Source organism: Puntigrus tetrazona, chromosome 6 (assembly GCF_018831695.1).
Source record: "Puntigrus tetrazona isolate hp1 chromosome 6, ASM1883169v1, whole genome shotgun sequence".
NCBI lineage: Eukaryota > Metazoa > Chordata > Actinopteri > Cypriniformes > Cyprinidae > Puntigrus > Puntigrus tetrazona.
The window spans coordinates 11,892,934-12,096,990 of record NC_056704.1 but is presented as its reverse complement, the minus strand read 5'-3'; the positions used below and the strand labels follow the sequence as shown (position 1 = coordinate 12,096,990).

Genomic DNA, 204,057 nt, shown 5'->3' with positions numbered 1-204,057 from the left:
CTACTACTACTACGACATCAACTTCTAAACTTTAGCATCCCATTCATGCTCATGAATTAGTAAAATTTGGTCATTATTATGAATACTCTATATTTATACTATAATTTCTTAAGTTATTATTTAATAAAACTAAATTTGAAATACAAATGAATATTATTGTTATTATTATTATCACCATTATAACTTCTAAGCATTAATGTTCCATCAGTAATATAAACTAACTAACTAACTAACTAACTAACTAACTAACAGACGAACGGAAGGACAGACAGATTTATAGTAGATTTTTTTAACTTCGTTTTTTATAGAAATGAACTGATATTAAAAAATATTGACCTCATTTTGGCCTTTCCTTTGAGCTGTCAAGAAAAATCATCTTTCTAGTGGGATTACTCTCATTTCACAAACTATTAGAGCAAATTGGACTGTGCTCTCCCCACAAATCCAGTAAACCCATGTAACACATTCATAAAGCAAGCTTTTCCCACTGACATTAATCCACCTCTATTCTTCTGACTCAGCCTCTGGTTGCATTTTCTAAAATCAGGAAATGAATTAGACTAAAAGGAAATGACACAGTAAAGAAATTCATCTCGTTATGGAATCAGGTTTAAGTATGCCATTAGCGTATCTTTATAACGTTTACATTACTGAGAAAAAAGGGTCAATGTTGGGATTCTAATAACCTGAGAAGTATTTTAACAGTACAAATCAATAATTAAAGTTATAATATTAGAGAATTAAAGACAAAGTGTTGAGGATAACCAAGCAGGCGTCTTATGTATGCGATTCAAAAGATTTTTATTTAGCTTCTATTTTTCTAGCTTCTATGTGACACCGCATACGTCAGAAAGAAAAACAGACCAGCACATCAGTCTCTCTCAATGCTGTAATGATGACAGTGTTTGTGAGCAGTTCAAAGCAATTGTTTGGTCTATCCATGTACAATAGAGGGAAGGGAGACAGACCGTCCATGGCACATCCAGAACATACCACGGCAGTATTTGCTTTGGTTTCGCTCAAATCAGATACAAAACAATACAGCTTCTAATGTCCAGCTATTGAGCTGGTTCGTTCACTTAATCTGAGTCTTCATTTTCTGTTGTCTTTTTTTTTTTCTCTCGCTTTATATTCTATTATCTTTTATCATCCAACAACTCTTTATCTCATGCCCCTTCCTCAGACATTGGACCGCTGTGGTGTGCTGTGATCGTTCTTGACCAATCAGAAATCATAAATGTCAATCCATCCAAGCCAACTCATGACATATAGGTCCACTTGCGTGTGACTTATTTTTTATTTTTCTTTGTTTCAATTCCATCTAATTCATTAGAGTATTATTAAACAAAATGTTATATATGATATATATATATATATATATATATCTGTTTTTATATTTTGTGATAGTTGTTCATGAAATAAAACCTGCTTTTCTTCGAATAAATCCTCAACTCCTATATATATAATTACACATAGGTCATAATATGTGTAATTTCTAATTAATATACATTTTGTGAAATTTTGTAAGAATCATTAATAATAAGAATCATTAGGGTTTTTTTTTTGCATTTGCTTTTGAACATTATTTGACAATTAAACACTGACACAGCCAATGTCGGTACAAAATATACTCTCATTACCCCAATGAATAAATGTGAACCCCCCCAAAAAACTAACTAAAAACTAGATTCCTAATAAATGATCTGTGTAAGGGATGTATGTTTTTTTTACGGATTGTAATTCAGATTTTTGAGTTTGAGTTCTTAGACTGACTGATTGTTTTTTTTTTTTTTTGAAATACAACAGTTTCTCTTTTTTCTTCTGATTTTGAATGAAAATGGGACATTTCTTTGATTTACTCTGGGACATGTCCCAGGCAGGAAAGCACAGCAAGCGCCGAGCAACCAAAGCATTCAGTTAGACACAATGCCAGTCTGAGCAGTCCCTTGTGGCTGCTTTTCTCTCCTTCTGTCTCTTTCTCCTTCCCAACCCTTTCTGCTCCTCTGTCTCAGCTCAGTAGAGCAACGCTTTGAATAATTTATCCAACTAAAGGGGTGCCGGTGTGGGCCTGACGCCTGATACCATCTTAAAGGGACAAGCTTTTAACTCAAATTAATACTGCTAACGATGATACAGGATAACGCAACCTGCAGATGTCCACAACACTCAACAAATCCAAAAACGAATCCAATCTTACTACCACACAACAATCTCAAACGTTTTTTTTCCACCCTGCTTGTTATTTAACACTCTTCTAAAAAGAAATTGCTTTTTTGTTAGCAATCTAAATGGTACAGGTCAAAGAACCTTTATCTTTCTGCTGACACTCACGTAAAGATCAATGAACGAGGTGCATTGACCTTGAAAGTGAAAGCTTTTGCTGCGAGGACGGTGAAAGACAGAAGCTCATATAGGCTGCATAAGACACACCGAAGACATGGAGCCAGGATCGACTGTCGGTGTTGTGAGGAGCCAGAGGGTTTTGTGTGGAGAGGAAATTCGACCCGCGGTTATCATAATAAAGGAAGGAAAGATTCATAGCATTCTGCCAGATTCAGAAGCTACAGCGCACACAGCTGGAAAGGTGAGCTAGACTGAGAGAGTGAGACACACGCCACCTGCTGGAGACCACATGAACCAGAATCACTAGTGTGTGTGTGTGTGTGTAAATATATATATATATATATATATATATATATATATATATATATATATATATATATATATATATATATATATATATATTTATAATAGTGAATTCAATAAAATTACACTGACATTAAAGAAAGGGTCAATTATATTATAAAGGTAAATATGAACCAAAAGGCTGAATCGTGCTGTCATAACAAAGGTATTTTTTTTAAATAAATGTATTAATTACAATCACAAATTTATCTGTTACCTTATTTTTTATTGCTGTTAATGATTTTTCTTTCAGAATTATTTCATATATTGGCTAAAAAAAAAAGATTGTTAAAATGCTGTTTGTTTGTTTTTTGCAGTTTCATGTGCCTACAAAGTAAACAAATATCTATAAGTATCAATGTTCAATTAACTGTATTGTTACTGTATGTTCAAGCACAGTCACGCTTAATTTTAAGCTCTATTCTTCACTATTAACAAACGATTAACTAGGACTTTGCTGCTTATTAATGGTTAGTATGGTAGTTTGTAATGGTATCGGGTAGGATTATGGACGTAGAATATGAATAATTAAATTATATCGCCTTATATTTATAATATTTGCATATTTACATATATCCTAACAAAAAGATTTAGATTATATTTTATTGATAAACACTTAAATATATGGTAACACTTTAGAATACTATTTAAAATAGTACACTTATTTACTATCGACTGCCTCAATAAAATTCAAATTCTAAAGGTTATGTAGAATAAGGCAATAATATGTGATAATTACAACTAAATGTCTAAAATTCCAGTAATATGCACGCTAATAAGGAACTAGGTAGGAGACCTTAAAATAGTGTTAACAAATTAATTATTTACAATATTCCTTGGTCAATATATCAGCAACCTAACCAAACGTCGAACATTATTAGCTCCCGCACTAACTAGACAGCATCTTTACAACAGGTAGTGGATGTGGGGAACAGTCTGATAATGCCAGGTATAGTGGACTGTCACGTGCATGTTAATGAACCTGGCCGGACCTCCTGGGAAGGGTACTGGACCGCCACACGAGCAGCTGCTGCTGGAGGAGTCACCACTATCGTAGACATGCCTCTGTGAGTACAGACTCAAATAACATTCGGTGATAATCATTCAACTGACTTTTTAATTATAATGGATGACAGATCTGGAGAAGTCTATAAGTTATGAATGAAAAAGGTTTCAATTCTACCAGTCTCCCCCACTCCCTCGACGATAAACGGTTGATAAATGGTTCACAGAAACAGCATCCCACCCACTACGACTCTTAGAAACTTTCATGAGAAGCTGCATGCTGCTACAGGACAGTGTTTTGTAGACACGGCATTTTGGGGAGGAGTCATTCCTGGAAACAAGGTACTTACATACTGTAAAAACTACTAAATACATTTCAGTTAGTTCAGCCTATTGTTTGGACCACCTGACATTCAAGTGTTGTCACTCAGTATCGGGAATGCAATCTAAAAGTTGATAATAACCAAAAGATTGAACTCGTGCTTTCACAACAAAGGTATTTTTCTTATTAATGTGTGAATGACAGTTGTTGGTTAACTAATGCTTTGATATTTATCTGTTTATTCATGTTAAAAAAATAAATGCAACTTCATGTTGTATCAGTCACGTTTACACACTGCATCCAAAGGATTTTTCCATCATAAAAATAAAACGCATCAGGTTCGATTTTGCATCCATGGCAAGCATTCTGATGGGAAAGGAAGACCAAAAAGAAAAAAAGAAAAATGCATACAAACATGTGCAGGGACCTCAAAACTGCATTTTTGAACCAATCAATTGGGTAAATGATTCAGACATTCAGCAAAAGACATCAGCTGTCTCCAAATATATTCATATTGCACACAAGTTATAAAGTACTTATTCAAAAGAAGCAAGTACATTTACTTTAAACAGCCATTTACTTGTTTGTTTCTTGAACGATTCAGCATTTTTGAAGGCATCAGTTGAGTAAGTGCTTCAACAAATCACTCCTAAAGATTCACTTTTCACCAACCACTGCTATAAAAAAAACATTTGCAAAATAAAATGAATAGCAATATTTTCTTTGTTTCTCTGCCTTCACTTTCTGTTTGTCAATCTCAGCTGGAGCTGAGGCCGATGGTTCACGCCGGCGTTGCTGGATTTAAGTGCTTTCTGATTCACAGCGGGGTGGATGAGTTTCCTCATGTGAGCGACGCTGATCTGCATGCAGCTATGAAACAGCTCCAGGGCACAGGCAGCGTTCTGCTGGTGAGACATCTCATTTTGTGCTTGCCCCGATCATTTCAATCTGATATCTGATTTCATGAAACATTTCTGCCATAACGAGTAACTTAGAATCAGTACCAATGGTAAAATGAAAAAAATGCATCTGGTCAGACATAATTTATTATTGGGCGTAATATAATAGAAATATAATTGTGCAACTTAAATTAATGAAACCTATTCGGTTTAGTTTCATGCAGAGAAAGAAGTCCAGCATGCAGCTGCTGAGAAAGGGGGTATGAGACCGATTGTTTCAGTGATGGTTCTACTTGAAATCATGAACGTGTATTATTTTAAACATAGAAATTCCTGCTTTACTTTCTAACTCAGATCCACAAGAATATTCCACCTTCCTAAAGACCAGGCCTGACATTATGGAGCTCGAGGCCATCCGTACCGTCACTCAGCTCTGCTTACAATATCAGTATGTTACGATGAGAATCAACCTTTGATTATCTAATAGCTGCTTCTGCTCACTGTGAGTAGCCAGCCAAGAGATGAGGTGAGAAGTCAGCATTTTTCCGTTCTTTTTATCAGAGTAAGATGCCACATTGTGCATCTGTCATCAGCCCAGCCTCTGGAGCTCATTAGGGCAGCAAGAAAGGCTGGAGCTCCACTGACTGTAGAGAGCACCCATCACTACCTCAGCCTGTGTGCAGAGGACATTCCAGCACGTGCAACTCAGTTTAAATGCTGCCCCCCGATACGAGACACAGCCAACCGGGTAAGAACAATGAGCATCACAGACAACGAAAACAGGTTCAGGTTGAAAGAAAAAGCTGATCAGCACAAATTGGTCTTGGTAATATTTCTAAAATGTAAAATCGACATTGAAACTCATAAAAGTAATTGATGACCTTAAAATGAATGACTTTCTTCTGAGGATAGCTACATTTTTAAGAACACACAGGTAATTTTTTCACATGCAATTACAAGTGATGAAGAGATTTCAAGAATCAAAAAAAGGATGTTAAACCACCAGTGACATATATTTCAGGTTTTCAGGAGTCATACAGTATATTGTGAGAGGAACAAATGAAAATTTACTGATATGTTTTTGCCTCCAGTCTCAGTTGTCCCTTGGAACTATATCAGTCTTGTTTGTGAATGAATTTGACCAGTTATGTGAACTGGATCAACAGATTCAATGGCTAGGTCCAGACTGTAAGCAAATCAGTGTTTTTATTTTCCTCAAATCGAATCTTTTCAGGCAGGCTGTCTGCGTTATAAATTGTGATTTAAATCAGATTTGTGTGTTCACACATAACCAATATGTTGCTTTGGCTGTGACCGAAACAGCATACCCAGATAGGCTTTCGAAACAGATAAAAAAAATGGAGGTGAATCTTAATTTCCAAATTAAGACTAATCTCGGACTTCTCTGTCACAGAACTCTCGAATATAAATGAATTATTTACAAATCGGGCATCACTTAATCTCTACTAAATTCCTACAGAGTTATCTCATTTTTTTAACCTTTATTCATATACTTCCACAAACCTTAATTATAGTGCATTCCAAACATAATCTGTTATAGTAAAACTATAATCTGTTTCTTTTTAAGAGCTCCTATGGTCTGCACTCAAAGCTGGTGATATTGATATGGTTGTGTCCGATCATTCGCCATGCACACCTGACCTAAAGTGTTTAAACAGTGGTGATTTCACACAGGCGTGGGGAGGGATCTCTTCTCTGCAGTTTGGTAGGCTGTCAATGATCACTCACATGATGGACAAAGTCCTTTGTGAGGCAAACAGTGGTCCACCAACAATTTACCAATCAGACTAATGATTAACTAAAAAAATGACATTCAGGGATCAAGATAGAGTCCCAGACTGGAATCGGCTTAAACAAATATCTACTTTTGTACTAATGAAGCATATGAACTTGCATTTAACATGGAATTCTGCCTCAACTGGTCATAAAATTTGACCTCAACAAAAGACGAACACAGACTGATTAGGGTGTTCCTCGTTACTATTAGCAACCGTTTCAACAAATAACCAAAGCTGTCTAGAAAACATTTAAAAGGTTAAGGAGAATGACACGGCACACAAACATCAACATCTCAAGCTAGCGTTTTAGAGCTAGTTTTCTAAATCTAAAAGTGTCTGGTCTGCTAGCTATCATTGATGGAAAGGTGAAGATCACGTTTTACAACATTTTGCATCAATGAAAGGCCATCTGTCTACCAGTTGAAGCTCAACAGAAGTTGAGTGATGCAATAGGACACTGACCCAAAGATCAGATGTAAATCAACAACGAAAAGGGTTCAGCAGAAGAAAATAGGCCTTTGGATTGACGCTAAATAATAGTGAGGAATAGTGCGAGTCTCATCATCAGTAATTATACTACTTATGGTAGTGTTACTGCTTCCAAAAAATGTTTACTTACTTTTTCCACCTTGAACTGTATATGTAAACTGTGATTAGCAAATTTACATATTTTATGGCCAAAGGAATTTGTGCAGAAATTAATGGCATCATAAGCTAACCAAATGCAACACTGTTCACGGTGTATTTAGAGCAAGCAAAGACCTGCGACACGCTTTATACGGCGTTACTAAAATTGTCATCTGGCTGTTTACCAACAGGTTTATCTTTGTTCTGGACATCAGCTTCTAAAAGAGGGTTTTCATTTTTCGACGCAGTAAGACTCTTGTGTAAAGAGCCTGCTCAACTCTGTCGCCTTGACGACCGAAAAGGGAGTCTCGTTCCAGGTCACGATGCAGACTTAGTCATCTGGGATCCAGAAAAAGAGTTTACGGTGAGAAAGACAGGCGCTCACTCAAGGGGGTTGAGATGAGATTCTCTAAAACGACTGACAGCAAGACGGAACATGCTTGTTGCTAAAATTCTGTCATCTTCTATAAATACACCAAAAGCTTTTTGGAGCCTGCAAGTGAACGCATATCATTTCATTTCCTAGGTGAACGAAGATAACATACATCACAAAAACAAGGTAGATTCAGTTTTATTCAGCATAACATGTAAAAGAAAGTGGGGTTTTTTTTTCACTTTTTTCTTTCTTTTCAGTTAACACCGTACCTTGGTCTTGTTCTGCGAGGGAGGGTGAAGGCCACTGTAGTCCGCGGGAAGGTGGTTTATAGTCATGGCTCTTTCAGTTCTCAGCCTCTGGGAAAGCATCTCTTTATCCAGCACCAGACACCATCCTCTTTGTAAACTAAGCACATTAAGCACATTACATTATCTCATATTACTTAGCATTATCAGCATGTGTTACAGTAAAAATGGTGCCGTGTGGCATGTAATTTTAGAGTATAATTTATGTAATTGATTGTGAAGTAGTGTGGTATATTGAAAAATGGATTGGGTAACACTTTGCACAAATAATGTAAACAAACAGTAACTACTACTACTACTAAATTAAACTATTTTAATGGGAAAGTCCTTCCAAAAAAGAACATTTTGTTATTATTTACTATATTTGTATATTATTTACATTTCAAACCCATATGACTTTCTTTCTTTTTTCTATGGAAGATAAAAGAAGTTATTTTAAATAAAGATCAGTTATGTCTTGGAGCTTTTGGATCACGTTATTAAGCTGATTTCTGAACCAATTAAAATTTCTTAGACGCCCAAAATACAGAGTTTACACAATAGTATGCATTAAAATATGAATGTGATGAATTTTTGTTTATGTGTTAATTAATAATAAGTTAACATAATTTGGTTAATAAACATGCTCTACTTTATATGTAAGTTTCTTCAGGAAATAATAGAAGTAACTAATGTTTAACCCAGGTTAAAAAATTGTGATTTTAAAGTTTAAAGTGAATGATTTACATGTAAAAATACATTATTAATAAAAAAAAATTCAAATTCTTTTTACTGATATTTGTGGTTTACTCCTATTTTTTCAATCAGACATGATCAAAGTGTCACATAAAATAATGATAAAATGTATTGCCATATATATATATATATATATATATATATATATATATATATATATATATATATATATATATATATATATATATATATATATATATATATATATATATATATATATATATATATATATATATATATATATATATTATATATACACACAGTCACACATATTTATATATGAAGTAGGATGGATAAAAACATTTATCATAGTTGTCATAAACATAAAACCAAAATGTACTCTTGTCTTAGGATAACTTTGATAAAATGTTTTGATCCTCCAAATGTACACTACACACACACACATATACATATATATATATATATATATATATATATATATATATATATATATATATATATATATAAATCACAATTTGAGGTGATGTCGTTATAAGTGTTATTTACTAGTTGAACAAGTTTGAATAGAAAATAAGAAAACAACGTTTGTTAATTAAACAGCTGCTGTCACTGCTCAGTATATCAGGTCTCAAAGTGATATGATTGGTCAACAGGTGAAAGGTTTACTCACCGTTTACATGAGTTAACCATTGCCTCAGTCTGTCAGTGTCGCAGCAGCATTATGTCCTCTCTGTCTGTTCTTCCACCGGAATGCCTGTTACAGCCTTTCCCCGTCCCCCAGCGTCTTATGCTAGGACCGGGACCGTCCAATGTTCCCTCACGGATCGCAGCAGCTGGAGCCCAGCCCATGCTAGGCCACCTGCATGCAGAAACCATTGAGGTAATACAGTACAGTGTGTTTATTAAGTGCATACTAGGAAATACTGACTTTTTAGGTCACCATTTTTAATGACGCTTTACCATGTTGAATAATTTTGGCTCAAAGGGATAATTCACCCAAATATTATCATTTATTCAACCTTATTTTGTTCAAAACATGCACTGTAACCTGACATGCCCTTATATGGAACGGTGTTATTGGATTTACATGTAACCAAAATAGTTTAATTAGCAAAGAGTTCTGTGTTCAACAGTAGAAAGAAAGTCAGGTTTGGAACAACATAAATTTGAGTTCACTGACATCGTTTTTATTTCTGAGTGAGCTTTAAACCCTTTAAACAGCTGCAACACAAGTAGCTAAAATGGCTTGAATATGGCTAGTAAAATTTCACCTGATGAAAGAAATAACCGGTATAGCATCTTGTTAATCTGCTTCGTAAATAATCATGTCATAATCCTTATCTATGAATGAAACGATTTCATTGTATGCTCATTTTGCTTCCAGATTATGAATCAGATCAAAAGTGGCATTCAGTATGCATTTCAGACCCGAAACCGAGTGACTCTGGCTGTGAGTGGACCAGGTCATGCAGCTATGGAGTGTGCCATCTTTAACTCCCTGGAGCCCGGAGAGAGCGCCCTCATAGCCGTCAGTGGCATATGGGGAGAGAGGGCTGCAGAGATAGCTGAGAGAATAGGTCCAGATTCTGCTTTCAGTTCAATTCAAAGCTTGTTTCGTGATACGTATCACTGCAGTGCAGAAATGTTCAGGTTTTAGGAGTAGGTTACTGATGGTGACTGTGGCAGGGAAGAATCATGCAGCTAGTTACAAATTATGCAAAATCAAACTGACGGTAAACTTTGCGATTGCGACTAAACGTTTTGATTAATCAAAATTTGGTAGATTATATGATAAAATGACCTACTTAGTATAAAGGTGATCAAGATCATCATATATCAAATACTCTTCACCAGGTGCCAAGGTGAACACAGTTCACACCTCTGCTGGTGGGTACTTCACAAATGAGGAAATTGATCAGGTACAAATCATGTTTCATTTACCATTTATGTATTTACTACATATGTTCAACAATGCTTATCTTGTTTTAAAGGCATTAGATAAATACAGGCCAGTGGTGTTTTTTCTCACACATGGAGAATCCTCCACAGGAGTCGTCCATCCCATAGACGGCATAGGTGACCTTTGCCACAAGTGAGACATTTAACCTGAATCAACTTTATTCTAGTAGACTAATTCATTCGTGTTTCGCATCTTGTTTTTACTAACTTTGTGATCACCTAAATAAAATACCTGTCAAAATACCTTTGGCCGGTATAACAGTCTTCATCTTCTGACAAAACCAGGAGATAGAATAGTTGACGCTGACTGGACTACACGGTTCATGTTGAAGTAAATGCTATCAAGAAGGAGACTGTCAATCCCTCCAAAGCTTTCAAATGAAATATAAATGTAACTTAAAAATATACAGCGAAAGCCAATTACACTAAACAAACCGACTAGATTTTAAAAATGAAAAATGAAAATCAACATATTTGCAAAAACCTCTAATAGTATATCAGTGATGCTTACACTTTTTAACGTCCAATTCTTGCTTTTAAAAACCATTGGCTATGACTTTTGGCTCAATTTGCTGCTTGTTAATAAGGCAGATGTTAAACTTAGGGCTGTAAAATATGGTCATGCAGAATATGTGCTTTAAGCACCAATAATAAACAGCCAATATGTTTATATGCATGCCAATAAGCAACTAGTTAATAGTTAGAATTGGTCCCTATGCTATTTCTGTTTTGTCGTTCAGGTACGACTGCTTGTTTCTGGTGGATTCAGTAGCAGCATTGGGAGGTACTCCTATCTGCATGGATGAGCAAGGTATCCTCACATTAGATGTTCTTGCAATACAATCACTGTCTGCATGGGATCCATCATTCAGGACGTGTTTGTCTCACTAGGTATTGACATCATGTATACTGGCTCTCAGAAGGTTTTGAACGCACCTCCAGGAACTGCACCAATCTCCTTTAGTGAGAGAGCATGGTGAGACAAAACACCTTCGAACCAGACTTAGTTTTTTTGAAATCAATCAGTGACAAAAATGTTCTTTTTTTGACAAAACAGCCAGAAAATATTTAACAGGAGAACAAAACCAATCTCTTACTTCTTGGACATGAGCTGGTTGGCAAATTACTGGGGTTGTGATGACAAGCCTGTGCGCACGTAAGAACCTTTCGTCACATTTAACAGGCGCTGATTAAACACAGGAGGCCTTATTAAAAACAAATTAGTGGTCCAAGAAGACAAAAATCAATAGGCTCCGACTTCTGAAGTCAATTCTCTATCACTTAATGATAACAGGACATTGCGCACATACTGTATGTTAAAGTTGCTGTAAATGTGCAGTTATCACCACACTGGACCAGTATCTTCTTTCTATGGTCTGCGTGAGAGTCTGGCCATCCTCGCGGAGACTGTGAGATCATATTCTGCTAGATACTTGAATTTTGTATAAAAAAAAAAAAAAAAAAGAACATACGTTTACCATATATTTTGTTCTTAAAGGGTCTTGAAAACTCGTGGAAACGGCACAAAGAGGTCGCAGAGTACTTCCACAAAGGCTTAGAAGAAATGGGCTTAAAGCTGTTTGTGCAGGATAAGGTTTGCAGAAGAAGGCTCACAACAGAGCTCACATATAGAATTACTACAACTCACGTTACATTTTCTGAAAACATCTCGTGTCTTTTAGAAAGCAAGACTACCAACAGTGACCACAATAGTAGCTCCCCCAGGATATGACTGGCGGGAAATCACAGGGTATATCATGAAGACCTACAACATTGAAATCTCTGGGGGTCTTGGACCATCTGCTGGCATGGTGAGAAGCTATTGGTTTCAGTTAATCATAACTGACAGACTTCAGGACAACTAGAGGCTCTATGGTCAGTAACTGTTTTGTTTCTCTTCTTCTTGTCAGGTTTTGCGCGTGGGATTGATGGGATGTAACAGCAGCAAGGCCAATGTGGACAAGGTGTTGGAAGCCTTGGCTGATGCTCTGAAACACTGTCACAAAAGCAGAGTCTGATGGCATGACCCGTCATCAAATAAAAAAAATATTCATTTTAACCATTTAACTGTCATGTTTCATTATTTTTGGAGACACACACACAAATACTTTGCATCCCTCCTCAAACAAATATATAAACACTTATAAATGTGCAAAAACAAAGGCTTACAATATTAGCTAACAATTTTAGTGAAAGACTGCTATAAAGTAAACATTGTTTTCATCTTTGTTTTTTGTTGTTTTTGAATAATCAATAAATAATGGCACATTATAAGCAGGCATTTGTTCTGTTATTTTCTGTATATTTTCTATTTTTTAAAAAAATACATAAATAAATAAGTGCTACGGTATATGCAATATCAAAAGATTAATTTGGCCAAAAGAAAAGTATTTTCATTTACTCACCCTCGTTTTGCTCTAAGCGGTTGTGCTGATCTTCAGCAGGTGGTTTTTCTCCTGAAAGATTTAAAGGATTAATCAGTCTGTCTGTCAAAAAAGATCTTAATGTTTTGTTTTTTTTTCCTAATTAATTTGCAAAGTGCAGCTTTAAGGACAACATAATATACAACTACACTTAAAAGAATTAAAAGGCACAGAAATTATAAAAAAAAATATTAGCACTTTACTATAACATTGCATAACTACATGATCTGCCTAAATCTCTTGTCTGAAGTTGATATAAACATTTATAAACAACGGCGTCCTCACCTGTTTCTAATCTGGGAGGTCGGATTCGTGGGGAATCGCATTTGATGTGTCCGTTTGCGCTCGCCGTAGTAAAGGAGGATGTTACGTATGTTTTTTTGTTTTTTCAAGAAAAGTACCGCGTAAAGAGATCACGGCCTAGGAATAATTTGCTAGCCATTGTCAGCATTTGCTCCCTGCCGTTCCGCCTTTTAAACCGTGTTTTTAAGAGCCATGTCTTGCAGAAGAGGAGCTCTAATTGTGCTTGAGGGAGTGGACAGAGCCGGGAAAACTACCCAATGTCAAAAACTCGTGAATGCGTTACAGCAGAGCGGACGAGCCGCAGAAATGATGCGGTTTCCAGGTAAACTCACTCGTTTTAAGCTATTCCACGTTAAACCATTCTGTGAAGCCTTGCCTAGACGGTCTCTGATTCTAAAATATTAAAATTATAGTGAAGCATCCTGTAGTTTTTTTAATAACAGTCTCAAAAAACTAAACTAAAATGTTATCCGTCTTCCTTTCTTTATATAAAGAAGGCTGTGATTTGTCAACTCGCTGAGGTTTGAGACACAGCCTTAATCCGTGTCAGTGTTTGTATTTTTTGTACTGAAGAAGTTGGTTTTTTTTAAACAGACAGAACCACAAAAATCGGTCAGCTGATCAGTTCATACCTGGAGAAGAAGAGCAATCTGGAAGACCATACTGTTCACCTGCTGTTTTCTGCTAACCGCTGGGAAATGGTGTAGGTTATCTCTCCAGAGTGTTTGTACATTCATCCAGTAAAGTGCATAACCGGCAATGGCTTATTAATTCATCATTCATCAACCCGTATATCTGTCAAACCAGTCTGTTTTCTTTCTTTAGGCCTCTGCTGAAAGAGAAGTTAGAACAAGGCATCAATATAGTGGTGGACCGTTATGCATTTTCTGGAGTTGCATTCACTAGTGCCAAACCTGTGAGTGTTAATGTTATATATTGAAGAAAAAAAAAAAAAATTATAAAGTATGCCCATGCACATTACCGTTTTCAAAAAGATGTGATTGAAGACTATATGAATATTATATTGCATTACATACTGTTGTGTAATATCACAAAGTTTACTTTCTTTTCGTTAAGGCATTCATTTAGTTGTTTTGTGTTCAGGGCTTCTCACTGGAGTGGTGCATGAATCCAGATATTGGACTTCCAAAACCGGACCTGGTGATGTTTTTGCAGCTCAATCCCAACATGGCAGCAAACCGTGGGCAATATGGAAATGAACGATATGAAACCAGCTCCTTCCAACGGACAGTGCATCAAAGATTTGAAGAGCTCATGCGAGACGACTCCGTCAACTGGAAGGTAGTTCACCTGATTTTTGTAAACTTTGCAACATGTCATCTTCAAGTGAGTTTAATCTCTCTTTTAATCTCTAGGTCATCGATGCTGCAAGGACCATAGAAGAGGTGCACAAAGATATTAAGCTTTTAAGTGAAGACATCATCCGTTTAGCTGAGAATCAGCCGGTTGGAGAGCTGTGGAGGTGAACGGATTGCCCGAAACTATTAATAAATGCCTTTTAAATGTTCTGTCACCGAGTAGATTAGTGCACAAACCGCATCCTTATTGTTTTAATTTTTTAATGATTTGATTAAATAAATATTCATAAAATAAACTTGTGTACAGAGATTTGAAACATCAAGACAAAATCATTCTTATATAATTACACAAGCTATCCTACCCATTCTGCAAACGGCCAACCTTCCTTGGTTGTCATTTACAATTTCATACAGGTCCAAAAATTCAGACTTTCATTGGTTAAGAGTAAACGCTAAATCAGATCTGATTAGCAGGTCTCCAGACCAAACCCATAAAATGTGTTATGGCAAACCTGTGTTTTAAGTTAAGGGGGTTAAAAGGCACCATATCACTTAAAAATTAATCTATAGTGTTAAGACTCAATATGGATACACATAAATGCGACTAAGTACATACATACTGATGATCCTGAGTGCCTGTGAGCATGACACCTGACCTCGGCTCACTCAGGGTGACACGGAGTAGTCAGCGTAGCTGTTTAAGAAGAAAGCTGTGTGTTTGACGCAGGTGACTATGCCACAGTGGCTTTGGACGTCAATGGTATCCTTCTCTTTCCTCTGAAGAGGCTCTACCACAGAATTTTGAAAGTCTGGCAAATGCAAGTGTTCTTCACAAGGACAGGATCTCAAATTCTTCATCCTCGGAGTCAAAGAAGCGTTCGAGCCGGTCTGAATCCGAAAAGTCTGGAGATTCAAGATAAAATGTAACGGCGTGCATTTATTCATGCAGTTCTTTGCAAACCCGTGCAATTCTGATTTTGCAAACAAACAATATAAGAGATCACCTGGAGTGAGATTAAGTACATCTGCGGTAATTAGATGAGATGGCTGGCTGTCTACCAATTCAAACATGGGAAGACCTCTACAGTTTGAAACCTGCACGAGGTAAAAAACACAACAATGAGCGGTCCGGAGTTACAAACATGAACTGAGGCTACCAAAAAATTTTAACTTAATATATGGCTTAAGTACCTTACGAATCTGTGCACACCAGTCATCAAAATCATCCTCTGTTTGACAGAAGAAGCCCTGATGGACAGAAAATGGCATAGATGATGCTGTTACTCAAAATTTAACAATAACTACTAAACAATTCAAGCCTAAGACTAGTGAGCACACATTTTGATCAGGAAACTAGGCGATGATGATGATTTGGTACTCAAGAAACATATCCTGTTAACATAGCTGTCCAGCTTAATATTTTTGTGGACACCATGATACATTTTGACTGGATTTGAAAAGCAATTTCAAAAGTACATAATTCATGCAAACTTCATTTTTTATTACATTACAAACTCACATTTGCTGAATTAATTTATTCTTGTTGAATAAAAGTAATGCCCCCCACCATCAAATTTTTACTTTCATATACACAAGACTTTTTAATAATGGTTCTGTACATTATTCTGACACTGACATCGTATTTTAGGAGAATTAAACAGGTCTATTGATTTGACAATTTTATGTTTACTTAAATCAAGAATCTGGAACTAATTACTAGCAATTATGCGCATCAACATCTTTTCAGACCATTCAAACCAAAAAAACACATTTTGGTCTCAATGTTAAAAGTTACGTGGGAATAAAAGGGTTTAATCATTTAAGCAGTACTGGGAGAAGGTAAATGATACTGAAATGAAGAACGTGTGTCTTACACATTAAGCTCTACTTACAGCGGCAATGGAGGGGTCAAGCTCACAGATGTGCATTCGGCAGGGAGGGTGCTGGCAGTGGTACGAGTCGTCTGGGAACTGACCGTCTTCACTTGGGTCCACAGCTGGCTGAGTGGTATGAGGGTCGAGATAAATCAGTTCATGACCTGGAGAGTGCATCAATAAGAAAAGATAACCAAGCAGTTTGAAACCCAATATACATCCATACGGCATTTAACATTTATATAATGTGTACTAAACCACAGATGAACCTTCTAGCTGCCACAGTATAACGGCTGTGCTTCAGAACTTCAGATGAACAAAGACGTGTTTGTATTACTTTCATAATAGGGTCTTTCCGTGTCAACACAATCAGTGGTCCCCGGCTCAAACTTATCTTTTTTTTTTTTTTCCAATTTTTTTTTTCTGAGGAAAGATAAACTTGTATAGTGATGAAAGCCAAAATAATAAGTAGTATAGTAAAAGTAATGCACTTTTATGTAAATGGCAATTTTTTCACCCAAGATTTGGAGCCAAATTACAGGATGGTAAAAAATATACATATATCATTTTGAAAGACTGCAGTATCATTATATTATTTTTACACTGATATCAGTTGACTTTTAAGTCCTAAAATTTGACTTTGTCAATTACTTATTGAAAAAAATTATTGCTGCATATGTGTGCAGTGTCAAAGTATGTGAAACTTGGCTTTCAGTATTTGGTACCAATTTAACAGCTAAGAGATTCACATACACTGGATCATACTCGAGTGCCACAAATATTACTTTTTCAAAGTGTGCAGGTCTGTAACTCAAGAAGTATTAAAAATACCTTAATATATCATTTTATAATTATTTTCTCAAACTTTTCTTTTGAACTTTTTCTCAATTAGCTTTTTTTTAAGGCCCTATATGGTTCATCCGAGATATTATGAGCCCAATGTGACTCAGTAACCAATTGGTTGAATTCTGCCCATTTTCAGTGTTTAAAAACCAAATGTAAGTCTAAAGCTGATACATATTACATTTCAAGGGCTATCACATTTGTTCTATGTCATCGCTTTAATGACACTGCTGCTTTCAGCATGAACGCGTCATTTCATATTTTGGCTTTCATCACCATATACGTTTATCTTTCTTTATTAAAAAATCTGAGCTAAAAAAATAATTCAATTCTCTAAAGCACATTGTAATTAACAAAATGTTTAAATGAATGTAGCCTGAGATACACGTCAAGCAATATTTTTGTTTGTAGTTCTAAGAATAGGGACGTGTCACACATATATGTTGGCATCTAAATAATAAACTAGCTTATACGAAAGGTTCATTCATTCACTTGCTTTGCTCTCAGAACAGACTTTTTATAGTTTTAGCCTAAAAAAACTCTGCTTACCTACAAAGCCAATGAAGTAGTGAGCACTGTTCGGCTTCCCACCTATTACTCCTAAAGACTGAGGCATCATGAAGCATTGCTGTGGATAAGACACAAGGAAGAAGTCCAACAGTCAGCAAACTTGAAGAGGTTACCATTAAAAGCAATAGCACGTGAAGAATTAGCATCTTACTCAAACCTACTGTCTGATCTTAACAGTTGAGCGTTTTATCTAGTCACACGACAGCTAATGTTATAGATTTACCTTGAGTGGTTCAATATAGGCTTCATTAATGTCACTGAGTCCCAGTCTTAGTGGAATCAGCAGAACAAGCGGTTTCCACAGAGCTGTCTCCTCCTCAGCCAGAGCGCAAGCCCCTTCCAGATCTCCATTCATCTCCAGGGGCTCTTCAGCAGCCGCACATGCACCCCTGTCAAAGTCCAGCCACGGCATACACAACCTCTCTATAGACAGCCAAGGAAAAAAAACGTGCCAAAACATGTTCAAAACAAAAGCCTGTAAAATGGTTTATATACGTTTACTGTTCAAGTCAATTGTTTGCCCAGTGCATGCTATACTTGAGCTACAGCAGGTTTTGCACGGTTGATCTACAGTTAATGCTGTCTCTTTCTGTGCAAGTGCCAAAGACGCAACGTGCAATCGAATATTTGAAGGATTAAATGCACTCTTTTTTAGCACGTCAGCAAAGGCGGTCCCCTTAACATTGACGAATGCTGCATAACACCTGGGGTTTTTGGATAAAAACCTACGCTCTTTAGCCAGAAACTATAAACTGAGGACGTTTCAGTAGGACAACAACCCGATGCACACTGACTGAGTAACACTGAAGTGGCTTGAAATGAAGAAATTGATGCCCTTGAGTGGCTTAGTCAGAGTCTTGACCTCAATCTCATTGAACCTCTCTGAAAGGAGGAACTGCTTCACTTTTAGTGCTTCAGCAAGGAAGAACGTGCCAATCCTGTTCCATCACACGGTGCAAAATAAAAAACAGCCTTAGAGTAATACCTTGTAATATCTCTGAATGTGATACTAAAGAATGGGGATAAATACTCACTGATTAATTAACATTTTAATGGTATTTACAGGAATGCTGAATTTACTTCCATTTTAAAAGACAATTTAGACAAAACATTAGGCAAAAATACTTTCTATTATGTTCCACGAAACAAAGAAAGTCACACAGGTTTGGAATAACAAAGGAGAGTACTTTTTTTTTTTTATAAATGTACTGGCTAATTTCATCATGCTTTTGGCTACTATAAAGAGTAATAGGCTACATAGTCTCTTGGGTTAGTGCAGAAAAAAAAAATCAAACGCAAACGTCTGCAGAGTCCATCTAAGCCCACTAAAGATGCCCTATGAAAGAGAACTCACTGATTTCCTCAATGACCACAGTATTGTCCATAGCTACATGAACTGCCAGTCGGCTCCAGGAATCAAAAACTGCCAGTTTCCTAGATGGGCACAAAGTATAGTTGATTTTATGCAAAGACAGTCAAGCAAAGTAGTTTATTTGAGGATTATTGAGCTTTATTAACATATTCCAGTTGCAACATGTACCTTGATTGTATGATTGTGATTATTAAAATTTTGCCTTGGCCAACTTACTTGAGTACCTGTGCCACTGTATTTGGACCATACCACTGGCCTATAGACTTGCCCTCACCAACACCCATTTGAGCTGAGGAAAACAACAATGCAGTAACTTACCCATCAAAAGAGTAACTTTCATACTATTCCTATAATAAGCAGGCAGCAGGTAGATGAGGAGTAGTACCTATCTGATGGATGGAATAATAGCTGTCCTTCTTGTCAATGAAGGCATTGAGAATGCTGATATATTCTGCTCTCTGCCGCTGACCTGGACTCCATGTCCAGTCTAATAAAAACACAGCCATCTCAGACAACAGCAGACACCATAATCAGCAGCCTCATAACACAGGTTTGTCTTACCTCTACCTAAGTGCCTGCAGATCAGCGCCTGCCCAAGAATCATCTGTCCACATCGAAGCATGCAGCCCCAGCCGGTGTCTGAAGTGGGCCCGGTGCCACCTGTAACATCACGTCCATTAAACTATCTGTAAAACTAAACAGACTATCCAATAATTAAATGCAACACTTGGACAGTTAGATCAGGACTCTGAGGACTCGGACTCTCACCGATTGGCAGGAAGTTCTTTCTGTACGTGAACCACAAGCGTGAGGTGACGTCTGCCAGAATCTCATCCTTCTCTGGAAGGCAAAAAAAAACCCCACCATGAATCAAGAGACAAACACAAAAACAGGAAACCTTCAAAGTGTCCTGCTTCATCACCCGTTAGAGCGCTGAACTGCTTTCCCAAAATCCAGACAGGTTCTGAAGTCTCTGGGAAATCTTCGATCTCTCCAAAGCGCAATGAGTCGTATGTGAGAGTAGCTGTCGAAAGAAAAGCCAATGACCAACCGGAAGCTCAATAACAAAAAGAGATACAGTTTTGGACATCTTTTCAGTTGTTTGTTTGTAGGCTTAGCCATCCATCTGTCATCATCTACAATTTTAAACTTGTAATCATTCCAGTTTTTTTTTTAAACAATGTATTTTGAGAGAGATCTGTCCAAATGCTATTAAAGACATACCACAAATAAAGTGTTAACTTATTTGAACTCGTGTTTTCATTTTTACATATGCATTTTAAGTATGTCAAGATTATGAAATAGTTCTTTAAGTATGAATGAAACAAATACTAAAACTGTATTTATAAATTAACCTAGATTAATAGTCATTTATAATTTTCAGTTGATACATAACACGTTAACTAATTAACAAATTGAACTTTATTTGAAAGTATTTTACTTGCTTTTTTACCGAGGTGTACGTGTAACTTCACGTTGCCCCGTAAGTTTCACGCTTTTTAAAAAGCCTACAAAATTGTTCATTCTAAAGGATGTCATGCACCAAAGGCATTAAAGACACAACACGGCACGTTAAAGTCCCTATCCTGTCGGTAACCTATTGGAAAACAGATTATTGGAGTATGCAGAAATTGATAACGACAGCCTCCCTACAGCGTCTCCAGCTGAACGCTATCATTGGTGCGCTGGCACGCTCCTGTGATGTCCAAAAAATGCTCAAGGTAGGCAGCTGACTAGACTCTAAAACACAGCCGATACAGCCAAACAGTTCTGACGGGCGGCGGGAGCATTTTTGTGCAATGACATCTAACGTTAAAAGATAATTCTGTGTCATTAGACAGCAGACTGTTCTCTTTACTGTCTAGTTGGCAGCAGTTGGGACGTCTATGTACCATATTTAACGACAAATTCCCAAACTGTAGAGGCGGCCTCTCCGATAACAGGCGCGTACTTCGTTGACGATAGAAGAATTCTGCTTTTTAACAATTTCATGACATCTGGGCGGGTGAAAGAAATGCAAATGAATTGTTTTCTTGCGGTTTTCTTACCTGCATCCATCCCGACAGTGATTCAGCCTATCTTGTTTGTTGAGTGTTCCTCATACTGCGCTGACCAATAGGACAGCACTTCCGCTTTGGTCAGAATGCGTCATTACCCAGATAACCAATCAGATGAAGCCAATAAATTTTGTGGTCTTTTTGACTAATAGAATTTCTCCAAAGGCGGGACATGTTGTTCTCTGGGAAGTGGATGTAAACAAGCCAGAGTATTGGGAAATCTTACAATAAATCGAGAGGAATCTAGTGCTATTTAATGCATAATGGCATTTCTGGTTAGCAATGTTTTGTGTCGAAGATATTTACCATAAAACTAACTTATCGCTGACGTTTTTGCGCAAAAAGTATAGTTAACTACTAATACCTGCAATTTTAACCCATTTCTCTTCAACTAACTAAAACTGTATATAATATGAATACGAATATAATAGGAAGTTTAGCTGAAGTGAAGCTGACGTAATGTCAGTTATGTCCTCCTTTTATTTTTTTTTATTTTTTTTCATAAAATATATTTTGGCTAATTTAATTGTATGTTATGGGGGGGGGGCGATATACAGACAGGGACAGGTGATAATGAAAAACATTTATAAGTGAAAAGTGAAAATACATTACAAATTCAGTCTAATAAAAACATGTCAAGTGATAGATATTCTTTTAGAAATCAAGAACGATATCAAGTAATCAATCACGTAATTTGCTAGTCTTCGCTCGTTGTCTTGTGAGATAAGACTCCTGTAGTTTCATATAAAGCCACTAGGTGTCAATAAGTTATCGCAAATTGGAAATAATCACGCAGAAAGTTAAAACAGAAATAGACTTAAAAGTAGTTGACAGTTAACCAGCCGAATCAGAAAATATGCAGGATCATATTACCTCTAACATTTATTTAAAAAAAAAACACAGACTCTTATACTCTTTTATGTGTGCTAAAACGCACACATTTTCATTACTATGCTTCGTGTACAGACCTACTCATAAACCAGCCATTTCAGTTTTGTTCTCAAAGTCCAGTTTATTAGCCTGGTTGAAGGTAAATGAAACCACATGTTAAGAGTGATCACCATAGTAACAATATCTCTAACTATATTATCTGATCTAAACGCCATCCTCCCACTCGCTTTCCACCAATTATACTAATGTCTTACACAATTATCAGCATGAAGGCTTTATTATTATGTTAATGGTTTTTCCAACCTGGAGTAAAGCAGAGAAAATGCATTTTCTGTTTATAATTTTTGTGTGTGTGTATATGTATATGTATACATATATTATAGTATTATTATTATTATTATTATTATTATTATTATTATTATAAACCACTATACAAGAAAACAAAGTAATGAAACAAACAGTTATAAAACACCAAGTTTTAAGTTATTATACTGAGGGCTCCATGATATCTTACAGTTGTTCAAGATGGCACCAACAACATCAAATACAAGATTTGAGGAAAATATTAGACAGAAAAACAAAATAAATTACAAAGAAGGGAGACAACACCATGAAATGCTAATTGACATGTTCTTGAATTATGGCATGACCCGAAATGTTACGTCTATTTTTCAATATTAGTCAACCATAATCTACTTTCTTTTCACTCTTCCACGGTTATTTGCATACAGTAGTTTGGAGTTTTCCCTTGAGAAATACAAGAATTTAATCTCCATTTCTTGTAGGTCCGTTTTCTCATGAACTCCTGGTCATTTTTCATACTGCAATGTGGACATTTAGCATTTTGAGATCATCAAAACTACTCGAGACAGTGAATAATACAATTACAATCAGAGAAACGTTCTGATCAGACAACATTGGTCGAGGCAGCACTGGCCCGAGTACATTGTATTTCACGCGAAAATACAAAGGTCACGATAACTTCCTCTCAGCTATGTCCCGCCGGCCATGGTATTTTGCATATCAACATTAGGTTCAATAAAATTGGTAACAGCGAGGAATGCCTAGAGTGCAAGAGGCCAGGTTAAACACATAACGGTTCATCTCGGAGAGCAAGAATATCCTTTAAAGGAAAAGTGCAAACTTTGTGCAAGTGTAAACGCATCTAGAGCAGTGAAAGGCTTAAGCAGTGACTAGAAACCTCTTCTGCCAGTTTTTGGAAGAGTCCAGCTGTCCGTCACTTGTTTGTGCTGCTCTTTATTTTTCTCTCAGCAGGTAGAAGACCACGGCCTTGAGGTAGTGACCGCAGGCACAGGCAGCTGCCACCAGCCAATGAGAACGGAAACTGGGATCTGTATTGACCACACACTTTGTGATGTCCGCCTGTAAGAGAACAAAAAAAATATGTATGTTTAAATATCAAAGCAACATGCTCAATAGTGCTGGAAAAATGAACAAATAAATGCAACACATTCAAGTATGAAGTTTGGCTTTTAAATTTCATCTGGCAATAGCAAAAGGAACAGGAACTGCAGTTCGCACAGAAGTATGTACCTTTTAGGCCAAAGCCAACGTTCAGTAGTCTAAACATGATATATTCCAGCATGCAGCATTACTAGGATTACCAAAGGTTATAAAAAGCTCAAAAATTAGCTGAGTACACATTCAGATGATTAAAGTTCAGTGTTAAAGCAAATTAACAAAATAGATCATATCATATTATGCACACAAAGGGAATTAATTTGATGAAAAATACAGTTATAACTGAAATACTGTTAAGTATGATTACAAATGCAAGTGTTATTAAATGTAATTTATTTCTGAGGTGAAAACAGTGTTACATGATCACTCAAAAACATGCTGGTTTGATGCTCGGGAAACATTATTATATGAAGGTCGAATTTTAGAAAACCAATTATTACCAATTTTTTTTTTTTTAGGAAAACAAAAAAGCATTAAAAGTATTTACTTACAATATATTTTCCTGACATTTTTCAAGTCTTTAATGTCACTTTCAATCACTTTTTGGAATCTTTGTTGAAGTATCAAAAAGAAAAAAAACCTGGGCTAAGCTAACTGCACAATGATGCTAATTTTTAAAGACAGACTATATTTTAAAATGTGAAAGTGAAATTAAAATCAAGAGGCAACTTTAACGAAAGCAATGAGAGATGGGGACATCCCTTAAACCCCTCTTTTTGTGCATCTGTGTTTGTGTTTTATACATTACCACCACTCTATTCCCCTGTTTGATACTGTTCAGCGCTTTATAAGCGCTATATAAATAAAAGTGATTGATTTGTGAATAGGCCCTTCATTCAGCTCCCAGAGCAATCCCACAGAGCAAAACACTCAGAGTGGCACGTAGACACGACTACCCACATCAACAACATGGGAAATGCCATCTACCAGTCTCTGCTTTATACCGTTATAGACTTTAGTTTAGTGCTCCTGGTGACAAAGGCCTTGTTTTCAGCTTGAATTCGGGCTGTGGGTGTGCCCACGTTCTACTAAAACTGCAGTTGCAAAATCAGGACACTCCCAAGAGGAAAACACCTTGAAAAATGTTGAGAATGATTTCGCCTGAAGCAACCATTGCAACTTTCACTTACACAATTAACCCAGCGCTTTTTCATGCTGCACCTCCACCAGTGATTTAAGTTGATTCTTTAGAAGTACTGAATGTATTCTTTGTGTTTTCACCTCTGAATAAGTGACAGAAACTTATTATAATGTGTTATAATTACAGTAACTATGAGATACTCCTAATAATTATTTCTTACATTACTAATTTTCTAAATCTTCTTACTAACAATAATTACGATTTTTGACAACAGTCTAAAAAATAATGTAATGCAATTTAGTTTTTTTTACATAAATAACTGATTTCTACTGTAATGCGTTTTAAAATGTGATTCATTCCTGCGATGACGAAGCCATCGTGATCCTTTAGAAATAATTTTGTGCATTTCTTATTTTTATGAATGATGAAAATCATTTTTGCTGCTTTATATTTTGTCAAAACTGTAATACACCAAACTTTAGAATGATATTGCAATTAAGTAAAAAAAGAAAGTGGCAAAACTGGTTACAATATCGACAATAAGTTGAGTACCAATTAACATTTTAACAATTTATGAATTACCCCAGATGTGTTTTCATGTGTGCCCAAGGCATTGATTGGCTGATTGCTCTCAAAGGTTTATAATCCACAGTCACAAAAGCAGGTGTAGAAAACAGGAAGGTTGGGCCCACTGTAAATGCGGGCAGCTTGTGATGACCCTGGCACAGAGCCATGTTGGATCTGCCTGAACAGAGACAGTCTAATGAGCAGACACCGCAGACACACATACCAGCACAGCTCCTCATTCAGCAGGACCGCTGAACTGTACCGTCTTTCTGAGAGATTGATCAGATTCCCACCCATAAACCACACGAACACTGCACTTTCTGTCTAAATGCTGGACAAAGACGGAAAGGCCTTAGCTCAGATCCACACGACACAATGGTGCATTCAAAGCGTGACACAAAAACGCACGTTCTGTCATCATTTAGTCAGCTTCATGCTGTTCCAAACCTGTATTCTGCTGAACACAAAAGAGGGTATTGGCAAACAGTTTTGACGACCACTCGCTTTCATTTTGTGGACACAAAAAAAAAAAAAGAGAGACATTTTTTGAACATTTCAACAGCCATTGCTCTAGTCTTCAGTGTCACACGATCCTTCAGAAATCATTAAAAAAGCAAAAAATAAATTTTTTCCCATTTTTCCCACCAGTGAAAAATAATAGGTTGCATCTGCTTTAAAAAAAAAAAATATAAGCCATATGTGACAGACAAGGGTGAATATTAGGAAATCTACTGCTAATTGCTGACTTGATCAAAATCAAGTATTGGTAAGCTTGGGCCAGAAGCACGATAAAAGCATATTTTTGTGTTAGTGAGCTGAATTAATGGATTTACTGCTTACCCAACCTCCTCTCCTCTTTAACCATGACACAAGGCTTTTGCGAACAAACTCGCCCATGCAGTCGACAATAGTGTGCACCATCGCCGGCTGGCCGTGCCGAACACAGTCCACAGCTAGAGCTCCGGCCACAGCATACAGAGACACAATCTTCCCCCACGTCACACCTGTAGAGACACATACAGTCCTCCGTTTATTCATAACACACTCAAAAAGCCTAATCTAATCACTTGTATACACTGACAATAGATACTGTACATTACGTGTGTGTGTGTGCTGGTGAAAGTGTGTATGAAATTCATAAACAGCCGAGTCATGAATATTCCTTATAATGCCTCCCTGTGTCATACAGAACATTATTACTGTTATATAACCGCCAGGAAGGCCATCAGCTGGTGTGTCAACCAGAAAGAAGAAAAGCAACATTTCACTTTTGTGGCAGAAAAATTGTTTCTTCAGTGTTTCTTTCTTGTCTGGTGAATTTACTGAAACCTGACGAAACTGGTTGCCCGAAAAATGTAAGTAATATTTACATGAAAACTTAGCAATCGTTACTTAAATTATATAACAGTCATTATAACATTATTTTAGGCTGAATTTACTCGTGACGTAGTATAGCTACCCACTGACTCCCAGCATGCACTGGGGCAGAATAAATGATGCATTTGCTTTGTTTTACAGTCGTTGTTGTTTTTATTAGCAACTTTAATTCGCTGTCTTCTGTCAGTAGTAGCACAACAAAAAGAGCAAATAAAATGGTTATGTAATTAATAAAAAGTAAATGGAAGTTAACTGTTACCACTGTTGTGACTTGCGTGCTGAATGATGAAGGCAGGATGTGATTTTTCAGCATTTATCCCAATTATTTAAAATATTAAATCATCCAAATTAAAATCTTCTCAAGTGGTTTATAAAAAAACAGTGTAAAAGATCATTAATAAACACACACCAATAGAAAAAAAATAACTACATAATAAATTAAAACATAGGTCACCTTCAAAAAACAAGCTATTTATTAGCTTTTAGGAACATCTTGTGAGACTTATGTGAAAATTCAACACTGAAGATGACTTTGTGAAACGATTGAATCCTTTTTATTTGTTTGTGGCTACTTGAATATTTTAAGTAAGTGTCACTCAAAGCAGTAAGTAAATAGTTTTATATGCCTAGAAAGTTGCTGTCACTTAATGAAACCTAGTAAGTATAACTAAGTACAGCTTACTAACTATAACTATGTAAGTTAAACTATTGGATTTTACAGTGTAACGACTTGCTTTCCCTCAATCATAAATGCATTAGGGTCGTGAGTCTGAATTTAGTGAAAAGGCTCTCTTATCATGTCAAGTGGGAATTATGATTTCTAAAGTTTGCTAATGTGATAAATGGACTACTACATACACCGAGTTTTAAACTTTTCAGCCTGGAATGAAACGAAACGTAATAAAGCTGGGAACATAAACACGTCAGCCCAGGAACCTAATCTGAGACTAGCAAAGACAGGAAACACAAAGGCAAAAGGAAACCATATTGAGGCATATGAGAGATAAAAGCTGGTTTGAAGTTCAAGATGAAAAGAAACATTCTCTCCCTCTGTCTCTTGTAAGAACGTTATGTCAAATTATACGGTTCAGAGGGAATATTACGGGTTACAGCAAACCGCTTCCAATCTAATGGAGAAGACGTGGATTAAATAAATGCAGATGCACACTGACTGGAATATCCCTTTCCTTTTTTGTGCAATGATACAACCATCTGTCTAGAAACAATCAAAATAGATGGACTTTTTTTCCTGTACACAGTCTTCTCTGCGACCGTTAGGTTTAATGTTAAATAGAAAAAACATTCAAATGAGAATTCTGTAAGGAAATTAAAAGACTTTAGACAGTGAAGTAGAAAGATCCAACAGCTGAAAAATCTACACACACCTTAAAATCTTCATTTCTAGCTATAAAAGGCTATAAAAGATCTGCTGAAATGGTTCCTCTTAACAGAATCAGCTATAAAACATAAGTACATTAAGTTTTAATACACCAGTGCATTAGCAAAAGAGCTTAAAGCCACAAAGTAAAAACAGATTTTAAAACATTTAGTAATTTTTTTTTCAAATGGTATGAATTAATCGCTAAAGTGAAGTACGTATACAAATCATTAATCATTCTATCGTTCTTAAATCACTGTATATCTGTAACTCTATGATGTAAAATCTAAATAAAGTAAGCCAGATTGTAAATTAAATATACATTCACTGTTGAATACATACATTTTATATATAATTATACATTGTAATACATATTTTAAAAAGTATAGTGTGAAAACATCTAAATAAATCTTAATAAATGAGTAACTATATAGTTGCATAACCATATAAAAAAGTGCAGAGTCAAATGAAAAATGCTCCCTCAGAGGGTAAACTAAATAAAACTACAATAAATAAATGAAAGCTGTTGAGCTGCACTGCTTCAGGACAGGCATGTATACAGCCAGGAGGAACAAGGGGGGCAGCGGGGGCACTATTTTGTGTGCAGCAAGTGGTGTCCTGCTTAGACTGGCCTGAGCAATCATGCTCTAACGTCTAAAAACAAAGAATGGTTTTCTGAACACGAAGGGAACGTGTCACAGCACATCTTAAGAGCCGCTCAGGTTGAAAAACAGACCACGACTTACTAAACTCTAAATCTGGGAGGTCAAGTAAGGGTTGAAGTTATAAAACCTAAACCGAATCCCAAGGGCTTGAACTAAATTTAAGCGACGTACAGTATGCAGGAAAGGGGAACGAGAACGTCCATGGTGCCCAGATACTGTTTACTTTCAAGAGAAATCTGCCTTTCGTGGTGCTGAGAGTTTCTCTTTGTATAAATGTCAGAATGGACCCATTTTATCCCATTTTATATAACTTTATTCTATGGATCATAAAAAGCAAACGTTTCATTATTTTCCTCCACTCGCTGGAAGCAATGACAACCAATATCGTTCGGCTGCCAATATTTGTCAAAATACCTTCTTTTGTCCTGGAACACCAAACATGTTGGTGCGCTACGCCTTTAAAGAAAGCATGGACAACGTCCCTGAAACCAGATGTACTGATCAGTTTGCATGCTACTGACTGATTAGCACCGAGTTTTCTGTACTGAATGCATTTTAAGACAAAACACCGACCAACCTGTAGAGAAGATTTCTGCAGCAACGGCCAAAAAGGCATCGGAGACTATACTCTCAGAGGCAATCGTGATGTTGAGCTGTCTTGCTACATTGCGATACACATTGGGTCGCAGGTACTCCAGCTCATCACCTAGGAGACAGAGAGATGAATGCGCGTTTTTATTTTCCCTCAGCACAGAAAGAAACCGTCTAGAGTCATACTGAATAAAACCACCAAATGAGAGAAGCTTGTCACAATGACAGTGCAAAATTACTGCGATCTAATCATAATAGCATTGCTTCGCATCATTCTTTCATATGATGAAATTGTCTATTAAAGGAATAGTTCGCCCCAAACTGAAGATTTGCAGAAAATTAGATTACTTGCTCATCAATGAATGAATGGGTGCCGTCAGTGTGAGAGTTCAAACAGCTGATAAAAACATCACAATAATCCACAAGTACTCCACACACCATCGAGTCCATCAGTTAACATCTTTTGAAGCAAAAAGCTGCTCGTTTTTTAAAGAAACAAAGCCATTGTTGATGCATTTTAAATTTAAACCGATGACTGGTGATTGAGGATGCCTATATTTTTCAGCTTTCTCACCGATCTGAATCATCCGTCTTTGTGTCAGCGTTTCAAGCGGGTGACATCTATGCAAAAAGCACAGGGCTTTCAGGACAATACAGGGTTAACCTGGTTAAATGTGGGTGGGAAACCCTCAATCACTCTTGTGATAATGATCTGCATGTTTGCATGCTTTGTCCAAAAAAAGCATCCCCCTACACAGTTGACTCAAATTAAAATGTTTGTGCTTTGCCCTTTTAGGAGAAAATGGGTTCTTAAAGACGAGAGTCGCTCAGACGTCAGGCCCGAGGTATATACGTTTAGACGACTCGCAGTGTTTCTGATCAACAGATGATGTGAGATTAAACGTTATTGATAGTCATTACACAAAATCTCGTCAAAGGGCCCGGGAACGTCCTGCGGCACGAAAAGCAAAGAAGAAAGGAATGTAGAAAGATAGTTCAACGTGGTACAAAAGGCAAAGTACTTTACAGTGGGTGAGACGCAGGCAAACCCTGTAAGAGTGTTGTAAAATATTACGCAACAGTACGGTTGGCTTTGAGGAAGCTGAGAAACATGTGTTTATTTTCACTTGTGAATGTTCTGTGAACTTTCACGAATGTCCCAGTTTTTTCATTTATTTTGGTATGAACCAAACAAGCACAGCTCAAGAAAGAATGGAAATTGACAGGAAGTTGCAGTTTTAGTCTAGACTTAAATATAACCTACAACCCACAATTCAACAGATATACTGATGATACACAGGGCAACTTTTAAAGTGCTGTAGATATACAGTACCTAAGTGTGATATTGTATTCTCTCTCTCTCTCTCTCTCTCTCTGTGTGTGTGTGTGTGTGTGTGTGTGTGTGTGTGTGTGTCGTTAATCATATATCTACACGCACACACGCGAAACGTCGGATGTCTTACCCAGCCACAGAAGAACCGAAGACACCTCCGCCAGCGTCCCTCCGGATGCGTGCTCCGGTTTAGACCATCCGATCCCAGCCCGATGGAGTCTGGAGTGGATGTAATCCCTGCACAAGACTTTAGACTGAGACACGAGCTCCTTATCCGTGGGAGAGCGATCAAACACCTCCATGACTTCAGCCGCGAACACCGAGGAGCGGCGCAACATCTCGATGCCCTTCATGATCAGCGCAGATCAATTACAATCAGCTGACAACCTCCACCTTTATCGCCGTGTATGGAAGCGTTTCTTCTCCACCCTCTTCTGTTCTGACGGCGCCCTAAACGATCCGCAGAAAGAAGGAAACTGGCGCGCTTTACTGTGTGTAGAAGAGACTCGCTCTCACCTCCCGCTGGATAAACGAGAACCCAACAAGAGAGCAGAGAACCGGCGGGCGGTTACCTTCGCCGTGTCCCGAAATTCATCGAAATCCCCGGAAATATCGACATTTTTAATGAGCGGATATAATTCTGTCTACAGATTGGTGAGGTGAAGTGTGTCAGGAGGCAGTGCTGTCTTTGGTCTGTCTGGATGAGTTGCACACATGAAGTGTCCTTCTATGGAGAAGCTCTCCGTTGAGGCGGAGATAAGCAGATCTGTTATGGCTTTGATAGTCCGCCTCTATGAGATCTGATGAAGCAGAGAACAAACTTAGAAAACGAACATCCATCCATCCATCTATCCATCTATCTATCTATCTATCTATCTATCTATCTATCTATCTATCTATGATTACATATATGATTACATATATAATCTGGATTATGTAATCAGATTTCTAAAATAAATAGGTTACTTTTAATTAGATTAAATTACATTTAGACTTGTAATCAGACTATGATTACTTTTTATGAGTAGCTAAATTCAATAAAAAATTTATATATATCTATCTATCTATCTATATATATATATATATATATATATATATATATATATATATATATATATATATATATATATATATATATATATATATATATATATATATATACATATATATATATATATATATATACACACATACATATATATATATATATATATACACATATATACATATCTATCTGTATATTATTAGTATCTATTTATCTATCTATCTGTATATTATTAGTATCTATCTATCTATCTATCGATCTATCTATCTGTATATTATTAGTATCTATTTATCTATCTATCTGTATATTATTAGTATCTATCTATCTATCGATCTATCTATCTGTATATTATTAGTATCTATTTATCTATCTATCTGTATATTATTAGTATCTATCTATCTATCTATCTCTCTATTTATCTATCTATCTATCCATTGCCATTTTAAGTATGGCAACTGCAAAATGATGCCAACCAATCATTTGATACAAAATAATGGACAAAATACAGTATATGCTTTTGCCTTTTTTTTTTTTTTTTTTTTTTTTTTTTTGTTAAATGCGCTTTCTGTCAATCACAAACCCACTACAGGCCAGTTCTCTTGTAACAAGGGCAGTTTTGTGCACACATTGTTTGTAAAAGGTATTTTAACGCGCACAGAGTAGTTGCGGTAACAAAAAAGGGTCATGTTACTCCAGTCCCACCCACCATCTTTGAGAGTTGTTTTGCAAGTCTTGACTGTTTTCACTCTTAAGCGTGTCAGTTAGAATTCATTAGAGCCACCCAACCGAAACAACGGCTTTCCCAAAGAAACACATCAAACCAAGATTTGTTTTGACATGTCTAGTAATTCCTTCTAAGCAGGAATATGCAAAGCATATCGAGTGTCTAAGGCTGAATAACACATTCAGTGATGGAGTATAATAAAAAAAAAGGCTTATTCAAGCACAATACAGTCAACTTCCTTAAAAACAGACAGAAAAGAACAAAAAGTAGAACAATATCAACCAGGCCGTTCTGTTCAACACAGGAACATAAAGAGTTGAAAGCCGAAGCGTATCTTACTGCCACACAATGATACAGTTCCTTTTTCTGACCACATTCGAGGCTTCCTCTGTATCTCAATTTAAAAACTGCAATATTTTATCTGATTCGAAGGCCTATTAAAAACAGCTTGTGACAGTTTATCTCGTTAAAACACAGCTGACCACAGACAGATAGAGGACAGAGCCGCTATAGTTTACATTTCATTCATTTCCAGGGAATAGCGAGACACTGTAGTAATCTTCAGTAAGGCACCACACCTCTGAGAAATAATGCTTAAGTTTTCTGCAGAAACCCTTCATGCCTCTGCATGCCCATCACATGACTTCTCATCAGTTATGTTTCTTCTTCCTATCTGGCTTTTCATAACCAAAACAGAGATAGGATTGGTTATCAGAGATAAAAAAAAAAAAAAAAAAAAAAAAAAAAAAAAAAAAAAAAAGTTTACAAATGAACAATCTGAACACTGAAGTGAACGAGAATAAGTATATTGATCCTGGCTTTGCACAATATTTTTAGTAAAATACTGCCCCCTACAGGTAAAATAAGGAAGCTGCCCTTAGAAAAACATTTCAGGCTATACCTTGATTCAAGCAAGAAACTTTAAGGCTATACAAAACAAATCACGAAGGGCATTATGTATAGTGAAACTGATTTAAAGGTCTATGCATGTGGTGTCTGCAAAATGTCTAGGCATTTTGTCAAAGCAATGGTGTATTACAAACATCAAAAGAAAATCAAGTGTGATATGAAGCTATTATACAAGATGTAAAACCGAAAGAAAACACTTCAAGACGACATAAACTGAAACTAAACTAGACACACTGAAATGCAAACTGTCCCTAAATAGAGAATTAATTTGGAGATAATATCTAACCACTGATACAGCTAAGAAAACTCATACAGACAGATCATAATTTTTGTATAGAAACGGTCCAGCTCTAAGTGACTCCCAAAACAGAAAAAAGCACCCCTTGATCTTTTTTCCTTTATTAGATTAAATTAGATTCGACTTTATTGTCATTACACGAGTACAAGGTGACAAAATGCAGTTTATGTCTAACCAGGAGTGCAATAAGCAGCAAGTGCAGGATATAGGTACAAATATAAATTAGAAGTGCACATACAGGTAATATGTACAGGAGATAAATATATATAGATTAGATTACGGGTGAATGTGTTAAGAGCATAATATACAGGTCGCTATTGTCTATGAAAGGGAAATTTACAGTTAGGCATGTATAAACAGTATACAGATGGTAACAGGATATACAGGACATGTATAGACAAATTTACAAGAGTATGTACAATGGATATGTACGTACATTTACAATAGATATATAATTGTAATTTATTGCCCTTATAATAACGGTTACATCCTAATTACAGAAATCAAATAGTGTTTGAGAGAGTGAGGCTTATATGCCTCATATGAACAACTATGATTTGTTCATATGAGGCATATAAGGTGATATGTTTGTCATATTAAATAAAACAACTTGAGTGTGCAACTTTCAATCAAAATTATACAAATTGCACTCACATACCTAAATTGCTACTCTCTAAAAAATATTATCTGTTGCGTAACCTCCAAAAACACACACAAATATCCAGCGTGGTGAGTGAAAAAACTACGGTTCCCAGCAGCCTTTGCGTTTCGAAGGCGACCGTCACGCACGCGCTGAACGCGATTCCTCTCTCAGAGTAGCGGGGTTTCGGATAGAGGGAGTATTCTGTGCAGAGCATAAACCGTAAACATCCTTTCAAAAGACGACTGTCAGCCCTGACGTATGGACAGGACTACACATTAAAATCCCCGTGAACCGTGGAGCTGGTCAGCCCGGTCCAGTGGAATGATTTAGAAAGGCGTGGATTGGGAACAAGCTGTTCCTTTTGTGGGTGACTTCCAAGAAGGAGAGAAAGAGGAAAAATCTGAGGAGAACCCCCGAACTGGAGGTGGATTGAGCTGGACATGGCACACCTTCAGAACATTCGGAACCAGGTAATCCAGAGGGATGAAGAGGAGTCCCGAAGCTTTCATACCGAAACATAACAGTTAGTGTTCTGGAGGATGATTGAACTTAACGTTACTTCACATTAGTGTCTTTTGCAATGATAAATTCCGCTAAATAATAGGTTATGATATAACGAGTACTCGCAGTTGCACTGAAATAGCGGCGTGGGAATTACATAATAATTACTTTGAAATCGCTTGTAAATTACGCAAACAATTTCAAAGAAACGGTAAAGTAACACGTTAAACGTTAGAGAATTTTCTTGTGAAACACGCTCCAGTAATCTATGTTTTACAACTTCGAAATGTAATTTTTACAGTGTACTTCATGTAAATACACTGCGTGGCGTTTATTTAATCTAGGCGATGCTCACGTTAAGTTACTATTGAGAGAAAAAAAGCAAAAACACACAGGTAACTTACAAAAATACAGTTTCTTTATTAGCGTTTAAGAATAGATCACGACTAAGGGTACACCAACATTGACATTTTGGGCAATATCATAACTGAGGATGATTATTTCATTTTATTATCATGGATGATAGCTGATATGATGGCCACTATGATTTTGGAAAAAGAAGCCTATTCAAACTACAGCCTCTATCTGGAATTACAGACAGTACGGCCACCTCTTAAAAAGGGAACTTTGGCCTGTCTAGTTAAGAGCATTGCGATTTTTTTTTTATCATGAACTAATCACTAGATATTTAAATGAGCTAATATTTAACTAATAATAGCACGTACTTATAATAGCTATTATTTAGTTTTGAACAACCCTGCCATGTCACATTCCTCCATGAAATCAGTTCACAGGGACCCCAGCTCTACCGCATGGTGGAAGCACAGGTGACGTTTTCTCAGTATTTACACAGACTGAAGCATGGACCGCATGCGTCCAGCTTGGCCTTCAGCCCTGTTACCCTACTCATGCGAAGAAAAAGATATCAAACATAAATCCTTAAATTGATGTCAAACGTTATATCACCAGCCAGGACACCAAAAGGGTGTCTCAAGCAAGCCAGCCCCACTAAGAAATGTCATATTTTAGGCTACCACTGCAACCCCGCGTCACACACATTTTTAAACGTCCATTTAATTTTGACATTTATTGGACATTTAGCTATAAGCTTTGCAGAACATCTCAAACGGCGTTTTGCGAAGGGTTGCAGAAACGGCGAGACCCGTGGGACCATTGATGGTCGATTTAACATTCATCTTCATCGTGCATCCCTTAAAGCAACTCTTTTATTGTAGTCTCTTCACATCACGCTTTTTGACACCACCGTAATAGAGGAAGAACACCGTTTCCCATCGAAAAAATGGGAAACCAAACCAGAAGGCGATGCGTGGCGTCTGTTTATGTTATGTTGGCCATGCGGACGTTTTGTAGGTCACTATGATAATTGCGGTGTATCATGTTTGAGTTGAAGCTCAGAGCGGCGCACCCACCGATCCTCAGGTGTAGCTGGCAAAATAATTAACTCGTCTTTCTGAGAACTGTTAAAAACACTCCGATCTCATTTTATGGATCTTCCAACAGGCGGTACTACCAAGAATAGTAAAGGTTTGCCTTTTGCTTGCTCAGTGCTTTAAAGAGGTGCAATAAAAGCGTGATGAATGCGGAAATCAGATGTCAGGCTGATACCAAGAGGAGGTCTTATCGCCTGAACTTTGAGTCATGTCGTCAAAAGAGATTGTTGTTGTTTTGATAAAACAGTGCCACTTCCAGATAGATCGTCAGTTCGGGTCGTCTTTATGCTGCTCCCGAACAAGGAAGCAGATGCTCCAAGGGTTTTCCTGGCGGTTAGAACAGCAGAAAAATGAAAAAACTGCTTAAAAAACTACATGGGATTTCTAACGGTTCTCTTTATAGGTTCTCATCTTCTCCGGACCTTCAGTGGGGTGATGATTGGGTAGATTTCCCACGCATTTGTCGCTTGATTAAGATATAAAGCTCGTCACGTGCGTATGGGCAACGCGATGTTGGATCTCATCCGGTAAGAATTTTGAAATCTTTCTGGTTTTTCCTGTAGAATTCGCGTTTGAATCCTGAGGAATACTTCACTAAGTTGGAACGGATTGGTAAGGGCTCTTTCGGAGAGGTGTATAAGGGCATTAACAACCGCACAAAAGAGGTGGTGGCCATTAAGATTATTGACTTGGAGGAAGCAGAGGATGAGATTGAAGACATCCAGCAGGAGATCACGGTCCTCAGCCAGTGTGACAGCCCTTATGTTACCAAATACTACGGCTCCTACCTAACGGTTCGTGGAGATTTCTTTCTTTCAGGCACAGACCTTATTACATTACACGATATTTCTGTAGTTTTAAAGGAGCTGTTTACCCAAACGCCATCCTTTAAGGAAAAAAAACACATGACTTCCTGGTCACACTTTACAAGGACATTAGATTAGTTTATGCACTAGGAGTCGTTAACTAAAAATAAATAGCACTTGAAGATGGATACATGTTCATTTCTACATACACAAGTTCCTGTTTTGGGAATATGAATTAATTAATGTTAATTATTGGTTCATGGTACTTTATTATAAAGTGTCGCTGGCTTTCTTCCTTGAAACACAATATGAGGAATTTTCCAAACTGTTTATATATATATGTTTATAGCTGCGATGGTTAACTGAAACTATAACTGATTAAGTTAACTAATAAATAATCATAAAACAAAAATGCATAATTTAAAAGCGAAACCTGGCAACTGCATAGAAATACCGTAAGTGGAATATGTTTACATTGAAGTAATAAAGCTGAAATGAAAATTATCTAGAAAACAATAAACACCAACACTTTAAGCCTTTATGTATAATGCATTATAAAGGTATTTATAATATATATTGTAATGCATTTTATCTTTTATAAATAAATGCAACCTGAGTTAAAATGATATTTTATTTAATATTCTAGTTTTAGTGCATTATACTTTCTATAGTATTTCTATTGTCAAAATGAATAGATTAGAAATATTACAGTCAATTCTAACTGTGGTTATATTTATTCATAAGATCACGTAAGGCATAATATATTAAAACTACTTTTATAATGCATTATATGAAGGTTTTAAGTGTGACAAATATTTTGATCCTAAAAATTAAAAGTTCATAAAATGTTTAATTAAAATGAGAACTGAAAACAAAAATAAAAGCTTGTTCAAAAATGTACAAATACAATGAAAGGATATAAATACTGCTGTTTTTTGGGTGGTTGGTTGTGTTTTTCAGGGCGCTAAGCTATGGATAATCATGGAATATTTGGGCGGTGGATCGGCTCTGGACCTGGTGAGTTGGTCTTTTCATTATATTCGTGGGTTGTTTAAAGCGAGGAACAACGTCGGAAAATTACTTCAGGGAAAAAGTCTGGAAAACGTCAAGGGCACAGGAAACGCGACTATATTTAACATCCTCTAATGTGTTTGTGCACAGCTAAGGCCGGGACCTCTGGAAGAAGCTTACATCGCCACCATTCTCAGAGAAATACTGAAAGGACTCGACTACCTCCACTTAGAGCGGAAGATTCATAGAGATATCAAAGGTTAGCCTGCGAAACCCAACTCGGCTCAGTCCATACTAGCTCTGCGAAGCGTCCCTACATTAATAACCCTTTTTTTTTTTTTTTTTTTTTTTTTCCACAGCGGCCAACGTGTTGCTCTCTGAACACGGAGAAGTCAAGCTGGCCGACTTTGGAGTGGCCGGTCAGCTAACAGACACGCAAATTAAGAGAAACACTTTCGTAGGAACTCCGTTTTGGATGGCGCCGGAGGTCATCAAACAGTCTGCGTATGACTTCAAGGTACAAGCGCTTGCCATTTAGCTAACAGGTATCATGTTCAAGTTCTCCACGTGAACATCTGTTCACTAGCCAGGGCCGCGTGATGAAAATAAGCTCAATTAAATATTCAGAGACGGACAGATGGCACGAGTGCTGACCCCCACTTTTTTTTTTTTTTTGCGGTGTCTTAGGCTGACATCTGGTCGTTGGGCATCACAGCCATCGAGCTGGCTAAAGGAGAGCCACCCAACTCAGAACTTCACCCCATGAGAGTCCTGTTCCTCATCCCTAAAAATAACCCTCCCACGCTGGAAGGGTCCCACAGCAAAGCCTTTAAGGACTTCGTCGAGGCTTGTCTCAATAAAGACCCGCGATTCGTTAGTACTTTTTATTTAAAACTTATTATCCGTCATTTTAATCGGTTCATCGCGTCATGCTAGATATTGTTTCGCTGTATAGGATGGAATTATAATACCTGTAACTCTATTGAAAGTCCGCTCCGGTGACGCCGTTGGCTTTTAGTATAAACGGGCCGACTAAACTCGAGGCGAACCGCTGTTCATTTTTTTACGATTGCCGTCTGCTACAGAGACCGACAGCCAAAGAGCTTCTGAAACACAAGTTCATCACCCGCTACACCAAGAAAACCTCGTACCTGGCAGAGCTCATCGATCGGTACCGCCGCTGGAAGACGGAGGGCCACGGGGACGAATCCAGCTCCGACGACTCTGACATGTACGTGAGCGCTTTACACTCCTAGATGAGCGATCGGCAAACCTGTGAAGTTTATACTCTGTGTGTTTTCACTCAGGGACGGGGAAGGCGATGACGGGGACCAGGGTCCCATGTGGACTTTCCCCACCGTGCGGCCCACTTCCATCAACAAGTTACAGAGGGGTTTCAATCACGTAGACAATAAGGTAAGCATGTTTTAAAAAAAACCCACAAAAGCAGCACAGAATCTGTACTTTGGGGCGGTTAAATAGACTTCGTGGCGCCACAGAGGCAGCGTGCGTCTGCAAAGGAATCTTAGTTGAGGTAAATGAATTCGATTAAAGCTGCATCAGAGCCGTCTTTGATACTGCAAGTGAAACGGAACGGATCCGACGATGTTTAATAGGACTTGTTTCAGAGCCTCACTACATTAGAAAGGTTCATTTGAAGCGCAGACAATATTAGAAAAAACTAAAACTAAAAAAGAGGTGCAAGAACTGAACAGGGGAAGGATGTGTAGAATCCAATGCGTAAGTGAGTTTAATTAAAAACAATGCAGATGTATAGAAAACTATATATATATATGTAAAGATGTTAAATATGTTAGAAGTTATTGTTCGAAATCAGTTCCCCTATGGAGAAAATAGATAGGATTTTTACTTTAGTCGATTAAAATATTTAGCCCTAATACTGAGACTCCTACAAATCGTCAGATAAGTTAATAATAATAATTTGATGATTTGAAAAAAGTCAATTCGTCTCAATTCATCATCATTTTTGAAGCTACCCAAGAGAGTGTTAGTAGTATCAAAGGCAGCACTGATGACCAATAATACTAATTTTACAAATGCATATCTAATGTCATCAAAATTCAAACTTGCATATATGGAGTGCAATAAAAAAAAAAGGAAATATGATTTTTTTTTTTTTTTATGTATATACATGTATAACAGACATCAGACGTCATGAAAAGGCAGCCCAAGTCGCCGTCTCTAAAAACGTTCATCACGCCCATATTCAGAGAGGTAAAGAATTCAAAAACGTACATTAATGTAAGCGAGCCCGGGCCTCCTGCTTCAGGGTCGAGTCCCAACACGTGGATTATGTTCTGTATGCAGCTGAAGGAGAAGCGGCGTGTCAGCGGGAACGGTGTGTGTGCCCTGGACGAGCTGGAGAACGCTTTCAGCCTGGCAGAGGAGTCCAGCCCTGGGATCTCTGACCGTCTACTCAATAACATTATGGAGAGAGTGTGCAGGTAAACACATTCAATACACACTCTAGCCTACGTGTCTGTACACACAGCATCTAACTGTATTTTGTGGCAGTTTTTCAGGTCATGCTGATTCAATGCTATAAGATATTGCATGCGGTACTGAATCTTCCGCAGGAGTGAACTCTGAGAGTTCCTGTGTCTCAACCCTGCAGGTTTACACTCAACGGAAACAGCATGCCTTCAAAACGATGAGGTCCGGTCTGACCGATGGAAAGAGCATCCTGATCTCTTCATGAGCCGGTGGTCTTCTATGCCCACCGACAGTCACTTCAGTCCAGCTTGCATCATGAGACGTTTTTACGGTTTACTTTGTAGAATATTGAAATGTCTAAATGAAATGTAAAATATGAATTGACGAAGCAGGTTTGCGTATTCCATTAAATTGCATTAAGTACATTGACATGTAAATAAACTAGTGTAAAAAGTGAATTTTTGGGTTTTTTTTTTTTCGTTGCATTTAGGGTATAAATAACAGGGTGAAATGTGGGAAAACTGTGTCATCATTTACTCACCCTCGTGTTATTCCAAAGCCATCAGACTTCACCTTCATTAAAAAAATACATGGAATCTAAATTTTGATTCTCCAAAATATTCATATTGTGAAAAATGATTACTTTTACAGTTCTATTTTAAATTGTTTTATAATATAAACCGATTCAGATCTACACATGTACGTTGAGCAATGCTTGTAAATAAAAGCCTAAGTTAATTCCTATATTAGTTTAAATTAGGGCCAAAAAAAGCAGGGTTATTTAGTATAATTTATTAATTATTCTGAATTAGTTTATTTTGATTATTTTTGGTTTTAAGTTATTTAGTGCTGTCAAACAAATAATTGCGATTATTTTTTTACATGTGTGTTTTAAATTTAAATGTGTAAATATATCAGTTATATTAATATGAATATATACATTTAAATATTTTCAAAATATACTGTTTGAATATTTATCATTTGACAGCACAAAAATAGTTGTTGTTTCTTTTATAGAAAAATACATTAATATAAAAGTACATTTTAGCATTTTTTTTTGTAATTTAAGTACATTTTGTCTTCCAATAAACTAAAATAAGTTTAGTTTTTTTTACATATTTTAGCAAAACTTAATTAAATTAAAGCATTCGTATCGATTATTCTTATGAACAGTAAAGCTTTGGTGTAATGATCTTTCAGTGGAGGGACAGAATCACAGTTTTCATTCAAATATTTTCATTTGCGTTCTAAAAGATGAACAAACTCATACAGGGTGGGTTACCTGCAGCAACTGCTATTTTTAAAATGAACCGACCCTATAAATAAGAGGAAGAGAATGAAATGTTTACACAGTTCAGTTTTATTTGACATCCCTTCAACGTCATAACATGAAACTTGCTACATGCGGTGTGTACAGGAGCAACGCCTCGGCAACATGCTACGCTAAATAAATAGTAAAAGCTGGAGAGAAGCGATTCCATCAAAACTCATTTTAGTGCCTCTCAGAATGAGACAGGAAACTGAGGTCTTTGAGTAAAACTCCCTTTTCTCGTGCTTAGCAATCCGGGATGGAAAAAAAAACAAAAAAACGTTCATCCAACCCTCTTATTGCCAGATACAGAAAACGAGGAGAAGAAAATGATTCCAGTCCTTGCATAAAATGTACAAAAAAAAAAAAAAAAAAAAAAAAAAAAAGGGTGGAAACCATGAGCCCACACAGTGCATTAGTGAATTAAGAAGGAGCTGAAACACGTCAGACTAGCTGAGCTCATGTCGAGATGATAGCTGCTTACAGTATATTGTTAAGAGTACACAAAGCGACACTGCTTAACGTGTGGCCGACTAACTTTGGCCGACCTTTTCGGGCTTATGCAAGACTTCTTCAGGTCTTTGGTTGGACCCAGTACAGCATGTTGAACAGACGAAGCCGAAAGCCTTATAAATACAACCGACACTCCAAAAAGAGGCAAGAGAAATCTCCCAAATCAGATGTGGTACAGATCTGTCTTCATAAAGTGAAGCTGATAAGTAAACGTAACACTGTCACACATGCTGTGGAACTTCATCATGCTGCTAAAACAACAAATAACTGGCCTTCCAACAAAACTAGACCATAACACACACACACACACATATATATATATATATAGAGTGAGATATGCCTCGCAAAAAAAAAATATTGGTAACAAAAAAAAAAAGAAAAAATATTTATCAATAAATCAAAGATTGGGAAAGAACTTGTAAATTATTATTATTAATATGCTTAAAAAAAGAAAATATCACATATACAGTATAATAAAAGGGGAACAGGCAGCTTTAGGCCATTTCTCCCAGTTTAAATCTTAAGATTTAGAGGCCGGTCTTGCATGAACGTCACCGCTTCCTCTTCTCTGTGAGTAGAGGGAAGAAACTGAAAGGAAAGCGCAGCTTCGTCCCCCGTGAAGGGGCTAGTTTAGACTTGAGCTGGTCATCTGTCAAGTATCCCAAAAATCTAAACTAGTGAGATTTGTGAGTACGTCAATTAAAACGGTACATTTTAATTTGGTTAGTGAATATAATATTTTGGTCAGTCTTCAGTCATCTGATTAGTTTTCGGATTTAAAAGAAAATCAATGCCATTAAATAAAAAAAAAAAAAAAAAAAAAAAACAACAGATCGAAACTCGAAAATCCCCTAAATAGTAACAGTCGCTTAATAATGACCTTCGAGACATGCTTTAACCTACGTTGGACGAGGACAGCACACGCGGTGCGCCTCATCTCTGATTCCCTCCTTTACCTCCGGCTCACCCTCAGCCCTTTAACAGCGTGAAGGCGATCCATCTCCAGTCTCTGAGCCACGTGCTGTAAATGTGCTCTCCCGCCAACCTTACACTGTTTCTAAATCAGCGAGACGCATTTTACAGCACTAGTCCTTCATCTCACTTACTGCACCAGCTGGACTTAATACAAACCCTCTGTTCGTCAACACTCCGTTCAGTAGTATTCAGCCTTCCTGTCCCAGGACTAGATGTCTACTGAATAAACTGGAGTTAACAAGTCATTAAATATCCTCATCCTAATGACAGACTCATCTCAGCAAAGACCTGAATACAGCAATACGTGTAACCGTCCGCTAGATAAACACAAACATAACTTAATTCAGTCTAACGGGTTTCTAGAAGAATTCTTTCAGTCTAACGCGGTTCTAGACAAGCAAGACGCCCGCTTTTTGTTTCATTAGTGAGAAAGCGAGAGAAGATTTAGAGAAGAGGATTACAGAGCGCTTACTTTGACCAACTTCTTCGGTCTGAGGTTTCAATAAGCAGCTCGAACTCCCAGCAAGCAGAGAGCTAACAGTCCAGAGTCAAGAATCAACTGATGATGATGATGATGATGATGCTGCTGCTTCTCAGAGCCACGAATCAGAAAGGATAAAATGCTGATGGCGTGTTTGGTCCTGGCAGACAGTGGGCCCAGCCCTCAGCTCCAGGAGATCAGTCCGACACACTCAGCTTCCTCCGTTCATCTCCGCTGGGCCTTTGGGTACAAGCAGACTGATGCGTCCCGCGGAGCTCGCTGCACTTTTGATCACCTCCATCCATCTGCAGACACATCCCAGCATGGTTAGCATACTAAACAGTCACTTCTTCTTTTGTTATTCCTGCTATAATAATAATAATAATAATATTATTCCTAATAATAATAATAATATATATATATATATATATATATATATATATATATATATATATATATATATATATATATATATATATATATATATATATATATATATAATTTTTTTAAACCCTTTTACCTGTCTGGTCTTGTAAGCAATCATTTGAGAAATAATAATAACATAGTAATGTTAAAAAAAAATTGTTAAGAAATTAATACTTTCATTTAGAAAGGATGCATTGGATTGATGAAAAAGCATTTCATAAATGTTTCTAAATGTTTTATATTTAAGCTGCTTTTTTTGTTTTTTAAAAATTTATTTATTTCGCATTTTTTGATTTTATTTTGATAGGACATCTGTTAGACAGGAACTAGAGTGAAAGAGGGAGGGATTGAGCCGCCCACAAAACTATTTGCATGTTTCTTTCTATTCAAATAATTCTGAAAAAAAGGCATCACGGTTTCAACAAAAAGCATCAACACAACTGTTTAACATTGATTATAATAATCTTTTACACCAAATTGGCAAATTAGACTGATTTCTGAAATATCATGAGACACTGAAGACTGGAGTAACTGCTGCTAAAAACAGGAATATTATATTAAATTGTAATGCTGTATTTTCGTCAAATAAATGCACCCTTGGTGAGCAAAAGAAACTTCTTCCAAAAATATTTAATAAAATTTTAATAACCCCAAACTTTAAAACGTCACTGTAAATTAATTTAATAAATTACAATATCATATAAACGATACATTGAATAAACATTGAATAAACATTGAATAAACTGATAGAACATTATGATTACATAATATGAAAAAGTTGAAATATATGAAATAACCAAAAATGTTAGGCCTATGTTTTAAAATTTGATATTAAAAACCATACCTTTCAAACGTGTACTCGCTCTCTGCCCTGAAGAAGTAAACATGGGACTTGAACTGCAGCTTGAAGACGTATTCCTTATGGATGCTATCCGATTCCCCCGGGGTACTGACTGTGTAACCTAGCAACGGCAGACTGGCCAAGGGGAAGTCATCCTGTGAATAAAAAAAAGAAATAAAATAAGAAAGAATCCGTTATAAATTATCCAGACCTTTAGACCTCCAACAGGAAGTGTAATCTTTCAGAATGAGCATCAAATACATCAAACAGTGGCTGTTACCTGGTGTGTCTTATAGAAGAACAGGCAAAAGTTGGTGAAGACCACCCAGAGTTTCTGCCAGCCATTGCTGTTCTTGAACTTCCTTAGGAGGTAACCAGACAGCTGGTTCTGTAATGAAGGGTAACGGGACATTTTAAAATTCAACTGCTATGACACAGCAAGAACCCCTCATTCACAAAAGACCATTAGTGCTGCATTAGAGTTTAATTAAATATACGGCTGAGCAAAACACAGAAAGAATGAGCTGAAGAAGAGGTACCAGCTCCAGAAAAGTCTTAATTACAGCGGAGGAGCTTAAACTCTAGTGTCTAAAAGTGGGTCAATTCATTTGCAATGGAAAAAACTTTTAATTTCAAAAAGAGTCATTATATATATTATATATACATAATATTTTTTTTAATACAGTCATGACAAAATAGCTCATAAATAGTCAAATGATCTTATTTTGAAGTACTCATTGAGTCTTGAGGATTGTGTTTTTTTCCCACAATTTGGTTGCACAACATGAAAAGACATTGGTTAAAAAAAGATAAAGAATAAACGTTATTAAGGATAAAATTTAATTAATTTTGATTTATTTAATTATAATCTTTTTTTTTGTTTGTTTGGGGTTTTTTTAAGCTCTGATGTATCATCAATTTAATGCTTTGTGAAGGTCTTCAAATCTCCTCAGTGGTACCTGGTTCATGCGCAGATAGTCATTGAGAGAAAGATTCTGGTTTCGGTACCAGCACACATGAGTGATGGTGTTGGGTCTCTGGCCCTGACCGAGCAGGTACCGAGGGGGAAGCTCTGGAGACACGGCTGGAGAACTGAATACTGAGAGCAGGCAGGCAAACCACAGGTACAGGAAAAGACGTGAACAGGGAAGAGGACAGATAATGTGCGGCACGGAAAGCCACGAAGACAAAAGAGAAGAACAACAGAAGACACAGAGAGTGTTAGAAAGTTAGCTTTCGCTCTCTAAGTGAGGACAGAAAGACAGATAAAAAAAATGATTTAGCATACACGAAAATGTTAATTAATTCATTCAGTTTCAAAAGGTAGTTACTGATAGACGAATAAAGAAGAAAAAAAATGTTACAGACATAAAAACACGGAAGGGGGAGGAGGGTGGAGAAGTTACTGGATGTGGCGTAACTGGAAAATATGAGGGTGAAGAAAAAGAAGACAGTAAGAAAAAAAAGATCCAAAGCGTCTTTGCCCCTCATTCACAAGCTTCAGATGCAGTCCAGACCTCAACAGCCAGCCTCAGAGACGTGTGTGTGTGTGTGAGTGTGTGTGAGAGTGTGTGTGAGTGTGTGTGAGAGTGTGTGTGAGTGTGTGTGTGAGCGAGTGAGTGTGTGTGTGTGTGTGTGTGTGTGTGTGTGAGTGTGTGAGAGTGTGTGTGTGAGAGTGTGTGTGAGTGAGTGTGTGTGTGAGTGTGAGTGTGAGTGTGTGTGTGAGTGTGTGTGTGTGTGTGTGAGTGTGAGTGTGTACAACTCAAACCGAGTGAATGTCACAAAACCTCTTTCCCAATTTTCAACTAGTATTTAAATGAATTATTACACATTTAAATTATTATTTAAACCATGATTTTTTTGCATTACAGTACTGACACTATATGAAAATGTTTATGGCGGACATGAAAATAATAACAATAGTAATAATATAAATTGTACATTGATCATACATTTTAGAAAAATAAACTATTTATTTTATAAACTAAGTTTTTATTCGCTAATTCAGTGTTATACTGTAAAACGTGCAAAGAAAGAAATAGTATTTTTGTCCAAAATATGACCCGCACATTTCTTTAGGAAACCGACCCAAACGCATCCTATAGTCACGTTCCTTCATTTGTAGCTGCAGCTGTAGTCAAGACCTTCACAACCAGGCTCCATTAAGACTGTAAATGATGTGTGTGTGTGTGTGTGTGTGTGTGTGTGTGTGTGTGTGCTCGCACACGTGTGTAAATGCTACCTCCACGGCTAGGCTGTGGTCAGACATAGAGACGCTGGTGTTGCGGTGCCAGCACACATGCATGGTGGTGTTGGCCCTGTGGTGGCTCTGCTTGTCCAGAGAGCAGCGGGAAGAGTTCATGTCATCCTCTGACTCCTGCTCCAGAGACACTTCATCGGATGATCCTTACGATTGTGTGGAGGGAGAGGAAGACGGGAAGAGAGAGAGAGAGAGAGAGAGAGAGAGAGAGGAGGAGCAATAGGAAGGGATGGGGTTTACATCTACTTCAGGATCAGTGATAAGGAGGCTAAGGGACAAAAACACATCACTTCCTGCACAGCGGACGAATTCGTTGTAAGCAGGCTTGAGGTACTTACTGTTGGAGCGATCACACAGGCTTGGGTCCAACAGGAGATCGGATTTCTCCTGACATTTTTTTGACATGTCAATAGCCATGTTCAGATCTTCAATCCATTTGTTCATCTCTACTTTGGAGCTGCGGAGGAGAAAGAGGCTCTTACTGAAAGACGATGAAGTCAAATATTAAAGGAATAGTTCTCTGAGCATGTCGGTTCACCCTTAAGTCCTTTTTTTCTTTCTTCTCTTGAACATATAAAATGTTATGAAGATTGTGGTAACAGTTAATAGCGAACTTTTGATATCCATGGGGTGGAAAAAAATAACTTGACAAAATTATTATGTTTAGGTCCCTAAACTAAAAACTAACTATCCCTTTAAAGTAAATGTTTCTTTGCATAAAAGAATAGATATAATATATTAGATAAGGTTAATGAAAGTAACACTAATAACACAAATATATGGTAAAAAAATCTCTTATTATTTTCTCATTTACGCAATTTAAATTTGATGTAATTTATTCTTGTGACGTCAAAGCAGAATGTGGAATTTTACTTCAGTCTTCAGTGTCACATGATATTTCAGAAATGGTTTTAATATGCTGATTTGATGATCAAGTAATATTTTTTGCTATTATCAGTTGCTGTGCTGCTTAAAAGGAGCTGTATGTAAGTTTTTTAATAACTAAAGCATAAAATACCATAATATGTTTGCAGATGTTTAAGAAATAAGCTAAGTTAAAATACTTGTTGATCTCAAAAACAATGCTACAATCAGTTATTCTCCTTTGAAAATGTGCATGTTTTCGGCCCCCCAGGTTGGTATATGGTGTATTTGGTGAAAACACAGCAACCTGCGAGGTCAAGTCTGAGGGCTGGGGGACAGATGAAATACACCCTTTCCATTATGAATTGATTATTTTAATCAATAAATACATATATTTACATTTATGTTTGATTCATTTATTGAATCCGTGCTGAATCAAAGAATAAAAAAAGATTAAACCTTAAAGATTCAATGCTTTTTATTGGCACAACATTCAATAAAAGTGTGTAATATAATTATTAATTTTACAATATATCTGTTATTACCATTTAAATCTGATCACTATTTAAACAGGCTGGCAAGGGTGGCACATTAACAAAATTGTTAATTGTTTATTTACAAAATTTACAAAACACTTTATTTTAAGGTTTCCTTATTGCACGTTACACGTTCATACTAATATAAAAATATATATTATGCATAATTGCATGCAAGTAACCCTAAATCATCCCCTAATCCTAACCAAACAGTAAGTACATGTATAGTCGATTAATAATACTCAGTACCTAAAATGTATAATCACACTGTAACAAGAATAGCTTAAAATGTATATTTTTTTTAACATTACTAAAATAATTTAAAATTCTACTTTCTCAACCAAATCCAACCTAAAATTCATCATGATTTCCATCCCTACTTAAATGCACTGTGAAAGCATTTTTTTTTATACGCACTCACCTAGCTGCCACCACAATGGTCCTCTGAGCAGAATATATGGTGAAACAGTGAGGAACAGACCACTCGTTCTCACTCTCCTCCACCTGCAAAACATATATAACGTGACTGATCCCAAAGTGTCAAATAATCTACTTAGTGTCAACATCCTAAGTACTAGGAATCCTCATTTCTACTGATGCTGGGGAGGGACAGCAGAAGGAGCCGTGAGGGAAAGGCAAAGGTTGTAGGCAGACTTTCGAGGAGTTGTTTGGGAGTGGAGGACTTTGGGATTTTCCTCATACTCACCGGAGCGTCCAACACAATGAGCTGCAGGCAGGAGCGAAGGAGCGAAGCACAGACAAGTCCATTGGAAAGGTATGTACTATAAATGTGTTTCTCATTTGTTAATATAGACCACCTTTCAAAAGTTCGGGGTTTGGGTGCATTTTTAAATGAAACCTCAGCACACATGTAAATAACAATATTGCATTATAATATTATAATTATTATAGCTGTCTGTCTGTTTTAGGCTGACAAAAAACCCCAGACCTCACTTCTTCTACTTCAAACACCAGTTCTTAACAGTTATAAATGGCTCTTGTAAGCGTATCTTCGAACATGCATCTTGTGTGAATTGTTGGCCGGGACAGCTTGTACATTCAAAGTTTTGGCTAACGGCAGATACTACATTAAGGCCTGAAAGATCACCGCTTCACGAAAACAAGGCTGAGAGACAGTGCAGACGTTTAAAGTAAAATGGCAGTGTAAATGTCATTCATCACAGCCTGCCTGCGTATTTTCATCTGAGAGTTCCCCGGCAAGACACATTAATTCTAACTTCCCTTAAAAACTGCGTGCTACAGAGAAAGCCCTGTGCTCGTGTTTAAAGATGGACAAATTTCAGCATAGCGCTTGTGCAGACTGTTTGGACAGAGTCATTTGTTAAAGGGCCTATTAAGGCAAACTGGTTGACATGAGAGAGGAGACATTCATTTAAAGATTTAAAACGGTAAAAGTTAAGTTGAAGTGTGTACACTTCTTTTGGTGGGTAAAAAAATAAGGGTTAATGTTAAAAACAACTGCCATCTACTGGTGTAATAAAGGAAACAAAGAAAGAATCGGGGAACATATCAGAGTCTTTTTCCTGAATAAAATCATAAGATTCTAGTCAGTGATTCATCAGAATCGAAGCACATACTGTATCCAAATATGCTTAATACTTTACTATCCCATAAGGCCACAGGAGAGGAGTTGTGCATGACAGGTGAGCGAAAACATGGGTGGCCCAAAAAGCATTGAAAATGAAGTAAAACCAAACTGCATTCGTATTACACTCACTTTTTATAGAAAAAGCTCTTTATCAAATGAAGTACAAACGAAGGCAAAACAATAGGATGTCAGGTAATGCAAGATATATCAAGTTCTTCCGTGGAGTTGATTTGTATTTGGAGCTGACCTCTGATTCCCAGAACCACCAAATCAAAGAATCAATTGCTTTTGGCATCGACTCCCAGTCATTAATTGAATTGAACATATAACACGTATTTAATTCCAACCTCTATACATCTGATTTCATGATTCGTTAATGCTTTTCTGGTTTTAGACTAAATAAAATATAGAACAATTTCTCCGACATGTGATAGATGAAAAGCAACAGAGGGCTCCCTATCGCATCTGTTTTGGATTTGTCCTAACCTGTTTGATGTAGCATTTTAGACTTTTTTCAAAGTTTTACATGTGACAATGTTCATCATACTATTTGTAACACCACAGAATGCTTACTATTTCACATACCACAGCAGTACTTCAATATGCTTTTCGCTAGCATTCCATTTTAAAAATAATTCCTGGGAATACTCACAATCATCCCATGCAGGGGAAGCTGTCCATGAACTTTAAACTGATTGGTAGCGGTTACCCCTTTGCTTGTGTACAGCAGCATGTCTGAAAACTTAAATGGAAAAGGTTTTGGTCAACATAGACAGAATTTAAAGTCTTTAAAAAAAAAAAAGAAAAAAAAATTTCAGTCTTACAAGAAAAAACATCCTCTGCTGCAGACCCTTCTTCGTGAGCTTGTAGAGACAACCTTCCCTGATAAATTCCTGGAGAAGGAGCAGGAAAAAAATGAACCAGATAGCAGACTATCAATTGTACTTTGACATGTTTGTCCCACAACACTTAATGACTTTAATTATAAAGCAGCAAATTTTAATTCCATTTTCACTGTTTCTCTGAACTCCTCATTTTGTAAGATGCTCATATGTAAGGCTGAATCAATGACGTCTATTGTCCTGCTTCCAAGCTCTAACCACTACATTACTATCATCCTGCCAGCAGTGCACCACAAAGCTTTAGGCAGAGAAATGAGACTAAGACTGCCATGACAATGAGCGTTTGTATTGAGGTTAAACAACTTTCCCAGTGAAGAACGGTTCTGTTATTTTGGCCATTATAACCCCCTTTTAAATACATTTCTTGGGTATTAATAACTTTCTCGATAATTCATTTATTCAGAGTTAGGTGATCCTGTAGCTCATAGTTCTTTTATCTTATAGATTTATGCCACATAAAATACGTAAATCTAGCAATGCATAGTTACATTTTATACTAACTGTTAAAATACCATGACCATAGTACAATTTCCTCCTAACTACGTAACCGACATCCCCCCGTAGAATGTGATACTCTGGATGCCAGTTCATCTACCCACTTTTATGAAGCAAAATAAAAACTCACTCTTCCCGGAGCCGTAAGGTTCTCAATGCCAATCAGATCCCTCTGAAGTTCTGTCAGCTTCTGAAAGTTCTCCAGTCGAATCAGACTGCTCTGCAGCTGAGTTGCAATCCCTGCAACTTCTTTCAGTGCCTCTGCAAAAATTTCATGAGTAAGTTTATCATCATGCTAAGATCTTAAAGACACTACTACTACTACTACTACAAGCGGTCTCACCTTGGCAGTCCTCGTAGTCTCTGTGCTGGGGGGCGTAATGCTTACACAGACGCTCCAGGATGAGTTTGTAGTGCATGAGTCTCTGGATGGGCTTCAGCAGGAAGGTGTTGAGGGGCAGGTAGCACACCTTCTGCAGCTCAAACTCTTTATACACAGTCTCCAACTTCTTCACGCGCTTCGTAGCTTTCTCAAGCTCTGTTAACACCTCATCATGCTTCTGCAGATAGCCTGTGAACTCCTGAGATTATGAAGGCAACAACCCCGTCACATAAATTATGGATGATCGGACTACATGCACCAAAAAGAAAAGTCATTCTTGCTTGTGGAACTGAACTATAACCTCACCTTGAGAGCGCACATGTTGTGCAGCATAACATCTCCAATTCGTTGGTAATCTCCTTTTACGTGAGCGTTAGAGCGCCCCTCCCTGTGAACGTGAGGAAATGATCAGTGGTTGAGACATTATAGGATTACCGTAATGAGTCCTTCGAGGCAAAAATCATAGTAAATGGTTTAAAATGAAATGTGAAAATATCAATCACACAATAGAAGGCGTGTAATAGATTGTATACAACAGATTTCTCATGGTTTAGAAGACTTAGAAAATTTAGGTCATATTCCAACGAGATGCAGTTCGATAAAGGAAAGAAGTTGTACCAGAGAGCCAGCCTTTGGTCAATCTCTTTGAGGAAGCCTCTGTGGAACTCATAGATGGGGTCGATGTTAGAGAACAGGAGGGTCATGAGACCCTCAGGCATTGCGTTTTCTTTAATCACTGCACTGCGGAACCACTGAGGACACACAAACACACATCAATGTGATTAGACACAGTTCAAAGGCAAAAGATAATCTACATTAAACACATCAAAAGATCGTACGCGCAGCTAATTGACAGCATACAGGATACATTGTACAGACAAGCCTCACACGCTAAACTTGTTACACTCATGAGTCATGAGCACAGACAGCTCTGCTCACCACTGTGATGACCTCCAGATCCTTCAGGTAAGTCCTCTCTGTAGTCAGAATCTCTTTAGCAATGAAGTAGGCTTTGTCGGTGGGATATCTCTGAAAAGAAAAGAGATTTTATTACAGTGTACAATAAAACACTGTGCAACCTCAAACACAAAACCTAAAGTTGAACTGAAATAGCCTATTTTTGAACTTGGAGAAACTTAGAGAACCTTCATAACACAGAAAATAGAGCCAAGAACGTAAAGTAGATCTTAACACCCATTTTGGTTAACATTGAAACGAATTTTACCTCAAACACAGAAACTAAAAACTTTACATTAAATTTACAAATTTAACAAAACATTGAATGTGAGGTATTTCAGGTTAAATGCGCACTAAAACAGAGTTTAAAAAGCTTCTTAAACGATCATTTGCCGTAACCTACAATCTAGCAAGTCCAATCAAAGACCACGCAAGCCAAATGGTTAACTTCTTAATCGAATGCAAGGATGCCCCTGAGCCGGGCTTCAACTGTAAACTTTTTGAACTCTTATTCAGGCCTGGGCAGGACGGCATGCGATCAGTGTACCTTCCTCCTGCCCTCTTCGTCTTCCTCTAGTCTGGCACTGCCCACCTCGTTCAAGATGGGGCTCTGCAAGGGCGAAGGTGCCTGGCCTGGAAGACTGAGTGTGGACATCTGGAAAGAGGGCGACAGACACAGAGGACCCTTGGTGTTGAAGGGAGAGAGCTGTGGGCTGTCCGTGGCAGAGTCTAGGGAATGGGTAAATACAAAACAAAAAAACACACAGGAAAACTCGAGTTAACACTGTTTAGACCATAATAATAATATAATAATAATAATAATAATATAAAAGTAAATAAATTCGATTTTTAATAAAGTTAAGGTGTTTATGAAATGTTTAATTTTTATTAAAATATAGAGGTGAATGAAATGTGTGAGCTTATTAAAATATTGCAATTTAAACACTAATACTACTGCAACTACTAATAATAAAATATAAAAATATAATCTCAGTAACCTAACAACTATCAAGAATGACCTCTCAATAATATATATATATATAAACGTGCACACACACACTCTCTATCAGGAGAAATCACGAGTCTGTTCTCATTCATTCTGAAGCTGTTGTTTGCAGAGCAATAAAACAGCAATAAGAGGGGGCAACAGCATTAAAACAAGAGAAAGGTAACAGCACGCCTACTGTATATAAAAGGGGATAAGTACAAGAAGTTGGTAATGGTTTCTTCCTCAAAGAGGAGCAGCACACGAGGGAATACAAGAATGTAGAGGCTGGGCATAAACAAGGAACTCCAGATAGAAAAAGGTGGCTTTACGACCCGGAAATAATTCCTGCAGAGGATTATCAGCGATACTGCTGGGCTGGTGAGCCGGCAGTGGTTTACAGTTTAACTGGAGTGTCCCAGCAGGGATGACATAGGAGAAGAGGGGAGGGAGAGCAGGGGTACGGGGACGGGGTTTGGCAGCCAGCCTGAACAAACACACAGGCAGCGCTCTACACTAGAACGAGGCTGTGGAATGTAGCATAAGAAGTGTATCTGAGACTCTAAAACAACAGACAGAACCCGGCTAGGTCGCGGTTAGTTTCGCATTTTGTACCTAATCCTAATGCTAGTTCATTATAGTTTTAAGCCGTAGATGAGAAATGCGTATCCATAATGTTTAAAAGAAACATTTTTAAGAAATTAAGTGTTAATTCACAACATGCATCTCAAATTATTCACAGTCTTGGTCAGAAATTATACAAAAGGTCTTCATTATCTGTGCTTTAGTAGTTTTATTGTTGTTATTTTTAACCAAAACTAAACTTGCAATTAATATAAAGCTAAAAAAAAAAAAAAAAAAAAAAAATAATAATAATTTAAATATTACTTCAATTAAAACTAAATAATATAATACAAAAAGATGATCAAATAAAAAGCAAACAAAGCTTACAAATACAATTAATTTCTAAAACAAACAATATAAAAACAAAATATTAATTCCAAATATTAATAAGTATTTTTATAGTATATTAATAATACTAAAATGACACTGCTAGACTGTTTCAGTACTTTTGTGTGCTGAAAACTTACACTGAACGTTGATTAAGCAATACAAAAATTAACAAAGGGCAACTGGACATCTGATATGGGCTCAGCATTAGCACCGTTTACAAATCCTGCTTATTTATTTCCTGATGGCTAGTACAGCATTTGCAACTATATTCACTTAAGATTTTTAGAAGCTAAAAAAGGATAAAGTTACTTGAATTAATAACAAAAGACAAGGGCAATACTTAACAGCGAGCGTGACATAAAGCGAACTCATCCTTGATTCATTAATCATTCCCTAATTTGTAACATTTAACACGTAGGTAGAAGGATTCGAAATGATGCCAGACACATTAGCTTCAACTAGTTTTAGGAGTCCTCCCATTTTCCCGTCCACCGAGTTGTTTTTCCTTGAATATTTTAGCTCAAAAGGAACGATGATAAATAGGTGGCTCAAGATGTTATTGACACTGGCACTGATCCATGCCATTGAGAACAGCTCCTTAAATATAGAACTAATCAAAATAACACCGCAAACCACAAATCCTGAAAAACCCATTAAGGTCACATCCACATTAAAAAAAAAACATTCCAGCAGTTTAAGAAAACTGTATTAGATTTTAATGAACACCATATTATAGTTGCAGTAGGTAAGATATGGACACAGGTTATCACAGGGGTTAATGTAGTTTCTGTTTTTAAAGTCATTTGCTGCACTTAAATAATTTTTAATATGGTACAAAAAAAGCCTGAAATCCCAGTTACCCAAAAGTGACTTTTTTTTTTTTATTTCAAAGGAGAAAATATGAAAAGCACACACATAAGTACACTATTTTCACATTAGTACATTAAGCAGCTTGTATTTATATAGCTCCTAAATTCAGAATTTAAAAAAGGGGGGAAAAAGTATACCGAGGAAGCACAGAGCAAAATGCGGATATAAAAAAAATAAAATAAAGGCAAATCTGGTCAGGTTCTATTTTGTCCTTAGTTCCCCAAAAGCAATACCTTATTTTTTTGTAATACTAAAATATTGTTTCTTATGCAGTATTGTGATTCATTGTTACATAACTTTGTACTATTTAAAATATGTTGATTGCTTGCATTAAAAAAAATTAAATTCGGCAAAAAACATATTTGTGTGTGCATGTAGATTGTTCTAAATACCAAAAAAGTAATATTAATTTGATATCGATGAATATTTTTCCCTACCATTACATATATTTTGCATCTTTTATAAGAAACTCTTAAAAAACAGCATTTGTGCGCCGATATTTAAAGTGTGCATGTAAACAAATCAGAACACATAACTAGCGTTGCTATCTAGAGTCAAAAATAAATGGTGAGCTTCAACACTTTCTATGGAGTGTATTTACTATTAAAAGAGGGTGTATCGGGTTTTGAAATGTCTCTGAAGCGCTAGGATGTGTTGGGCGAGCGCTAAAAATGGTTCATAGCTAGAATAATCATGATCCGTAATACAGAAAAACTCTTTAGGGACAACAGTGTGATTAAAAACAAAACAAAACACTGTCACATATCTGGCACACATTCACAAGCTGAGATACTGATGGGTTTGAGGTAAATAAAAATGGGTTGCTTGAAAACAAAGCTGCTTTGGGTTTCAAATGGACAGTGAAATCTAAACCACATCAGCTTTACAAAAATCGAATTGTTTACTACGGCTGACACGAGAGCAGACGACTAGACCAGGAACATTATGGGTTTTCATTAGTGCAGGCATCGTGACGCTGACATAAAGTAAAAATGGTTAATATTACAGTATTATTTAGTTAAAAAAAAATGTTAATTGGTCACTTTATAAAGTAGATTTGGCAACACTTAATTGTCAATACAAAGTGAAAGTCAAAGTCATTATGTCCGTGGCTCCTGTTGTGAAGGAAGCACCATTAAGTGGATGGCCAAATGGTGCCTTGCCCAGAGTTTAAGAGCGACCCAGGCCTGCCCTCGCTTGTGGGAGTAGAGAGAGGCTCCAGAAGTTTAAAACAGAGATTAAACGGGCCACGTTTCGCTTGCTCTCAAAATGACAATGAGAATGGGTTCTTACGGTTAATACTAAAATGGTTGTTTGTTTGGATTTTTGACCACAAAATAGTTCACCAAGTTTAGTTATATGTTTAGTTACCGTTATTTTTAGGAGATACTGGGAGGAGAAAGCAAAATGTAACACATTTTAATGATTAAATGGGACTGACATAGAAGTGCAAAGGACAGAAGAGCCTGAATCACACAGTGAAGTAAAGCGGAGTAATATGGCAGGATATTAAACGGGATTTCAAGGAAGAAAGAGGAGAAAGACACAAACGGCGTTGCCTGCGTCTCATCTCGAGCTCACAGAACTCAGTGTACTCATGGCACACAGACAGAGTTATTCACTCCAGACCCCAGAACAGAAACCCAAGGCATTTATGCGGTCTGGATGTCATACAAAAACACAACTGCACGGAGCTGATGTTACCTATTAAGGCTCTGTGTAACATTTCGCATCATTAGGAGCGTCACTTATATAATCCATAAAGTGAGGCATTAACAGGCAATTAAAGATCAAGTTAAACCTTGGAAAGACACCCAAAAGGTAGTAAGCACAGACAAAAGAAGTGTTCTGAAAGCAACCCTGCAGTACTTGTAGGATGAACCGCCGCAAGAACGCAGTGCATACGCAAAAGTGACAAAGAAAAGAAAATACTTCAACAAATTATAACACCTGAATCACTTTGAAAAAGCTATTTGATGTAAGGCAGAAAAAAGGCACAACCAAACAGCCTAGTTCCTAAACTTAAAGTAAGAAATGTTCACTACATTCATTGAAATGTGCCAAAACTGTCCGTACTGTTTAGCTTTTTTCGAACCGTAGCGGTTTTTGGGGACAACTGACTATGACTCCGGTGTCTTTAGGTCCACATGCATGTAGTGTGCATGAGGTTAGGATTCAGGCTCTGGATTACATTCACTTTCTTAGCAGTGGTACTGACAACATTTAACAATACTCAACCACTTACATTCTTTAAATGGAAAGTAAAAAGCTACGCTACTGTTCAAAATTTTGGGGTCAGTAAATAAGAAAAAAATAATAATATCTTTATTTTACAAAGACATTCACTTGATGAAAAGTTACAGTGAAGACATGTATGTTACATAAGACATCTGTTTCTTTTGAACGTTCATAGAATCCTGACGAAATCTGATTACACTTTAGAAAATATCAAGTAACAAAACTGTTTGCAACATCGACAACAAGAAATGTTTCTTGAGCACTACATTATATTATAAATAATATACTATGTATTAAAATAGAATTATTTATTTTACATTATAATAATGCCACATTTGACCTGTATCTACCGTTTAAGATCAAATAAATTCAGCCTTTGTAAGCATAACAGACTTTTATCAAAAGCAATGAAAATAAAATCTTACTGACCCCAATCTTTTAAACTTTAACGTCTCACTTTAGTCTTTATTTTTCTGTGCAGGCCATGGGTTAATGGCATACAAACAAACAAACAAAAAAAAGATGATTCGTAGGATTAACACTGCAAAGCAACATGCACAGACATGTCTTAAGACATACGTTTTTAAGATTCAAAATACAAAATCTGCAAATGGCTCAAATTCAAAGCCAGATAAGTGTTTCTGCCATACATGCATACAACACTGACCGATCTGTGCCTGTGGCTGTCAGTGTACTGCAGCAATGCAGCCCCATCTGAATAGCCGAGATGCAATGGTAAAAAGGTAAACACCAGGGGGCAGAGTGGAGCAACTAACTCTAAAGTAACAAAAACAAAAATAACTTTGGCTCAAATTTGCTCTTAGCAGCAATGGCTGTCAGGTCCACTGCTAATTTAAATCACAGCCCTGAGTAGAGTGGTTAATTACTGGAATAGACGAGTGCAGTTATCCTGATTCAAAAGTACCTTCATACATGCATGTAAAGCTTATCTTTGTAATATTTTCTCGTGGTTCATTAAATTGCGTTTAATTGAGACAATTCAGATCAGTTGTTGAACGAATATTTACTAACGAAGATCAATGTTGAACTCTGGGACTCCATGACATCAAAATATGTAGAGGAAAAAGAATAACATATACCTAAATTATAATAATAATAATAATAAAATGTGGTAAGCAAATCAAAACTTCACATGTTAAACTTGTAAATTAAACTTACCCTTTGTTTATAAAATGCTATAAAATAAAATAAATGCTATTCACTTTGATGAGTCTGGGGAAGTTTTTTTATCCATAAAGAACAAAAGCATACTGGATACTTAATCATTTCCTAGGATTAAATCTATATATCTATCTCTCTCTATATATAATATAATATATATAAAATGTAATGCATGCAGCCATTATCACATTTCTCATGCATGCCATGCAGCCCTAATACGGACGGTCTTTCGCTTTTCTTTTTTATGTACTTTTATATGCTTAAAGTGGTAAGTATATTAATTTTAGGTGATATGGCAATTTCATTTTCTTCTCAAAAAAAGATCACAGCGCATCTTTAGTTTGTAGCCATCCAGACTACCAAGATTAAATGTAAACGGATAATAAATGATTTAACCGTATATAATCTGAAAAATGCTAATAAATCTCACTGTCCTGCAAGAACTCACAGCACATTCATATAAAAAAAAAAAAAACAATAAAAAGAGAGAATGAATTAACACCAAAGAAAGAGACAGAGGGAAGTACACTGGAAAGGGCACATAAGAAAAAAAAAGTGGTAGATTTGAGCGCTAACAGGAGGTGCCAAAATCTTAAGTACTGATTTTATCAGGATAATTAAGGACAATTAAGTGCTTGCTCAAGTTCTACATTAAAAACCAACGGTAACTTGCCGTATAATGGGGTCACACTACATTTTAAGATGAGCGGGGCCTGGTGGAGGCTCCCCAATGCCTAGAGCCCTGAGATTTTGGCATTCCAGCAGAAAGCTGTCTAAATCTGCCCCACTCACTAGTGGATTGTTAAAGAAGAGGTTCTGGTCTGGAGGCAGACCCCCGTCTGACCCCCAGTCGGAGTCAGAGTCGGAGCTGCCGTCAGCCGAGCCCTCTGTGGCTGTGGGCGGATAGCTGAGCTGCTCCAGCTGCTCCACCAGATCGTTGAACTGCATGGCCGAACTGTCTTCTGAACGCACCGAATACGCAGGGAAGTTCACCATCGAGCTGGCCTCAGACAGATTCTCAGAACCAGGCAGGCGAAGGGAGGAGGATGAGTCGGGACCTCCGAAACCGAGCGAGAGCGAGTCGCCGACAGAACCTAACGGAAGGTTATCCAGAGAGCTACACTCGGAGCGGTTGTTGACCAGAGAACTGGTCTCGGATCGGCCGAAAGCACTTTCAGGGAATGCGTTAGCGTTATCGTTGAGGTCCTCGAGGCCGACAGCGTACGTAGCGGGCTGAGCGGAGACTCTATCGCCATATTCGAACGTCTCGGGACTCTCTTCGTCAAACCCGTAACAGTAGGCCTCCACGCCGCCGGCGTAAAACGAAATTTCGGCCGGATCGTCATCTATGTACTCTTCGCTAACATGCAGCTGATTGCAGGACATCGGGATCTGGTACGATATTTGTCGAACGCGCATCAACTCTGCCTCAAACGCTTCCGGTGTGAGGAAGCCCGTTTTCGCGGCACTGTTTACATCTCTCACCCCTACTCGCTCGCTATCCTCATTGCCATTTTGGGAGGGCCGTACACTAGAGGAACTACTCTCTACACACACAAACGAGGGGCCGCAGTCTCCTGCGGCCTGGATATGAGTGGCACCTGGGAAGGCGTAGGTGGATTGGGAGTTGGTCTTGATGGAGTCCTGCTGCATTGGGCTGGGGGCTCTGATGGACTGCTGCGTCTGCTGAAGATGTACCAGCTGGTTCGGGGTCTCCATCCGCATGGGCGAGCTGGGGGCATGCAGGGAGTGGAAGGAGGCGGTGACAGAGGAAGGAGGGACTGGAGACCTTAGACTGTCGTTAAAACACAGATTCTGAAAGGGATGGGTAAGGTAAAGAGAGTGATGGATGAAAACAGAAAGTCAGTTGTGATTGTTCTTCATGTCGGTGTTGGCTGTGTCCCTGATCTAAGACTCTACTGACCTGTTTTGGCACATCAGAAGCCAAGGACCGTGTTGACATGCGTATCTTACTGTTCCTCCTGTAAAAACAGCACAACAAAGAGGTTAACAATGGACGGTTCAGTATGCAGTATAAAACTGCTTTCGGGTGAGACTTTGAAAGAAATATTTACCTCTGGTAAGGAGTTCTTCTCAACCCGCTGTCCCTCACATACTCAACAAGCTGCTTCTGCGTCCTCCCACTGTCACATACACACAATGCTTTTTAACAAACCAAGTAAAAGCTACAATTTGTAGTAATAATATTATTTTTTTTAAATATGTGATATACAGTATATACACTACAGTTTAAGAGTTTGGGGTTGGTGAGATTTTTACTGGTTTCAGTAGTGAATATAAGATAATTTTGTGACAAACATGCAATAATTTACTGTATCAATGAAAGTTTTCTTTGACCGATTTAATTAGCAAGTCCGTTATAGTGGTTGGGCTGTATGTTTTTTTACAAGGACAGTCTAGAAAGACAAGGACAGTTCTTAGAAATACTAAGAATCAGCACTATGAAGCAGATCAGGAAACCCTACCATAACCACACCAGAACTTTTTTTTTTGGACATTTCTACTGGAAAGTCATCGGCCACATGAATATAGTCACACATGTGCACCTGTATCTGAAGGAGGATCCTCTGCTGAAGAAGATGGCTTTGGTTTTGGGCTGAGGCTGATCTAACAGACGGAAAAACGAGTGATGCTCCACACAGTTCTTCCAGAAGATCTTACACTGATCTCGACTGCCCATTAGAAATTCCAGCGTATCCTGATGAGGACCCTGTGAAACGAAAGGTTAATCAGTCACTGAGAAAAAAAACTGAACTTAAGAACTTCCATCTCAGATGAAAGGCAACAAGAGGAAGCATATGGTTTTGATTCTTAGCACTCCATGTAATTGATCCCGACAGAATAACAAACGTCACTCTGAATACATTTAAAATGTTTACACGGGGTAAGAGACGCATGGCCTCATCCAACCAAGCTCCCGAGTTTGTGCATTTTACTTCTACACTTGAATCTGTATGACCCAGGAATCCATACTGATTTCACAGCATTGTATTTCTCCAAAATGTTTTATTTTGTTGGAGGTATGTATTAACAATCTTTGTTGTCATATTAAGAGTACATTCTATTCCCTTTGAATTGAGGCAGTGTGACTACATATTTGTAAATGTACATATACATTATAATGTAAATTTGATACTCACATGAACCTCTGGGTGCAATTTAATCAAAAATCGCTTCCTCTTAAAACTCAGCTTCCGAATTTTAGACCAGTTAAATGTGTTGATTTTGGTGTGACCCTGGGGGAAAAAAAAAATCAATAATAGCAAAAACATACATGCATATATAGTTATATTTATATATATTAGGCATGGGACGATTCAAGGTATACCGTGGTTTAGAAAAGTCACTGTTTCAAAACCACAAATTTTCGGTCATATCATAAAGTAATTGATTTACAAATTTAGGTTAAAATGTACATGTATTTAAATCTTTCTTCTTTTCAGGACAGTAGTCTCTCCAGCAACAAAGGACCATCCACATCATAAGATTCAGGAGAGCCCACAATTCAGCAAACATTTGAGAAATAAATCACTTACGCACGCACATCGAAGCATGCTAATTTATTCACTATTATTTATTTAATCTTTTTCAACTTGGCATGTTTACTCTGTCACAATCTTCTATATCTTTATTAAAATAAAATATACTGTGTTCAGTGGGAATATAATGTGTTTTTTACCCAGACATTTAAAAACATATTTTAGAGCTGTAATTGTAATACCTTAAAACAGTGACATTTTTATATAGGGTTATCATACCAGAAATATAAAAGCGGAATTTTATATGAACGTACTGCAACAATACATTAAAATGAAGTAATATTTTGACTAAAATAGAAAACACTATGAAAACGTATTATCTTCAGCAAGACAGTAAAGTTTTGCTTGTACCTGAAAGACCTGCAGGCCCATGTGTGCGACAGCCAGGTTGATCTTGGTGCCTTCTCGGTCAGCGGCAGGATGAAAGCGAACCCCATACATCTCCAGTTTACGAGCGATCTCCAGAACCTGGAAATCTGATTCTGCTGGGGTCTGCCCACTACAGGCGAGGAAGCAGAGACAAATGTAGAAAATATTTAACAATGAAACATGGCACCACAGCAAAAGGAATCCAAGTGGTAAAGCATATTTTGTAGCCTAGAATAACATTTTATAGTAGAGGTTTGCAACTTTTACATAACCCCGCAATTTAAAATACAAACATCTTCTGTACTTAATAGCGTCATTAAAACGTTTGCCATGCATTTATCCAATGTAATGCATTTCATAGCGCACACGCTATACGCACACACAAAACTAATTTAAATTAATAACCATTCATATTTTTGTATTGGCAGTGATGTTAATCCTAGGCTTTTTAAATTCTGTATTATTCTGTCACACTTCACATTAGCAGTTCATTATTTAACACTGCTTCATAAATCAGTTAAACTCCTAATGAAAATTTATTCTAAGCATCTATTAATTGTAATAACACATTGTTACAATTCAAGTAATTATAAACTGTGTATTATAAACACCTTTTTTTTATTTAAAATGTTCATATATTTTTGTTACAAGAAAAAAAAAGGTATTAAACCTGTATTATGACAACCATTTTTTGCACCTAAATTTCAAAATTGTGATAAAATCATATACCCTGATAAAAGCATTAGCGATAAAAAAATATATATATATTTTTGTAATTAAATTAAGTGAAATTGATACCGGCATATGCCTATACCTCACTACTTCATATATTCTATTCAGTTCAGTTCAAGCTTTCACAATACATTGTCTTCAGCTTTGCAGAAAAACTGCTTATACGTGCATACATAACTTTACGTAGGATATAGGTTCTAATCATTTCAAGTAGTTTCTACGTAAAGCGTGGGGGCTGGGCAAGCATATAATGTCGAGCAGCGTTCTGGCTAATCGTGGGCAAATGCTAGAGCAGTGCCAGATCATCAGTGCACTCTAATTTTGCTCATCCTTTAAGCTGTGCAATCTGCTTAAGCCCCTCCCCTTCCCTTGTGGCCGTATGGCTAATAAAGAGCCTTGAGCCACTGGATTACAATCACAGCCTCACATAGCCGCTGACACGGACGACCTGCAATACTTCTCTCACAGCCAAAGCCTCAGATTAAACGCACCGGAACTGCACCTTTACAAAGAGCCAAAAACACAGGGCTGACACGCTTCAGATTTTACAAAAACTGACAACGCTGGTTTTGTAAGGCTTTTTTTTTTTTTTTTTTTTTTTTTACATTTTGTGACACTCTTGCTCTTAGATATGGCAGATACATCTTATTCGGTGTCAATTAGATTTTTAAGCTCGTTTTGTCTCCTGCGGGCAAAAAAACTAAAATATTCTAAAACTCATTGCTTTCAAATGTCGTAACACACATTTAATTATCGTTCATATCTGTACCACAGACAGCGTGGAACAAGTTATGTCGAACACTTAATGCAATAACATGGGCATCAAATGCATCACAAATGTTGAGGATTCGGCTAAAAAAATACTTTACGTCATTATTTATTTACTCCATTCGGAGCTTGAAGAAAGATCATCTGTCCCATATTATCATATTATGTCTAATAGTGTCTGCAAGCTCTTAAAACAACATCTTTCCAAAGTTCAAGCAGAGAGAGAGAGAGACTGCAGTCCACCTTTAACTGCCTCTAAATCCCATAAACTACCACACACAACAAAATCACTTACACACTATCAGATCTCTTCTCACCAAATAAACTCAGCACCAAATGGAAACAGACTGTCATTCAAGATTACCAGGGGAGTCTGTATTCAAAGTTCAGTGAGACGTTCAGCTTGGAAAAACAGCCCTCTCATACCACGCAAATGCTTCCAACTAAACTGGACATGAAAAAGATAAACCTACTTTTGTGCCATAAATTCCCTGTACTGATTCCCGGTGGTCAGCACAGTGAAATTTACAAATGCGAAGCTTGACAGGCTGAGATAAATTAAAGAGAACAATGCACAAGCCTAGACCATCGGGCCAAAACAATAAATGTCTTACATGTGTCTGCGGTGGAGCTCCATGATCTTTTCTTGCACACGTTCCTGATATGGCAGCAGTTTAGTAATCTTCAGAAACTCCCTGTCTGCTATGTCGTCGTAGTCACCGATCTCGGCTGTGTGGGGAAAAGAGAAAGGTAAAGGGTCTAAAAGACAAAAAAAGAGTCAAGAAAAAACTAAAAAAAGTTTATGCTGGTTTCAGATGGTATTTAAAAACTTTATGTGGTAAAAAAAAAAAAGTAACAAATTGAAGAAAAATATGTTTTAATGCATTTTTTGGAATATATGTAATGTGACCATTCTGTGATGCATTTCTATCATCTCTATTTTTTTTTATGCTGGTCACACTTACACACATTTTATATTTATAAGCAATAAATTATCATAGTAGAATGGTTAGACACTAAAGACTGGAGCAATGGCTGATGAAAATTTTACTTACAGGAATAAATGAAAGGAATTATTATTTTTTAAATGTGTCCTGGCTCTTCCAAGCTTGGTAACGGTGGTGGTTTGCAGCCATTATTTTGAAGCTCCGTAAAACGGAATATATCCGCAAGTGCTGCAACGTAAAACTATCCTATACGTCTCCGGGGGGGTTATCACATGTCTTTTGAAACAGATCCATGAGTTTTCAGAATAAAAATATTTCTAGTTTTAAAAGCTCAAGACTGTGTTCGTCCGAAAGAAGAAAGTCATATACACCCAGGACGGTTTATGGATAAGCAAAACATGGGGTAATTTTCATTTTTGGGTGAACTATTATTTTAAATAAAATAAAAATAGAATTTTTTTTATTTTAAACTGAACAATTATTTCTTAATATATAGTAATTACTGATCAAACAGCGTAGCTTAAGCAAGCATAAGAAACTTCAAGAACACTTTGAGCAGTAGCACAAATATGTTATTCTGGGAGTTGCACCAGCAGATATTTCATTGCCTTAAAAAAACCCCATAACAATACCCAAACATATCTGATATTTCAAGAGACCTACTGATCATTTTTTTGGTCCGAAATCAATATTTCAGCAAATACATACAATGCTGATGTTGTTAACATTAACTATATTGGAATAAAGAACAAAAATAATAATTTCATGGTTTGATGTGACATGAGATAACCGATCGTTACACTGAAATAACCACTGGTTTGTTGTAATGCTGGGTCACAGAGCATGACGATATCAGGTGAAAATTCTTATTTGGGTCATTTGTTCCAAGACATAGGCTAGAGTCTGTGACTGACAGCCACACATACCGCTCCAGAAGTTAGATTCATCCACATAGACGCGTGTGCTGGTGCACAACCCGAGTAATAAAGATAATTGCGCAAATAGCTGCAATTGCAGGTTTTCAAACAGATGATGACAAAGAAGCAAGACTTATGGACTGCAGCTTTAAAATTAAATACTAAAGCCAATCTGGTTGTGGATTGTGCCACTTTATGACATACTGTAATAGTTTGGCTAAACACCGCCTTCGCAGGTGATGATCAACGTCTGATTCTACATCGCTGCCTTTTTAGCCCCGTCTACAGATTCACACATGCATTGGAAATAATGAGAGAGGCAGAAACTAAACGATAAAGATCGCTCAGAAGACAACAAGACCCTGTGCAGTGTTGTGGAAAAACACAATCTTTGCATTATCTGCCTTCGGATCTCAAAGTAAGAAAAGAGTGGGAGAACTTACCCATCAGTAAGAACTAGGTCCTTCGCTCATTTTACTAGTGATGCACCGGCCATAAATCAGAAATGGACGTTTTTAGAAACAAAACATGCTAACTTGTGCCAAATCTGAAATGCTTCTTTTTGTAAAGAAGAACTGAAATGCACTTTTAAAAAGACAGAATTAAATGTCAATTCTGTACTGGATTATTTTCATTTTACCTTAAAATTACATTGACTAAGTTTGATTTAAAAAGCACCTGCTGTGGCATCTTCGTTTAACTCGTTGCACTAAATATTATTTTATCATTTAAACATTTTGGAATAACTTATAGCATATTTTGGTTTTATTTATTTTCACCAATAAAGACCTTTTTCTTTACACCAAATTTTAAAAAACTGAAACAAATGCTGATTAGTTGGCATCTTTGTTGGGACTGCTGAATGTGTGTTGATTCAGTTGTTTGGACCGTAACCATGCAGCTGTTGCATTTAATTTCACAGGTTTACAGTTCACGTTCTCATTTAAGAACAGTTTTACGTAGTTTTAACCCGATTTAAAAACCAAAGCGAAACGCTGATGTCAATACCATCTAAGTACTGATTGTACCGCGCAGTTGTTGTCGTTAATTTCAGATGGTTACAGTTATTGCTTTCAATAACCAAAAGCCAGTTTGTCCTGTTAAATGCCAAAAAAAACATTATTTACGTATACTTTCATTTTTGCTTGTGAAAGTGAAGAAAAAAAAACTAAACGGAAGTCTGTATCGGCATCGGGCATAAAAAAAACATAGATAAATAAATCATGATCTGGTATCACTACATTTTACCACAGATTTGTTTACAAACAAAGCACAATTTTTAGAAAAATTTAAACTAAAAGATATATATGTGCCTATATATACTATTCAAGCAATGTCGCAATACTGTGAGTAAATGTCGCAAAAACTGTGAGTAACTGTTGTCGTTATGTTGTCTCTATTGCTTTGTCTGTAATTTCAGATCACTTTATACTAAACCAATGAAGCATCAATCCGTGAAGGACGTAGGCATACAGACAGACAGAAATGTTAGCCAATCACAGCAGTAGGCGGTCTACAATCCAAAATAAGTGGATCTCAGAGAACAATATTAAAATAAATATATATATATATATATATATATATATAAAATTCATGACCTCTTTAAGGCATTTTTGAATAGATTAATAGAGGCAGGAAAAATAATCAAGCGATTTAAAACATTATGACGGACGTGAGAAAGGACTTCAGGTAGACTAACTGACTGATACATACACTGCACCAAATGAGAGGCCAGCAGGGCGGCAGTGTTTTCTGTGCAGTTCAGTCGACCGTCTATAAGATCCCTCTTGATCTGCAGTGAAAACAAGTACCTGGAGAAAAAGTACATAGTTACAAGCATCGTTCATTTTGCCAGCATATAAAACACGGTTGATGATTGAGAACATCCTACCTAGTAAACTCCTCCTGAAGCTGACCAGGATCTGGAGGAAAGAACTTCACTGACAGCCGAAAGAGTGTGTTCATCGGCCCTGTGAACAGGAAGTATAAACACACAAGTTTTAAAAGGTCCCAAGACGCTCTGATCTCTAAACACGACACAAAACATTAAGTGTACTTACGTCTCACTTGCTTCACTATGAGCTTGGTGGGCTCCAGCCAAACCTGTAGAAACAAAACAGCGCAGAGTAATAAGACTGGCATTTCAGCTTTTAACCACCTTATAAAGTCTGAGCAATAAATAATACAAATAATCTCTCACATTTTCAAACTACATCTGTTTCTGGTCTTTCAAGAAAGAGCTAAACCCGAAGAACATCTCGGTCACAGAGGCTACAGATGAGATTTTGAGATGCCGACCGCACCAAAAACATATTTCAGGAATTTTTGGAAAGCTATTATCAGCCGTTATTCAACTGCTCCGGGGTATGCACATTTTTAATTCAAACCTCTGTGCTCGCCTGTTTTGCATAGATGTGATGATCGGTTTTAATTGTGTGTGTCTGCAGGGTTTGTAGACGCCCTGCTCCTCCGAGCACATCTGGAGCTGATTGTGGCAAGAATGTACCTTTTCTCACTCCACCTCCAGCTCCTTCTACTCCGCTGACCTCTCATCTTTTTACGGAATCATCACAACAACCCCGAACACACACATTCCACACCTGATTCAACTCTTTCCAAAAAAGCTGCCTTGGCACACTCCAAAACAGATGGTCAACAGACTGTCTCCAGTATCTCAAAAGTACTTATGAATTATTATTTTTTTTTTTTTTTCATTTCACCAATAAAATAAATCTAGATGAAAAAGACACATTTTGGTGATACATAAAGTTTATACAGCACAACAACAGTTTGTCAGAAGCCTCAGTATTTTTCTCAAAAGAAAATTACCAAAAAAACATTACAACATTACAAAACACTTTTGAAGTGATGAGGATATTACCCCCAAAAATGACCTTCATGTCATTTTAAACCTTTCTTCCGTTCTTTTTTCTGCTGGACACAAAAGAAGATATTTTTAAGAATGTTGGTAAACCAAACTTTTTCAGTTCCCTCTGATTTCCATTGGATTTTTGTCTATGCATCAATGGGACCCAAAAATATTTGGTAAACAATATTCTTCAAAAATATTTTCTTGAGTGGAAAGAAATGCAGGTTTATAAAAACAAAGATACAAATTTTTCATTTTTGAACTAACCCTTTAAGCCTATTTGTTATTTAAAAAAAAAAGGTCTAGCTAGTTAAAATAGCCATAATGTAAAGCACAACATTTAGCAAAATATTATATTGACTATGTAACGGATTTAAAAGAGAACTGTGTAATCTCTGTCCCAGTTACACCAAATAAAAAATGTATTCAGATTTCCTGAACATTCCTTTCATTGGTCAAACAAAAGAAGACTTATTTTCTCAGACTATTAAGCAAGGATAAGTATTTTAAGATTTAAAAAAATGCCAGACACCTTTAACGTTTCCCTTTCAATTTAGCCTGGATCACAAAATCCTTTAAATACATAAAATCCTGTCTTTAAAATCATCTAAAGTATCTCATTTGTGTGCATACCAATTACTATAGGAATTCTGCGTAAATGTATCCTTTTAAACTCTTTCATTTGTAGGCATGTTCTACAATATAATGATGTGTTCTTTAAGCTTGTGTGCCCCTATCAGGCAGGTTTAAAGGGAACAACGAACCTCTGGGCCCCAGAGAGAAGCAGCACAAACAACATAATACACCTCCTCATCTTTTAAGAGCTTAGCTGGGTTTTCAGAGGAGCGGGCCGTTCACAATCCCGTCTTTGTGTGAGCAGGGGGACTGTTTGTCAAGTGGCCACTTACCCAGTTCATCTGCAGGTTCTGAAACTCCAGACCGAAGTAATCGCTCTCAATGAGATTGATCCGTCTGAACACTTCAGAGTGAAGAGTCTGCCCATCCGCTTTTGACTACGAGAGAGAGAGGGAAAGCAAGACATTCAATTTGAATTCAAGACATTTATTTGAAAAAATATCTTTATGTGTTTTTTTTTCATGACAAGCTGGCCGATTAACAGATAGTTACAATTAAAAATGTACGATTTCATTTGTCCTTTTCATACATATTGCACAAAATGAAGATGACAGGAAGAGTAATAATCTAAATATTACATATTTAAAAAAAGAAGAAGAAGCATTAAACAAATAAATGATTATTTCTCTGCACTTTACTCACACTGATTTTCATTTTTAATTTTTTTTTTGGAACCAATCCAAATTAACACTAATGCATTTCAGAAAGGATACAGCCAAACAAAAAACCTGCAGAAACTCAACAAAACAAATAAATACTTTCTTAATATGCGATTATACGAGGGATAATTTATTGAAAAATTAAAATCATTCTTTCTGAAACATGTAGATCATCAAACATTTGATGGTCCCCAATGATTTCCACAGTATGGAAAAATATGCATCAATGAAAGCCAGTGAGGACATCAACTTTTCTCTTTCTTTCTTCTCTTTTTTTCCTTGTTTAACAGAAGAAATACACTTATACAGGGTCGAGGGTGAGCAAATGATGACAGGATATGTGTTGAATGAAAGTATAATCCATTGCAAGTTTAAAGTCGTGGTTCGTTTCATATAACGTGGTCCGCATTTCTTCATATTTCTTTTCCTTTTTGAAGATTATGGGATTGTGAGGGATAAAATATTTAAATTTCTGTGGAAAAGCAGCTGTGTCTGCTACGAAGTCGCTGGATATTTGAGGCTAATGGGTGTCAGCAGGAAATATCTGTGGGCTATCTGAGTAATTCTCCACAGCATGCGGCTGGGCCAAAACCAGACACAAGGCCACAACACAGTCAATCTCTGAGATCAGCTGGACTGTCTGCTGTAAACATATAACTGTGAACGGCTAGGAGAACATCCGAGGACATTTCAGGGCACGTAGGCAGTTAAACCTGCTTAAAAAGAAAAGGGTTTTCCCTGAAAAAAAAAAAAAAAAAAAAAAAAAAACAGACTCAGGGGTTTGTCATTACAAAATGAAGGACTAATTACTATGTACTCAGAACACACTGCGCTTGGGTTTTGCCATCCGAGCCTTTGACTTTCTGGGAAAATTATACAGCAGACAGCTGTTTGTAATGTGAAATGTATTTTTAAAGACCGTAAAAACAGCCTGAGCTGAACTGGGCCGGCCAGATTGTTACCCTCCATTTCTTTGTTAGGTTCTAAACTTGACCGATTCCTTCTGCCTTTAATACAGTTTAAGTAAAGAATGCACTCTCCGTGCCAAGCAGGGCAGGTAAGCACCTTCCAAATGGCTTCCACTTGGCTCTGCCAAAACCCGCATTAACTTGTACAACACAATCAGTGCAAAGAGGAGACGACGGAGCACTCAGAAATTCATAAAGAAACCGCAGCGTATAATAGAGCATCTGTGAACGGATTGGAAGAATTGCCATTCATTTATAACATGTTTAATGGTTACTTTGATGTGAAGAAGAAACATTTACGACAACACTGTTGTTGTTTTAATGCTGATATGAAATGCAACGCAGATGACCGGATTTGATTCTGATTCAGAAGTGGAATAAATGTTTTATTTAATTTGGGGATACTTCGGTTATGATGACATTTATGCATTTGCTGTCCTCTAATGCTGTAAATTCTACAGAGCAGTGTTTAAATGATACTTCAGAACCGGTAATTCGTCTTTGTAGTCTATTCTTTAAAAGAACTGGTCCATAAAGGTCATTCATTTTGGAAATCAGGCTTCTCTAGTTGTGCTGTATATTCTGAACTCCATAAGAAAATGTCTGGCAAAGTATGATTTCTTCTACTTTCATATTGGATTGCTCAACATTACTACTAATTTGGGAGAAAAAAAAAAAAAAAACACCTAGCCCTAAAGAACAAACGTGCAATAAAATGTAATCTGGACAAAAAGTTTCTGTTGCCCTCAAAAGCAGATTTACTACCATTCAGAAGTATTTGTGTGAAAGAAAAAAGTAATTCCCTTTATTTAGTTGGGATAAATTAAATTGATCAAAAGTAAATACATTATTAATAAGTGCTTAAATAAAGCCGTTTTCCCAATTACAATCGGTTTTAAAAGTCCAGTCCAAATGAAAATGCAACATGTAACTGCCTCAATCGGAATAAACGTAAAACGTAACATTGCACATGCATATTACTGTCAAACTCTAAAAATCCTCCTCCTACTCATCTTCTGTAAATAGCTGCAGGACTCTCATCTGCAGCTGTCTTTTGTTTTGGACGTGGGAAGCATTTTTATAGCTTGATTAATATAAGCGTCATTGCTTTCATGTGTTCTCCATGTAAAAGTGGCTATTGTTAATAAAAAGATTTTGATTTCAAATAAATATTTAATAACATGTCAAAAGACATGGTTTTCTCAAAAAAATAAAAAAAAATAAAAATAAACAAACCTTAGAGGTGTATCTTATGCTTGGGGGTAAATTCTACAGATTCTCAGTTCACGTACTTCAGAATTAATTGGATTAAGTTTTTTTTTTTTTTTTCTACAGCTTTCTCAAGCACCCTGAACCAAAAGCCCATTAGAAGTACGGCATAACAAAACTACAACTAAGCTGTGGATCAACTTGGTGGTGTTGACTGCAACAAGGAAATACCACCCGGAGCATATTTTCCATACAGAGAGCAGTGCCTGCTAAACCCTCCAAGCACACAGACTCCATCCAGCATGTAGGAGTTTCCCTGTTACACTTGTAGTGTCAGCTGGGCAGGTTTATGGGTCAACAGTGGCTGGGATTACTGAGCAGCAGATGTTCGCAGTCTGGGGAATCTTTCTGGTACTACCCAAGCCAGCTTGTCAGAATATACTGGCAACTACTGAATCCAAACTAACAGTAGCGTGTAAGCCTTTTCATTTAGTCTGTCTTTGTGCAGAATCTATGTGATCATGCGTTTGAGTGCTGACCGTGTTTGGGCATGCTGAGATCTCAGGAGGAGGCATTTCTTTCTCACACTCTAAGCAGGTAGCAGCTTTTGCTGTGTTGCAATGATTTTAGCCACACCTTGACACCAAGTCATAAAAACGTTGTAAATAATTAACCGAGTAAATGCGTGGCAGTTACAAGAATGGTTTACGGTGTTTCCTATGCGATGGGCTACTGAATCTTCAGCGCCACAGGCCCTCAGCAGAAGATAACAGCAACAAGTTCAGTGATTTGAATCAAGTTCTTAACTACATGAACTCACTGACTCTGACGTCTGACTTGCTTAAAGTCACAATTAAACGCAAGTAGCAAAAAACAAATAAACAAACAAACAACATCTTTTCCCCGCAGTGTGACATATCCAACTGTAGTGGATTTTCAAAAAATTAAATACATTTAACAAAAAGTGTAAAATATTAACAAGTGAGAGGCACATATGCAAACTGTTGTGATTCCTACACCGTTTACCTGATTTGGATGTAAAGCTGACAGTCTGCAGTTAAAGGACATCTTGTTTGTTTCATTTCAAATCCATGGTGGTGGTGTATAGAGCCAAAAATGTTAGAATGGTGTCGATGTCCCAATATTTATGGAGCCGACTATGAATGCAAACGTGATTGGGGTTGAAGAGGACTAAATGATAACATCACTAGTCTAGTCACTAGTGACATTTGATTATTCAATGTTCTGATTAAACATCACAAGGGCAAAAACAATAAAATAATAAAAACTTACAGACTGGATCTTTTATAGTAAGCTCCATGACAAGCATTTGGATGTTGAACCCATGCAAGCGTAAAACTGTGAGCTGACATCACTTAATTTATCACCAATAATATCCATCTAAAAGCAAGTTGTGTGTATTTAAATATTGAAGGATTTGTTCATATGAATCAATTCAAATCACACAAAAAGTCACAGAAAAACAAAAAAAAAGGCAGCCTCAGCCGAACGATTTAATGAAGGCAACAGTCAACACATGACTGTACAAATTAGATGAACTAATATAAGAGGAAGGCTGTTAGGAAATGTGCTGCAGACGGCTACATTTCCCAACTTTTTATCACAAGTGTAAGAATGTACATACAAAGCAAACAAAAAAACGTAATGTAGCTGACCCTACTCTCAGGTTCTCGACCGTGGGCTCATTAAAGAGCACAGATTAACAGTCTCCCTCAATCAATACTCTCATTGTTACAGGCATCAACTAAATGCTTTAGGAATCTGACCCTTAAAATAAACAGAACCAGGTCAATTCATTCTAAATCTGGTTTCCTATCGCATGCATCAATCCGACTGACTCCCACTAGAGACGTGTGACCATCACCTGTGGCTAGCATCTTGGAAGACAGCTGGACATATAGTAAAGAGTTTGTCAGCAGTTAAAATCGAGTTAATAGGGATCAGAGAGGGGTTTAAGTGTACCTGGCATTACTGACCAACTGCTCCAGTGTGCTGCGTCACGCCTTGCTAAATCCAGCCTTATGAACCAAACTCCCAGAGTGCAGGTTCAACAAACAGTACATATGGGTTTTGGTGCTCAGTCTCACTCAAGAGGCACTGCACAGAGTAACACATTATCTTATCTAGTTCTAGATGTGATTTAGTCGACTTTAATCAAATATCTCATGTGTAGACAAGTTCCTATGAGTTAAGCTGTCATACTTTGTATTTTAGTCCAAATTGATTGGCCCATCACTCTGATTTTCAGGAAAAAGTTGACCTTAGTACATGTGCTGGGATGAATTGTGACCAATTAAAGCACTTGTCTCTGTGGTTTTTCTTTTATTTGAATTTTAAAATGACACAATAATGTAAGCACTACTTATTGGGCCTTTCTTTGTTTGTCCACAAGCTGGACTGGAATGTGGATAAGACAAATATACTTGAGGCTTTAAAAGTAAACTGAAAAATAGAACAGACTAGTCTGAAAGCAAGAGATCAAATTCATGGAAAAAGGTGAAAAAAAAACTAAAAAACAAAACATCAATTTGTAGAGAGTTTAATACCAAGAAATCCATTTTGCTTGTAGCATCTTTCATGTCACATTACCTTTAACCAACATAGGTTCTTAGTAATTGAGAAAGTTTGTGTGCACTAGAAAAAAGGTTTTTCCCCAAATAATGTCAAGGTAACGATCATTTTAGGTACAGCACACAGTAAAATGACAAAGTAGATAAAGCTCAGCATAGTTTGAAATCATGAGCTTAAACTCCTGCCAGCATATCAGCTGATCACCATTTAAAACCACTAAAAACAAAGACTTGAGAGAAAACGCTTTTATGAGAAAATGGCAGATACCAACATTTACTGAAAAAGACTGGTTAAATGAAAAGTGTCAAACTGCAATAATACTTAGAGAAATTTCGATAGATTATTTTTGAGTTATATATAAATACAATAGTAAGAAGAAGGACATACTGTATCATTCATTCTTAGTTCATGTTAACTAGCATAGTTTACTAATGTTAACTAATGGACAATATTGTAAAGTGTTACCATTAAAACTAATATAATACAATAATAATATATAATTTAGCCTAATATATAATTTAGTCTGAGTGTATAACTACTAAGCAAGTCTATTAGGGTCTTAACAATACTGTATTGTGAACAGACATTAAATGAAGTCTCTTTGAAAGGGCTCTGTATAGTGAACTTGATCTGTGTTCAAGCAAATCCTCTGACTTAAGGCCAGCAGGGCCGAACCAATGAAAAGCCCAATCTGTCACGCTTCAACACCCTCAAATTATATCAGAGTGAGAGATGGCAAAAGTTGTCATCTGAGTTGGGGGCAGCAGGGGCTTGAAGCAATCAAGAGACGCTGGCCTCTAGGATTTTCCTCATGGCCAGCTCTCTCAAAGCAGTCATTAATTTGTTCCACTAATTGCATCGTATGGTGGATGTTAAGCAGGCCAAATGAGAGCGTGTGTAAGGCTTCCTAGTACTGACTGTACTGATAGGACCGATCGCTCGTCCTGTGACTGACTATTTGAAAGAGGTTTTGTCACTGCTGATTTGCTGCACAAGACTGGGATTCAAATATATTAGATTATCGCATAAGACTTCCATAATAGTCATTTAAAATAACTGGTAGAAAACACATGAAAATTTGATAACACGATAGTTGCATAAATTTAAAAATACTGTACTATTTAGTATTGTTGTTTATAATTATTTCCATGTTCTGGCTGATAATAAATGAAAAACAAAAAACTAAAACAAAAAACTAATTAATTGTTTAAATCATTTTTTAATTTTTAGTTTAAATTGTCGCTTTATTTTTTAATTTTTTAAAACCTAGACAAAACAGTAAAAAGCACAAATTAGCTCATTTAGCTATTTAATTTATGCAACTGTTAAAAAAAAAAAAATTGACATAATATAAAGAGAAAATGTGAAAAACTGTGTTCAGCCAACAATTTTCATTTCGGTGCATACCTAAAGAGGACCTTTCAGTAAATTGCAGTAAATTCAGTATTACTTTCAGTAAATTGCCGGAAAACTGTATGAATGCAATTGCCGTATGAGCATGAAGAAGTTCAGAACGCACTGACCTAAGACGTTTTATCGGTTGGCTAAGACTTTACCGATAAAAATCAAATTTACAGCAATTGCTGTGTAAAAGGAGCTATTAGCCATCAGCAGCACTTAAATGAAAACAAAAATCTATAGATTTTAATTCGAAATAAGTTTGAGGAAAATATATCGTTTAAACAGCAAATGATCTACATCACAGCAACATAACTCCAAAAAACTGTTACTGAAGACTCTTTATTTAAAGTTGTCTGATACACGCACTCACACTAACAACAACTTATAATCAAGTCATCTATAGGTCTTTAAAGACTTGAGACTTGTCTAAAGTCCGGACTTCCTACTCATGTCCTGCTGCTGATTCTATCCTAGCACAACCATGCCACACCAACACAATCCGCCCAATACTCAACTGTCTACTCCCACCGACCCCATTTCTCCCACCCACCCTTCTTTATCCTGTCAACCGAACTATTTATGAGCTTGTTTGCTCATGCTGGACAAGTCCTTCGCTCCCTCCTCCGAATTCCCATCAGCCAGCCCCCCAACCCGTCTCCACTGTTCGGCATTCCCCAGTGATCGAAGCAGCCCCCTCACTGCACTGACCCCTCCACAAAGACTCATCTGTGCCACACACAAATAAAACTCATTCATATATATTCACTCTGCAGGTCTGTTTTAAACCCAGTGAAATGTCAGTGCTTTGTTTTTTTTCTTTTGCTGCTGTTATGAGCTGAATAAAAAGGCTCAGTGTTACTGAGCTTCCTGGTGGTGCGAGGTGTGGGCGGAGCCCCAAGCCTACTGACCAATCCCATTAAAGCTCTTTTTGTAGAGCCTCCCCTTTACCTGGTGTCACTGCGGCTCCCTCACTGTCAGTTGCAGTTGTTTTGATCCTGAAAGCACATTCGGAAATGGCTCCAGCATTAACAAAGGAAAGAATCTGGGTACAACGTCTACGTAAACAAAGAGGGAATGTCTACTTTGGGTCTGTGTGCTGCCTTACACAACACGCACACTGTTTTATTAAGAAGAAAAACACACACGTTATAAGGGAAGAATTTTGCCAGTAAGGATTGAAGTTGGCACACGGAGCCAGCATTCTTGGAAGGCGTGCTTTACTTTCTGTTGTGCCATTAATGTCATTTATATACAGGAAATGTCTTTTAATGTGACTGTTTCCAGGTCTGTGCAGGTTCAAAGACCGTTTCTGGCCACTGGTCATTCTCAGTGGTTCAGCTTTGAAAAGAAGGGCTGTTTTTTCAAGGTCTGAGCCAGTTCAAACATCCAATGCAGCAATTAGTGTCTATTTTTACTTGCACATCAATGGAGAACAAGCCCAAGATTATATTACAAGTGTGTACAGTCAGGACGGATCAGTTTTATGACTCCCATGAGTCGTGAAGTAATGTTTATCGCAAATATACAAAAAAAAAAATCAGATGGGTCAATGACAAATAAGAGTGCCTAATAATAAAGGAAATAAAATCCTTTCTAGTTAAAATGTGCGACATTCTTAAAAATTGTCACAAAAAGTTCAAACTGTAAGAAATTAAAATGCTGACCATGACAGTTCTGTTTATTTTACATTAAAAAAAGGAAAGGTTTCACTGTTAAATTAACGTATAAAGCATTTTAAATCAGAACTCAACGTTTATCACAGAAGAGGTCTGGAGAGAAAAAAAAAAAAAAAAAAAGCATGCCACCTCATTGACCCAGAAGTCACTGTTTCAACAATAAGTGTAACATTTTGATGTATCATCACTAAAACTCGCAGCCTGCCGATAAATTTGTAGACTTGTATTCGTCCAGACAAAGAGGACATTATCACCCGGCTGAGGTGTATTTATATCTGTTGCATAGTGTCATTGAGCAGATAAAGAGGACTCTCTACTCTCTCTCTCTCCACAAGCAGCTGTGAACAGACCCTCATTGGAGAGTATTTGGCAAGGGTCCTGGTCCTGGCACAGACTCAGCTCAGTAAGAGAACCAATGTGACATGCTACCACACACACAACCTCTCCTGCCTCTCCACGGGACTGAAAGCAGAGGCTCTCCCAAAATGCATCACACTCGGGCCCTGGGTTGTGAGAGAAGTCTCTGCGATCTCCGTTTAACGGCGTCTATTTCTGCCGTTCCCCCCCGTAGAGCCCCAGCGCTCAGTAGATTCCTCAGAAGGTCACAGCGGGGCTTGAATGGCGCGCTGCATGCGCTGGTCAAATTCCATGCAAATGTGCATGTGCGCATGTTCTCTCTTTGTTTCAAGAGCTTAGACAGCATATGGTGAACTAAATGATAAAAGCCAATGGTCTAAGATGAGCCCACTCCATCACAGCTGGCAGAGTCATTGTTATGTCTACAAATTTAGGTCAGCGTTGTAGTTTTGCGTGCACTTCAGTGGAAATTTATTGAACAGATCTGACTCCTATAGAACCCGGGTTAACCAAATTTGAACCCATGCAAAAAGCATTTGCATTACTTGAAACAAAATTTAAAAAAAATTACATTTATGTTTTTTGTGATGTATTAAAATAACTAAACCTGAAAACTAATTAAATATATATTTTTAAAAAGCCTTACTAAAATATCACTCTGCAGAACAAATTCACATGAACTCGCAGGTAAATTTAAGCCCGTCATTGACTTTGACTGACAGCTTGAGTGATTATCTGGGAGAGCAAGAATAGGCCTGCGTCGTCCCATGGGTGTGGACGGGACAGGAAGTTTAGGCTGTTGTAGCGGCTTCCTCATCACTTCCTATTGGCCTAGTGAACAAAAACACACAGGGAGCCAGATGTCTCACAGTCTCAGTGTTCTGAGCCCGTTTTCACTGGAAATGTCAAGACTGCAAATCATCTCAGAATATGCACAGATGCTTGATATCAGACACATTGGGAGACAATGGGAGCTAATCAGATTCAAAGTAACTAAAGACAAAAAAATGTAAGCTAAGTGGTCCATTTTTTATCCAAGTACAGGTATCAAACTGTTTTTTTAACAGCATGCAGGTAAATTATTTGTGTTGCTGTTGTATGTACATCATAGGTCAAACACACACACACACAGGTCAAAGGATAAAGCCAAAATGTCAATCAACAGTTCTTCTCTGCATACAATACATACTCTACATACTAGTTAGCCTATGCTATTTCAGACGCTATATGTATCCTACTTTTTTCAAAAAAAAAAAAATACATTTCATTAAAAAAATATACATGTATAATTATTAGTATAACTACCACCACATACACTACAACTTGGGATAAGTAATAAAAAACCAAAAAAGGAATACAGTGTGCCTCAAAGTACCTCCTAAAATGGTTTCGAGTGATCAGGTGGTGATCCGTCTTAAGCGTGTTTCATTTACACCTGGTCTTTTCACGATCGGATCAGCTATGCTATCAGTCCAAACAAATGAAGTGGCCAAGCCTAAACAGGCCCAAATAGTCGCAATTTGGCTACAAATCCCAAAACGAAAGTTAAAGCTATCCACATAATCCATCTACAGGGTAAAAGTCCGTAAATACATTTTCCCTGATTTCAAAGTCGGAGAAAATTATAACTCTGGCAGACGCTGTGGAGCGCAGAACAACCCCGTATCCATAAATACATGCTGAGGCTGAGACTGCTGCAGGCCTTCAGAGTTTAGATGGCAGCACAAATTACAAGTTGGCGAGGCAGAGGAGCGGCTCACAGATGAAGAGAGCAGGTCAGTGGGTTTCCGGGTGAACTGGGAATAAGGTTAGAGGCAAAACAAGCAGACTGGTGCCCAATATACACGTGCATAAGCATTCGTTCCCTCATGGCAAACCATTACAGACTGTGTGGGCCTGCCAAGTACTAAAAATCAAACAGCTGTAAAACCTCCTCTTGATTTAGCCAACTTAGGTTTCTTAAAATAATAATAATAATAAATAAATAAATAAAACTCAATCACCAGTATGGCTGAATACTTGCATACCAAAAGTCAATCAGCGAATAGTATTCTAATTTAATTATTTGATTTTATACTTTATTTTTATAGGTCTTTAAAGTTTTGAACATGTATTACATTCATAGCTGTTTATCACAATATGTCAAAAAATGTCCATGCTACCCCCATCTTTATCAACAGAAAATAATCAAGCATTCAAACAGTCAGTTTAATAAAACAACAACAACAACAATAATAAGAAGAAAATATCTTATCTAAACAAATTTTAAGCCATAGTAGAATTAGTATTAGAATTAGAACTATAACTTTTTTTTACTCTTGAATAAGTCATCATTCTGTACAGTATTATTTTGTTTTTCCTCTTTTAAAATGTTTTGCTTTCATCTTTTTTTTTTTTTTTTTTTTTTTTTGCCTTTCTGGATTTATTTGATATGACAGCAAGACTGGAAGTCATTTGATAGAGAAGAACCGGAAGCAGCTTTTCATTTAAACCAATTAATATTACAACTTACATTATTATATTATGGATAGACAGGTTGTGACATTGCGAATTCATGAATTAATTAACCAGAAAAAAAAAAAAAAGAAAGAAAAAAAAAAAAAAAGTGTCTACATTTGTACGATAAACAAACCTGGGGTTTCAGTCCTGTACATTTGGAAAACTAATTCAAAACAGTCTCATCACAAACGTCACCAGACAATGCATACTTCTGTGTATGTTTAGACTAACATGAACAGTAGTTCAGCACATCTGTCTTTATTTCTTTGGTCTGGAAGTTTAGTCCTAAGGGTCAATTTGGGATATTTTCCCACATCTCTCACACTTGTGTACCTGGGTGTGCATACGAGAACACAGTCCCATCTTGGAAACAGATGTGGCAACATGACATCAGACCCACAATGCAGTGAGCAGTGAGTCCACGTGCACGCACACACACACACGCACACACACACTCCTGCTGAGAATAAACAAACCCCTTTCATGAGCAACACCAGACTGCATTAGAGTCAGTCTGTGCATCATGGAACAGATCACGAAACCATGTTGCCTTATGAATCATAACACACAATCTGCCTAATAAAACATCCACATCATCTGACAACAGATCAATCAATACCGCAATTAAAACACACTTAACAGCGCTAAATTAAGTGTAATGGAAAACATGTCCCAATACACTCCCGAGAAACACTAGAAAGAGTAATAAATCTTTGAAGCAGGACTGACCCCATTGTTCTTCCATTATCTAGATGTAATATGAAGAGTGGTTTACCTCCAGCGGGGTCTATCTGCTTTGGTGGTGCATGTTTGGGGGTGCCGCCACATCCCAGACTCCTGTAGCCTAATAAAGCTGGATAATGACCATTTCCCACTCTCTCGTGCTTGATGGGAATTCAAATGGCATTGTTATCTGATCTAATCACGGGAAGTTCTCATTCTCCACCAAAACACTTAAGACTTCTAATTGTCTTTCATATCAATCTAGATAGTTCGCCCCAAAATAAACATCTTTGCTCAACAACTTCCCTAGGTTTGGAGTAATCTAGCTTCGCATCACTGGGACATCAATGGCTCCTCTGCATTGAATGGGTGTTGTCAGAATGAGTTGATAAAACTTCTTATTGATGTATTTACCCATTGTTGTCACTTAAAAACTGTTAACTTGTGTTATGGATTACTGTGATGTTTTCAATCAACTGTTCGACCTCCCATTCGCTGCAGCGAATCCATTGTGGAGCAAGTGTTCAATATCTACAAATCTATACAGACGAAGAAACCAACTCGTCCATATCTCAGGTGGCCTGAGGACTATTCCAGACAAAACGAGGTGTTGCCGCTGCAAAGCCAATTAAATTGTTAAAGCAGCTGGCAACAATAAACATTTTAAGTCACACCGCTGCTAATCTCAAAAGTGCTTAGCATTTTCATTTTCATCCACAGTAATAAAAACATCAAAGCAGAAACTGCATGCGTCAGATACAGCCAGGCTAGCACTTAGAAAGTGACTTCAGGCCCGGGGTGTAAAACAGACTTAAAGACGAAAGACTTAAGCGCTAAAGCTGCATGCGGCAGCTGTCACCCACCACAACCCAACACGCACAGCAAGACTGCCAGAGGTCTCCGGAGAGACGGTCGTTTACATTCTCAAGCACGGCCGGACAAAACCAAACACAGTGTGCGCGCTTATTATTAAATAAACTCTGGGTAGCTTTGTGAACACAGTGACAAACGCACAATATTTGCGTAGAAGAACCAAACAAACAAAACATCCGGGAAAACAATTAACGAATAAACCATAGAAAAAAGCTGTTGAGTATAACAATATGTGATAAGCATCATTTCAACAAGCTGGATTTGTAGTTAATTCAAAAGCTTTAATAATATTAATAAATCTAGTTAGATGTTTTCTTACACTTTTTTTAAGTTTTATTAATTTATAAGAGGTATATTTGATTGTTATGCAAACGTGTTCCCACCCTTAATACTTTTTTAAAGCTATATACTCTATACTTTTCTCAAATGCTCAATGCTTTTAGTGTATTTTTCTGCAAAACATTTAAAAACAGTACCAGCTTAAAGTTTTGAAATGATAGTGTATTATGCCATTATTAAAAACACTTATTAGAAGCAAATTCATTACAACTACATTAGTCTAAAGTAAAAAGAAAGTTAACCAAAGCAGTCAACACATTGTGCTTTTAGGACAACTTTGATGAAAGGTTTCAATGTTGACTAGTGTATATTAAAAAAATATACACTGCGTCTTTCACGCAGTTCTCAATGGAGATGAAGAGAGACACAAAGAAGTTGACTCACCTCAAGGTCATAGAACTCCTGAGCATCATCCAGGCCCTGGACGCGGATCTGCAGGCCCCTGGTGTAGCCTTTCCCTCCTGCTCCCATGGCTGAACTGAGGCTCTGCCCGGGCTCCAGGGTGCTGATGCCGGTGTTGTACTGAGCTCCGAGCCGTGTTCCTGCGGGAGTCTGCAAGGAGCGGTAGGTGCCCTCGATCTCACCCATAGCTGCTCCCAGTGCAGCCTAACCCCTCTCTCACACACATATATATACACACCCTGCCTGGAGACGGAAGAACAATGAAACAAACGGCACAATGATATGAAAACTCAAGCCAGTTCTACAGGAATTGATATCATTGGTACAAACTAATCTAAGATTCAAAGACAGATGAAAAAGTATCTGCAATAGCAATATAGAATCAGGACGTTAAAAGTGTCAATTACAAATATTAATTATTCTATTTCTGCTACAAAAAACGCTAATAAACACAACAACCTAAAGCTTACATCTAGAAACATCTGAAAACGAAAATACTTTGAGCAGACATATATCGTATAGTTTTAAAATCAGCTAAAATTACATTTTTACCCATTAAATTATTTTTAAAAGAAACTTAAGACTTTCCATTTGTCAAGATCAACTTTCTTTTGGCCTCGGTTTAATTTCACTGGAAAACTCTATATTAAAAAACTGAAATGCAGGCGAGTAAAAATGATAAAACATCACTAAAATATAAGCCAAAACCATTTTATTACTCAAGTGTTTTACAAACACACTATTCCAACATTATTTAAAGTCTCCATCTACTGACAGATCTTCAGTTACGTTAATAGACCTTTTGTTTTCTGGCTGTAAAATAATAAAAATCACTCACGCGTGGATGAATTATTTCCGAGATGAACAAGACGCGTTTAGAAATAAACGTTTTACATTTAATGTCACCTTTAAAGGACAGGCATGAGTCAATCAAAGCTGACGAAATTTGTTGTCAACTTGATTGACTTATTGTCATGGATTCAAGTCAAACATTCACAGCTCCTCCACACACACACACACACACACACACTTGATACTTCACACAGTTCTTGTCATGATTGACCATCACAATAGCAGTGACATGACCACAAGCTCACGTTAGCCATTACAAAATACTAATGTACTGCCGAATTTAGCAGTGACTTTGCATGAGGTCTGATTAACACCAGAGACGTCAATGCAACACGACTCTCTCGATCTCTAAAGCAACAGGGACAGCTGAGAATAACATTTATTAAAGCCAACATCATTCAGCGTGTCCCTGGCTCTTTAACGCAACAGGTTGGTTTAAGTAATCTGACTGGGACGCCTTCAAAGCACGGGCTCGCTTACAAGCTGCGATCCAAAGCGACCTCTTTCTCCTCCTAGGAATGAAGTTTACTTTACATTCGAGAATGAATACTTTATCCTGAAGTATGAGCGATCAGCCGACGATCTGCGACCATCAATCTCTTTTGTTTTTAGTAATGAAATAGCTTTGTCGTTGCGGGCTGCGCTTGATAAAGCAACGATGCTGAAGTCGATTAAACGAAAAGCCGAAATAAACTCCGGGGCTGGGTAAAATAACGAGATAAAAGCTGCAACGGAGCCGAGATAAAAATCTCTGCAACGGCAACAGATTAAGCCCTCGCGACAAACTTATTTTACTCGTCGTATTTCAACAACACGGACAAAAATACCCTCAGCTGCGACGAAAACTATAAGCACGCATTTTGCTGTTTGTCATTACAGAGATGAAACAAAGACTGAGAAAGTTTAGTCAAACCACACAAACATGCGAAGAAGCCATAAGACTCTATCTTACGCCTCGCCGAGACGCGTTTAAATAGGCTACTGCCGATATAGCTGATCTGAATTTGCTTTAAAACTCTATTTTGAGATAAATCGATACCGTACCTTTTATTTTTCGCCTGGTATTTCTTCAACTCTAAATGAGTTACACGTCCGACCTTCGTTGTAGGCGAACTGCGACCAAAGCTCCGCTCTGATTGGACGACTTCAGACAGATCCTGCCGTCTATTGGTCGAGACCCGCACTGAAATGGTCGGCAGCTATTGGCTGAAAGGTATACCTGCGGATTAATTTGATTGGTTTGGAAACGCCGTGCAGTTTGCATATAATATAATATAATATAATATAATATAATATAATATAATATAATATAATATAATATAATATAATATAATATAATATAATATAATATAATATAATATAATATAATATAATATAATATAATAAAAAACCAAACGTCAAACAATGTGTTGAAATGCTGCCTAAAATGCTGTCTAGTTACAGAGTTATTCAGAGTAGTGCAAATACTCCTCTAGTTGTGTCTGCACACTATTTCCAGGAAATGTAAAATTACAGGAATGCCAAATAATGCAATATTTTTTTTGTTCACGTGCAAAATAAAGGAAACTTTAAGCTTCAAAAGTAAGGTGTCATTTAAAACAGTCAACATAAGCAAATAAGTGTGGAAAGTCGAGGCGTCGAATAACCAAATAACTGACCAAAATGGAATATGGATTATATTACTAAATTTATTTAAACAGAACGGAAGCGGAAAACGACAGAAGGGAATAAGCATGACCTTGCACAATACATTAGGCTACATATATTAAGAAAAAAAAAAGAAAAGAAACAGCAGCTCCACATTTGGAAGCTGAAGCAAGAATATTTGTCGCAAACCATAGAAAGCAGTTTCTGTGTTTCTTAAATCACATGCAGAGATGTTTGAAGTTGTTCTGTAAAACCAGACACATAAAAAATATATATATATACAAAGACCAAAAGATCAACTGACCAACTGGCAGCAGTTCAGTTAAATTATACATAGATTGTACATATAATTATTTACTAATTTATTTTAAGTCAGTAAGTGAAAAAATGCAAATTGCAATGTAGACAGTCTCTCATTTAAAGCATGTTGTGGTTGTAAGTTCAAGAGCCCCGCTGCGTTGTTTCAGCAGTCGTGTGGCTGTCTGTAGGACATGATACCGCTGACGAAGATGACGTCTCTGCACATGTTCATTGGTGATCTCCACAACACATGCAGTGGAGAACCAGCCCCGCTGTCCGTCCTGTACCCTGCGGCCTTCCAGAAACCCTACAAATCACCAGAAAAGAGACTTTTTTTTTTACTGATTTTAGACTAATTGAATTCAGAACAGCAGGGTTGTGTTGCAACATTACCATCTGAAGTCTTCTGCATGACGTTAATCACATCTCCCAGCTGTAGACTAAGCTCCCCTTGTTGTTGTCCGCTGTACCCCTCTATACATCGCACCTGAGGACAGTCTTAGACACAGTGCCTATTTGATTCAAATTTGTACATTGCTCATTTTATATATATATATATATATATATATATATATATATATATATATATATATATATATATATATATATATATAAAATATTATTATTATTAATATTATTATAAAGAGCATCGTGTTTGCTCAAAATAAAATATTTCCATTTTTAGAAATACTATTTTAAGCCATTGACGCTTTTACACTTTTGCCCCCTAGTGGACATTGTGTAGCTGCACAAGCTGTTTTTTATTGTATTATGTTACATGTTATTTATACTGAAAATATTTTGTACACACTGTCATTGAAAAAGCACTTATAAGCAAAACACAAGATCAGAGATGTAATATTTGTTTTGTTATGTGATATTTAGTGTTAGCCATTTCTGTAATATATAATAATACAAGGAAAATTACACTATTACACTGGTCTATTAAAACAATGAGCAATTATGTGTCATTAAGTCATGACAATACTTTTTTGGTTTTTGTTGAACTGACTCAAACACACACACACACACACAACACACACACACACACACACACACACACACACACACACACACAAACTGGCATTGCATTTAGTGATTCATTCTTACCCCACTCTTCATACACAGTATCCTGTCCATGTCTCCGCCCATTCAAGAGCTCCACCCACAAGTCCTTCTCAGTTCTAAGAAAACATGAAGACGTCTGTTTTTTGAGGGAAAAGTAAAGTATTTTATGTTTCATAATTATTCTCTTTTTATGTTGCGTCTGTCAGTTTGATGGTTCTCTGCATAGTGTACTGACTCTGAATTTGTTTGCAGTAGATGTTGAGAGGTGGTGCTCCGGTGGTTATGCAAAAGAACAAGCCTAAATGTCCGGTTGAGCTCGTATCCCTCCAGCTCCTCCTCCAGATCCTTGCCCTCGGTCACTTCTATCAGAGAGCGGTGCACGTAGTCATGAACTACAAACCGATCCAACCTGCATTCATATATGACATGAACACCTTAGGATGGGCGCTCAACAATATACAAACCATCTGCTGCATCTATAGTGTTCAAAAGTGTAAAGTAATAGTTTTTAAGTTTTTATTCAGAAATTAAATGAATGAAAATCGGCAGTAAAAACATTAATAATGTTACAGGGATTTCAGTGCTTTTCTTCTTAACTTTCCAGTAGGACAAATCTTTTTAACAAAGATACATAGGTAAAATGTTTTAAAATGGTTCTTGAACACCAAATCAGCTTATTAGAATCATTTCTGGAGGATTATGTGGTGCTGAAAACATGACTGCAAAATTTGGTAATAAATGATATTTTAAATATGAAAAAATAAGAGTTTTATTTTAATGTTAGAATATTGTTATACAATATTACCGTTTTACTGTAGAGATTCACGAGACTTAAAAAAATTATCCTCTCCAAATTTTTGAATGGTATAGTGTATCTCAGTCTTAGGTTGACAATCATTGAGAATTTAAATTGTGTCCATTTGTTTGTTATTGGCCATATCATAAATACCGATATTCAGACACATTTTAAAATCAGTGCAAACCAGTTGAATCTGTCGCTTGAGATGACAAAGACATTCACGATGTGAAGTGTTAGAAGCCTAGAACGGAGACATCTAAAAGATAGAAGATATCAAAAGAACAAACACACTTCCTAGAAACTAATAACTTCTTACTAAGTAAACATGCAAATCAGCTCATTTGATAAACTAATTGATTTGGCTCTCCTACCCTTTCCTGGTTGCCACTAGCAGCAGATCATTAAAGAGGAACAGAAGTACTGGACACAGTTTTCTCTGGCCAAACATGTTTTCCTTCAAAGAGATTTGCACCAGATCTCCCTGCTTCACAAGCCAGCGGGAAGAAGAAACAAGAGGCAGGGCCTGAGAGAGACAGAAAGACCCAAAAGCAGACAGACGTTGAAGAAAAGGGTAAATTGCACATTTCAAAACGTATATGTAAACACGTTTCCCAGCGACCACCTGCAACTACAGTACCTTGCATGCAAACTCAATCTTGTTAGCGATCTGCACTATTTCTTCCATCTGTTTCATTCTGCCCACCTGCCAATTGCAAGCTTCTAGAAGCTGTAAGTCAAGACAGCGCAAAGAGTACAACATATTGCAGCAAACCGATTTTTGTACAGTAGCAGTCTTTGAGAAAATGTTTAGCAGCCGGCATGGCTTTCATACCCTGGAGATCTCCGTCAGAGCTCTCAATGATGAAGCCTCACAGTCTGACCCTGGAAGGGCCTTCTTCTGGATGTTCTGCGTTGCATCGATGTTCGGTGCATTTAAAAACAATTAAACATTCTCATGCTAATTACGCTAGTGCTTCTCATCACTCACCTCCATTAGGATTTTAAGCCGTGTGATTCTCTGAAATGGCAGTGAAAGGAAAGATTTGAGGGGCAGGCGGCTGCAGCGAGGGTCTTCCTGTAGTTTATGCAAGATCTCCACAATCCGAGGACTCTCTTTTCTGACCGCAGTACAATGTATATTTTAAATATATTAGGTTTTCAAACAGCAGACATTTTATTCATAGCACTTGTCTCAAATCTCAAACAGTTTGCACACCTAAGATACATGATAAGTAAACACCACAGACGTTCTTTTACCCGAGGTTGTGTAACGTCTGCTCCTGATAGGGCATATTACGGATGTAATTTATATAAGCATCAAAGGGTCCAAGAGCATACTGGTGTACAACGTCACAGATTATGTCGCAGAACACACTTGAGGCCAGCTCCAACAGCATTGCATCCATGAAGCTAAGAAAAGAGTTTGCATGAGATATAGTTAAGTATTCAGACACTTAAGTCACAATTAAAAGTGCCTGAATTTAATTACATTATACAACGTGTAGCTTAAAAAAGTGGCATATGCAAATTAATGATGCTAAAGTTATTTCTACCACTATCTTTTCTGAGCCACTTTTACAATTATTTTTCATTTAGAAGTAATTTTTCATTAATGGATAAGGGCACTTTACTTTAAGGTTATCAAACTGGTATATCACAACGTTCCAACAGAAAAGTTAACCAGAATGTGTACAGTTAAAATGTACGTATATGAATGACATGTATACAGGTACAACATTATAATCCTCTGAACATGACAATGAACACAGGTTACACACTATACTTTTATCTAGTCTTGCTGAACAGACGTCTGGTTCTTACCTTTGACTGATCTCTTTGATCTTAGCAATGCTAGAGAACAATGACTTTCTGTCTCTTGGTGCCAAAGCATCTTTCAGCACTGAAGATTCCTGAAAATGCTCCACAGCCACCTCCAAGCCCTGAAGATAGGACTGCTCAGACGTGACGACCTCATACAGATGCTGGTGAAGGGTTGAAGGGATGACGGTCAAAGACATAGAATATTGGGAGAAAGTGTGGAGAACATCAGAGAACATAAAGTAGATGTAAAACAGGTATTGCCAATGTTTATACACTTTAGGGTACCTCTTGAAGCTTGAGCTGTTCCTTACTGAGCCGATGTAGTATTCCACTATCTCTTACAACTCTCCGTTCTTGCCACAAGCTTTCTACCAACTTTCTCTTATTATCAGCACACATGCAGTTGAAGTCTCTCTGAGAAGGGCTTTTGATCAATTTGTCCACCAAACCAGGAAGAGGCAGCATTGTTAGAGCCCTTTGAGAAGTTTCAAGTAAGTTCTTAGAGTTATTCTCCCCATCAGTTTCTTGGCATTTTATCACAGAAGGAACATCCTCTGGACTATCTCCATTGGAAACACCTGAGATAGATACATTTTCATGTAGTCTTTCTCCATCAGTCAGTCTTTTGGTGTGGAAGCAAATAAATACTTTTGGCTTGTTGGTGCTACAATCTCTCTCTTTAATTGCTCCTGAGAATCTTTTGTGAAGCTCAGAAACCAAACCTTCCCTGACAAAGTCGCTAATCAGTTCAACTTTGTTGTGTTTGAGTTTGGGTTTATCGTGGACTCTGAAAGAAGGAATTGGTTTTGACAGAGATAGGTGTGGAAGGGCTTTGCCAGGGGGACAAACCTCAGAACCTGGAGAGAACAGGGGAATCATTGCAAGGTGTGATTTAACAATGAAATACATCGGTATAGATAAAGTGATAATGATGGTGGAATTAGAGCACCTGATTGTGTGTTTGCATCCATATAAACTCCCTCATTAATATCATTAGGTGCTTTGCCAACAAAAATAGATAACACAAGATTCTCCATTCAGACTGACACATTGGTTCCCATACAATATATTTAAAGGTTATTTATGCACATATACTGTCTTGCTTGGAGCCCTAAATACCTCATTGATTTAAATTAAATAATAACTTAAAAATTAAGCTGTTCTCACATTTATGCATTGAATAGACACCTTTCTCCAAAAGGTTTTTAGATTCTAAAAAAGGGCCTTGGGGTGTTAGACTCCAGTGTAAAAATGTCTGATTGTATGATAGTTGGTGTATTTTTGGCTCAAGATATGGCTGTAAGTCACAAAGCAATGAGAAATAAATTCAAATCATTATGGCAAATGAACACTCACCCATCATGGAGATCATTTGCTCTGGCTCTTTGGGAAGAGGTCTGGCAGGTACAGGTATGCTCGGAGGGACTCGTTTTGATTTCTGGGAGATAGTTTTTGGACGACTGCGCCAGTTTTCCAAATGAGTGTCATTACTCTTTCCATCTGTGGAAACAGATTGGTGAATGTTTGCCAGGGGTTCACAGATTTACTCACATCTGCTGTGATGACGGTGAAATGTTGTCCACGCAGGACTGGTTTTGCTAAGTTAGGGGTTTATGTTTATAAGTTGGATTAAGACATTCTGTGTGGTTTACCTGAACAAGCTGGATCTGAAGCAGAAGTGACATAATTTATATTGCCATTATGGACAGGCTGCGATTGGTCAACATGGAACAGCATTTTCGGTAGACAAGGTTTTGGGATTGGTTTTATCTTTGGGAGAGCGACCAGACTGTGAGTGGCAACTCCTTGGTGTGGTTTTTGTGCCACTGTGGAGTTCTGGCGTTGATGGTCCTTCTCTTGCACATCTCTTCTCAAAATAAAGTCTGTCGCCCTGCGCCATTTCTCACCCTTAAGTGGAGGTTCAGGGGGAGAGTAAGTTTTAGACACAGGAAAGTTTTGGCATGGATACAGTTCTCTGCATCCATCTGGCCCTGGCATGGCCTTCGGACGCCTGTAAGGAAGAGCAGATGGGAACAGAATGCTACTTATTAATTGTCAGTGTCAATTTTGGCTGATGATTAAAAAAATGCGTCTATGTAAGTAGTGGAAATGAATGATAATTGGGAAATTACATATAAAAATGTGATATAATGCAATACTTAAGTAATATTCGGTTTGCACAAGTACTTTTAAGTATATCATTAACTGTATTACTTCCACCTTTAAAGGATGTAAAAATGCACTACTTCTTTTCATGAGGAGGTATATCTGGTCATGACCACAGCTGATAGCATATGTAAATGTAATCCCTGACACGGTTATATCTTGTTTTGGGTCGTGACAACCATTGACAGTGCAACTCATTGTGAGGCCACTAGGAAAAATAATGCATGGTTTGCACGATTTTAAATAATAATCTTTTATGATAATCTTAGTGTTAAACTGTTGAGGAATCATGAATTTGTGAGAAAAATAGTGTGAAAAAATGCATATTATGCCTAAATGCATATTATATAGACAGTTAGTGAGTTGCTGATTATAGAAATCCATACTAATAATCTTACTATTTCTTACAAAGAGAAAAAATAATATGGTGGCAAAGTCAAAGTGATATTAGGCTCTTTGTTTCTGTTCATATGCAGAACTGATGGAAATTAGATTAATTCGATTATTATATCATAGTGGTATCTTGATAACTGATTACATTTTAATAAAAAGCCATTTGTACATTTGTACCCCTGTGCCAATTTCTTCTGTCTTTTACTACTCAAACTGTTTTGGTTCGATGTATGGGAAAAAAAGTCTTCTATCAACAGTCCTGAAAACAAATCTGCTTTTGTGTTCTGCCGAGGAAAGAAACTGATACAGCTTTTGGAACATGAGGGTATGTTTTGGGTGGACTAACCCACTGTAACGGTCCAGACAGAGAGTGCGTGATCTGATCTGATTGCACATAAAAACTCAGACAAACTTGATTTTATGTTTGTGTTCTCTGAAAGTGGTGATTCAGCATATAGGTGCAGATGGCCTTTGGATGATCTCATTTCAGAAATAAAGTAATTTGTTGACACCTGTCTATACATTGAGGGTCATATGGGTGAGAGGTAAAATATGCAATACTATTAATTGTCATATACTGAAACATACTGTGCACTGATAATACGTACTTATTGGCGGATGTAACTGGAAACAATTCCCCTACAACCCACCACAGACAGACACTCATTTCCTTTTTGTGGGCACAGCTGGTTAATTCTGTGAAAAGAGCTGTTTTCGGGATTTCCCACTTTTCCCATCTCAGGAGATCCGGCCACACATGTCTCTGCTTGCTGTCAAATCAGCTATACCGTATCTTCTAAGACATTCCTACTAAACTGTGATGAGCAGGTAATGTATCCTCAGGCTTTCTGCTAACTAAGTCACCTTTATATTGGAACGTCGAAATTTCCCACTTTTCATAAATGTCCCAATGATTTAAGTAGGAAAAATGTTCGAAGTAATTGCTTTTACAGGAAGGGCGAGATGAGCTTGTAGGTAAAGTTCAGCCATCGCATCAATCGAGAACTGCACTTTTTAAAATTAAGTTAAACGTGCGCTGTATTAAAAAAATCAATATATAAATAAAAAATACACTTGAATGAATTTGGAAAATCTGTTAATTGGTTAACCGTAAACTTCTCATTACCACCTGTTTTCGGCATTTCTCAGAGTATTATACAAAGTTACAAAACTAATTTTAGTACTTTAGTAGATAATAGTAATTAATAGTCAAAATAGTCAAAATGTATATAAAAACTGGATGACCTTAGACCTTGACCTGTAACAAAATGATCCTGAGAAAACAATGAAGTGAGTCCGTGCAGCATGCCTCATAGAAATCCTTGAGAAATGTCTTTTTCAACGACTTCAAGACACAACAGATGAAGGATAAGACCGATGTGATATGTGCATATGAGAATAAAGGGCCAGACCCGGCACAAACGTATGTGATGCTCAGGTATAAACCTTTAACATGACTTTATACAAGCAAAAACAATTATGTGTATGCTGTATGTATATATATTTCAAACATTTACATCCAGTACTTTCACACTAATGTTTCTTATCTCTTAAACCTCATCATTTAAATTTTACATTAATGTTTCTGTAAATAACTTGATATTGGATACTAGCCACATAGCAGATGTGTCATTATATCACAAGACATATTAAACTAATTATTAAAACTAATATTAAGTTAAAAAAAGTTCCTCTTACCTCAGTTTGTATTCACTGCTTTTAAATCTGAAATGTCCACATCTTGAAGCAAACTCAGTAAACCGATATCCTCAGCCAACACTAACCGACTGATACTGATTCTACCTAACAGCAGGACTGCCATGTAATCTCATCACACAATACTAAACCTTGTAGCTGTTGAATTCAGTCTCAACTTTAAATGTAGAGAGAGGGGAGGGAAAAAGAAGAAGATCCGTCCCAACATGCCAGTGTCAACTCAATCAGCTAAGAAGTCTGGAATCCACTCATAATGCATCCTCAGTGTATCAGCTTGGGTTAGTAAAATAATAATAATAAAAAAAAAAGACATAAATCTAGTCACGCTGTCTCAGCTGTTACTAATGCATCACTTAGTTGTGCTGTTTAATATGAAACATAAGAGCAAGAGTTAAGATGTTTACTTTTTGTTTAGCCGTGTTTAAAATGAGTTCCAAGCTGTTTCATGTTGAAGGCAAAATGAAACATTAGTTCTGAACGCTTTAAAAACTCACAAACACTGCTTTAAATGAAACGGACCAACCAACTGAGGTGTTTGGAAAACCGTATCTTTGAACAAATCGTTGAACAAATAAGGTACAAGTAAATACTATAAGAAGAAAAAGGTGCAGGTGAACCTGTTGTTTGGGACTCACAAGACCATAACTTGAACTTGTCATAACCCATAATAGGGGCATTTTAAAAAGGAAACAGTGAACAAATAAAAAAATCTTTGTAAAAGCACTTTGTCAACAATAACAGCCTCAGGTCTTTTTGATGTAATGCAGAAAGCTTTGCACATCTGCTTTTTTTTTTAGATGTTGGGTTGGTTGTGAAGTTTCTCCAAGGATTCCTGATTGAAGTCAGAGCTTTGGCTGGGCCACTCGAAGATGTTCACGCAGTCATCTCCAAGCTGCCATTGTCTTGACTGTGTGCGCAGGGTGCCTGTCATGTTGGAAGGTGAACTTTCAGCCCACTTTGAGTGCTCTTTTATTAAGGATATCTCTTCTCTGATCACTGCCAGTCACGGCTGCTGAAGTGATGCTGTCACCACGAGTAATCGTCGGGGTGGTATTATGCAGGTAATAAGCGGTGCTTGAGTTTCCTCACACACTAATAAGGAATTGAGGCTCATCAGACCAGATAATCTTTTTTTTCACAGTCTGAGACTTTTTTGGGTGTTTTTTTTTAGTTTTTTGTAAATTCCAATCAGGGTTTCATGAATCCTCACTGAGGAGAAGCTTGAGTGTGGTCACTCTGACATCCAGCCCAGATTGCCAGTGTTGCAGTTATATTTGTCCTTCTGTAAGTTTCTTCCATCTCCACCAGAGTGACCATCAGGGTCTTGATCCCCTCTCTAACCCTCTCCTTGCTCAGTTTGTCTAGATCTAGGAAGAGTCCTGATTGTTTCAAACGTCATCCATTAAGTATTATGGAGGCCAAAATGCTCCTGTGAACCTTCGAAACGGCAAAAGATGAAGAAACTCCAATGCTCCTGATCTAAATTTCAAGTTTCATAGCAAAGGGTATGAAGACTTGTGCCATGTCATTTTTTCCAGTGTTTCCATTTTCATAAAGTTGTGATAAATAATTTTTTTTTGCTTGTCGTTATGATGAGTGGGGTGCAAATTTACGTGGGGGAAAAAGTCAGTTAAAGGAGTTTAACATAAAAACATAACAAGTGTGAAAAGATTAAAGGGTATAAAGACTTTCTATAGCTACTTGTATACGATATGATTGACACACACACACACACACACACACACACATATCTAATTATTATCATTATACTATATAATACAGTAGCAGCATGTGATAAAAATATTTAGCTGTCCTTTAAAATTATGCCTACGTCCTTGATTGGAAGTAGTGCATTATTATTCATTTATTCAAGTGCCTTATTATTTTGCACTGTTTAGTAGATTCCGGGCTCCTGATATGCTGGAGAAAAGAGCTTCTCATCCTCATCTCTGAGTCAGTAGTTTGATCATCTGTTGAGGAGGAATCTGTCCCCATCTTGTGGATGTATATTCACACTACTGCAACTAGTTGATCTTCACATTGTAAATCTGCAATACAAATATAGACCTGAAATACCCGAAAAGCATATAATCTAAAGCACGATTACTCCCAAATACACAGCATAACTACAGATCAATCTGAATTCACACCTCTGAATATTAGGAAATAAGGATTGTTTCCTCACAATCGTCCCTGCAAACTCTGTTATAGCTAGTTACCTAGTAACAACGGACAGACTTTTTATAAAAGAGATTTACCGACATATTATAGTTTACAAGCATTAAAAAACTACTGAAAACTGTTAGCATTACTCTCTTAAAGTTCTAGTCTGACTACTCAGGTTTGAGAGTTTTCCCCTTTCTATCCTTTAAAACAATTATTGTAAATTGAATCAGTTAAAATGTTGTTAAATTTTGCTGAACTAAAAGTCAAAATAACTATGGGAAGAATTTATCGTTCCCTAAAATCATCCAGTGTATATCTAGCTCTATCATCCCAATTTTGAAAACAACTGAATAAATGCAGTGAAACGTGTGATGTGGTATTATTGCTACATGTCTCTACTGTGTGAAGTTTTTCCAAACAATAATTAAATTCTGGGATTGGGATGATGACATGGGGCAGAGAGAGTGGATGTGGTGTGCTCAAACAGTGTCTTAAATCAGTGAATATCAATACCTTGAGTTAGATTTACACTATTACAGAACATATTAGTACGGGTTTGTATGCAATTTCTGATTGACTCATGCCTTATTAAACATCATCACAGACCTAGCATATTATCCAGAGGCAATATGCTATTTTATTGGACTTTTTTTATAGGATTTCACATTAAATAGTCATTCAACCCAAAGCTGTGCAAAAATAATAATAATATGAAAAAATAAATAATCAGAATTTTCAGTTGAAACTCATTTGTATAAAGTGTAAATACCCGCTCTGGGGTGATTTGTCCAATACCTTAATGCTGTCTGAGTATTATTATATTTAACTTGCATATATTTTGTTTGGTTGTGGAGAATAAGTGTATGTCGGATTTGGTCGATAATCCATTATTTTGCTAGTCTAACAAGGCATTAGCGTTTACCTTTGTCACCATTTAGCTTTGTCTTTCCTTGCAGTCAGAACCAACATGACCAAATACTGAAATAACGACAGCGAACGTCAGATTCAAGTTTTCATTAAAAAACTACACGACCAGCAGCCAATACATGCCACACTGATTTAAAATGATTTTTTTTTTATCTTATCACTGTGTGATATCATGATTGCATTATGTGAAGATATCAACATTTTAAATGCAAAGTGATTTAATTAGCAACGAGACAAACCGTTTCTTTTAAACAGATGGATATAATGTAATAGCCATGAGACAAGTAGACAAAGTACTTAAATTATTAAAGTATTTTTAGCATTTATGGCTTTAGGAAATTAAACATTGCTAATGAGTTACCAATGTTTTTGCTTTACATGACTGTGTGTGTGTACTAATCCGCTTTAGTGGATAAACGCTTTCGGTGTATTTGCACATTTGTTTTAATAAAGCACTTTTGACCAAGGTTTTTTTGACTTCCTTCGTTGTTTATTGAGAAATAATTTCGACTGATTCGTTCTAAACGGTGATGCGCTCACTTATCTCCAGCTACCGCTGCTGCTGCTGATGATGATGATGCAACCTGCGGAAAGAAACGAACGCGGAAACCGGGAAAAAGATGCCAAAGATTTCTGGTGAAAAGATTGAAAACGATCTCACTAACACGAGTCCACATCCCCACCACTACACGCTACGGTCGTTCCCGTTCAGAAAGACATGTATGATCTGCACGGGCAATGTGACGTGAGGGGATGTGATTGGAGGAGGCTTGAGCTATATAACTTACAGACCGCCGCTCCTCCCTTTCGCCAGTGGAGTTTCACTACGAGCTTCTGCACCACACAGGGCAGACGGGAACACAAACACAAGTAAGTCACTCTTCGTTCCGCAAATCAATCTATATTAACGTTATACGTCCGAGTCCGGATTGCGTCTTCTTGGCGTCCGATACGCGTACACGATTCTGAGTGTTTTGCCACGGAAACGTGCTCTGGCTCGACTCCATGTCAATTTCTCCCCACTGTTTCACCCTTTGCTCTAATGCCTACGTGGACTTTGCGTGGACAGCCGCTAACGCTGATCTTGACTGAGCGTTCGCGTCGGTCCATCGGCAAAGGCCGCGTTTTCAACGTGCGCCCGTGAGACGTTGTCATTCTCGGGACGTCGGGTTTATTAAGGATCGACGCGAGTAAAGTTTTCCCTAATCCAGTGCGTGTTAGCGCTCGCGCTAGCTGGTGTACGTGTCACTATCGCGCACGCGCAGCTCAAAGTTTACTGGAGTTGGTGTCTAGCCAGGACAAGTTTTTCACCGCCGCAAAGCAAAAAAACTGTCGTATTTTCTAACGATACACGTCACTAGTTCGATTAAGTACGTACCCGTCCACTCCTTTCGGTATTCAAGTATTTTTAGTTGTGAATAATTGCGTTATTTTGAAGTGTTGAACGAAGAAATCGTTTTTCCTACTCTGTTAGCCGTTAGCATGGCGTGTCATGAGTTGACGTAGCGCGCATGTATACGACAGCGTGAACATTTCACATACGAAACTCGTTTTTCACACGCAGGGCATCTTTTTATTATATGCGCGTTAAATCGATTCATCGGCTGCTTTTTTGGTCATAGTAAAAGCGAGCGTAAATCCGCCATATTTAAATCTGACATACGCAGGAATGGCCACGTTAGCAAGTCGGGAGAGCCGCTGGGCCATTTCAACACTTGCAGAAACAAATGGTCTTGTTTAGTTTTGCACGTTTCCCAGCCTTTATGTGCGTTTATTTGCGAACGATTTCTTTCAAGCGTGTTGATGATGATTTAATATTTTGAAACTCTTGTGTCAGGAACGCCTAACAAGTTGGTTACTGGATCAGTCGTTCAGTTCCCAGTTCAAGTTGTATTTAATAAATTTCATTTGCATGCATTTAAATAAGAATTATGCGAGGTTTTAAGAAATGCAAATTAATTAATGCCACGTGTAACTAAGCTCTGTCAGCCTAAAGTGGTTTTGCATCTTCTGAGAAATTCTTTTTTTTTTTTTTCTGTTTTGTTTTTTAGGCAAAAGCTGGCAGGCTGACACGTACGGGCAGCTTTACAGGACGGATTATCTGGTAACTGACCATTTAGCTGGTAAGATTATTGCCCACTGTCTTTGTATCTACTAGATTAATTTGCTGACATGCCTAATGTTTGCTTTTAAACCACAAGATCCTTGTTTGCCTTGTTTTATACCCATGGGTCACAAGTTGTTCAGTCTGATCTTTAAGATCGAATCGCATCTTATGAGTGATCATGTGATTTTAAGTGTGTTTATATAAAACTAGTCATTTGAGCATTTGAGGGATTTTCAGTGTTAGGCTTGTGGATCGGTTCCCTCGGGGTGCTTGTGCCTTGAGCTGTATGTATGTGTCTGAAGTTTTTAGCCTCTGGGTCCAAGTCTTTAGGAGGCCTGTAGAGGAAGAGGCCCTGGCAGGGGCTTGAAGAGAAGCACAGTAAAACAGCCTTGTGCTGTGAGGTTTAGAGTTTGCATTTGTGGGGGTTGAGGGGGCCAAATTGTCAGAGCGAACTGGAAGGGATTTTGTATGACTTAATAAGCAGTTCGTTACCCTGAGAGCTACCTCGTCTGTAGATGATAGTCTTACATTTTACTGTATCATTCTTCACACTACTTTTGCTACCTACTTTGTATTATTCTTGAGAGCTGTGTTAGCCTTTGACGTCGATTCTTTCAGTACTCAAGGCCTCTTGCCTGTAACTGTAGCCTCAGCATTTATAATCTTGTTTTTTTCTCCGAGTCGTGTTCTGGGTGTAGGAAAGCAGTCTGCCAAGTAGATGTTTCACTGAGGTGTGGCGTGCATGTTTTCAATTAAATGCGAGCGTGCTTTGTGGAACATTTATTTACAAAGTAGAAACACATTCTTTTTGTTGCTCTACATATAAGGGGTATAGCAAATAAGGGTTAGTGGGGAAATCCTCTTAGCTTTAGAGCATGTTCAACTAACTCCGTGGCTTAGAATTAGCAGTTGGCCAAGGTAACAGACGGCCAATTTTGACCTTCCACAAAATGGATCAGTAGCATTAAAATTGCTTCCACTGATAGTCGTGCTGTTTTGTAATGCTTTTTTTTTTTTTTTTTCTCCTTTTGAAATATTGCTTATTCTTGCTTCCTTTTTTTTTAATATAAGTTGTAAAGAAAGCGAAGTAGCAGCCGTTTCTGTCTCTATAGTGACATAAATCTAAATGAAATGCGTTATTGTAAAAGGAAAGGAAAAAGAAGGACTGGGGACTTTGGTCCATTGGTTCCTGGTTGGATGGTGGACAGATTTAAGTGAAATGTTTGCAGAAATCTGACAGACGTTAGCAGAGAGAAGTCTATAATTTCACTACAAAATTGAGTTGCAACATTTGGATTAAAAAGGCAGAGAAAAACTTAAACCTACATGTTAATTATTCCTAGTAAGTTCAGTAACATGTATAGAAAATAGATGTTGGTTTTTTTTTTTTTTTTTTTAGTTTTTAGCTCCATCCATGTTGCTAAATAATTTTGACTGCCAGTGTTTTTTTTTTTTTTTGTTTGTTTTTTTTATAAATCTGTTGTAATTTCTGAGATGCACCAAAACACGCTTCCTTTTATGCATTAATAGCATGCTATGTCTTCTCTTAGTGGCACACTCGGACTCCGTGTAAACGTGGGATTTCGACCATGAGCTCAGTCGCTGTACTTACGCAAGAAAGCTTTAATGAGCATCGCAGTGGCCTTCTGCCAGAGCAGGTCAAAGGTATGGGGCCATTTCTGCCATTTCTGACTTGTCAAAACCATTCTCTGGTAAAGTAGCTTTTTTGTACCTCTCTCTTCATATTAGCTTCTGCGGCAGGCGCTAGTGGTGCTGAAGATGAGGATAGCCTTCCCACCTACAAGGATGCCTTTCCCCCTCTGCCGGAAAAGCCTTTGCCAGAGGGGGTACAGGAGACTGGAAATGCCTGGACGACTAGGATCAAACCTCTCAAGTCCTCAATAATCACCCAGGTACAGTGATCAAGCTTGTTACAGCCACTATTGTACCTCGTGAATTAGTGTTGGGTGACTTGCTGTCATATTGTCCTATCGTTGGCATTTGAGATCCATTTTATTTACGGTTTATTTATTGTATCATAGCAGAAAAGTTAACTAAAGGGCTGTAAGGATAAAGGCAGCCCAATGTTTTCAATGACTAAATATAAATTTAACTTTAATATAAATATTGTAAGTACTAATTATAAGGCTTACAATTTCCTCAGTTTTTTAAAAAGTGGCTACAAAAAACGAGCAATGAATATTTACATTGCCAAAGAACATCAATGTTGTGTAAGTTTATGCATTTTAAAATCAAAATTTCCAGTGAAGCCATCTTTACTGTATGGTAAACAAATCTTAAACTTCTGGTACACAAACATCAGCTCTTTGTTGTTCATGAGAGAATTTGTCAGAATCCAGTCAACGAGTACACACTGAAGAACAAAACTCATCCGAACACCTCTGATTGGTAATTACGTTCATAAGCTCAACAGAATCATTTGTTTTTTTTTTTGTTTTTTTTATAATGCACAACACTGAAATATTAATAAGATGGTATTACTAGCCCGATAATACTAATAATTATTGTTATTCACTTGCTGTTGTCAAAGGCATCACCTACAGTCAATATCGGAGTATTGTTGATGCGCTATATTATCAATTTAAGGGTTTGACTGGTTTCCACTTTAATAAATGCAGGTTTTCCACGTGCCTCTGGAAGAGCGCAAGTACAAGGACATGAACCAGTTTGGAGAAGGAGACCAGGCTAAAGTTTGTCTTGACATTATGCACAAGACTGGAGCCCACCTGGAACTCTCTATGGCTAAAGACCAAGGCCTCTCCATAATGGTCTCTGGGAAGCATGACGCAGTCATGAAAGCCCGCAAAGAGATTGTGTCCCGACTGCAGACTCAGGTAATATCAATTATTTTTTAAACCCTATACTATTTGATTATATATCAATTATTTATTGCCATTGGTAATGAACATGAGAATGCTTATCAGTTTGTCTGTGTAAGCCAGAATTACATCATATTTGTAACCGCTGCATTGACTTGACTACAGGCTTCAGCTACTGTGGCCATCCCCAAAGAACATCATCGCTTTGTCATTGGCAAAAGTGGGGAGAAGCTACAGGAGCTTGAACTGAAGACTGCCACCAAGATCCAGATCCCTAGACCCGAAGACCCCAGTAACCTCATCAAGATCTCTGGAACCAAGGAAGGCTTGGAAAAGGCCAGACATGAGATCCTTCTCATCTCTGCTGAGCAGGTCTGAAATGTCAAATGTTGTTTTTGCTTATCACACAGTTACAAATCAGATGATGTGCTGTGCTAATATTTTATTTACTCATTTAATAAACAACATTGTAAGTGACGTTTCATTAAATCGCTACAGGATAAGCGTGCTGTGGAGAGAATGAACATTGAAAAGGTGTATCATCCCTTCATCACTGGAGCTTATAACAAGCTGGTGGGGGAATTGATGCAGGAGACAGGAGCCCGCATTAATGTCCCCCCACCAAGTGTGAACAAAACGGAGATCGTCATCACTGGGGAGAAAGAGCAGGTTGCCCTGGCCATGGCCAAGATCAAGAAGATTTATGAGGAGAAGGTAAGCAATGATAGAAAAAATGGACTTTTGTTGACTTTTCCAAAATCCACATTATAGGGCTTTAGACTAATCTGAAAACGGTGACAAACAAGCTGGAGTTTGTCAAAATAAGTCAAAACCTTGTTGGTTAACAGGAATTTGCAGACAGAAACCAAAACGATTAAACGATAAGCACTCGTATCAAAAAATAATCGCATTTGCGACCGTTTTGGTCACATTGCAGAGCCCATGCTCTGAAACAGTAGAGAAACAAAGTAGTGATTTTAAATGTGGCCTTTTGCTCTTTTCAGAAGAAGAACGCTACCACTATTGCAGTGGAGGTGAAGAAATCTCAGCACAAGTATGTGATTGGGCCTAAGGGTAACACCCTGCAAGAGATCCTGGACAGGACCGGCGTCTCGGTCGAGATCCCACCCCTCGACAGCAGCTCAGAGACAGTAATCCTGCGTGGGGAGCCAGACCGGCTGGGCCAGGCACTCACTGAAGTGTATGCCAAGGTAAACAAGCTCGTTTTCCTCCCCCATGCATGTTTCAGTACAAGAATTCCTTCCCTCAAGCTCTCTTTTGCACTCTTCTCTTTTAGCTTTTAATTTAGGAATTTATTAAAAATATTACTGCAGAAATGCTATCAATTTGACTGTAACCTTTTTGAACTTTTTTTTTTTTTCTTCCCACTACAGGCCAACAGCTACACTGTGTCCTCAGTCTCTGCTCCCTCTTGGCTTCATCGTTTCATTATTGGCAAGAAAGGACAGAATCTGGCAAAGATCACACAGCAAATGCCCAAGGCGAGTCAACTTTCCGCTAATCGAGTCATAGTGCTAAGCCAGATTTCTCCATTGTCTTGCTCAGTGAGGGAAATGTGTAGATGTGGCTTGTGTTCAGCAGATGTTTTTGACCAAAGTTGCATGTTAGATTGACGATACAAAGGTCACAGTAGTTGTTAACCTGCGCAGGTAGTTCAAAATGACACTGGAATCCAGCCAAGAAGAAACGCCCAAAAGTTGTAAATTATTTTAGTTCTTTTTGCAATAATCTATTAAAATTACTGCTTGCGATTTATTTATTTTTTTTCGTGTACTGTGTATATTTATGTAAACACACACATTCATGTCTATAAAAATTATTTAAAATAACTATTTGTATATATTAAGTATATGAATTTAAATATGCAAGTACACACATTATGTAAAACTTATTTTGGATGAGTTTATTCATTCGATAGTACTACTAAAAGCACTTGAGTACACCAAACCCAACAAAGTGTTCTTCATACATGAGGTTTCTGTTCTTGAATTAGACTTGAGGGACAGAAATGCCTTGTTTTATTAAAATCTCTTCACTTGTATTTGATAGATAAATGGAAGTTTTTAAGTTCGGAACCAAATGAGGATAAGTAAGTTTCTTCAATAAGACAACTCTCTGTGTTGATCAACAGGTGCACATTGAGTTCACCGAGGGAGAGGACAAGATCACGCTGGAGGGTCCCACCAAAGATGTACAGATAGTACAGGGCCAGATTGAAGCCATTGTTACAGATCTGGTAAGACTTAAATTCCCTATGTTATAACAAATGCTTTCACTTGCATTATGTTTAGGCATATATTGGCTTCAATGTGTCCTAAATCTTTTTTTTTTTTTTTTTTTTTTTTTCTTCTATTTATTCTTTATAAAAGGTTAGCCGAATGGACTACACAGAGATTAGTGTGGACCCCAAGTTCCACCGACACTTAATTGGGAAAGGCGGTGCAAACAGTGAGTACAGCTGTTTTGATGTTTATAGCAGTTATTATTTGGAACAAATTCATGTGTTCTTCTTCATAAATCAATTTTCTTTTCCCCCCTCCTCATCTAGTTAACCGCATAAAGGAGCAGCACAAAGTGTCAGTCCGCATTCCACCTGACAACGAGAAGAGCAACCTGATCCGTATTGAGGGTGACCCCCAGGGCGTGCAGGAGGCCAAGAAGGAGCTGCTGGAGCTTGCGTCACGCATGGCAAGTTGGATAGATTTGAATTGGCTCTGCTTACCATATTCTCTCCTTCTTTTTTTTTTTTAATTTAAGCTAGGGTTTAATAAAGCGGTTATCGTTATTGTAGGGTTTTCACACCTAATTTTAATTATGATAATTACGAATTGTCATTTGAATCAGTTCTCAATTCAAGTTTGGGAATTGAATCTGAAAAGATTCACGTTGGTATGCAATTCAAGTATACCTTTAAATCACTTAATACGTCCAGCGTTTTAGGGCAATTTAAATGTATGTTACCAATATGAATTTACTCTGTGATCAGCAAAATAAATCAATTGGATTCTTCGCTTTACCTCTGAGCAGGTAACAACGGATCTGGGCATGAGTTTGACTTTCCAGTTTCATAACACACAAACAAGAATTGTAATAATGAAACACAATTTATTCGACAGTACCTACTATTTGACAAGACTACACTGAGAAGACTAAACATAAACACACACACACACATGCATTCATACACACATTCACGGGTTGGAAGGGAAATGAATAATTGTCTGTCCAAAGTCTGTTAGCTAGTTCTGAGATCGCACTAAGAGCACCAACAAAGCAAAGTTAGGTTTAGCCTCGCTTATATGTGTCTGCGCCAATTCAGTAGAGACGAAAGGTAGTTTTACCACTCGGCGTGTCTGGGAAATCCCGGCGTGCTGATTGGGCAGGCCTCGTCTGTGGGATGACGTGGTCGGGCTTTCCCGGCCGTTTGAATGAAGTCTCTCTAGCTTGGTGGTTCGCTTTGGATGAATCGGGTTGGTTATGGAAAGGGCAGTGAGTGTCCGTGGAGTGATGTGACGGAGCGGACCGAGTCGAGGGTATCGGGTCGTTCTGGTTCGGAGTCTCCTGTTCTTCTCCAAGTTCGAAGTTTCTCTGTTTCTTGGCGATTCCTGCAGCGACCGAATTCTTCTCGACTCCGCTTGACTCCGACTCGGCTCGTTCTCAACTCCGACTCGTCTCAACTCAACTCAGAGAGCTCTGTTCCTGCGTTTTGAGGTGCAAATTTTTGGGCCGTGCCCTGGGCAGTTGTCCATCCGAGGTCGAAGGCGTGTCCACGCCTGCTTTCGACTCCGGTTTCGTGCATACTTTATCCCAGTTAGAATTGACATTCTGCACTTCTGTTCCCTATCAAAAGCTTATAAGTGGAATACACTGTTGTGCATTGCACAAACACATATATTCATTCATCACGATATTGGAAACATCGTAAGCTTCAATTTGATATCAAACATGCATTATCTAGCGCTTATGAACGCGCTCTCTGTTAGAGGATTATTTAAAGAGTATATAGCGGTTCCTACATACATCCCAAAACATTTATTAAGCAGTTATTTACAGATGAACCTTTATTCGTTTGAAAGGAAGGCATTTAGATTGTTCGTTTAGTGGTTTTATGTGTGTCCTGGCAGTTCCTTTATTGTAGCGAAAAGGAAAAAGGCGCGCTTTTAAGGAATGTATGTTGGGACAGAGCAACCCTCCCTGGGGGGGTTGAAAGTGTGAGGCTGTCCTGACCACGTTGATTCACCGCGGGAGTCTTATCACCTTTTGACTTGGTGGCTTGGTAGAACTGGTCCCAGATCAGTGCGCAGAGCGAGTTATCGTGCTGTCGACCAGATGTTGCAGTTTCAATCATCCCAATCTTGACGTGGGTACTCTCGGATTGGTCGAGCTCACTGCAGCGACAGTCCCTTGAGAATGTTTGGTAGACGTTGCGGCGCTCTGCATCGCTCGGCTGACCATCTTGATTGCCTTTATGGTCCGAGTGCGGAGGATGCGCGATTTTACGACCTGGTTCTAGGGCGATTCCCCCTTTTATGGTTTGTGTCTGTTCATCGAGGCCCCACATATCCCCCTCTTTTGCGCGATGAGGTTTCCGTTGCTAGCGTCATCGGGCACTGGAACAATGGACAGAGAGAACAGACATCCACAAACAACATTTCCATCGCTAACTGAACTGTGGTGCAGAAATTTGGAATTTGGGCAGATCGGGTGAGAAACTTGATCGACATTTGCGCTCAATCTATGGACTTGGTGCGGGAGTCAATCTTATTGTCAGGACCTGACGTGAGAGAATGGTTAAGGGTGTTCCTGTAAAAGGGCCTAGAGGGGAAAAGGGAAACAGAGAGGGAAAGAGAAGGAAAAGACAACACATAAGGGACACAAGGACATTGAGTGAGGTTAGGACAACAAACAATGGTCACATGTGTGGAGAAACTCCTTGTTACTAGAGTGTTGGTTCTAGCAGTGCGGTGAAGGAGCGTGTAGGTGTTGTGCTTGAAAACCTGGCTATGTGTTTCCCTAGTGGGTGAGGAATTACATCAGTGAGGTGCGATAGTCGGTCTGTGTCAGTGGGTTTGGTCTCCCCCCTTTCCTTGTCTCTTGGAGCCCTGGTGCCTCTTTATCTGGTTCCGGTGTACCCATCGCAGGGCTGGCTCGCTGCGCCCCTGTCGAATCTTGATTCGGTAGGCAACAGGTGACAGTTTGTCTACGATTTCGTGGGGTCCCGTCCAGTGAGGTAGGAACTTCTTTGACAATCGATGAGGGTGTTTGGCCGTGGCTGGGCGAAACTGTAGTACCACACTTTGTCTCCGACCTCAAGTTCCTGATATGAGGCCTTCCTGTCATAGTAAGCCTTCGACCTTCCGCGCTGCTTTGGAGTTGTTGCTGTGCAAAGGCGAAAGTCGTTCTCAGGTGCTGATGCAACTCTTCTAGGTACTGGTGCGTGGTGTAGGCAGTGACAAGGTTCATGTCACCGGGTTGGTCCAGCAGGTGTAAGGGTAGTGTCATGCGTCTCCCCGTCATCATTTCGAATGGGGGTACTCCGGTGGACCGGTGAGGAGTGGACCTGATGGCCATTAGTACCAGGGGAAGTTTGACATCCCAATCCTTCTGATTGGCGGACACGTACTTCTTCAGCATGCTGACCACTGTCTTGTTGGCACGTTCCACCTGTCCAGAAGAGATTGGGTGGTGGCTTATGTGCAGCTTGGCTTGCACACCCAGGAGTTTCCACATTTCTTGCATGAGCTCAGCGGTGAAGTGAGTTCCTCGGTCTGAATTGACACTCAAGGGCATTCCAAATCTTTTGAGAATATGGTTCATCAAGAGGTAGGCTGTTGTTTTCTGCCGTGTCATTCGGAGCTGGGGGCACTCTATCCACTTTGTGAACTCGCAGACCACGTTAAGGAAGTACTTGTTACCTCGTGTTGACCGTGGCAGGGTCCTACCCAGTCTATTTGGAGGCCTGACCATGGGAAGGTCATTCTCTTTCCTTTGCAGTGGTGCGCGGTGATTTGCATTCGCCGGTTGAAACTGGCAACAGACCAGGCATCCTTTCACGTATTCCGCCACGTCTTGCTGCATGCCAGGCCAGTATACCACCTGTTTGAGTGTCTCGCAGGTGGCCTTGGCGCCATGGTGTCCAGCGCATGGTGCATCGTGGGCGTATGTCAACATTATCCCCTTTGGCTCTGAGGCACTACGAGCCATGGCGTAGCGTAGTGGCTCAGGGACATACGTGAGAACGCCGTCTTTGAGATGCAGCATGTGCTTGATGGAGTGCAGGTGGCGGAGGTCAGAGGAGGTGGCTAGGTTGAAGGCAGAAAGCGCGGGCGGTAGCTGGGTCAAAAATGTGCACTGATGGTTTGCAGTGCTGGATCCGGCGGCTTGAAGGGTACTGAGATCGTCAGCAGCAAACTGTGGCGAGATGGAGATACGGGAGGAGGTGGGGATCGCCAACGCCAGTGGCGTAGATGGTGGCGGGTGATGGCTGCCACAGCTGGGTTGGGTGGGTGGAAATGGAGCGTCCAGGACTCTCCATGTAATGCACCTGCTTTAGCGAGGGCATCTGTTTGGTCGTTGAAGTCTTTGTCGTGGTTCTTGCTGCTTGAACTTGAAATTGCTTGTGACCTTGACATTGCCTCGGCAGTCTGTAAACGGGCAGTGGTGTCTGTGGCTTGGCACTGCAACTCCTGAACGTTTACTGACTGGAATGGCAGAGGTTCACGGACTTGTGTCCACAACTTCAAGTGCTTAAAGTCTATTAGTGGCTTAAAGCGATTAAGCAGGTCCTTTCCGATTAGCAGTGGGTAAGTCTTTAGGGGTGAGATGTAAACTGGGTGGATGAGGTTCATCGGACCCACTGTTAGGTGGATTGGGGCCACTTGTGTCAGTTGTAGACCCGTGTGGGAGTATACTTGAAGGTTCAGCTCACATCTTTGAAGTTTGAGGGGGCCATTTAATGTCTTTGCTTCTTCCTGGATTTTTCCGAGGAGTTCTGCTGACATTAGTGTGATGTCAGCTCCTGTGTCCAGAAGGGCTTCGACCCTGATGTGGCGTTCGATGATGATGGAGAGGTAAAACTTTCTTGCCATACCTCTCTCAATGAGATCACCCAGGAGTTGAGGGACTGGAGTTTGGGATGAGATGGGGAGGATATCAGGGCTGATCTGCAGTTCTTCGGACGAGTGGCAGACGACCAGGACAGCACTTTCAGGAACCAGAGTGGTTTCAGCGGCAGGTGTTTGTTGGATGACGCCGTGGTTTGAAGCATCATATGGTGAGTTAGGGGCTAACTTGATTGCTGGGGTTTCAGGTAGGATTTCTCGTCCATCTGAAGTTATGGTCATTATGGTTCTTTGAGTGTGCGGGGAGGAAGTGCTATTCTCTGTGTCTGGTTGGGTCGGGTGGTCGCTGCTGTCTCGTCCGGCTGCCAGTCAGGCTGAATCCGGCTTCTCTTTCTTTTCCCACTTCCAATCTTCCTTCATTTGCTGGAAGAACTCTTTCATCATACTCTTCATCAGTTCTTGGGAGTTAAAAGACGGTGATGTCTTTTTGCGCTGTGTGTGAATTCAGTTTGAGCTCTGTTAGTTTGGAATCTTTGAGAGTTCTTTCGTTGATTCCTCGGGCTGGTTGCTCCAGGGTGTGTTTGTGCTCTACCCATGGAGGTTCCGTTGCCATCCCAGGAGCTCTTCCCCTTTGGTTTCTAAAGGAGGTTGACTGATTCCACGATCTCTCCCACTGACCTTCCTGCGGTCTTGAACTGTCCCATGACTTTTCCCAGTGGCGCCCAGGCGGCGCTGTCGTTCACGTGGTCCATCCCAGCGGCCGTTTCTCTGATTGGGTCTGGTACCTGCGTGGAAGTCTTGCTCTCGGTTGGACACGTTCCACTCTTTCTTTTTGACGGCTTGAAGCTGTCTTGATGTTGGGCACCCTCTAGAGGCAGTCCGTGACTTTGTGTGTTGAAGTCGAGGACTGTCGGAGCTTTAGTGCCTTTCTCTGCAGCCATCTTTTGTTTGCTGTAGGCTTTGTGTGCTGAGTCGCGCAGCTGCTGAATGGTCATTGTGCGCGAACATGCAAGCACGCCTAGATGGTGGCTTACCCCAGGATGTAGGTTCCTGAGGAAGAGAGTCTTAAAGTTCATGTCCTGTTCCATTTCGGGCTCGTTATGAGTTCCAAGTATGCTCTCCTGAGTCGGCTGTAGTAGGCTTGCGGAGACTCATGACGGCCTTGTCTGATCTCCAGGGCGGCTACTAGTCCTTGTTCTGACTCTGGGTCATCAAATTCATTGATGAGAGCCTCGGAGCAGGTGGTAATCAGCCTTTGTCTGGGCTGGTTGTCGGTCCAGGAAGCTGCGTACATCAGGGCTGGATGTTGCTCGCAGTAAATAGAGTCTATCTTTATCAGTGACGTGAGGTCTTACTTCCAGATGGAATTCGGACGTCCTGTAGATAGGTTTGAACGTCTGGACTACTTGGCACACCTGGGGTGAACTTGACGATGTTCCTGGCGATCTTGTCGAGATCTTTTAGGTCCAGGCCGTGTGATGCTCTTTGTCTGGCTGGGTCCGTTTCTCTTGGCCTTCTCGCGAGGTATGTCTCTTCAGAGGAGCTGGTGAGTGTTTCAGCATCGCCTCTTTCCCCCTTTGTTCACTTGCCTGTACAAGCACAGGAGACCCGGTCCTACTTGGCAGGGGTGACGTTGGTGCCTCTCGTGTCCTCGGTGGCTCAGCGCGCAGGTCGGCGCGTGTCTGAGTTCCTCCTTGACACCGTCGGATTCTCTTTGGACGTAGTCCAGCTGTTGTTCTAGGCGGCTGATCTGATTCCTTGACGTTCAAGTGAGCTTCGAGGCTTTGATTCTGCCGGCCTTGTCTCTAATGTCAGTCTTTGCCTTCTCCAGTAGCTGTTCTGCGTACTGGAGGTTGTTGGCAGCATTGTCAAAGTCTCTTTTGGTTTGTTTCACCTCTTGTGTGGAAGCTGCTAGCAAGGCTTTGAGCGTGGTAATCTCCTCTGGGTCCTTTCTCTCCTCATCCAGCTTTTCCTGTAGTTCCTGAGCCTCAGTTCCAGCTGTTTGATGCGTCGCTGTGCGCATGTCAGCTCCTGTTGAGATCGGCGGCGTGCCTGTCACTCAGTTTGAGGGGTAGAATGAGGGTGTGACTTAGGAGCAGGTGATCTTTGCTAGCTCTTTGTGGTTGTAGCCTTGGCTTGGGTCCTGTTCCATTAGGCTCGTTAGGTTGTTATCCAGCTGTTCCTGGGTCTGACGCTTTAGTGTTTCGCGGCCTTGGGTAGGAGGCTGCTGATTGCAACACTTAGCCATGTTTCCAGGTCTTCCCAGTGACCAACGTTGTCTGCTGTGTGAGACATGTTTTGGTGCGGCGAGGGGATTTGGAAAAGTGACTGACACAGACCTGGAAGAAAATAACAACCAAACAAGGCAGAACAGACAACAGCAAGGAAAGACAGAGGTGTAGATGTGTGGTGTCAGTTGATGCTAAATGTGAGGTGTCAGGTGGGCGTGGTTCTCTGTAACTGTGATCCTCTGGTGGGTGTGCTTCTAACTGGCGTTTCTGGGGAGACAATTAGTAAACACACACAGGACGCACAGAGAACAGGAGACAACACAGAACAGGAAGAAGGGATAGCTGGGCGCTTGTTTCTCCTGTAACAGGTGGTCCTTCCTTCTTTTCTTTCTTTTTTTTTTGTTTTGGAGAAAGGAGGAGCTACCTGTGTAAGAGAGACGTAAGAGAGGGAGATAGAGAGGGAGAGAGAGAGAGAGAGAGACAGAGAGGGGGGGGGGGAGGTAACACACTCTTTCCTGGTAAAGGAAGGAGGGGGTTAGGCTCTATCACTGTCTCTTTTCCCTAAGTTAGAGGATGCTTTTAGGAGTTTCTAAATGGGGATTTCTAAGTACCAAGACTGCGATTGCTATTAGAATCTCTCTCCGGCGAGGATAAAACAATAGCAATGACAGTGTTAGCTTTTAGTTGGTTAGATTGACTCCGTGCACCAAGTAAATTGTTCCTGGGGTCGTGTTTACGATTCCTCGTCGATCGACTTTGGTTTTGGCTGGGTAGGATAACACGCTGAGAAGGGAAGGTTTGTGAGCATGAACAATCTGAAACAATGTCGTCAAGTTTTACCCGATACTGATCAGAAATGTCTCAAATTAAATTCTTTGCTTTCCTGGTTCCCACAGGTGTGATCTCAGAAGCAGTAGCAGCAGTCAGATCAGAGGAAAGGAACAAGAAGGGAGAGAAAAGAGAGAAAGTTGCTTACACTGTAAACAAAGTTGACAAAGGGTGATGCTGTTAAGCCTGATACTTGTTGGTCTTACTGTGTTGGTGTGATAAGTTAAGTTACTTGAGGGTTGAATAGGCCCTACTTACTTATGGGTGTAGCCAAATGGGTTTTAGCAAAGGGTTTAGACCTAGGCTTTGGGGATGAGGGCGATTAACCTGTCGGAGTACAGCGGTGTGGCTCTCCGTCTGGGCGCCCCTGTGCTCCTGTAAGGTCAATCAGACTTCTGTCCGACCGTATTGCAGTGAGCCTCTCAAACAGCGTCGGCTTTTGACACAAAGGTGCGGGCCCACGGTGGAGGTGCGTCAACGGCTGGCTTGACTGAGCAAGGCTGCGGGCAGAGCCCTGGGTACTGATCGGTTTCCCGATTCAGCAGCTGACAGGGTGGTTTACCCGAGCCTCCGCCCAGGTCAGCTTGTGTTGACTCCTCCTCCGTTACACAATTGCTGATGCCTGCTGCGGGTTCACTCACAATGCTAGGACAGAGAGGCCTGGCTGGCCCCCCAGCTGGCACAAGGTCACGTTCAAACGGGTCCTCACTGGCTGTGACACCTCCGAGACAACCGCCCTGCACCAACCTAGCACTAGGGGAGTGCTAGCTGCTAAGCCCTAAGTAAGGGAGAGACCCTGTAAAGAGGATTGAGAGAGAGGCACTCAACTGTACACACCAACGTAACTGCAAATGACTTGAAATTTCTATTTGCAGCGATAATTAATGATCAAAACTTCCTGAGGAGTCAAGCCTGAATTAATCACTAAGTATCTTCTGCACTAGAATCTGGGATACTATGCTTGGAATAGTAAACGGAAGTTCAAGTCGATTATAATTGAAAATTTATGATATTGGTATTAAATTATAAAGCAATTATAATTAAATAAATCCCCAAAATAGCAATTATGTAGGGAGCCACCCTAACTTGCTAAATCTGAAATTAAAATTCCAAACCAGGATTATATTTAAGTGATGTGTTATCACGACTATAAAGGCAATTATAATTAACCAAATCACCAGCTGAAATTAAAATTTTCAATCAATAACGGCAGTTAATAATTGAAATTCAATGCAATTATCATCAAAGTATTCAAGCAATTATAATCAAATGGATCAGCAAATATTGTTGCAATTTATGAATATGAACCTAATGCATTTAGTAAATGACATTAAGGTTTCACATTAGCAATGCTAGAAAATTGGTAATATTTCCTGATCTCATTAAATTAATAAAAGCAGTTATACTTGTTGATGGCAATGTATCATTGAAATGCTAAGGTAAGAAAAAAACGTTTCTTGTTAATACCAACGGTTATGGCAGTTCAAACATTTGTCAACATTCTTCTCGGTAAGGGAAAGGTGAGGAAAAAGGGAATAAACGTGAAGGGGAAAGGAGGAGGAAGCCCACTATTGTGGTTCCGGCGTCCGATGGAACTCAACACGCCATAAACACACACGGCATTCAACTCAATGGACGACAGAGGTCTAAGCGCTATCCTGATGCTAACAGTTTGCATAGGTTTCAATGCCAACACATTAGATTCAGGTATCCTAGCCTCTGTTCACAAACTTCAAATATGGCGCTGGAGGACTGCGCTACGCACTTTGAGGTTAACTCGGAAACGGGCGTCCTAGGACTTCCGCGTCGTTACTATGGATACGTGCAATTCGCTATTATACGAGTTCGCCCACCCGAAATGACGGGCGCATTTCGCGAACGCAGTAAACTCGATCAGCTTCCGTCTAGCACTGACAACTTCACTTGCTAAAAGTGAGGCACTTTTACATGCATATACTGCAATTAAACAATGACGCCATCGGACCGCGCGGTCTGCACAGTTTATTCACTTGATCAAGAATTTTCTTCCCATATACTTCAGCGTTCTGACGCTCTCTGCGTTACTTTCGGTTTCACTTCTTCCAGTGACTAAATGGCCAAGGATTACTTAGTTAGCTACTTCTAAGCTCTTGCCAGGAGGAAATAGATTCATATGACAGTGGAACTCGCACTGTCACAGATTAACAAAGGCCTTATGGAAAATAAACAAGGAACACGCTTGCTTTTTCCCTCAACGCGCTCTAACGCGGATCTCTGTCTCTATGGACAAATATTATGATTACTGCAGTTTTCAAAATCTTCACAAATCACACGCACTTTCACGTGTTCGCATGTCAAAATAGAGGTACGAAATAACAGCAATTTGTCTCTGTGTCTTAATCTATTCTTCCGAAAAAATAAAAACCACGAAATCACGAATCACAAATTTATGAATTATGAACTGAAAATCAAATCTTGCCCGCCTTGATTCTCCACCATTATATGTAGGGTTTTCACACCTAATTTTAATTATGATAATTACGAATTGTCATTTGAATCAGTTCTCAATTCAAGTTTGGGGAATTGAATCTGAAAAGATTCACGTTGGTATGCAATTCAAGTATACCTTTAAATCACTTAATACGTCCAGCGTTTTAGGGCAATTTAAATGTATGTTACCAATATGAATTTACTCTGTGATCAGCAAAATAAATCAATTGGATTCTTCGCTTTACCTCGAGCAGGTAACAACGGATCTGGGCATGAGTTTGACTTTCCAGTTTCATAACACACAAACAAGAATTCGTAATAATGAAACACAATTTATTAAACAGTACCTACTATTTGACAAGACTACACTGAGAAGACTAAACATAAACACACACACACATGCATTCATACACACATTCACGGGTTGGAAGGGAAATGAATAATTGTCTGTCCAAAGTCTGTTAGCTAGTTCTGAGATCGCACTAAGAGCACCAACAAAGCAAAGTTAGGTTTAGCCTCGCTTATATGTGTCTGCGCCAATTCAGTAGAGACGGAAAGGTAGTTTTACCACTCGGCGTGTCTGGGGAAATCGGCGTGCTGATTGGGCAGGCTCGTCTGTGGTGGGATGACGTGGTCGGGCTTTCCGGCCGTTTGAATGAAGTCTCTAGCTTGGTGGTTCGCTTTGGATGAATCGGGTTGGTTATGGAAAGGGCAGTGAGTGTCCGTGGAGTGATGTGACGGAGCGGACCGAGTCGAGGGTATCGGGTCGTTCTGGTTCGAGTCTCCTGTTCTTCTCCAAGTTCAAGTTTCTCTGTTTCCTTGGCGATTCCTGCAGCGACCGAATTCTTCTCGACTCCGCTTGACTCCGACTCGGCTCGCTCTCAACTCCGACTCGTCTCAACTCAACTCAGAGAGCTCTGTTCCTGCGTTTTGAGGTGCAAATTTTGGGCCGTGCCCTGGGCAGTTGTCCAACCCGAGGTCGAAGGGGCGTGTCCACGCCTGCTTTCGACTCCGGTTTCGTGTGCATACTTTATCCCAGTTAGAATTGACATTCTGCACTTCTGTTCCCTATCAAAAGCTTATAAGTGGAATACACTGTTGTGCATTGCACAAACACATATATTCATTCATCACGATATTGAAACATCGTAAGCTTCCAATTTGATATCAAACATGCATTATCTAGCGCTTATGGAACGCTCTCTGTTAGAGGATTATTTAAAGAGTATATAGTGTTCCTACATACATCCCAAAACATTTATTAAGCAGTTATTTACAGATGAACCTTTATTCGTTTGAAAGGAAGGCATTTAGATTGTTCGTTTAGTGGTTTTATGTGTGTCCTGGCAGTTCCTTTATTGTAGCGAAAAGGAAAAAAGGCGCGCTTTTTAAGGAATGTATGTTGGGACAGAGCAACCCTCCCTGGGGGTTGGAAAGTGTGAGGCTGTCCTGACCACGTTGATTCACCGCTGGAGTCTTATCACCTTTTGACTTGGTGGCTTGGTAGAACTGGTCCCAGATCAGTGCGCAGAACGAGTTATCGTGCTGTCGACCAGATGTTGCAGTTTCAATCATCCCAATCTTGACGTGGGTACTCTCGGATTGGTCGAGCTCACTGCAGCGACAGTCCCTTGAGAATGTTTGGTAGACGTTGCGGCGCTCTGCATCGCCTCGGCTGACCATCTTGATTGCCTTTATGGTCGGGAGTGCGGAGGATGCGCGATTTTACGACCTGGTTCTAGAGCGATTCCCCCTTTTATGGTTCGTGGTCTGTTCATCGAGGCCCCACATTATATTGCTTGTATCATTTGTGTTTGTCTTGGATGATTTACTTTAGGTTACTGTCTGCAGTAAATTTGAGTGATGCTTAAATAGGAGAGTCAGGTGTGTAGTCAGTGGAAAAAAACATCCGTAGGCTCTACAGCCTCAGAGTATAAAGTCCTCTGGGTTATTTGCTGGAGTTGCCTGGCAACTCTTGACTGAAAGTCTGTAAGAATGTCATTTATTTCAACAGGAGAATGAGCGTACAAAGGACATGATCATTGAACAGCGTTTTCATCGAGCCATCATTGGACAGAAAGGGGAGAAAATTAAGGAAATTCGGGATAAATTCCCTGAGGTAAATGTTTTAAGATAAATGGCTTTATTTTTTTTCAATGCCACATTTCTGTGTCTTACAAAGAAAACTTCTCTGCTTGCTTTCAGGTCATCATCAACTTTCCTGACCCAACGCAGAAAAGTGACATTGTACAACTGCGTGGGCCTCGCACTGAGGTGGAAAAGTGCACAAAGTTTATGCAGAAAATGGTGGCTGAAATGGTATATATTTCATTAATTTCCACCCCCAGCTTAGCATAGATCATTGAATCTAATTACACCAACAGCAATGCGTTCAAAAATGACCAAAGAGTTTATATATTTTTCTTGTTTAAAACCATGGTTTTAAACAATGCAGCAGGTGCAGTGAAATGGCGGCTTTTATGCGTGATATCACTGCGTCTGCTGCAGCCGTGTGGCAGCAGACTTCCTTGATTGTTACACTGGAATGGGAGATTAGTTATATCAGCCTAGAAAATCGCACCCTTTTCATTTCCCGCTGGTCTTAGTACATGATATAACTACAGAAGAATCAAGTTTTAAATAAGAAAAATGTCAAAACTCTTTGGTCATTTTTGAACATTAAGCTACTCGTCTTATTGGATTCCATGATCTATGCTAAGATATGCATTTTATGTTTTAAAGCACACATACTTTTTGCACAATGTACACAGAACCTCTGGAGATTCACTAGACAAGGGTGGACTCTATATTGCACATGGTGTTCATGCATGCCTTCCGATGGAAGTATACTGTGGCAGGCTGTGTGTAAAAGTATATTTTAGAGTTTTCTAAACTGTTTCACATATGTTCTTTTCTAGGTTGAGAACAGCTTTTCTGTCTCAGTCCCCATTTTCAAGCAATTCCACAAAAATATAATTGGCAAAGGAGGAGCAAATATAAAGAAAGTAAGAAGTTACCTTTTATACTTAAACATTCATCCATTTTCAGTCTGTTAACTTAATGGCACTGTTTTTCTCTTTTCAGATCCGTGAAGAGACTAACACTAAGATTGATCTGCCTGCGGAAAACAGCAACTCTGAAATGATAGTTATCACAGGAAAGAAGGCAAACTGTGAGGCCGCAAAAAACAGGATCCTGGCCATTCAGAAAGAACTGGTGAGATTTTTGTTTGTTTTATTTCTGAAATTTCCAGTTAAAAGTCTTCGCTTATGTTACTGTTAAATACACCATCTTTCAAGACTTTGAATTCTGAACTATCATGTGATCTTGAACACTGGAGAAACTGCTGAAAATTCAGCTTTGCTGTAGGAATAACATTTTTAATATTACAATGGAAAAGGAATGCAATAAGCTAGGGTGCTTTTAAAAACCTTACACTGTTTTGAGTCGTAACATGTAGATGGAAGGTAATATATTTATTATTATTTTTTATTTTGCAGGCAAATATTACAGAGGTTGAGGTGTCCATCCCCTCAAAACTGCACAACTCCCTAATTGGCTCTAAGGGGCGTTTTGTGCGTTCCATCATGGAGGAGTGTGGTGGCGTACACATCCATTTCCCAACAGAGGGCTCTGGCATCGACGCAGTGACAATCAGAGGCCCAGCGGAGGAGGTAGAGAAAGCCAAGAAACAGCTGCTGTCCCTGGCAGAAGAAAAGGTATGTCTGAAGGGATGGGTTTCCTTTCAAGAACTTGAAACTTAAAGCCGGTAATGCTGATGTTAATCATGGAATGTCATCTGGGCTGAGTTTTTTAGTACAAGTTTCCAAACTGCTTTAAACAGAAGGCTAGTCGTTATTCCTGTAATAACAATTGAGTATATAAAGATCTATTTCTTAAGTTCATTCATTGATTAAAAGAGGTTTGTGATTGATTTTGATTTTTTTTATTAGCAAACTAAAAGCCACACAGCTGAGCTTCGTGCCAAACCTGAATACCACAAGTTCCTTATTGGAAAAGGAGGTGGAAATATCCGCAAGGTGCGGGACAGCACAGGCGCCAGGATCATCTTCCCTACTGCCGACGATAAGGATCAGGAACTGATCACAGTCATTGGTACAGAGGAAGCTGTAGCAGAAGCACAGAAGGAGCTGGAGGCGCTTATTAAGAGCTTGGTTAGTCCCTATATGATTTAATTTAATTTATAATAGCTCCAACACTGATGCTTAGAAAAATTTGAATCTTCTGAATAGATACTATTTGCTCTAATCATTCTTGCATCATTATTTCTGTTATCAGGATAACGTTGTAGAGGATTTCATGATTGTCGATCCCAAACACCATCGGTTCTTCGTGGCACGTCGTGGCCAAGTCCTGAGGGACATTGCTGACGAGTATGGTGGCGTTATAGTCAGTTTCCCCCGAACTGCCTCACAGAGCGATAAAGTCACCCTAAAAGGAGCCAAAGATTGTGTGGAGGCAGCAAAGAAACGCATGCTGGAGATGATTGAGGATTTGGTAAGTAGATGTAACAATCTGCAATGCATCGACTCTGTTCCAATCTCAAGACGGCTGCAGATATGCTATTTTTTAAAAAGGTAACTGACTACATGCTCCTCTAAATTTGCAGGATGCTCAAGTGACTCTGGAGTGTGTGATCCCTCAGAAGTTTCACCGCTCCATAATGGGGCCTAAAGGCTCCCGCATACAGCAGATCACTAAAGACCACAATGTGCAGATCAAGTTTCCAGACAGAGATGACCAGCAAGGTAAGTACCACAGTGAATCTCAATAATTAAAAGGTCATGATGGAAATCCAATATTTCTTGATCTTTAAAATAGAACCCACAACTTTCCCTTTATTTTTTGGTTATTTACCATTTTATTTTTTGGTTTTCAGGAGTTTGTTTATATAGTTCTCCAGAACAATAGGCTCTTCTATATTTATTTATAGGTAAAGCAATAGTTATGGGAAAGGTTATGTTTTTAAGAATTTGAATATTTTCAAGGCATCCTGCATTCCCCTCTGAACATTTGCGTTTTACAGAGGCTTTAATCTAAAACTTTCTGAGGCATCTCTTTGTGTCTATCTGTTGCATACTTAATCTGCAAACTTTGTTTTGCTCCCGCAGCTCCATCAGCTGATGCTCCAGTTCAGGAGAATGGAGAGGCTAATGGAGAAGTGAAGGAGCCTGCTGATCCTTCAGTCCCAAAGAAGTGTGATGTCATTGTGCTCTCTGGACGCAAAGAGAGATGTGAAGCTGCTGTTGAAGCGCTAAAGGTATGACTCCCTTGTAAATTTTCCTTCTATGCAGAAGTTTTTGTTTGTATGCTTTAGGTGCTTTTTGTGAAATGCTATAACAAATTTGTCCTTTTAGGCTTTGGTTCCTGTGACCATTTCGGTGGAAGTGCCTTTTGAGCTTCATCGCTACATCATTGGTCAGAAAGGAAGTGGAATCCGCAAGATGATGGACGAGTTTGAGGTTAGTCTCTTCACGGCTGATGTCAGTTGAATTGTAAATCAGGTGTTAATTCATGTAAAATCAGTGAATTTGTAAGTAAAGATTTTAACAATATTTTCTTCATACGGTCCTGACAAATGTATTTTTCTCCCAGGTTAATATTCAAGTGCCTGCTCATGAGTTACAGTCTGACATTATCTCCATTACTGGCCTGGTCTCCCACCTTGATCGCGCTAAAGAGGGTCTTCTTGAGCGTGTCAAAGAGCTACAGGCCGAACAGGAGGATCGGGTGAGTTTGAGGCCTGAACAGCAAATTAAATGCTTGTGCAAATGCTCTCCGCTTTGTAGTCATAATGATTATATATTATAAATGTGTATATTTTTGGCCACAGGCTCTCAGGAGCTTCAAGCTGACCATCACTGTGGATCCCAAGTATCACCCCAAAATCATTGGACGCAAGGGTGCCATAATCACCCAAATCCGCAATGAGCATGAGGTCAACATTCAATTTCCAGAGAAAAATGATGAGAACCAGGTAACGGGGTGGAGTCTAAAAATAACTTAAAACATGCCTTTTTTCTGGAAATGATCAAGAACTAAGAAGAAAAAAAAAAAAAAATAATATATATATATATATATATATATATATATATATATATATATATATATATATATATATATATATATATATATATATATATATATATATATATATATATATATATATATATATATATATATATATATTTTTTTTTTTTTTTAGGACTTCTAGGATCAGATTACCATTACTGGCTATGAGCAGAATGCTGTGGCGGCACGTGATGCCATTCAGGCTATAGTGGATGAACTGGAGGAAATGATCTCAGAGGACATCACTCTGGACAGTAGAGTCCATGCTCGCATCATAGGGGCACGTGGCAAGGGAATTCGCAAAATCATGGATGAATTTAAGGTGAGATGGTAAAGGTGTCATACACCCAATCATTTTATTTATTTATTTTTTTATACAAAGTGTTTAACAACTTCTGTAAATTTTTTTTTTTTTTTTTTTTTTTTTTTTTTTTTTTTTATATATAAATAACTGTCTGTATATTGTCTTGCCTTTTTCAGGTTGATGTTCGATTCCCTCAGAGTGGTGCTGCGGATCCCAATTTAGTGACTGTGACTGGCCGTCCAGAACATGTTGATGAAGCCATTGATCATCTTCTAAACCTGGAGGAGGAATATGTAAGCACATGCTTACATTAATTAAACGAAATTAAACGAATATTATTAAATTGACAAAAAGGTAATTTTTAATCTTTTCTCTCAGATGGCTGATGTGGTTGAAAACGAAGCCAAAATGGCCTATATGAAGCCTTCTGGTTCCACTGCCTCCAGCATGGAAGAACCACGAGGCCCATCTAAGGGCTTTGTTGTACGGGAGGCTCCTTGGGCCACTGGCAATGAAAAGGTAAACTAATACTGTGTGCTCAGGGTCATATATGGCGCTGGAAAATTGTAATCATTTGTGAGTTGCGTAAGGCATAATTCTAATAATGAAGTGGTCATCGCTTGTCTTTTCTGGTTTTAGGCTCCCGATATGAGCAGTTCTGAGGAATTCCCCAGTTTTGGTGCACCTGTGACTAATGCGAGATCATCTCCATGGGGACCCAAACGTTTTTGAAATGTGTGTCCTTCAATGGTTATGTTGCAACCCCTGGTTCCCCCTTACTATAATCCCTCATTTGACCCCTTTTGATGTGGACGGACCACTTACCTTGGCCCCTAAATATATCAGCACATTTCCTCTGCTCACATTACTTCTGCTAATAAGGGTCTTGATGATTCTCTCAGTGGCCCTTATAAAGGTTCAGTGACCCAGAGTTCACCTGAATCGGTGTGAAGTGATTCAACATGTTTGCATTTTCAGAGAGAATCACAAATTGAAGGAAAACAAAAGTAGTCCTGGACATGCTTCAGGTCTGCAACAATCCAGGTTTAATTTTTGATATGACGCCATTACAAAAACATTATTTCATTACAAAAGTTATTTCTTGGGTTTATTAAGCTGCTCTGTCTCATAGTTGCCTTTGCAATGGGGTTTGGGGAAAGATATACTGTATACCTCTGAAAGATATTGCTTCTGGTTGAAGTCAGAATAATTCATAGGAAATGGGTAACCAGCCGTACTTCTGTCTAGTTGCCTAGGGTAGCCGTTTTGTTGCAGACATTTCAATTGTCTCTTTCCCGTTCCTAATTCCCTAACTCTGGGAAGTGATTCCATGCAGCCTTTACAGCTTTCCAACTTAAAGAGGGACTCTTCACTACAGAAGTATTTTCAAACTGCCATTTTGCTTTGGAAGTCCCAGGGATGTAGTCGCTCGTCAAGTAGGAGTCCCAAGGTTCCCAAAGTCTCTAAAACGTACACTAAACTGCTTCTATTTTTTGTTTTGTTTTTGATATTCAGAAATCATGTTTATTAAAGATTATAATATTTGGAAGGATGGGAAAAAAAGACCATTTTGTGCCAATGAAATGTCAAGTAATGTCATGTGTTACTCATTCTTGCTAATGGGTCAGTGTCCAGCCCCTTTTTGTCTTCCAGTTGCTATGCAGGTTGGTCTGAAACCATAGCAATGGCCCTTTTAATAGCCTTATAAGAATTATGCAAAAATGTCAAAGGAAACGATTATGGATAACACTGGAAAATAAACTGTCCAAAAAGCAAAATAAAAATTGAAAATGTATCTGGACTTGTTGTGGCGAGACATTTCTTGTGGCGAGATTTCTTACATGTTCACAATAACCGATGATAACAAATGATGTGTCTATAGGATGAGTTAAAATTACTTTCATAGGGTCCTTCTATCAGACCCTCTTGACCTTTGTGGTATAAAACATGTTAAAGTGGACAATGTTTATATTGATATAGCTCTTGTTATATTGTTATAGCTCCTAAGCAGGTCAATGAAGCTATTGATGATAATCCAGGACAGGAATTATAATTAATAACACGTTCTATGATGCCTGTATTTACAATGCATTGTAAGGGTATTTTTATGGCATTATAATGAATGCATAATAAATCATAAACCCCACTAAAGGGTACCATAAAAATAATTAAACTGATATTATAAAATGTAAAACAAAAATGATAAATTAAAAATGTAAGCTGGCCCGTACGGGGATCGAACCCGCGACCTTGGCGTTATTAGCACCACGCTCTAACCAACTGAGCTAACCGGCCGTGTTTTTCATGCTTTCAATCATTGCTATAGAAAGGTAATAAGTGCATCTCTGTGTCCCCCACGTGAATGCACAGTTACAGTATCGTTTTGATACGTTTTGTTTTAAATTAACACGACAAAAAACATCAAAATGTCTCGACACATGGTACACATATAATTCATAAACGAAAAGGAAGAAGCGTCCAGCATGGCTCGTTGGTCTAGGGGTATGATTCTCGCTTTGGGTGCGAGAGGTCCCGGGTTCAAATCCCGGACGAGCCCACATGTTTTGAAGCTTAGAAATAAACCGAATGAATGTTCAGGACCTTATTTCATTTTAGTGAGCACGGTAGGATTACTCTACAAGAATCAAGAGAATTTTACTGTTTTACGAAATTTTACTGAAAAAATGAAACACGCATCATAACTCAACGCACATGCGTTGGTGGTATAGTGGTTAGCATAGCTGCCTTCCAAGCAGTTGACCCGGGTTCGATTCCCGGCCAACGCAAACATGTTTTGTATTCTTCATACTTTTATCAATCATATATATGTACATGCACATGTACTTAAATCATTTAAGCCTTCAAAAGACCTGCTTACCTACAATAAATTGCAAATGCAATTTAAACGTATGGTTTTGTATTTTAATTAATAAATATTATATTTACTTAAAGTGCAACCTCCTGGCCACCTTTTACATGATTTGGTACACATAATTGTTGTCAATTTTTTTAATGGTAGGATAGGCATTACATTACAAAGAATTATGAAAGATTACGCATGCATTTATGCAATATGATTAGGGAAAATGTATATAAAATGTAATTTCCCAACAAAGAAATTGTGGCCAGTGAAAATGCTGAGTGGAAAGTAAATTTGGACAGTGGCTGGTGAGCAAAAAAGTTAATGTCAAGCCTGTGTGTGTGTGTGTGTATATATATATATATATATATATATATATATATATATACATATACATATGTTTATTGAACTGCTGTAAAATAAATATTACATTTGTAACCCCACAGATTTTTGAAGATGTCAGTCTTTGTTCGATACTGATTGATATTGAAATTGTATAAATATATACATTTTCCCCATATCTTAAATTTTGTGGTCATTCTAAATGAATTTTAATAAACTGCATCATGCAGTGAAAGAACGGACACTGGTCTAACCTACTAGACCAGGGGTGGCAACCTATTTTATCAAAAGAGCCACTTTGTGTGAGCCACTATATATCGAGCCGTATATAAAAATTACAGAGTTTATAAACTTCTAAAAGACGGCTCTGACGTTGATGAAATATATTTTAAGTGACAAACTATAAAAAAAAACTTTATTAGATGGTATCAACTAGAATTGTGCAACAAAATGAGAGCGATAATATAAAAAAAAAAAAAAAAACCTTCTATGTTTTTTTGTCACGGCCATCAGGAGCCACTACAAGGAGGCTGAAGAGCCGCATGCGGCTCCAGAGATATTTTTGCCTACCCTGTACTAGACCATTACCTTAGCTAAACTTTAGCTAACTTAACCTTACAGGGGAGCTCAGTGATGGACTATATTTTGCCAATGTGTGCTACACCACTGTGGTGCAGTACGGCATTTCCAGGCCGACCTGATATTTTGATTTCTTTTTTTTGTTTACAGGAAAGGTGTACGCAAAGACACACTCAATAATAATAATGAAAATAAGTAGGGGCGGACCGGGACAAGGTTTCAGGCTGGGAAATCTCACACTCCTCCAGGCCATTCCACACATCCACAACAAATTTTTGAAAAAAATCCCTATTATGGGGTCGCACAAAATTAAATGTTTTCTCTTGAGCTTCGATTTTCCTTAGTCTCTTAATTTTCCCTGACATCTCTCTGTCCTTCATGTGCATTTACCTGCATGTAATGTTGACATGGCTCATGTTTTGTCCTAATAAAATAAGCATGGTGTTATAGAGCCTATGGTAAAAATAGTATCCATGTTGCGGATTGATTACCATTTTTATAACCAGAGTTTTGCTACAACTATCACGGTGAAACAAACCCACTGTTAGTCTGTGCTTAAAAGGTTCTTCACAGAAAAAAAAACATTTTTGGTTCCACAAACAACCATTCAGTCGAAGGTTCATTAAAGGTTCTATAAAGAACTACCTTCTTATAATCTAAAGAACCTTCTTTAGCCGCAAAGACCTTTTGTGAAACAGAAAGTTTCTTCGGATGCTAAAGGTTCTTTACGGAAGCATGTAAACAAAAAGGGTTCTTTTGGCACAGTTTTAGATGTATGCTACTTTAACTAGTCGAGTTATTTTTTAGTAAAACCAGGTTAATTTTGGTAAGGGTTGTTGCCGTTGTAACGACGTCAATATTTACCTGCTATTCCTACTCTTAATTATGTCCTTTTGGTAATTTTTCAATAACTGACTGCTGCTGCTGCTGCTAAAGATTTCTAGTAGATTAATACTTTTGTGAAAAGACAAAACTACAGCCGTCTGTTTACAAAAATAACTGACCTGAAGCTGAAGTCATAAACACGACATTCCGCCTCTCCCCTCCGCTGCACCTGGACCCTTCCACAGCGGTCTAGACTCGAGTCTCGAGGAGCCTGCGCGAGTCACCGATTCGTCATTTATTCGTTTGAATAATTTATTACTTCTTTATATAATTTTATTATTAAATGGCGAATTCGGACTCCCAGTGCTCCCGATGATAATAATAATAATAATAATAATAATAATAATAATAATAATAATAATAAACAACTATTAAACATTTCTCTCGAGGACGAAGAAGGGCACGTGATCGACCCCCCTTTGATGTGTACGTGCGTCAATCAGCATAACTAAAAATCACCTACTCTGCCTTTAATATTATAAATATTAAATCTGCAGAAATGCTATCGCCACTGATTGTTTATTCATTATTAATTCTAAATATATTACCTGGAAACAGTTAGAATTTTTTTTTTTGTCGAGTGGTTTGAATATTAGCAGTAACGTTAGCCTAGCTAGGTGCTATTTTGTCGTAACTATAACATTGCGTTTCTCCTGTGACATGTGTATACAGTTCAGTTACGTTTAAACGCTACGCTACGTCTAGAAGATACATTTTATGTTTACGCAATGATAGAATTAGATTAGAATTTCGTTCAGGCGGACGCCTGCGGCCTTTGTTGGGAACCATCCTGCCAAGTTTGTGGTCACTTTCATGGGCGCCACTTCACACTGATACAGTTTTATAGCAGAAATAAAGAGACGGAGAAGAAAACCAACTTTCCCTTTAGTTACTAAATTAAAGGTCTGTTCTGGAAGCTTTAACACATGTGATCTGAAATCACGTCTGAATTTATACATAAGTATCGAAATGATAAAAAAAAACACACTACACAAACCAGTTGTATACAACTACTGGCAGTCAACTGGAATTGTACAAGAAAGACCCTTTCTGAAAGAAATTTCTGTACAAGGCCATTTAAGCTGTTATGCGTTTTAGAAAGCAACATATTTACAGAAGCATTATTAATTACAACCTAAATGTTTTGTTAGCAATGTTGTGTAGCTGTGTCTAGAATATTCTCTTTTTTCGCCCGTTGAGTTTGATAATGAGATTGTTTGCCGAAATAGCCCTGTCGCTGATTCTGTTTTGATATTAAGCGAAACACCGGGGTGAACACGTGCTAGTCCTTGTTTTGTCAAACAGTTAGGCGTCCGCTGGCGTATAGCACCGCATTTCTGCATCCTGCCTCTGTGTTTGTATGTGTGTGGATTGCAGCTCTTCTAAGGTGTTCACTTACACTTTGAAGGTCTTCCCATCTTTGCTAGTACTTTTTAACGGATGCAACGGTTGCTCTCATAGGAGCTTAGAGGCATAATCATGGTACAATTAAGATAATTTCAGAACGACAGCTGGTGGGTAGAGAAGTAATTTTCACACCTCCTAATCGAGGAGGGCTGTCAGATTAAGATAGAGAGGTGATTTGAGGGAAATTGTCTTGGCCGAGTCTTTGGAGTGAGGCCCAGGTGGCCGCAGGTATCTGCTCGTCCGTGTCTACTGCTGCCCAGGAGGAAATTTGGTTTTGATTTGCCACACTGGAGAGATCATGGGAGAGCCAGACTTCCTCCACATGTCTGCTGGGATTTGTCAATTTATTACCAGCGTCTTCTGCCCGCCACTACAGCTGGGATAGACTGACTGGAAGCTAACTATAAGCTTCTGTGTGTTTTTGTTTTCCTTGAGTTTAACACACACACACACACACACACACACACACACACACACACACATATATACATATATATATATATATATATATATATATATATATATATATATATATATATATATATATATATATATATATATATATATATATATACATATATATATATATATATATATACATATATATATATATATATATATATATATGTATATGTATATATCTTCATATATATATATATATATATATATATATATATATATATATATATATATATATATATATATATATATATATATATCCAACAACCTAACCTTAAACATTAAACCTTCAAATTTTTTCAAATTTATTATTTTTAATCATTATTTTGACCATAGGCTGGCCTCCACAATGTCAAAACTGTTCAATCATTGTCCACAATGTAGCATACAGTACACACACATAAACATTTTGGAATTTTACATGCAGCTGAAAAATTAAATGTGGTATTTTTACACTGATTGGTTTAAATGCTGTATTATTATTATTCTTTACAAATCTATAGGCATTTTTAGAACATTCAGTTATTTATTAGCGGTGAGGTCTTACTGTTAAACGTCGATAATTCATTTGAATGATTTAGTAAACGTGTAATTGAAAGGCAGAGCATGTGTTTGGTGTTGCTGCTCAATGTCCACTAGATGGCAGTGTTATCCATAGTTCGTCGTTATAGTGTTTTTAATCTACAGTGAATATATCAAGGGAATGCGTTTTTGAAAGTATGTAGATGCATAATCTAAAGCCTTGACTACAAAAAAGCTAGTGAAAAAGATACAGCTAATTTAACACTATGCGGGGTAAGTTGGAAACCACGGGAAACCAGCTGATCATTCACATTAAAATACATATTTATTTAATATATAGGATATTTAAAAGAAAATCCAACTTATATAAAAACCCCAATATTTACTAAACATTATTATCAATTTAAATAATAAAATAATTGTGGGAATAAAAAATGAATGAATTGGAAACGTAAGCTACAGAAAATGTAATTAAATGGATAGCTCATCCAGAAATGGAAATTCTGTCATTAATTACTCACTCTCATGCCGTTCCAAACCCCGTAAGACCTTTGTTCATCTTTGGAACACAAATTAAGATATTGTGACGAAATCCACAAGCTTTATGACATTGTACAGACAGCAACATGACTGCCATGTTCGAGGCGCCAGGAAGGCAGTAAGTCCATGTGACATCAGTGCTTCAACCTTTATTTTATGACGCTTCGGACAAAGAGAACAAAAAGAAAAACCTAATTCAACGATTTCTTCACTGAAGACGAACAAAGGCCTTACAGGTTTGGAACGACAGCGTTGATGACAGCGTTTTCATTTTCGGAGGAACTATCCCTTCAACATTTTGACAGAAGTAGCAATTAAGAACTAGCATTTCAGTAAAACGATTCATATTTTGCACATTTATTTACATTATTAATTATTATAACTGAATACACACGGTAATGCAACCTATAAAACACCAGTCTAATATTATTACTCTGTTTATGTTCGTGAAGTCCAACATAAATGTGCATGTGGGAGAAAAAAAAAACTTTTTTGGAGAACAAAATTTACACGAATGATTTTAATGACAAGCCAGTGACAACTAGTCTTGTTCTTATCTTGGTCTTTTGCCTGCTCATCAGTGCAGTATTTAACAACAGTTTGTAGGCTTCAAAATCCTAATGCATTTCATTTTAGTTTGACACGCAGAGCAACAGTGAAACACAAAAGGTTATTTACTTAGCACCTCTGTTTTTATTGTAACGGTCTCCGGTCCGAAAACATTCATTTAAGGTTAGCGGGTTTCTCTTTCAAGCAGTGCCTAGCGACAGTTGTCTACACATTTTTTGGAAAAGCATGACAAATCACTGATTTCACGAAACAACCCGGCATCCTTCAAATGAACATGCCTGATCTTATTTACACAGTCTTATTTATACCAGATAAACTCCACATTCTAATCTATTTCAGTAAATGGGTTTTGTGTAGTAGAATGCGCTGTCCTAATTATGTGAATGGCTTTGAATGCCCAATAACAATGAAGAGCGGCGACCATTAGCGGATGGTTTCCGACCACTCGGGTAAAGCATGATCCGCACAGTCAATAACAAACAGCGCCGTTGCGTCTCCGATGTCTGAATGTACAGAGAGCAATCAAGAGAGAGAGAGACGACCTATTCAGAAATGAGTCACTCCTCGGGGGCCGGTATGAAAATATGAAGTGCTCTGACTGAGCTCTAGAAAAGGATTAATCATTTTAAATGCCACTGAAATTAAAAGGCCCCGAACAATAATTACTTCTGCTTGCTGTTGCCACCCACGCTTCCCATGACTTAACCTGTGGTCAAAGGGGGCAGAAGGATGTGTACAACCAATCAGCGAAGCCGACGCCTAAGCTCTGTTCTTTTCTTCCTCGTGCGCTCTGTTCTTTCCTTCCGCTTTTTAATTGATATTCCGGGTGCTTTTCATCAAAGTCCTCCTGGGTTCAACCTTTCAGAAGCAAAACTTGACAGTGATATTTCAATCGAAATCATGCCAGAGGTAACAGCCCTCCTCCAGTGTTTTCGAAAAACACCGTCGCTTCCCTTCGGTTGTGGAGAGTTTTTTGGCTTAGCGGCCAGCCGGTCGTTTTTCTAACACACTCTATGATCGGAATTTGTAAGAAATGTTACATTTAATGAATCGGAGGCTAATTTGGAAGATATCGTTCGTATGTTTTCGTACGACCCGCTTTAGGGATGGAACTTCGTGCCCGAATTCAAAGTGTTCATGAAACAATATAGGCGGAAGGTTCCCATGTGACCTGTTTCCATTGAGATTCTGAAGTTTGCGTTCGATGGACGCTTTGCTATCCCATGACGCGACTGGACAGGATTTATTACGTGGCAATGAAGCGACACACGACGACACGTCCAGATTACTTTCAAGCGTTCGAACATACTTACAGCATTTGATGCTCGCCCAGTAATAGATTTTCCGTAATCTCACTATGCAAATTCATACAAAATCACCACCTTGTAAAATACGTAGGCTTTCTGACTAGGTTGGATACACCCTCATTATTGAACTTGAGGTTTGCGTATATTGTCAGAGGCCTTGACACGTTTCGGCAAGTTCTGTCACGTTAACGATGGATCCCATATGTTGTTGTATTTCGCGTGCGTGTGATGTGCGGCGAGAGGTCAGTGTATTTGAGACAATTGTTTTTTATTTCTTATCTGTGTGTGAGTGCGTGTTGTTAGACAGTGAGTAATGTTTTTTTATGGCAAGGGCTTTGGTGCTGGCGCGTCTTGCTTCACTGAGCTGTAACACACGGGTGCCATTCAGATCCAAAGCGTGTGATGAGACTGTAAACACACTGTTGTCTTTGCATTGTACCTTCTCCTTCCAGATATTTCTGGGTGAAGGACACTCAAATTGTTTTTCAATGGGATTCATACTTATACGACAACAGCGTTGTTCTCACTAGGGGGCCTATAAGCAAACTTCCACGGGGGCATCGAGATTACAGAACGAGCATTTAAAAAAAAAGCATCAAATTCTTTCCAGTTAATCACGATCCACTGAAAAGTCAAGAGGCCTATGAATATTGTTATGTACAACGGGAAGCCTTGGAGTCAAAATGGTTGAAAACCACGGGTCTACAAGTTAAGAAGCAAAACAACATTTGCACAAATAACTGTTTTGCTGCTATTTGAGGATCAAAGCTACTTTTGCTTACAATGAATGTATAAGATAAAAAAAAAACTGTGTATGCTGTTGAAGATGCATTCAGTGCACCAAAAATTAGCAAAATATCATTTTAGGTGGACATATTCAAATCCCGTTTTGGCTATGAATTAAAAAAACAAACAAACAAAAAACTGTTAATAGGTAGGTAAAGCAAAGGAAACCATTTCACATAGTAAAACACATATTTGCAATTGAGAGAGATTAAATCAGAGTGATTTTTAAAGCAAAAACAAGCTCCTAGTAATGTCTACATGTTTTTATGTTTTGCTAGTTCTCTGGTTGATGTCTTTGGTTAACATTTTAAGGTAATTGCATTAACATTTCAAGATTGAACCAAACATTTGAAGTTCTTCCGTTTCAAGTTACAGTTGTTTCACGATCATTGGTTATTTCAATAACATATCAAGATCATTGCTGCTTGCTTAGCTTAACATCAGTTTCAATAAAAATGAAAAATTTTGAAGAAATGAAGAATTTTCCATTTAAAATAATTTGTAACTAATTCAGTACAGTTGTTGGACATTGGTAGTCGACCCATTGAGATCATTTGTGAGGGTTTTTGGCCAGTGACCATGAATTACATATGAACATAGAAAGTTTATTTGAATTTCTGACTGTCGCTAATGACCTCTCTGGGACGTTTTCTGCCCAATGTCACGTCTCTTCCCCATCATTTTTGTTAATGATAACTGTAAACCTAAAAGCAGCCATGTCGCCTGTGTTCACTCTCTTGCTCAGAGATAGCACATATAAGAGGTGATTCCCCATAGTCCGGCTCTGAGATCCATGGTAAACGGTTGTGAAATGGTGGGAGAAAAGGGGATTTGGTGAGACGGTCCAGCACAATGACATTGTCTGGACTACAGCCCTTCAACTCGCCTGACTTCAGTGAAAAGCCCCTTCAGTATTTCCTGTCAAACAGAGCATTTTTTTCCTTTACTTCTCCTTAAGTGTCTAGACAGTGGTTTTCTTGCTTCGTTGGTTCTCTTGGACAGGGGCCAAATCTCCTCTCTTGAAGGCGATAAGAAAGCTGTGTTATCAGGGCCTCAGAAGGGAGAACCAAGCCCAAGCGCGTGTCACTCAGGTGGGTTGTGTGATGATTTGAGGTTTCTTCCCTCCCTCTTTTTAAGTGTGGCCTTGACCATGTCTTAAGGAAGGCTGCATAGTCTGTGTCTTTTCATTTGAAGACAGCATCTAGGGCTCGAGTGATGTGCATTGGGGACTGGCATCGCAGTATAATAAACATTATGAAGACATTTTAAAAAGTTGAAGTTAGCTTTCCAAGAATTCTAAATCATTTACTCAACCACATATCATTCCAAACCCGTAACATCCATTCATTTTCTGAACAAAAAAATATGATTTTTTTAAATGCTCTAATTTTTGTGCATCCATACGGTCAAAACTTTCACACATTAAAAAGTGATGTGTGGCTTGAATTGAGCAGTTTAACCCAAGTCACTCGAAATGAAAATGACCCCATAATTTACTCACGTTCAAGCCAGACCTTCTTCTTTCAGACGTGTACAAAGTGAGTTATATTTAATAATGTCCTTCCAAGCTGTATAATGGCAAGGAATGGATTTTAAGTCCAAGTGCATCCATCCATCATAAAAATGGCTCCACACGGTTCAAACCTCAATGCATTTTTGTAAGAAAAATATCCATATTTAAAACTTTGTAAAACGTAATCTCTGGCTTCCTTTAATTGTCACAAGCATGTTAATCAGAGAGTGGCAGTTCTGCGGACATCGATGCGTCTTTGCACATTTGTTTAAGATTGGCTGTTGCGTTCAATTTCCTGAAATCTAATGTTTGGTTCAGTTTGGAGAATGCAAGATGTAGTATTCATTTACCAGCCAATGTCACAAAAGCCTTTTTCTCCACTGATGGCCGTTCATAAGTAGCCATGTATTCTGACCCCCCAAAAAGGCAACATAAATTGCAGGTATTTAATTAGGTTTTTACCGGTGACATTTCCTTTTAAAGGGCACTTAAAAGCATGAAAAGGACAGTCTGCTTCCTTTGACGTCATAGATCGTGCAAAGGCAGGATCAAAGAGGTCTGAACTACCTAGAGATGTTAGCATATGTATTCATCTTTGACCGCTGACCTTCGGAAAGTGTCCGATCTGAAAACATGGGAACCAAAGTAGCATCACTAATCAGTCTGGAGCCACAGGGAAATGATGCTATGTCTCTCAATCAAGACCTTCATTAGCTAAAAACTGAAAAAAAAAATAATGCTAAAAACAGTAAGCATTGTTAAAATATCAGTATGTGATGATGAAATATTTACATTTCTTTTTAAATTAGAATACACATCTAGTATGCGGTGCATGCTAATGGAGAAAAATGGTGTAATTGCGGCCCAGATGGTGCAATTGCATCATCTACCAGCAGAAGAGGGGCTAACTGGACCGTGCTAACAAGCCTAACCATGACCCCTTGGGCAGAACAGTTGGCAATTAAGAGCTCATCCACCAGTATTCACAAATTAATTTAAGTGGTACTTAAAATACAAAGTATACATTATACATACATAGGAATGGTATCACATAGGAATGTGCATCATCGTACGTTCCTGTTTTCAATGTGCCGTGTACTCTGTGTGACATGGATAGAAGATGTGATTTAAAGAAATAACCTTAAAATATCTGGCTTTTATTATGATTTGTGTAGGTGTGATCTCTTACATTATTTGTCAGAGTGATTTTTGTTTAGTATTTCCCAAGTCCAAGTTCAGCCTGTAAGGTAAAAAGGTATCAGCAGAATGGACAGAGATCTACAAAACAATACGTGACAAGTCACAAAGCTGCTCTCACCTCCTGGCCATTCTAATAAGGTGTATGAGAGATTGAGGTCACCCAGCGAGGTCTGAAGGTACCTATATTCCCTTGACACTGGCTGTGAGGGAAATACATCACCCATTCATGCCATTCACAGCTTTATGTCCATCTTCAGCAGATATTGTGTGTTTTGAAAAAGTCTGAGGTCCCTGAAGTAAAAATCAATCCGTGAATTGTGCACCGTCCCTTGTTTGAAGTCTATTGTGGCATAATTCCCCAGCCAGGTAACACAAGAATGCCCCCTTTCTTCTGGGCATAGTTGATCCACAATATTGGCTACTGGTCCTTAATTCCTCTCTATGCAAGGTAACTCTCCAGCTCCAAGTCATTCAGACTCCTTTCTCTCCATCTTGAAAGGACGGCCTGTGTTGTGAAACGAAAAGGATTCAATAGATGTGAATGATTTATTCAAGGGAAAGCATCAAGACTTTGGTATGAGAAGCAAAGCGCTATTCTTTCTTGAAGGACACACGTTCGTTTGCAGCAGCACAATGGGAGCATATTCTATGCCAGTTTCAATCTGTTCCCATTTTTTTCCCCCCCTTCATCTTTTTTTCACATACAAATGAATTGATAAGAGGCAGTTTTAGCAGAGAAAAGTTTTGCCCAAGAAATTTTATGCAACAAGTCAAATTAGATTGGCCAAAATTTCATTACCATCACACAATAGAGTTATTTTCTGTTCCCAGGGTTATTCAAACTATACTCGAGCAAGCTGGCAATTGTAAAGCGTGTTTTCATGCTCCAAGTGTCAGAGGAAGCTGTCGGCTCTGCCGTAGGTTAAGGCTGCGATGGACACGTTTTCATTTTTGCTCTTGTGCTTTTTCATAATTAAGGTGAAATATATATTTTTTTATGTCTGTTCATTTATGACGTTCTTCAGAATTCAAGCATATCAATGGATATTCATTACTTTTTGTAAATGCATTTAAATAGCATGTCGACGTTTCATCTCACCTCATCTTTAATCTTTTTCACGTTCTTGAAAAGCCCATTTTCCTGGCCTCTTCGCTTTGACCTTCTAGCGTAAATTGTTTGGCTTGGGTTGTTCACAGTTTCAGATGCCCTGGGAGTAACTCTGCAATCGGGATTTTCTACACTTTTAGGCACCCGATAACTGACCAACAGTTTCATTCTTCCTCATGACCTTTTGGCAGAAGGATGGCTTGTGCTTGTGAACAGCAATAAAAAGGGTAACTATGCAAATAATGAAATTATACATACAGTTGCAATCATCCACTTTAAATCTCAAAGTTTTCCAGCCTAAACAAAACATTTCACTTAAAATCTCAACACTTTAGCCTCCACCTTCTTGGAAATTTCACTTTTCATTGAGGTTGACTGATCTATAATACTACTTCAATGTATCGATATGCACATTTTAGGGATAGCTGTAAAGCAGGGGTCCTCGACTCTTAGGAATAGCATTACTAGAAAGTTCAATGCATGTGAGTTTGATCAAGGTTGGAGCTGAACTTTGCAGGAATGAGAACAATGAGGGCCAGAGATGAAAACCACTGCTGTAAAGATTAAATTTTGAACTTTTTTTTATTCTTACAAATAGACTTCCTGAGACAGACAGTGTTGGAGGTGATACCGGCGTTAAGCTGCAACACTGGTTTAAATCACTTGCCCATCACCCTACACTGATTTTTTAAAATAATAAAGTTAGGTCCAAGAACAGACATTATAAACTGAATATGGCTCTCAATGCAGTGCACCGAACGAACAACAGTTGAGCACAGATCAGATAGACTTCATTTATCATGAATGATTCCAGCTGACTGACAAGAAGAGTAAGGGGAAAAAGACAAGACAATGACGGAAGAGTTACAAAACGATATGCATAAGCACCTGTTAAAATATTTGTATACCTATTTAAAATGTAAGTTAATTGTTATTTTATATTTTGGCATATAGCATGGTGTATTTTTATTCTTTTTGTTAATAAAAGTGCTTAATGCTTTATTTTGTTGTTGCTTGAATTGAATACAAGAAATTGATGTTGAAGTGCCACTAATGTGAATGTAATGTAAGTAAAAAGTAAAATGCATATGGTTCCTTTTTAAACTAGGCTATTTAAGAGCAAAGGAAAGTGAGGGAAAGAGGGAAAACTCAAACGACCCCCTACCACGGTGATACCGGTATTAAATGAACTTACAGGCTATTTAAAACTGAATGAAAAGTGAGGAAAAGGTGGGAAACTCAAGCAATAATAAATAGGCCCTAGACTACTTTTTTGGCTCCACAGTGCAAAGTAGAAATTAAACTACAGCAGAAAAATGTATGCTTCAGTATAATGAACTGCAATATACGGTCCCACTTTATATTAGGTGGCCTTAACTACTATGCACTTACATTTAAATTAATTATTTGCTACAATGCACTTATTGTGTGCATGTATGTGTTTACATTGTACTTATATTTTAACTACATGTAACCACATCTGGAATTAATTCCTCTATTTACGTTTATAATTACACTGTTAACTCACAAGTACATGGTAGTTAAGGCCACCTAATGTAAAGTGTGGACACATAGAAACAATTTCATATCGTATTGCATTTTTTTCTAGATGGGTCCAGTGTTTTTGAGAGTGTTTCCTGTGTTTTGGTGTGTACAGCTATATATTTTGTGAAACGATGACCCAAGTCAGTCACCACTACGTCTCGTGACAGCAACTCAGACATTAACAAAAAAAACAATCAAAAAAAGACTAACATTAACATGGATTAATAAATTGTATAATAAGTGTATTAATCCATGTTTGTCTTGTTGTGTTGGGTTTATATACAGCGCACAAGGTTTATGTGCATGCTCCTAGTCATCTTCTCAGTTTTTAGTGAATGTGGGACAATTATAGTGCCATGTACTGGTCTGTAGTGTGCATGTATATTTCTTGAGATGTTGTCGTGTTAAAAGAATTAGTTTTTTAGAACGATGAAAAAAAAGATACCCCAGGACTATGTTTGGTAATGTTTTAAACTTCCATAGCGAGACATGTGTTGAAATGGCATACTCTCCTAAGAAGGTACTTTTTAAAATCACAAATTGACCACTGAAAGTAAAGTGTACATTCTATGCATATTTCAGAATCACGCAAGATGTAAGTCATCTGGGTACTTTTTGTCTACTCTATTATGCAGTGGTTTTCACTCCTGCTCCTCGGGACCCGCTGCTCTGCAAATTTTGCATATATCTCCGTTATCTTGTGCGCTCATTTGAGTTGGGCTCTTTCCTAATGAGCTGATGATCTGAATCAGGTGTGTAAAATAGGGAGACATGCAAAATGTGCAAAACCACTGCTTTAATGGCTATTGTGAATTCTGACACATTTTGCCACACATTCAAGTAAGCAATTTTGGTTGCAGTCAATGTCTTTCTATTGCAGGGGTGTCCAATCCTGCATCTGACGGGCCACTACTATAGTTTAGCTCCAATATTAATTAAACGCAGCATTCAGTATTACTAAAAACCTTTGGGCTAGTGAGTTATAAAAGGGTGGAGCTAAATTCAGCAGGACATTAGTTCTTGAACAGGATGGGACAACTCTGAGCTATGGGCACATTTGGAATATAAAATCTCCTAAAACACCAGTCTAATTAATTTATCCACTAACAGTGTCAAGTGGTTTATACTCTTTGCCCCTGAAAGTCATGGTTAAAGTAATATACTTTCTTTTTTTTTTTTTTTAGATATAGCAACTTCTAATTTTTTGTTGGATTTTCGTAGTTTGAAAATCTGGTACTGAGACAAGAGTAAACAAAGTATATTTATTAAAAGCATTTAGTAAAATAAAGAAAAAAAATATAAATAAGCAAATGTTAAATGTGGTAAATGTTTCCATTTTCAAATGTAATGTGAACTTAGCATTACAAAGATTAAGTCCATTAGATAGTCTATTAAAAAAAACAACAACAACAACATATATTGTATACTATCTCAAGACCTTTTATACCGTTTTCCTCTGATATGATGCTATCGGTTTGATGCATAATGCTTTTTTCACAATTTGGTTGCTCCCTTTAGCTCTTACAGCTCTGAGCAGACCCTGGTTCTTTAGAACTGAAATAGTCCTGTCAGGGGTTAAGCTGTAGAGAGCACTCCAAAGATCATTATTCGAGTCCTCATTGAGCACACCTGCTGACATTAAACTAATCACTGGCGTAATGATAGGTTCAATTGAAACCTCCAAACTCACCTCGAATCACTCACGAAATAGAGTCCATTCTGATGTTTTCTACCGTCAAACAAGGGAGACAAAAACTGCTGCTCTTAATTCGCAGGTAAGCCTTTCACCGATGTTGCTACAGCCTGCATTTAACTCACGGAGTGACTCGAGCCTTTGCCAGGGCTCATTTTTGGCTATATAATGGTGTCTGAAGATCCCTCCGAGTCCATTGTGACGAACGGGGGTACGTTATGATCATTTAGAGAAAAAAACGGAAATGTCCCAGAGGGCTTTAATCTTTCTTCATTATTTCCCCATTATGGATAAATGCTCTCTGAGGGCCTCTTTCTGGTTATAAATGAAACACTTTGACTCCTTCTCCATCCCTCGTTCTCCCGCCTGCACACCTTTCACCCTTTGCTTTCATCTTTTACTTTGGGATATCTCGGAGAATGAGGCGGCCGTGTGTATTCCACTTGCAGATAGAAGGATAATTAAGTTGATAAACAGGGGTTGAATGGAGTTAAGTGTTAAGGGAGCGGGAGAAGCTCTCTTCTCTATTACTGATGGTGTATTACCGCATATGCATTGAACTTGATACGTGAGTCACAGAATGTCATTTGATGACGGTACCTGTCAGAAAACAAGATCATATGGATCAACAAACCAGCTATTTGAAGGGATGGCACTGAAGTGACCTCATAGGCTTTCACTAAACTGCCAGTGTTTCCTATCGTGCATATAATATGTATTAATGCATGTAACATAATAGACTACTTTTACTCTGTGCTTGGTAAATTTAACCATGATGAATAATAAGTGATGTAAAGATTTTCAAGTTTTGTTCAGTAAAAATGATCAAATTCAATAGTAACATAGTGTGCTGGATTTAAGCTTAGTCTGTTATAGCATGCCTTTATGGCATCTTATCATTGTTTACATAGTTTGATGCTTGCTTAAACTTTACAATAATTGTATTTAATGTTTAAAGTTTTAATGCGTGTATAACAATGAAGTATTTAGCTTACTAAGCTTTTTAATTTTAGCAATGATTTTGAATTATGGGTTGGTGAACTGAACATTTTGTAGCAGGAGCGATCTTGAGGATGATCTTTCAGACGAATCATAGAGATGTTTGTGTGAACATATCTGGCATCTTTCAGTTAGCAGTTCTAAGGACCAAGTTATTAACATATTACAGAGACATCAGCCATGGCAAAATCCATACAGATGTGGGCATCAAAGTTCTTCTGCAGATGTTATTGTAAAGTACATACGTCTTTCTTTTTGTCATTAGGTATTTTCATTCAGTTTGATACTTAAAAGCCAGGGAGAGCAGGAAGAAAAAGAATCATACATGCCTTTGCCAGGCTCTTCAAGTTCATTTAAACGCACCTTTCTTTAGAGTCTTCAGAGTCCTCAGAATAATGCTATCTATATCTCAATGCTGTTTTCTAACATTCTCTTTTTTGGTAAATGAGAAATGGGCAAAGCATTCCATTCATTTCAGTTCTTATGATGACTGATTGCAAAAGTCTTCTTTGCACATGTTCTACTAAGATGAGGAGGAGGAGGAGGAGATGGAAGAGAAAAGAGAGAAAAAAACCCCTGATATCTTGATGGAACTTTTTTCTTCTGTGCACTTGCGCATTTTGCCCATGGGGGCACCTGGCTGGTGTGATTTGATAAATCTACAATGTTTAAATGACTTCCAGAGCATTTGCAGTCATACCTGACCACATTTAATAAACTGCTTTAATAGTTACTCCATTCCATTCATGCACAATGCTGCTTTAAAGCAAAACTGTATAGTGTTCTACACACGATGCAAGGGCTTTCAAACTGGCGGCAACAAGGGGGCTGCCAGAAAACTATTCAAGATTTACAAAGTGTCATATTGTGCTTAAGATACAGTGTCAACTTCATTTCAATCTTTTGATTCTTTTTTTCGAACATTTCCCAAATGATGTTTAACTTTTAACACACTATATCTTATTTAAGAAAGCCTTATTTCAATTTGCCTGGGATAAAATAATTGTTTAAAAAAGGCAATATTATTAGCCCCCTTATGAAATGATCCACAGTTTGATGGCTGTGGAAATAAACTGCTGTTGTCCAATGACTTGGTTAACTAACCTAACTTGCATAATTAATTCTTAAAGCCTTTAAATTGCACTGTAAGCTAAAGATTAGTACCTGGCAAAACAACTAGTAAAAAATATATACTAGCGTAATGGAAAAGGCAAAAACAAGTTTAGACTTGAGAAAAATAATTGTTAATGTTCATAAAAGAAGGGAAGCATATATTTTAAAGTGTCTGGAACTGCCATTTAATGTAGCTTAAAGCGATTTTAAAAGCTTTGTAAAGAAAACTCGTGGTTTCTAAAAACCCAAGAACAACTGTGTCACGGGTGTGATAGGCTGGAGAGCACACGACTAGTATAAATGAAAATAAAGCGTTTTAATCTATTCAGACGATAAAAATAAACAATATAAATGCAGGCAGGCAGACAGGACAATATCACACACAAATACGGACGAGATCGGACAAACGGAACTGAAAACACAGGACTTAAATACACCGGGTAAATGACTAAATTAACTATACACAGCTGAAGACAATTTATTACAATTAACTAAAGTGGGTATATGGAAAACATGGCACATGACAAAACAATAACAAAGTCCATAGAACGTGACAAACTGCCAAGACACTGTGATTTAGCCAAGTCCGGGACTGATGCAGAGGCCTGGACAGGAATGGACTGCAAGGTTGCCGACAAGGAAAAGATCCACTTCTGAAGAACACACTATTCCAAGCTAGACTGAAGTTTAAAGGACAACTTGGCAAAAAATTATGCATACTGGAAACATGTCTTTTGGTCAGATGAGAAAAAAGTAGAGTTTATTTGTCACAGAGATAGTCTGTATTGCCTATGTTTGAAATAAGAAGGGACAGGTTCTCAACTCAAAGAACACCATCTCCAGAGTGAAACATTGAGGTTGGAGCATCAAAGCTTCTACACACCAGCATGAATATCTCGGACTAAATACAAGTTGGCAATGTGAGTGCCTATACGAAAGTATAAAATGTGACGCGTAAAACCATAATGTAAAAAAGTTTTTCCGCTTTGACATGTCTCGTTAAAAATTGGCTGCCCAATGAGATTGCTGTATTTGTTCACGTGCCTGGAGTTACTGAAGCTACAGTACATGGCTTGGTGGCGCTCAAGCACAAAATGGTCTTGTCGAGCAAATGGAAGTAGACGATGAAGATACACAAAGGCAAGATGAATGTAGAGCTGCTGGTCTTGTTGGTTTCTGAAAATAAAATGCTGGAGCTGCTGCTTGAAATATCCATGTTTTTTTTTTTTTTTGCCAGTTTACAAAGAAGCGTGTGAATGGGTTTGACAAGTGAGTTTTCTGGCTCCCTTATTCTTCTGCGTGACAAGCTAGTGTCAGAAGCATAAAAAGTTGCGCAGCACCACCTTGTGTACTTGGAAATTTCTGTTTTTTATTAAGCACTGTCGGCTCATCGTCAGTGAAAATCACTTGGACAGTGAAAGATCATAAAAAAAGAAAATTAAAATAAAATCTGCATCAAAAAAAGGCTTAGTCAGTTTTGTCTTCCAGCTTGATAGCCACTAAAAACATACCTCATTTCTGGTGTAGAAATGCCTCCAAATTAGCAAAATGAACATCCCTGACTGGCCTACACAAAGCCCAGAATTCAATCCAATAGAAAATCCATGGGGCACACTGAGGACCAGAGTCCAGAAGACCAACAAATCTGGAGGAGCTTGAGAGATTTGCTAAGGAGGAATGAGCTGCAACTCCTCAGGAGGCTGAAAATTGAGCTGTAATCAAGAAAAAGGGTTACACCATTAACTATTAAAGGAGCACACCACTTTCTTTTTTTTTGAGAATAGGCTCATTTTCCAACTCCACTAGAGTTCACAGTTTGACAGTTTTCGAATCCATTCAGCCGATCTCCATGTCTGGCGGTAGCACTTTTAGCTGCAGCTTAGCATAGATAATTGAATCTGATTAGACCGTTAGCATCATGCTCATAAATGACCAAATAGTTTCAATATTTTTCCTGTTTAAAACTTGACACTTTACTCTCAGAAATAGGTACAAAAGCTGTCACTGTGGGGACATGTTTGTACCTAAAGGGTCCATTTTGGTACCTTTATGGTATTAGTACTTGAAGTGTACATATTTAAACCTAACAGATACAACAGTGTACTATTTTTAAAGGTACCGCCTCAGTGACAGCTTTTGTACCTTTATTTTTGAGAATGTTCTATATAAATAAGCCTATTTTCAAAATAAGTGGCACGTTCCTTCTTAGGGATAACAACATCTTAGGGATAATAATAGACTTTTTAAATTCTTGCTTATATTCTCTTTCTATTTGCATTGGAAACTCCAAGCTTCCTAAATAAAGTATTATTATGTTTGCCGTGTTTGAAAAATCGTCGCTCCATTAAACAGCACACTGGAATTATTTTAAAAATAATTTAATATTTCATAGGGGACTAATAATTTTGCCTTTAGCTGTATATTTTTCTCAAAATGTTTTTTTTTTAGAAAGTGGGGATGCAGAGAAATTATCATAATAGAGGTCCTTGGCATCAAAAAGGTTAAAAGCCCTTGATCCAGTGTGCGGGGAATGCATTGGGAAAAAATATATATATATATATAGTTGAACTATACTGCAGTTGTCAGACTGAAGTTATGCATTTAAAGATATGAATGAGTTGTAGTCAGAGTTCATACTCGAGGCCAGCAGCCTCAATAGCAGAGTGATTCGTTGTAATGCTTTAGTCGTTTTCAACGGTAACATTAACACAAGTGTAGAGGTTCTAGAGTTTAGTGACTGGAGTGTTGTTATAGAGGTTCAGAATGTGTCTGGGAAATTTGTGTGGCTCAGCAATAGTATCTCGCTCATTCCAGCAACGGCTGATCTACTGTTGTGTATTTATCCGGCAAGACCACAGCCGTGCCAATCAATCCCAAGAAAAAGCCAACAAAATCCTCTCTTTTTATCCTTGAAAAACTGCATAATGAAGAACAAATCAAACCCGGCTCATCTGGAAAAAAAAGAAAATCTGAATAACATTGGGAGATAAAAATAAAGCAAAGAAATTATTAAAACAGAATGACATGAAGTGAGTCTAGAATGTCAGAGAGAGAGCAACCGAGAGAAAAGGAACGAGGAAAAAAAAACAGTTCTTTGGATTAAGCACGCATTGGGGAAAAAAAAGAGAAGAATCTAAATTCTCGGGTCCTAATCTCTTGCTCGAAGCGGCGCTCTGTTAAGCCCTGGTTTGGGATGACAGGTCCCCCACCTGGACAAGCTTGGACAATGTCTCTGCAATGTCTCGTTTCTGCAGGAACAGTGAGCCACAGACGGCTAATCACGTCCGGAACCAAAGGCACCTGCCCTATCTGCCTCTACATTTGGTGAGGAATCTTTAAAGAGGCTAAACCTCACTTTCATGCTTGTCTTTTATTCACGGTAAGTGCTTATCGAAACCGAGCTGTTGCCACTGCCCCGTGTTCCCTCCCACAAGCTCGGAGAATGCTTGACGTAAGTACAGCCAATCTGGGTAAATACGAATCTCTCCTTACTGTCACTGTTGGCATATTATGTCCCTGAGGGAACATTCTTTTCATAATATCATAAGCTGCTTAGCGGTGTGCTTCTATTTAAGGCATACATATTAATAGCTATAAGGAAATCATATTTGAACTGTTCCCTGCAATCAATGTCTTTAGGATTGCTGTTATACTTTGTATAAGAAGGTGCTAATAACTTGGAGGCTCTTAGACTGGGCGATCTAATCCCTTTGTACGATAAAGACTCACCACGCCGAGAGTGGTTGCCAGATCGTGGACAAGGTGCTTCAGAGGGTTAGTTCTTAACGTCGCACTCCAGCTTTGCGCTCACCCTTGTTTTGTCTGCCATTTTTCCCTTTTTTGCTTCCCAGAAACCTGGCAACATTCTGAAGAACCAGCTGTAAATGTACTCGGTTGCCCACTGAGTGCCTCGGACGGTCAATGATGACTGACGTGACTACCGGGATTTCTCCTATGTCTGCGTTACACTCAAAAAGTGGCTCAGGCAAAATATAATATTTGTAAGATAGCAAGCTATGTAACAAAAAGACAAATACAGAGATTGAAAAGCTATGGTAACAAACCGAGGCTGAGCAGGATGCTTTGAATGTATTGGTTAGTGTATATTAGTGTATTCTAATGGCATTCATTGCAAGCGATGAAAGGGCTTTGTGAAAGTGGCTTTAGCATTTCAAATACACAGGTTATTGTAACAATCAAGTCATTTTTTAAAAGGAGGAGTGATGTGCTTTTTGGGGCAGGACAGAGAATTGACAAAGCAAAGCAGAAGATGGAGGCAGACGGGACCTTTGATTAATATTTTTCAGATTAAAAAAACTAAATGTTTTAACCGTTTAGTTCTTTTCACTATTTTTTTTTTACACTTACATGTTTCAATGTCATGTGGTGCAACCAACGTACAGAAGAAACATGCAGTATAAAAGAAAATGAAATAATATAGATGACCCCAGCCGACCCCCGTGACTATGTGTCAATACCAATAATTCTCATTAAATATCAGACAGTTTGGCAGGCAGTTAAGTTTATTTCATGTTGTCATGTGGTGCAACTCCCCCAACACTTTGAATTATTCATTAGTAATATAAAAAAAATTACCTTGGGAAAAATATTTCAAATCTTTTTTTTTTCTGAAAGTGATTCAAACGCATACTTGCGTGTATTCAAGCTGCAAGAAAAATATTATTTCTGTATACTTGAGGGTTTTTAGAGTCATTCAATTCACGCTTGTCGGAAATGGTTTGCAAGTTTTTCAAAAGCATATGAAACCAACACGATACAAAGAGCACAAAGATTGTTTCCTTTTCTTATCATGGACACTGTTATACATTATTGATCTGTGTAACCTTGCGTCATAGTAGTGTCATTTCACACTGAGAACACTGAAATGCGAATACTCACTCACGACTACACTGTTTGTATTAGCTCTGATGACTTGAGACCTCTTTTTACCCTGCTTAATTATCTAAAAATGTCAGATATTGTTTACCAGTCATTCTTGATACAAAGACACAGAAATATTTGGATGTGCCCTCATTTCTAATTACGATGGGCTAATTGCAACAGTAATGCGCTCATTAATTAATGCTCCAGTGTCAGGCCCTGATCGCAGATTTTACAACATCTAGTCCTTTGGCATACATATCAGTGTTATTTGCTGATACGATTGACATATTTTCTTTTTAGCACTGGAATGACTTAACGCGTAGGTAATGTTTGTAAAATAACACATTTCCTTCTCTTGCATCCGAATCAAGGACACATGCTTAGTCGTGTATTATCTATACAGTTTTGTGTTTTTTTGTCGGCGTATAGAATGAATCTAAAATGCATGAATATGAGATGAATAAATCTTAATTCCAGCATCATTATTTATATTTCAGATCTCCCAGCCGGTGTGTTTTGCGTCTTTTTATTTGCATCGAACAGGCATGCGGCGTTTAGAATGTGAGCGTTTATATTCGACGCAACAGATTTTTTCCATAGGCCTCCGCGATCAGACCGATTTGGGGTGTTGTGGGTGGCCATCGGACTGGATAGTGGGTAATACGTCTGTGCCAGTGCACATGTCACCACCAGGAGGGGCTGGATCACAGTGTTAGGAGGCAGGACGCAGGCAGGAAGGAGAAGAAGCAGAGCAGGGGCATGGTTCTTTGAGCTTAGATGAGTGCCTCAATTGTGAGAGTATGTTCCTCTAAGCCTCTGGTTGACAGCAACACAGTACTCTTATTTAAAGCAATTTCAAACATGTCTTGTCTGACAAGTTTTAAATCCTACTTAACACCCCGTAACAGCCACGAGTTTACTGTCAGAATTAAAGAGGCGAATTCTCAGAGGGGGAGAAATTATCACTTTCATTTTGTTCTCCTCTGTTCTGCAGAAGGGACATGGCAGGGATGTTTACCTAGGGATGAATACATTACTCCCCATTTGCAACACAATGCCTTTCAGTACCATGAAAGGCTGCTGAAAAGTTTACCTTATATTTTAATTGCTGCCATTACGGATGAGGGAATGAAAGGGAGGTTCAGTCGCTGCGGATGACAGGATGTCGGGTCTTAGGGGGCAAAGCAGATGTCTCTGGAGATCAAGCTCAGAGGTCTACACGAGCTCTGTCGGTAATGGTTGTAAATGATGTGGAAGAATTGTATCCTTTTGTTCATTTGAAGGTGTTTCTAATACTTCTTTTTTCTACTGTAATAAAAAAATAAATCCTTGAATCAAATGCTAGGTATTTCCTGCATTCTTGTCCTGGGATAGGAATTATATTTAAATATATTTTAATAGATTTTAATAGAAGTTGTGAAAAAAAGCAAAAAAGGTTTCACATTTTAAGACATAGTTTACCATACTGTTGTTTCAAAACTTTCTATTTCTACTTTTCTATTAATATACCAACACTAATAATATGTGTGTGTAATATATATATATATGTGTGTGTGTGTGTGTGTATGTGTATGTGTGCATGCTGTTCATATTTATAATCTATATATATACACACATACATATATATTTAAAAAAAAAAAAATTATTACATATATTTATCTGATATCTAAATATATCAAAAAAATTTACACGTAAATACTTTTTCAAATATATATACTGTGTATATATATATATATATATATATATATATATATATATATATATATATATATATATATATATATATATATATATATATATTTTTTTTTTTTTTTAATTCTTTAATATTTCTTCTTTTGTGTACAGGAGAAGAAAGTAAGTTACATTTTTTGAAGAAGTAAACAATTCTAGATATTTAGTTTGAACTGGCCCTTTAAGTGTGAATTTTCTTATGTTACTAGCATCTGTACATTCAGAGCTGGACACGCGTTCTACCAGGATTCCATAGAATTATGTGCATTTTTATCTGCTTCAAGAAGTAAAAACAAATCACCAAATGTAACAATCTCCTCCCTGTCCTGGTTGCACTGGCATGTGAGGAGGTGCAGAGATAAGCGCCCCGGTACGTGTCGGTGCTGTGTGAAAGACACTCGTTATCTGTTCCTAACGTGGACTCCTGCTTAGTCTAGGCAGCCACAGAAATATGTTGGGGAAATCTGATATGAGAAATCAGCCCATCTGAGCATCAGTGCGAGCGCATGCCTTGCAGGCCGATGTTTACTTTGCCCCGGCCCTGTGTTCTTGAAGGAAATATGTCAATAGCCAATGCTTCGACTGGATCCGGCACACTGGCGGGAGCTTCCTTAGTGACCTCATAGGGATGAGACGACTCGTAGCTGTGCTGAAAGGGCATTTAGGGGAATGTAAGCTGTTTGGTGATGAAAGGCAACAAACCTCTGTTCTACACAATCAGAAAATGTTTGGGTTTTGTTCATTCAATAGTTGCAATACAGTGAATAGTGCAGTAGCTGAATACACTGTGAATTACTCTTAACCATGTAGCTATATCAAGTTTGCTGTTAGTAACCATCTTTTTTTTTAATCATTGATCTTGAGGCAAACTTTAAGACTGATGTTCAATAAAAGAAGTTCCATTATTAGTATACATCTATTTGAACATCAACTCAGGTCACTTTTAAGACTGAAATAAAGCAACACTGAACTTTCATCACGCGGTTCAAATTTTAATAGCTTTGAAGAACAGGCAAAATGTGATATTATTGTGCAGATAATCTAAAAAATCTAACTTACACATAAATAAATCTTATTTATGGTTAAAAATGGATAGCTGTGGTCACATTGTTAGGCATTCTGGGATGCTAATTTGGAATTGTATGTGTTATATTTCATAAATGCACATTATATTAACTCACACTTTGAACAGATCATCTCATTTGAGTTATTAAACCTGACATCTACCATATAGGCAGCTTTTTTTGAAACATATTACACCCAAAAAATCTTCACACAGTAGATTACCAATAAAAATGATAAATATTTGGGACCAAAAATTATTTTGACCTGACACCGCGTTTAAATTAAGACTTGAACAGCTTTTTTAAAGTTTTATGTACTACTGGGAAATGTTTCTATAATCGTGAACCAGTGGGTTGCTACATTTTATTCTTTCCAAAGCACTTGGATATGACAAGCTCGTCTTCACGACTTCATAAGTGGGAAATAGGAAATTTACAATATCACGTGAAGGCAGCATAAGCGTTACTTATTAATTGGTTGACCTAAATTGGTATTATCTAATTGTGTACTTAAATTTAACAGCTGACAGCTATTCAGTCTAATTCATTACATAGCTTTCCATCAAAGTTTATCAAGATGAATTTGTTCTGACACAGTTTAACTCGGACTTATTTTATTACCGTTTTCTAGAATAAACTGCGATAATGTGAGAAATGTTGAAGGTGTCGAAACACATTTTTGTATGTCATGACAAATCAAAATTTTTTGCATTTATGGTGAGGTTCAGTAATAAATCATTACTTAGTTTTAAATATTTATTTATTTATTTACTTTGCTAAAATTTTACAGCAGTTTTACAGCAAGAATAATAATACTTGCGCTGACAAACATAAAAGATTTTGCTAAGAGACACTGAGCAGCAAAGAATCAGGAATCTACTCTCTTGTCTCTATTCTCTGAATATGTTGTTGTTTGATAAAGCCCATAGTGCATACTCAATGGCTCGCTGAAAACATGCACTGCAAGTACAGTTCAATGACAAGCAGATGTCAGAAACCTAAAGTTACGTAGTGCTTTTTCTCCTGGAATAACCACATGACTGCTTTTTTTAAAAGTGCCACCCGATGTCATACAATCAGTCTGCATTTTCATTCAGTTTTTTTTGAGTCTCTTTTCCTGGATCAAGCAAGCCCGTGTAACAATCACCCCTGGTCTCGGCTACATTCAGTTTGTTACCGTATACCGGTACCGTATCTCTTGTGCGCGCGTGTGTGTCTGTTACACTTGTGTGCCAGAGATGTGTGCTGTTTATTCCACGTCTGAGGGAGCCAGAGAGAGAGATACAGCAGTTTTGATTACTGCTTTGCTACTTTTATGGAGGTCCGAAAGGCCATGTCCTCACAGTGGGAAATCAGTAGCTCTGTAATTAGCCCTGTGGGGGAGCTCTGCTGTCTGCAGGCACCTCACAGAGAGAGCGTTAGCCTTGCCGTTTTGCCCTGTTCCTACTCATCTCCAACACTCTCTCATTACACGCAGAACTGCAGCGAGTCCTTACACGGGGTCAAACACACAGCACAGCCATAGAGCGCACTGCCGCAAAGATCACCGTGCATTTTGCCCAAAAGAATGGACTCCAATGCTGAATGCCGTGATAGACGTGTGGTTTGTAGGTGAAGTGTGGTTTTGCTTAAAGTTAACCCCGATCCCGTTCTTTTATATTGCTTTGAGACTCTAAAATGGGCTATTCACTGTGAGAATGACTTCAATTTGAAATAGAACATGTCAGTGAATGGTGCAAATACTTGACTAACTTGACTCGTGCCCTGGGCTTTTGAACAGTGTACGGGCCAATAGAAAGTGTCCTGTTTATATTGGATCCTACTGGGATTTTCAAGGTTGTTCTCAGTGGAGCCAAGTTGGAATTATTGGGATGTTAAAGCTTCATATGTATTAACTACTGAAAATGACAGTTTGATGTCACAGGCGTTTTCAGACCTGGTATTCGAGCAGTCGAAACCGGTATGGTTCTCTTGACATCATTTGTTTGTCTTTGCCAAAACTGGTTAAGTTAAATAGGATTTGAACAGGTATTGTAATTACAAAAAGAGAGAGAGAGAGAGAACATTACGTATATTACATTAATAAGAACTCCTACCTGCATGTCCTTGACTGAATAAAAAAAACGAAAATTCATTTGCACAAAAAGCTGTATGCATTAGATTTTTTAGTATTTTTTTTGTAAGGTACAAAAGCTTAATAAGTCACCCTGCATTTTATTCTTGGCCTTTTTACTTTTAATCTGAGGAAAGTAGTGACAGAGAAAGAAAACAGACCTGAACCCGTGACGTTCGTAAAAGCACCGCAGCTCATTGCACGTCTGCTGTGAGGGTCAAAAACAAATAGTGCCTATTCAAGATTAGAAAATAAATAAATAAATAAGTACATAAATAAATAACACATATTATTATTATTATAGAGTGTAGGTCAACTTCTTATATGGTTTTGGTTTTATGGCTTTTTCAAATAAAGTGTAAATTGAATTTAAACAAAATCAATACATAAATAAATACTTTAAATAAATTACTAAATATATTTTTCAATTTAAAGTATTATTATTATTACTACTACACTATAAAATATTCTGGATTTCTGGATTATTTGGCAACCCCCGCTGGGTAAATTGACCACCCAACACCTGGACGAACATTTTAAACCCAGCTTTTGGGTAAAAAAATATATATATATTTTTAAAATTGTATTATCGTGTTATTTTTATTACATATGAAATTATATCATATAGGAAATTCTATTATAAATGAAATGTCAAAGGCACTCCTCCTTGTTATTAAATTATTAAAACAGAATGATTAATTTAAAATGTTTTTAATGAGACATTTTTCATCACTATGATTATCAGGTTTGATTTTTTTTTTTACTTTACTCCTTCAAAATGTGTTCATGGATATGGTTGAAGTTTATTTCCGATTCCACTGTAGAGCCAGATGAAAAAACCGCATTATGTCATTGACCTGCTAACACTAGGCCACAACTCTAACCAAAACATCCCCCACTTTAATGGAGAATTAAAACCGAGTTGTTTATGTGTCACGGTTTTGCCTAAATTGTCTGTACATTATATGAAAAATGTGTCACCCAATATTAACCAAATAATCAAAGGAATTGCTAAAAGCAACGGGGGCTTTTGGATTAATAGCATTATTTACAAAGCTATAGCTGGGTATTGCAAATGTGTCTAAGTTAGCAGCTACACATTTGTTCCTAGCGCAGTAATTGCCTTTTGAAGTGAGGTGCTTTCACCCATGTTGCCTGAAACAGAAAACTGATCAGAGAACAAATAATAGAGCTAAATGAAATGTGTCTTGTTGCCGTAAGTCTACCCTGAATGTCTGAGCCTTTCCAGTCAGCTTTGATGAGCTCTAATCTCGTCCTTTCTCTAATCCGTATTGGTATGCCTTGTGTAATGTCTGTGCATTTCAGTGTCAAAAGAAGAAAACCGGTGTGTGTTTCCTTGCTGTTTTTTCTTCACATGAGGGAAGAAGACGCCTTCATACATTGTTGCTGTTTTCTGTACTATAGTTTCCTTTCAAGGACTGTGTGTAAAGCGTTGGACCACCAGTGTCCAAATTTACATTCGTCAAGCATTGCATTAGTTAAAATAACGTTACTCTTTTTTTGGGGAACTACTTGATGGCTTGAATCAGAACGTAAACAACGTGGAATCATTGTTGGAGCTCCATTTGGAAAAGCATTGCATCAAACTTAAAGTCACAATGATATATATATATATATTTTTGTATTTAGGATATTTGATAAATGATAAAGAAATAAAGCAAGATACAGTAGTTCATTTGCCAGTTAGAAATTTCTTTAATTTAAATTAATTCGTTATTTTATATTATCACTGACAAGCATGGGAAAAAGAGCACGTTCAGAATGGCATTCGTTTTTAGGTAAAATTGAATTGGTTTCAAAATGCATTTGCACAGAGTTACTTGAATGTTACCTGGTTCACAAAACGTACATCACAATATCTGAAACGCTGGTAACATTTTTTCAGAATAGCAATTTTGCTGCTTTCTCGGGCTCTGGGAGGTCTTGCTTCAGACCCAACAAAGGCAGACATTTGTTACCATCCTTTTTTCCACATCAACAGCAACTTTGTCTGGTTTGTCATCCAAACACAGCTGTGCAATGTGTGGATGAGGGTATTTGGAGGCGAAATAAAGCTGATGGCATCCTGGGTAAATGAGGGAAGATTCACACGGAATAATGAAGGCCGGAGCTGTTTCTCTGTGGCTGATGTGTATCTAAAAGGCTCAGTAAATACAGTTTCTGAACTGAAAGTCTTATCAGCAGATATACATATCCACTGCAACCGCTGGCCCCACATGAGGGCTGTCTATCTCCTCCATCACTTTAAGTCTTTACAAGTCTTCTTTTTACCATTCTTAGGTAGGGCTGAAACATGTTCCACCTCATCTGATGCTTTACCCTTTTCCCCTTTTCCCCTATCTGAGCCCTAGCTTTTTTTAGTTCAGTTTTGCTCCCAAGTGTATGCATAGTATTGTTTGTATATTTTATTTTTAGAGATTTATTGATATTTTTAGCATTTATTTTTATTCATGATGACCACGAAGTATTTCAACACTGGACAGAAAACTATACTCATGAAGTAAATTTAATTTATGTTTTATTTATGTGTATTTTTTCTCGTGTAACAGCGAGCTGCAGACAAATATGACATTTATTGAAAACGCGTGGTCAAATAGGCAAGGCCCGAATACCAGCAAACAGGAATATCTGAGGGTGAGACGGAACTGTAATCCAGTAAACGAGCAATGCTCAGTAGACTTCACAGCAAAACAATATGGCCGCCAGACAGGAAGTCACTTGAGAGGAAGCAAAGGTGAGAGCTCCCTCTGCTGACCTGGAATTATCTGGATAAATGTATTTATTTCTTTATTTTAGTTCTGCGCAATGATTATTTGCGATTAATTGCATCCAAAATAAACATTTTTGTGTAAATAATATGCGTATATAGTGTACTATTTATATTTTTTATAAAAACATGCATGTACAGGGGTTGGACAATGAGACTGAAACGCCTGGTTTTAGACCACAGTAATTTATTAGTACGGTGTAGGGCCTCCCTTTGCGGCCAGTGCAGCATCTGTTGGTCTTGGGAAAGACAGATACAAGTCCTGCACAGTGGCCAGAGGGATTTTGAACCATTCTTCTTGCAGAATAGCGGCCAGGTCACTACGTGCTGCTGATGGAGGAAAACGTTTCCTGACTCGCTCCTCCGAAACAAACCAAAGCGGCTACTTAATATTTAGATCTGGTGATTGTGCAGGCCATGGGAGATGTTCAACTTCACTTTTATGTTCACTGAACCTCTCTATCACCAGTCTTGCTGTGTGTATTGGTGCAGTATCATTGTATCAGTATCATCCTTGGTAGTGACGCATTCATCTAGCACAAGTATCTAGGGAATGCCATGATATTAGCAGCCCAAACCATCGCCGATCCACCCCCATGCCTCACTCTGGGCATGCAACAGTGGCACGCTTCTTTGGGGCTTCTCCACACCGTAACTCTCCCGGGTGTGGGAAAGACAGTGAAGGTGCACTCATCAGAGAATGATTCACATTGTCCACAGCCCAAGATTTTCTATGCTGGCAACATTGAAGCTGGTGTTTGGCATTGGCAAGAGTTACCAAAGGTTTGGCTATCACAGCACGGCCATGTATACGGAGCTCCTGACGGACAATTTTGGTGGAAACAGGAGAGTTGAGGAGCACATTTAATTCTGCAGTGAGCTGGCCAGCTGTGGTTTTATGTTTTTTTGGATACAATCCGGGTCAGCACCTGGACATCCCTTTCAGACAGCTTCCTCTTACGTCAGCAGTTCGTCTTTCTTGGTGGTATGCTGACATTACCCTGGATACCGTGGCTCTTGATGCATCACAAAGACTTGCTGTCTGGGTCACAGATGCGCCAGCAAGATGTGCATCAAACATTTGTCCTCTTTTGAACTCTGATATGTCACACATAATGCTGTGTGCATTGCAATATTTTAAGCAAAACTGTGCTATTACTCTGCTAATTAAACCTTCACACTCTGCTCTCATTGGTGGGATGTGCAGTCAATGAAGATTGGCCACCAGTTTAGCCATGAAACCTCCAACAATAAACTGGCCACTGTTTCAGTTTCATTGTCCAACCACTGTATATATTTAATGTATGCTTATATATCAAATATAAATAAACAAAAACATTTATTTTAGATGTGATTAATTATGATTAATAGTTGCCCAGCACTAATTCATTCATTTATTCATGAAAAACATTAGGTCCCACCTTGTTAGGTGGTCTTAACTACTATGTAGGCTACTTACATTGAAGTTAATCATTTGACGCAACGCATTTACTGTGTACATACATGTTTTTACATTGTACTTATATCTAAAAAAAACCCAGCATGTAATTAGTTAATGTAATTACATTTATAATTGCACAGTTGACCCATTTCTTACTCCTTAACCCACCCTTAAACCTATCCATATCACTAACCTTTCCTTAACCTTACCCATATCCCACTTCAGTAGCAGCAAACGTGTTTTACAGTACAACATAAACACAATAAGTATATTGTATTTATTTTATTAATGCGAGTATATAGTAGTTAAGGCCAACTAATATAAAGTGGCACCACTAATTATTAACTAATTCAATTTATTTCATATATCTGTCCATCCTGTTCAAGAATAAAAGACAAAAGAGTAGTTGAAACTCAGCCAATGCAACCTGCTTGTAATCTGTTCACATTGCTTGCTTATCTTTAGGTTTCCATGTTAGTTTGGACTTTGGGCTGTATCTGATAGTTCATGTTTCTATAGGTAAAGCATGTGTAGTCTCCTCGGGCCAGCTTATTAAATGATAAACTGTGTTTCTGTCTTTGCCCTGCTGGTGATGTATGCGGGTAACACAGGAGCGGAGCAGTGGGGCTGTCTTAGTGTTTAATATGCTCACTGTACAGCCCACTGGCCAGTTTTACCCTGCTGCCACCAAGCTAAAGCCAGAGTAAAGATGACAAGGTCAAAGCCCGAGTGAGATGTTGACCTCACAGAGCCACAACCTTGACTCTGTTTGGCATACTTTCTGTGCTGAATCTGTGCCCCTTTGGCCTGCATTAGGTGTTTGCAAAGACAAGAGCTCAGTGGGAAAGGAAAAATATCATTTGTTAGCATCATAGCGGAATCTGTCAGCTGCTGGCTTGTTGCCACGGAAACTGAGATTTTTTTTTTTCATTGTAGGCCTTGGCTTTCAAGTTGAATCTGTCACACACAGTGTCTCATACTACACTGTGTACTATACTAGATGATAGAGTATATGGAACACTTTTTTTTTTTTGTTTTACAGTTGGGAATTCAGTGGCTGAAATAAAAAAAATATATATAGACTTTTTTTAAGACTATGACATTTGTTTGAACTACTGTTTAGAATATCACATCATTATTTAATTTTGACATTGCTTACATTTAACATTTGAGTTTAAGATTAGGCTGCATTTAACAATGTTATAAAATTATTAGTGTTTTAAAGATTAAGTGAAAATTAGATGTTGGCAGATGAAATCAGAATGTCTTTTGAAATGCATAAACGCACAATAATGATGTGAAACACTGTTTTTTTGCATGTCTAAAGCTTAAAAAGTGAATCAACATGTCAATAAACTACCTAATTCAATTGTTTATATAAACCATGAGAAACCATAAAAAAGTCCCCATTTATTTAAAGGGCTAGTTCACTCAAAAATGGAAATTAATTACTTGCATATAAGTCCTTCGTTCATCTTCAGAACACAAATGAAGATTTTTTTTTAATGGGATCTGACCATGCATAGACCGCTTTGTTCAAGTCTCAAAAAAGATGGTAAGGAATTTGTTAAAATAGTCCATGTGACATTAAGTAGTTATGAGAATGCTTTTTTGTGTACAAAGAGTACAACGCATGTGTGTGGTTCTGTTGATGCAGGAACTGGCATTTTAACAAGTTGAATGAAGTCTTTTTTTTTTCTTAGCACACAAAAAATATTCTTGTAGCTTCGTAAAATTAAGGTTGAACCACTGATGTTACATGGGCTATATTATTGATATCCCTGCTCCCTTTCTGGGCCTTAAATATGTTCCGGTCTGGGTTTGCAACTACATGAGGGTGAACAATTAATGACAGAATTTTCATTTTTGGCTGCATTATCCCTTTAACGCTTCCTTCATGCATGTTCATATCAGCAACTTGTTAGTTTTTTGGTCTGAGTCTGAGCTGTTTTCTTAGTTCAGACTCAGAGTACTGCTGGAGTAGCTGAAGTGCTAAATGAGTTCATAGCATCATAGCATCATATACGCCAGTATTTACCCTTGGTTCAAGTCAGAGAGACTGAGAAATGATCAAAAGTGAGTTTTGATTTAGTAACTTGTAGATCTATGCTGCTTGAGATGTGAACTGTTTCAGATGGTTCGGTCTGATTAGACGAACTGGTTCATCCAACTCACTATAAAGCACCAGTTAAAAAGAATCATTCATTAATGAACCAGATATCACTCCAGATTCACAGAAGATCTAACTTGATCTTATGTTTCTCTATAAAAAAAAAACATTTTTATTGTTCTTCATGAATAAAGTCCAAAAAGTAATGCCTTATATAGAATAATATTACAGTCTTTCCAAAGAAAATATATAAAGAAGGACTTGAATATTCCTTTTTGTCGCTTATTAAATCTGCATGTTTATAGTGATGATACATGTAACTTTTTATATTAGCGTCAGGGAGTTTTGAGAGCGCAGGATTTATGTCCCTTCCTAAGCAATCTGTCCTTTTTCCACTGTCACAGCAACTGAGGAACAGTTGGAGAGGAGAAGAAAAAAGAGGAAGGAGAAGGAAAAAGCAGACGAAAGGTCAACAGGATGTGAGGCTTCTATTATCAGCAATCTTCTCCTGGCTTCCACAGGCAGCTTGTTTCTAAACTGCCACCTAGCCAAGCATGAAGGGAGTATAATTTTAGCCAATCTCCCAGTAGCTTGGGTGTACAGAAAGCCATTGTAGGCCAGCAAAATGGTCACAATAGAGGCACTGGCCACTGATAAAGATCTGCATAGGTAATGCCAGGGCAGCAATAAGTGAAATTTTTGCGTCCCTGCATTCAAACAGCACTCCCTTACAGCTCTGACCACTATTTGTCCCTTTGGCTTTGAAAGTGATGGATAGCATTTTTGTGCAGTATAATTGCAAGGGCCAGGGCATGTGTGGAAATTGATTAATTCCCTGAGCGAATAATGCATTACCCTGGATACTTCTTTACTGTTTATCAGGCCATGCAGCCAAAGGCTTTGTTTGCTCTCTTCAACTTTTCCCCAGCTACCCCTAACAGGGCCTTTTCAAGGGATCTCTGCTTTGAAAGGCTTCTAGTCATTTCGGTAGTGTTTGTTGTGCTACATCTTTGGTATCAAAGGTAACAGCGAGTGCAGAAAGTAGAGACAAACACGTAAGCCATTATACCTGAATGCGTTACTCTTCAAATCGCATTTTACAAGAAATGTCTTAAAGGAACAGTACACCCACCCTGCTTTTTTAGCGACAATTTCTTTCTCTGCGCATTAGCAATTCATTTTGATTAATCATATGCAAAATACGTTTTTGTTTGGCTGATATATCATATGCCATTCTTCAGAAGTGGGACAAAACAGGGTGCAAAATTGCAAAAATAAAACCTTGTGCTCAGTCAAAAGAAACTACATTTATGTATGTTATATTTACTAAGCTACTGAGCTATGCTTTGATTCAACCTCCCAACTTTTTCATTTTTTTTAAACAAACTGTGCTTTTTATGTCGGATTTTGTAATATAATTTTAACTTTATCTTTAACACATTGTCATGTCAGCATACAGATTACACTTTCACATGTGACCAGCAATTCCACAACAAATACAAATTATATAACAAATATTAATCTGTCAAAGATGACATATCTGACGGTGCTGACGAAAACATGAATTTGTAGTAAACTAACTAAATACATGAAATCAATCAATGACTGCATCTGCTTTTGAAAAATTTGACATTTCTTTCACAAAACAAATAGAATTCATGTAGTAGCTATTTGTTTTTTTTCTGTTGATGCTAGATGCTTATGGGATCTGCTTCAGGAGAATAAAATGATTTACATATTTCAAATAATTTCTGAGGAAATTAGAAGACGGTTTTGGCATATCACGGTTGTGACACAAGAATGATGATGCACTCTAAATAGGTGAAATGTAGCATTTCTTCACTTTTTTACTGAAGGGTCCTCTGCAGTGAATGGGTGCCGTCAGAAAGAGAGTTCAAACAGTTGATAAAAGCATCACAATAATCTACAGGTAGTCAAATAAACCCCTTATAAACCCTTAGAGTGACAGCTGCCCCTCATATTACTATGCGTGTGTCACTGAAAAACCTTGCTTTCATATTTTTTCATATAATATTATTTCATATTATTAAGTGTAGCTTTTCATAAAACAAGGTCTTTCAACATTTTTATTGATTTTATAGCATATAAATGATTGAACCCTTCTCTGTGGACACACTGTTTTAAATTGAAGTGTTAAATACATTCTGTTAATCCCTCATAACATAAAAATTATATATATATATATATATATATATATATATATATATATATATATATATATATATATATATATATATATATATATTTATATATATCAAATACAAGTTAGAATTGTTCATAAAGTAAACTGCAAAAAATTGAAAAAGGGCAATGAAAGTCCAGATCCATGTATTACTTCAGTTTCCTGCAGATATTCTTTATATTTTATTCTTCATGAAAAATGTATTTAATGCTGTATTTATACTGCATCAATTTCTTTGCTGCAACAATTATTTATTTTGCTTTTTTTGGTTAATGTTTACTTTTTATTTATTGCACTTTAGGTCTTTAAGGTGATAACAGATGTCAGTCAGACCTACTATTGAAATCCCATAATCAAAAAAAAAAAAAAAAAAAAAAAAAAAAAAAACAAGAAAGAAAAGAAAAGAACAACACAACACAGCAAATCTGAAAGCAGTAGCATTGTCTACAACTCAATCTCTGTATTGTCTAATCTGAGAAACAGTGCTTTTGGGGTCTCTGAATGTAGCCACAATACACATTCCCATCTCTTGTCTAATCTTTCTCTGAACAGATGCCTCAACTTGAAGTGCTGGAGTTGATGAGGGACACGAGTAAAGATCAAAACAAGTTGGTCGAACAGGAAAAAAACGTGTTATAATTTTCACAAGAGAAAAATGCAACCATCAGAGACAAACATCTGATGTCCTCATCATGAGCCATTTGTCAGAGGTCTGATAACCGGCTGTGGGAGTGACTCGACTTGTTTTACCTCACGGCCCAGGAACTGTAGTGACTAAATGGAAAATGCCGTTGTTTACGTAATCAAATCTCGTTTGTGTGCAAGCAAATACATAACGTACATTTTTATGCACACGCACACATACTGATCCTGTAAATATAGACTGATTCTGTTTACACAAAAGCTGTTCAATGCATGATTGGTTTTCTGCAATACGTTCAGTGGTGCAGCTTAATACATTTATGAAAACATAAGGTTCTTTTTTTCCTATTTATACACGCAGTGATGGTGCCCTTGTGTGGTTGTGTTTAACTGAGCACGCACATCTTTGTGCAGGAATGCCGCTCTCCCTCCAGGTTGTCTCAGATGGAAGAATTCCAAGAAACCGCAGTCGGCACTTAATTAACCTCTTGAACCACCCCTTGCTCGCGACAGTTTTACCGACGACTTCTCTTAATAGTTTTATGACCTTGCCGTCAATAAGACTGAGATGGACTGAATCGAGATATGATTTAATTAAAGAAGTGCACATGTTTAAGAAATATAACCACGCCGGTATGAAAACTGAGGGGTGTGGGGAGCGCAGAAGCGTGACCTTGCTACGAAATATTAAACATGAAAGAGTTGAAGGCAAAAGTAACTAAATCAAACGGAAGTTGCACTCTAGTTTGTGTTCGAGATGAATTTGAGCGCTGCGCTGTTTCTAAAACTCTTGAAACACAAAAATAAGAGAAAAATAAAGACCATTGCCATTTGCGGCTTTATAGACTCTCCAGCAATTTTCTTTTAAATCTTGGCTTTACATTTTCATGGTCTATTGCTATAATTTAAATAAGCGTTCCTTCCTTACAAGGTCAAGATAACCGAAGTTTACTGAACAAAAGTTGATGTTTATTCAGGTTGTGTGATTGTTGAAAGTCAGTTTTGAAGCACTTGAGTGCTTGCACTTGCCCTTAAAAGAGTTTATGGGTTTTATACTTTCCCCTTTAAATGTCAGTATATAACGTGAATCACCAGTGAAGTGTGTTCATTAAAGAATCACTTCAGTTCATCCTTTTTGTCCAAGTCAGGCCATCTTTCTTTGATTTATTTCTCTCTTTCCTGCTTTCTCCCTTCTTTGATTGAAACACTTTTACATGCATGCTCTGATAACTATTCATCAACATCTTTAGCAGAGTAATGAACACTGTTCTTTTTCACTAAAATCCCAAAACGTGCATACTAGCCGACTTTCTTTTTTCTTCCACCGTGGTGTGCTGTAGCTCGCTCCAGGGACGCAGCCCTTTTAATGTGAATGAGGAATACGTTTCTGCACTGTTGGATTTCATTTTCCTCAGATCAAATATTTAAGATCAAGAGCGAGAGAGTGTGCAGCTTGAGTATATTGAACTCCTGGAATAGAGACTGTGCTGCTCAGACAATGGCGGATCAGAAGCGCAGTCACCCATGATGGCCTCGGTGACTGCCAGGGACCCCTGCCATTCTCAGACAGCAGTCCTGAGGAGAATGAAATAACTTTATAATGGTAGGGGTGTTCCTGGGTTTATACACTGATATAATAATCCGTTTTTCACACAATGGAGATAATGATCGTTATTATTGCTGGCGAGTGGGGGGGCGAGGAAATAGTTCGGAATGGAGACTTTCCTCTCTAATCCTCCTGCTATGAAAGGTTAAAGACGGATTTGAATATTATGATCCATCCTCCTCCTTTACAAAGAAATAATTGTGGTTGAACTTAATGCTCTGTTTGAAAAGTCTGTACTTCCAATGTAAGGGTACAATTCTGTGTTTGCTTACTGCATTATGTTCTGGTACAGGGATGTCATGCACCTACTTGTGGCAGAACTGGCACACTAGTCCCAAATATAAAATAATTAGAATTGAAGGGCTTTTAGAGTTTGACTATATATACGTACAGTGTACTACAAAAGTATTCATACCCCCTTTTTCCCCCAAATGTTTTAAGTAACAGCCTTATGTTAAATTGCTTTTTTTTTTTTTTATTAAATGCTTTTGCAAATGTATTTAACAAAAAATAAATAAATTAAGAATTACATTACATAAATATTCACACCCTTATCTAGGACTGTTGAAATTTAGCTCAGGAGCATTTATAGTGTTTGTATAGGTTACATAGAATAAAGTTAACCTTTTGGACACTTTTTAATTAAAGGTATGCATCAAGCCACACGTGCTAAAGAGATCAGAAAAAAATTCTGCAGCATTGAAGTTTCAAAGAACCATTTAGTTTCTGTTACCCTTAATGGAAGAAGCTGGAAACAACCAGGGCTCTTCCTAGAGCTGACCTAGTGGCCAAACTCAGAAATTGATGGAGAAGGGCTTTGGTTAGAGTAGTAAACAGGAAGCTGGTCACTCTAGATGAGCTCCATGATCATATAGAAGATAGTAGAAACCTGCAACACTCAAATGATCTGGGCCTTATTGCAGTATGTCAATACTCAATCCTCTCCTCAGTGAAGACACATGAAAACAAACTTATAATTTGCAAAAAAAAACACCTAAAGGAAATAAGTAAATAAGATTCACTGGTCTGATGAACCTCAATTCCAAGCAGCATTTTTCAGGAAAACCAGGAACTTCTCATCACCTGCGAAGTATAATGCCAAAAGTAAAGTGTGCTAGTAGCAGCCTCATGCTGTGGGGCTGTTCTTCAGAGTCGATACACCAAAATATTGAGAGCCTTAATGAAAACCCAGTCCAGAATCTGAGACTGGCAACATTATCACCTTCCAATGGGACAATGACCCTAAGCACACAACTCTGTCCCTGCTGAAAAAAAACACATACAGCATATGCTGGTTAGATTCAGCAGGGGTGGAAGTCCAGCATCAGCTTAAACTCAATTAGGCTAAATATTTCCGAAGAAAGTTTGTCGCATCATACCCAAAAAACCTGAGGCTATAAAAGTGCTTCAGCTAAATACTAAAAAAAAACTACTTATGTAATATACTTATTTCAGATTTTTTTTTTTGATAAATTGCCAAAGTTGTGAAAATTCTGTTTTTGCTTTTTCATTATGGGGTATGGAATGTAGATTGACAGCAGCACATTCAAAAAAAAAGAAATATGAAGGGGTATGAATACTTTCGCAAGGACACTGTACATATAAGTGCTTAACTTAATTATCAGTCACCAACAGTTCTGATAAATGGTACAGATTTCCGATTTGATTTAGATTCACAAGCTCTGAATTTGAATAATTCATATGAATTACTTGGTATTTTAGTAACAGTGTCAACTGTTTTTATAAAATATATATGTATCTGCCTGTCTAAAACAGCCCACCTTGTTAACAGTGCCTATTTACATGAACTCCCCCCACCAACCTACATTGTAACAACCGCCTTTTGGCAAACTTTTTTTTTCCTTTTCGACTCAGAAAAACAATTATTTTCAATAAAAAATTAGGGGGAATCATCAAAAAGTTCAAAATGAAATATCGGGTAGTGTAGGTGTAGGGTGTGCTTTATTATTCCAATAAGTTGGCAATCATGGCACCCATTTAATAATTTTAATTCAAATTAAAATGTACACCCAATATGTGTAATAAGAATGCTAAGAAAATTAAGTATATAATTAAGTATACAATTAACTTTTGTTTTTCTTTCTTTTTCATAATGCTTCTATTGGTAGCAGGTATTCTGAGGATACAATCTTGACAGTTAGCACCCAAACAAAAGCACAAAAATTTGGTTTTTGCAAAGAGAACGGAACAGTTGGAGACCACTACGACAACCTAATCTGCGGTGTATGGGACAAGATATGTTTTTGTTAGTAGAAGCTATCGAGATGTTGTATACCGGACACTTAATAACTACGATGGATGCTCAGTGGTGTCAAGCCACGTGTCCGCAGGGACAGGGCTGATAGGATTGCATTTGACCTCATTTTTTGTCCTTTGTTCTTCACCCACAAAGATGACACCGCTGATATCAGTCCGAACTGGTTCAACATGGGACCAGGTGCCCTTCCCTCTCCTTCATCCTGCAGGAACAGTACCACGTCCCTGGCAGACAGAGGTGCATTAATGGCTTTATATGGTCGCTTAATACCCTAATCCTGTCGAATAGAGTTTGGATGGATTTGTAGGAGATGTCAGGCCAATCCGCTGGTTCATAAACACTCTTGTAATAGTGGCTCTGTTGGTGTAAGGAGAGCAGGAGAGATGGTACAATAAAATGGGCCTACCTGTGACAGTTCAAGTGAGCCATTCTGCGGCAGAGAGGGGTTTAAGTGGACTTAAGTGAGATTAAATCCTTGTATGATTCACACTTTGTGAACGCTGTGGCAAATTGGAAGCAAAGCTCAGTGACCCAGTTCCACTTACCTGTCCTACGTGAAACACTCCCTTCAGATAACAGCAAGAAGGAAAATCGTGGAGATGAGATTTCCATGACATGTAGGCCACGGCTCATTATCCTGATCGTAAGAGTTTTAAAAGCAGTTTAATTGGTCAGTGTACTTTATGTCTTTTGACGCAATTAAATAGATCCCAGCCTTAACTATGCCTATTAATCGGGAATACTTTTGCTGTTACAACCAACATAGATTATTCTGCCTTTAAAGAAAGTTCCTGGGTTAAAAACTATATCCCTAAGGTCATTATTGCTCATTTTAGTCTGTAAATTGTTGTCTTTTGAATTATTATATATAATATCACAATATAATATCAATATTTTGATCTTCTCTGTTAAACTGACCATCATAGGAAATGACTGAAGAATATAAACATTTTGTGGTAAAAATGAGGTGTAATCTATAAATCAGTTAATTCTTAAAAATCAATGTGCGTAAAAGTTTCTTCACAGCAGTGCCACAGAAGAACCATTTTTGGTTCCGCAAAGAACTATTCAGTCAAAAGTTCATTAAAGAACCATCTCTTTCTTATTTTTTTATAATCTGAAGAACCTTCTTTTGCCACAAAGAACCCTTTGTAATACATAAAGTTTCTTCAGATGTTAATGGTTCTTTATGGAAACATTTAGGCAACAAGGTTCTTCTATGGCCTCATGAAGTTTTATTTTTAAGAGTGCACAGTAAAGTAGTCTTTGATAATGTCTAAATATATACAGTATACATATGGAAAACATTATAAATATTTTAATTAAAAATATATTTCAAATATTAAGTATTACGTAAAATAATTAAAGGTAGGAAAGCATTTATGTCTAAAAACTCTAAAAACACAAACACTAAAATTATATTGTGTTTGGTTTGTTCTTTTTGAAACGTTTTATAACAACCAAAACCCTTAAAGGGATAGTTTACCAATAAATAATGATGGTAAACTTTGAGTCATTCCAAAACTCAAAATGAATTTCTTTAAACAATTGATCACGGAACATATTTTTTTCCCCTACTATGGACGCCGATGGCTACCATCAGCCATTTGCTTACCAACATTCTTCAAGTTGGGAACAACTTGGGAGTGAATAAGCATTTATGGACGAACTATCAGGAGGTTTCAGTTCTTAGGTAAATGTGTTTGTTAAAAAAGTCTTCAAAAACATAACTATATTTCTATTTATTTATGTTTTCAGTGATTTATTTAGAGTGCTAAAAGACACCGCAGTGCTCAGGTCTGGGATGGTCATAACGTCATAACCCATCTGTCCAGTGCTCCTCTCAGAAGTATCGCCTTCACACAGGCAAGAGCTCCAGGGAGGTTGGCGGGATGAAGATGAAGGAGCGGTGCGTCTTTGCGGCTCTCGTCTCGTCACCTTGAGATTACTTTTTCGTTACACATGAGACCCATAGTGAAACAGCCTCCTGAAGCATTAAATAAAGTTTAGCTGTGTGACAGAGCTCGCTGCACCTGAACAGTCAGCCAGCTAATGATTCCTGAGAGGCAGCAAGAGTCTTCAGCTGGTCACAGTGAGAACTTAGATTACTCCCATACATGCCTAATGCAAAAAAAAAACAAACACACTACATAGCCTATATGAACGTACGCACGCGCTCTTCTATTAGCATGCTAACGCCGCTGTCCACACATGTATGGCAGACACACACCTTCTCGGGTGTGTAGTATCATCTCTGATATCTGGGGGAGATGAACTGCGTCAATTAAGAAAAAGATTAACAAAGATTATTAGTACAGTAAGCAATGCAGTCAGCTGGAGTGGGTTCTTAATGGTAGGATGTTAAGATATGTAATATTCAGTGACAGCTACATGCTCCGCTGATCGATATGAAATGCATAATTTCGAATGTGATTAAGAGGGTGACCATTTTTTTTTTTTGTCTGAAAACTTATGTCGGATTCCCCAAATCTCCCGCTCACACACGGCTGCCCATTCAAGACAAGATTATTACACTTATGCATATTAATAACAGATTTACTGACAGATTTATGACTACAAATCTAGCCTTGGAGTCCCTGCTAAAGGTTATAATTGTTGGAAAATATTTCACAAATATTTGTTCTGGATGTTACTGTTCAATTTAGTTTGTATGCACATATAAATACTATACATATATGTACTTGCAAAAGAAAGGTTTTGTTTATATTACGTTTATAGAAATACATGCACACGCAAATAAAGTATTATTTAATATATTTCTATATGACATACTTTATGTGAATTTAAATGTATGCCAATTGAAAAGTAGTATAACAATCTCCTAAACCCTATGGAACTAACTACGCATGTGTTTCATCTTGTACAGTCTTATAATTCTTGTTTAGTGTATTTACAAGTTGAATTAAACAACATTTATTCAATGCAAACACTGCATAACCACATATTGCATCACTCTCCAGATAAACAAGCCATATTTCAGACTCACTACTGATGTTCTGAGCCCATGAATGCCATGAACTAAACTGCAGAGATAACACAGGTTCATTGTTTGGACTGCAGGCAAAGAGGAGGTTTAGTGCTCAGACATTCGATGATCTTACACGACAGAAGAATTAGTACTAGAGTGCCACACGTTCACCAGCTCTACTTGAGTGGTGACTTGAGTCCACTAGCATATCCACCTCCTTTTGTTTGCCTTTGTCCCTCTTTGTGACAGACAGCAGTGAGAGGGATGGCGAAGAGCGAAAAGAGAAGGAAAGAAACAAACTCAGTGTACAGAATGTGTCAAGGCCCACAACTCCTTACGCTCTCCAAATCACAACTTAACAGCCATGATGAGATTTAGATTCTTTTTTTTTTTCCTTGTAAGGAACAGGCCTGCAGCAGGTTTTTTTTTTTTTTTTTTTTTTTTTTTTTTTTGACAGATCCACCTCTGTATGTAGAGCTCTGGTATGTGTGCGAGTGTGAGATGTAAAGAGCAAGAAAGAGAGAAGGAACTAAGAAATGAAAGAGTTAGTTAAGGGGGGCAGTTAGTGCCAGCTTTCGGTGGCCTTTTTATAACGTGATTTACAATTTCTCAATGTAATGTATTAAAACGTTGACAGAGCAAAAGGGATTCACAAGATGCTGCATTAGAAACTCAATTTCTATGATGAATTGCCTGGGGCTACTGAATCGCAAACCGTTCCCCCCCTCCACCTTTTCCACTCCTCCTTCCATTGCACTGAAGTTTTTTTTTTTTTTTTTTTTTTTTGTCCAAATCTTCTTAAACCTCTCTCTTAATCTGATCAGTTGAATGTAAGGAGGTGAAAGGATTTCTGGACTAAAAAAAGCATTCATTTTTTTTGCCGTCTTGTGTTCTGTATTTCCAAATGCTGGGTCAGTAATATTCAAAAATTGCTTAGTCCCTGTGCTGCCAGTTGGCTCACTCCGATCCTTTCTCATCCACGCTTGTATTAACCAAGGGGTTCAAGGCTTCTTTTAAATACTCATTGTGACAAGAATGGGTGCAATATTAAACTGTTTAAATGTGTTCGCATTAACGCTCCTAGAATGTGTTCAGTTCAGAGCATTGTAACATTTTTTTTTTCCCAACCTAATTATACCCTAATGCTGTGAAATTTCCTTTCCAAATAGAGAATGATTTGAAAATATTTGTTCGCTGAATAACTAAGGAGGGCAGAAAGGTAAGTGTCACCATTTCCCTTAAAGCAGTGCAGAAAATAATGACCTCAAATTGGTTATTGGTGTGTAAAGGGATTTAGCAAAATTTCCTCAGAAGTGCAGACAGCAGGAATGGCTGTTTCAACCCTGTGTAGTAATATCACAGCGGGAATGTGGGAGCTCGGACAGAACGGATGCTTTCAATGTGAAAAGCTTGCTTGGCCAGCATCAGCTACTTTAGCTTAGTTGTGTATGATTAGGAATTGGAGAAATGTGTTCCATAGCTTGCTTAGATGGATTTTTAAGAGGTTCATATATGATGTGAAGCTGGATTTACCAGGCTTTTTAATAGTTAAAGAGTAAGATATAAACATACTCGCAAACATAAAACACCTTCCGCAGTCCATTTATTGATTATTGCACGTTGCAGCCTGTTTGGTAACCTGTAATGTTATCTGTAAAATGAACACACACATACACATATACATATTTATGCTTTTTAAAAACTTGAAGCCTCATATCTAGAACAACGAAAAATATTAAGAACATACAAAGAAAATATATTAAACATAAAAATGTATTATCAAGAACTATATTAGCTATGGTGACATAGAGGAGACGAATTGTTGAATAAAGTCGTTATTTACCTTTCTTTTTTTTGTGGACAAAAAATATTCTCGTAGCTTCATAAAAGTGATGGCAGATGGAATATTTTGATGATGTCTGGGCCTTGACAGCCAATGGGACAGTCACAAGCCAAAATATCTTAAAATGTGTTCAGAAGATGAACAAAGCTTTTGAAACAACATGGGCATGAGCGATTAATGATAACATTTTTATTTGGGGGTGGGATAACCTTTTGTGAAAAACGAAGAAAATGTTAATGTTTTTGTCCATATAACAAATGCCAATGGTGTCCAATGTTGTATCATACCATGACATTTTTCAAAATATCTCCTGTGTTTCACAGGAGAAGATCTGGAACGAGAAGATGGTGAGTATTTTTCTTTTGGGGTGAACTATCCCTTAGTGGAGAAACCCCAATCCCATTCAGCAAGGGCCCTCAATGAAGCCTCATTCAGAGAAGCCAAACAAAAAAAAATGTACTCCATTCAGATCTCAGAAAGACAAAAAAGACTTATAAATAGAGATTCCAACCCTGCCGATAAAAACAACAAATAAGAGCAGAACATCGCATTCGTGGAGAGTTTAGTTCAGTGTTTCTAGATCTTGGCATCTGTTCGACATGGATGATGGTGCTGCGCTGTGTGATTGTTCCTCTTCGTCCATTGTTCTGCGTGATTTACAACATGCACACAATACCATGATATTACTTGCGGTTTACACTGGCTGAATGTGGTGTGAACATGACGTGAATGCGCTTAAAGAAGCTCAGCTCACCCTTTTGTTTGAGGTCTTGATGGGAATAGTAGAGCCTTGAAGCTGTCAGCCCAATAAAGAAGCCATTCCAGCCCTGCCTCGACACTGGGGGATTCAAAGGAGAGGGGGAGGACCAGATTTAGTTCACTGCTGTTTCCTTCCCACAAAAAGCCCCTGCATTAAAGAAAATCCAAATATTTGAGCATTACCAGAGGATGATAATGTAAAATCAACTTAAAATTGCCACAATACGATGTGTGACAGTTTTGCCATAATGCGCCTCGGTGGGATTAGTCATTCATTAAACAGGTTTGCCATGCAAAGCTACTGTCAGATATTTGTCTGGAATTAGAGGGGAAAAAAAAAAACAACCGAAAAGATCCCCTGAACAATTAACATCGCCCGCCTCATTATAACGACCAACTTAATCTTTAAGCATGTGAGTTCCCCGGTTTGGATTTCAAGGCAAGATCTCCAGTTCTCTTTGTCAGAGCAAAACAAAAGAATGGCCGAAACAAAAGCGCATGTAAACAAATGTTCAGATTTGTCTATAAAGAAATCAGCTCTGTATATATCAGACGCGATATTGTCTCAAAAACGCATACTAGACAATAACGCAATGAATATTCATTTCTGCAGTGCCTCATGCTGGTATAGCGAAGCTTTCGAGATGTCTTACAATTCAGCAGTTGAGAGAAGTAGGATACTTCTTTTGATAGAACTATTTCATCTATTTCTTAGTGTGCTTTAGTCTGCTTCACTTTAACAGTGCGCGCTTTTAAAGGTGCTATCTGAGCTTTACGCTTTGTGAGGAACAAATATAACAACAATATAAGGAATGATGTGGCGGAAATGGATAAAAGCATCACAAAAGATGTATGAAAATGATTATCAATGATACTGTTACCAGGCACTTTAACGGCGGGTTTATCTTTCTCTCACATCTCGAGCCAAAGTTGGCTGCCTTGTATAAATGTCACATTTGTCACAAAGCTGTGAAAGTGTTCTTGTTGGAACCTTTACCAGATGGTATTTGAATTCAAGATCCCTTGAATGACCAATCGCATTCTTGGTTCATGATCGCTGTTCTTTCAACCTTGAATTTCAGATCAGATGCTTGTTGTGTGTGAAAGGGGGGCCTTTAGAGCTCCCTCTGTAGGAATTTCACAGAAATTGCATTGCATCATTTTTAGGATTCTATTTATATTATAAATCTGCAAACAAAACAGAAAAAAACATATAATGATGATAGTAATGATTATAAGAAGAACAATAATAATATATATGTTATACATGAGCATATATAAGTCAGATTTGCATCCCAATGGTCACAAGTTTGAATCTCAGTACTGGCATGAATTGTAGTATAAGAGTGCTCTATTCCACCCTCAATACTGAGTTTGCCCTCATGACTGAGGTGCCCTTGAACAAGACTCCAAACCCCCAGATTGCTCCCTGGGTGCTGCACCAAACGACTGCCCACTGCTCTGGGTGTGTGTTCACTGTGTGTGTGCTTCTTCTCTACTCTCTGCTGTGTGTGTTTGCACGGATAGGTTAAATGTAGAGAACAAATTCCCAGTATGGTTACCACACTCGGCCGCCATGTCTGTCCTCACTGGAAACTCCCCTTGATTATTATTTTATTTAATATATGCACTACTGTGCACTACCTATAGTAAAAACAGCACTAAATGTAAACATTTCACATATAATTACATATCATTGACATGTTGATTTATTTACCATTACCTAGTCTTCAGTGTCACCCAATCCTTCAGAAATCATGTGCAAAAAATGCAAAAAAAAATGCAAAAAAAAAAAAAAATTGTGGTCCTCTCCCATTCACTACAATTGAAGTTAACTTGAAGTTTGCAGAAAACTGTAAATGTGAAAAAGGTCTATCGTGGCTCAGTTATTTATAACGGCTGCTGTTAATATCAGTGTTGAAAATATTTAAATATTAAATATTAAATACCAATAAACTTTTTATAGCAATGTATCACAACTAAAAATAAAAAAAGAAACAGGTGTTTGTCATATATACATAATAAATTGCAAAATACGCACACACATATATTATGAAAACGAAAACTTTCATCTCGGATGTGATTAATCACGATTTATCATTTGAGAGCACTAAATATATTATGTCAAAAAAATAAATAAAACACAAATGGACAACAACCAGTGTGCTGGACTGTTACAAGCTGCTAGTAACACAACTTGCCGGTGGCCTGGCTGATTAGATCTTTATGTAAATCTTACTGGACTGAACATCTTGTGTGTGCGTGTATACGCCGCTGTCAGCTCCTCCATTCATATTGCAGCTTGATTGAAAGGGGCACAGATTAAATTTATCTGTCACAATGGCTAATGAAAACCCCGCCACATCTGACCAAGACCTTGGTGGCCTTAGCGATAATGCAGCTTTGTCCAGGCCACCTCAGCCCTATAAATGTGAGAATTCCTTGCCTTTGGAAGTGTTTTATTCGTCATTCTTTTGGGAATGATAAAGAGATTGGTCTCCAGGGAATGTTTTGTTGCTGCCATAAAGGGAAGGCCATGTCAGCGTTATTATTTTTTCTTGTGGCAATCTACACGTTTTCAGCCCACTTTAATCTGTTTGGCAGCTGGTCAGGTGGGATGTGGCCTTGCCCCTCTGTCACCTCTGCGAGGGTCCCAGTGGTAAATATGAAGCAGCGTCATGGCTTTTCCAGCCAGAGGCAGGGCCAAGTGCTGCCGTCGCATACGAATACCCTTTTGATACTCATGGGCCCGAAGAGGATGAACTGACTCGCTCTGCATAAACACACTTTTATTTCATCAGATTCAGATTATTTATTATTTGTCGTAACTTTTCTGATTCGAAGGCCTCGGCTATGATTAGGCTTTCTGTTAAAACGGCATATTGTCGTGCATTGAGAAGCATTCAACACAAAATACGAGGACGAAGCTTTCTTTTGGCACGCTGTATTTGTTCTTCCTCACCCGTGAGCCATTGTATGAATAATAAGTCATAGTATGCAGTGAGTGCTGTCGGCACATAAATGGCCTTAATATGAAGTGTCCCCATGGGATGCTCAGGGTCATTAACTCTAATGCCATTTTCTGCTACGAAGGCCCTCCAATTACCCCTCTTTCCTTTCAGCAGTACCGAGTCGAACAAATAGAAAGAGAAAAAGGCAGAAAGGAACGGTTTATAAAGGCCGCTTTGTCTCAGATTCAGTTTTGACCTTGGTAAAACTGTGGATATGAGGCCAAAACCTTGTCAGGAGGAGCGTGCCACTGATGACTTGAGTGGTTTTGAAGGGGGCCGAGCATGTGCACAGCATAAGTAGGAGTCAAACGGCATCTGTAGACTAAGCAATGGTAAGCGGTGATGAAGACAAGGGGTGGACAGGTCATATAGCCATGCTCTTTGTAAATGGTGCAGCTATTGATTTTTCGGTCTCCCTGAGGACAACGGACAAATGGTGGCAGCTTGGCAAAAGTTGTTTCTGTCAGGTGTCTGTGTGTTTAATAATGTGTGCGGATGGTTTAAGGACATATTCCATTGAATACTGTGAAAAAAGTACCTCGGAGTGTCGTTTGTGGCCTTAATTACATTTGAGCGAAAACAACCGTCTTGTGGATTTGTTAATGGGCCCAGCGGGACGCGATTCACTTACTGAGCTTTATTGCTGTGCTCGTCAAACACCTCCGGCGGGGTGGACATGTGGTGCTTATGTGTTTCATTCCAAACTGGCCCATCCACTCCGTAATGACATTACGATGGTGATTGCAAAAAAACAACAACAACAACAACAAACAAATAAAAACACATGCTGCGCTGAGAAGGGAAACTGCGTGAACAAACACACAGGTTATTAATAACACTTTAGAATAGGGAACACATATTCGCTATTAATTATGAATTGTTTCATTGTTTCATGTAGATATGAGGTAGGTAATCTAAACTATGGTCATGCAGAATAAGGCAGTTATATGTGTTTTATAAATACCGATACACACAGTAATATGTAAATTGCTACTTTTTGAAAAACAAAAAAGAAAATAGCATTTGCTTACATCGATTGATTCAAGACATGCACGACTGATGTCCTCCTATGATGCAAAAAGGAGATGCTAATTAAGAGATAAACTACTCTTTAAATATCAAAGCGCTATTATAGTACTATATTTGTCTGTAAATAATAATTTATCAAATTATACATTCAATACACGATGACACATCTTTTAATGAGCATTTCTCGAATTCTTTTAAAACATTTGCTTATTATAGAAGAGCATGTGAGAAGATGCACTATTTAGATTTTTTACATTTAAATAGTGCAAAATATACATTTATAAATTATCTAAAAATAAAACGGTGAAAACGAAAAAAGAAAAAGGAAACAAAGTCAGATGTAACCGTCCTCATTTCAAAAAGAAAAAAAATATATAATGAATGAAACTACAGGACTTAATAACTTAATAACTAAATAACTTAATCCTAATTTTTATTATTATTATTCATTTTGTCCACCAATTTTTTAGCTGATGCAATGCACAACGTCAAGTGCTGTAACAAATAAAAAAAATTTAACAAAACAAAAAGGCCGTAAAATATCAAAAGGTGACTTACAGTTAAGAACAATAAAATAAAATAAAAAAATAGTAATAATAATTTACCTTAGGCTGTAATTGCTTTTTATATACTTATTAGTATTTATTCAACATATTCAATATAAAGTCTTATCTTTGATGGTTACAGTCATAAAAACGCAAATGAAGTAACCAGCATGAATAAAGCAGTATTATTATTCACACATCCATTGTCTAATGGCCTAATGTTATACTGATCTAAATTATTGACTGAAGGTCTCTTCCAATGGGGACAAACACAATTGTTAAACCACTGGGACAAGTTCAGGCTCTTTGCCGTTCAATAATATGTTGTGTGCACTGCTAATGATCTGTGTTGAGGTATTCTGCTCAGAACGACCAGCAATTGAGGTGGATCTTAGAAATTCAGAGCCTTTGGGCCCATTTTCCAGCGCAGCGGCTTAAAGGCAGGACGGCTCAGAGTCAGAGTAATACTAGAGCGTTTGTCCCTGTCAAATCTATCTTTCCACTCTTGCACACACTGTGACCATTTCACATTGACCCAGAGGTTATCTTATGGAAGGCTTACAGTGAAGCAGAAGCTCACCGTCCGTTTGCTTTGCTCATGGGTGCACCGGAAAGATCTAGTAACTCCGTTACGAACAGATTTGATTTTATCAGGTAAATCTAAAAAGCTGTATCTGTATTAAACAGGCTTTATCTTTTGATAATCACTGTTTGGCAGCATTTTTGACACAATTAGTCATTTTTGGGTTATATAAGATGAATCTTAGTTTTCGTATCTATTGTGTTTTGGAGCTTCCTCGTTGAACAGATTTAGGGCGTTGTTTTTGCGCAGGCATGGACACAATCTTATAGAAAAGGGTGATATTTTTTTCCTTTTAAAATGAATGGTGGCATCGCTTGAATATTAAGATAGCAGAAGCAATCTGTGCTCCTTTTTTAGACCTAAAATCACAAAGTATGCTATTGTGGGCAAGGCTATTATGCTCTCAGCCTTCTAGTGGGTTAGTCGTGAATGTTTTTCATATTACCGTCTCTCCACTTGACTATTGTGTCATAAAGAGATTTTCATCTAGTACATTGACTCACAAAAATGCCCACATGCATGCAAATAAAAAGGGACTTGACAAACAAAAGCTCTCCTATGAAAACCGCAATTGTGTGCGGAAGTATACAACATGGCTATAAAGCATTTAAAGGAAAAATTAACATTTGAAATGGACTCAGCTGTTGTCTGCTAATTAGTTGTCCTTGGAAGAGAAAGAATGGAACGGTCCCTTTCAGTGTCATTCTGTGCCCTTGCTATTTAGGCCTTCTTCCTCCAGACTGTTCAAGGTAACCGGCAAACCTCCTTATTTGGACTATAGGATACGTGAGCTTTTATCATTTCATTTTCTCGCTGTTAACCCTATACAGCAGCTCAATGTGGCATGAAAAACAGTACGATCTTTTTGTAGTTTGATTGTGCAGTTTCTTTGGCAATACTTCTGCAAAATTGACTCTGTATTGTTAGGATCCATTTTTAAGTGCTGTTTGCATGAGATGTAGGGATGCACGATATATTTTCCGTAGTGCCATATCAGTTATCTGATGATTTCAGTCAATATGTATTTGTGCATGCTCAAATCTTTTTCTCTATTAAAATCACACACAATCCTGTCTTGCCTAAATTTACTTTCAGCGCATTTTACTGATAGCATTTATAACAATTATTTTAGTTGTTTATGCACAACGTATATCCTTTTATCCGTATATCTTATTTTTTTTCTTTGAGTAAATTGAAGTGGGATTCTGGAAAGGTTAAGACCAGGTTTGGTGGTAGTGTGGCTTAAGGTGTAAGGAATGGGTCAACGGTGTATATGTATTATAATTGATTGCCAAAAAGTAATTACATGCATGCATTTGTAAAAAAAAAATGCACGCACGTAGTAAGCGCATTGTATCAAATTATTAATTTAAATGTAGTATTTAAGGTCGCTTATTATAAAGTGGGATCAAGAGAAAAAGAAGAAAAAGATATAATATGTGAAGGATGTCAAGTCAGTATGGTAGGATTATGTCGGTGTTTCATTTGTGGGTAAACAATTAATAAAGACCGTAATTTACGTGAAGCAATTTAAGCACTATTCACGTCTTGATAAATGCCTGACCGTTATCTATATCTGTGGTCTATAGAGATGGATAATGCTGTTTTTAATGCCACCTAAGATCCAAAATACCTTTTATTATTTGTTAATAGAACATTCATTAGACTGCTGTTCGGAGCTCAATGCTAAGAACAGGTGAATTTGGTCATTGCCAGTGCTTTTAAATCTTTTCGCGTGTTAATTAATCGGGTTGCAGTGTTAACTGTATTATCATAAAAGACATTTAAACTGGCCTTGTGGCAGTTTAACACGTTACACAGAAATGAAGGAAAGAAAGGTACGAAACAGATAACGCACACTTTTTGCAATAATGTGCTTCTGTCCTTTGTAGTTTACACTTTTGCAAAACTCCAAAAATGTACCTATTCATACTGTTTCTTATCTGAAGTGAACACTATTGACACAAAACCTCAATAGTTTTAATTCAGTTTCACAGAAATTAATAATACAGGGGGAGGTTGTAAATTAACAAAGAATTATTTTTAATGCCATTCAATGCACAATGCTGAGTGTTTTAATACCGCAGCACATGCGACAGCCAGCGTAATAAAACATTAACAGAGCGCTTGCTGGACATTTCACTTATCAATATCATTTTGCAGAAACTTCATTCCTCCCCCCGTGATTTTATTAAAATTTGTTTATTTTTGCGGCTGAAAAGTTCAGCGTGATGGCGTACTTTTTTTCAGTCGGGATAGAAAACACTTTACATCGAGGTACATTGACGAATCATGTGAATTATGCACCTGTATAGCACACACCGCATTAAGCTCCCTCAATCACGAAGTCAATTACTTTTTTAGAGCAGTAATCATAGAGGTCCTTGATCCATACCTAGAAAATCAATAGGACAATCCTCAATGAACATTAATTTCCACAAATTTCCATGTCATTTATTTAGTTTATGAAACAGGGAGCTGAATAGGCCGGCAGCCAGGCAGATTTACATTTTCTTTAGGCTCGAACCATTTAAGTACGACTCATTTTGATACGTCTCTTTTGGGTGTGAGTTTGGCGGGAGAGGGAGAATGAGACGTGGCCTTGGCAATGAGAGCTTTGTGCGCTTGCCCCGTTTACACCCATTGATATCTGAAGAAGTCAAACTGATGCTCCAGTGTCTTCCTTTTCAAACTCCTTCCCAATTTCTCATTCTACCTTGAGCTCAAGGAGTGGGTCGTTCATTTATTGCGGCCTGACTTGATTCGGATTTGAATAAAATTTGAATGTTTTAATTAGTATTTTCATCAAATGAAAGGTTCGGTATATAAAAATTTCATCTTTGTGCCGGGTCAGGCACAATACGTTCTTTGCAGATGTACGATCTGTGGGTTAAATGTTAAGCATGAAGTGACCCGGCATGTTTAGTAAAAGATTATTAGGATGTGACTTTTAAACATTTCGTCTAATTCCGATTGACGAAACAAATGCAGTTTTTTTTTTTTTTAATGTACTTCATTTTTCACCCATTTAAAAGCATTGATCATTGCTTTGAGATGTCGTATTTTCTACAAGCAGGCAATGTTTTTTGGCTTAATTTATGGATCTATTGGATGAAACGGTCTGTGCGATGGTAAACACTTTTTATCAGCCCGCATATAAGAAAATGGCGCTTAAAAGAAGACGAATATAAAAAAAAGAGTTGATCAGCAAGTTCTGTCAGATAGAGGATGTCAGAGGGGGTCTGACTGCCACCCCTCTATTATAACCCTACTTTTCTGTGTGTCCATGCAGAGGACCTATCTCTGTTCCTCGTACACACATATTTATGCTGGAAAACAGCAGCCTAAGCACAAATTGGAATTTAAAAAGGCTTTAAGGCTGTAGATTCCCTCCCTTCCTCTTACTCTCTTGAATTTCCATGCTATAGCAAAAGCGGGGAGGGAAGAGAAGTCACATGTTTATCTTGCTTGTGCAAATACTAGCTTTATTTCTCTGTTTATTTGAAATCTTATCATCCTTTTGGACACTGCTCGACCATTTTAAATAACCTCTTATTTGGTTCACCTCACATCCTAACTGAATTTCTCCAGTGCTCTATCCCACCACTCATTTCATCTGAACGAAATATCTTCCATTTCTTAATCTAGTCCCACACCTGCTTAGAAGTCAAACTATTCAGCTGGGGTAGAAAATGCTATTTTAATTCCATGATGTAAAATTGTGAACCTTTTCTTTACGTGCAGTTTTCATCTGGAGTGGAGCAGGAGTGTGTGAGTCCCTATGTGGGCTCTATTGAGCTTGTATTTTGGGGGGGGTGAAATATTGTCTGCACATTGAAGTATAATTAAATTGCAGCACATTTCCAAAACCCGTTTTACATTTACATGCTAAATAAACCTGCATTTAGAGAGATAATATTCTGCTCATTGAAGATTAGCTTTTGACTTTTATATTCAATCGGATGTGTTTTATTTATTTATTATCATTTTGTGTGTGTTTTTATATATATATATATATATATATATATATATATATATATATATATATATATATATATATATATATATATATATAACATTTTACTATTTCAAGAATATTATACATGTATTTTTTGATTATATATTGTGAAATATTGTTTCATAAAGTATTTTTGAAAGTTGCACACGCATGACATTTTATAACCAAATCCTTTTTGTCATAAAAATCGTCCAAAATATATTTAATAAGTCTTTAACTGAATTTGACATACAGTTATGAGAGTCACAAGGGTCTTCATATAATTATTTTTATATATTTTTTTTTTGGTTGAACCACATGACTTTGTAAATCTTGCCACTTCACCTTGATTTTTAAGGAAAAATATTAATAAGCAGTTTTGTTAAAATAAAATAAAATAAATAATATTAAAAGGTTATTTTAAAGACTACACTAAAGACTTTATTTAAAAACATGTTATTGCTTTATTGAGGCTTTTAACTTTCCCTCTGCAAAAATATTAAAATGCTCACATTTTAACAATATTGTAACCATGTTCATCATTGTATTTGTAATAAGACAAAATTGTACCTATAACATAATTCAACCGGAAGGAGGTTTTGTTCACTTTTTATTTGTTCACATACATTTTCATCTATTTTCAGAGGTTTAGCTGCAGCCAATTGACTTATTAACTTTATCCTTAATAGAATCCCGATGTGTTGACACGGGGGCACAGAAGCGAGAACGCCGGAGTTTAATTTTTTGAAATAGAAACGGTGACTTCATTATTACATAATTGTCGAAAGCTCAGACGGCGACGATGTTAAAACAGATAATGCATTGTAAACGTGAAGTTGATTTATGGCGTGCGGTCAGCGGCTTGTGTTTGTAATTATATCTTAATTGAATTTTGCGTTCTGCGGGGAACGCTTTATTTGTTTAAGCGCGGCCGCGGTGCGGCGAGAACCTTGACACAGCAGTTTCCTCTCATGTGAGCCGGTTTGTGCCGAGAGCAGGTTAACACACTCCCGAGCCCCTGAGAGATGAAAAAGCATAAATTAAAGCACTCCCTCAAGGAGAAGAGGGGGGCGCCGGGTAACGAAGGTATTATCAGTGGTAGGCGAGAGGCAAAGAGAGCTCAGTTTCATCCTGCTTTTCTTTGTTAACACAAAGCGGGTCACCTCCATAGGAAGGTGAGTGAAGTAAATGGGAGGCCCTCAGACAATGGCGGTCAGGCGATAAACTCTCCCCCTTCGTCCTGCCCCTCTATTCATTACTTTCGGCTTGTTTTGCCGTTCAGACAAGAGGCAAATAACGGCTCCAGCCGCGCCGGTTGTTCCGGGAGAAAAAGATACGAGCGCACGCTTACGGAGGTGCTTCGGCGGGGTGGTGGGGGGGCGTCTGAGCGGCACGCAAACACGCTCGCATGTAGTCACTTGAGAAATGTTTTAATTATGTACAAAAGAGCGTTCTTAATAAAAGAGGGAATTACGGCAAACGCTTTGAACAATCACGGGAATTTGGCCAAAAGGAAAGGAGTTGATTGCCACATACTCCTTTACTCGGTTACTCTGCCTCTCTCGCCGTCGCTCTCCTCCATTAAAAAAAAAAAAAAAAAAGGCCTGCAACTTCAAGCAGTTTTTTAATCAGCTAAAAAACATATGTGGCTTTGCTGCTAAGACAGCTTGGCCAGGCACTGATAAATGCCTATCACTAATTTGCATACGGTAAAAGCTACCCTTTAATCAGAACCTCTAATCCCTGTCGGTATTAATGATTTTTTTTTCCTCGTATAGTATCATGTTTGCTAATTCCAAAGTGATCAGCTTCTTGTATGCGTCTCCTTTTTTGTGCTGGCATAATGGTCGAGTTGAGAACTTCTGTTATCCTACTTTGGCACATAATTAGGACTACAAAGGAGGACAAATCACTGTGAATGGGTCTCACAAAGAGGAGGCCCTTTTTTCTTCGCCTTCCTTTTTGCGCAGTCCTCGTTAACGGCCGTGTCACTTTTGAGAAAGGAAACGGTGGAAAAAATTGGACGCTCTGCAAATGCGGGGCCCGCGACAGTAGCTGCATTTTTAGAGAGGCTGAAAAATATCAAAAATTTACCATGTAATTAAAACGTCTATCATTGAGCTCATGGTTTAGAGCCTGCATACGTCTTCTCCAAATGGCACTCCAGGCTATAAAACACTCCATTTAATTTGACTGCTAAGCACCTTGCAGAGTACATCAATCCAAGGTTCTTTTCGGTTTTTATAATATAAATACCACTTTCCTTCTACAGTTAGTAAAAACTTTGCCGAGTGTGTGTGTGTGAGGGGAAGAGATCAGCATTAGAGGCAAAAAAAAAAAGTGGCTGCCACTTCAGCGCTGATTACACAGCATTGCGAGATTTTTCGAAAAGACTTTTTTTTTTTGTAAAGTCCTTGATTTGAAAGAATCAAAGGAAGAAGAAAGGAATGTTGTGTGGTTAAAAGGTCTGGAGGGCAGTGGTATGTGTAAGCACAATGAAGAATAAATGGCTGTGGAAAAAAACCCCAAATGTCAGCTAGGTATACAAGCGGGCTGATTTATACAATTCATTTGGGCCATTACTTTTCATTAAAGATCAAATGAAATGGGTACTTACTTACTAAGAGGCCTTTGGGGAGCTGAATTGCAGAGAAGAAAGAAGATTAAACTTTACATTCAGCCCCAAATTTAATTCAGAAGTAATCAATCGCATAATGGGCCTGCAACTGTAGCCTGGGTGATTGAAATGAAATTACCATATTTTTAATCTTAATTTTCCACACTGTTTATCTGACACTGTCAATATAAAATACAAACAGATAATGAAATAGCATTATATTGACACTACAATCATCTCTCGAGCAGCCCTCTGTGATTAAACCGCTGGAATGTTTGATTACATTTTGTTGGCTGACATTACAAATGACACGGATGCTTCGCCGAGACTTGCTGCCGGCTGGAAAATGAGCCTATCCATCAAGGACTCCTGGCAGCTTCCCCCTTCCAGTCGATCGCTACTGCCAACGGTCTGGGCACCCTTCTGTCAAGCCGTTTAGCACCGACGAGAAGGAGGAGGGAGGGAGAGAGAGAAAGAGAGAGAGAGAGAGACGGAGAGAGGAAGGCCCGGAGAGAGGGCAGGGCTGAAGAAAGCAGTGATTCACGACTCCTTTGCTTTACTAATGATTCAAAGCAAAACAGAGAGAGAGAGAGGGGAGAGGAGGGGAGCTCAGGAAGATCTCGAGTGCTCTCTTCACCCTTTTTTTTGCTCACCTGCTATAAATAGAGAGGTTAGGAAAATCTTTTTTTTTTTTTTTTGCTTTCGGAGTTGTTTGTCTTTTGAAAAGTGTTAAAACGCTGCTTTAAATAATTGCCGCTCTTCAATAGAGCAAGACTGGAACTGAGAGTCGGATGGTTCGTTGTTCAGGCCAATATGGGAGTCACAAATGCAAACGTTTCTGATTACTGATTCCATTGCAGAAATGCATTATCATTTATTTTGAAAAAAAGAAAGTGTACAGGAATAGCTTTATTACGGAGATTAAATGATCAGCTGTCATGTGATTCCAAGATGGCCGCCCCCATGAGGGGGACTCAGTCCTAAACCTAAAATAAAAGTACTTTTACAGCCGAACTGATATACTTAGAGTTTACATCGGTTTAAACTGAATAGCTTTTCAATATATCTGCAAGAAGTATGATATATTTAAGGAGGAAATGAAAACGTACCTTTGAAGTAGCATATAGTGAAAGCTGGTAAAGACTGCAACAAAGTTGAGCTGCATTTGTAGTTATGATGCTAATGGCATATTTCTGTTAATTCTGCATTCTGATCTGATCTGAAAAGCACATCAATCCATCCACTGGTGCACAAATAAAACTGATGCTTCTGCTGTGATCCTCACTTCTGTCAGAGTCCTGTATTTAATCTGAGCTTGCAGTTCATTACTTTGAATGAAGCATATGAAGATATACTGCATGTTTACGAACTGGAAAAGCAAATAGCCTTTTAAATAAAAATTATATATGAATTATACAGTTGTTTGAGAAATGTAAATAGTATATAAAATGTATTTTTGTCTAAAAATCGATAGTTCTGATCAGGGTTAATGATAATTATTACAGTATAAAAATGTGTGTGTGTATATATATATATATATAGTATAGTATAATATAGAAATCAAGGCAATAGGAGTCTGTGCTCCTGTTGTAAATCTAGCTATAAACTTACAAATTTGTATATCATACAATATTGCAAAGGTGTAGTGCTCTCTGGACATTGCTGTGTGTGGAATGCAGCAGTGTAAAGCCACAGTGAAGAGCTCAAGTTGTGCTGAAAAGTAAACAGAAGTGGCTGTAAGGATTGGAAGGCATCAGCAGGTCTGAAGGTCCTCCTGATAAGACACAAGCTGAGGTTCAGGTTGTCCAACCCCAAGAGCTCTTTTGTATTGTGACCTTGCTGCCCTGAAGGTCAGGATTGGGATGGGGCCCGCTGTTCACAGTTGATGTAAATCGGCAGGACAGTTTTCTCTTGACATTTTGGTGATCGCTTTTACATTTAATAGAATAGTGCAAGTCTTTGAAGGCGGTATGACAGCGAGATAGGATTTGCAGAACTGTTCTGGCTCTCAGTTCTGCATAAGTCTGCAAAAAAGAAAAAAATGAGTTGATACCATTTTCAGAGAAAGATCTGATCCTCCTGTTGAGTTAATTGAAATCTAAGGAGAGTCTAAATGTATTTGGGCGTATTATTTTAATGTTGTTTTCTTGTTAAAAGCATATAAAGGAAACTTCAGGAACCGTTGAAGCGTTGCAGTGTTTAAAAATATATACTGGTGTAACTACTGGTACTGTATCTGTCTTTGACCGTTTTAGAGCAGTTAGAAATTTATGCATGAATCGTAAAAACACATGCATAATAACAGCTGAAATTAAATATATATTTATTTAACTTTTTTTTTTACCAAAACATAGGAAAATGGTGATGAAAAGGCAAAAAATATCCAAAAAATATAAAAATAAATAAAACATTAGCGATTATTCCAGTAACAGGAAAGGAAAGATGAGGCGGAGTCACCATGTAATTTTTATGCCCTCTTGATCATGTCAACTAAAGAATGAGTTTTGTCTGGATAGTGTCTATAAGAACTGGTTAAAAAAACAGCAGCTCTGCAAAGATAAAGTTATTCTATTTGTGTGTTCAGAGCCTTGTTGGTATTCAGCCACTTCGATATTTTTGCTACTTTATTATTTTTACTCCCTTCTGAAATATAATGATTTTTTTTAAATAGAAAGAAGAGTTGTTTGTAAGTCTGAAATTTTTGTACTGGAGATGCATGTGATATTTGAACGTGACGATACAAGAAATCTTAACAGAGCTATTTTTGCCCATATTAGACTAGATTAGAGTGAATCTGTGTGTATAAATATAAATAAATAATTCTTCAAATGCGTTATAATAAAATGTCATTATTTTGCTATTTTTCTTTATTCTTTAATATCACTTTTAAGTCCTGGGCCTTCGTCAAATTTTACTTTTCAGTCGCACTCTTTGCACAGCCCTTATGAACGATTTTGATAACCACTATGCTGTTTAACACCATGCCATCAAATTTACTAATTTTTATTGTAATTCTTTGCTTGAAAGTTTACAATTATTCTAACAGGGTGTTAGGGCAGCAAATAAATGAATCATGATTAATTACATTTAAAATAAAAGTTGGTTTGCATACTATCTTTGATGACCTTGGAACAACACTGAGATTAACCAATCAGATTTGGTTTATAGTTTTTGTAGTTTAGGCTTACAATCAGTGTTTGGTGCTTGTACGTGTCGTTCATTTGTGATTTCCTCTGATGTAAGGCATTACTCGTGGGTAAGGTTAGGTTAGGGTTCAGAGAAAAATGGTCAAGACTAAAGTTCTGGATTAAAATGTTGCTCCGGGGGTCAACAGAATATCTACGCAATCAGGACGTGTGTGTGTACTGTGTATACTTATTATGTATACCTAAACATACATGTATATGAAGAATCATTTGCAAAAACAGATTTGAAACAAAACACGATTTCACGTTTTTGCAAATAAACTCTTCGCGTATTAGGTAAAAATATGTTAGCTTTATATATAAAGCGTGTGTATTTACATATAATATAAATCGCATGCGCATATCATTATATACATATGCATTTATATATACATAATCACATACACGTATCATATGTAAACGTAAACCTTTATTTTGAATGCGATTAATCGTTTTGAAGCCTCGCAGGTTATGCTGTATGCAGCAATGCCATTCTACACTAAACATAAATGACAGATGTTTGTTCTCCATGTTGCTATCTGTCAATCTATAATTGTTTTTCAGAATGTCACATATCAAGCACATATGCAAAATGAGTGGACCGATCAGTGTGCCTATTTCTATTCAGGCTGCACAATTGAGTTAGTAATGAGAAAGGGGAAAAAGGTCCCTGGAGCATATGGAATACGGCGCGCGGCTCTTGCGTTCATGCCTAGATTTCGTTCTATGTTTCTGCGAGTTAGGAATTCAGCGTGCGCCCACCAGCTCTCTCATGTCTGCCGCGAGGCTCGGTGTGTGCGGTGCAGGACCCAGCCTGACCCACACCTTTTTGATCTGCTGGACAAAAAGCAGACAGACCCACAAAACCTTCCCTCTCTTGGTGGGGGTAAATATTAAGAACCACAAGAGGCCCGGGGTCTTAAAGGGTAAAATAAATGAAAAATAAGACGCAAAGTCAGAGCGTCTGGGAGGCTTTTCTTCCAGAGCCTGGCTGCACAATAGGAGAGCCTGATAGGACGATAAGAGCTGCCGCAGCCTAGTAAAAATCCAATTCCTGAAAAGCGGGGAGCCCGGTGGAGACAGAGAACCATCTTCCCTCCCAGTTTGTGGGTGGAAGATCCTATCATAATCACTGTGCTATTCTGTCGAACCTGAAAACAGATCACAAATGACAAATATTGACCCTAAACTACAGGAACCAAAACCGCCCGGGAAAGTTTTCTGGACTAACTATGAATTGGCAGAACTGTAGGTCAGCCACGCTAACCTTTGCTTCCTGTGTTTACGAGATCACAAGCTTCCAGTTTAATATCTGTTGGTGGTTTGTTTTTGTTTTTTGTTGAAGATCTTGTGATTCATTCATGTTTGATTAAATGCTAGATCCTTTCTGAAACAAGATACAAGCAATGTCAAGATGCTCTCTCATCCGGCCGGTATATTTTCTTGGCAATTCCAATTTAATGGCTTTGCGTGTTTGCTAGAACATCCTGTCTCTTCTGGAAAAGTGGTGGACTACAGTTGATGACAAACTAAAATTACATTCATTTTTAAAGATTAACTCTATATGTAGGTAATGGACCTTTTCTCTGTCTACGTACTCTGTTTACATTCAAGTCTCTTATTTTCACCAAGGCTGCAATTAAAATCAATCAGTAAAAACAGTAACACTTTCAAATAATATGAAGTTATTTTAACAGAATATATTCAATATATAAACATCATTTTTCATAGTGCACTTTCAGCCGCAATTATTCCAGTCTTCTGCATCATATTAATTCAGTTACATTTCAGAAACCATTTTAATTTGTTGATTTGTTTTGAGAAATGTTTTTATTTCACCATCAGCTTATTAATATTATTATTTTCTCTCACATAAATATGCAAACATTGCGCTCCGTGATATTTTCGTGGAACCAGTGAAGCCTTTTCAGGATTCTTTCAAGAGAAAATTCGAAATAAAAGCATTTATTCAAAATATAGGTCTTTTGTTGGAAATGTCTTTTGGTATAAATGTCCTTATTGTAATCTTTTTAATCAATTAAATGTGTCCTTGCTAAATAAAAGTAATTTATTTCAAAAACTTCTCACTGACCCGAACGGTGAACGGTATTGTGAATCATTCTTTCATCTCTGTCTCACTCTGTCTCTTTTTCTTCCCCGAGCTTACAGCTACCACAAGAATTTGGTCTTCATTATATTTGCGCAGTTGTGTCAACCAGATATTTAACAAAAAAAAAAAAAGCATGCTTATAGAAGAGGTTTCATTGTGGCCAACATTTTTTTAGATAATTGAATAAGTAGAACAAAAAAAATGATTGCCAAGATAAAATCCGTCCCTCAAAAGATCTCGACCTTCAGCAGAGATCTCCGAATCTATAGGAAAAGGTAGAGAATTTGAGGTAGTTATCCCTGTTTAACTTGCTTGTAGCACCGTGCCCTTAGTAACCTTATTTTTCCCCTCTGCTTCAGAATACACAGTCATTCATTACAATTGAGTTGTTGTTGTTGTGTTGGTGAGGCTGCCATAGCCATTGGCTTTCAGCACGGGCATGCAGGGTTATCAAACAGTGAAGGAGAAATTGCCTGGGCTCTGCCATGGCCCTGATTGTGCTATCAGAGCCGTCAGGGAGGCCTTCCATAAAGGCAGGGGGCACTGGGGAGCGTGAGGCGGTGTCTGGTGCGGCCCTCCTGATAAATCAGCCTGCCTTCCGCTTGGCAGCAGCCTGCCTGCGCCACATTGCCACGCTCCTGGCACACTCTGCAGCCCCCCAAACACATCGCGTGACCCCCCAGACCTCCCCGCTCCTTCCTCCGCTGCCCTCGCCGAGGTTTGTTTTGTTTACCCCTCGGTTGCTCTCCCCCCCCCACAACCCCCCTTCAATCATTCACTTTCTAGCTCGCTGCCACGCCACATTGTTTTCCTCACCCCTGCCAAAATAATTACTCTACCCTCCTCTTTTATTCGGCAGATTTTTCCAAACTTGATGTATTAAATTGGGCATCTGTTGTGTCCACTGCATAAATTTAGCCATTTTAGGCATTATGCAGACTTTTTGTGGCTTTGATAACAATATTTTTTGTTGTTGTTGTTGTTTGTTTGGCAAGTAAAATCGTCGTATCTTTTAAGATGCTCAGAATTTGATTCGGAAAAGTAAATAAATACGTGCAAATACATATCAAAATGCTGTTGTGCTGGAAATTTAGTGGCTTATAAGCAACAGTCGAATTTCTGAAAAAAATATTAAAAAATAAACAGTTATTACATCGGTCAATATACAATATGCAAACCATCAATGCCGTTTGTAGCAACAAAAAAAAGCGCAGGTGCAGTGTGTTTATAGCAATTTTACAATGGCTTCAATTGTGATACAGTCAGAAATATGTGTTTAAATATATATATATATATATATATATATATATATATATATATATATATATATATATATATATTTTAATCAATGAATACATTCATTTGTTTAGCGTTTATGTTTATTTAGGACATTTAAACCTTTAGGACATTTTAAATATTTAATTCTATATTCTAATTAAATTACTTTAAGATGTTAACATTTAACCCGCTGAAGGAGGAAATTATGCCCCTATTTAAATTCCCTATAAATTTGAGAACACCTCAGCTTCAGTTGGATGCTTGAGTTTATGACCACCAGTAAAATTGTGATTTGTAGGCCTCTCAGGGGCTGCTTTGATAAGGTTGGAATAGAATCATCACCATATACTGAGTGACAAAGCTCTCGCTCCCTGCCTTTCTTTCTCTCTGCCTTTCTTTTTACTCCAAACACAAACATAGTTAGGTGTATAGATATAAAAAATACGAATTAAGCTCAAATAAAATCACTTTGTAATTATTCTGGCCTTGTATTACTTCAGGTGCACTGGGTAACAGCAGATGCTCTGAAAGCAGATGTAAGGGCTGCTGTAAAATGTTCTGACTTTAAAGACACAGGGGCCACAGCTTCACCCTCGTGAAGTTCAAATCCCGATTAATTTCTGATTAACATCCACTTTTGCTTTATCTGTCTAATTCCTCTCGCCAGGTAAGAGCCCTGTCAGGAACTTCACATTTCTAATTAGACTAAAATGAATACCTTTGTACGTATCATTAGCAGGCTATTCTTAAATATGTTGCATCGAGACAATTTCATTTAAATTAAATCTCCCGTTTAATTTCCAGAGATTTTCCAGAGGTCCGGGCCACCCTGATGCTCAAAATCACAGTTATTAAAATCCATATTAACACAGACTTTTCACAGAATGCGTTTTAGCATTAAAACTGTTTTAAAATACAGTTTTTACGATGTATGGGGAGAATTTTTTCAACGTCAAAATATGAATCAATATATGATATATAAACTGAATTTTTAATTGATAAAATGTGTTGCTAAGAACTTAATTTGGACAACTTTAAAGGCAATCTTCTCAATGTTTACATTAGTTGTATCCCTGCCAAATACGGTCCTATCCTAACAAACCATGCATCAATGAAAAGCCTATTTATTCACATCCCAGTAACTTTAAATCACTGACCCACGCTTATGTGTCACACGCGATGAATTGTCACTCAAGCAAACTTATTACCGTCAGCGATAAAAACATTCATGTTGCTTAATATTTTACGGAGCGCGTTTGTTTAAGATGCTTTGCGGATCAGTTCTTTGATCTCGTTCAATTAGATTCAAATGAATAAAATTATCAAACATAAGTAAAGCTCATTTTTGGACGGCGATCTTGTCTCAGTGTTTCAGTTTTAGAAGAAACGGTCAAATAAACGCCTTTGAAATCGAATTTATTTACAAAGGAGTTCTAATTAACTTATGTTTTCGCCTTAACAATTCCGTTGACAGACACTGAAAAGGAGCAAAGATTAAAGAGATTGTAAACAATGTGTGAATGGAAGTGTGCGGCGCGCTCGCTTCTGCTGCAGTGGGTTTGTCTGTAATGATGGCTGATGTAATTCAGCTGGGAGATTGCTGTGAGGCTTCTGACTGGCGTAAACGTCAGACCCCCACATTTATCAAAGAGGCTACATTTCTGTTTTATGTTTGAACCGCGAAGAGGGTTTTGTTATAATGGTGTATGACTAACGTATCATGAAGCTAGGAATGTCATAGCTGCTCCCCTTAAATGGGATAATCTAAGTGTGTGATAATCGTTGTTGACAACTGTTAACAGAAATGCACAGCAGACTGGGGTCTGTGTGGCTCACTTATCTTATTAAGGCCCATATCGAAATTTTACACAGATACACACATACATTCATGCACAAGCTTGCAGAATCACACTCACAAATACCTTTTTGTAATGTTTCTGACACGGTATCTGTGTCTCTAAGGGGCTGTAATGATAAATGAGCCTTCATGTGCAAACGGGCCCTTCTGATAAATGTACCTGTTTTCAGAGCAGTCAATGGCACATATATGAGGTTTCTTTCATTTCATTGAAGCGAACATTTAATTTTCTGTGTTTTTCTATGCTTTCGAGCAACCGCTAACTTTGAGATGTCGAAGACTGACCCAAGCGTTTAAGGACTGTAATATTCATCAGTTCCAAATTTCCAAATGTTTTTTTTTTTTATTACTTGCTGACTCTCATGTGCGGTCCAAAACTGTATGTATTTCTTTCTTTAATTAAAGGAATAGTTTACAAAAAAGACAATTTTGTCAATTGCTTATGTCGTTCCAAATATGTCACGACTGGCTTTCTGCACAAACGATATGCAAAAGAACGCTCAATTTTATGTGACATCTTCTCAGAATATCTTATTTTATGTTCCATGGAGGAATGATTTTACAAAGATAGATAAACGGACTTAAAAACTTAAAAAAGGAGGAATTGTGTAATGTGCTGGTTGCTCTTTTCCAACAAATGACGATGAAAAAGGTCAATAATAGTATTACAAATGTAATTAATAAATTACAAATTTCATAACTTCTAAAAATGTGTAATGTAGTGCAAGTTTGCATTTCAGAATTTTTTATAGCTTTTTATTATTTATTTGTATTTTTTCATTATTAACTCCATTTAATTATATCGAAAAAAGACCAGGATACTTAAAAAAAATTTAAAAATAATCTTTTTGTTCCATGGTAGAAATAAAATCATAAAATCTGATTACAATATGTTATAGTATAAGTTTAGTAAACAATAACAGACTTGAACTATGAGTTAATTAGAGATGCACAATATACAATTTATAGATTATTGCATAATTAATTGTTCATGCTGTCATTTAACACTCACCTAATTAATATATAAAACAAAATTTTTACTCTTTTAAAAATTTTTTACTTTTAATTTTTACTTTAACTGTTTTTACTAATTATTGCACCGAATATCAATTTATATATCATACTGCACAATATAATTTCCAAATTCACTTTACCACTTTTAGATTTATTTTCACCAAAAAACTGTGTCAAATTGTATTATCTGGCATTTAATTTTTTTTTTTTTTTATAAGAATAATGATGGTGAAAGTGTTTATTCCTTTAATTGCTTTTTAAGCAATTGACCAGTAAACAAGTATGACCTAACACATCGACCATCCTACGAAAACAGGCCACACGGTCCACTCCTGTGATAACTATCTTTACCGATCGTCTCCGCCCACCAGACGCGCAACCCGTGTCCCGGTCCTCAAATAACGCAACAAGTGAAGCTCACTGACCTGAACCCTCCTCCATGACCTTTCCTCGAGCACATTAGAAACACACCAGTGGTCATGACCCCTGCACCCGGGCGTCGGGGAGAGGCGTGTGCAGCCCACGCGTCTGCCTGTGTGCTCTTTTGTCTGAGCTATGGAGCGGCGTCACAGGTGCCGTTCCCTTGAGACACTGCGGAGGTTAATGATCTGCACGGCCAAGCAGGAATAAATAAATCACTTCCAGTGCAGAGTGGGCATAAATCTTCACTCACGCGCCCATTTGCAGCAGCTAGCACCACCGGTTGCTAATGATTGCATTTTTTTCTTATGTGCTTTGGCGTTGATTGCTGAGGGGGGAGGCAGAGGGTTCGGTTTCTCTCTCTCTTTGTCTCTTTCAACCGTAATTGATTTTGAGTCCTTATGGAGACATTCCAGTTGATTGGGGTTTATATGTTTGCCTAAAGGGTTCATTCTAAGTGACAGTTATGTCACTTCAGATGGGCTGACTGATTACACACTAAGCAGACTAGAGGAAGGACAGGGACATCTTTTTTTTCTATCTGTCTATCTATCTATCTATCTATCTATCTATCTATCTATCTATCTATCTATCTATCTATCTATCTATCTATCTATCTATCTATCTATCTATCTATCTATCTATCTATCTATCTATCTATCTATCTATCTATCTATCTATCTATCTATCTATCTATCTATCTATCTATACATGCAATGATACCCACCTTATATAACAACTAACTTGTTCATATCTGTTCATATAACATAATGTTGAATTATATTAATCGTAATACATTAATGTTACGGTAAACTGTAGCTAAATGTGTCGGTGCATGTAGAATGTAACATCAACAATACTTTTAATGTATATATTCATAATGCCAATTAAGTTGTTTATTGTACAGTGTTGCCATTTTTATATCAATGCATTAGTTCTTTAAAATGAAGTCATGATTTGGTACCAGTTGAAGAAATCAGATATGTTTTCATGTTATTTTATATTACTATCATAATGCATATTTCAGTTTGTAGCAAATTATCTGCCAATACTGCATCATATTCTAAGCTTGAATGCACAGCATTAAACACAGTTTTATATCTACAATATTCCAAAATAATAATTATCAGACACATTTATGTCATTGTCCGACAACCTAGATTACTGATAGTTTTGCTGATAAATTTTTACATTTTTGTGATAACTTACAACAGAAGCATTTCACACTGTTCCCGATGTGACTTCCGTCTGTCTAACGCTACATTGCAGCAGTGATAGTGATAGTTAATGTGTTTTCCCTGCACTGAACTGTGGGAGAGCTCAGCAGATGGTGACGTCTGAATTGTGACATCAAACTTAATAAATGACCCAATAAGTCACAGACCTGTTAAAGGGTGGTGAATGTTTCAAAATGGCTAGCAATTAGCAGGCTTTAACTGTAATTAGTGTGTCCGATTGATTAGTATCAATGATCGATATTCTCACTCAAGAGCAATTAGCAGGAGGACTTTATGGAAAAAGGAGCTCGCTACTGAACGCGTCAAAAAGCGTGAAATCAGCATATTGAAAAAAGACAAACAAGTTATTACACGGCGACCCAAAAGGCCTGATCTGGTGTGTTATAGCTTGTCCTTATTCATATGGCGTCGTGATCTCTTATCGTGCCTTGTTTATGTTTATTCACCTTTTGAAAAGTGGAATATGAACAGGTTCAACGGCTTTAACAATAAACGCTGTCACCATCTGATAAAGAGACTGAATTTAAACAAGCATCTGTCACACAGCTAATGCATCACAATGCCTGTGATAGTTTGTAGTTCTCTGTGATGCTAAATACTGTGCCTTTTGATTTTTTGGGTCTCTTAACTAATTGTTTATTAGGCTGCACATTACTAGAATATTAGCTATTTATTAGCTATTATAAGCATATATTAATGCCTTATTCTGCACGACCTTATTCTATATCTCTAATCCTACTCAATATCTAAACTTAACAATTAGGATTTTATTAAGGGAAAAGTCATAGTTAATAGTGAATAAGTGTTCACTATTCTAACGTCTTACCTCAAATATAAGGCAGAAAATAAACCAAAAGCAAAAGCAGATTGAAGGAATGTAATAATGTAATAATCTGTGCCACCATTCTTACAAAAAGTAATTTTGACTAATCCTGTATGTATATGTGTGTATTCATTCATTCATTCATTCATACATTCAATCATTCATTCCTGTAATTTAAAAATTCTACAAATCAAGGTTTCAGTGAGGCTCTTACAATTAAATTCTAATGTTGCATTTTAAAGAATTTAAAAGACATATTACATTTATAATTTTAATAAAATGCTTACATTTTATATTAAACTTCTGTGTTCTTTTTAGGGTTATCTTAGGGTTTAAGGTGTTACATTGTCATACCAGCAAAGCTGTAAAATATTATTTTTAACAAAACATATTAGTGTTTTTTTTTTTTTTTTTTTTTTTTTACTTACAGTGATTACATCCCAGGACAGTATTTGCCTCATTCACCTCCATTATAAGCTCTTCATTAAAACCCAGATTTTTTTCTTTCAAAAAAAAAAAAAAAGAAGGCCCAAATTTACATGCGTTTTTTTTAAACATTATGCCACAAATGCTGTGAACCGAGCTTGACTTATACTGAACCTGGAATATTCTTTTAAGGACGGGGTGTTTATGAATCTCACATTTCAAGGTAAACCAGCAATCTGGAATCCAATCTGGACAATGCAGCGACGTCTGCGGACTGCACGAAGAGATGGTGGAGAAAACAATGCAAATGAATAAAGTCATTAACAGGGCTTAGAACAGTGGCACCAGTATGTTCTCTTTTATCCCCTGGTGACACAAAAGAGAGAGGGAGAGAGAGACAGAAAGGAAGAATAACAAAAAGAGAGAAAGAAATGCACAGAGGCTTTTCTTCTCTTTAAAATGCTGCATTAGGTCTTTTCCACCAGTCAGTTTTGATAGTTCAAAGCCGGCAGTTCAATAAATAGCTGGAACCGGCACATCTCTGTTCTTGCAAAAAGAAATCAATGTTAATCCTATTACCGGCAGTTATCACCTAGCCCAGAAACGGTGGCAAGTAAGGAAAAAAACTGAGATGTCAAAGAGGAAAGGGGGAGAGAGAGAGAGAGAGAGAGGGAGAGCAAGTCACCCTTCATTCACTTTCAAACACAGTTTTGATAATTTACTTCTGTAGAGGAAGCGGGAGGAGGGTACAGAACCCAAGGTGGGGGGGTGTTGAGGTGTGTGCGCGTCTGTCTTTCTGTGTAAAGAGGGGGTCCAGAGTGACTGATGTATTTACACGTAATGCCAAGATCAGACCTTGCTGCTGTAAGCAGGATGTTTGAGGCACAAAACGTTGCTTTTCTTCGGCCACATTCACAGTGCTCGACAATCCCTTTACCATCGAAGGCCTGATGCGTGACCTTTCACCCACTCCCTCTGTCCTGAAGATAGTGCAGTGAGGATTTCTGGTGATTTTGTAGTTTAAGGAGTAGATGGATGACAAACGCTGACTTATTTTGGATGCAGAATACTATACAGGGCAGTTGTAGACTGTAGTGTTCATTCGGAATTGATAATTGGCTGTGTTTGCTGAAATTAATTACATTTTAGATCGCTTTTAACATTAAGGTTTAAAAGTATTATATGGTGGGATGCTGTAAAATCATATTAATAGATATTGCCACTCAGCTGTCTGACACCAATAAGCCAGTTGTTATTTGAATTTTTAGGGCAATATCTTTTGGCTAATATTTTGGCTAAATTAAGTACAAAAAAAATATATTATTACTATTTAAATGTAAAAAAATAATAATGAAATGAGCAATTAAATATTAAATTCCCAGAGAAATGCACGTATGTTCAAAATAAAGGTGCTTCATTATGCCTTATAAGAACCTTTTTGTTTAAATGGTTCCATAAAGTACCTTTAATATCTGAAAAACCTTTCTGTTTCACAAAAGGTTCTTTGTGGCAAAAGAAGGTTCTTCAGATTATAAAAAGGTAAGAAAGAGGTGTTTCTTTAAAGAACCTTAACTGAATGTTTCTTTATGGAACCAAAAATGGAACCTTTTAGGCACAATGATTCTATGTAACATATTTTAATTTTATGCAACATCGATTTTATGTTTCATGTAACAAAGTTATATATGCATACACAATGCAATACAAACTTTCTTTATGTTTTTGGATTTAGCAGTCTTTAATTTCATGCTCTTATTGTATCGCATCAACTATCCCTGCATTCAAAAAAATATTTGCTAGCGTTTAGTTACCATTACTTTTTAAGGGCACTGCTGGTATGATACAATGTTCCCATGTCTGAACGATCATTTCCTGTAATGCACTCAGAGATTCTGTGGACTATTTGCGACTAAGCGCTATCAAATGAATCTTTTCAACTGATTCAATCAAATGTTAGTTCATTCTGAATGCATTAAAAGGGACAGTATATAAAAATGAGCGCATAAAAGAAAAAAAAGCAAACAAAACAGACGCAGTCGTGTTCAGAAGTGCATTTCTCTTGTGAACAGAGCAGCAGTCTAGATTAGAGCTAATCATTGTCAGCAGGATGCAGAAGTGGGCCTTCTCACTGACGGATTAGCCCTGCCGCTGTTGTTGTTCCTATTGTTATTGTCAGAAAAATATAATTACTGCCGAATCTCATCAAAGCAAGAACAGCCTTCTCAGAGTTGCTGCCCTATTTCATCCGAAATAAAAAAAAAAAATGCTGGAGAGTAAGAGAAGAAAAGTAACCTGAATTTGCTTTTGTGGAAACAACCGATTATAGCACAAAAAGGATCTTGCTATGAAAACAGACCCACTTGGCATTATAATTTCTTTTCTGTGCTATTGTTTTCACTTATTTTAGTTTTCAGACCCCCTTTTTTGTAAAAAGCTGACATCAAGTTTTCACCTTGACTTGACTGACTTGTATATATATTTATTTCCTGTGTCATGAAAACGCGGGTGACCCCATTCCAGTCCAGCCCGTTTGATATTCCTGCAATAAATTAGATGGCAACAGAGGTGCTTTAACATGTAAAATAGCGGTGACATACTAAATAATGAGCCATGCTAGTATTACAGAGCGCCAGCTAGGGGACCCAGGGGTATTTCCGAGCCTCGGAGCAGCCCTTTTCTTCCTCCGAGGGGGGCGACGGGGGCCGGGAGTATACGGAGGTAGGGCGCTGAATATGGAAATGGCATTAATAGACCCCACGCCCAAAGCTAGATTACAGTGTGTCAACCCCAGTGGCCTGAACGCTCTGTGTTTAGGTCCACCAACAACACAGAGCGAATTATTTATTGAGGAAATTGCTGTTTTTTTTTTTATTGGTCCCCAGTGAACGTCCAGGCCCATTTTGAGCGTATTATTCTTCCGTTTTGATTCCATTTATTCTCCACCAGATAAACTGCCCATCAAAATGAGGGTGGGGGGGGGATTGCAGGCCTTATTTTGAAGGACCAGAGGCGCCTGTGTCAAAGCTTGAATTTGTCTCCCATCAACAATCGTGATCTGTTCTTTTCAATGGCTGATTTATCGCCAGGACTAAATGTTCAGAGGGTCTGATTTTAGACGGTCGTAACCCAGTTAACCGCAGGATCTAGCGGCCGCCGTCCTTCAAGTGACATGGTGTTGTTCTGTTTTAATCAAGTGATACCGCTTAAACACTAAATAAGCATTCGATTCGCCAGAAACTTCATGAGGTCAAATGACATTGTGCTTTTAGGTTGTAAATCACCACCTGACGAAAAAACTCACAGCTGTGGAATATTATAAAACTGATTGTAAATTCATAATCACACTTTTAACGGCCGTCCTGCAGCTGGTCGAAGCGTTGGGGATGTTTTTTGTGTTGCGTAGTAAAGACTTCTCAGCCACGAGATTGACAGAAGAGACACGGCCAGTGGATTTGTTTTTTCAATCTTGTTGCGTAAAGGATAAAGAATCGCCTCTTTCCCTCGTTTCCCCTCCTTTTCACCATTTTTTTTGCCTTCGACTTTCATGCTGTCCGCTGACTGCTGTAGTATAATAGCGGGAATGTTTTATGTACGTGCAGCAGCAGGATTAAATTTTTAATGGCTCCATTGGTAGTTGTCCCTGGTCATAAAAAAGTGCTGCAATAACGCAAGAAAAGGTTATTGGAAACGCATATGTGTTCTTCCTCTTAGAGAAAACGGTCAAACGTTTAGTCTGAGATCGTTTCGCGAGTTTAATCTTCGGCGAAAAAGGAAGGCTTTTTTAAGAGGAGCTAAAACGACGCATAAAGTGAAATAAATATAGAAATGAGCGGCCACGTGGAAGCGGCATCTGTTGAAGAGCTGCGTGAGAAACGGCGGTTGATTGTTAGCTAACATTATGCACACTGTTTGAGTCTAAATAACCCTGTGAGCGCATCGTAAACTGTCCCTCTCGCGTGGCAGTAGCGTGAGACGGAGGCGCCCCCCTCGTAAACAACTCTGTCATTTTAAGTAAGCGTGGGCCTGCTTACCCGGCACCTTTCGCTCTGCAAGCCGCACCTAATTTAGCAGCCTTTAAATCTTTTGCCGTCGTTGTCGTGAGAAACGCCTGGTTGCAAATGTCTTTTATTGAATGCTGACTCTGTGGTATTACAGGCTTGCAGATATGCCTGCTGTAATATGTCCCCAGCTTTATCTTGTAATGGTAAAAGTGTATTAATTTTAGTGGACTTTCAGAGAGTGTGCGAGAGGGAGCGCGAAGGGACGGGTTTGACACCGTTTGGGATTGGGGCCGCTCGACACACTCTTCAAACACATTTTTCACGCGGGGAGCCGGCGAGGTGCGAGACAGCTGAAGACCCTCATGCATTTCTTAGATACCCTAAGCACAGATTTATCAAAATCTATCTGGAGAAAAGGTGTATCTCGGTAATAACTACTTTCCGAAAAGTGCACCAAAAGTGAGGCTTTGTCAAATGGCTCTTTGCTGTTGGTTTGGCTGCACAAGAGAGGATTATGTGCAAGAATACTTGTATCAGGAGTTTCTAATACAGGAATACAGAATTTATTATTACTTCCCTCTTCAAGTAAAGCTCAAAAACACACTTCAAAAGCATTTTTTGAAATATTTTTCCAGTTGAGGTTAAATGCTTCTCTTTAAGATTGTATATGTTCTTCATTTTTACACTTCTCCATCTTTTGCTTCATGATGCAAGTGTTGTATGAGTGTCCACGGTAAAGAAAAGTCTTTTAAAAGTCCAGTTTTAAATACATGTGCCAGGTTCTTTGAAATGCACTTTGCATTCATGTTGGTTTCGTATAGGTTTGAAAAAACTTTCATGCTATTTTCGAGAAAAGTTTTCGTGTCATGCTGTGCAACCATCAAGGACATACATACATGCATATTGTACACATTTTATATATATATTGTACGCATCATTAAATGGTTTTTATTTTTTTATTTTATTCATTTATTTTTTGAAGTACCTTCATGGTAAATGGTGAATTCATAAATAGAATTATGTTTCGGGGAGTCGCGCCAAGTGACATTTCACAGCCTTGTGATAAAAAGGTTAAATTGTCAGATATTTTAAGAAAGTTTTTGACCTTGGCCTTTTTCAAGAAGGCAGTAGCTATAGGACCCCCGAGGGCCACTGCATTTACCCATAAAAATCCTTTTTAGATGTTCTTGGTGCATCCCATTGTGTACTATTTCGCTTCGCCCGTATATCAAGTTAGTGTGTATTTGATAGTTGTTGAAGCTCCCCTGCTCCGGCTGTGGCCCCTACACAAGTACTCCAGCCTCACAATCTACTTAAGGGGCTTTAATAAGGTGCGCGGCGACAAATGCGTGGCGAGGACAAGCGTACTCTGAGAGATACGGCGGAGTCCTGCAGAAACTCGGCGGCATTTCCTCTGGCGAATGGAGGCATGGCGGTGCGCCGCGCGTAACGGCTGCACTTCGAGAGGACAGAACCGCGGGTGTTTTTATCAAGCCGAGGGCCTAGACCACCGGAGGCTCCTGTGATGGAGGAAAATCAGCGGTCACAAACAGTCACAATGCCTCCCCGCTCTCATCTCTCTCTCTCTCTGTCACTCCCCTCTTTCTGACTTCCACTCTCCTGTCCCTATGTTTATCAGGTTTTGGGGGCACTGTATTTTGATGTCAATAAGCAATTTTTCTTGCCTGGTCTCCAGCCTGACCCCTTTAATCCATCAATATATTATTAGAGATAAAGTTTTGTGGACGCCTGCTGCAGTCACAAGATAAATGACATCTCTGAAGTCACGCATTAAAGACTAGATTAAGGCCCTGTGACTGTGTCTTCAGCGCTCATCTGTGCGCCTCTGTCCAACCTATCACACTAAGTGACAAGAAAGAAAAATAATGAACTGAGGCAGAAAAAGCAAAGAGATATTTCTTACACACACTCGGTCTCTCACTCACACACACACACACACACATACACAGCTCGTACGTCTGTCTTCAGCTGGGATTAGGGTGCATTAGAGGAGAGCTGAAGAAGAGGGGAGAGATGGAGGGAGAGAAAAAGAAAGCAAGAGAGTGACTGAAAGGGGTCCTCCTTCTGTTTGGGGGGTTTTTCTGCGGCACGGCCACGAAGAGAGGGTGGGCAACGCTTTATTTATTCCTCTGTCAAGCGGCGAAATGAATCGCAGATTTTTAAAATGAAAAGAAAAGATTAAATTAGATTCTTTTTGAGGTTTATAGCTTGATCTTTCATCATATCTTTAGAATAAATTTGTTTGTAAAGACATCCAACAGATAGCGGGTGACAGCTCTGGCGGCGAGCTACACCATTTTATAAACGTTACGTTGCTTTTAAAAGACGCCGTTCAAAAGACTTTTGAGCTCGATAATCTTCAGAGGTAATGATACTGAGAAAAATGAACCGCCTTGCATCATTGATATGCAATTTATGCCGCTTTAGTGTTCTGTAAACCTAAATATATGACATATAATCTCGGAACAATTTCTGAATTGTATTGCTTTTTAATAGAGAGGAAAAACAGCCGTGTACGAAATGGAGGATTTTGTCAGCCATACGAGGAAAATATGAGTCCATCCTTCATTATCATAACCCAGCAAACGTATTTGGCCAAAGATCCTGACTGCGCTCTTTTACACTTGTAACCCTGCGAGCATCCCCCTTACATATCATATTAATAGCTAGGATTACGAAAATGAAATGACAGTATTATGGGATGGACACCAGACCCGCAGTGAGAATATTAGGGGAGTCTATCTGGTCACACTTGGTGTTAAGTGGGACTGAGCGCTCATTAGGTTTGCTGGAGCCGTAAGTTCATGTCCGCTTGAGCTTCAGCTGATACGCCCTGCACTTCAGGTCACTGCAAATCCACATCAGAGGATTTTTTTTATTTTTTTATTTTTTTACCCCGTGTCCGGGACTCTGTTATCGGATCCTGTCTGTAATACCGGGACTGAGGTGACACCGTTATGGCTGCGTACGCAAAAGATGGACGCTATTTGAATTTTTCCATTAAGCCCCAGTTGGCTGCACGTGTTCTCGTGTGGAACCGCCACTCAGCCAGCGGAGGAGGATGTTGAGACGTACCTGACTCTCCGGGTGTCATGGCCGCTTTGTGTTGGCGTCACTTGTGTGTCAACTTCTGTTCCGCAGGCCGCCTCCACAAGACGCACCTCCTAATCCCAGCGGTGCCCGCAGCCTTTTACAAGCTGTGCTGTTAAGTAAACAGGACAAAGGCAAGATAAATGTGGAAGTCAAGATGGTCCAGGTTTGGAGGTTAACAAAACCTGTTTTTGGCTTCAGTTAAAAGTCACTTAGCCTTAATGTTTTGGTGTGTGGGATTCCAGAGACACTAAAATAATAATAAGCCAACATTTAACATTCACATTCTCTAATAGACATCCAATGCATGCATAAATACGCGACGTTAATTATATTTAGAGCTTCTGAGACTTATTATACACTTTCGGTTCGTTTTTGTTGCGCGCTTTTCATGAATGATAGTGATAGGAATTGCAATATTTCCATTTTGACCCCAGAAAAACAAAAGTCACGATTAAAAGCAGAGTAGTAAACAAGTAAACAAATAAACATAAAACAAAACCAATAGGACAGAGATAATAATATTAAGATATAAACACATACGTACATATAATGAATAAGAACGATGAAAAAAAGAGGTTTGTTTTTCTGTTTATTGATTGATTGATTTAAAATTAAGCTCATAAAAAGTATTATCTTGATGCTTAAATGTAATTGTAAAAACAATTATCGCAAAATAAAATGAAAAAATAAATACAAAACATTTTTGGAAAAAGTATCTGAGAATTTATATCATTCATTCATTTATTTATTTGGAACAAACGACAGGTTTTGTATGCACAATGGGGTTCTGTTATCAGAAAAGGGGAAATTATTAAATAAACAAGCAAGCGAACATTATACAAAATCAACAGAATAGAGATAATAGTGTTAAAAAGCATATTTGTGAGTAAGAACAATGACCCAAAAAGGTTTATTGATTTGATTGACCTATTTAAAGCTTTAAAATCTTCTCTCCGATGCCCTTTTTCAAGCTATTGAAATAAACTTAGAACATGTGAGTCACGTCAACACTTACATTTACCAAGATGAGTAATAGTAGAGAGAGAGAGAGTCGGAAACTGATAGGAAGAAGAAAGAGAGCTCAAAGCAAAGAACTTTATAGCTCCGGGCAAGACAAAAGACCTGAGGTCTGATGTTAAGTGTGATTACGCTGTGAATTTATAGATCTCTGGGTTTTTTTTTTCCCATGCTGGGTTTTAGACGCCAGGGGCACCTTTAGATTTCTCACAGTCTCTCTCTGGAGTCACGAGTTCAGCCTGGCTTGAAAAATTAATGGACAATTATGAAACTCTGAACTAATTCTTTGCAGACATCATCAGCCAATTAATTTAAGTGGGTCTACGGTTGGAGGTTGATCTTTTCTCTTTTGAATTTAGCGGAAGTTCCTCCTTTGTTCTGCCTGAGAGAAATTAATTTTTTTAATCATGAACCCACAATTGAATTCACTGATCTTGTTAAATACATTTCTCACTTCTTTTATACAAGGCTGAATGTCTGTTTTAGTCAAGATACTTAGTTCAACTTAGTCGTATTAGTATGAAATGTAAACTACTTCTTAAATATGTTTACTCTGTCTGTATTTAAGTAGATCAGTATTATCAGGCCAGAACAAGCTTTGTTTGTGGCTGTGAAAATTTTTATTTTTTTTTCCCGTTCATTGTCAGTTGTTTTATTGGAGGAAATGTATATCATTCCGCACAGCTGTGTTAACGAGATCCGGGCAAAAACTAACTTGAGAGGAAGTGCTGCCTCCATGTCGCTGTGATTGGTTGATTGTTCTTTCAACGCCATAATGTTAACAGCTGGTCCTCAAAAAAGCCTGAATGAAAATAGACCTACTCTGACGTCATCGCTTTCTAATCCTTATATAAAAAACCTTTACGTAACTTAAAAACAAACACCGAAAAAAGAAGCTGTACTTTTGTTACTATTATTTGCACAGTTCACAAAGAGCTTGACTACTAATTATTAAAATTTTATTGTTATTAGAATTATTTTTACTTTTATATTATGTATAAATATTATGTTCATGTGTAAATGTGTTCAAATGTCTTTATATAATATATATGTGAGTGAGCTTTGTATATTTATTGTGTGTGTGTGTGTGTGTGTGTGTGTGTATATATATATATATATATATATATATATATATATATATATATATATATATATAATGAAAAATATCAAATATAAGTATATTTAAGAAAAATATATGTTTATATATGAAAAATATTTATATTTAAATATAATATTACATTTATATAAACATAAAAATATCAATAAAATATTTTTTTAAATATATATTGTATCTCTGTGTATGTATATATGCATAATAAGTATACTGCGCACATATACATATATTATGCAAACAAAATGTTTATTTTGCATGTGTTTGAGAGCGCTTAAAATAACAATATCATTTGCTTGTTCAGAGTTTAAGGTAAATACCATTCCAAATCTACAGGAACTGCACGCAGGCAACTTTGTAGCCGAAAGCACTATCAAAATAATAAACTAGTGCTAACTGACTTTGATTACACTAATATATTTCCCTCTGCTGTTAGTATTCATAAGTTAATAAGTTAATAGTGTTTTTAAGGGGTTACTACATGGGTTTTATTCCTTTCCCCTTTTTAGCCGTTGCCAATAGATATTGTGTTGTATGTTTTTACACACCTGTCCAGTCCTCAAAGTGACCTTTTACACTGGCCTTTTAAACAAATTTCCCCCAAAAAAAGTCCCTGGCTATTTGGACTTTATATCCATTTACTCTCTGTGAGCTCTTTAGCATTTAATAAGATCCTCCATGAGGCAACCACTCTTAATCAAATAATGTTTTGTGCATTTTCAGCTCTTTTTGCTTTTATAAATGAAAGTGATGGCATTTTAATAGGTGGGTGTGTGCAGACACGAGGAGACAATCGGCTCTCATTGAGTGCAGGGGGACAGGCTGGAGACAACGTGAGTTATTACTCCTCCCACCCTCTGCAAAAACACTCCCTTAAATTCACGGGCCGGTGCGGCAGGCCCTGTGGGGAGCCTATGCGGTCCAAGCGCTCGCTCGCTCCGCACACACTTCCCGTTGCCGCATGATGGATATGCAATGATCACTTAAAACCACAGTGATGATAAACTAATGAATCAAGATCTGCATTAATCAACGAGTGGCCATTAGAGAGATGAATGGAAAAGCAAAAAGTTCCC

The 204,057-nt window shown here is 37.9% G+C and overlaps 9 protein-coding genes and 3 non-coding genes across 27 annotated transcripts; 7 read left to right on the top strand and 5 right to left on the bottom strand.

Moving 5' to 3' along the window:
- The first annotated feature begins 2,250 nt into the window (after positions 1 to 2,250).
- On the top strand, positions 2,251 to 8,767 carry zgc:103559. Its single transcript, XM_043241350.1, has 11 exons — positions 2,251 to 2,584; positions 3,601 to 3,752; positions 3,918 to 4,032; positions 4,774 to 4,920; positions 5,126 to 5,171; positions 5,266 to 5,359; positions 5,473 to 5,659; positions 6,499 to 6,637; positions 7,529 to 7,701; positions 7,864 to 7,896; positions 7,971 to 8,767. The coding sequence occupies exons 1-11, from the start codon at positions 2,438 to 2,440 to the stop codon at positions 8,115 to 8,117; spliced, it is 1,380 nt and encodes a 459-aa protein (XP_043097285.1). The 5' UTR covers positions 2,251 to 2,437; the 3' UTR covers positions 8,118 to 8,767.
- A 630-nt stretch (positions 8,768 to 9,397) lies between these two features.
- agxta (alanine--glyoxylate and serine--pyruvate aminotransferase a) lies at positions 9,398 to 12,710 on the top strand. Its single transcript, XM_043241354.1, has 11 exons — positions 9,398 to 9,594; positions 10,099 to 10,291; positions 10,569 to 10,633; positions 10,706 to 10,806; positions 11,414 to 11,484; positions 11,565 to 11,649; positions 11,731 to 11,829; positions 12,013 to 12,082; positions 12,172 to 12,267; positions 12,356 to 12,484; positions 12,584 to 12,710. The coding sequence occupies exons 1-11, from the start codon at positions 9,436 to 9,438 to the stop codon at positions 12,689 to 12,691; spliced, it is 1,176 nt and encodes a 391-aa protein (XP_043097289.1). The 5' UTR covers positions 9,398 to 9,435; the 3' UTR covers positions 12,692 to 12,710.
- Positions 12,711 to 13,450: 740 nt separating this feature from the next.
- Positions 13,451 to 15,014, top strand: dtymk (deoxythymidylate kinase (thymidylate kinase)). Its single transcript, XM_043241357.1, has 5 exons — positions 13,451 to 13,721; positions 13,994 to 14,102; positions 14,225 to 14,315; positions 14,504 to 14,701; positions 14,776 to 15,014. The coding sequence occupies exons 1-5, from the start codon at positions 13,592 to 13,594 to the stop codon at positions 14,884 to 14,886; spliced, it is 639 nt and encodes a 212-aa protein (XP_043097292.1). The 5' UTR covers positions 13,451 to 13,591; the 3' UTR covers positions 14,887 to 15,014.
- atg4b (autophagy related 4B, cysteine peptidase) lies at positions 14,963 to 21,541 on the bottom strand. 3 transcript variants are annotated; one of them, XM_043241353.1, is made up of 13 exons: positions 21,426 to 21,541; positions 20,300 to 20,401; positions 20,146 to 20,217; positions 19,939 to 20,037; positions 19,763 to 19,864; positions 19,594 to 19,666; positions 19,360 to 19,439; positions 18,229 to 18,428; positions 17,985 to 18,063; positions 16,611 to 16,756; positions 15,910 to 15,966; positions 15,723 to 15,813; positions 14,963 to 15,621 (listed from the first exon to the last, which is right to left on the bottom strand). In XM_043241353.1, exons 1-13 carry the CDS (start codon positions 21,433 to 21,435, stop codon positions 15,548 to 15,550), a joined length of 1,185 nt encoding a protein of 394 aa, XP_043097288.1. In that variant the 5' UTR covers positions 21,436 to 21,541; the 3' UTR covers positions 14,963 to 15,547. The 3 variants fall into 3 exon arrangements, with proteins under 3 accessions (XP_043097288.1, XP_043097287.1, XP_043097286.1); XM_043241352.1 differs by lacking the exon at positions 21,426 to 21,541 and adding an exon at positions 21,270 to 21,412 and having other exon boundaries at positions 19,945 to 20,037; XM_043241351.1 differs by lacking the exon at positions 21,426 to 21,541 and adding an exon at positions 21,270 to 21,410.
- Positions 21,542 to 22,426: 885 nt separating this feature from the next.
- Positions 22,427 to 31,693, bottom strand: boka (BCL2 family apoptosis regulator BOK a). Its single transcript, XM_043241355.1, has 4 exons — positions 30,930 to 31,693; positions 29,453 to 29,581; positions 26,296 to 26,459; positions 22,427 to 23,708 (listed from the first exon to the last, which is right to left on the bottom strand). Exons 1-4 carry the CDS (start codon positions 31,150 to 31,152, stop codon positions 23,583 to 23,585), a joined length of 642 nt encoding a protein of 213 aa, XP_043097290.1. The 5' UTR covers positions 31,153 to 31,693; the 3' UTR covers positions 22,427 to 23,582.
- A 2,879-nt stretch (positions 31,694 to 34,572) lies between these two features.
- On the top strand, positions 34,573 to 41,099 carry stk25a (serine/threonine kinase 25a). 7 transcript variants are annotated; one of them, XM_043242753.1, is made up of 11 exons: positions 34,573 to 34,888; positions 36,934 to 37,164; positions 38,137 to 38,193; positions 38,338 to 38,446; positions 38,547 to 38,704; positions 38,875 to 39,060; positions 39,273 to 39,418; positions 39,495 to 39,603; positions 40,351 to 40,422; positions 40,516 to 40,652; positions 40,823 to 41,099. In XM_043242753.1, exons 1-11 carry the CDS (start codon positions 34,859 to 34,861, stop codon positions 40,860 to 40,862), a joined length of 1,275 nt encoding a protein of 424 aa, XP_043098688.1. In that variant the 5' UTR covers positions 34,573 to 34,858; the 3' UTR covers positions 40,863 to 41,099. The 7 variants fall into 7 exon arrangements, with proteins under 7 accessions (XP_043098688.1, XP_043098692.1, XP_043098689.1 ...); XM_043242757.1 differs by having other exon boundaries at positions 40,799 to 41,099; XM_043242754.1 differs by having other exon boundaries at positions 40,723 to 41,099.
- Positions 41,100 to 41,980: 881 nt separating this feature from the next.
- On the bottom strand, positions 41,981 to 85,896 carry farp2 (FERM, RhoGEF and pleckstrin domain protein 2). Of its 4 annotated transcripts, none has more exons than XM_043241856.1 (27): positions 85,813 to 85,896; positions 83,899 to 84,159; positions 70,491 to 70,595; positions 68,774 to 68,816; positions 68,605 to 68,683; positions 68,427 to 68,524; positions 65,464 to 65,578; positions 63,332 to 63,479; positions 62,582 to 62,677; positions 61,988 to 62,151; positions 61,496 to 61,564; positions 61,345 to 61,402; positions 61,022 to 61,235; positions 53,739 to 53,920; positions 53,174 to 53,263; positions 52,853 to 52,986; positions 52,541 to 52,622; positions 52,196 to 52,433; positions 51,983 to 52,113; positions 51,280 to 51,348; positions 51,108 to 51,197; positions 49,268 to 49,350; positions 47,785 to 47,903; positions 47,429 to 47,592; positions 45,467 to 45,574; positions 45,190 to 45,341; positions 41,981 to 44,224 (listed from the first exon to the last, which is right to left on the bottom strand). In XM_043241856.1, the coding sequence occupies exons 2-27, from the start codon at positions 84,100 to 84,102 to the stop codon at positions 44,131 to 44,133; spliced, it is 3,129 nt and encodes a 1,042-aa protein (XP_043097791.1). In that variant the 5' UTR covers positions 84,103 to 84,159; positions 85,813 to 85,896; the 3' UTR covers positions 41,981 to 44,130. The 4 variants fall into 4 exon arrangements, with proteins under 4 accessions (XP_043097791.1, XP_043097792.1, XP_043097793.1 ...); XM_043241857.1 differs by lacking the exon at positions 47,429 to 47,592 and adding an exon at positions 46,146 to 46,285; XM_043241858.1 differs by having other exon boundaries at positions 53,784 to 53,920.
- A 555-nt stretch (positions 85,897 to 86,451) lies between these two features.
- On the bottom strand, positions 86,452 to 94,844 carry LOC122346564 (ephexin-1). 4 transcript variants are annotated; one of them, XM_043241282.1, is made up of 14 exons: positions 94,661 to 94,842; positions 92,056 to 92,414; positions 91,760 to 91,903; positions 90,689 to 91,260; positions 90,404 to 90,564; positions 89,840 to 89,992; positions 89,571 to 89,700; positions 89,415 to 89,489; positions 89,220 to 89,309; positions 88,954 to 89,105; positions 88,019 to 88,192; positions 87,826 to 87,899; positions 87,109 to 87,213; positions 86,452 to 87,022 (listed from the first exon to the last, which is right to left on the bottom strand). In XM_043241282.1, exons 2-14 carry the CDS (start codon positions 92,399 to 92,401, stop codon positions 86,829 to 86,831), a joined length of 2,370 nt encoding a protein of 789 aa, XP_043097217.1. In that variant the 5' UTR covers positions 92,402 to 92,414; positions 94,661 to 94,842; the 3' UTR covers positions 86,452 to 86,828. The 4 variants fall into 4 exon arrangements, 3 of the variants coding, with proteins under 3 accessions (XP_043097217.1, XP_043097219.1, XP_043097218.1); XR_006251144.1 differs by having other exon boundaries at positions 86,882 to 87,022; positions 87,109 to 87,227; positions 94,661 to 94,843; XM_043241284.1 differs by lacking the exon at positions 86,452 to 87,022 and having other exon boundaries at positions 87,109 to 87,227; positions 87,826 to 87,919; positions 94,661 to 94,844.
- A 3,651-nt stretch (positions 94,845 to 98,495) lies between these two features.
- hdlbpa (high density lipoprotein binding protein a) lies at positions 98,496 to 123,526 on the top strand. 2 transcript variants are annotated; one of them, XM_043241418.1, is made up of 28 exons: positions 98,496 to 98,641; positions 99,823 to 99,894; positions 101,429 to 101,543; positions 101,628 to 101,791; positions 102,518 to 102,733; positions 102,884 to 103,090; positions 103,217 to 103,432; positions 103,723 to 103,929; positions 104,113 to 104,220; positions 104,871 to 104,975; positions 105,109 to 105,187; positions 105,288 to 105,427; positions 117,343 to 117,447; positions 117,534 to 117,647; positions 118,247 to 118,333; positions 118,413 to 118,544; positions 118,829 to 119,047; positions 119,282 to 119,503; positions 119,628 to 119,846; positions 119,959 to 120,097; positions 120,461 to 120,609; positions 120,707 to 120,811; positions 120,945 to 121,079; positions 121,183 to 121,326; positions 121,564 to 121,743; positions 121,902 to 122,018; positions 122,104 to 122,244; positions 122,365 to 123,526. In XM_043241418.1, exons 3-28 carry the CDS (start codon positions 101,468 to 101,470, stop codon positions 122,455 to 122,457), a joined length of 3,819 nt encoding a protein of 1,272 aa, XP_043097353.1. In that variant the 5' UTR covers positions 98,496 to 98,641; positions 99,823 to 99,894; positions 101,429 to 101,467; the 3' UTR covers positions 122,458 to 123,526. The 2 variants fall into 2 exon arrangements, with proteins under 2 accessions (XP_043097353.1, XP_043097354.1); XM_043241419.1 differs by lacking the exon at positions 98,496 to 98,641 and adding an exon at positions 99,081 to 99,141.
- Positions 123,527 to 123,946: 420 nt separating this feature from the next.
- trnai-aau lies at positions 123,947 to 124,020 on the bottom strand. The gene has a single exon. It is a non-coding gene; the product is annotated as a tRNA-Ile (tRNA).
- Positions 124,021 to 124,210: 190 nt separating this feature from the next.
- On the top strand, positions 124,211 to 124,282 carry trnap-ugg. The gene has a single exon. It is a non-coding gene; the product is annotated as a tRNA-Pro (tRNA).
- Positions 124,283 to 124,439: 157 nt separating this feature from the next.
- trnag-ucc lies at positions 124,440 to 124,511 on the top strand. The gene has a single exon. It is a non-coding gene; the product is annotated as a tRNA-Gly (tRNA).
- Positions 124,512 to 204,057: the final 79,546 nt, after the last annotated feature.

Bases quoted from the DNA above. Each gene is read 5' to 3' on its own strand.
- agxta (XM_043241354.1), top strand. From the start codon at position 9,436: ATGTCCTCTCTGTCTGTTCTTCCACCGGAATGCCTGTTACAGCCTTTC. The intron at 11,650-11,730 runs GTGAGACAAAAC...TTGACAAAACAG, and splicing joins TCCTTTAGTGAGAGAGCATG to CCAGAAAATATTTAACAGGA. The intron at 12,083-12,171 runs GTGAGATCATAT...TTGTTCTTAAAG, and splicing joins TGGCCATCCTCGCGGAGACT to GGTCTTGAAAACTCGTGGAA.
- hdlbpa (XM_043241418.1), top strand. From the start codon at position 101,468: ATGAGCTCAGTCGCTGTACTTACGCAAGAAAGCTTTAATGAGCATCGC. The intron at 105,428-117,342 runs GCAAGTTGGATA...TTATTTCAACAG, and splicing joins TGGAGCTTGCGTCACGCATG to GAGAATGAGCGTACAAAGGA. The intron at 122,019-122,103 runs GTAAGCACATGC...CTTTTCTCTCAG, and splicing joins TAAACCTGGAGGAGGAATAT to ATGGCTGATGTGGTTGAAAA.
- atg4b (XM_043241351.1), bottom strand. From the start codon at position 21,369: ATGAAATTGTTAAAAAGCAGAATTCTTCTATCGTCAACGAAGTACGCG. The intron at 20,402-21,269 runs GTACATAGACGT...TTCTTTCGACAG, and splicing joins GGAATTTGTCGTTAAATATG to CTACTCTCACATACGACTCA. The intron at 15,814-15,909 runs GTACTTAAGCCA...TACCTCGTGCAG, and splicing joins GGTGTGCACAGATTCGTAAG to GTTTCAAACTGTAGAGGTCT.
- LOC122346564 (XM_043241282.1), bottom strand. From the start codon at position 92,401: ATGCCAGGGCCAGATGGATGCAGAGAACTGTATCCATGCCAAAACTTT. The intron at 89,993-90,403 runs GTAAGAACCAGA...CTCTTTTCTTAG, and splicing joins ATCAAAGAGATCAGTCAAAG to CTTCATGGATGCAATGCTGT. The intron at 89,701-89,839 runs GTAAAAGAACGT...TACTGCGGTCAG, and splicing joins CAGACGTTACACAACCTCGG to AAAAGAGAGTCCTCGGATTG.
- stk25a (XM_043242751.1), top strand. From the start codon at position 36,721: ATGAAAAAACTGCTTAAAAAACTACATGGGATTTCTAACGGTTCTCTT. The intron at 39,419-39,494 runs GTACGTGAGCGC...GTTTTCACTCAG, and splicing joins AGCTCCGACGACTCTGACAT to GGACGGGGAAGGCGATGACG. The intron at 39,604-40,350 runs GTAAGCATGTTT...CATGTATAACAG, and splicing joins TCAATCACGTAGACAATAAG to ACATCAGACGTCATGAAAAG.
- zgc:103559 (XM_043241350.1), top strand. From the start codon at position 2,438: ATGGAGCCAGGATCGACTGTCGGTGTTGTGAGGAGCCAGAGGGTTTTG. The intron at 5,360-5,472 runs GTATGTTACGAT...TCTTTTTATCAG, and splicing joins CAGCTCTGCTTACAATATCA to AGTAAGATGCCACATTGTGC. The intron at 7,702-7,863 runs GTGAGAAAGACA...TTCATTTCCTAG, and splicing joins ATCCAGAAAAAGAGTTTACG to GTGAACGAAGATAACATACA.
- farp2 (XM_043241856.1), bottom strand. From the start codon at position 84,102: ATGGGTGAGATCGAGGGCACCTACCGCTCCTTGCAGACTCCCGCAGGA. The intron at 53,921-61,021 runs GTGCCACTCATA...CCCATTCCCTAG, and splicing joins ATCCACCTACGCCTTCCCAG to ACTCTGCCACGGACAGCCCA. The intron at 53,264-53,738 runs GTACACTGATCG...TTTTCTTTTCAG, and splicing joins ACGAAGAGGGCAGGAGGAAG to AGATATCCCACCGACAAAGC.
- dtymk (XM_043241357.1), top strand. From the start codon at position 13,592: ATGTCTTGCAGAAGAGGAGCTCTAATTGTGCTTGAGGGAGTGGACAGA. The intron at 14,103-14,224 runs GTAGGTTATCTC...TTCTTTCTTTAG, and splicing joins GCTAACCGCTGGGAAATGGT to GCCTCTGCTGAAAGAGAAGT. The intron at 14,702-14,775 runs GTAGTTCACCTG...TTTAATCTCTAG, and splicing joins ACGACTCCGTCAACTGGAAG to GTCATCGATGCTGCAAGGAC.
- boka (XM_043241355.1), bottom strand. From the start codon at position 31,152: ATGAAGGGCATCGAGATGTTGCGCCGCTCCTCGGTGTTCGCGGCTGAA. The intron at 29,582-30,929 runs GTAAGACATCCG...TCTGTCTCCTAG, and splicing joins TTCGGTTCTTCTGTGGCTGG to GTGATGAGCTGGAGTACCTG. The intron at 23,709-26,295 runs GTAAGCAGTAAA...GTTCTCTTACAG, and splicing joins TAAAGAGGAGAGGAGGTTGG to GCGGACATCACAAAGTGTGT.